We start from the raw sequence: 288,358 nt of genomic DNA on the forward strand, positions 1-288,358 counted from the left end.
AGAAAAACAAGGAAAAAGCTAGTTAAGTATGAAGAACACTAGAATGTAACACTACAAGGGCAGGTATTTGTCTATATTGTTCACTGTTGCCTCTAAAGCATCCTGAACCATATCCAGCACATAACAGTTGCTCACTAAATATTTGCTGACTGAATGAATACACTATCCTTCGAAAAATAATTTGGAGCAACCAAAACAAAATTATTTTCAATTCTGATGGTTTTCTTAAGGCTTAGAAGAGTTCTATTATTTTACATTTTTCCCAATTACTCTTATGGAAGAATACCTGAAAAGAAAGGATTTCTTTCATATTGTAAGACTATATTGCTCTAACTAAGCCAAAAAGAGATAACTTTGGAAAAATTTTTCTATAAAACACTGTTTCAATATAATTTTATTAGCAGTTATTAACATCAGAATTCACATTTACAGGTTCCAAAGGACTGCCTTAGAAAATTCTAAAGTATATGTAATTAGATTTTAACAGTAAGGTAGAACATATTCTCATTACAGCACAGCCCTTAAGAAGTCAAGAATAATACTGAGAATTAAGTACAGTTCTATCAAGAACTAGAAACGAATTCTGTGTGCATAGTGTCACTTAAAGTTCCATGGAAGTATAATATATGTCTATGGATGTGAATTTCAGTGGCAAACATCACTGACTTCCAAACAACCGACACCAAAGGAATTCCCAATCAAAACACAAGCACAGAGGCTTTCAATTAATATAGAGCTATGATAATCCTATAAAGAGACCCTGAATCCTTAAGTCTTGTAATATGAGTTTATGCTGTGACACTAGTACAAAACACATCAACACTAATGCATAGATTCTGACACATTATGACAACAGGATACTAAAGATAGCCTTTTTCTGTATCAGAAAATGCTGAGTTTTCCAGTGTAGTGTAGGCTGGTCATTGCTGATCTAGTGAAATTCTGTATCCTCCAGCCTGAGCAGTATTGTAGGATTCACAAATATTACATTTCATGCCTAATATATGGAACTGGACTGTAGATCTTCCATTGCAATCATTGCAAAGAATCTGAAAAGAGATGAATTCAAATTAAGTGTATTAAACCTTATAAAGTGGCACTGTCTGCTCAAAATAATTTCTTAAAAATCACACTGAAGATGTGAAAACACACATTTAAAAGTCTAAATATTTCCATAAATAATATCTTTTATTCGTTCACTGAAAACTCTAAGAGGCTATTAAGGCAGCTTTGAATTTAGAAAATGAAAACGTAAATTTGAGCCAAGAAGTCTTATTTTAAAATAGTTCCCAAATATTATAAATAGTACCAGCACAAAAATTAACATAGGCATAATCAGATCAACACCTATACAAATTACATATGATTTCATTATTTTTCATTGACACTGAGAAAATTATCTTAATTAATAAAACAAATTTTTACATATAGTATTTTTGCTCACTCTTTAATATACTAAATTCCTAATCTTCCATGCCTCAAGAATGAATTACAGTCCAAAAGAGTATTTTCTAAAGTTGAACAGACAAGCTTTCAGCTCATCCCTAAAATAACAAGATGCCATGTAGGAATTAATCTCTTCTAGTACTGAGATCCCCAAAAATAAAAAAGGTATTAACCTGAACGTATTTATAGGTTACCAGGAAAAGTGGGTGGGAGGGGTAAATTCAGAAGTTTGAGATTTACCAATGTTAGTCATCATATAGAAAAATAGATTTTTTTTTTCAAAGTTACTTTTGTATAGCACAGGGAACTATCTTCAATATCTTGTAATAACCTTTAATGGAAAAATGAATATATGTATGTATATGCATAACTGGGATATTGTGCTGTACACCAGAGAAAGACACATTGTAATTGACTGTATTAGAATAAAAAAAAAAAAAACCTAAAATAGATCAATACATTACTATGTAAGAAAAGTACTAGCTTTAGAATAGTCACACCGTAATAAGTAGAAAATGTCCAAATTTGCTATAAATTATAATTTGGAAAATAATTCTTTTAAGAATATGATCTAAATGCAGAAAGTAGACTGGTCATTGCCTAGAACTAGGGGATTGAGGAATGGTTGCTAATGGGTACAGGGTTTCCTTCTGGGGTGAAAAAATATTCTAAAATTAATGGTGGTTATGTTGCAAAACTCCAGTATACTAAAAAGCACTGAATTGTACATTTTAAATGGATGAGTCATATGGTATGTGAATTATATCTCAATAAAAGCTGTCTTTTAAAAAATGATCTAAAGAGGACTTGGCACTCTACAGCCTCCAGTAAAACATCACATGATTATCAGTTAGTACTACAAAAGCCATCTTTCATTGACTCTACCAACAATTCAATTATCCACATGACTTACGAAATGCTCCAGTGTGAATGAAACAAAAAATAATTTTTATTTGGCTTTGTTAAGTGGTTTTTACCCTTTTGTGTAAAAGTGTTTCAACTAAAGGTGTTTTGAAAATTCATATGTCCAAAAATTATTAAAGCACCAGACAGCTATCTACTTTTCAATTCTAATCTATAATTCAATCACTAGGCTGAGACTAAACAACAGCACATTTCAGTTAATGGAGAAAAGATGATCATTCTCCATAAGGCAAATGACAAAGAAATACTTCTATGTTAGGTTGCAGACTAAGACCAGGTTTTAAAAGTCTTAGAATAAAAAGGACAATAAACATTAAAAACCAAAATTAACCTTCAAAAACAAAATCCACAAACATGTTTGCCTGAAATAAAATTTTAAATAATTAAAATTAAAACATAATTAAAATAAAATATCAGATCAGTAATCCACCTCTACTCAGTTACATTACTGACTCTGCTAAGTAATGTGTAAATAATTTAGAATAAAGTTTTGCCTGCCATCTAGTGTTGGGAAGAATTGCCACAAAGGTATTCTTTGATTTTTCTTTTTCGTCTTTTAAGTTCACAGTTAACTAAAATTTAAAGATTATTTTGTCCTTCCAGTAATCACCACATTGGCATCTATGCCAAAACAGTATTTTTCAGACAGACTTGAGCAAAGGGGCAAAAATAAACATGAACAGCAACAAGGAACCTGAATAGTTTTAAGCACTGATTCTACTCACATCCACAGTCATGTTCTGATACTCTGATGGCATAGGAGTCTGTGCTACCTCATCATCCAGCTGCCTCCAGTACCTAGTCATATCTAAAGCAGAGTGCATACATAATGGACACCTGTAGCCTCTAGAAAAGACAGAAGAGTTATTTTCCAAACATTAAATGGAGAGTATATCAACTCAGGCAAACAAGAAGACACATGCTAACTGGTACACAAACCATCCAAGACAGGGCATTATTCTATATTTTAAGATAATCCATTACAAACCTGGGAACTTTATACTATAAAAGTTTTCTATTAAATCCTGATCATAGGGTACTTTTTAAAATCTACCTTTTTTCCCTCAGTTCTCTAAAATAGAGAGAAATTATTCTATGCTCTTTGTAGAATACACTCAATATATTTTAAAAACCAATTAAACTGCTTTTTAGCTAAACAACCTTAATTTCTTAATATATTCAGTCAAAGAAGAGACTGCATTCCTTAAAACTTAATTCAGATCATATTATTTCCTTTCTAGATTTTTTGCTCCTTTGTTTTTTTTTAATTAGAGGTACCGGAGATTGAACCCAGAATCTCATGCATGCTAAGCACGTGCTCTACCACTCAGCTATACCCACCCCCTATATTACTTCCTTTCTAAAACTTCAGAAAAAGTTTCCTTTTATCAGGCTCTTAAATAAAATTAAAATTTCTGCTCATTAATTTGCAGGAGCAAAACACATTTACACAGTCTCCTCTTTCCTATTTGCATCTCATTTTACCATCCCTTCCCCACGATAAAGTCAGCATTAACTAAATCTTGTTATCAGATTTTTTTGCACATCATTATATTTGGCCAACATAACTCAGAATTTTGCACAACATGCCTCAGCATCTTTACTTTTTACAACACTATGACTGCCACTGGCAAAGACTGAACTCCCCAGTAAGCACAGCCAGAAAATAAGAGGAATCTGTCTCAAGTTGTGGGATGAGACAAGGCATAATAGAAACATGGGAACAATGGTGCAGTCCCACACCCCCCAACAAGCTTTCTCCAATTTAACACCACTCATCTACCCTACCTATCTTGAGAAATATATGTGCCATATCCAATATGGTATAAGTAACTGCAAGGTTTGCCTATTTCTTCCTCCTCTCAAGAAAAATAAAAAAGAAAACGGACATCTTACAATTACAATTTTTTTAAACCCCATCACATACTCACTCTTTCAACATTTCTTCATAACACGTTCTGAAAGTAAACATAATATTATTTTAGTAAAGCAAAAAGTATCTCCACTATTTTCAAACATTTTTGAGGAAAAATACAGGTTACTTTACCTATGTAGAAGATGTCCACATGGCAAGACATGAGCAACAATACGGGATGTGTGAATGTCCTGTAAAAGTAAACAAACATTAGTGCTTACATGAAGACAATATAAATACCCAGTATTTCAAATTCAAGAGAGGATATTTCCAAAGCAAAAAATACTTTAAGCTTACCTCCAAACATATTGGACAATCCTGCCGGGAAACATTTTCAATACACTGTTCAAAACGGAAACTAAAATTACCACAAGCTTAACTAGATGGAAATGATATAACTAATAAAAACTAACAATGGAAACAGTATCAACTTACTAAAGATAGTAATTATTAACATTAATGCATGTTTCTTATACATCAGACAAGAACTGACTGATAAACTCACAACTATTTCAGGCTTTGCACATTACCTGAAACAATGAAATTGCTTATTACACCTTATTCAAATTATCTTTATTTTACAGATAAGGAAATTTAGTTGAGCCAAGATTTACCAAACATTCAGAGATAACAATGTTTGGAACCCTTTTATTTTATATGTCTTTTACTCTAAAGCTAAACTGCTTAATAATGCTATTAATAGTAACAGTTCATATTACAGAGTTTTTACTACATGCCATATATCAAGTTTAATACCAGCATTAGCTCATTAATTCCCACAACTCTAAATGAAACAGGTACAATTATTACCCCATTTTACAGGTGAGGTATTTGAGGCCCAGAGAAGCTAAATAACTCCCAAAATTACACACTAGCAAGAGGTAAAAATATAATTTGAGCACCAACAGTCTGCACCCATGGCCTGCATTCTTAACTTCACAAGACAGTGTCTGATTAGGTGTGGGGAGATAAAAGAAAGCACCAAACTATGGACGATGCCCAGGTTTTTTTAAGCACTTAAGTAGATGTAGGACCATTTACTAACATAGACAGTAAAAAACAACTGAGAAATCAAATAAAAACACCACAAGAGAAAGTAAATATAGTTTCCTAAAGACAGCATGGCATATCTTGCTATCACCCCAAACTCAAGTCTGTAAAACCCAACTCAATCTTGTATCTTCTACAAATTTCAATCTATTAATCAAGTACTTTAAGCCAGTGCTAAAAACCTTGGGAGTCATCTTTATTCAGCCTCGTTCTTTCTCCTTCATACCTTGTCACCATATCCCATATGTTCATTACTCAACTCAATTTCTCTCACCACTTTAGGATTTTAGGCACATTATTATCTAGTATCTATTTTTTAAAAACCCTCATTAGTCTCTCCATTCTGTAAATTACTGGATAGAATCAGTAATATAAATGACAGTTTATTAGATTTTTTCCTAAATAATGAAAAATAATTTTTAAAGGGCCTGGGATCATGATACAACAGCCACATCCAAATTAAAAGTATTTCTGTCTAATTATGAAAGAAATACTGAATTTTCTTGGAATGCTGTGCTAACAAAAGGTTACACTGCTCTGTATTTCTCCTGTACTAGACATTTTGAAAGCTATTCTTAAAACCAGTACCATAAGCTAATTTAGAAGTTGTCTACATTTACTAATAATTGATATAAGCATTCTTACACCTATAAAGAAAAGGAACTGTAGACCAGAAATTCTGAGGTGTATACTTTAGAACATCTACTTCTTAATAATGCTTAAAAATAAAAAGCAATACAGTTGAGCTTGGTAATATCTGATAATTAGCATGCTTTTAAACAAATTAGGATTTAAGCTGTTTTCAAAAACATTGTAATACTTTTCAAATCTCACAAACTGAATTATATACCTTGTGCTTTCCTCGGAGATTCATAGCGAGGCATAAGTTACATTTCGAACAGTGGAAAAAATCTTCCTTTGGACCAATCCTAAAAAATACATGAAAAACTAAAGATTAGATTCGTTTTTTACTACAGTGATTTGTTCATTACAAAGGTTCAGTTTCACTGTAAAGAAAGTTCAAACCACACTGAGGAATATGAGGTACACCCCTACCTTCCCAACATCACTCCCCAAATGTAAGCACTATAAACAGAATGGTATCTACTCTTCCATGTTTTTACTACAAAATTGCACATATATATACATACATACACACTTAGGGTTTTATTTTTTACATAAATGGATTCTTTCTACACATCCTGTTCTGAAACATTTTTTCCACTTCACAATCTTTCCTGAAGAGTATTCTATGAATGACTACATATGACCTCATTCTTCTTTATAGTTACATTGTACTACATGGTATGGATATGTCATAATTTTTTAGTATTCCTTTATTATATACTTTACTATCTTTAGTTAATACAATATATAATAAATATCCGTATACACACATCACTTAACCTATATGTTGATGATTTTTATAAGTTTCCTAAAAGTGAAACTATGGAGTCAGAGGGCACTGCATCATCAGTTCTTATACTGCCAAACCGACCTCCAAAGATATACTAACTTATACTTCCACAACAGTGCGTGACAGCACCCATGCTCCCCACTCCTAGCCAACACTGGTTACCTATATGACAGACCACTAAAAAATGTCATTTTAATTTGTATTTTTCAAATGAGACAGAGCACATTTTAATGTTTATGAACTATCTGGATTTCTCTTGTGGATTTTCTATTCATGTACCCGGTTCATTTTTCTACTAGGGTATTTGTCTTTTAATCAATTTAAAGGAGCTCTTTTTATTTTTTAATTGAAGTATGTAACTGATTTACAATATCATATTAGTTTCAAGTGTAGAGCATAGTGATCAAATATTTTTATAAATTATACTCTATTTAGAGTTATTACAAAGTAATGGTTATGTTTTCCTGTGCGGTACCATATATTCTTGCTGCTTATCTATTTTATGCATAGGAGTCTGTATCTCTTAATCACCTACCCCTGTATCTTATCTCTCCCTCCCATCTTTCTCACCACTTGGTATCCACTAATTTGTTTTCTGTATCTGTGAGTTGGTTTTTGTTTTGTTATATACATTCGTTTCTTTTATTTTTTAGATTCCACATGTAAGCGATAACATACATCATTTGTCTTTCTCTGACTTTTCCTAAGCATATTCTGTAGGTCCATCCATGGCATTGTAAATGGCAGAATTTCACTGTTTTCTATAGCTGAGTAACATTCCATTTTGTGTCTCTGTGTATATGTGTATGTATATACACAATAATACATCTTCTTTAACCATTCATCTGTTGGTGTACACTTGGGTTGCTTCCATATCTTGGCTACTGTAAATAATGCTGTTTATGAACATTGGGGTGCCTTTGTTGAATTAGTGTTTTCATTTTTTTCAGATATGTTACCCAGGAACAGAAGAGCATGTGGTCGTTATATTTTTAGTTTTTTGAGGAACCTAATTTAAAGGAACTCTTTACATATCTTGGGTATTAATTTTTTTCATTTGCATATGCTACAATTACTTTTCTGGTATATCATCTTTTTTTTTTTTTGGTATGTTTTGTCATACAGCCATTTTAATGCCTGTGTAATAAAAAGCCAATGATACTCTCCTTTATGGCTTATGCTCCTGCCTCTTGTTTTAGAAAAACTTTTGAAACCTATAGGTCATAAACATATACACTTCTAATACTATGACTTTTAATTTTTATATTTTGTTTCCATCCATTTGAAATGTAGTATGTACAGTAAACATGAGATTGCTAGTTGTCCCCAAATTTATTTTATCCCCTTCTTGGACAACAACAGAACATTTAGCTAGGCACAGGGCTGCCTGAATAAAGACTATTTTCTAACTTCTCTGGAGGTTGTGAACAGAAGATACAAATGAAAATTCTATTCTGTGCCCTCAGGAGAAAAGAGTATAACTTTCTTTCACCTATTTTCCCCTTTCCACTGACCAGAATATGAGGTCTTTTAAACCATGCAGACAAGAAAATATCTTATGGACGGCCAGGCAAAAAAAATAACTACATGGTTCAGATTTTTCCATGAGAAATATAAACTTCTGTCTTTCTTGAGCCACTTGTTAATTTGGGTTTCTGTTGCAACACACTAAAAACGTATTCTAATGAATGCACAGTTTTAGCAATCAATTTTTGTTTCCCAAATGGGTAATTAATTACCTTAATGTCCTTTCCCCTGATTTGAAATATCACTTGTTATAAATTCATATTTATAAATATGTGAATGTATATACACAAAGTGTTTTTCCCTTTATCAATGTCTATTCTTTCACAAAGAACACACCGTTCAAATTACTGTAACTTTACCATGTTTTGAAACGTGCAAAGGCAATCCCCTCCTTTTTCTTCCTTTTCAAAATCTGCTTAGCTGTGAATTTTCTCTTCCAGATGAAATTTACAATCAGCCTATCAAGTTCCACAGGTAAAACCCTGCAGGGAAGCTTTTCACTACTGCCCAAGATAGAATAACAGACAGAGACTGGATCTACCCTCCTCCCTAAAACAACCACAAAACCCAAACAAGATCTACGAAACAAGTTTCACTGAACATCAGGCAATGAAAGACAAGGATCTGTGAGATACAGGAAACAAATTAAGTGAACCCTACAACCGCCCCAGCTTATTGCCTAGAGCATTTTCAGGTAGTAGGACAAGCTGGAGGAGGTGAGGCAGAGCCAGGAAGACTTCCTGATTGAGAAGATGAACTGAGAGTCCAAGGAAACCAAAGCAGCTGGAGTTCACAGGACAGAGTACGAGAGAGGGCAGAGCTGCACGGAGGAACCTCTCAAGTTTAGCAGGATACACATCAGTGCATGCATGTGCGAAACCACCCAAGGCCAGGGAAAGAATCATTCAAGGGAACTAAAGGCACAGTGCTCGCCTTTCACACATGGCCAGGATCAGTGCTTATTTCCATAAGTCAGACTGGAAAACCTTAGAATTCATGGAGTATCAGGTAGAGTACTTGGAAGGTACTGCCTCAGTAGTGAGGAATGATTACTCCTAGAACAAGCACACCTCCAGATCCATCTAACAAATTATAAGAGCAAGTCCCAAAAGTTCCAAACTGTTTCCAAGTAACTTAACTGCATCACAAAATAAAGCTCAAAAAAACTTATAGGAATATAAAAATATTCAGCACCCAACATGGTAAAAATCACAATGCTTGGTGTCCAATCGACAATGACCAGGCATGCAAAGAGGCAGGAAAACCTAACCCAAAAAGAAAAGAATAGTCAATCAATCAAAATTAATTCAGAAATGACACAGATGTTAGAATTAGCAGAGAAGGACATTAAACCAATTATTATAACCGTATTCCATAACCTCAAATAGTATAGACATGAAAGATATAAAAAAGACCCAAATTAAACTTCTAGATAAAAACTAGAAACAGTTGTTTGCTTATGATTTCTACATCTTTTGGTATGTTTTTTTATTCTTCCTTGCAAACTGAAAGAAAGTGATTTAAAATTCTCCAATGGGAACAAGGAGAAAGGACTGACATAGAACACTTAGAGCTCCAACAGCAACACTCCATTTCCTAAAATGAGTGGCCTGTTGTACTAGCATACTTTAAAACACACATATGTTACATATACGCTTTTGTATATATCTAACACTTCAGGATTTTTAGAAAGAAAAAAGTTCCAATATACCAACATGCCAGTAGCAGCTTGTCAGTGAGCGGTTGGACTGCAGGTTGGTTCATTTTCTATTCTTTCTACTTTTCTGTATTTTCCAATTTTTAAGCCTGAATTGACTTTATCAAAATTTCTGATATTTTTTCAAGAAGTAATTTATAAAAAGGAAAAATCTGCCCTAACTTTCTACCTTAGTTGCCGACAAAACACTTCATATAAAAGCATACTTTCTACCCCAAAGTTAAAATTTTAAATACATTTTAAATTGTTGATGGGCTAGTTAAATGATTATTGCAAAAGAGGCATAAAAAAACTTTTTAGAATAATGGAAATTTTTTAATCTTGTGTTGGTAATAACACAGGATATGTATTTGTCAAAAGTTACAGAACTGGACACTTAAAATGAATGCACTTTATAAGATGCAATTATATTCCAATTAAGTTTGATTTTAAAAACTGTATTGCTCAGATATATTACAAGTAATTAGGAAAGGACATTTTACATACAGTACCTACAAATTCCACAGTTTTCACAATGATACTGTTTCTTGTCCTTGTCAAATAGATGGCATATACTGCAATAATATTCTCCAAACAATGTGCTACATTCTTCACAAGTCTGTTGTGCCTAAAAAAAAAAACTAAAAAATTAGAATAAATGTATCAAAACATTTTGAATTACTATTTGAATATCCAGAATTTTTGTTAACATGTTTTATCTTTATAACTTTGAAAACATTTAAATCCAAGATATTGCTACTTTAAGAGTTAAAGAAGTCTTATTTACAATACTTTTAAATTTCTTAAACCACCTTAGTAAAAAATTTTTTAAAAGATAATAGAAATATGTGATAAAATCTTACATGTTGAATTTTTTCACAGTTTATGCACTGCACTTCCTTTACTTTAAAGCGATCTAGCTGATGATCTTCATGTTTATCATGACACAACCGGCAAGTATACAGCTTGTCACAACAAGGTGCCTAAACCCCAGGAGAGAAAAAGAGTTATAAGAAGCAAGAGAAGACAAGTTTGTAATGTAAAAAGAAATGTCTTTCCTCCTCCTCCTGGAACAAGGTCAAAGATTACAACCAGTAACTCATTTGGTAAACTGATCCTAAACATAACATTTCACTGTTTTCCCTTCAACACCTATACATCTGTATCAAGTTGAACACAACCTTGTCCTCAAAGACAGAAGAATTGTGAAGGATGGCAGTACAGACTGAAAAACTAATCTCACAACACCCTAAATTCATTTTCAACCTAAATGGCAGGCAGACAACTTCTATTCAGACATTTTCAGATAAATTCATTTACCTATTTCAACCCCTAAGCATTAAATATTATAAAGATTATATTTTAGTTCACTGATGTTTATTAACCATCAACTATGTCCCTGATACTTTAAAGGACGCAATAAAGATAGTCCTTGTTTTCAAGAGTGGCAAAGACTAACAGCTGTTCAACAAAATCTGCTCTCTCCTCCTTCCTGGGCACAGGATTACCCAGCTGTACTACAGTTTCCTTAATGTTAGCTGTAGCCAAGTGACTAAGTTCTTACCAACAGAATATGAGCAGAAACATTCAGTGCCACTCCTAGGCCTGAATATTAAGCAACTGGGCATGCCTCCTCCCTGCTCCCTTCTCCCTTTCCAACAGCTGAAACCTGGATATGGCAGCAACTCAGCTGATGACTATATGCCCTAAAACATGGCAAAATAACGCAATGGGAAAAGACCTGTCCCTGGAGTGATCCTATGGAACAAAGCCTCATTTCCAAACTGGATGACTTACCTTGAATTGTTAGGTAAGAATAAATAAACTCTATCCTTTAGTTCACTTACTATTGAGACTTTTTGTTACAGCAACTTAGCCTTACCCTAACTAGTACATCAAGAAGTTTCCAGGCCAGTAAGCTAACCTAACACTTTCTAGTACACTGTGACCTTTCAAATCCCCTTATTTCTGAAGACTTCCTATGCTGTGACTTCCTGTAACACAGTTCCTTCCTTATTTAACACTCAACTGGCTCCCTTTCTTTCCAATTCTACTTTTGTCCTAAATCTTAGTGACCTGCACATTCAATGGTAATCCCTCCAACACCCTGAGCTCTCCGTCCCTTTCTCACTTCCAATGGCCTTGTCCTCCAAGGCTCCTCAGCCACGTACTCTCAGGCATACCACAGTGGTTCTCAAATGTTTTGGCTTCAGGACCCATTTACACTCTTAAAAATTAGTAAGGATCCCAAAGAGGTTTTGTTTATGTGAATTATATCTATTGATACTTACCATATTATAAATTAAAACTTTTATTTTTTAAATACTTTTTTAAATTTTTTATTTTTTAGATTTTTTAAATACTTACTTCTTTCTAAAATAGCAACCAATTACATGTTAACATAAGTAACATATTTGAATGAAAAATGGCTACATTTTCCCACAAAATAGGTAGATTCTCATATCTGTTTCTGTATTCAATCAGTTTTGGTTAAGTATATAAAGAAACTTTGGCCTTACACAAATATGCAGTTGGAAAAGGGAGGTGTATTTTAACAGCTTTTTCAGAGAATTATGGATATTATTCTCTGATACTACACCAAAACTCAACAACTCTTAAAAACCACTAGCTACAACATGGAATCTGAAATTAATCAGTGAACTTTTCTGCCTGTTACATTAAAATCCATTGATCTATCTTGCATTTTGAATGGACCTTTTATTCATGCATTGGTCATTTGGAAAATACCAATTCACTGAGTTATGCACATCTTCCCAATGTGCCCACAACCGATATGCAGTATCAAAAAATCACATTAACATCACTACCCATATTATCAGAAAAGTCTTTAGGTACTGTGAAGCTTTCAAGCTAAGAAAGGCTAACACAAGTTTGTAAAATTCTAATTTTTACATGAAAGTTTGAATTTTGTCACTGCTGACTGTCTTCCTTGTAATGAGTGTCTAATTTCCCTATTTGAGAAAATATCCACCAAATACACAAGTTTGAAAAACTACAGTTCAAGTAAAAAGTGTGCCACTAAAAAAGGAACTAGTTCAGTTCATAATCCAGTTGTATAAGAGCTTCTCCTCAGAACAATCACCTAACTTCAGTTTGCAGAAGTGCTTGATGAAAACATCCCATTTCATCAAACATATAAAAAGACATGACTTCAAGGACTGGGATTTTATACAACTGATAATTTTATTGCTTTAATTTTATCAATGACACTTTAAGTGAAACTTTCTTTTTTTAAACTACAGGTGTAATACAGTTCAGTGCCACTGCCTTGATTCATGCTAAGGTGCCAGCAGTTTTAACTGTTAGTCTTACACACGCTGAAAAAGACAAGTAATGTCTTAGTATTAGAATGTAGTTTTCTAACGGCCCTCAGGAATCCCCAGGAGGCCAGTCACCATACTTTCAGAACCACTACTCTAGAACAAGAACTGAATCCTGTTTGTATCTTAATCTCAAGTATGAAATTCTCTAACCACTCCACCCTCTCTTTTTCAACTCATTCCAGTTCCTCCCTTGCACATACCCCAGTTTCTTCCTTCTCTCTTCCTCTACATACTCACCTACCCAGAATCCCAACTCTGGTTAAATCCAATTGTCGCCTACTCAACCTGCATAGGAACAGATAAATATGGCTAAAGTAAAAGCACCACCACACTGGCTGGTCTCTCTTGTAAGTCATAACCACTAATAAAAAGTAGGCTCTTACTTCCATGTTTCCCTAGTCAATTCCCTCATTCTTCTAGAGTCTAGCACCTAAGACCTAGATGATTACTTCACATCTCCTTTCTCTTTAAACCTCAAACACCCCTTCTTCCCCACTTACTGATGACCTTGCTTATTTCACTGTGAAATAGAAATAATCAAAAGAGAACATCCTCCCACAAACTCTGTCAACCTACTTGCAGATGTATGTCACTGTTCTTCCTTCTGTAGTCTACAGCCCATGTTTTCATCTAAAGCCACCTCCTCTACTCATGCACTGGAACCAGTCTTCTGCTGGGCTACTCAAAGGCAGAGCTCCTAGTTTTCCCTCTCCCTCCTGCATGATAAATTGGGTCATTTCTAAGAATATACAAATATGCTGCAACACCTCCCATCTTAAGGGAAAAAAAACCCATGATCCCAATCTCCCAGCAACGACAGCATCATTTTATTTAATTTATTTATTTTGCTCTCTTTCACAGCAAAACTCTAAGAATTGTCTACAAAAGCCATTTTCATTTCCACTATCGCCCTTCTCTCTTGAATCCGTGCCAAGCAGGCTTTGTCCTTATGCCTCCACTGAAACTTTTCTTGTCAGGATCACCAGTGACCTCCTTGCCAAATTTAAACGTCAATTTTCAGTTCTCATCTTACCCAAACAGCAGCATTTGATTTGGTTGGTTACTTCCTCCTTAAAACTCTTCACTAGGTCTCTGATATTTAACAAAGCTGGGGAGGCAAAAAAGCATTTTCTACTCATGGTCAAGTATCTCAGTGCTCTAAAACACAAATGTTACCTGCGTGGTTTCTTGGGGAGATGAGATGAGGGCTAAGATGCTGAATTCAGTTTTAGGCCTCAAGTTTGAAACTAACAGAACATCTCAGTGGAAATGGAATCATAAGGATAGCATTCAGTTTCCTTACAGAACACCCGGTGAATGACCTACTGTCAAAGAGCTTCATCCAGTGCGCAACGTTCACCACACCACAGCCTACAGAAAAGGCTTTAGGCTGTCCTTACAGGCCTCATGATTTTTTTTTTTTTTATTAAACAGGAACTTCTATCACCCCTATTTTACACATGGGGCACTTAAATAGTAGTTTTCTCAAAAGTACTGTGTTATTAAGAAGCAGAGCTAAGATCTGGGAGTAGGACTAGGGAATTTCAAAGCTGAAGCTTTCTAAGCAAAATCTTTTAACTGCTTCTTGCAAGAAAAATTAACTAACTTTAACTGGATGGATGCCAGTTTTTAAAGTTCTAGATTGGCGAGGAATTTTTCTCAAACAGCAAAAGTAACAGTGGATACATACTAAGCATTCTCCTATACATAAGTTCCTATTTAGTGGCAATTACATGACTATTTTCCTATTCCACACAGGTTTTTCTCCTTGGCAGGCTTAGGCATACTCACTGCCACTAAAATAAAGCTGGCAAGCTATAAAACGTATTTACTACGGGAGGTAAAACCGTACTCCGATTCTCCTCCACTTGTTTATCCCGATTCTGCTATTTCATCACACACCTGTAAGTGATCCTGGGAAAAAGCCAGCACTGGCCTGGGGATGCCTCAGTCTACTTTCAGCAGCAAAGGACTAAATAAATAAACCCATTGACAAAGTAACCGATGTGCAAGCCCATGTTCTTCCCAAGCAAGAAGAGTTCTGCTTATAAAATACAAAACAGGAGGAAAGGTGAGCCGTCGTCGCCGTGACAAAAACGCTCTCGACCGCAGGAACCCAGGTACGTGAAGGAAGGCATTCTGACAAACAGCTTGGCCTCAAAGTTAGCCCAACCTAACCGCCTGCCCACCCCGCCCCCAGCCCGGCCCGGCGGAAGCTCGGAGGGGAAGAGCCCAGTGAAGTCGTCACCTTCAGGAGACATCCTCTGTCATAATGCTCGCAGCCCCGCTGCCCTTGCTCCTCTCCGCGGGCGCCATCTTCCCGCGCCGAGGCCGCCATCTCCTCCACCTCCCCTCGCACTCCAAGAACCCTTCCCCGAGGATGAAAACTGAGCCCGCAGCAGCAGCACCGCTCTAGCCCACCGCTTCCCGGCTGCAGCTGCCACCGGAACCAAGATGGCGGTGGATCACGTGACCCGGGGCAGCCGGATTTCCGGTTCCCAGGACGACGGGCCGGAAGCGAAAGGAGACGCAATCTCTGTCGTCGGCGTTAGTCGGCTTTCGCTGCTAACGGTAATAACTCTTAGGTTGCTTTTCCTTTTCCCCCATCGCTACCCGTCCACACCCTGGGCGTGGTTCGGGGCGAGGAGAACCGCAGCGGCGCGGAGACGTTCGGTGGTCCCTGGGGTAGGACCGCCCTCCAGCCGCATCCGCACTTGTGACAGGGCGGCCCCGCCCTCGGCCGGCGGCGGCCGGAGCCTCGAGAATGGGGCGGAGCTCGGCCCGGCCTCTTGTCTGCGAGCGGGTAGCCGCCTCTGCTGGGCGCTCAGGTGCTCTCCATCGCAGTGAACACCTTGCTTAGGTCCCGTTCCCCTTTACTTCCTGTTCATACCTTCAGAATATATATTAACAAGTACTACGTACCAATCACCAGCTACGCCGTGGGGACAAAAAAAAAAAAAAAAAAACACAGCCCCACCGTGGCTTCATGAACTAATAGACTGGTAGGGGAGAAAGGTATTCATCAGAGAATCTCTGAAATAAATGTAGGATTACAGCCTTGAGAAGTGCTAGGAAGAAGTGTGTGTTCCTCAAGAGCTGGTACTAGAGGGGCTCTGACTTAATCTGGGTGTCAAGGAAGGTTTCCCTGGGGAAGCAGCACTTGAGCTGAAGGCTGAGGAGGAGCTAGTGTGACAAGGCCTTGTGGCAGAGAGAACGTCGTGCCTATAAAAGGCAGTGGAAAGGAAATGTATCAGCCTATAAAACTGAAATCAGGCGCCTCAGTGCATAGCTAATATGACTTGCCCTATTAAAGAGCCAAACCCAGAGAAAATTTTATGAGCAAAGGTGCAGGTGTTGGAAGAAAATTTTTGCCTTTGGCTTTGTAACATGATTTCATGTTACCTAAAACGTACTGGAACATACTGGGAAAGGTAAATACGGTCCCCCTAGCTTTGAAGTTACTAACTCTTGCCCTCTTAATTTTCTTTCAGTTCTGTTATGAGTTGCTAAAATCATGGTGAAATGTTGCTCGGCCATTGGATGTGCTTCTCGCTGTTTACCAAATTCCAAGTTAAAAGGACTGACATTTCACGTGTAAGATTTTGCTGCAGTTAAACCAAGTACTTTTGAATGTTAGAAAAAGCAAAAAGACAGTTCTCTTTAAATTTTCAAGTTTGAACTTTTGTTCCCAAGTTCTTTTTAAATAACCTTTTTAGTTGAATTGGAAGTGGCAGTGATACTTTTACCCGTTTACAATTTAGTTTGGGAACTTAAGATACTTGACAAGGTATCACCAGCTGATTAACAAAAATATCAAACTCATTTTTGCAAATATTGTTACTTTACATCTTAACATACCTTCAAAGAAATTCAGTGTTGTTTACATGTAGTTTACAATCTGAATGATCTTTGCCCAAATATATTCTATCCTTTCTATTTAGAAATAGATGAAGCTTATGTTGTAGAGAAAGAAAATGTAAGTTACAAATTCAGTCCAAGGGTTCTTTAGGTGTATTTCAGAGAAATCAAGATGGTCCTAATTTGGTATTTTAGCCATTCTTCTGGCATAGGAAAGAAGGAGCAATAAGATTTAATAATTACTCATTTGCTAAAGGTTCATTTTGCTGCTTTTGTACCACGGACTGTGCTGTGTGCTAGAGAAAGATCTGCTAACTACTTTGCTAGGTTAAGAGAAAATCAAAAATGAGTATGTGTACCCTACCTTATTCCAAAAAGGATTTGAACCAGCATGGAAAATCGGAAAAGATACGGTTATTGGCCTCCAGATCTCAAAAGGACTAGTGCTGATCTCCAGAACTCCGAACTCTGCAGGTGTTTTCTGCATTCATTCACTAAGCATTTATAGACCCGTTTTCTATAAAATGCTGTACTGAGCAATTTTTTTGATGCTTTCAGAGGAATGAAAGAACAAGTGTCTCTGAGATAAATTCCTCAGATAGGAAAAGGCTCAAGTGATATTCTTTATCACCAAGAAAAACCTTCAATTGTGGATCTTACTATAAAGTGTTAAATATTCTTTGAAACGTTTCTCTTTTATGATATGAGTATAATTTAAACAAGGGCCATCTGCCTGCAGCATGTTTGGTACAAAGATCTGACTGTTAAAACTGAAAGTTATGACAGCATGAATCATGATGGTTTCCTAAATATTCTAGTTCCTGAAAATAGTAACAAACTAGTTAAAGAATCAATGTAATCACAGCCTTAATTCAAGTGTATATCAATAGTGTTTAATTCTAAAATATTTTGTGTATTTTTTCTAGATTCCCAACAGATGAAAAGGTCAAAAGAAAATGGGTATTAGCAATGAAAAGACTTGATGTGAATGCTGCAGGCATTTGGGAGCCTAAAAAAGGAGATGTGTTGTGTTCAAGGCACTTTAAGAAGACAGATTTTGACCGAAGTGCTCCAAATATTAAACTGAAACCTGGAGTCATACCTTCTATCTTTGATTCCCCATCTCACTTACAGGTTTGTGATGAGATGCTACTTACCATCATTACTTTTTTTGTTTGTTTGTTTTCATATTCTTTTTCATCATAGGTTAATATAAGATTTTGAATATAGTTTCCTGTTCTATACAGTATAAACTTGTTTATTACTTTTTATGATACTATTTAAGAACCTTCATACTTGCTAACATTTTTATTGTTTGCTTATTAATTTGAAGTCCATTCTTCAAGTTTTTAGATGTATAAACTGCTGTTTCAGCTTTTGCAAAAAATAATAGGAGTATTTTGCCAGTAGCCACTCAGAAACAGCTGTACATTACTAAGGTTTGGTGAAGGGGACTGACCTTAGGAATTGATACAGCTCGAGATTTGTGTCAGAAAATGGAGGAACATAAGAGGGTTGAACTGAAGTTCCAAGTTGGCAGTCCTCTTCACACTAGAGCAGAAGTCTAGAGCAGAGCCTCTAACAGGCCCAAAATAGACTTTTAGAGCCACATACATTCAAGCTTAACGCCTAGGTAGGACTAAAAGAAAAAAAATCAAAAGAAATAAGGACAGGAGAAGGAAAAGAGAGAAAAGATCAGAAAAAGAAAAGAGAAGGATTAAGTAAACTCTAGTGAATTCTCTGTTTTTTCTCAGTGATATTAGTGCCAAGAGTGGGCTGCCTCACCCTCAATATCTCTCTTGACTATGTACCTGAAAGTGTATTTGCTTCCAAACTGATTCCAATGTGGACATTTCAGGGAGAGCCTGTGAGTTCCCACAACAATAGCAATGAACCTCCATTGAAAAGTATCTCCCTCCTGACAGCTGGAAACAAGGGAGTAGTCCAGAAGTGTGCCTACTCCCACGAAGTCTTGCTCACTCTCCGCAGCTGTTCATATTGCAACACGTGCATTATCAAGTAGAGACTGCTTCACTGTTTTCCATATTAGTAAATGTACAGTATCCTGTACAATTTGCTCTACAGAGTTTCTTTCCTGTAGCAAGGTGTCATCTATAATATTAAGAGGACCTTAAGAAGTATGAACATAATAAGTGAAATAAACCATAAATTACTTTCAAGAACTCTTTCCTAATAACAAAGATATTTTTCATTATAGGAAATTAGATGGATACAATCAAAAAAGAAAAATTAACAATAATCACATAATCCAGAGATAATACTCTGATGTGTCTCTTTCCAGTCATTTGTTTGTGTATGTTTGTATGTAAAGTCATCTGTATTATATATTCTTACAAAAATAATTATATTGTATGTCCTTTTTTATATGTTTCTTTCTTTTTTTAGCATTCATATAGTGCTTACTGTGTGCCAGACACTATTCTAAGCACTTTACATATGTATTAACTCATTTAGTCATCACAACAACATAAGAAATAAATACTATTATTATTCTTATTGACCACTTGAGGAAACTTAGGCACAGAAAGTTGGAATTCCTTCCCCAGGTCACACTGCTGTTAAAAGGCAGAGGCTGGATTTGAACCCAGGCATTATGGCTCCAAAGTTCACTCTTAACTACTATTTTCCATGATGTGAAATATTGTTTCACAACAGTGGCTTCAAACTTTAGTCTACATAAGCATTTTCCAGGGAACTTGTTTAAAATGCAGACTCCTGTGCCTCTCTCCCAAAGAATTTGATTCAGTAAGTTTGGTTTGGAGTCTAGGAATCTGCACTTTTTAACAAGCACTTCACAGGATTGTGTTACAGCTTTATGGATCACATTTTTAAGAGAAACTTACATAGAACATAATTTTTTTAACTAAACTTTATATTGAAATATAACGTGTATGTGGAAAAGTGCACACATCCTAAGTGTATAGACCAGTGAATTTTCACGAAGTGAATACACTCATGTAACTCCCCTCAGACCAAGATACAGAATATTACCAGTGCCCCAGAAGCTTCCCTCATGCTCCTTCCCAGTCACTACAGCCCCAAAGGTAACCACTGGCTTCTACCCAATCAGTTATAGAAATGGAGTCATGTAGTAGGTACTCTGTACTCTGGCTTCTTTAGCTCAACATTTTGTCCATGTGATTCATCCACACTGTAACATGTGATACTAGTCCATTTATTATCTTTGTGCTATAATATTCCATTGTATAAACAAGATATAATTTCTCCATTCTCCTGTTGATGAATATTTGGATTGTTTCATTTTGGGGTTATTATGAATGGTGCAACTACGAACATTTTTGTCCATGTTTTAACGCACTTATGTACACGTTTCTACAGAGTATGTGTATATTTCTGTTAGAAGTAGAATTGCTTGGTCCTAGGGTTCAGCCTGAGTAGATATTGCCATAGTTTTCCAAAGTGGCTTTGCCAATTTATAGTCCCACCATCAGCTTATAAAAGTTCCTCTACTTCTGAATCCTTGCTAGTACTTGGTGGTGTCATCTTTGCAGAGCATTTTTAATGACCATATAGCAGTTGATCATATGTATGAACAACAGTTTATTGTAATCAGTCCCCTCTATTGTATATAGGTTGTCATCTTTCACTATTTTAAACAGCATTATGATGAACATTATTGTAGTTGAATCTATGTAGATAGCCTTACTTCCTCAAACTGAATTCCTGGAAATAAATTTTGTTGAGTCAAAAATTATACACACTTTTAAGGATTTTGCTTTTGATACAGACCTCCCAAAGGCCCACAGTAATGCTTTAAAGTATCTGTCCACCCTAATCCTTAGTATAAGTTGTGTTTTTAACCTTTGCTAGAATTGATAGGCAAAAATGGCATCTTATTGTTTTAATTTATCTTTAAATGTTAGTGAGTTTCTACATTTTTTCATGTGTTTAGTAGACATTTGTATTTCTTCTTTTGTGAATTACTTATTCAGGTCCTCTTCTGTTTTCATCTTTTTCTAAGCTGTTTTGTAGCAACACTAGATACTAAGGATTTGAATCATTTAACTGCCATCTATGTTGCAGTTATTTTTTCTTATTTTTAGTTCTAATTATGGGGTTGGTTTGTTTTGTTTTTTGAAATTCAGACTTTTTAAAAGTAGTTCTATGTTTTCTCCTGTGCTGTCTAACTTTAGCCTTCCCCACCTTAAGATTATATAAATATTTCCCATATATTTTTCTGGTTCCTCTTGGTTTTCATTCTTACATACCTTTTCAGTACATAGAATTTCATTGTGGTTTATTATGTATAAAGGATATACCTGTTTTTCTTAATTAGTTCATTTTTTCATGATTTATAGCCTTTCTCCACTTACTTAGAATTCCATTTTTTATCCTAAAGGCTTTTCTCCACTTGATCTATTCAGATTTTTCCAAAAGAGTAGTATACTATTTTAACTATTATATAAGGACAATTATATAAGGACAAAAGTATCTACAATGATTGTTATTAACTATTCTTAACAGGGGAAAAAAGAAAAGCTTCATTGTAGGAAAAACTTCACCCTCAAAACCCTTCCAGTCACAAACCACAATCACCAGCTTGTTGGTGCTTCCTCAGGTACTGAAGAATTCCAGTCCCAGTTCACTTTTGTAAGTAAAATTACTTACTGGGCTAGTGTTGATATTTTTAAGATGAACATGTCCTCTCCATTAGGATTAAGCTTTTCATAATCATATTGAACAACGAGGAGATGAGGGTTTTTTTAAATACGTAATATTATAAAATAATATTGCTTCCCAGGGCCATTATATTTTTATATATTTGCAATAATGATACACAGGTAGTTAATCTTTTCTTATATATTTAGTTCAAAGAGTACTTTCACCAGGATATTTCAACCAATAAAATGCAATAATTAATTCCTCCCTTTAGATGTCATACTTTCTATATAAAAATATGTAATTTAAAAAATAGTTGTCTTTAGGTTTTCTTGAAGAATAATCATACACATTATAGAGTATTGAAGCTTGCATTTATTTCATTCATCTCATTGCCTGTTCATGTGAGAACCAGACCTGAAATCCAAATCTATTTTACTATCTTGGTTACTGTAACTTTATAATAATTCTTGAAATCAGGCAATGTTACTCATTCAACTTTATTCTTTTTCAAAGGTGCTTTGGATATTATAGGTCCTTTGCATTTTTATATGAATTTTAGAATCACCTTGCAAATTTTTACAAAAATCCTGCTATAGTTTTGGCTGGGATTGTTTTCAATCTACAGATCCATTTGGGAAGAACTGACATCTTAGTAAGACTATTTTTATGTCTTTCAACCCATAAACTTATTATATCTCTTCAGTTATTTACACCTTCTCAACAGTGTTTTGTAGTTTTCAGTGCACAGGTCTTTCACTTCTTTTGTCAGATTTATCCCTAAGTATTTTGTATATTTGGATGCTATTTTAAATGGTATTGTTTTATTTACTGTTAGTATATAGAAATAAATTGACTTTTCTTTATCGATCTTGTATCTGTCAAACTTGGTAAACTCACATTAATTATCAAAGCTTTTTTGTTGAGGTTATCCGATTTTCTACATAGACAATTATGTTGTCTGTCATTAGAAACAGTTCAAATTCTTCCTTTCTAATATGAATGCCTTTCTTTCATTTCTTTGTCTTGCTTTATTGCACTACCTTGAACTTCCAAGGCTGTGCAGAATAGAAGTACTGAGAACTGATCTTTATGTCTTGGACCTGATATTAGGAGGAAGGCATCAGCTTTTCACCATTAAAGACATTAATATAATATTAAATATGATGTTAACTGTAGGTTTTTCATAAATACCCTTAATCAGATTTAGCAAGTGCCTTTCTCCTTTTTCTTCCAGTTTTATTGAGATATAATTGACTTTAAAGAACTGTATAAGTTTAAGGTGTACAGTAATGATTTGATTTACATACATCATGAAATGATCATCACAATAAGTTTAGTGAACATCCATCATCTCATATAAAACAAAGTTAAAGAAACAGGAGAAACAAACTTTTTTCTTATGATAAGAACTCTTAGAATTTACTCTTAGCAACTTTCATATATAATATACAGCAGTGTTAATTATATTTATCATGTTGTACATTATATCCCTAGTACTTGTTTCTCTTATAACTGGAAGTTTATACTTTTTGACTGCCTTCATCCAGTTCTCCCTCCCCTCATCCCTTGCCTCTGATAACCACAATCTGAACTTTTTTTCTACGAGTTTCTTTGGTTTTTTTTGAACTGTTATTCACCTGTAACACTATGTTAGTTCCTGTTACACAACATAGTGATTCTATATTTTTATATATTTCAAACTGATCACCACAATAAGTCTAGTTATGATATATCACCATACAAAGACATTACATAGCTATTGACTATTTTCCCCACATTGTACATTTCATACGCATGATTTGTTTATTTTATAACTGGAAGTTTGTAACTCTTACTCCTTCACCTGTTTCTTTCCTCGTCCTCCCCTCTGGCAACCACCTGTTTGTTCTCTGTATCTATAATTCTCTTTCTGCTTTATGTTTTTTCTTTTTTTTTTCTAGATTCCACATATAAGTGAAGTCATACAGTGTTTGTCTTCCTCTGTCTGACTTATCTCACTTAACATAATACCCTCTAGGTCTATCCATGTCATCACCGGGGAGGTGACTTTCTATTCCTAGTTTGCTGAGAATTTTTATCAGAAAGGAATATCAGTTTTGTCAAATGCTTTTTCTGTACCTGTTGAGAGATCATAAGGTTTCTATTTTTTAGTTTGTTAATGTGATTAGTTGCATCAATTGATTTTTTTAATATTAAACCAGCCTTGCATACTGGAATAAATTCTTCATGATATTATCCCTTATATGTATTGTTGGATTAGATTTAACTTTTTGTTTAGAATTTTTTCTTGTATGTGGACATTGGTCTGGAGTTTTCTTTCCTTGGAATGTCTTTGCCTGGTTTCAATATTAGAATAATGCTAATAACATCGGCATTCAAAGAACAAGTTAGAAAGTACTGCGTTCTTTTTCAGTTTTCTGGAATATATTGTATAGAGTTGCAATTATTTTTTCTATAAATATTTGGTAAACTTCCCCAGTAAAGTTATCTGCGACTGTAATTTTCTTTGTGGGAAGGTTGTTTTTTTTTTAACATTTTTTATTGATTTATAATCATTTTACAATGTGTCAAATTCCAGTGTTCAGCACAATTTTTCAGTCATTCATGGACATATACACACTCATTGTCACAATTTTTTTCTCTGTGAGTTATCATAACATTTTGTGTATATTTCCCTGTGCTATACAGTGTAATCTTGTTTATCTATTCTACAATTTTGAAAGGAAGGGAAGGTTTTTTTGGTAGCTTATATCTTCGAAGGGATTTGTCCATTTTATTTCAGTTGTCAAGTTTATTAGCTTAAAATTGTTCAAAACATTTTCTTATTATCCTTTCAATATATACAGAATCTGTAGTGATACCATCTCTTTCATTTCTGATATCATTAATTTGTTTCTTTCTCTTCTATTGGTGATCAGTCTGCCTAGAGATTTATCAGTTTTATGATCTTGTCTAGAACTAGGTTTCATTGATTTTCTCATTTTTCTTTTTGTTATTTTTGCTTTCTACTTCACTGATTTCTACTCATCTTTATTCTTTCCTTCTACTTATTTCAGTAAAATTTGCTCATATTTCTGGTTTCTTAAGATGGAAGCTGACGTCATTGAATTGAAGCCTCTTCCTTTCTGACGTTTGCCATTTAGTGATACTAATTTCTCCCTGTGCTTTAATTCCACAAATTAGGTATGTTTTCATTTTCATTTGGTTCAAAATACTTCCAGATCCCATTTTGATTTGTTATTTGACCCTTGGGTTATTTAGAAGTGTGCTATATAGTTTCCAAATATTGGGGCATTTCCCAGATATCTTTCTATTATTAATTTCCAACTTAATTCTGTTGTGATCAGCACGAATACACATTGTGTGGCTTGAATGCTTTTAAATTTCTTAAGACTTATAGCTTAGAATATAGTTTATCTTGGCAGATGTTCTGCATGCATTTGCAAAAAATGTATATTCCTCTGATGTTAGCTGGAATGTTCAGTTAGGTCAAATGGTTTGATGATGTTCAAGTCTTCATTCTTAATGAGTTTCTGTCTACTTGTTCTGTTGTTGAGAGAGAGAGGTGTTTATTCCTCTAGTATACTTCTGGATTTGTTTCATTCTCCTTGCAGTTGTCAGTTTTTGCTTGTTACATTTTGCAGCACTGTTATTAGATGCTAAATATTTAGTATTCTAATGTCTTGATAAAATTAACCCCTTTATTATAAAGAAATGGCCCTTTCTATCCTTGGTAATATTCTTTTCTCTGAAATCTACTTTGTCTGATAGTAATATACCCACTCTAGCTCTCTGTTTATTAGTTATTGTAGTATATATCTTTTTCCACTCTTATTTTCAACCTATTTGTCTTTTTATCTTTAAAGTGCAAAAATAATACCAATGTGGTATGGGGTTCATAGCATATGTAAAAGTGAAATAAATATATAACAGCATAGCAAAAACGTTGAAGAGGAGAAATGAAAGTGTACTATGGGAAGATTCTTATACTCTGTGTTAAGTGGAATAATATCACTTACCACATAGCTTGTGGTAAGTTAAAGACGGATGCTATAGACCCAAAAGCAACTATTAAATAGCTATTAACTATTAAACTGTTAACTATTTAACTATTATATACACAAAGCTGTGGCTAATGAGTGAGAAAAAGGAGATAAATGGAATCATAAAAAAAAAAATTCAGTTAATCCAAAAGGAAGCAGAAAAAGAATAAAATGAGAACAAAGAACAAATGGCACAAATAGGAAACAAGTAAGGTGGCAAGTTTAAACCAAACCATATCACATTAAGTAATGTGACATAAAGTAATATAAAGAAATGTGATAATAATCACATTAAGTGTAAAGGGTCTAAATAACCCAATTAAAATGCAGAAATTATCAGATTATATTAAAAAGAAATCAAGACCCAAAAGTACATGCTTCCTATAAAAAACACACTTTAAAGATAAAAAGACAAATAGGTCTACTTTAATTCCTTACAGTGCAGCTGTACTGGTGATAAATTCTTTTAGCCTTTAAATGTCTGAAAAGTCATTATTTTGTCTTCCTTTTTAAAAAATATTTTCACTAGGTATCAGATTCTAGATTGACAGTGTTGGGGTTTGATTGTTTTTAGATTTTTTAAGATGCTGCTCCACTACATTCTCACACATATTGTTTCTAATCAAAATCTACTATCATGCTTATCTTTATCCTCTGTACCTAACAGTTCTTTTTTTTTTCTTTTTGCTTTTAATAATTTTTCTTTTCTAGTTGTTTTGAAGAATTTGATTTTGGTGTGTCCCACTTTAGTTTTCTTCATGTTTCTTGTGCTTAGGATTTGCTGAGCTTGTTTATCTGTGGGTTTATAGTTTTCATAAAACTTGGAAAATTTTTGGCCATGATTTGTTCAAATATTTCTTTCTGCCTCAACTTTTCTTCCTTCCCCTTTGGGGAGTCTAGTTACATGTGTACTAGGCTGTCTGAAGTTGTCACCTCCCACTGATGCTCTATTAATTATTCTGTTTTTTTTTAATACTCCCTTTTCTCTCTGTAGTCCTGTCTGGATAGTTCCTGTTGCTATATCTTCCCCTTCACTAATCTTTTTTTCTGAAATGGCTAATCTGCCATTAAGTCTCTACAAAATATTTTTCACCTCACACATTGTAATTTTAGTCTCTAGATGTTCTACTTTATTCTTTTTTATGTCTTTCATGTCTCTACTTAACTTTTTAACATATATAATGCAGTTTTAATAACTTTCTTAATTCCCTTGTTTGCTATTTCTAATATTTCCTAGTTCTGGATTGGTTTCTATTGATTGGTTTATCTCTTATTAAGGCTCATTTTTTCCTGCTGCTTTGCATGCCTGATAAATTCTGTGTGCCACACACTGTGGATTTTACTTTGCTGGATATTTTTGTATCCTGTATTCTTGAGCTTTGTTCTGGGGTAGTTAAGTTATTTGGAGGCAGTTTGATCCTTTCAGGTTTTGCTTTGTTAGGCAGACTAGAACAGTGCTCAGCCTTGGACTATTTGTTCTCCACTCCTGAGGCAAGATCCTTTTGTATACTCCACTCAGTGCCCCATGATTCTGGTCTGGCTGGTGGGAGAGGTGTCTGTTCCCTGTGAGCTCAGGGCACTCCTGATCTTTTCTGGTCACTCTCCCTCAGCCTTGAGCAGTTTCCTACACACATGCTCTGATCTGACTCAGAGGAATACTTGAAGGGGAGCCTCTGAAGAGCTCCAGGGTTCTCTCTCTGTGCAGCTCTTTACTTTCTAGTACTTTGTCCCATGAACTGTAGCCACCTTGGTCTCCCTGGGTGCTTTGCACTTTCTCCTTGACTCAGTTTACAAAGTTCTGCCTGGGTTTCCTCTCCTTGCACTGAGGCCTGGAACTCTATCAGGGCAGTAAGCTGGGCAATCATAGGGCTCATCTCTTTGTTTCTCATCTCTCTGTGATCTCTGCTTTCCTAGTCTGATGTCCATTATCTTCAAAACTTATTTTTATGTCTTTTGACCATGTGTTGGTTTTTTTTTAGGTAAGAGTCAATCCAGTCTCTGTTATTTCATCTTGGCTGGAAGCAAAGTTCTCTTAACTAATTTTAATGTTTAGTAACAGGTTTTCAAAATTATTCTATGGTACATTTATAAGATATGTCAGTGTTGTCTTCCTTATTTTCGAATGAATATATATATATATATATATGGGTAAACATAACCATAAAAAGTATTGAAAGCTTGTTATCTCTTTAAAACTCCCAAGACTAGAGGCCCATCTAAATCCCCTAACACCCAGCCTGAGGACCTGCTTCAGTGTCCCTTTCCTTTCATTCCTAAAGAAAGTGAAATATTTATCAAAATAAAGCAATTCAGTTAGAAGTTTTAAAATAAGTTTGTTTGACAGGTAATACTTAAGCTCAGCAGCCTTACACTTAGGGACTGAAAGCTGTGTAGTCATTGCAAGGGCCATGGTGTTCATAAGCAGATACCTACCTGCAGATGAGACAGGATTCCCATCCACAGGATTCTGCCCTTCTCATGTGGGCCTGGCCTGAGGCACCTGGAATACTGCTTCTACCCATTCCTCTTCCTTTGTTCTTTAAACCCTAATGTCACCAACTTTTAAAGATCTTCTCTAAGCATAGTAAGTGGAGAAACTGTGGAGGCCTACTTATAATCTTTTATCTACTTGTCTGTTTGGTTTAATAACTTGATGTTTATGTTTTCAGGAACATAGTTACAGTGTAATGGACAGTCCAAAGAAACTTAAGCATAAATTAGATCATGTGATCAGCGAGCTAGAGGATACCAAGAAAAGTCTGCGGAATGTTTTAGACCGAGAAAAACGCTTCCAAAAATCATTGAGGAAGACAATCAGGGAATTAAAGGATGAGTGTCTCATCAGCCAAGAAACAGCAAATAGACTGGAAGCTTTCTGTTGGGAGTGTTGTCAGGAAAACATAGAACAAGACTGTATTTCATGAAATGATTTTGTTATGTTCTACCTAAAATTGACATTGGTACAGCTTTTTAGAAAATAATTCTCATTTACCATCATTAAATAATATCCATCATTTGGAGTGATTCTTTGGATCCTCTGCAGCATTATGCATTAGAGTTATTATCCAAAGACTTCTTTTTTGAAGATGTGCAGAATTTTGTGCTAGTTATCATGTTTTTGTGTGACTTGTGACAATTATGTTTTTATAGACCTACACTAGTGCCAGATCGCCATTGTAAGATGTTAAAAGATCAAGAAAATTCTGTAGGACTAAGGAAATGGTATCAAATCAGCCAAATTAAGCTGTAGTAGTAAGAACTGGATACTTAAGCAACATCAGATTTTTGGCTAAGTTGAATTGTACTTTAAATATATTTTACTATAAAGCAGAATTCATTTATAACACATGCCCATCTTGGAGCCAATCCAAGGTGCTTTTGTCATCAATAATACCAAAAGATCTTTTTACACGGCATCCCATAGTACTGACCTTGAGAACAGCATATGGTGCAGATCTTTTGGCTTTTAAAGTTGTTCAGAGCCAAGTTAAGAAGATCCATGGTGAGGTCTCTGTTTTTCGGTACAGTACATCATTTCTGCTCACTAGGAGCACTTTGATGTGAACCAGCATAGCTTTAACAGATTTTTAAGGAGGGTCATAAATATGATTTTTAAATGGTTAGTTACTCTGACAGTTTTTCTGAACATTTTGTTTCATGACTATTATTTCATCATAGAGGTGTAAATGCCAGTAGTAGCTAATACTTTTAATGTTGTTTCATATTTTATAGAAAGCAGTATTACTAACATTTTTAAAAATACAAAATATAGAAGAACCCATTAAAAATAATAATGTGGTTCTTCTAGTTAAAGTAGGAATTGGAGAAAGGATTGTAATACTTCCCTTTAATTAGGAGGGTAGATTACTATCCAAGAGCTTTTATTTAGAGAAATAGATAAGTAAAACAGCAATTTTAGAATAGCTTCTTACTGAATTTCCAAAAGAGTATCTCTTAGTTATTTTCTGATTGATCCAGGTGTCAGAAGGTTTTAGGTCATAGGTTTTTTCCTAACTTCGTAGCAAAAACAACTGAAATTACTAAATTAACTGTCATGAACACTGTGGATTAGAATTAAAAATTACTAGCCCAAAGCCAAATTCAACTTTGAAGCACATGTACATATATGGCCTTCATTCACACATCTATACTATAATAGTTAGAATTTGAGTATCAGTTATTTCAATGTGTTAACTAGAAATGAACTGCATTTTGTGCTAAAATATTCATTGTAATTTTATTTGTGTTATATTAATATCGGTAAAGATATGGTCACTTGAATTTTTTATATTTAAGAAGTTTCTATTTTAGCTCATGTCATATTTTTATGTAAGATTCCAAACCTTCCCTCTGGGATTTTACCCACATTTGAGAGATTAGCACTATGCTAAAAAGAAATCACTGACGTTCTATCTTTTTGCTACCTTATAAAAAAGCTCATTTGCTACCCATTATTTATTTTAGTTATTTAATTTTGAATTCATAATGGACACTCTAATGGGGAGTTTGTGTATGATCTTAGTTTTATGGAGATTCTTTGCTAGAGATGGAGAATGACCCTCACTCTATTTTTGAGCAAAAAAATTAAAAGTCAGTGGACAGGGAAGAAAAGTAAGAAGATCGATCCAAACACAGTATGTCCAGATCCTAGCCCTTTACTGGCTTCTTAGACTAAATCAAGCCCAGAAGACCTTTCCAAGAGTAAATCCCCAGTTTCTGCCTCTATCAACACAGGTGTGACAGTCACTTTTACTACTTGTGTTCACAGTGAACTCAGTTCTTGTCTCCTTTCTCATTAGTCTTAGTACCATTGAGAGAGAGAGCTGTGGGCAAAGTATTGGTATCATCAAGGAGCCGGACCTACCCATTTGCCCTTTATTTTTATGAAGAAATGATTACCAGTAGAAACCTGACATAAGAAATAGGGTCTTCCCCAGCTGCCACCCAAACAAATACCTGAACACAGTATATACCTCAGTCCACTGTTCCCAGAGATTCCAGCTTAGCCTGAGGAAGAACTGTTCTGTGCACAGCAAAACCAGTCATCCCCCATCCAGAGGTTCCTCAAGCAGCCAAGGCCAACCTAAGGGTTGCAGTTTGCTTTCAGGCTTGGAATAGCCTCTGGGTCCTAGAACAAACCAGGCCACCAGTTCAACCTCAGCATCAAATCAGGTACGAAGGACTTGTCATGGTGTTTTTCTCCATGTGAACTTTGAATCTCTGGAAATAGACTTTGCTAAAGATAATCACAATTATACCATAGTCTTTAATTTGAGAAAAGATGAAATGTATTAATATATATTTAGTTTTAATAAAAAGATAAAATTATTATAGAAATAATTGAGTAGTGAAGAATCCATTATATATTTGAAAAATAAAGTATTTTTTCCAGTAATGTGCTCTATGTGGTTTTTATACATTCAGTTATTCAATAAAATGAGCAGAGAAAAATCAAGAGTATGTATACAGTGGTTTTGCTTTAATTCATTCCACATTTTTTCCTCCACCAATAACTGATATCATAGAGTCTGCTAGGTTAGATGACCCAAGTGGTAGGCCTGATTCCACTACAGTGTGGACCTGCCATGGACCTCTTTCCTGCTTTTGGCCTCACCCAGAGCTAGCAGCCTTCATGTCACCAGTATATAGGTGAGAGCAGTACCCTCAGGTGTGAAATATGCCGCCTTCAGAACCCAGAGAGGCTTAATAGGCATTGTGCCTCCTTATTCATAGTGGGAGATACAAGTTGTACTAATTTGTCTGTTACTTCAGAGGGGATGTCCTAGCATGCCCTCATCACTGGATACTCCTCCCCCAAAATTTTACTGATGTAGCAGACCCCTGAATTTCATGGTTTTTGTCTCAGCCTCAGGAGCGCATGTACTTCATCAAGGCCTCAAATTTACTTACTAGCCACATCTTGCTCATCCCATTCAATTAACATAATCCGTCAATGTAGTGAACAGTGAGTTTTCTGTAGAATGTTTATCTGGTCTAGGTCTATTTTAGTTACAACAGAAGCAAGAGAGTTACAACATAACCTAGGCTGTTCGCATCACTTTTTGCTCATTCCGTGTGAATGTGAACTGTTTCTGACCTGTTCTTTTTAGGCGGGTGGAAAAGCACGCACCCACCTGATCGGTGGTCACATACCATGTGCCTATAGCCTCATTAATTGGCTCTGGCAAGATACCACATCTGGCACACAGCTGTAGTCAGGGCTACTACTGGGTTGAATTTGCCTTAGTCCACTGTCATCCTGCAGCATCTGTCTAAATTTTGCAGGAACCAGACTGGAGAATTAAATGGAGATACAATGGGGGCCACTGCTCCTACATCCTGTAAGTTCTGTAAAGGTAGCACCTTAGCCAACCCCACAGAAAAATCTGAAGCCAGGGGTGTGTGAAGGGAGGAATTAACATAGCAGGCCTGTAAGCAAGACTTTCTAAAGATAGCAGTCTCTATCTTTAGAAAGTCCTGCTTACAAGGTTGGCTCTTGGCTGGCATCTGGGAATTTGGATTTCAGGAGGATTTCCACCATTCCCTAACTAGTAAGAGGGGCTCTCTGTGCCTTAACAATTTGTAGAAACAGTGTGGTTTATGCTGAACATCTGCTCTCCTTCTGGGAGTCTGGAATTTGGGAATATCTTGGGCAAAGAGTGCCTATATAACAAGCCCCCAGTAAAACCTTGGGCCCTGAATCTTTAATGAGATTTCCTGGTAGACAACATTTCATATATGTTGTCACAATTCCATGCTGGCTGAAGGGGGCTCCTGGAGGCTTACACCTGTTTACCTCCAGACTTTGCACCATGTCCTATTTCCCTTTACTGATTTTGCTTTATCTTTGTATTGTTTTGCTACAATCCTAGCCATGTAGCAATGGGTACAACTATATGCTGAATTCTATGAGTCCTCCTAGTGACTTATTAAATCTGGGGGTGCTCTTGGGGACTCCCAACACAGACGGTCTTCTAAAATTGCCCTGAGTTGGGGCAAAGAATCTGAGCCTTTAATCAGTCATTGGATGTGGGCAGCCCCAGAAAAAGGGAATGCCATTAGGCAAGGCAGTTCACTTCAACTGAGGCAATATCTGAAGAGGGCTGTGAGCTTAGGTCTGTCACTCCCAGCAGCTGGAGGAATAAGTCCTTGCTTTGTTCCTGAAGGGGGTTCTGGGTGTTACATCAAGAGTGTCCACTGCTTCCTTGAACTCTCTCTGGCACTCACTCTTCTTCATTTTGCTTTAACCCACAGTTATTCTAGAACGCTCTCATTAATGGTCAAATTAGTGACACATCAACCAACACCACAGTAAAACTGTTCTATCAGGTTCCTCTAGTTATGAAAATATGAATTCTTCAAAGATAGTTCTGTTGCATGTTGGGGACTTCTTATGGTTTGTAATATTTGGTACCATTTACATTAGATTCAACATAGTCTAGGTAAAGATAGGAAACTGGAGATGGGCTGATACATAAGGTAATAAATAAGTAAATAAATAAATGCTCAAGTACAACAGTACAATCAATAGAAATAGAATTTGGACAGAGATTTGTGGGTCATCAGTGTAAGTACCTAGCTGGATTCCAGTGTTTGAAAGAGATAATATATAAATTTATATTCATAAATATATATAGTTGTACATCTGAAATTAATATAATGCTGTATATCAATTATACCTCAATTAAAAATTATATAAATTTATCATGTAGTATACATATCTTCCAAACAGTGGAACCCACCCAGTACCTACACCAATGACTCACAACTCTATGCCCAAACTCCATTTCTATTGATTGTATACCCTTAACATTTCTCAGATACAGCCCCCTCCCTACTCCATCTCCAGGACCATTGCCTTGGTTTAAGCCCTTTTTCTTACCTTGATTACTGCAACAGACTCTTTGGTTTCCCTATCTCCAGTCTGCCTCCAGGAAGGTTTCTCTAAAATGCGTATGTCAATAATCACATTAAACAAAAATTACCCAAACACCCCAATTAAAAGACAGAATTATGAGACTGGTTAGGAAAGGAAGACTCAACTATAAGCCATGTTCAAGCAGTGACTTTAAATACAAAGATACAACAGGTTAAAATGAAAGGCCTTTAGAGATGTGCTCAGGAGAAACAATGGTGCCCGTGCTCCCACATCCCTCTCCTTCCTCCCAGCTCTACTTCTGATCATGGAATACTGCCTGATGCAAAGGAGGAGTCAGAAGAAGAAAATGTTAGATCAGGACCAGGAAACCCAGGAGCAGAAGACAGATACAATTTTTAATCTAAGAACCACCTGGGGGTGGAGAGTGAGCACTAGTAACAGCAGTTTAAGAGGAAATCCTGAGAATTTAGCACATCCAACCATTTCACATATATTTTTCAAGTTCCAGGAACTGTTATGCCAGGAAATGTGCTAGGCACTAGAGAACCAACAAAGAAAAGACCAGTTCCTGCCCTCAAAGAGATTAGAGACTAGCAAGAAGTTCCAAAAGCCATAATCCAGGGATACCAAGGAGTACACTTCAGGAGGATGGGCTGCCTGATGCCTTTTTCCTCACTGTGCATGGCTTTATTAGTAGACACACATGCTCAGTAGAATTCACACCACATCATCAAGTTTGTGTCTCTGTCTCATTCGTTTAATATTTATCTTAGGCAAGTGAAGTTTATAGATGAGCATATTTAATGTAATCACCCATGATGTGTGCTTTCAAAGCCTCATAAGCTATTGTGAGGGGTACAAAGATGATGAGGGCATTCACAGCCTACAGGGACACACATGTACATAACACAAACACATAGAAGTGGACAAGGTGGCAGGACTGTGGCAATTAAAGTAGGTGACTATGAAATTAATGGGGCCTCAGAGTTCCAAAATGGAACTTAAGTGTGTCAATGTGGGCACTTTTAAGGCTCTGTCCCAGGACCTGGATTCTGTCAGCACCCTCCTCAGATGTCAAAGTAGGAGACCAGACCAACCAAAGAGAACTAAACAGACCTAGGTTCAAGTCCCAAGCCTGCCAGTTTATTACATATCGGACCTGGGCCAAGTTACTGAACCTCTCTGAGTATTTACAAAGTAGACAATGATACTTTCCTCACCCTATTGTGGTAAGAATTGTATTTAATTGTGTGTAAAACATAGACCATACAATGAGCTTTCCATGTATTGTTTTTTCTCTCTAATTAGAAAAGATGCATGCACCCCAATGCTCATAGCAGCACTGTTTACAATAGCCGAGACATGAAAGCAACCTAAATGTCCACAAATGGATAAAGAAGATATGATACATACATACAATGAAATACTACTCAGCCATAAAAAACAATGAAATAATGCCGTTTGCAACAACATGGATGAACCTAGAAATTGTCATACTAAGTGAAGTCAGAAATAGAAAGACAAATATCATATGATATCACTTATATGTAGAACCTAAAAAAATATACAAGTGAACTTATTTGCAAAACAGAAGGAGACTCACAGACATAGAAAACAAACATGGTTACCAAAGGGGAAAGTGGCGAGGGATAAATTGAGAGTTTGGGATTAGCAGATACAAACTACTATATACAGAATAGATAAACAGCAAGGTCCTACTGTATAGCATGGGGAATTGCATTCAATATTCTGTTATACACCATAATGGAAAAGAATATGAAAAAGAATGTATATACAACTGAATCACTTTGCTGTACACCGGAAACTAACACAACATTGTAAATCAACTATACTTCAATTAAAACTTTTAAAAATATACACATATGGTTTTTCTTTCTTTAAATCCCTGGCAGGAGCATGAGAGAAGAAGACAAGAACAGGAAGGGCACAAGGCAAGATGGGAAAACGCACTTGATGGGCTGTGTAGCAGCACAGGCAACAGTGGCCAGGCGCGCTACTTGTGCCTTAAATAAACCTTCCCTCTCTGTGGCATCTCAAAAGCAGGCAAGGAACACTGTCCCACTGAAAGAGAGAATTTTACTTCATCACATCTTCCCATGTCAACCCTAAAAGGTCATTTAATCTATCTTAGATATGTCTCACTCACTCATTCGTTTTTTTCATTCCACTTCATCAAGCACCACGGACAGTGCTGCTCACGATGCGGTTCAGAGACCAGTGTACAAGTTAAGGAGCTTGCCCCAGGATGGAAATCAACTACAGCACCGAGCACACTATTCAATTTATTCATCATTTTTTCATAGCAAGGTTTTCTCCATGAATGAAACAATGTGTTGATTTACATTCTATAATGAGCGACTTATTCTTGACTTGCTACTTTGGGTAGCACTGTCTCAGAGTTATCAAGTCATTTACTAAACAGTCTTGGAATTAACCTTAGCTCCATGGTTTGTGGTCAGTTGACAGCAGAGGAGTCCCCGACAGATTTGTGTTAGATAATAAATTTCCCAAATCCTGGTGGTAGAGCTTGCACAGTTGAAAAATAACATCACCTCTGACTCAGCGAATGTGGGCCTCATCCTTTCTAAAAAACAGAAGGGTTTTATTAAACAAAGGTAGTGAAGCATACGGGCTGTGCAAGATGCTAACCACAAATCCTGGGATGAGCCCCTTGTGGAGACAGGCATCAGCTGCAGACTTGCCAGCCAGGTGTACTCAACATGCAATTTCACAAAAAATGAAGGGTACTGGTGCTTGTGAAAGAAGGAGACTGTAATGCTACGAAGTGTTGCCAGGCTGTACAGCTGAAGGAACTTACCTCTGAAATCCAAAGGATTTAAAAAAATATTTTGGCTGCCACTCTTATTAGGACACTTGTGGGTGGGTCTTAAGAGTAGGGAACGCCTTATTGAGATGTCCATTTCACCTTTGCTTGGCCATCCCATTTTCTGGACATATTTTGTTAAAAAGGTAAGGAATAGTTTTAGCTAGCAATGAAATGTGACTATCCAAAGGATCAAGGAGGTGGGGTACAGCTCTGTGGTAGAGCGTGAGCTTAGCATGTGTGAGGTCCTGGGTTCAACCCCCAGTACTTCCATTAAAAATAATAATAATAATAAAATTAAGGAATCAAACTCACTAAGGCCCCATAGGGAATGGAAAATTTTAGAGTGAAATGAAAATGTATTCTATAATTTAAATCTAAAACCATGTCTAGCAAGTTATTTTTACTTTTCTTTGTTTGTCTGTTTGTTTCTTTTATTGAAGTATAGTCAGTTTACAATGCTGTGTCAATTTCTGGTGTACAGCGTAATAGTTCAGTCATACATATACGTTAATTTGTTTTCATATTCTTTTTCATTATAGGTTACTACAAGATATTAAATATAGTTCCCTGTGCTATACAGTATAAACTTGTTTATCTATTTTATATATAATACTTAGTATCTGCAAATCTCGAACTCCCAATTTATCCCTTTCCATCCACTCCCACCCTGTAACCATAAGTTTGTTTCCTATGTCTGTGAGTCTGTTTCTGTTTCATAAATGAGTTCGTCTTTTTTTAGATTCCACACATAAATGGTATCATATGGTATTTTTATTTCTCTTCATGGTTTACTTCACTTAGAATGACATTCTCCAGGTCCATCCATGTTGCTGCAAATGGCATTATTTTATTATTTTTTATGGCTGAGTAGTATTCCATTGTATAAATATACCACAACTTCTTTATCCAGTCATCTGACATTGGACATTTAGATTGCTTCCATGTCTTGGCTATTGTAAATAGCGCTGCTATGAACATCAGGGTGCATGTATCTTTTCTAATTAAATCCAGCAATCCCACTCCTGGATATATGCCCACTCCTGGAGTGGGATTGCTGGATCATATGCAAAGTCTATTTTCAGCCTTTCAGCAAGTTATTTTTAAATGTACCTTATGGCAGAGGCACTCTGCATGTGCCCAGAGAGAACTATAGGAGGATGGTTTGTAAGAGCAGAAAATGGAAAGCAACCCAAATTCCATCAAGTGGTGAATTGATAAAACTATGGGGCACCCATATAAGGCAGCAGTAAGCAAGAATTCAAAAAAAAAAGGAGTTGATTATATGCATTGGGACAGAAAGAAAAGACACATTTTAAGTGAAAAGAAATAATTAAGAAGGCAACTCGAAACATTATCCCTTTCATATAAAAAAAATTTAAAACTGCCTACAAAATTTCCGAATGTGTGTGTGTAAATATATGGAAAAAGGAATGGAAGGATATATGGCAAACTGTTAAAAAATGATTTGTTCTAGAGAGGGGAGCATATACTATGTGTGTGGAGCGGGGGCAGAGGGAGGGAGAGAGAAGAGGCAGGCAGGGAGGCCGGGAGAGAAAATGAAAAATTTAACAGCATTCTACACATTTAAATCAAAACCATGTCATTTCTGAAAAACTAGGAGTTGCTTGTTACTATGTCCCTCATCATCTCCTGGAGACATTGGCTAAGGGTGGATCCAAGTCTTAAATTACTACCACTTCCTGTAACTCCTACACATTTCAAAGAACTCTCTCAAACCCCTGACAGCTTAACTACTGAGATTTACAGAAACCACTGTCTGGGTAGGTACAGTTACAAGATTTTAGTTAGCTTGCCTGTGACTCTTCCCCTGGCAGAACCCTGAAGAAAACCCCCTTTATCCCCTTCTGAGAACCTTCTCATTCAGCTTTCCAACTGACTCAGTGCCTCAGAGAACTGAAAAACAGGACTTCAAAGTACTGATACCGAGAAGTATTGCATACTCTGCTGGAACTTTTCCCAATTTTCATAAATCCTCATATTCTGCCTTTTCTTTGTTTTGTTTCAGATATCCAGGTTCTAGAAGAAATGTTTGTTGGAGACAGAACGTTACCTTTTAGTAGTAACGATAGCGAACATTTACAAGGTGCCAATCTCCATTGAAAGTGCTTAGATGTTATTAACTCATTTAAACTCCCCACAAACTGTGAGGTAGGTACTATTATTATTCTTCTTTTAGAGACAAGGAAAATAAACAGAGAAAAGTTGAATAACTTGCCCATAGTCTCACAGCTCATCTAATGATATATATTCTCATCATTATGTATAATGATGTCTCTTTGAAATATCTTTTTGTAAAGAGAGGCGGTATTGTCAACTCCAATCTATAACACCAGACCTAGCACTTTCGCGTCCCTTGGTGCTGAATTGCAGTTGAACATTGACAACATCTGAAGGCCAGACTTCAATCATTCCATTCAGAGGCTCCAGCTGGGGTGGTGAAAAGCTGAAGGATAACGTGTGAACTCACCTTGTGTCTGAAGCTGGGGAAAGCCCATAGTTACTCATCACCGCAATCTGGATCTGTCTGATGCTACCGACAAGGATAAGCAAGGTGGCTGAGCACTCAGGGTGAAGTCACGTCACCGCATCCAGAGCCAAGACATTCAGGTCTCCACAGCTTCCACCTGCCCAGGAGTCTGTCTAGTCACTCAGTTTCTCTCAGCTCTCAAGAAGAATGCATGGAATGATAATAAGATGGGTCTTAATCTCTGCAAATACCTTACCCAACCACTGGAACTGACGTAATTTTCTACTCCCTGTCTACATCTATAGTTTGTAATCAAATACAAAAATCTAAAAGTTTATAGCTCTTCCTTCTACTTAGCAAGTAACACTAGGCTTAAAATGGAATCTTCATTCTCTATGTGATTTGTTACTATAAGACTGTGTTGGTTCTATTTTACAATCAGTTTAAGAAAACATGCAGTACACTGAGTGGCTTCAGGTATAGCTGGATCCAGGGGTTCAAATGATGTCATCAGAATGTGACATCTCTCCACCCCATTTTACTGAGCAAACTCTCCCTTCATATATATAGGTATGTCTCTTCCCAACTTTAAGTCCAAAGGCAAAATGTGTGCCTCTTTTCTAGTCACTTATACAAAAATCCCAGGGCTAGTTTTGACTGGGCCTGGTTGGCTTGGCTTGAGTCAAATGCCCACCCCTGAGCCAATCACTGTGCCCACAGAAATGCTATGCTATGCTATGCTATGCTATGCTATGCTATGCTATGCTATGCTATGATTGGCAGGTGTAGGTTGCAGACAATCCTGGAGCCAGGAGTGTAGGGTTGGTTCCCCCGAGGGAACTCAGAGTAAGCAGAAGAACTGAGATGGATGCAGGGTGGGGCAAGCAAAAATAATGGCAACAGAGCTCAGAGCATAGTGTGGTCTCTGAGAGGTGCAGTAGTGGGGACATAGCTTCAGAGTGAAGATTTTTGTGTCAGTAAATCTCTTTATGCACATTTGTCTGCTGGATAAGGGGGGAAGGTATGGTAGTATTTTGGTCCTTGGTATGATTGTGATAAAGATGCCTTTAAATGCACAATTTGGTTCATTAGGAAACATACAGAATCACTCTTTCATTATATTTGGCCCAGAAATTAGATTCTGTTCCTGATCTTGTGAGCTGGTTCTCTAGCTCACTGGGGACCAGATTCATTCGCAGTCATCCATCCCTATACTCATGCACTCGCACAGTCCAGAAGAATCTTCTAGGAGTCTGCCACATGGGCAGCACTGGAAGTCACCTTCAATCAGTGAAACCCTGGAAGGTGAATCTCCTAAGCAGTGTCCCACCCTCCCTCTCCCTGTGGGCAGTCACTGTTCCCACCAGTTTGTGAAGTAGGTCGGTGGGACTCTGACATTTCTGAGAGAATAAAACACAAATTTATACAGTGTGATCTTCTTAAAAAAACTTTTTATAAGATTTCAAACAAAAGTGGATAGTATAATAAACTTGAGTGTACCCATTACCCAGCTTAAACAATTATTAAACATGGACAATCTTGTTGCATCAATACCCCCACTCACTCCCCATCCTCTGAATATTTTGAAGTAAATCCAGGACAAAATATAATCTGTAAATAGTTCAGCATCTGTCTCTGAAAAGTAAAGACTCTATTTTGGGTTTTGTTTTTTTTTTTTTTTGACAAAGCCATTTATTATTATCACACCTACAATAATCACTTAATATCATCAAATGCCTAGTCAGTGTTTACATTTCTCCAACTGTTTTTTTTTAATGATTTGTTTGTTTAAAACAGGACCCAAGTAAAGTCCAAATATTGTAATTATTTTATATGTCTCTTTAATCTCTTTTAATCTTTAATTTTCCCCAAAACTCTTTTATTTATTTTGCCTTGAAAAAAAAAATTTTAACAAACCAAGTCTCTTGTCCTACAGTACATGGGTGAGTTTTAAGGATACTTTTACAGACATAAGTTGACAGAGTGTCAGAGCCCACCTAGCACAGTGATTAGACCAAGAATTCTACAGCCGAACTGTCTCTGTTCGTATCATGACTCTACCACTTATTTGCCACATGACTTAACCTCTCTGTGCCTCAGTTTTCTCATCTTTAAATGGGGATGACAGTAGTACCTACCTCATTGGGTTGATAATTAAATGGCTTAATGTAGGTGCAATAATTTTAACAGTGATGCTTAGAATACAGCAAATGTTATATGATATAGATGAGGAAATTGAGGGTCAGTGAAGCTGACTGGTCCAAGGTCTCACCGCTAATGGGGCAAAGGAGAACACTGATTTATCCCACCAGTTTCATGCTGTTTAAAACCACTGATAAATAAGGGCTGTCACGTAGTGGGCATCCCTCTGCCCCTGACCAAGATGTTATTGCCATTCTCTTGTTAAATCACTGGGATGGCTAGGTACCGTCTCTAGGCCTGTCTCCTGATCTGCAAAATGGTGGAGTTGGAGATATGTCTAAATCGCCTGAAATCCCTTTTAGGAGAAATCCCAGCAGAAGATGCCCTAGCAAGCCCAGCAGGAGAGTCATGCAGGCCATCCCAGAAGCAGCACCATCAGATGGGCGCCAGCCACAGAACCTTTAGATTCCCTGAGGGAGCATCAGCCCTGGTACTTCCTACAGAGAACGCCAATCCACCCCCAGGCCTCTGGGAAGTCAGCCTCGCAGCGCTAGCTACTCCCTTAGCCTGACTCAGGGTGCAGGCCCGGTACCCACCGTTCCCCACGTTACCTGTCATCCTGACTCACAGCGGCCCTAACGACAGCTTCCCGGGTTACTCACCGCGGCCTGAGAAGGGGAACACCTCCCCCAGACAGCTTTAGCGGTTTCTGCAGCAGGTGACTAGCCACACTGGACATGACTGTAGCTCGCCTTTGCTGCTCCAAGCTCTGGAGGCAAAACAGGGACTTCACCCCCACAGGACTGCAGAGATAAGCAAGGCAGGGTGCAGGTGACCATCCCATGGGCAGACATCCCCAGATCCTTGAGCATGTGAAAGGCAGAGCGGCACAGGAAGCCACAGCTAGAGCAGTCCGGTCTTTCTGAGCATCGCTGGTTTAAACCACCGATGGTTGGTCCCATTCCACCACCATTACCCACCCCACACCGGCCCCCCCATCTCAGGCTGCTTGTTTCCATTTCAATGAATACGGAAATATGGTTTATATTGTCTCAATTTGAGCACCTAACATAAATTATTTACCAAAAACCGTTTTCATTGTATCCAACCCAGTATCTTCAGAGTTTGAGCTCCCTGAAATTCTAAACAGATTTTTAAACCACTAGGAAGGAGGGGGAGGGAGACTGGGATGAGGAGCAAAGTAGGGAGTTGGCTGTGAGATTCTCCCTGAAGCACAGATGTTTGGCTCCAGTTGAAAGACAAGCCGTCCTGAGACAGGGAGGGGCTGCTCTCCTTGCTGACATATTTCAGAAGCATATTTATTAGAGGCAGCTCAGTGCTCACAAATCTGCTTGAAATTCCTAAAGTCACCCTACGCATTTCTGGTCAAGGAGCACATGGTTGTGCCTTCATTAACCATAAACTCCCAGGTTCTTATTTAGAAGAACTGGACTTATTAAGTGTCTTCATGCTAGTCCCCTAAATCTGCAGAGCAGCATATATATACATGAAAGTGAGAGAGAATATAGGTGTGTATTCATGAGTGTTTTCCAGAGAAACAGAACCAGTAGGATGTGTATAGAGAGAGAGAGGAGATATTTGTTTGAAGGAACTGGCTCCCATGTTTAGGGATGCTGGCAAGTCCACAATCTGCAGGGTCAATCATCAGGCTGGAGACCTAGGGAAAAGCTGATGTTGCAGTTCAAGTCCAAAGGAATGTCCTCTTGCTCAAGGGAAGTCAATCTTTTGTTCTCTTCAGGCCTTCAACTGATTGTGTGAGGCCCACCCACACTATGTGGGGCATTCTGCTTCACTGAAAATCCACCCATTTGTGAATCTCATCCCAAAACATCCTCACAGAAACATCCAGAGTAGTATTCAATCAAGTATCTGGGCACCACGTCCCAGCCAAGTTGACACATAAAGTTACCCAGCTCAGGGGGACAGTGGAGGGGAGAAAGAAAGGAGGTGACATTGTCCTGAGCTCAGATCCAAAAAGCAGGGTGTGGCAGAAAGCTAGAGACCCAGGGAAAAGCCACCTTCCTGACCACAGGTCCTTCGCTGATAGGGACCAGCTGGACACTGAGGGGCATGAACTTGCGTGCATAGGCTGAGACCCTTCCCCACTCCCTCCCCAGACACCCTCACCAGACCTAGACGTGGCACAGGACACGTGGTCCACAAAGCCACTGAATCTGGAGGACTGAGCTTGTTCCAGATGTTCCCTACTTTCTTTCCATACTGCTGGCAAATCATCCATTGAATCCTCTGTTCTAAAATTTTGCCTCAGATTATCATCAAGCCTATGGAATGTACCATTTTCTAGCTAGTGAGTGTTTGCATTCTTCTTCATTTCCATTCTCAGTTTGCACAGAATCCCTCATTAGATTGTCAGCCCTTCAAAGCCAGGGACTGCGATCTGTTTTGTTCTTTCTGCAATGGTCAAGAAAACGTTCTGCCCAATGTGGACGCTTTTGATTGCATGATTTAGCAAGTAGAGCCTCCTAAGAGAACAAAGAATTAGAGTCACTGTAATTTAATTGCAGCCACAACCCCCTTTCACTCACCAGGCACTGTGGTTGCAGCTTTCTGTCAATTACCTCTTTTATCCATCACAGTAATCTCTGAGGGAGATATTACCAGCCCCATTTTACAGATGAGGCACCTGAGGCTTCAAGTCTCAGGGGCTCACTCACGGTCACCCAGTAGTTAGAAAAGGAGCCAAAGTGGGAGCTAGTTTTTTCTAACTCCAAGGTCCGTGCTCTTAATCACTTGTGACCATCCCCTCCCACTCCTCCAGCAGCTGACAGCAAACAAACCAGGCATCTTAGTGACAATCTGATGAATCAAAAGGAGCCGTGGCAGGACAACTCACTAAGTTAATACCCACAGACTTTCATGTCGTTTAGACAGGGACCACGATGGTTGCTAGGGAAGGTAGTTCTCTGCCCCTGAGGCTCTTGGCTCCTGGACAAAAGCAGAGAAGCCATAATCCCTAATCTGAGGTCTGTGAACAAACAGCCTCTTCAAACCACATGGGTCACGAAGCACCTGGATAACGCCCTCCCCGTCCTGTCTGGCTTTGGTAAGTAAGTAAGCAAGTTACAAAGAGGGACGCGCTGCTGAGCATTTCCTGCGCAGATTCTTTCCCTTGCCGAGGTAGATCTATATACACACAAGTAAAGAGCAGGCACTAACAGGGGCGAAGATTTGAAGGAATTAAAAGGATAGCGGGGGTGTGGTCACCCACAATCCACCTCCAAGGATGGATGAATGATGTTTGGCTGTTATTACGAGAAGTTCTGGTTGCTAAATACTGTCTGGTATCTCCTTTCTGATTTCTTACCCTCACACCGCAGGCTCTGATCACTGCGGTCCACTATGCAAATGCAGGCTCCCGGAATCAGGCTGCGGGTGACTCACCGACCCCTTTAAAGCCACGTTGGGTTCAAGGCAGTGACTGCTCAGGGCAGAAGCCATGGCTCACAGACTCAGCTACTCCTACTGCCTGTTGGTCTGCTGGTTGGTGGTAACTGTGGCAGAAGGTAAGGGTTTTGTTTTTATTTGACTGTGGATCCACTAATTAATAAGTTGTGTGTAAAGACAAAATTTGGTTCCGTGATTACACATATCCATGAATTGGAAATATTTACGTCAGCTTCCATCAGACTGTGTGGTCAGAGAGAAAGAGGTTGAATTTTATCATCTGAAGACCTTGGTCCTAGTCTCAGCCCTAGCTATGTGACCCTAGATTCACTTAACCTCTTTGGCATCTGCCTCCTCAAATGTGATGTGACAGCAGTAATGATATTCATTCTTATGGGGGTTGTGAGGACCAAAAGAGCTGTCATGCAAGAAAAGCTCTTCAAGCTTCAAGCACTGTATGAATACTAGTAATGACCATTATAGAGCTAACAATTTCCTCCCTGAATTACAACAACGGCCCCCTCTGTATATCCCCAACAGCATAGTAATTTGCCCATGGTGGGTGTTTAGTCTGTTTATTAATTGCTTTAGTCAGTTGTGTCTTGGTGCTACAGCGGTGAGCATAGACTTCTTTCTTTAGGCTTATATTAGATTCAATTTTTCCACTGCCCCTTTTTCTTTCCTTTCCCCCACTACAAAATGTCCAGGTGGCCTGAGCTGGAGAATTGGTTTGCAAACCCTGGGGAAAAGGAAAGAAAAAGATAGAGAAGGAAGAGGGCAGAGAACAAGGGAACCTGGGGGACTGGGGTCTGATGTTTATTTCACAGTTCACCGTAGTTTAGAACTAGATACTGTCAGGCAGGAGAGCCCCAGGAGTCAGACTGCGTCTTCTGCCCTTTCCTTATGGCCCTGGGGCTTTGCAGGGTTTCAGCCAGACCCTTGTCATCCTCCAGAAGTTCCCTGTGCCCATCCCCCAATGCTCACAATGAGCGGAGAGGGGCAGGGACATCAGAGCTGGTGGTGAGACCACCAGAGAGCACCTTGCCCAGTCTCTGCATGAATTCTGGCAATCAGAGGGTGAGGAGACATGGATAACCAAGAATACCTGCCCGATTCCCAAGACGAGGCGCATAAGCATCACCTGCTAAAAGTGACATCTGAGAGATGCATCATAAAACAGATCTTGTCACCAAACACCTTTCCAGAAAATGAACTACTCTTCAGGAAACTTTGTAAATATGTGGCTACATAAGTTATAATGAGATTAGAGATTCATTCACATTTAAAAAAAAAAATCTTTAAAATGTGAGAATTGATTTCTGATTTTGGCTCACTCTTCCCCACTGTCCCTCAGACTGGCATCAAAGTCCTTCAAACGCAGCTTGCAGCTTCACTCTCTCCAGACAGCCCTGGTCCCAGGTCATTGCCCACTTATACCTGCCCTGGCTTGGCCAGACGGGGTCACTTGGGGCTGTCCAAACTCACCCCGTTCTCTCTCTCCTCCAGGGCAGCAGCTGTGGTTGCCGCCTTGTCCTGCTTTCACCTCTGTTGATTGTAATTCCGCTTCCCTGATGGCGTGTAAATGTCACTATGACATGACCTTCACAAAGGCTTTCTTAAGACACAATTTTAAAACTTCAGTCTCTCTTTCTCAGAGGGATTTGAATTCCCATAGCCATGTGTACATCACCAATGACATGCACTGCATTCTGCCCTGTATTTACAGATCCATGTGTTTGTAGCATCTCCCCACTTCTCTGTATCTTTATCATCTCTGCACCTGCCACAGCACCTAACATAGGAATCTGCAAACTGTTGAAATGACTAGGCTTATAGCATAGGGTTGAAGGAGGCATGTGTGAACTTGTGTGAACTGGGCTCAAAAGTCTTTATCTGTAAAACCAGAGGTTTGACGAAAGTAGCCAGCCACCCTGCAAGTCTACAAAAGGAATAAAGTTGCAGTTATTGTAAGCAAATTGTATCACAGGACTTATATTTCTCTCTGCTTCGACTCTGAAAGCACTTGAGAATTTTTCTAATACTCCACATCAAGTATAAAGCTTACTTCTCTTAAAAATCAGGATGGTTCACTACAGACCAGCTATTGTCTGCCCAAATAACCACAGACTACAGGTAATTATATTTTTTTAAAAAGGTCATCCCATCCTTACATTCTTTTTCTAAAGTACTGGTTGTTGGTATACTATGAATTTCATGTCTAGACTATAATAAACCCACTTAAAATTGATGTCCAAACTCAAAGCAATATTTTGGCTTGATTTTTTATTCTACTCTAATTTTAAATGTAAGTTATGGTTGCAAATTTCCTGGGACTACAATTAAATCCTCAGTGAGCTTCACAAAAATCTACAGAGAGGAACTCATTCAGCATCTGCCTGGCCATTCATTTAGTTTATCAGCTCTGTACTGGGCACCACTCTAAGCCAGAGACTGTTCTAGGTACAAAGGACATAGCAGTGACCAACAGTGTCCACAGTCCTTATATTCAAGCAGGCTGGTTCTAATAACGTCTGTACACTTTAGTCCTATCAACAGTGCACAAATCATATGTATATCATATAACCATATGGGTCCAAGAAAATGAGGCTCATGCTAACAATATTTCTCTGTAACATTCAAGGTTAGTAATAACAGCTAACAACTACTAAACGCGTGCTGTGTGTCAGGCATGTTCTGAGCACTTTACGTGTGTCATTTCAGACACTACAACAAGCCAATGACATAGGGAGTAGTATTTTCTCCATTTTACAAACAAGGAAAAGAAGACCCGGAGAAGTTAAGGAAGCTGTCCATGGTCACACAGTTATAAAATGGGATCCTATACTTTTCGACACTATGCTATTCTGCCTCTAAGAATGTTTTCAATTTGCATTTAAACATTTGACCTACTTTGGTTTAATTAAGGTTGCAAAAGTGTTCTCGTCTTTGATGTTCAGTGCCTTTGGTGTCATGTCAGTATGTTACATAACAAGAAACTTTTGCTTATTAATGATTGCATCATCTCTGAGAGGTAGGAACGTGGTAACTTTTGCAACTATAGAGACTGAGATTTCTCTCAGTCGAGTCCCCCGCAGGCACTGTGCTAGGGACAAGGGGCACAGTCTATGGGATGGTCTCGCAGCTACTTCAGTGCAGGAGGAATGTAGTCACATGACTGATGGTCAGTATCTGCTGGACAGTAATCACATGACCGATGAGTATGATGAAAGCGGGCTCACAGGGCACTATGGCAGCATGCTGCCAGGGGCCTTGAGCCAGCCTCTGGGGAGAGGAGACCTCCCTGAGGAGATGAGACGTGAAATCTGCAACAGAGCAAAGAAGGCAGGAAACGGTGCTCCAGGCACCTGGAACCAGCTTCTTAAAAGCCCAGGACCATTGATGATTTTTGTCAAAGTGTTTTTGTAGCATGGAGGAAACAGAGTCAGATTCCAATGGATTAAATAGGTGGGGAAAAAAATGGGGTCAGACGTGTGTAGACGTCTCTTTGAAGTGAGAGAAGCAGGAGCCAAAGAATTTCAGGCCGATCATTGATATTTTTCTCTCTGAAATATGAAGCTGAGTAATCTACTTAGGTAGAATTTTGAAGAGAATTCTTCAAATGAATAAAGAAGAGTGAGAATTTTGAAGGGGCTTTGAAGAGACTGTCAAAGATTTAGGAGACAGGGGGAATGGAGCCGAGCAAGGATAAACAACAGAAGTGATGAGCAGTGTTAACTGGGGGGAGACCATGAATAGCATCAACCCACTCACTCAGAGGTGTGGCCTTAACCTTGTAAAGAACCGGTGAGTTTCCCAAATCAACCCCTAAGGCTCCCCCATTTTAGAACACTGGAGCGAGCCAACCAGTGACCTGAAATAGTCACCATGTATCTACTCTGCTGGGATAAGGTGGATTTATGTGGGTTGGTTAGTAGGACAAGCTTGTATCTTAATCTTGAGCCCTTAGAAATTCCCAGGAGAAATTCTCAAGAGAGCATTGATTAATACTGGATATCCCCCCGGAGTCAGAGAAACACTGTCTAGCGGCTCTAACACCCCATTGTCACAAGGAAGATTTGGTGAGTAGCGTCAGGTTTTAAGAAATGAAATGAGCACAAGAGGTGGGTGTTTTTAAAAGCTGGAGTCCAGCTAATTGAGAGGCAGAGCCCAAGGCCAAGCCTGATCTGACAGCAAAGTGTCAAAATGGGGCTTAAGTATAAGACTAACTTCTCCCATAGCGACTGGATTCTCAACAGAAAATTTTCATGTTACAAAGGTTTAGAATCGATCTGATTGTGGAGGGGGAAAGAATGAGTAATGTGAGATTTAATCAATCATCTTCTGTAGTTGGAAATGTCTTAATGTGATTTCAACTATAAGATCTTAATACTTAGGAGCCTGGGTGGGTATGGGAGAAAAGGGTCAGTATTTCATTCAAGAAACAGACACCCATTTAAGCTGGCTTAAAGGAAAAAAGAAACTAGAACTGGAGCTGGAATGACTATTATAGAGAGTCCCAAGAACCTTAAGTATAGCCAGCCCTCAGAAAGTCGAGAGCCAAGATCACTCTCACCATCGCTCTGTTACCACATGGTCTCTTGTCTCTTTTTCTCTTTGAGAGGCCTTTCCCATTTTACAGCTTCTATAGAAAGAGCGGCTTCTCTGTTTATTCAGCATTCAATGGGTCAACACCTGACACTCCAGCCCCTGCCCTCCACCTTCCACTTACATCTTCCACTATCTGTGTCTCTTTGTTGAAATTCTCAAGTGAGAATCTGGTCACGGGCCAGCCAACGAGTGAGTCGAGTGTCTGACAGCAGTCCAGCCAGCCATAGCCAAAGGTGCGTGGGACTGACCCTTCCAGGGGCTGCGGGTGAAGCAGAATCTCTAGAAGGGACTATGAACATAGGCAGGCAGTAAGCATATCCAATACAACCAAGAAACCTGAATTCAGCTGTTCCAAAGGTGAGGGGAATCTAGCTCTTTTTAAGTGCCTCAGAAATCTCAACTTCCTGTGAGGAATTCATTTTTCCGTCGTTCACACTTAGCAGGCCTTCCAAGGCCTGTATTGGTAAGTCTCTAAGGAAGTGACGAATAGTTTTCTAAAGGAAAGCTTGCTTTTTCATAGGCAATTTAATTATATGACACCACTATAGGGAAGATCCTGACACTGGAGATTGATCCAAATTTCTTCTCAGAGACTAATTTCATCCTTGTCCTCAGAGCTCATTCCCCTGCTGCATGTGGACGCCCCCTTCCCTTCTCTTCAGGGAGTGAGCTCACTGCTCAGGAAGTGAAGCAGGTCTTCTGAAGTAATGGCCTTCAGGTCGGGGCCTGGGTGGCGGTTATTTTTAATTTTCTCAACATTATATTATTATATTTTTTCCACTGAATTTTCTTTATTTATTTATAACTTATGCACAATAAAATGCACAAATCTTAAAAATACAGATTGCTCACATTTCACATATATGCGTGTGTGCATATAAATGTGTGTGTATATGTATTTTTGTGTACGTGTGTGTAAATATAAATGTGTGTGTATCTCCATATCATGTAACAACCACTCAGCTCAAGATCTAAAGAACTTACTGGTTACTTTTCTACTAAATAACACTGACCCTAACCCTAAGCTAACTATTTTTTACTTTCTTTTTTTTTTCACTGTAGATTCGTTTTGCTTGGTCTTGAACATCATATAAATGGAATCTTACAGTATGCAGTCTTTCATGTCTTCTTTTGCTCAACGTAACATCATGGGATGCATCCATGTTGTCATTTTAGTAATTCCTTCCTTTTCATGGCTGAGTAGTCTTTCATTGTATAAACACGCACAGTTTATCCATCTTCCTGGTGATGGACACTTGCATTGTTTCTAAGTTTGGGCAAATAGGAATCAGACTGCTGTGAACTCTCCTGACCTAGTCTTTTGTAGACATAAGCACTCATTTCTTTGGGTAAATTCCTCAGAGTGGGACCACTGGGTCATAGGGGTGTCCATGTCTCATGTTGCTGGCCTGGGCAGTTCTTTGAAACATGACTCTAGAGTTCTCTCTTCCACTCACTCCCCCACTACCACCTGAAGACTGCCCCCTGCTTCTGCCATCAGGCCTGTTTCCTGACTTTCACTTTTCCCCCCACAGGACAAGAAGGGGTGGTCACCCCTCCTGGAGACTCACAACATAATGCAGACCCTACAGACTGCCAGATCTTTACACTCACCCCTCCCCCCACCACAAGGAAGCCAGTGACGAGGATCCAGCCCATCACAAGGACACCCAGGTGTCCCTTGCATTTTTTTCCGCCACGATGCCCCAGAGTCCACCTTAGGTTTCCATACAGACCTTTCCACCCTCCGACGTGCAACCACCGTTTTCAGATCCACCCATTTTTTTGGCCACACAGGCGCCTTCCTCCTCATTATCGTTATTTCCCCAGGAGACCACTCTGGAGAGGAAGTTCCTCTGAGGAAAGCCGGGCGAAGAGAGAGGCCCCAAACATACTGAAGGAAAAGAAGCCCATGATGCGGAGGGTAAAGCTGAGTGGTAGAGCACATGCACAGCATGCCTGAGTCCTGGCTTCAATCCCCAGTGCCTCCACTGAAAAAAAAAGAAGCCAGTGCCTCAGGAAGGATGAAGAAAGGATTTCTCTTTTCTTTTTCAAAACTAAAGCTGTTGGATTGGAAGATTAAGCACCTTAAACACCAGTGACTGGAAACTATTCTCCTTGTCAGCAGTGAAGATCCTGGTTTATAGGTTATTCATCTTTGCAAAATAGGAGCAGTAACTATGTTAGTCTTATCCCCAACTTCTCATGATCACGGGATTTTATGTAAGGAATGTTCTAAAGTGAGTGGTTCCAGTCATTTCTATCATCCTGAGATGCCAGAAGAATCAGCTCCATCTTCTAAAATAGAGTGAAGAGCATTTAAAAAGAGATTGTCATCAACCAAATGGAGATGTTAATGACACTTTTTCATAGTCACTGGAAAACTTACAGGACAAAGTGAACTTTAAAAGAAATTTTTTTAAAAACTGAAAGCTTTACTTTATTCTCTGCTTGACAGTGGTTATTTATTCGTTTTTAATTGAGGTATAATTAGCATAACATTATGTTAGATTCAGGTGTACAATGTAATGATTCAATATTTGTATATGTTGCAAAATGATCGCCACAGTAAGTCCAGTTAACATCTCTCACCTTACACAGTTACAAAAAAGCTTTTTCTTGTAATGAGAACTTTCACAATCCACTCAGTTTTCTGACAACAACAACAACAAAGAAATTACAAAGATTAAAACAAAACAAAGTAATGGGGAGTCTGACTATAGATAATACTTTAAAGATTTTATAAACTAAATTACCTAATCAAAAAACTCTTTTTTTAATCTGTAATATCTAAATCCATTTTTTAAGCAACCTGTGCAAATTAGTTTGATGAATGTCTCACTGTTTCTTCTGTTATCATCATTTGGATACCAGCTTAAATGATATACCTCCCCTAAAACTTTTAACATCATTCCAGGTTCAAAATTCCAAGTAAAAGTTTACCAGGGTGTTCTAGTAACTCTAGAAATCCACAGGCACAAATTCACCCAACTGGAGGAACCCAGTGTTCTGAGGATGCAGTGTAAGTAACAAGTCCCACAGACTGCACTCCGGTTGTTCCTTCAGCCATTCCGCAAAATACTGCCTCCTGTTTGCGCTACTCACCTTGCCTGTAAGGTTGGAACTTTGGTTTCTCATATGAGGTCAGTGTTTACACCTGTTCCTCCCAAGAACTACATGCAAAGATGCTGCTGCTTCTTCTACAAAGGAAAAGAAAAAAGAAAAGAAAAGGAACATAAAGACCTGAGGACACTGGGAATGCCTGGGAAATGAAAAGAGATATGAAATCATCATGTTCTCTTTTCTTGCTATATTGAAAGATAAAGAGAAAAAAGACACTTTCCCTCACTCACTTTATAGCAAATTTTCATTCTACGAACAGATGTTTGTTTTAAAATTATGATTAAATAAAACTTGTATCTTCTTTGAAGTCTTCATTAAGTAAAAAATTCTATATTTTGGAATAAACTTGCTCTCCCCTTCTTTTTGGTTAGTGGGGCATAATCAGAAAAGGGCCAACCTTGGGCAAACTTGAAGATGGATCAGTGCTGTATTTGAATCTCCCCCCATCCCTGGATCCCTCTTCACGACGGCTCACTCACCTCCCTCTGTTCACCAGCTGTTCAGCGCTCTGATTGCCCAAAACCAACCTGGCTCTGGCAGGGCTTTCTCTTCCCAAATGTTCAAACTTTTGTCATTCAAAACGGAACTGCTCTGGAATCCAGTCCCTGAAGGCCTTGCTAGGTGGTATATAAACCTCAGAAAAACTAAGACAAAGGAAAGATGGAGTAATAGCTTCAGTGCATCTGTTACAGAAAGTGGACTATTCCTGGAGTGTTTCACAATGAGGGCCTTTTTAAAAATAACTCCAGGTAAAATTGCATCATTCCTCACCCTGGAACATGCATGGAGTTGCCTACGTGGGAAGCAGCCCTAAAAGCATATGCCTTTGTGACTTCGGGTTAATAAATTTTTCTTTTAAAATACATTGATACCCAGCAAGCTTTTTGCCTCAGAGGGATAGTTTTCAGGCATTAATATCTCAAAGGGAATTCGTTTATCACGTGTGTTCCTCTTAGCACACAGGTGGGACTGTCTGCTTTGGAAGCAATGGCAGTGTCTTGGGAGCACATGATCTTTTATGTATCTACTACAAACTTTTATTCACGCTTAAATGCATCTTTTGCCTGTGGCAGAAATAGCCTAGGCAAGCCTAAAGTTCTAATTATGCTAAAAAGGCAGAACCTGAATCAAACCCAAATTGAAAGACAGTTACAAAACAACTGCTCTGTAATCTTCAAAAAATGTAGCTATGGTAGACAAAGTTTGAAGGACATTAAAAAGACGTGGTAAATAAATGTCACATGATCCTGGAAGTGGGAAGGTAAGGGAGAAATGGCCAGAAAGGGTATTATTGGGACAACTGGCAGATTTTTATGTGAGCCATGTTTTAAGTAATCATTTTATATCCATGTTAAATTTTCTGAATTTGATGATTATGTAAAAGAACATCCTTATATAAAGATCTGAAGTATTTGAGGGTAATGAGTATGATTTCTGCAGCTAAGTCTTGAATAATTCAGGGACAAAAGGGGTGTGTGTGTGTGTATGTGTGTGTATGTGTGTGTTTGTGTGTGTGTGTGAGAGAGAGAGAGAGAAGGAGGGTGAGAGAGTAATAAAATGTGGCAAAATGTTTTTACAGTTGATGTATTTGGGTGAAAGGCATATAGGAGTTCTTTGTACCATTCCTGCAACTCTTTTTAGTTTGAAATTATTTCAAAATGAAAGTAAAAAGGCATTAGTGGAAACAACACAGGATTTAGTGACAGGGGTTTAGTTGTGAGGGAGGAAGTGGCAGTCTGGGGCCTCCGGGGACAGATGAGGGAGGTGACAGAGTTAGATGAGACTGGAGGGTAGGGGTATAAAAAGAAGGAATGTTAAAAAGAAGACTAGATCTTGGGGGAAATATCCTGGGAAAAGCTGCATTGAAAGTGCCCGCAGGCAGTCAGCGGGGAGGACAGCGCACAGCAGACCAGCTGTCCCCACTGCCTGCTGAGAAGGGACGCTGGACCTTGGAGGACACCGTGTCTATGTGGCCTTTAAAAGTATCTAAGTTTGAGACTGCACTGATTTGATGTGCACTGAAGATGAGATTAGATGTACTCTCTTTTCTTCTTCTTATTTTCCTTTCTCATTCTTATCTACAAAACAGAGACAGACTCACAGACACAGAAAACAAACTTATGGTTATGGGTGGGGAGGAAGGATACATTGGGAGTCCGAGATTTGCAGATACTAACTACTATATATAAAATAGATAAACAACAAGTTCACACTGTATAACATAGGGAACTACATTCAATATCTTGTGGTAACCTATAATGAAAAAGAATATGAAAAGGAATATATGTATGTATGTGTATGACTGAATGCACCAGAAATTGACACAACACTGTAAACTGACTATACTTCAATTTTTTAAAAAATCTCTTTTCAGTTTGTAACTCATATTTTTTCTTCACTGAGATAGTATGTGATTGAAAATTCTGAGCAAGGTGAAAATGCAATGATTTCTAAAGGAATTTTGTATGGTTTAAGTCATGCCGTATAAACATATCTTTTGGCTTTACTGTGTTTGTGGTCAATATTAATAAAGCAAAATTTGTGCTTACTATTATCTTTCCATAGTCACTGTAACAAGGAGAAGCAAATCATCTCTTATGATCACAGTAAAATGACTACAATATTTGGTAGCAAAGAGAATCCACATACACTTGCTAAGGTTAGATAATCTGTTGTAGCCTCAGTTTGAATGTGTCTTCATGCTTTTTAAATGATTCAGGTCTAGAGCCAATCTGTCAGCCAAAATCAGTTTGGGGATTAAAAGCGAAATCGTGGCGGGGCTGGGGGATGGGGAGGCTAGACCTTTACAAGATGTGGACTGTGAAAATTCAGGGAAGGATCTGAAAACCTTTATGATCATTAATAGTTGTTCCTGAGCTGCATCTTGAATGCGTAAAGTAATACCAGTGGCATTTTAGCATGTCCCTCTTCCTCTTAAATTTGACTTAAAAATATTTAAATCCCCAATACTTTTTGTCCTTGAGATTTTTCTGTCTTCTGGCTTCTTTTTTTTTTTTTTTTTAATGTTTAAAAATATGTTGGCATGATAGGCCAATTTTTAACTAGTGACTTGGACATGATACAATTGGAACTTAGAGTGTTAGTCATGCATGTACGGGGAAGTTCAAGTATGTTCTTGTGAAGTTGAAACTGTAGAAGTAGGTGCTTAAAAGTCCTTGTATGTTGCTCTGTATAGTAAGAACTACTCCTGTTACATCATGTACATAATAACTAATCATTTTCTTCCCCTTTACAGCATAAATCAAGGTTTGAGTTCTAGCCCCCCTGCCAAAAAAAAAAAGCCCACAAAAATTAATCTTGAATTTATCCGTGCCTTGAAAATAAGTTAAAAATAAAATCCTATTCCTACATCCCACACTACCACGAACCTTGTAATGATTCACACGTTGGTTACCCAGACTGGTTGAGCTGAGACTCAGACGTTCACTGATATTTGGGGAGGGTAATTTTTAACTGGGGGAGAAGGGGGAGTTTGGTTGGAAGTTTGGGTCTCAAGAGGAGAAACAGAAGGTGTAAGACGGCATGTACTTCCACAGCCACCACTTGGATTGAATTTGAGCCGAGTAGTCAGTGATGAGCATCAGAAGCTGATAAAGATGTTTTAAAAGAAACTTTAGGAGCTTCTGAACACAGCAGAGCTGCTTTGGGGCTGACGTGATAAAGTGTCACAAAACTTGAGAAGGGGGCGCTTCTCCCCACCTCTGCATGGAACTCACTCCTTCTCTGGAAAACAGCAGCTACTTGCGGAAGGTCAGGAGACATCAGTGTTCTCACATTAGGTGCTGTTTCGTCAGGGCTGCGGGGTTGGATGGAGCGCCTTCCAGGGCTTCGTGGGCAGCAGGTGTCAACAAGGGGCAGCCAAACCAGGAAGGAAGGCGCTGCAGGCTGTGTGGAGTCTGCTGCTGAATGATGGGTTTGTGGCCCATTCAGACACTGGGGTTTGCTAAGTTCCTGGTCAAATATGAAAAATTAAGAAATAGCCAACTTTCTCTGTAAATGTTACCCCATGGCATTTAGAAAAATCTTTTGAGGAGGTGTGTTAGTTTGCTTGGACTGCTTTCACAAAATACCACAGAGTGGGTGGCTTACACAATAGAAATTTATTTTCTCACAGTTCTGGAAGCTGAAAGTCCAAGATCAAGGCGTCGATATGATGGGTTTCCTCTGAGGCCTCTCTCCTGGGTTTGCAGACTGCTGCCCTCTTGCTGCCTCTTGGCGCAGTCTCCTCTCCATGCACGTGTTGCCCATGGTGTCTCTCCTGTGCATCCAGATTTTCTCTTCTTAATAAGGACACCAGCCAGATTGGATTAGGGCCCCCCACAATGGCCTCATTTTAACTTGAATCACTTCTTTAAAGGCCCTGTCTCCAATATATATCACATTCTGAGGTACTGGTGGTTAGGGCTTCAACATATGTATCTGAAGGGAATAAATTCAGCCCATAACAGGAAGGATCCAATTTTGATAGCAGTAACTACAAATTATCAAAAGATCTGCATAATCTGGAGAGAGCTGGCTCTGACTCTAAGGAAAACAGGGGTTACAAAGCTCAGATACTTTTATACATACAAAAAAATGAAGAAAACCACCACTTTCCTTTTTCAAGCACAGAGCATATTTGACTTATTTTTATAATAAAATGTAAGTAAATATCAGGTTCCTGTAGGAACCTCCAGGCTTTTCCTAAACAGTAGAATAGGTCAATTGTATCTCAGTAAAGTGGAGACCAAGGCGGGGAAGCAATATTTCACTGAAATACTACCCATAACAGTAAGCAGAAGGTTTCACATGTCTTTTACACGACCCCGCCTCCCCACGCCCCACACCAGCCTCTTCCTCTCTGACCTCACCTCACCCTCCTTTCCTCCCTTCTCACTCCGCTCCAGACACACGGCCCTCCTCGCTGTTCTCACGCAGACAAAGCTCACAGCCTCCTCAAGGCCTGTGCCCTGGTCGGTCCCTCTAGCTACAGTGGCCTTGCCCCAGATAATCCACATTACCCACATGGGTCCTTCTCTCATTTCTTACAGGACACTCATAAAATGCCACCTTTCAGTTCCTGGCCAACCTATCAAAATGTGCAGGCACGGATACCCACGGATACCCTCTTCCTATACCCAGCTTTTTTTTATCCCCTAGCATGAATCACATTCAGTCATTCTACATGTGTTCTTAGTTCCCTTTTTTATTATTTGTCCTTCATATCAGAAAGTAAACTCCCTAAAAACAGTGATTTGTGTCTATTGTGTTCATTCCTTTATCTTTAGGACTTAAAACAATACCTGCATATAGCAGGAACTCAATAAATATTTGTTAAATAAATGAACTTTCAAACCTCCTGGTATCTTAACCTTATTTGCTTCCAAATCAATTCCCACATCTCAGGGGAAGTCTCAGGAGTTTAAAATCTCCTAGAAGAAGAAGGAGAAGGAGGGGGAGGGGAGGGGAGAGGGAGAGGGAGAAGGAGAAGGAGAAGAACTTATATTGAGGAGAGAAAGGTAAGATACAAAAATCCCTGTCAAATAAAACACTATACTGGCCACTGGTGCATGCTTCCAACCTTCTTTGAGGAATTTTAACGTGTATCTTTCTCTTTTCAGCACAGATAAAGTTTCTCGCTTTCAGTAGTTTGTTAGAGAGTAGGTTAGAATGGTAACCAGAGACAGAGAATCCTCCAATTTAATTGCTCACTTAATTTTGTAATTTTTTTTCACACTTTTATTAGCAGCATCTATCACTTTTTTCAGAATCTGAGTCCTCTTTGTAAAATCTCTCCTCCAAGTCCAGGTCAGGACATACAGATTTCCTGGGAAGCCTGTTATTTAAGATGCCTCTTCAAACTGTTATTCTTTAAATATTCATTCAACAGACAAGGAGAAACTGATTTTCTGACAACAAATTTATGCACATCTTGGTTTATGTTCTAAATAGTAGATTTATTACTTGAATTTCTTTGGGAATCTATTTCACCACATTCATTCACTTGGAGGATTAGATGCCCACCCTCATTCAGAATAGAGGTAGATTTCATATAGTCATAGTAATATTGTATATAAAATGTGTTTTAAGCTTCTGTTTCCACACTGGCAAAGTATTGCTCCTTTTCTAGAGTTTCTTTTCAGTTTTCATTGGTATTATTTTTCAAATCCATATGTTGAGAGGTACACTGGGGACTTTAATTTTAGACACATCACAGATAACTAATTTTCCCTAATCAACATGCCCTGCACTTTTGCAAATTCAGAACTCCAGTGGACTGACTGACGACTTAACATACACATTAGCTGACTGATTTCAAGACTGGAAATGCGTCTGGGGCTGTTCCATCAGACTCCCTAGGCTACATTCCAATATAATCAAGAAAAATAGCCCTGCCAGTGTGGACTAATTTTCCAATCTCCATTCATTGTATCAACTTACATTTTGCTGCTTGCAAATCACACTTGAAAATCAATTCATTCCAAAGATGTGCAGCACTCTTTTTGGATTAGCACTCCTGGAAGTGGTCTGATCTGCCTTTCTGCCTCTCTGCCTTTGCCCATCTGCTCACATTTCATCTTGGTGAGGCAAATTTACTTTCATAATTCTCCAAGTTCTTTTTCTTTCATTCAGGATTCTCACTGAAGTCCACAGCTCCTCCTGGCCACCCCCAAGTTCCCACAGCCTATCCCTCCTCCAGCTACTGGTTCTGCCTTGCTGACCTCTGAGTCACCAGCCACCTGCTAACATCAGGAGAGCCCAGACACAATCACAGAGACAGAGGCCACGTGCAATGGGTCTCTTCTGCTCCCCTTAGGCACGTTCATAAACCCCTAGGACTGGACAGCTAGAGTGTTAACTATCAGTGTCCACCAGGGTGCCCCACTCCACTGCCGGCAACTTCTGACGGACCGTCTATTACAGTTCTTCCTTGCCACCGCTGAGGTTCAAATAGAGTAAGTTCTCCTTAACACTGGGCCCATAAAAACGGGCAAAGAAGACTGTTTAATGCAAGGACAGAATTCTTCACAGGTTTTAGCACTTTCCCCCTTGGGAAGGAATGTCTTACAGAGTGGCTCTTTACTGCCACCTCCCGGATTGCACTTGGCAATCCTGGGCGGAGCCAGAGGAGTAAGGTGTCATGCTACTGAAACAGATAAAAGGCCAGCTGCAGCAGCCCCCGCGCTCAGAACTTTCCTAAATAATTCCCGTCCACCCAAGCAGAGCTGACTTCTAAATCCCTCTACCCTAGAAGGGAGAAGTGCTTCTCTCTCATCAACATTTCCTCCCAAGGCCCAACAGAAGAAAGGGGAACTGATCACCTTACTGAAGAGGACAAGTGTAATTGAAAATACATTCTTCTGGCTGGGTTGCACTTCCCAGTTTAAAATAATTTTTGACCTACAGTATGCTTTGAGCCAAACTATATTATCTGAATCTGGTGTTTGCCTTTGTTTTCAGGAGGTAGGAAACACATCTGCAAAGGAAAATGTCCAACACTCAAGCTAAAATCTGCTCTACCGTTTTTTTAAGAACGTTAATATCCTTTAGCCACATAAGGAATCCAAATGACCAATAGATATGAAAAAAAGAAAAAATATATGAAAATATGTGTAACCTCAGTAGTAATGAAGAATACGTAAACTAAAGCAAGATAATTTTCACCCATTAGATTGGTCAACATGAAAATTAGTAGCAGCAGTATCTAATATAGTCCAGGTCTGGGGAAATAGACTTTCTCATACACTGTTGGCGGGAATGTAAATTGGTATGGCATTTTTGGAGGACAATTTGGCAGACTTAGTCAAAATCTAAAATGAAGCATAGCTTTTGCAGCTTTAAAAGGTCCATCTCTGGAGAACACTGTGACTATCTTGCCAGCATCTGTTCCACATCTACTTCCAAGTTTTTGGAAGCCAGGTGGTCCCATGGGTAGGCTGTCATTAACCTTAAACCAATCAGTACAATCCTGTTTCCTTTTGCTCATAATTAATTCAGACAAATGAATTTAACAGAGACCCAAGCCAATCAGTGGATACCATTCCCCTGGCTACAATGCTTGACCCCTGGTGAGCAGTGTCCAAATATGGCTTTTAGAGTAAAGTGAAGTTTTGTTTATGGCTGGAAAAACACACTTCCTCCACTGTAAGTGAATGAGGATGTAGGTAGCTCCAGGAGTCTAAGCTCCCAAAGTTTATATTATCTAAACAAACAAAAAATTTTAATTGATTCCAGATCTGAGAAATCATGACCATATATTTATTCCCGCAAACACCCATGCGCCTATCATTTATTAAGCGAGTAACACTGAGCAAATTTCTTAAACTTTCTAAGCCTGTGCCTTGTCTATAAAACATGAGTAACATTTCTACTTTCATAGGGTTATTATTAACTATTGTCACATAGAAATCACAGCACTAGATGGTGTGGAACAGAAAGAGATAAATAAGATGTGGTTCCTAGTCTTTAAGAGACACAGAAATTTTGGTGAGGGCAGTGATATTGGGTGTGGTTCTTCCCCGTGTACCTTCAGAATCTGGCCCTGACTCTTCCAGAGGGTCTAGGAGCAATTTAATAAACAGCTTTTCTACTTAAAAAGTATACAGTGGAAGAGATGGATAGGTAGGTATTCATGGAAGCAAAAGGAGGGATGATCCAAGGAAAAAGTCTAAAAGCAGATTCAGGAGGGAAGTAACCAATGGAAATGCTGTTGTCATGGGGTGGAGGGACAGTTTTAAATTCTAGCAGCAATGTTAATGGAGATCGCTTTCCAGACTTAGAGGCACTGAAATAAGTTGACATGAAAACCTGTTCTCTTGACTGATAGGAGATCCCACCCCGGTGTAGGAACAGGAAAACATGCTGAAATGAGACATTTTGGATTCATTTCCCTGATTCTTTCTTATTTAATTCATGTAAACCAACAATACCATTTCCACAATTTTGCTAGAACCTTCCTCACTTCTACAGGAGATAACCCTGCATGCCAAAGTAGAACAAGAAGGGATTAAAAAAGGTTATGCAATGGGGGGAAATAAAATTTCACCGAAAGCAAAGGAAAATGACATTTTGTGGATGGGTTTTGTTTTGCTTTCAATCTCTCAGTATATAATACAGTCAGTGTCAGATAGCTACAAACATCTGTAAACACAAAGCTCTAAATCACAAGTCACATACAAGTGATGACAAATGATCTGTGGTAGGGCACTTCACAGAAAGACAGGGTAAGAAATAGATAAGCTGCATGTTAATTACATTTTCAAGTTACTTCATGTCTGAAACTATCAAGAGAGAAAATTAAGGCCATTTAAAAAGCAATACGAAAACGTAAGTTTTCATTCACATAGAAGAGTGTTAAGGGCCCACTTCTAATGCTGAAGCACAACACAGAGCAACAGATCCACTTAGTCCACGTCTCCAGGACTGGCCTTAAACCTCAGAAGCAGTGACGTTAGTGTTTCTAATGTTTCCAACAGTTCGGTGATATAGAGGAGGGCTTAGAAAACAAGTCAATCACATTTTTCAGTCTAGTGTGACTCATAATTTATTACAGATCCAGCCTTATACTGTAGTACAACTAAGGTAAAGGAACCAACAATGAGTCATATAAGAAAACACATCTTCTATAGTCCCATTTCTATAGGAAGGCAGCCATTGTAACCAAGCAAGGGATTCTCAGCCAGGAGAACCAGGTTCTAAGACTGAGTCTGTCACTTTTACCAGGTAGTCTTTACAGGACATGTTACTTTAGGATCAGGCTGCTTGTATCACTGGCTTTACAAGAAAATTAACTCGCTACCCTTATATCCAAAATTTCGAAAAGAGAATTTACAGATGGCTTCAAACTTATGGTTTAAAACTATACAGTGTTGTACACATTATTCATGGTCTCTTAATTAAATAAATGCAGATAAAAACCATATATGGAGCTCAGTAAGATATAATATTTATTAATTTTAAAAGATACATACACACATAGCAAGCTCATTTCCCCCAACCAGTACATACACATATTTCCTATTAGTAAGTGGCTTAATCATATCCTTGTAAAGTGAGACAAAGCAAAGTAACCTTAAACTGAGAAAAGGGATTCTTTTGCTTCAGTATCTATGGCTCCAATTTGCAAAATCTTCTTTTTCAAGGAGTTCTGCCAAGGTTCTAACCAGATATGGTTCTCAAGTCTCAACGTGGACTCACAGTAAATCATTTTTAGTTCTGTAATTCTAAAGTTCACAAAATGTTTTAGTAAACAAAAAATATCAAAAGCAAACACAGAAATGAGAAGGTAACTGATCTTAGACTCTCAGACAGTGAAGTGATATTTTCAGACTGATCTTAAATAAAAATAACATTGAAATAAACTGGAGAAACACTTGGCTTCTAAGTATTGCCTGCTTTCCATGCTGTACAGTCTGCTGGCAATATTTTTCAAAATAAAAATAAAACAATAGCATTTTAATATGAAGCCTATTACTACCTATACACTAATTTTGTTCAGTACATTAGCCGCACCAATCTAGTCAAACATCTGGTCAGAGGCTAAAGACAGAGTCTCAAAATCAAGGTGAAATTTTAGTTGAACCACCTATAGAATCCACATTGGAGCCCCTTATTTTGCCTCCTCTGGAATGTCCTTTTGAAGCTTGAGTGTCTAAAGTCAGAATTTCAGTATTAAGCTCCTTAGAGTAACAGAGAAAACTGCTAGTTAAATCTGGGGGCTAAGTTCTCCTCAAAGCCTTTTGGAAAAAATACACTGTTAATTGGTTAAGGCAAAATAAGTCCACACAGATTCTGGTCCCCTGAACAACCATTCTCTAAGATGATAAATGCAGAGCATGTCTTAAAACCCAGAAACCCAAAACCTGGAGTCCAGCTGGTTTAACTCTTCCATGTAAAAGTTGTGAACTAGTGCATTAGAAAAGATGTGTGGGCTGCAGGGAAATGATTTTGCACCTTGGTGAAAAGCTTTGGGGAAGGCTTAAGTGTCTGAGAAAACAGGAGACAGGAACATCTCTGGGTTCTGTGCAACACACCTTCAAGCTCTCAGGAGACAAGAGTGAAGTCCAAAACAGTGGGCATTCCCTCCCCAACGCCTTTTCAGCTGGAGACTTCCAGAGCAATTGGCCCACAGAAGAGTGATCAGCCCTAGTCAGTTGGTAACGCTGTTTCCATCTCCTAAGGTGTGTGTTCCTCTTTTTCCCATGAGAAGCACAGTACTCAGCTCCAAGGCAGACTTACAAAATTCTCTGTCCCCATTCTTGTTCCAGTAACGTTCCTACACATAGGAACATTAGCACCAGAATCTTACAAAACAGAGGACTACCCAATGCCAGAGTCATACTAGGTCATTAGAAATAAAAGGTTTCTTTGCAAAATTTGCATTAGTGTGGTTCTTAGAAGATCAGCAGAGAGGCCAGATTCCCACAATAACACTGATTAAACAACAATAATCACAGAAACCAAAGATACACATCTATCCATAGAGAGCAGTTACAAATCTCCTTAACACCTAGAAACAAGCAAGATTTTTAAATGTGTTTTACAGTTAAATTAGGGTAAGGAAAATATTTTCTCTTACTGATCCTAGTTCTTTTCATTTTCTTCAACTGATTTTACTTTTTACCACCTACCTCCACCAAATCCACTCCCAAATAAATGTATACGTTTATACAGATAACACATGAGGTTCAATGTATAAATGACCTTCTAAATGCTTATCTCTTTCTCCCTTTTTTAAATCACTTTAAATATACAACCTACTAATAGTAAATATACATTCATGTAAACAAGAAACCTATCACTATTCTTCCATTGGCTATATCTTGAAATTGTATCAGTGGACTTGCAGGTGACGGGATGGGATAACAATTGGGAAGGGACAGTTGTTCGAGGTTCCTTTGAAACACTCAGAAGTCTGTCTTTTCTTCTCCTTCAAGGCCCTTCTCGGAAAATGCAGACAATTCAGAAGTAAATGCTCAAAATCATGCATCTCTTCTAGGATATCAGCACTTCTGCTGCAAAAGGATGTCATCTCAAGTGCTAGAGCAGCATCTAAAAGCAAGGGGGGATATTTGCCACCAGTTTACATAGAATCTCCCTAGAAATTGATTCCTACCTCACTTGCTTTCTCACGCTGTATATTGATAATATTGGTAAGTATTCCACAATCTAAGAAAACCTTAGATCATATGTATCAAAAACAAGATTTTAAAGGCCATCTTCAGCATAATTACCCACCAAAACTATCATGTGTAGCAAGACATTTCCTTTTATGTAAATAATGACTAATTTTGACAAAATAGATCGAAGTTTTATAGACCTTGCGGTTATACAGTATGTAAAATGAATGCATTGCAATGACTTCTACTAGGGCCTTGGAAGGGACCTGTAAACATGAGAAATTAAAACTTAAAATTTGTTTACTTCACAGCAAATTCATATTTGATGTCACAGACATTCAAAATGTGTTGTGGAGGTTAACAGATTAGTTTCAACAACACAGTTATGAGAATGCAGGTTTTTATTATCAACACATTTCACAGAGTTAATAAGATATGAAATTTTGAATGACTCGTCTGAGTCATTGTTTTTTAGTACTAAAAAGTTATATTTAAAAGGAAGGCAATCATTTGGTATAGCGCTAATCCCTCTTCACTGGGAAAAAAGATTACCAAGCAATCATTTAATCTCTCTTGCTTTACAAGCCCAAAGGGCAAAAGACTGATATGGGAGATAAGTATATATCCTTCTGAAGCACTTGCCACTCTAAATTCACATTACTGTATCTAACAAAATACAGGAGATCAGTTTAAAAGCAAGAGATGTAAACTCTATAAAAAGGGATTTCATCCCAGAGACAAATGCTACTTCTGTTTTTTTAAGTGGTACAACTCTTTGTCTATCAGGAGTTCTCATGGAATCAATCATTCCAGAATGTTTCAGCTGCAGAATTTGGTCTTCAACAAGCTACAAAATATTCCCCATGAAAAGTTACACAGCTTTAAGTGTGAGAAATCAGACCTACCCAGTTCAGAATCAAAATGACACTCAGTGGTGGTGTTCCATTCGAGGAAAATCAGCCTCCGAATCATCTGACGGGGGAGATCCTGATACCTAAAAGTTAATCATTGAGCATTACAGATTCACAGTAATTCTAAAAGTCCTACTCTCCCCAAATCCAAATTCTTGTTCTAGTATCAGATGATTAGAATCAACTATTTATAGCTCAGTTTGCTTACACAGAGGGAGATGAGGTAAGGGCTTCTTAATTTTTTACCCCTTTGTTGACACAGACATTAAAGAGATACTTCCGATGCCCCAGGGCAATGTACACTCACTACAAGCCATGTCTCCTACCTATTACCAAAAACAAAGCGAAACTCTTTGACAAAAATAACAAAAAAAAAAAAAAAACCCACAAAAAACAGGATTAAGGGAAAGAGTCAAAACTTGGAGATATAACCCTTCTCATGGGCGTGGGCTTCTAATTTTGTTAATTTTTTCAGTTCTGTGACTTTGCCCAAAGGCCAGCCCCATTCTCAGAGTAGTGAGGAAGTGCACAAAGCTAAACATCTGAAAGGAACCCCATCTTTGTAGACAGAGAAACCAGGAAAAGGAATCCGTGCAGGTTGAAATATGGGGGGAATTCTGGAGGGAGGAGAACTAGAGGAGAGCCTCTGATTCTGTGTAGAAACCCACAGAAGTCTCAGTCCAGTTCCTGAGGGATGCACGCACAGGACTGCTCCAAACAAGAGGCTTAGAGAACTGAATGAGACTTGAATCACCTTACAACCACTGAACTACACAAAGGCAGGACAGATGCAAACTAGGATTACAGAGACCTAGAGACTTGAGATTTAAACCACCTCTCACCGAAGGTAAGGCAAAAATTACAGTGTAAACAAAATTTGGGTGACTGCCTACTAAAACAAAATTTTCAACATTCTCCTGAGAATTATAACAAGACCCAGAGGCTACACAATACAACATTTACAACATCCGAAATACAATCCAAAAGTACTGGACATAAAAATATCCAGTAAAGTGTGATTAATTCTAAAGGGAAAAGCAATCAACAGATATCAATCCTGAGGTGGCTCAGATGTTATCAAAATTTGTGGGATGAAGAAAACAGTGCTTAGAGGAAAAAATGTGTAGCTATGCATGTAGGTACATAGCATGTGTAAGCATGCAGAGGGTGGGGACAAAGTCCACGGACTTTGCAATACTTTACTTACAAAACTCTGTCTTACAGACTGTTCCGGAAGGTACATAACAGACTTTTATAAACATGAAAATGTTTGTGTTATGTTCAGAAACAAAATGTAGTTTGATGTATCGATGGACACCATGAAGAAAGAGTGCAAGGCAGGTCGCAGCCTCTGCCAGAGGCCTTTTGCTTTCAGTCTTCAGTGGTTTCTCCTCCCACTTAGATTTTCCACACATAAGTGCGTATTATCTTGGCGTTAAATGTATTTTTTGCTACACCTACCTTCTCTTTTATCGTGTTTTAAATACAAATGGAAATTGAGCAAGTAAACTGAGAGTAAAAATGCAGAACCAGCTTATAAATATAAGAGGATTAGTTCAGAAGGACAAATAAAAATATTGAAGAAGTGTAAAGGCAGCCAAAGACTTTCTTCTACTACATGAAACAAGATTTCGTTATGTCAACCTTGCAAAGTGTTTTTGAACAATAGTGCACTTGTCACAAAGAGCAAGTGGAAAATTCTGCACCTTTAAAATCCACGCTGAATATAAACTTAGAAGCATACAAGGAATTTATTGAGACTCTGTAGTTCCTAAATGCAAAATCTGTGACAGCGATTAATCTTCACACAGCAGGAATTTGTTTAGCTTGGAGGGTGTTGCTACCAAAATTGGCAGCAAGAGATGAGGCAAAGCAACACAGGTCAATACTTGTTTTCAGTATCACTGGGCAACTGCCTCTGTAATTTGTCATCCTCAACAATACTGTTCCCCTTGTTTGCAGAGCTCTACAAAATTATTTAAGGGGTACCAGTAGGAAAAGGCATCCACATAGAGAAGGAGGCAACATACAGGGGTTGTGTATGAAATGGAAATACTTAAACAATAAAGCTGGGGAATTAAATCCCAAAACAAAAGTTGTCTAGCATCAAGCAAAGGTGAGAGATCTGTCTAAGGAGGTAAAGTGGAAGCTCAGCGACACATACCCCAAGCCTGCGGCTCGCTATGGACGGCTCAGGAGGTTAAAGCGTCTGCCAGCTTTCTTAGTGCTGTGACTGTGGGTGTAAAAGTAGCAGAAACGTACATACTCTGAAGAGATAAGAGAAATTACTTTTTTCTAGAGATGACTATTTGTAATAGAAAAATCTTTAGCACAGATAGAATGGATTGTCCTGGAGACAAGTGTCAAACAGACAACACATTTTTAACGAATAACAACAATTCCAGAGTTTCACTCTTTGAAAGATAGGTTGGTTATAACCTTGGTATTAATGGACTGAAATACTATAAACTACCATAAAGCCTACAGTTACATAAAAGCCATAGCTAGGCTATACAAACACACACACATCATTTTTTCATCTATAAAAAACTGATTGCTGTAGGCTGGGAGGTGTTTATGTAATAAAGGTGTTAAGTGCGATGAACCATAAAACAAAATTTAACAAGCAAAGTTTCATAGACCCCACTAACGAACCTGCCGAATCCTTAAGAGCAAACTCTCCCAAAGATATCTGAATAAGAAGTATGAGAGAGACCCAGGTTCCACGCAACCCACAGAGTATTTCTGTACCTGATGTAATGCGATACTGGGGGCGTGCAAGTCAATAGTGGCCAGAGAAGGAATTCGAGATTCTGAAAGATTTTTGTTCTCTCTCCTTATTAACCTGGAATTTCGAGCTAGGTAAAAATAACCATAAACACAGTGAGAAAATCAGACATTTTTGTTAGTTTTTCACATTCTGTATCTGTCCCTCAGGATGTACTTATTGTACCTAAGTCTGTACATATTTACATACTTAAATATGTAAAGTTACTATGAATTTTTACTTTCAAAATTCTATTAGTTTATTTAGTATACATTTTAAATACTGTAAACAAAAGGGCTGAAAAAGTAAAAGCATTAAAACATACCGATGCCTTCCAAGGCTCTTAGTTCAGGGAGATGATTATAGTTTAGCTCAGGCAAGCGGACATCTGTCTTTGAGTAGTCCCTTCTTTTCTTACTTGCCTGCAGCAGGGTCTTTTCACTAGCAACCTAATATCAGAATGGTTAACACAAATGAATTAGCTTCCGGGTAAGCTTGCCCCTTTTTGTAACTACTATGTTCATATCCTTAAATGTATGGAATTGAAAAGCCAAACTAATACAAAATTTCAAGAACATTATTAACATATAAAACAATTTCATCCAATTATTTCAAATCTTTTCCTCATTGAATTTATTAAAATTGCTAATAGGTGGACAGCTGGGTTGCTATGAGTTTCTCCCTCTCCCTCTGCCAACCTTCAGTGTAAGTCCTGTGAGCAGTAAAGGTTAGAAGGTGGGCATCAATGTCTTGGGCTCTCAGGCCAGCAAGGTCAGGCCTTAGGACACTTGCTGCGCGTTTCAGCACACAGTTGCTATTGCCACCTGAGTTTTGAATAGTCAAAGACAACAGTCATCTCATCGTGTATATCACATCTCCTACCTTGGTTTTCACCTTCCCAATAATAACCTTGTTACTCTCTTTTCTATAGTTAATTGTCTTTGCCTTACTCCTCAGAGTTAGCAAATGGTATTATCTTCCTAGAAATAGTTTATTAAGTAAAAAAATTGTAACTTCAGTTATTCTCCTGATCTTTCTTAGTATTATTACTTCATACTTGATAAAGCCTGAAAAAATAATAAAGAGAAGCCTAGTAGCACTTCAGTTCTGCACCTTTGTGAACTTGACATTTTCCCAACCTGCTTCATTTGAGAATCACAGAAACGCTATATTCATTTCCACATCTTCAAAACAGATGATACACAGAGAGACTACATGATTTGCCAAAACAAAAACCACTTATGTATAATGAAATCACATGTACATCCATGTATATACACATACATGTAGGTATACTGAAATATACACACAAAGACATCTAACAGTGTTAAGCCACTGAGGTTCTTGATGCCTCGAGTTTAACATCTGTGCATTCTGTCACTCTGCTTCTCAGAAAGTCTTCAGGAGTCCTATAGTGAGCTTTTAAGTTTCTTTCTTTTGGGTGTTTCTACTTGCTCTTTTAATAGAATAAGTGCTAAGCCTCTTGGTTCAAATCAGCTACAAAATAAAATAATTTAAAAAAAGCTCTCCACAAGTACAAAAAAATTAAAATAATGACTCCAAACTACTAGATTTATATATGCCAAGAATGACAAGTAAAATACGTAAGAGATATTTATAATAACATGTTTATTCACATCTCAGAATCAGGGCACAAAGCATGAGAAAGGGATATTGATATTCCACCAAGTTGAAAAAAGTTTAGGCTTAGCTCTGCCTCCATTAATCTTCACTAAGGAAAGACTCCAGTGGACCTTTCCCCACTAATCTTTACCTCCTTTCTTGATTGCCTGTTCCAAAGAAGGATAAACAGAAATAAGATCTACAATTATCAGCCAGCGTTGATTATGCAATGCCTAAAAGAAGGCGGATATCGATTCCAGAAAAATGGTATTGAGCCAGCTGTGAAAAGTTTTGCTGATCAAAATAATCTTCCAAAGCAGACCAAGAATGTAAAATGCAAAAATATCCACAAATGAACCAGTAAGGTATATCAAAAAGGAAAGTACTATGGGTACAGAAGTTACAGGTTAAGAACAATTAAAAGAAAAACAAATGTGATGCCTAAATCGTGGTAGATATGAAGAGAAGGCTGTATTTTTCAAATCTGAGGATAATGAGGGAGATAGAGAAGGGAAATTTGTGAGAAAAATACTCCTTTGGGAATACATCCATACCTTCCCCTCTCTGGCAGAAGAATCCATTCACCACCTTCCTTAAGCAGTTTCAACGCACTACACACTGTTCTAGTAATAGGGCAGAGCAGTAGGGGAAACAATAAGCACAAATCCCTTTCATGCAGTGAAGGAGGAAAAAAGCAAATTCTTTGGATTATCTGGGGAAAGAATGCTCTAAAATAGAAGAAACAGCAAGTGTAAATACCCACATGTGGGGGCGTGTTTGGCCATGTTCCAGGAATAACAAGGAAACCAATGTGGTTGGAATAGAGTGACCAAAAATGAGAGTAGCCAGGGTGGGGCAGAGGGATGGAGGGGGCAGGGGTGAGGCAAGGGACTAACGGGCTCTGTAAGCACTTCGGTCTTTACTCAGAGGTGAGAAGCCAATGGAGGGTTTTGAGTGAAAGACCAATAATGATTCAACTAAACTTTAAAAAGAAACGTACTAACAGCTATGTTGAACATAATAATGCTCTTCTGAACCTTCAAATCTCTGAAGCTTGTATGTGCTTCTGCTACTGCGATCTCACACTAGGTTCTGATTTGTTGATTCTGTACTAGACCATGACCTCCTTGAAAGAAAGACGGACTTATTCATCTCCAGTGTCTTACACATAATAGATAATCAATAAATATTTGTTAAATGAATAAATAGAATACTTCCACCAAAAACCTAGTGTGGGTGAGATGAGACAATTTGTCTTCTCACCTAATCTAAAAAAAGAACTGATTACTAAGCCTTAGGTTACAAAAATTTGCCATTACTAAAAAATTAAAACAGATGTCATTTTAATAGTAACTTATAGTTAGTCTTATATTTAAACTTCTGGACTTAAAAAACTCCATAAAACTTAAACTTTAAGACTTTCACATTTATGATGTTGACAGGCTGCGATGATATCTGCATCACTGACTTTCCACTTTATGATATGTCTCCAAATAAAATATTCAGTTCTTCACTATCATATTTAATATTAATAAAAATCTAGAAATAATGCTTGCTCTTCTGCTACTGAGAACAGTTCACTTACCGATGTGGTCACACTAATATTATAAATGCCTGATGGAGACTGTTTATTTGGTTTAACAAATGGAATACAATACTTCTTGGCTTTCTCATCCATTCTGTAACAAAAACAACAAAAATTTATATTAGGACCAGCAGTAATTTTTTTTTCAAGCCCAAAATCAAATGACCCAACACCACAGGATATGCAGTTTAATCAGAATTTAGTGCCTAGTCCTAAATGCTCATGGATCTGGTGAAACATTCTGTCCTTTTACCCCTACCCTCATGCCTCCCACCCAGCCTTCAACTCCAATAAACTACCCTCCTTTCAGGAAATTCCCAAAAGGAGCTTCTTTGTACTACCAAATGCCCACAGCCACACCAGGCGGCAACAGACCCTCAAAGCCAATTATCTCTTTTATTATGACAACATCCGTTTGTGTTATTCGACAAGATAGCTGTAGATTCTCTTCACTTAAACAATACAAACCTATTTCCTGAGGACTCGGGTAAATTTTTTGATCAAATGCTAATAATTTTCATCACATGGGCCAAGAAGTCATTTGAAGCAGCAAACTGATGAGAATAAATAGCACCCAGAAGCCTGAGAGTAACAATACATGGGCCTGACTTGATAAATATTTGCAATTTAAGCAATATTTTGTTCTTATTTTCCTAACTCATACCTGTAACTCTGAACTCCTGGGATAGTCCCCATTCCGGAACTAACAGCGGGAGCCACTGCAGAAAGGTTGTGTGTAAGTGGGGGAATTGCCGTGCCTGGATTCCTCATGTGGTCCACACTGCCATTGCTGCAATCTCGGAGGCTCGTGGAAGGCACTGTTTTGATGTGGCTTGTCACGTTGTTGTGGAGACAGCTGGCATTGGAAACTCGACTGACTTTTTCAACCTTTTCTCCATCCATTTTTGACCCTTTTATTTTAAACACTTTAGAATCCTTAATTTTGGGATCAGCATTGGAATCCTGACCATTAATAAAAATGTTAGTAATATTAATAATCTGAGGAGAATGAAAAATCACCTCTCCCTATAAAGTACTTGTCAACTAAAGCAGAATATCAGAGATACCACCTTTTTGTGCCCCTGTTTTTCTTATTCTACCCCTGGAATTAAAATAAAGCCCAGGATTCTCGGTCAGACATCTTATTTTGAATGAAAATGCAATTCATACTAGCCCTAAGATATGTACATTAGATTTAATGATATATACACATTATCAAATTTATATATATTACAGTGGGAAAAAAATGGAAGAGGACTCAAGCATGCTCGCTTTTGTTCTCATATATTTAGAGTCAGGGAACCACAAAATTCAGGGCTCTTTCTTCTTCGGGAAAAATGGGAGTGGGCTGGTGGTTGATTTGAATTATCTTACCAAGAACAGATTCTGGATAGCTTACCAACAAAAGTAAACTTCAAACAAATTAAATACCCAAATCTCAATTTTATGTTTTTTTTAGGGGGATGGTAATTAGGTTCACTTATTTATTTACTTATTTATTTTTTAGAGGAGATACTGGGGATTTAATCCAGGACCTTGTGCATGCGAGGCATGTAGTCTGCCACTTGAGCTATAGCCTCTTTCCTCAAATTTCAATTTTTAAATGCTCTACTTTATATAAAATTCTAAAGATGATATTTTCCCTCCTATCATTTAAGGGAAAAAAATGGCATGTGTGTGTATTGTGTCCATGTGTTTGCATACGGGTGTGCACACACATGTCTAAATGCTCTTGGATAGTGCAGTTTCCTGACAAGCCCTCTTCCAGAGGCTGGTGCACAGGCTGGTACACAGTAGGCATTCAGTGCCTACAGAGAAAATACATTTTTAAAACTAAGCTAAAAGTTAACTTGTTAACCACTCAGGAAACTTTTAAAATTTTTGTTATTCGCCCCCCACCCAAATTTAAGGATATATTACATTTAAAATTTAATATGCATTAAAACATGGAAATTTACCTGTACCACAAGTGTTTTTCTCTCTTCGCCTAAGGAATCATCTTTTTCCTTTTCCTTTTTTCTGCTTTGGGATTTTTTAGATAAAGAAATGTTTCTGGCATCTTTCTGTACTTTTAACTGTAGTTCCTGAGAAAACCTACATAAAAAGACATTTGTCATGCTCCATATCACTAATTATCAGAGAAATGCAAATCAAAACTACAATGAGGTATCACCTCACACCAGTCAGAATGGCCATCATTCAAAAATCCACAAATGACAAATGCTGAAGAGGCTGTGGAGAAAGGGGAACCCTCCTACACTGCTGGTGGGAATGCAGTTTGGTGCAGCCACTATGGAAAACAGTGTGGAGATTCCTCAAAAGACTAGGAATAGACTTACCATATGACCCAGGAATCCCACTCCTGGGCTTGTATCCAGAAGGAAATCTACTTCAGGATGACACCTGCACCCCAATGTTCATAGCAGCACTATTTACAATAGCCAAAACATGGAAACAGCCTAAATGTCCATCAACAAGTGACTGGATAAAGAAGAAGTGGTATATGTACTCAGCCATAAAACCGACAACATAATGCCATATACTACTCAGCCATAAAAACCCGACAACATAATGCCATTTGCAGCAACATGGATGCTCCTGGAGAATGTCATTCTAAGTGAAGTAAGCCAGAAAGAGAAAGAAAAATACCATATGAGATCGCTCATATGTGGAATCTAAAAAACAAAAACAAACAAACAAACAAAAACAAAGCGTAAATAAAGGACAGAAATAGACTCACAGACTGAGAATACAGACTTGTGGTTACCAGGGGGGTGGAGGGTGGGAAGGGATAGACTGGGATTTCAAAATTGTAGAATAGACTACACTGTATAGCACAGGGAAATATACACAAAATGTTATGATAACTCACAGAGAAAAAAATGTGACAATGAGTGTGTATATGTCCATGAATAACTGAAAAATTGTGCTGAACACTGGAATTTGACACAACATTGTAAAATGATTATAAATCAATAAAAAATGTTAAAAAAAAAGACATTTGTCAATAAAGTAAGATTGTATGAGACAGATAAATCTAGAAAAAATTAGTTTTCAAGATACTTAATTTTTTAATTGGGTATTAAACTAGATTATGTTATTTAAAATAAGAAATGAGGTCATCTGCAGACTCCTGGGGATCCTTGAGAAACTTTCAGGAGGTTCACGAGGTCAAAGCTCTTTTAATCTTAATACAAAGATGACTTCTTTTTTGCCATGCTAACATTTGCGCTGATGGTATAAAAAGCAATGGTGGGTAAAGCTGCAGGGGCTGAAGAAGTGCAAGAACTGAAGCAACGGCACCAAACTTTGCTAGCAGTTTTTGTATTCTTCATAGCCACACACCCTCAGTTTAAGAAAAAAAAAGACAGGTTCATTTAAGAATGTCCCTGATGAAGCAGCAAAGAAAAAAGTATTTGTTTTATTAAATCTAAACCCTTGAACATATCTTTTTTTTCACATTCTGTGTGACAAAATGGGAATATGTATAAAGCACTTCTGCTACGAATCAAAGTGCAATGGCTGTCTTAAGAAAAGCTCTTGTGTGATTGGTTGAGCTACAAACTAAAATAGCCACTTTTTTCATGGAACAACATTTTTATTTAAAAACCTATTTAAAAATTTATTATTATTATTATTCAGACTCAGGGTATTCAGCAGATATTTCCTTTCCAAAAAATGAACAAAGGAGCTTGTCACTTCAAGGAAAACAACTGATAATATTTGCATCAATGCTAAAATTCTAATTTCTATCCAAAATTAGAATTGTTTAACTTGTATCCACTACCATGAACTTAGCAGATTCCCAATACTGAAGACTTTTAAGAAAGAACGTGACTTTTTAACATCGTATAATGAAATAATGTCAACATTTTAAAACTCTGCATAACTTAGCAAAATAATATTTTCCAAATGACTAATGCATGATGCTATAAAAGCATGCATGAGTAAAAGATCTATTCAAAGTGCAAGACAGACAAGTGGATTTTAATGTAATAGAGTAAGAGAAGTTCATTGACACGGTTTCAGATTCCACAACACAACCAACATTTAAGAAGCTACCACTGTCAAGTTTTGGAGTAGTACCAAAGTGTTGGTATAAAATCAAAGAAGAATACCGATAGTGATCTAAAAGGGCTATTAAAATACTCTTCGATTTTCCAACTACACATTTGTGTGAGGCCTGAGTTTCTCCACATATTTCAACCAAAACAACATATCACAACTAATTGAATGCAGAAGCCAATATGAGAACTAGCTATCTTTTATTAAGCTAGATATTAAATATTTTAGCAAAAATATAAAGCAATGTCATTGCCACTCATCTCACTAGTTTTTGTTTTGTCAGCTGCACTGATGCCAGCAGCTGGAACAGAACAGGAGACCATGCCAGCAGCTCTGGCACCCACAGGTTTGGCACATCAAGGTCTCCTGCACATCAGTAGTGCCAGCAGTGTCAGGACTGGGCGTGGTATGAGTTCAGCAGCAATAGGAGACGGCACCTTTGCAAATGCATCAGCACCCAAGATAATGGCATCACACAGCTGGTGGCAACGTAGAGATCAGTGACCTGAGTGGCAGATGTCACCACAGGGAGACAGAAAGAAAAGCATGAAGGGACTGCGTCATGAAAACCAAGAGCCTTAATTTAGTGAATGCAGGGGGACCACTCCTAGGAATGCATTATCGCTAAGGGTAGGATGGTAAATATTTGAGATCCTGTAATAGCCAGTGGATAGAGAAATAAGAGAAATCCTGTTTGTTACTGTTATGTACTGTTATGGAGGCCTTACTTTAAGTCCAGATTGGTGTGACCTAGAAAATACAGTCAGTACTATACCTCTCAGCAAATCCATCCACACGAAAGAAATCATGGTGCAGGAGCTCAGCACAGAAGGGCCTTTTGTCCGGGTCAATGTGTAAGCATTTCTGGGAAACCAAGGAATACATACAGTTCATACCAAAGAAAAACTGCCTACATTCACATTTCTAAATATAGAAAAATAGAACATTCCTCTTCACAGTCAATAAATTTTAAACAGCTGTAACAAGTGATAAAAAATAAAGCACAAATCTAGACAGTGACCACCAATGATTGTTAATATCATAAAAAGAAAGGCCACCAGACGTTCAGTGTCTCTGGACAGGAATATACCAACCTCTTATGAAACAGTCTTGCCAAATTTGAACCTGATTCTGATCAAGCTATACTATGAGTTTATATGAAATACAGGACACAGAGGAAACATATTAAACTATACTATATGGAAAATTCTAAGGGACAAATAACCTATTTTCTTCAACAAATAAATGGCAAAGTTTAAACAAACAAAAAAAGAGAGTGAGAAAGATTAAGAAGAGCTTGTAAATTAAGAATCTTGAAGGACATATTAACCAATTGTGATCTCTAGACTTCAGTGTGATTCTTAATTCAAACTATATAAACAAATTACGAAAAAGTTAATGAAATTTTGAGTATTGATTAGACACTTTATGACATTAAGGAATTTTTGTGAATTTTTCAAATTTAAAGCACTTGCAGAATGGAAAGGAAACAATCTACTCTGTGCTTATTACTGCGCTGGATACTTTACATAGATGATTTTGTTTTATCTATGTTCTCTCATTTTATTATAGATTTTACTATATCTTGTTCTGATTCATTGGAGCCATCACTGTCAGTAAAAATAGAAGCTTTAAATGAACAAGAAAACTTTACAAATTATCTAAGGTATTTATTAGTGAAATAATATAATATCTGGGATTTGCTTCAAAATTCTCCCAAAAAAACAAAAGTTGATGAGGGTGCACATAGATGAAAGATTGTCAACAGATTATTAATTGTTGTAGCTAGACGACTAGTTTGTGAGGGTTCATTATATAACTGTTTTCTCTACATTCCTTTCTAGGTTTGAAATTTTCTATAACATTTAAAAAGTTATATGATTCTACCATGGGGACATTAAATTGGACAGTAGTTTTACCTTTATTCCCTTTAAATCTCCTTGCAGACAGATCATAAAGCTAATCTCAATAAAAAATATTTGCATCTGTTAGAAGATTAGGTAGAAAACTAGAAATGTATTATTCTAAGAACTTGTTATATAATTAGTTATAAGCTTACTAAGCTTTTTTTAAATGAATTATTTCAGGAATTAAAAAAGAAAAAGTATCTTGGGCAAATGCTAAGTGACCCTGCTGTTTTAGAGATACTTATTTTATCAATGCTTTATGATAATCCTAACTCAAGAATTTTTGAGCTAGTAACTCCAAAAGGTCCATATTTAGAGATAATTTGATCAAGTGAGAGTTTCCCCAATATCCTTCTCAACCAAATACAAGGCAAAGGTGATGATTATTTAATAATTAGCTTCAGTGAATCTAGTGGTTAAGGAAAAAGCCCCTTTTTAACAGTACACTACAGGTCATGATCCTACACCCTAGACTTTAACATTTTCCTACTTCTTCACCATTCTTTTTATTTTCTTATCCTATTTTTCTTCTCTTTTCCACTTACACATGGCCTGCAGTTTAAATGTTAAACATTAAAAACATGAGGATGTTTTCACACTTAACTAGGTAACACTAAATGGTTTCTCAAAACAAGCAAAAATATCAGGCCTATATCTCTGAAGGCCCCCCAACCCCCCCATCCCCACCAAATTAACCTCTTTCTTCTCTCTCTTTTTTTTTTTTTTTTTTTGGTTTGATTTCTTTGGTGGGGAGAGTTAATTAGGTTTATTTATTTATTCGTTTATTTTTAATGAAGGTACTGGGGATGGAACCCAGGACCTTGTGCATGCTAAATATGCGCTCTACCACTTGAGCTATACCCTCCCCCAACCTCTTTCTTAATGTACAAACATTTAAATCAAAGGAAATTATTGACCTAAAAGATCAACTAGACAAGAAAAAAAGAAGAGAAAATCAAATCTCCATAAAGTAAATTCCTTGTCAGAGAGTGAAAAGAGAAAGGTATGATTACCTTTGCCAAATCTATCGCAACTTGAGAGAGCTTGGGATAGCGTCTTTCAAGAGGTTCCGTTTCCTTGATTTCAGGCAACCTGACTCCCGCAAACACAGGATTTTTATAAAACAGCTCCTGATGTCTTGGAATTAGATTACCTGGCAGTGAGAACGGCACACATCTCTGTCATTCTGCATCATGAGATGGGTGGTGTGGAGTAGGGATAAGAGTGGGACACAGCTCAAGGAGGTGGGGCTTTCAGCATGCAAAACCCACCCAAGACAGGGCTCTTACTGTGGTGGTGTCTGTCAGTCTTTATAGGGGCTTTGACATAAGTCAACTCAAAGGAAACTAACATTCTTATCTCAACACACTCATTTAGTAGAAAACTTCACACGCCACTATGCATAGAACTGAATACACGAGAAAGCATAGGAAAAGGATAGGTTAAAAAAAAATTTATAATTGTTCAGATTGTAAGTGCCAGCACTTCATTTCTCATAACAAAGCATAAAGTGCTGACCAAAACTCAAAATATTAATAGTCATATAATCAGAATCTACTCTAGGTAAATAAGTCCCACCCTTTAAGAATCTGATTTTTGGTCAACTGACTATTCCTGTATCTAAGGTCTGACTTGAGCACTTTTATCTTTTTTCTCAACTTGAATACATAATCTAATATAAAATATATTTGAAAATTCTACTGTAAGGAACCATCATACTGTTTATTGAATTTCTAACCTGTAAACTAAAAATCTAAGAGATAAATAACCCCCAAGTAATTTCCCATTATTTCCATTTTCTAAGCTTCATCACCCAACAGAAAGTTGATACTTCAACAAATGTAAGAAGCCTTTGATAGCCTGGCTTTGAAATCCTGTCCAAAGCACAAACAACAAAAGTCATAACTGCAGCAAGATTAAGCTACCTTGGAAGTCTCTGGGTCTCAATTTGAAGGTGAGAATGAGGGTGATATTCATATGACACCAACAGCTTGCTGACCCAGAGATAATATGATCATTTGTATTCTCTCTACATGTGATTTACTAAATGTAAAAGTGCAGAGAGAATAGACGTTTGTTCTCTTCTTTAGAGGGGAGTTGGGCAGGGGGGCAGGTGAGAGCATGATTAGGGCCATATGTCAGACAAATGAAAGCCACACTGAGAATGAATGAATGAATGTATATATGTAGAAAGAGATAGATGAGGTTTCCTATTTGCTTCCTACATCCACTCAAAACACCAATCGTCTTCAATGTACCAACAGCTTATTAAATCAATACAAACAAACAAAAACATAGGGAGGAAAAGTCACTAAAATTTAAAATGCACATGCATCATCTTACCTAAACACATTGTAATATGATACAGCTGATCAATGTCAGAATCTCCAGGGAACAGGGGCTCCCCCGTGAGCATTTCAGTCACCAGACAGCCAACAGCCCACACGTCCACAGCCCTGAAAGAAAAGCAACGTGGTAGAAAATCTGGCATCTTAGTGTGTTTACTGTGGCTGCGTCTGTTCTGTACATTACTACTTGGTATTCCTGGCACTGAGAACGGTAATAGTAAACTTTAAATTATCCCTAAAAACACATCTCCCTCTAAACGTAAAGTACTAACCTCCAATTTTACCTAAATCAGTTTTCTAGAAACTTCAATCATGTGACACAGGAAAGAAAAGGCTTCCGAAGAGTCAAAACAGTTATTAAGTGTACTTTATTCTGGAAATAAGCTTTTTGGGTTGCCATTCAGAGGCTATTCACTCTTTGTTTACAAGTAATTTGAACAAGGTTCATCAGTCTCTTCCCCTGCACGCTGAGAACAGCATGCCGGAAGGAGGCGGTTGTTTGGGACACATACAGCAAGGAGAACTGAACGCTAGGAGGGAGAAAATAGAATTCGTCTTTGAAGAATTCATTTACAAAGATAATTTATGTGTTTAAAACGTTTCACTTAGTTCTGTTTCTATCCCCCACCCGTGCCCACCCTACCTTGCCTCATTTCAACAGTGTCAGACATATCCAATCAATGTTACCTCTCTTTACAAGTGATAAATATATCTATTCTTAACTTGCTATTAAAAAACAGACTACTTACTCACCTTGATTTCCTTACCTTTAAAATAATTATACTCACACCAACCTGTTTCACAAGAATGTTTAAAGGCAGAGCACCAAAGACAGTTACAAATCACTTTATAAAGTTCCCTAAACTGAAAACTTTCTTTCAGCATTAGAGGAGTCTTTTTATCACAGTAAAAACATATTACATCTTATCAAGAAGAGAGAGTTAAATCCGCCCTCCCCACCCTGCAGCTTGCTCATGTCTTACTTGCCATACTTGACGTCACCAACCAACAGCTCTGGAGCTCTGTACCATCGGGTTGCCACGTAATCAGTATAAACCTCCCCAGGTGCTGCCAGTGTCCGCGCAAATCCAAAATCACACAACTTGACAACTCCAGACTGGGAGACTAATATATTCTCTGGCTTTATATCTCTATGTATGATCTAAGGCAAAAAGCAGAGCATGACATATATTGGTACATCAAGTTAAACAAATTAATTATCTTTTTGAGCATCTGTCATGTGCAGGGCACTGTTTTTATCCCTATAATGAATACAAATAAAAGCATATAAAATTGTCCCTGGCTTTAAAGAAACTGGGACCTAGTTGAGCAGGAAATAACATTTATGTTTGAAATTGTATTTAAACAATCAAAGACATCAGACGAAATATATATTATTAATTACCAAATCGATTACTCTGATAATGACTGCTCTGAAGACTAAGAGAGTGAAACTACCATTGAAGACTGTGGTGGTCAGGGAAAGCTTTTGTGGAAAAGGATGGGCTCCAAGTAGGTCTTTAACACTAGTGTGACCTGGATAAAAATGTAGAAATGAAAGGGCAATCCAAGTGAAGGCAACAAAAAGAGCAACAGAGTGAAGACGGAACAGATCAGGAGATTCCAGGGAAATGTCTTTTCTGGAGTAAAGGGTAAGTACTAGGGAGAAAGGCTGCCTCAGCTGCCAGCCTGGGAAGTCTGAGCTTGCGTCCAGGCCATGGGAACCCATGGAAGTGACATGACCCATATGGGGCTGAATAAACAAGATGTTGGCCTGTTTATACAGGCTAAAGCACAGAAAGAGGGACTAGAAGCAGGGAGAAGCGCAGTGGGACCACTACGAGGGGATAAGGGCCTGAATTAGTCTGGTGCACAAAGGAACGGAAAGGAAGAGATACAGTTTAGAAATACTTTAAGTCAAGAATCAATAGAACTTAGGAATTAATCTCAGATATTTTACTGAAACGTGGGAATCTAAAAGAATGGTGGTTCCATAACCAAAAACAGAAAAGTTTAGGAAAGTTTAGTTTTGATGAAGAATAATGAGTAGTTTAGTTTTATTATGGGCTTTAGTAGGCAGATTTCTGAGCACCCAAGTGGAGGCATCATCAGGCAATTATAAACATAAAGAGAGTAAAACAAGGTCAGTTGGGTAAGATTTCTGCAGAGAGACTATAGAAGGAGAGAACAGGACACTGGAAGACAATACTAAAAATTCCAGAGCTAGACAAAACAAATTATTAGGCATAATTCCCTACTACAAGTAAACTGTATTTTGAAAAAGTTTTTAAATATATTTATTTTCAACTCTTTCAGAGGACCAGCACCCTAATTGGCATTGCTGAGCGTTTTGCACAGGCTAGCAATTTCTATTACATATAGACAACCTGGTGAGGTCACAGGGCCAGCCCCACATCTACCATTAGCATTTGTTGCTTTTATAATCACACAAAAAGTATCATTAAAATATTTTGTAAAACTGGCAGAATCAATGTGTTATCTGGTATATACTTAGTAAGTGCCATTTTACCAGAGCAGCTTCTATATGATTTTCAAAGGATATAAAATCATTGTGATAGACAACAGGGTAAAAGCGGGGATTTTCACACTTCACAACTAGGCAAGAGAATCTGAACTAACAAGTAAGTGGATCCCTGGGCGAATGCACTTGTCAAAACTCACCACTTAAAGTTAGTGCATTTCACTCAGTAAATGTTACCGCAGGGGAAAAAAAATTCTGCAAACAAATTAAACTATTAAAGTTTTAGAGCTGAAGTGTACTGGTGTCTGCAATTGACTTTCAAGTTAAGTAAATAAGACAGATTAACAAATAGATAAATGAATGAATAGATGAATAAATACATCATAAAATAAATGTAGCAAAATGTTACTAAGTATAGAATTCAGGTGGCAGGTATGTGGTTGTTTACTGTATACTCTTCCAACTTTTTGATTTTTTTAAATACTTACTTAAACTAAATACTTACGTTGTGACTGTGACAAAATCCAATTCCACTGATAATCTGAAACAAATACTTTCGAACTACTTGGTAGTCTAGTCCATTTGGAAAGAGCTCCAAGTCGTCAAGAACTGTATGGTCAACAAATTCAAAGACTAGGTACCATCGCTTTTTTTTCTTACATACTTCCAACAGATTCACCAGATTTTCATGCCTCAGTTGCTGTTATTAAAAAATGCAAAATAATTTTTACAAGATCAAATTACTAGCAATCAGTCACAGTCTAAAATAGATCTTAGCATTAAAAAAATCTAAATAAAATGCATAAACAGGACAAATTATAAAACTATATTCTGGTTTTTATAGTCAAAAGACCATAGTGCTCCATTCTCTTCTCAGAGAACACAATAAAAGCCAATGAGAAAAAGATCTTTGATGAAACTAAGCAGGATCTATGACCCCCACCTACAACAAATGAGGTGGCCCCATCAAGGTGGTACCACACAGGAGTCCAGGAAGATACCAAGAGTCATCTGTGGCTACAAAGCTGGCAGAGCAGAGTTGGTGACATACCCTGAAGAGAAAAACAACAAAAACAAAAAACCTTCTTTGATGTAATGGGAACAGGGTTCACAGACTGTCAGTGAAAGCATCCCTAGAACTGAATGGCACCAAGGAACAGCAGGGGAGGGGAGTCTGAATAATCACACAGAAACTCATTTGCTGAAGCAATCTGTCAGTGAAGCCAAACGAAAGGCAAAACAATTCATTATGAACAAGCTTGCAACTACAAGTTTCAGAGAAATTAAGAATAACATAAGTCAGTCCCACACTCAGGCTTGTATTGTAAGAAACATCATTGTGAACCACAGTGGATTCCTGCCAGCCTGGAACAAGACCACATCTTCTCCTGAAAGCGAACCTCCTACAAACAGCTGGTCCAGGAAGGGCTCACTTCGCTGTAAGATAAGAAACAATCAAAAGGGAACCAATCCAGGATCTATTCACAGATACTGAAGAAAAGAGAAGGAAACACAAATGGCAGATAACACTCAGCAGAAAATGTTGCCACATTTTTTAAAGAGGAAGAAACTACTAGAATACAGTCCTCAAAATCCTTAAGAAAAGAAACTTTATACCCAATGAAATTGTCATTCAACAACAAAGACAACAGAGAAAAATTTCTGAACATAAATTCATTAGGGCAGGATAAGTCTTATATGAATGTGGGTACCATAGTTACAAAATAGAAAATGAATATTTAGAACCTAACAATATACAAATGATATTAGTAACAAACTTAGGAGAAAGAAGACAAGATGCAAATAAAATAAGAGTATGTATGCTGATTTTCTTGTCAATGGGTCAAAACTGTATTTTTCACCTGAAATTCTTAACAAATTTAGGAGAAAGAAGACAAGATGCAAACAAAAGAGAATATATATGCTGATTTTCTTGTCATGGGTTAAAACTGTATTTTTGACCTGAAATTTTTAATTATAAGGTCTAATTATAGGTTTAATGGTAAGCATAAAATAAATAAGATATCTTCTAAAGTCAGATGGTGGATTAATGGGAAAGAGGAGGAAACAGAAATACAATAATCACTTTACAAAGGATTATGTATATTATATAACACTAAAGTTATAAAGTATAAAATAAGGCCTTTCCATATTAGCAAAGGAAACACATTCAATGTTTAGAAAGGAATTCAGAGGCTAAATAGAAAAATATTTTTTAAGTAGCAACATAATGTTATAAATAATAATAACTAACATTTACATAGTGTTTACTATGTTCTATGGACTATTATAAACACAAAAACTCTATAACATTGGTGCAATTATTATCCTGTTTTACAGAAGAGGAAGAAATCAAAGCACACAGAAGTTAAACTTGTTCAAGGTCACACAGCAATAACTGATAGAGGAGGATTAGAACCCAAGAATCTTGGCCTCTGTCTTTTCCTGAAAACATTTCAGTTTTGTTCAGTTCCTCCTTCATGTCCGGAACATCCAACTTATAAACCAGAAGTGCAGCTGACTTGTGTGCAAAATATTTAGATGTCTTATTCTTAACACCTAAGCTATTCTGACTCTAGAGGGGAAAAAAAGAAAACTAAAATCAAACTTATCTGTTACATTATAATTATAAATGGACTAAACTTAGCTATTAAAGCAAAAGATTCCAGATTGGATCACAAAGCGCTTTCCAAATATATTACTGGTTAAGTGAATTAAAGTATATCCATATAATGAAATAAAATGCAGCAGTTAAAAAGAACAAGGCAGTTTTATGTCCACTGGTATGCAATAATCACTAAGATATATTAAGTGGAGAAAAGCAAGATGCAGGTCAGTGTGTAGGGTATGCTGCCATTTGATATGTGCACACCTACTGCTCCGTATATACCCGTAAGTCTGTATATGAAAATAAGTTCTCTGATGGGTATACTTACTTATGAAAGGTGTATACACACACACACACACACACACACACACACACACACACACACACACACTTAGGTATGCTTATATATAAGTGAAATGACAGCAATGATACAAGAGACAGGAAGAAAGAATTAGGACTATTTTGTTATTATAAGTTACTCATACTACCTGTGAAGTGGCATAGTGTTGTCTGAAAGTGGACTTGGATTAGTTGTAAATGTACTTTGCAAACTGTAGGGCAACTACCTAAAAGATATTTTGAAAGAAGTATAACTGATATGCTAAGAAAGAAGAGAAAATTAGGTTATATTAAAATGCTGAATTACAACCACAAAAAGGCAGAAAGAGTAGAAGACAAAAATAGTAACAAAGAACAAGGGCAACAAATTGAAAACGGTAACAAATATGATAGACAGTAATCCAACTATACCAACAGTAACTCCGAATGTCAGTAATCTAAGTGCACCAATTAAAAGACAAAAACTGTCAGACTGGATCAAAACATACTCCAAATACATGTTGTCTATAAGAAACCCACTTTAAATATAAAGACACATAGAAATTTAAAGCAATTGGATGGAGAAACTATATCATACTAAGACTAATCAAAAGAAAGCAGGAGTAGCTATGTCAATTTCAGACAGGACAGACTTCAAAGTAAGAAAAGTTATTAGGGATACAGAAGGACATAACATAATGATAAAGGGGTCAGTTCTCCAAGAAGGCATAACAATTCTAACATGTATGTGCCTAAGAAGAGAGAATCAAGCTATATGAAACAAAAACTGATAGAACCACAGGGAGAAATAATGAATCCACTGTCATAATTGGAAACTTCAACATTCCTCTCTCAGAAATAGACAGAAATCATAAGGCCATAGATGAATTCAGCAACAGCATCAGACAACTGGATATAATTGACATCTATAGACTACTTCATCAAACAACAGCAGAAATAACGTTTTTCTCAAGCTCATATGGAGTAGTCACCAAGATCAACCACATTGTGGGACACAGAACACACCTCAACAAATTTAAAAGACTAGAAATCATGCAGTGTCTGCTGTCAGGCCGAATGGAATTAAATTGTAAATCAATAACATAAAGATAATTGGAAAATCTCTAAATATGTGGAGATTGAACAAGATTAAATTAAAACACAGACCACCAGTTCCACATTCTGCCCCTGCCCCTCTCCCTCTATCTGTCCACTTATATTTTTAAAAGCAGATGACTGCCACATTTGGTAATGGCAGGCGAGGTAACTCAGACCAACCCTCTTATTGAGAATTTGTAAAAAGTTGGACAAAATATCTTAAAATCTTCTTAAACATAAAGAAGATTTAAGAAGATGGTGAGGAATTACTGGGCCAAAACCAAGAAGAGGAGGACTCAGAAACAATCTCGGGACTCAAAGCTGATTTTGCAGTGAATAAAGTGACAGATTTGAAACTGAGCTTGGATTTTTGTGGCCTCTTGGGACTAAGAGGGAAAGAAAAGTCATATCTAAATGACTTGCAAAGGTGGGTTCTCTGAGAAATCAGCCCTAAAAGTAGTATCTACTCTGCATTTGCTATTTTTTTAAAATATCCTTTGGATTCCTTTCACCCCTCTTAGTAATTAACCACCTTTACTAGTTAACAATTATTTACATTAAAATGTTCCCTGTCCTGGCAGAGGCACACTACCAGCCCAGGACCTCCTTAATTTTAAAGTTCTTTGCTTACAGTATCATTTTCTTGTGTTCTTCATTATTATTTGTATTGGATATTGTTTTTGGAAATTTAGTTGCAGAAATATTTTGAGGCTAAGATAGTTATCTTCCTCCAGAGAAGATACAAATTTGCTTCTGCCATGTGCATGGGATGCTCCCAGTCTAATATGCTAATCCAAATTCAAACTATTTATAGACTTTTTAGAAATTAACACAGGCAATAACAGCTAATAAACTGAGCTATTAATCATAAAAAAATTAATACAGGCATATCAAGAGATAAGACTTGATCAAAAACCAAGAGAAAAAACAGACAATGGAAATAAATACATGGGAGATCTAGAGAATAGTTATTGGATACAGACTTCAGAAGAAAAGCCTGTAATTTCAATAGTCAAAAAAGCAGAATAGAGAGTTTGGTAGCAAACTGGAAACTATAAGAAAAAAGTCTAATGGAAATACTAGAGCAGAAAAATACACCTTTAATTAAGAAGCCAGTGGTTGAATTTAACAGTAGATTAGATACAGCTGAAACAGAACAGCTGAATTGGAGGACAGGTCAAAAGAAAATCTGTTGAAGTAAAGAAAAATAAACAGATGAAAACACAGAAAAGAGTATAGGAGACATATGGGGAAGGTCTAATATATGAAACAATTCTTAAATGGAGAAGAGAAAGAATGGGACAGTAGCAATATGTGCAACAATAATAGCTGAGCATTTTCTAAAAGTGACAAATGACATTATTTTACAGACACAAGAGTCATAAAATCCAAGCAAGATAAATACAAAGGAACCCAGACCTTGGTGCATTATTGTAAAACTGATGAAAGCCAAAATCAAAGAGAAAGCTTAACTGCATCCAGAAGAAAAATAGACACACTAAGGAATGTCCGATCTTTCAATAGAAGCAATGAAAGCCAGAGGAACAGTGAAATGATGTCTTGAACATACTGAGTAATGCCGACTTAGAATTCTATATCCTTGAAAATAATCTTTTAAACAGAAAGTAAAGACTTTTTTTTTTTAAAGACAAACACAAATGGACAGTATTCCTTACCAGCAGATCTGCTTTAAAGAAAATAAAGGATATGTTTTAAGTACAAGGAAAATGATTCCAGTTGGAAGCCCAGAAACAGGAATAATTGGTAAGTAATGGAAGGGGTATTGGGTATTTATTCAAAAGGAATAAAATCTTACATAGTACATACTCACATCACAGGGCAATCGTGTCAAAAGCAAATAACCAGGGAGGAAAGCCTAGAAACTGTCCACATGTTTGGAAATCAAGGAAAATGAGGAAATATTTTGAACTGCTAATCAAAATTTCTCAGATACACAGCTGTCCTTAGATGGAAGGTTATAGCCTTAAATGCATATATGAGGAAAAAAAAACCCTAAAAGTTAAAGAAATAAGGTTAGAAAAAGAACTGTAAAATAAACCCACCCCAAATCAGTATAAGGTATAAAATACTGAAGAGCAAAAATTAATGAAATAGAAAAGAAATATACAATATGGAAGATCAACAAAGCCAAACATTGGTTCTTTCTAAAAATAAATAAAATTGATAAATTTCTGGTTCTTCTGGTTCAACTGGGAGTTAACAGAGCAGGCCTGAGACTCTTACCCTTAGAAAGCTTGCAAAGTGAATCCTTGGCTGTACCCGGAAACTTGGATTTCAAGAGGGTTCCCTTCATTTCCAGAACAGATAAAGTAGCTCACTGTGCAAACAATATGGTTTATACTGAAAACCTGCGTTTCTTCTGACAGTCTGGAATTTCTACATGAGCCAGGCAGAGGGTGCCTGTGTAACCAGCCCCTGATAAAAAAAACTCTGGGCACTGAGTCTCCAGTGAATTCCCTTGGTAGACAATATTTTACACATGTTGTCATAGCTCATTGCTGGAAGAAACAGTGCATCCCGCGTGACTCCACTGGAAGCTTTTGACAGGTTTCCTCTAGAGTTCACCCCATGTGCCTTTTCCCTTTGCTGATTTTGCTTTATGTCCTTTCACTATGATAAATCATAGCCTAGAGTACAACTATATGCTAAGTGCTGTGAGCCTTCCTAGTGAATCATCGAAACTGGGGGTGGTTTTCGGAACCCCTAAAACAGTTGTTGCTGTATAGACAGATAGAGGATGGATAGATAGATAGATAGATAGATAGACAGACAGACAGGCAGGCAGGCATAGAGAAAAGCAACAAATACTTCTAAAATCATGTTTATATTCATGATATAAAAGAATATGCATATGCAATCTTATTTGTTTTTTGCCAAAAAAATTATACTTTAAATCTAGTTATGGAAACAAAAGAAATATAAAAACAGAATTTTTTTTCTAAAAATAATGGTCAATCAAGAAACAACTCATTTTTTTCAATTCAATATATATATTTACTTACCTTTAGTAACTTGATTTCTCGCATAGCAATCTTTTTAACCATTTTGTCATCATCACTTTCTAAGAACTTCTTGATGGCCACAATTCTTCCACTATCCTTATTCCTACACTTCATTACCATTCCATAGCTCCCTTCTCCAACCAGTCCTAGGTTCTCATATTTTTCCATTTTAATTGAAAACCAGTAGGAATTTTTCTTGCTGTAAAAACCAAAACATAGAATCAATTATGTTGAGTATATTAGTTTCCTCCACCCTCCCAAACTGATTCTTGCCCACCTGTTTTTCATATTAGGGCAGTCACTGCATTGCATCAATTGCTGCCCTGTGTATTGTTCTGCATATAAATTATGTTTTCCAAATATTCACATATATTTCATAATAGACAAGGCAAATGGAATTGAAGCCATTAACTTTAACTTAATAAATGTCATGTTAATGAAATTTCAATATATTTTTAAAGATAAAGCAATACTTGAACTATTATACAAAACAATTACAGTTTACTTTAGAAAAACACAATTCCTTTTCACTCAAAGGTGAAAAAGGCACAAGTGAATTTGGTTTTAGTGAAGACAAAATTTATTTTTTTACATCAGGTTTAAAAGATCAAAATTGAGGCTCTTTATGCACTTTCTGGTCAATTGGGAAAATATTTGTTCACAAAAAGATTACTCACCAAGTTAACACTAACAACTTTTGATAAACTATTTTTCTTTACTTTTCTCACCATAGTAATTAAATTTCTATATTGAACATATAAAATAACAATGACATCACAGTATATAAGCATATTTTTAAAAATTAAATATCAGTATCAAATACAGTTATTTCAAAAATCCTTTTAATGATTAATCACTACAAGTCTGATTATTTGAATTTTGTGTTTAGAATTCTTTTACATGCCATTATATGGCATTTTCTCAATAAAGGCAATCCTAATGAAATCTGTCTCACTTTACTAATGATTGGTGACAGTCCAGCAATCATTCCACTACATATTTTGGATCAAAAAGAAACTTCAACCAAATACAGTTAGATCTCAATTCATAAGGTTTGATTGCCATGAAATATAAAAACTAATAAACTACAACTTCAAAGTTAAATTTATTTTTAATCTGATTTTGAAATTAAATCCCAGAAGCAAAGAATGAAAAATATGGCTGTTAATCCCAACGTGGTTCTAAAAGTTTGGGGAGGGGAAAAAAAGTCTTTTGGTAACTATATATTTGAATGAAGATTCATAGTTGAATTTTTCTTAACCTGACAATATAAAAACACTCATTCATAAAACTTGGACAGGAAAAAAAATCTTGCCATCAGTTGTGTACTTGTCAACACCAACTCCAATGATTTCATTATTTTACTACCAGTTTTTATAGTAAGTTCTACTATAAACTGTTTATAGTGTCCCTGACACTAACTCTCCATATATTTGACATTTTAACTTCCATTTAAACTCTATTAACTATTTTTAAATAAAATGTCAATGTTTAAAAAAAAAAAAAACTCAATGTAATTCTGTCTCTCTTTTCCTTAATTTTTTTTTTCCTTCCACTAAGACAACATATTTTATTAAGGACTAGACTTTTAGGCTTATCATACCAAGGACAAAAATAGCTGGAATCTATAACCTGGATCATTTAAAAATATTAGTAGCTATGTCCTCAGTATTTGAAAATGCAATGTGAACAAAATTAAAATTACCTTAAGCAGGTCTAAGAGAGTCTGAAGAATGTCACAAGCTAACATTCTGCCAGTTGACTACTACAAGTGTGTTCTCCAATCCAACTGCATGTTTGGTCACACCTGTTTTTTCAAGTGGCACTGCCCACAAATACCTTAAAAGTATCACAGCTTAAAAAGCCTCTTGTTTCCTGAAACAGTTACTCATAAACTGTAACTCCTCATGCCTTCTACTCCTGAATTAAGGGTAATACAAACTAAAAGGAAACCTGGCCAATTGTAATGCGGTAGTTCTGGATGTGGGCCATGTGAGCATATGGTTCTCATACCAATAATTTAGATAATAAAAAATAATGCTGTTTTTTTTTTATTTTGTTAAAGACAGACTGAGATCTATTACATAGTAAAGAATGAGATAATAGAAGCTTTAAAAAGTATTATACTTACTGTTGCTTTTAAATCCTTTCGCGTGGAAAGACCCAAAGGTTTTCAACTTGGGAACAAATTTCAGGTGAAATGCATCTCGCTCGCAGGTCTAAAAGATGCTGACTAGCAAACTAGCAATTCTACTGTTGTAGTGATTTCTTCTGCGGGAACAGTCACGGGTCCCAGGTGAAGCAGGCAGGGAGGCAGATTGGCCTCGACCTGCCGCAAGCTCACACTCCGGAGGACCGCGGGCCGCATGCTGCCGTCGTCAAGGCAACGACCTCACTCTGTCCCCAACCATAGGCACAAAGTCTCCAGAGAGATACGACCGGGGTTAAAATGCGTCCACGGCAGGCACAACACCTGTTAAGGCCAAGGCCTGTCGGGATAATAGCTGGGGTGAGAGGGCACCGCCTCCCAGCTTGTACGGTGCCCAGTCCCAGGAGTCTGCGAATCTGCTCGGCTCTCGCTAGCCCTGGGCCAAGGCGTTGGCCACCGAGCTGCAAGGGGGCGGGTCCTCACCCTCCCAGGCCCGCCCTGAGTGCGCCAAACTTCCCGTGTTCTGATTGGCCGGGCCCTGTCGTCACGAGCTGTGATTGGCTTAGTGCCAACCACCCTGCCGGTTCACCTGGGGCCCTGCTCAGGTTCTCATCACTGATGCGCAGACGCCAGCATTAGCACACAGCTTCGCTTTCAAGTAAGGAAGCACCTTTCGCCGGGAGGCCTCTCCTTATGTCTGAGGCCAAGAGGAGATTCTAGTGCTCAGGGAAAGGCTCAAAGTGGTGGTGATGGTTTTATAGGATTGGGAGAAAATGAGAGGGGAAGACTGTGCAAAGAACGCGATGAAGCGTTCCTTAAGCTTCCCCGCTGGGCCGGGGAGTGGGCTCCTCACACGAGAAGGTTCTGGCCCGACCGCGATTCGACGCTTCCTTTCCCGTCCGTCCGGGCAGTGGAGCCAGTCTGGGCCAAGTAGGAGATGAGGGTGACAGTCTAAGAGGTGATGATAAGTAGGCGAGGCAAGGTGAAAGTAGTAGGTGACAACAGAACTGACTTTAGGAGGGACTTGGGGAAGACGGCCTAGGCACTGAACATGAGGGAGACACTTTGGAGATAATGGAAGGAGACGAGAGAATGTGAAAGAAATGAGAGAAAAAGGGCTAGGATAGGTGGGGAACTAGCACACATGAGCAACACTTTGGTCTTTTGACAGCCAAATTTGGGTGCAATTGCAGGGTGCGATGTTTAAGGCAGAGACTAACTCAGTCCATGACCAGGCAAGACTGGTAGGTCAGAATCATGCACATACTGAAATCACACAAGAAACAGGGCTTTCTTCATTTTCAAGGAATTTGAGGGTTACACCATACCCCTGCAGTGAAGAGACCTTAAGCACTCAATTATTTTCACATCAAATTATGAAAACTAAACATTTTATAATAGTATTTGGTTTCCGTAATACCTTGATCCAGTTAAAAGTGCCCTGGATAGCAGATACTTATACCTATAGTCAATATTAAGGTATTAATTCCTTCTTGTATACAAAGAAATAAACATTCTGGTTTTTAAACAAACTTTTGTGAGTTTGCTTAGAATGAATTAATCTTCCAGTGCTTGATCACCTTGGTCAAGCTGCTTAAAATCTAGTTCCTGAAACTAATGAGGACCAGACCTGAGACCTGGCTATGGAAAGAATATAATTCTTCAGTCAATACAAGATGTAATTAGCTCTATCCTTAGCTGTGACCAAGTGGAGGGAGCTATGCCCCGTTTTGTTACCTCTGTAGGCTAATCTGATGAACTTCTTTCGTATGAGAAGCAGATTCCCTTTAAAGTGGCAAATCCAGGTTTTGTTGGGCCTGAAGCTTGAGAACAAGAATGCAAAAATATTTTACTTTTGTAACTTAACAAAAATATTCAACAACATAAACATTTTTAAGGCACCTTTAAGCAAGAGGCCCTGAAGCTTAAAATAACCTGTTTATATCCCACAGGCAACCAAAAGTTTATCCTTTGGTGACTAGGTAATGCTGGAGAAAACAATTTCTTAAGAATTGAGCTTGAAAGCCAACTGTAAAGGAGACATAGGGTATTCAAGAATTAAACATCCTGGGCAAAGTCATCTACGTGTTTGCTGAAGAGGAGGCAGCATTACGCAGAAGCAGGATTGGGTTATTGTTATTTTTTCTTTTTAAACAGGAAAATCTTTGTAAGGAAGAAAAATGGAGAGAGAAGCTTTAAAGAGGCAAAAAAAAAAAAAAGGAATAATTAATGAAAAACCAAGAAAAGCAGTGAAGAGGAGGTAATAAAATATGAAAAGGGCCTAGCCTTGAAGAGGTTTAGAGGAAAGAGGAAAAACAGGAAAACGTAGGACAAACACATTAGCTGGCTTAGATCTTCTCAGTTAAAAAATAAAAACCTTCATTTCTGCACACACACACAAAAAGATAATGGTGAGATTGAGGCTCGAGGGTTTGTGAGCAGAAATTCTATGAAAGAAGACATTTTGATCTGAAAGGAATACAAAACAGTAAAATATGCCCACTTGAGCCTGGACACCATGAATTTACAGTGAAACCAGCTGACTCTGTTTCATAGGACTTGGTATCCTCAGGGTCAAGAATGGAGAAAATAGATGTTATACATAAGCTGCTTAGAGAACTGGTAGTGCAAGGAGATTAAACAAAGAAGAAATCAAGGATGATGGAGAAAGTACCACGGAAATGGTCTGCCACAGGTTCCAGCTAGATAGGAAGACAAATTATGACAGAAGTTAGCTTAATAAACTGAAAATAGAGGCGCTGAGAAAATGGAAGTCTTCATAGGCATAAAAAGTAAGTCTAAAGGGAGTGAAATAGAAAAAGTTTCTGTCAAAGAAAGCAATTTGTGAATTTAAGACCTTGGAAATGGTACAAGATGATGATGATCAGTTCTAAAGGGTGGATTGTTTGGCTGTTCCTTTGGGTAGCTGAAGTTTATTGAAAAAATGTCATTGACTTGAATTCAAAAAAAACTTGAAGTTACTGTATGAAAAGCCATACTTTTCCAGAAAAATCATAACATGAACTACTGCCCAAGTGGGACAATAGAGGAAGAGGTTGAAAGGCACCTTTTAATGACTAAAGAAAGTGAAATGCTCTAAAAATCTAAAGAAAACACTATGGAAGTGCATGAAATTGGAAACAAGAGGACAACTTGAGAGATGGCAAAGAAACAGATTAAAAAGAGACTAAGGACCATATGAAGCAGCAATTCCATTCCTAGGGATATACCCAAGAAAAATGAAATGAAGCATATGTTCACACAAAAACCTGTACATGAATGTTCATAGCAGTACTAATATTCATATAAATTGATATTCTTAATAGCCAAAAAGTGAAACTCAAATGTCCATCAACCAGTGAATAGTGTGCTATATCCATACAATGGAATATTATTCAGCCATAAAAAGGTACAAAATATTCATAGACACTAAACCACAGATGGGTCTTGAAAACATTATACTAAGTGAAACCTTACTTTTTGTAGTCTGAAGATTTTATGGCCCTTCTATTCACTTGGGACTCAATTGAAGTGATGCCTGTGATCAATCGTGGGCCCTAAGTGAAAGATGGTTTGTTTCTTTTTTTTAATTTTGGGGCAATAATCTGACCCAAGCACATTGTTTTGAGATGTCAAAATATGTAGAGAATGACTGTTGCCAAGAGTTATTTAACAGAGATGATTGCTAAAGTGAGGAAGAGAACTGGGCTACTGTAAGGGCTCAGTCCTTAGCCTCTTCTTTTGTACACTCTCCTCCTAGATGATCTCATCTAACCCAATAGCTGCAAAGACCTATTCTGACCAGTCATAGCATGGAGCTCTCCTCAGAATTCCCAAATCATACTATCTGACATTCCTTCTTGGATATCTATTGGCATAATAAACTTAACATGGATAAAAGAGAACTGTTGACTTTCCCTTCACATTTCACTCCTGCTCCTCTATCTCAATAGAATATTGCCTTCTACCCAAGTTGCATAAAAATCCCAGGAGTCATCCTTGAATCCCTTCTTTCCTTCACATTCAAAATCCAATCCATAAAAAAGTCTTGTAGGTTGTATCTCAGATTATCTAATTAAGACCGTTCATCATTGTCTTCACTGCTACAACCCTAATCCAAGCCACCATCACCATCACCCAACATCTCTTCCTGACAGGCTCCTCACTAATTCAGATCACATCACTTTCTTGCCCAGATCCTTACAATCCCACTTTGAGTAAAATCCAAAATACACAGCTGTCCTCGATTTAGCTGTTACCTACCTCTTGGTATCATCTGCTTATTATTATGGCCACAATGGCATCAATGCCCTTGAACACAAGCCAATTCCAAACACAGGGCCTCTGCACTTGTTCTATTTGGAATGCTCTTCCTTTAGATCTTCTCAAGGCTGCTTTCTCCTCATTTCAGGTATCAAGTGGTCTTGAGACTTTTCATTACCACCCTCTGTAATGATTAAGAACAGCCTCAAGTCCAGTCACTATTTCATCCTCTACTAGTCCTACACCCGATTAGCCACATGCTATTGGAAAAGCAGCTAACTCCACTGTGCCTGAGATAACTCTTCTGTAAAATAGTCCTCCTCCCCTTAGGATTACTGTTGAGACTAATGAGTCGTATTATGCCCAGGACTAATCAAGACTGAAACCACTTATATTTGTTGCTTCCCCGCCTCAAAAAATATAAGCTCCCTGAGGGTGGGCTGTACCTGGTGTATTGCCAGCCAGCACCCAGGGAGGTTTCTGGCATATGTTAGATGCTAATACCCACACACTGCTAAACAAGTCTTTCTTCTTTCACACATCTCGGCTGCTAATATTTAAAGTGCCTGCTTTGAAACATCACTCTCCTGTTAAGTCAATCACCCAACTGAAATGTCTCACACCTGTTTTCTGAGTCACTATACTCATCACCATATGCCAGGCAGAGCTTTGCTTTTACCTCTCCAAGCTTTAGTTCACCAACTTAAAAACAAAAAGTAAGAACTTAGTAGGGTTATCAGATTAAGATATCACATATATAAAATGACAGATCCTCAAAAAGTATTCTTTTTTCTCAGCTCTGAACAGTATTTGACACCATTTGATTTCTGTTCTAAGTCTTTACTCTGCCTCATTACTTAATGCTTGTACTTCCTGAATGTAGTAGTTCCTGATTAAGGGATCCTTAATTTTAGGCCTGCTAATGCTGGAGGCTGTGATTTTCCAATTTCCTAAAATGAAGTGAGGATAAAAATGCATTGCATTCAAAGTTTAAATTTTTAGTGCTTACAACCCATTTTCTAAAATTATTCATCCTTTAAAGAAGATCAACACTTTTAGTTAATTTAGTATTTCAAATCCTTTCATGCTAGTTTGACTACAATAACCCTTCTGAGCCTCAGTCTCCTTGAGTGTAAAATAGGTAACTATACCTTACTTGGCCTTAGTATTACATCAGATGTAAAGCTACCAGCAATGTGACTCATAGTCTACCCTCAAATATTGTAGAACTCATTTTAAAGATAAGAATGGATGTAAAGATAACTACTTTCCTGGTTACACTATTTTAAGTGGAAGTATCTACTTTTCATTGATTTGTATCTTTATGCTAACTATTCAGTCATTTTCAGTTCCTTTCAGATACCTGAATTCAGTTGCCGAAAAATAACCTAAATTTTATTTCCCTCCCTCAGATATAATATTCTTGAATTATCACAGTAGCCTCCTGTTTGCATTCTTGGTCCTCCTGCCATCAATCCTCTACATGGCTTCATGTTGCAATTAAGAAAATATCCAAATAAACTCCTTACATGGGCTGACTACATGATCTAGTCCCAACATCTCTACTTCACCTCTTACCATTTTTCCACCCCTTGACCCAATTCCACCCATCCCAGCTTCTTCTCATCACCCTCTAAGCCTTTCCAATTTTGGAGGCTTTACACTAGCTAGTCCCTCTAACTGGAGTGCTCCTATGTTCCATGTCATCTCTAGGTGACTGGGGAACACCTCTCTAAAGCTGCCACTCAGTTGCTCTGTACTATCTTATTTTACACAGCATTTACAACTACTCTTCTTCATTGTCAAGTACATAAGCTCAGAGGGAGCCCTGCAGACTTATCTTGCTCATGGATCCTCAACATCAAGAAAAGTGCCTGGCACACAAGAGGTGCTCAATAAACACTCGATACACTGTTAAATGGTTTGTCTTCATTAAAGCAACGTTTAATAGTATAAAGAAGCACACACACACATGCCAAGATACTTTTAAGGATCACCTATGGGTTAGATTGTGGGAGTTCATTCTTCTGCATTATCTGTACTCTCTATATAATGTGCATAGAATGTTTGTGTGTGTGTGTAGTAAAATATACATAAAACTTACCATTCTATACAGTTTTTAAAAAGGCAAGTTGTCAAGATTCCATACCCTCCTACATAGCCTTATCTTTTCAGGTCTAGTTCACACCAAAATCCATTAACGGTTTCACAGCACTCTTGCCTCCTCGTCATGAAAGCCTGTTTTTTTAACTTGTGTTTCACATATCATGTTACTTTTCCAACTATGCAAGTTAAAATTTTGAATTCTCTGATACCAACTTCTTCCTCACCAAGACCTGGCCATTTTATTTTACTCCCCAGGTCTTTCAAATTCTTTAGGCTTCTACCATCACCACTCAAGTACAAGCTAGTACAACCACTCTATCATAGCTCTTGACTAAAATACTTTAGCATCCTTTCACCTATTTACTCATTGCTTCTTCAATCCTTCAATTTGTTTACTCTGTAGCCAGAGAGATTTCAAAATAGAATTATCTTCCTGCCACTCACCAAAACCTTCAAATTCCTATTGTCCTTGGGATAAAGATCAACCTCCTTAAGGCCAACAAGGCCCCATAGCTACCTTGTTAAATATGCACCCACTCGTTCTCTCCAAAGTTTCAATCCTTTTAAACCTGAGAGCAGTAAATCTTGTTTATTTCATCATTTATCAACAGTACCTAGAAGAGTGCCTGGCTCTTAGGAGCTCAATAGTTAATGAATTAAATGAGCCAATGAAAGTTAATCAGAATAGCAGGAACAAGACCTCCTGCACCTGAAAAATGGATAGGAGAGAGACACAGAGAAAGTATTCAGCAGAACAGATTAGACTTCAAACATTTCTAGGTTAAATAGGTCAGATTAGAGCTGTTCATTATCAGAGAACCAGGCATGCATAAGTCACTTAGAAAGAGAAAATAGTTTTGGACCTCTGGGTTTTGAATTATCTATGACTTCAAAAGGTAACAAGGCAAAAAAGGGTTTAAAAAAATGTGTTTGAAACACAGGATAGGTAGACAGTAAAATCAGCTAACTGAGAAACAGTATCAGGTAACAGTTGCTGAGGGTCCAACACATTGTTTTAGATAGTTCCTAAAACCATTCAGAGAAGTGTGTGTGTGTGTAGGAGGCAGGCAGTGAAGGTTTCAGGGCAACAACAGTGAGTACACAAAACAGGAGCAGTTAGAATATTGTCACAAAGCTGAAGCATTCCAAGCAGACAGCTAGCTTTACCAAAACACTTAAGAGATCAAGGACAAAGAGTAGTTAATCTTTCTGTGAATGTTTCACTCTAAACCTGCCATTTATTTTGCCCAGTATTTAGTAATGTTAAAAATAGACTTCATTTCCTGTAATTCTGAAGCATAAGGTATGTATACACACACACACACTACATAAATAGACTGGAAGATTTTAGTCTTTGTCAAAAATACCTAGAAATGTCATTACTTGGAAATTCTCAGACTTAAGGATGCAAATAGTTTTAAACAACTACTCTCTACATGAAACCTACTGAAATCTATCACAAAGGGCAATCTCAGGATGTGATAAATAATTCATTTATCCAAGAATTTGAAATACTTTGTAACTGCCATTAAACTGATCGTAATTAGAAAGTCTTATAAACACAGGATGAAAGAAAGTCTTCACCTGTAGTTGAAATATAAATTATCAACAAGTTGTCCTAATTTAAAGGAAAAATTTTGAACATCTATCCACTATATTTTTATTCACTCAATACAAAGACTGCATTATATAGCACAATGAAAATGAAGCATCCTGTGTGGCCGAAACTTTCAAATACTTTGTTCCACATAGATTTCCTGGACCAAATGATATTTTGCTCCTTGAAATTTGGTTCTTTTTTCAATACAGTGTGGCATATACATTTTACCCCCTCTGAAAAATGTTTTTCCACAGCCATAAAATTAGATAAATTACAATTATAATTAAAATTGAAAGTGAGTTTAATATACATTTATAAAAATTAAGTCTTACGTCCATGAGAGTATTTAAACAATAGTTATTCTGGCTTTTCTCAAATATAAATTTGTGAAGATTGAGTTAATGAATCTTCATGAACAGTGTTATGAATGTATCAGAAAACTCATTTATACTATCCTTTTTAATGAAGGAAAAGTCTAAAGTTCTGAAAGTACATATGCTTTAGGACCTCATTTTTCATTTGAAGTATATATTCATATTTATAACTAAATGATTCTTTCTCTTAATACTCTTTTAGAGCTTGGCAAGATTGTTGCAATTGCTGAATTGGGTCATGTCCATAACTTCAGATAACCTCAATCTTCCCATTTCTTTTCTTCTTTCCTTCTGAGATGAGGTAGCAATTCTTTGGAAAACTCCAAATTAAAAAAAAAAAAAAAAAAAGTCAGTAGTCTGCTTTAGACCCTTCTCACCTTCCTTACCACTTATTATTCTGTTCTAACATCCTTTACCTTGTATGCCAGCTATCTAACTGAACTGGGATCAATCTCTAACAACAATCAGGTCTTACTTGTTTTATTTTACACATCTAATTTCACAAATAATCAGTTGGTTTTAGAATAATTCCTTATTTTTACTTAGGCTGTGTGAAATGCAATCGGGAGAAAATATTTTGGAACACAAACCTATAGATTAAATTAGGGACATAGATAAATGCTGCAGACATCAGTAGTTTATTGTTTGTTTAGTCCAAACACATTCAAAATGGAAACTCAAAGAATACTTTCCACCTGAAACAATTAAACTAGATACTACTAGCATATAATGCTTAACACATTACAGCAATAAAGATGGTAATCCATTGTCTTCTATACCTACTAAAGCCAAGATGGTAAAGCCAATTTGGTTGCAATAGTGTCATAAGGATAGAATAGAATATTACCATCCAAACAAACAAAAAAAAATCAGCAAATAACAGTAATGGTAGATGAGTATTTTACTCTGGTTCACTGAAAAGGGGACAAAATGTTAAAAGTCCACAGTACTGCAGGTGAACAATCACCATGTAAACTTCTCCATGTGATGTTTTAATGTTTTATTCATGGTATGTAAAGACTGAAGCTGAATGGCTCTTTGCTTTAATTTTCTATTACACTTAACATTTGTCGTTACTTTTGGTGCCAGAACAGTTTTCATGGGTGGCAGGGCAATATGTTGGACTGGAAATTTTACATATATGAAAGAAATGAAAGAGTGGAGGGAAAATATGCTATAAAAAACAAAACAAAACAAAACACTGAAGATAAACCACTTATTTAAAAGCAGTTTGAATAAAGGCTTCAAAACTCAAAAGTAATTTTCTAGTAAGAACTTCAAGTACTATACATCAGAAACCGTGAAAGTATTTCAAACAGGAAAAAAAAAATCCTTAAGCCCCACAAAATGGAAACTGAGAAATCTGTGTCCCCAAAATATATGCAATAGTGCAAGACTTTTCCTCAAACATGGAAGACCTCATTCAAGCAGGGGAAAAAGGGACAGATTTACTTTTACTTATATTGCCCAGTACATGAAAAACAAAATTATGTGCATCATTTGCTAGTTTATTAAATAGCAAACAGTTTCATAATTTAGAACCAGTTTGCTATTATGTCAAGTGCGTTTTTTGTTTGTTTTTACTAAGACAGAATGGAGAAGTCTTCCATGCTAACAAGCAGCTTTAAGTGGTCACACTTATTTACCCCACTCCTAGCCTGAAACATCAGAAACTGGTATGTACCGAATGCTCCAAGCGTAAAACTGGACATCCTTTGTCATACGTGCGGTTTACTGGAACTTGTTATAAAGACAGACAATAATCCAGCAGCTACAAACTTTGCTCACAGAATTGTTTAGAGATTCATGTAAAAATAAAAGATGTCGTCCCAGACTTAAATTCAGAGCCACTCGGGTGCTGACATCAGTTCAAGAATTGTGCAAAATGAATGACAGTTCCCTGCCCCCCAAATAGAAAATGCAAACACTTAAGAGCTGTTGTTCTTTTCTCTGAAAATTGCAGTATCCTCACTTCAGGTTTACTTGCCATTTATGGAATCTGACTGCTTTTTAAATGTCACTAAAAATGTACATCAAGTTGATTGACTTTTCCAAGCACCTCTCAAATGATACGCTTCAAGGTTCACATTCAGGTTATGAGAAAAGTCAAGAGACTTACTCAAATAACTGACTTCCTCCTTCCCTCTCCTTCACAAACACACAAGACTCCCTCCCACGGAGAACACAAAGTTGTTAACTGAAGAACAAGGTAAATAATATGCTAGTCAATTTTACTGATTTTAAAGATACTGCAATTTTTATACACTTCAATGATTTTTCAACATTTTGCAGCTGTTTGGCTTTGCAGCACAGCAATTCATACACTATACTGTACAAAATTACCAGCAAGACTGGAATGATGTATTAATAGAAGGCACCATCATGCTTATTACATTACCAGAGAACAAAAATACAGTAAAGACAATTTTCACTGTACACAGCTTAAAGAAAGGAGGAAAGGGAGGAGGAGTGTGTTGAGCAGCCAGCCATCCCTGTACTGAAGAGGGGCAGGTAGAAAAATCTTAGATATGGAGCTACTAAATCTGGTCTAATATTTAAGACCATAGCATTTGAAGTTCTGATTTTTGTTATTTAGTTCATAACTAAATTATTTCCTTCTGGAACATACTTGTAGTCTTGTTAAGGTTTATGTGTACACACGCTGGTCACAGCAAGCAGATAAAATGCCCTCATCATTTCACAAACTATACTCTACTGGAAAAAAAAATGAAAGATTTCTTTTCCCCTGTTGCCTCCTGTTGCAGATGTCACCGTTAATGAGTTCAGACTACCCATTTAGTGCATTCTGATGAGTGCATACGTAAGTTTCTGTTGGTTTGTATTTGGGGGGGAGTCAAGAAAAAAGGCAAGATTCTCCAATTGCACAAATTGCACTATTTGTGTTTCCAATATTAATAGGCAGAAACAGTAACACTTAAACAAAATGTGCAGCAGAGGATTTTTTTTGACTCAAAGGACCTGAATTCAGTTGGGCATGTCCTTTTAAGTTCACTTTGTTGTAGATAGTTTAAGATATGGTCACTTCTCAGTCCTTAATTCTCCAAGTCTAGATTTATAAATTAACAATGCAAATCCTGTTGTAAAACTGGGGAAATAATGTCCACCTCAATTTAACTGATAACCCAAAGATGCTTTTCACATCAAAGAAATGATCAAAAAGGCTGTGTCACATTCCAAAGCCAAAAAAAATTAACAAGAATGCAAACACGATGAAAAATGTACCACTGCCAAGACTTTGCCAACAGTGGAGCCTCAGCGACGCTGTCCTGTGAAGCGGCCTTCCATCTGCCCGGTTCCTCTCCCAGAGCCAAGTTTCTGTGCCATGCCACCTCTTGGAGGGGGTCCTCTTCCATCCCGGTCCCGCATCATTCCACCGCCCACTATTCCACGGGGACCACCAGGACCTCGATCATTGCGCCTGATATCCCTGCGATCATCGCCACCACCTCGGGTTTCTCGCTCTCTGGCAGCTCTTGTTTTTTTCTCTTCCACATTTAAACGTACTTCCCCTCGAAACATAATTGGCTTTAAAAGGGAAGGAAAAAATTTACACGGGCAGGTTAGACAGTAATAGTAATGTGGTATTACCTCCCACACATAAGGAAATCCTAAGAGACAAAAACTTTCACGAAATTCTTAATATCTATTCCAACTTTCTTCACCAGAGTAAATAATAAAATCCATACCTCAGACTTTAAAACTAACAAATCTTTATTCTTTGCATAAATACCATTTTATAGTGAACTATTTTTAGCTTTACTGTTTAAAAAAAAGGCTTTCTATAGTTTTTAAATGCACCAAATTAGCATCATATACAATAGGAATAAGAGTCTTGAATCATGCCCCTTAAGTCACTTACTTTTGCAATTAAGATTCTCTGAACTGGTTCAGAGTCATCAAAAACCACAAAACCAAAATTTGGAAGCTTTCCCCCAACACCCTTGGTATTGATGCGAAGTTCCACAACGTTTCCAAAACCTGTGAAAATATACATTACACCAAGGGTTAAATATTTTAACAGAATATTTTGTGACTTTAATTGTTCAGGATGTAATACCTTAATCTCCTTATCCATTTCAAAATAAAAGTCACAAGCTGCTATTGTGACAGTGACAATTAAGGTACATTTACTTTTATAGGTCATTCACCTTAGAGGCCAACTAGCCTGTCTTGTTACTCTTCTGCTTCTTCCTTCTTCATCTTTTGTTAATGCTTTCAAAAGAAAAGTTACCTACATAGTTTTAAAGAGACAATGTTATTTTCTATTTCTGACTTGCCAAATGAATCTCATTTCCAAATTTAAGATGTTCACCTAGCTCTTTCTTCTAACCTCTACAGAACCAGGCAAGTCAACACTAAGTACAGTCAATGGGAAATCTCTGATACAACCTTCTACTCCCTTCTTAACAATTAAAGGTGATTAGTGCCTGGAGATACACACAGTATACAGAGGTAAATGTTTTTTTTTAAATCCTAATTATGTTAGGAAAAAAGCTCTTTTCTTGTTCTTAATTTTACAATAAAGCAAAATAAACCACTTACTCATGAAGAACTCTTTCAGTTCATTTTCATCAATATCATGTGGCAAGTTACCAACAAAGAGTTGATGACTATCTGGATAGCGAATTATTCTACGGTTGTCAGGTTCATTCTGTTCAATATCTCCTCTACCTGAGAAAAGGAATAGAACCGATATTAAAGTTTACAGTGTCACATAAAAACTAGTTCAAAGCAATGAATGTTAAAAAAAAAACACCACTTGATATTCCTGTTTTAGTTTAGTTTAGTAAGATAGTGAGTTCCCTGAACAGAGGGGGAAGTGCCAATTATTAGTAGGTTAGTTAGAGAACAATATGACACAAAAGTGGAAAGTGAGCGTATTGACTAGATTGCTACAGTCCCTCTCTAGATCTGCTGCTCTGATTATATGAGAATCAAATATTAGCCATACAAGTATTCCTCCTTAACCAAACTCTTGCCATCACCCAGGAACCAATTTCAGATACATAAAAATAGATTTCAAATAGATCTCAAATAGTGAGATCTATTTGAACTAAGTATTTGTGTAGTATTTTGAAGTTCACAAATTACTTGGTCTTTGGTTGTATGACACCATAGGCAAATCAGTAAATTTAATAGCAATAATATCTCATTTATATAGGCTTTTATACACATTAGGGTTTGTGCATGTCTGTATGTGTGTGTGTGTGTGTGTGTATATGTGTGTATATATATATAAAATCGAATTTGATCCTCCCAAAAAACTACAAGGAACACAGTGAGGCATATAAAAAAAAGACATCACATAGGAAAAATTTATGTAGTAACCAAATAGCATAAGAGAATCTCATGATTTAAGGGTCTCACCCAAGATCATAAACTCAGTCAGTGGCAAAGCTAGGACAAACCCCAGCTCCCATGACTTCTAGTTTAACAACACATCACTTATCTTACTTTTGTGGGAAAATTATATATTCTAAATTTGATGTAAACTATTCTCCCACCTCCTCCCAAAAGCAATCTAAGCATACTTACGGAATTCAGAGGTTCTACATATATTAGCTAACAATGGAAACAAGTCAAAAATCATGGCAACTTAATACCTAAGACAATCAAAATAAGAAGAATCAGGGTGTGCTTATCGTTTATCTGTGAAGAGGTAAGAGTGCTAAGTAAGAGACTAGGTTATTGGCAGCTAGGTTTTGACTTCTTACAACCAGTGACAATAACCAAATAAAATTTGTCTCAAAATTCTATTACACCTTCAAAATACAGGCCTCCGTGGTACGTCAGCTAATCCTCTAAAAGTTGTTTTGTCCCTGGCTGTATTCAGCAGGTTACTCAAGCCTTTAAGTAATCTGGTACTGAAAGGATTTGTGTATAAAATGTATTATAGTTAAAAAAATTTTTTTTTCAGTTTCAGTCTTTTCCAGCTTTTCCAGTGCTAGGTGCTAAAGGCTGAGGGGCCAGCTCACCTGGTCTTGGTCCTCTAGGAGGGAAACCAGGTCGTTCTCGAGGTCGCTGTTCACGCACACGAGGTGGCTGAGACTGAACTTCTGGTTTAGCTTCCACCCTCGGCTACAATATAAGGGAAAAAACACATTATGAAAACACACATTCCATAAGAGAAAAACCAAGTAAAGCAACCACCAGCAAGTCACTAGCAGGCATAATGGTAATTTTAAGTTTAGAGTATTTTTAATATAGTATCCTATATATGTGAAAACAAATTTTTACAAAGATATTCTGTACCAATCTAGGACTGTAGGGTAAGTTTTTATTTTCCACACAAGGCTGTAACTCACAAAAAGCTGCTTTTACAACCATATTTTTTCAATAAAGTTATATCCACAAAGAGACAGCATAAAAGGTATTGCTACAAAAATCACAAAAATGCAAGATGAGCCACTCCATGTAAATACATATATACAAAATAAAAAGCCATCTTTATCTTAGAAAGACAAAAATATATGACACTTTCTAATTATCTAGTTTGTTGCCTTTCAAATTTAATAGTACTCAGATTATCTTCTAAACCTCACCCCATAAATAATTTTAAAAATCAGTGTTTTGATAGTTCAAAATACAATTTGGCATACTCTGGCACCTAAAAATACTACCTTGAAGTTAAAATGCACATAAAAAACAAGATAGGAACATGTATATAGCATCTCAAATAGTCAATGAAGTCCTTTAGTTTCCTATTGTTCTTCCTTACGGGAGAAGTGTGCATTTATTTAAGTACTGACCCCAACAATGTTTCTTAACTGCTTCTTGGAGGTGGCAGAAGTAACAGAACATTTTAGGGTACCCTCCAAAAGTTTCTGCTAACTGCTAAATTAAACACATATAATTAAAGTAACTGTTTTAAAAAGAAAATGACATTCACATCTGCTATTACCTTTTCCTTAATACATTGGCATGTTCTGTATTCCCAACCTCTTCAGGCTGTCTACTGTCCAAATACTTATGGTCCAAGGAAGAGACAAAATACATGCTGAAAACACTCAGCAGGAATATGAAAAATGTGTCAAGTCAGAAAGCTAGTAATTTCAGTCCTGTCTTTATGGCTGATCATCTCTGAGTACCTCAGTCCAGGCAGTGGCTCAGACTCTTTCATCATTTATATAACTGGGATATTATAATTTGTAAGGACCAATTTTGTTACAAAGAGCTATGTTTCTTTCAAAAACTGACAATTTATTATAAGTGATTTCACCCACTGTAACCAAAAGGTATATTATCTCCTATCCTAGCAGTTCTTAACAGATTTTCCCAATTCTGTTTTCTTCATGTAGTTCCCATTTCCCTCAAAATAAAGTTGTTTCCCATGTTCTAGAATTTTGTTACTTAAAAAAAAAAGCTAATGTTTAACTCTCCCAAGTTTTAAATTTATACATATTTATTCTTTTTTTTAATACGTATTTATTCTTACAAGAACCGTATCTTAATTCATTTCTACACCACATAAAGAACCAAGCACAGTGCTGTTACACAGAGATGTTCAGTTAACTACTGGTTCATTTAAAGTTAAATTACATTTTTAGTTCTCTACCCCAAAACATGTAGGTGAATGTTCTATGCCTGACCAGGAGCCCTAAGTTACAGCTATCTGTATTTCAAATTTAACACTACATAATAACTTTATTGAAAATGTCAGATCTGAAAAAGGCAATTATTTAGAAATTTCAACTAAGGGCCTAAAAGCAGAAGTTACTTCATTATGAATGTAAAACAGAATTAAAGAACAGATATGCTCTAACAAAGTTTGATGAAGCTAGTATGTTTAAGAAGTTACTAAAAATAGGAAATGTATTTTTAATTTGAAAAACTCATACAAAGAAAAAGAAAGAACTCTGGGTGATTGATTCAAACTCTTTTCAAAACAGATAATGAAAATAACTACAAGTAGCAAAACAAAAAAGGACTTCATTATCTTTTAAGGATTTAAAATTAAAAACATAAATTTAAATAATTTCCAACATCTTACAAATAATCCATACATTAATTTAACAACCTGACTTTTAAGAGATACTTGATAAAGCCAATACAAGAAAAATATATGAGACCAAAAAAAATTTATCAATATTCCTTTCAATAAATGATTAATATATGCCAACTAAGGGAGCTGTGCACTTACTAATTCTTCAGGCTCAATTTCATGAAAACTATTCCAACAAGGTAAAATAGCTAATATACCACACACAACTATAAGGCCTTACAATTAATTCCATGCAACCAGAAAGTATGCTCACATGACAAATCTCACAAATGAAGGTCAAAGAGAATATGCAATAAAAATGAAACCATCAAATCAAGTCAACAGCAGCAGGTAAAACCATAATATGTACTTCAACAGAACATAAGCTATTTAAATGAACTAATCAATTTCCAGACAAAATATAATTACAAGAAATTAACCTACCTACTTCTAAATTAATGCCTACCAATGCCCTAGAACTAGATTAATCCTCCTTTTATTAATAATCTATGCTAAAAGTATTAAGGAAATGGATATTACACCAAAGTAACAAAATAAAATTAAAGGGTTTATTAAATCAAGTGGAAAAATCATGAATCCATTCTAATACAGCTTAAAGAGATCAGAAATTTAAATTATAAACGTTTAACATTTTTGTTTAAAAAGGGGGTGGGGTGGGAAATATAATCCAGTCTCTTACAATTTAAAAAAAACTTAAAAATTTTTTTTCCTGGCTAAGAGGCTAGGATCTAATGTAATTTAGATGTGCCGTAAGTCAGCATTCTTCTTCTCTGATGTAGCTACATTACCCTCCAGAGGCTAAAGAAACCTATAGATTTGCATTGTGTCCACCTGCAATGAAAGCCCAGCCCTACTAATTTATTTATATAGCTGTCTGACCTTAGGTGAGGAACTCTAGGCCTCAATTTACTCATCTGTAAAGCAGGAATAATAGTAATCATTCTCACAGGGTGGTTGTGAGGATTAGATAAGAATAAATATTTAAGTGCTTTGCACAATGCCTGACACTTACTAAAGGCAAAATAAGCCATTAGCTACCCTAACTTTTAACTAGCAGTAAGTTTAAAATAAATTTAAACAACTCTCTGAGATCAAGTAACAATTCAAAGGACTCCAAATGCAAATCTGGTAAGAATTATAGCATTTCAAAAGAAAATCTGGAAGTCACTTATTGGGTCTTCAGATGCATTGAAAAGCATAATCAGTACTTCGCAAATTAATTTTATTCATTAAGATAGAATTCTGGTTTGTGATCTGAGATGATTACTCAATAGTTCCTGAATATTTGGCTGAAAAAAACTTATCATGAGGCTGTGTATTCTATTATGTACAAGCTAATTATGTGTACAAATACTAGAAACACTAATAGTTACCAGCTACTTCTGAAATCTCAAAGTTTCACTGTTTAAGAGCATATAGAGAGGTGTACAGACACAATTTTATGTGCACTTATCATTTTAAATGTAAATTTTCTGGTGGAATGAAGTTTGACTCAAAGTGTAGGGAAAAGAAATGGACACCCTTCAACTGTGCCTATCAACCTTAGAATTTAGTTAACTCTAAATTTTACCTAATAAACATATTAGGTAGCCCGTTATCTTATTTTCAATTTTTTAAAAGCTCTGAAATGGGTAGGATGACAAACAGACAAAAAGCAGAATACTGGAATGATCAGTTAAGGTGAACACTACAGTCATAAGTTGGTACAGGCTTCAATTAAATGGTATGAACCACTTACAGACTGAGAGCTTAGGCAGTGTATTTTTTAAAGTTCTCTGTTTCTAAAAAACAGCGATTCTTTATAATGCCATACTATTTTGTGCCTTTCCAAATTTCTTCCCTAAAATATTTTTGCTAAATAAAATTTTAAACTTTGAAAAAGGAACTTTTTTTGGTTATTTTAAGAAGCCTTTTAAATGCCAATAGATATTAGTAAAACCAACTTAATCTGTATTTCACATACCCAAACCCCAAATACCACCTATGTAGATGATGAATGGAGATTTGGCATTTAAAGTGGGTGCACTGACATTTAATACATTTTTTGTATATTTAATCCATAATTTCTGATTGACTCACTTTAAAAGTATAAAAAAGATAAGCAATTGGCAATGTAACAAGGATACAATCCAATGTGTTCACAGATTGGTTACCTGTGAGACTGGTGCTTTAACATGGGGTGGAATTCCAGAGGAAGAAACAGTACCACTAGGAGGCAGGTTTTTACTGGTCACTGAAGCCCAGGAGAAAGCCTGCAGGAAATGCAACAAACCTAGACTACTAATCATGGAAAACCACCAACATTCCTATAGGGCAACTTCCAAATAAATATTTTCTTTTCATTTCTAAACTATTGCTCTATTATGGAGGACTCCTGAAAGAAAGGCACACACACACATGCCAGTCTATGTGCCAGCTTTCAAAATCTCATTATGCAAGATTATTTGACTCTTTTGTCTGAACAACTAAAATCCACAAGCAAGTTCCTATATGCTCTAAGTAGATGAGCAAGTGGCAAACAAAACCACTAACAACTACACATGGTAGAAAAAGTAAGAACCTAACAGAACCAATTTCTTTTCCCTTTTGGGGGAAGACAGGGTGCTGAGATGGTGTTAAGGGGAGAGGGGAAGGACAGAAGAGAAGAGAACACTAGCTGGAAACTTTAACAGACATTCACAAATTGAACAAGGAATCTCCTCTCACTACCCAAATATACTTTAACCTTCTACTTTACAGAAAGATAAAAGATGTTTTAGATAGGTTTAAATGATACACTATGGGTGTCACTAGTTTCATTAGTGTAGAAAGGAAATTGTTCACATTTAAACCAGAAAAAACATGTATCTCTTCTTTTAATAATAGGCCAACTTGTTTTAATTTGGGAAATTGCATGATTCCTGTTGCATCCATGCTAGAGGACTCAGTACAGAGTGGAAGAGGAGCTCAGCTTTATACATGGACCCAAATGATTTCATGTAAGATACTAACACTGCATACAAATTTCAGTCAGGGGTACTTTTTAGGGGGTAAAAATACAATGAAATTTCCTCAGGATTATTAAAAAAAAAAAAAAACCCATAGCTTCTTTCATATACTTTTTTTTTAAAAAAGCATACTTTACTATGTTAAACAATGTATTGTAACAGAACAAAGGTCATGCTTCATTAATGGCACCATATATGAAAGTGTGATGTTATAGGTCTAAAAAGCTCCTTTGATCTAACCTTTGGTGGCTCCTGTGGCAGAGAAACAGGTTCAGCAGGAGGAGGAGATGTAGACTTCTCCTCTAATTCTTCTAAGTTCTTCTCCTCCACTTGCGGTTTCAGCTCTTCAGTCTTTGTTTCAGATTCTGGCTCAGGTTCAGGTTCATGAGAGGATTCTTCCAAAGGCTCCTCTATACCATTACTACAATAAAATATTTTATTCACTTTTCAGTATGAGTGAAATAATCAGTTTGAATAAAAGAAAACTCAGCATTTCTCTAATCTAAAGGGCATGCTAGTAATAATGCTCTGAAGCAAAAGTCCATTAAGAACTAGAAGGCAGAAAGGAATAATACTCAAGCAGCATTTCTTTAACCATTTAAAAACTTGATTACTCAAAATGTTTACTTTAGCACTACCTATAAACAAACCTCATTATTTAAAAAATAAAATGCTCACTCTGTGTTGTTTCAAGCATTGTGCTGCATCAGTATGTGATCAGTTTGGGGCCAAACCATGTTCAGTTTTTGGATTAAATACAATGCTTCCCAAATTTCTTGCATATATACAGTGAATACTCAAATGCTGGCTTGGTAGCTTTATCAAAAATTTACTTCCAACAGTAATTCTAGAAATAAAAACCACCTTGCTACTGCATTATAGTTGAAACCAAATTTGGCCTTGCAATCAGTATTCTTACGTCACAGGGTGAGCTTCATAGTAACCACTGTTAGCATTTTCTTGCACAGGTTCTGGAGATGGTTGCCTTTCTTCTTGTTCCTCTTCTACTTCATCCTCTGATTCTGACAATAAATAATACATCACATCTTTTTAAGAGGCTTAATACACAATTTGATACATGTATTTTTAATGTTTAAGGAAGTGATATTATAGTAAAAAAAAATTGACTTATTTCTTACAAAGGCTTTTAATTGTAACATTCTTTGTTTTTTTAAAAAGCTGGAAAGCAAGAAAGATGAAGTTTGGAATTACTCTATTTTTAAAAAAGGTCCATTAGTAAGAAAAGGATAGGAAATGAATGATATTAAAGTCATAACTCAATTTCCTTTGTCACGTCTATTCAATGGAACAATAATGATAAAGAAAAGGAAATAAATTGATGTATATCAATGGAAAAATCAATTAAATAATTATGGTATAGCTGAAAAAAAAAGTCAATAGCCAACAAAGATATATTAAGTGAGAAAAAGCAAGCTCTGAGCCAGCATACTTCCACTTTTAGAAAAGTACTGGTCAGTATAAGCTATAACAAAATTCTGTAATAAGCCAACTCTTGGTTAGAGGATGAGGGAAATTTTTTTACTTTCTTTGTCTAATTTTTATAATTTCATCTAATGAATATCTATTTCTTTTATAACAAAAAACAGGAACAAAAAGGGGGAAAGGAGGTTTGATTCAGTTACAATAGAGGCAAATTTCTGCAACTTTCATCCTTGCCATGTTCTTAATGAATAAAGACAGAAGCCCTCTAATATGAAAGTAACCTTACCTTCATCAAGTTCTGGTTCAGAATCACCAAATACTTCATCTTCATAACGAAACATGTCATTGTGAACATAAAACTTATTTGGAACAGATCCCTATAGGAAAACAACATCCAAATATTCCATAAATATCAATAAATGTAGCATTACATTAAAAGAACAAATTATATGGCACACACAATTTCTATTTTAATAGTACAAAAATAATGTAGACTCAACATAACTTACAAAATTTGACCATGCTATATGATAATATAAACTACAGAAGATCATTCAAAGACTATCAAAACTCAAGAAATGGTTACTCAACAGAAGAGAACTAGGATCAACTAACAAATGGAATTTTTCCATTGTTTAGTATGTTATTTATCAAATATATGCTTTTTATATTGTTTCTGTAATCTTAATCATCTATTTACACATTTGTATCAGGATCTCACTTAATCAACAGATCCAAAATAGATTTCTCAAAAATGGCTACATGCATATTTATACCTGTAAAAAGAAACTCTTCGGACACTTGAAGCAATTAGCAGCAGCAAAATAAAATCACATAAATAAAAATTAACTGAAATGAAAACTTACTTCAGGAGCCAGAACAAATGTTTGCATAAACTTCCTCTCTGGCTGTCCACTGTTGGATAGCAAACCCATGACCTGGACAACTACTCCATCACTCAAGGTTGCATGAGCATCCACATGACGAATTTTAGTATGACATTCACTGAAGTTCAGAGACAATACTTTGTGGTGTATATCCTTTATTAGGAAAAGAATGTGGGGAGGAAATACAAATTTGTTACATGCATTACCTGTACAACACTACAGACTTTCACTGATTTCCTCACAATATTAGAATACTACCTACTTAATATCTCTGCCTCATCTGAACCCATTCTACCATGTTGTGCATTACTGCCAGACCAATGTTCCTAAAACCACTAGTTTCAACATGTCACCTCTCTTTATAAGAAATCATGATGGCTGTCTCCTATTATACAGCTTTCTGCCACTGTTCTGTATTAAGTATTTAGTCATTCACATAAGCTGTGTTGACTACTCCTTGAAGTCACACCTAATTTCACTTTACTGTGTGTCTGCTGAGGCCATTTCTTCTACTTTCAATTTCCTCTTATTTGGTTAAGGCCAAAGCCTGTATAAGTCCCACATCCTCTACAAAGTCATAAAGAAGATACGCTTCTATGCATTCCTGTAACACAACGTTTAGCCTACATTTGTGTAAACTTAATACACTGTCAACTATTTCATGTACAAAATACACCAAGAATATAAAAATGTCCCATCTTCTCCTTTGTATCACCCCAATGTAATACTGTTTTATAAAAAATGGATGTTTGTAAGAACTCAAAGCACATTCAACAACTGCAACATAAATTCTAGTACAGTTAATTGATCACATTCAAGAAGAAATCCACGGGCACAAGAAGGCTCTTTCCCAAACCACTTATCTTAACTTAATAAAATAAAAATAATCTAAAATGTATATGAAATTGATACTCACATTTTGGCCATAAACAGCCTCCTGGGGTTTTCCACTAGCATCTACTCCACCATGAACATAGGAAGAATTCCTGCCATAAAACCTGTAAATCCATTGATAATGATTAACATTCAGTTGTGAAGAGAAGTCTGAGGCAATAGAGTTCTGGTGTCAAACAGACCTAGTTCCCAGGTCTGGCTCGGTCACTCATTACTTGTGTAATCTTGAGACTTACGGTCTTTAAGTTCAGTTTCTTTGGTTATAAAGCAGAACAACAGCAACTTCTCCATAGGGTTGTTGTGAGGATTAAGTGTGTAATGACACGGAAGTCTTAGTGTGTCTGGCACACTAAATATACAATCGTTAGCTAGTCTCATCTAATTCTTACCACATCTGTATTTTGTTAAGTGGAATAATGAGATAATTCAAAATAGATTCTAATTACTGATGCTGTAGTAATTGACCTATTTCCTTTTAGATACAAAAACTCAAGTTATCTAGGTTTGTTTGGGTATCAGATACTGTGCAACATTCTACTCAAGAGTTCCAAATGATCACTAATTCCAAAGTCTTAGATTAAAAGTTTACATTTAAATTAATTAAAATAATTCAGAGATCAAGTAAAAAACATCAATAGTATTTCAGCATCTAATTTCTCATTAATATTTTTATACTGCTCTTAAGTACATGATAAATTAGTGTTTCTCTGGTATTACCTAAAGCAATTAGAATTAATATATTCCTAAATTAAGGTTATGAAAGTTAAGTTTTTCATAAAGAGAACCCAGATCTTATTGTAATAAAACATATGACTTCCTCTATGCCAAGCAATGTTCTCAGTGAATTGCATATATTGATTCATTTAACTGCCCCCAACGACCTCAGGAGTAAATGGTATTACCTGAAAGAGCAAACTGAAGTTCAGAAGTGGTAAAATTAACTCCCCAAAGGTTACATACCTATTAAATGGGGCAGCTAATACATGAACCTAGACTGGCTCCAGAGTCTGTTTTTAACCCCAGATTGCTAAAATATTGGATGTGGTTTGCAAAGACACTGTCAGGACATGAAGAAACAGCAAAGACAAAATATACGTAGTCATATTCAAGAAAATAAAACTAAATAAAAATACTAAATAATCCAATTAAAATTTACCTGTGTAAATATTCTGGAGCTTTATTCAGCAAAGTATAATATTGCCTCACAAACTCCCGCCCTACAAGCAGCGGACTGGGCTTCTCCATAACCATTTCTTTGCTGAACAATGTCAAATGCTAAGGGAGCAAACACAAGAATGATAACTATTAAAAGTCATCTTTATTAAATTCCATGAAGTAAATTTTCATAGCCATTCAAATGAAAATAAAGAAAATACCATTTATCAAAAAGTAATTACAACGGCAAAATAATAAATTCCCAACAACCTCTGTAATCTCCAACATTCGCCATCTCCCCTGTGTCTCTATTTCTTAATCCCCCTAACCCTCAATACAGGGGGAAGTAGCAGAGTTCTCTTTCTCATTCCCAAGGGAGTCCAGAACCGCATCAAACTATGTAAAAATCTTTTCACTCACAGTATCTTTTTCCTTGGGGGACCATTAACTACTACGTTCTTGGATTCCAATGGTTTATTTCAGAAAACTAGAGAGGGCATACATAAGTCAGGACTTTGAGATTACGTCCATCATGGACAGTACTGACTTTTGTCTTCTTTGTATTCTCTCCTAGGCATTCATTTCACTGTTTCCGAAATGATAATGATTACCATTAAAAACCAGCAATAGCCTCAATACTCCAGATAATGGTTCTTTACATTTGGTGTATGTCTTTCCAACCTTTCTTTCAATTATTTGTCTAACTACTTGTCAGGCACTGTTTATAGTAAATAGGATATCTCAGTGAACAAGGTAAGACTCTAGCCCTCAGGAGTTTATACTCTGTCATGGAATATAAAAAAGCAAACAGGGAACAGAATGGGTTAGGTGCTATAATAAAGTACCTCTAAGCTGAAATCTCAAAGGTAAGGTCAAGAAAAACAAGTACAAAATAAAAATAGAAACACAGCCTTTCATTATTTAAAGTAAATGATTTATGTGTTTATAGGCCCCCCAAAACAGTAAAAATTAAAACATTAGGAATTGGAGAAAAAGGCAGGAATTGGAGAAACTTTGAATGTTACATGTTTATACATACGTGTGTATGTATCTATTGGGCAAATCGGGATGTAATTTAAATTCCCATTAACAAATAAATTTGAACACAGGTTTCCTTTAAACAAAAAGTTTCACAGCCAAAGATAGCCCACCATAATCATTACAAAGGTGATGTTGTTTTTAATTAAAAAATCAGACACCAGCCATAATGGAGCCTATAGCTAAGACTGTACATTTTAGTGACTCCAATTCAACTTTTACATAATACTCTACTAGGTTCCTTGTTTCTCCTTTTGTGACTGTCCTGAAATTCTCAGTCTTTTTTTAAAATCTGTTTAAATTTTTATATAATGCCTCACTCACTTTCAAAATAGTTAACTGACTGCTTCCAGTGGCAGGGTCTGGAGAAGGGCCAGTGGCGAGAGGCCCTTGAAGCAATCCAAGAAGCACGCAAGGCTTTCAAGCAGAAATAGAAAGAGAAGTAGCTGGAGGAGCTAAAAGTGAAGGCCACGGGGAAGGGTCCTCTGGCCACAGGTGTAATTAAGAAATCTGGCAAAAAGCAAGTCGTTCCTATGCCTCAGGTGATGGTGATCCTTACTTCCATTGCCATTTAAACATCTGGATTCTCTGCCTTAACATCTGTTGCCACCTATAGGTAGAATTGATGGAGTGTTGTCTTGGAGCCTGTGGCACATTTAAGAATAAATTTTGCAAAAAAGAAAAAAATTTTTCATATGGTGGCTCATCTCTTCAGTTCTCACTTAGCCAGTTCTCACTCACTTCTACCTTAGCTGTGAGATTGGAGTAAACCCAGCCCAGAATCCTACCAGCCTGCTCTTCAGTCTTTGTTCTACCTTGAATTCAGTACCACCTACAATTAAACCAGCTCATTAAAAAAAAAAAAAAAATTAATTCACAAAACAGAATCAGATACTGTCATTCCAAATGCCATTAGTTCCCCCCAAAACCCAAAAACTTCCAAAAGTAGGGATTAATAAATCCTAATACATAAAAGGTCTCTCATTTGCTACATTTAAAGTAACAAAGCCACCAAACATAGTGTTTTAATTCTGAATGATGAAGAAGGTTGAAGAGCAGTAGACTCATCTAGTAAATTTTATAAAGTAAAAAAAGTGGAAATTACACAGTAATACTGTGTAACACCTGATGTTAAGATGTTGGAAGATACTAACTTACCCTCTGAATAAAATAATTATGTACAAAATAGTTTTGTCAAATGACAGAAATACTATTAGAGATTGTTTCTGGGTTTGGGGATTCTCATTTTTTCTTCTTTATTCTTCCTACTTCCAGATTTTCTATAGTGAGACTGTCATTTACCCCAATCTCCCATCACATTTATAAAGTACATACTCACAGACCATTTTTGTCACTTACATATAACCGAAGTAAAAAAAAAAAAAAAAGGTACCAATTACACACATCAACATCAAAGAAAGGTCAAAATACACTAGAGTTACTGTAATGAAGTTCAAGGGATGCTTCACATTGTCTACCACCTATACAGTCACTAAAGTATTATGGCCATATTATCAATTTAGATCAGAGAGACAGGGCAATAGGCAGTAGAGGTAATTTTTACCTGATTATTATTCAATAAATTGTTATTTATTCAAAAGAGGTAACTTAAAAAAGTGAACTTCAAATAGTCAATGAGTTAAGGCAATGCTAACCTGGTAAAAGCCTAAACAAACAGCCTAAGATGCTACACACAGTCACTTTTTTAAAGTTCCACGGAGGCTCCCACAGGGAATGATAAAATGAAATAAAGATGTTACTCAAAGGATGGTGTTTCAATTAATTATACTGACTTAAATATAACTTACAGACCAGTTACTTGTTTAACGTAAATGATTTATAAAGTGACTCAATTTAGAGGGCTAAAGTATAATTGATTGATGGAAACCAACCATAGCAACCAGAAAGTAAAGGTACAGAGGGGGAAAATTTTTTAAAAAGCAACCTCACTGACTTACCTATTTTTTAATGAGAGGTTAATTTGTATGTTCTGCCCAAACAACTGCCATCTTCCCCTTTTCTCCCCTGGAGCAGGGAAATTTATTTACAGCAAAGAACCCAAGTCGTAGGTAAGCAATTTCTGGGATTTGGGTCCTTCTATTTCTTAAAAAAATAATACAAACACACACACACACACACACACAAACACATACACAAACACATACACACATACACACATACATACATACATATCAAAACAAAACAAACCTCTGAACATAGAAGTGAGACAAAGGTTTTAACTACCTAAGGCCATGAAAAAATCATGACCTTTTTGGGTCCTGACTTAATTTATAAATTGCGAAGTGATCTCTGGTCAAGCCTCCAAGACTACACAGTTCAACAAAGATAGCCAAGATTAAAGGATACTTAAATACAAAAATAATCTACAGAAGGCTGTTAACCTCTAGCTCCTTCAAAAAGCAATTATCATCTAACACCTTTTCAGAGAAAGTGAAATCCCAAGATTAAACCCCACTTTTCCTCAAAACACTTGAATATATGGAGACTGCTATCATACCAAGATGTAAAATGTATTCTTTACCTGTAATTTAAAAATATCAATCCTATTTATTCATCCAGACACCAACATGATCATATCTGGCTTCCCTGTTTAGAGTCCTAACTACTACATTCACTAACTCTGCCCACAATCCCTGTGTATCTTCATTAACTTTTACTCATTTCTGTATCTTAAAATGTTTCCACTTGCCCAGACTCATTTCTGAAGCATATCTATTCCAGTTCTCATGGGCAGTCGCTCTATTATCACTTGTCACCATCTTTTCTTAATTTCTTAATATCCATTTAGAGAAGAGTGGAGGAGAGGAAGAAAGTAACACCATACACACAAATAAGGTAGAAAAGAAAGTTACAGTGGATTTCATATCCTATACCATGCTCAAATTTCCTCAATTTTGAAATATTTTTTTAAAAACTGTTATCAAAGTATATCGCCCTCTTTTCCCTCCTTGACTAAAACTTCAGCTTTTAGTTAAGTACCTAAGGTTTTTTGTTTGTTTGCTTTTTAGTTAAAAGTTCAGTGAATCAATCACTAGTATAATGGTGTTGCCTCCAAAGCAAATAATCTCAGGCTACATTAATATGGATGTAATGTCTAAAATGAGGGGACAGTTCTGTGCTAATTGGCAAGAGTTAAATGCTGGTTGAACAGTGAATGGAAATTACAGGAAGGTATATCGTTTCAATATGCTGTAAGAAGAACCAGAGTAGAGCTACTTCATGATACCTGCCACTCACTGCAGGTATTTACTCCAGAGACTGAATAATTTAGCTGAAATGTAGTAAAATAATCGTATGATCAATGAAGTTAGATTAAGTTACTCCAATGCTGGGATTCTAGAAGTCTATTAACAAGAACCAGAATCTTTGACTCCTACTCAGTACTCATTTCATCCCTTCCTATCTATGACTGAAACCCCATGCATTTATTTGGGCCCAGCTAAAATACTGTTGCCCTGAAAATCTTTCCTGATTCCTGAGTAGAACTGCCGCCTTCTTGAATTCTCAAAGTAATTTGGACCTTTATCATGGCACTTTATCAATCATATTCTGACCTAAATTACTAATTGTGCATCTGTCTCTGTCTTTCCATTCTCTACTCCCTTTTCAAACACTATTATCTGAGCTCTCCCTTGGATATCATTCTCTGGAAACTCACAATTCTTCTCAAAAATCCAGTGACCTCAGTCTTCTACCTGTCTGCATTACTACTGTTGATCACCTTCTCTTAATGCTTCTAGATTTCTACCATGAGGCAACTTTCCTTTTCATCAAAATGCAGAAGTCCTCGAGGTTGTCTTCTAACATGGCAATTCAGACAGTCAAATGGCTTTAGCTCTCCTACCTACCTAAATTTATATGTAGTCTCTGCCATAAACTCAAATTTTACACTTTTAACAACTTGCTGAATACCCATACATGACCTCGTAGGTAACCCAATATATGTACCCTCTCCCATACAGAAACAGCAGTTTCCTTCTTTCTTTACATGGTGCTACCTACTAACTTCTTTACTTGAAAGCTCAGTCCTAAGTGACTTTCCCTCTTTAAGCTACAAACTGTGAAATCTGGACAAAAATCTCTTGGAATTTGTCCCAGCCCTTCTGTTCCAACTGAATTCAGACCCTTTCAGTTCTTCCTCAAGTCTTCCAAACTTCTGCAACATGTGTAGCTATATACACTGTATACAGTCAAATCCAAACACCTGCTTTCAGTCTGAAGTTTAAAGCCTTCCATAGAAATCCTGTCTCACATACAAGACCCTAACCAACATTTCAAATTTATCTTCCACTGTACTTCTCACCTCTCTATAAACAAACTCTATGCTCTTAAGAATATTATACCATTTACCATCATTATCATTCCCTGAACCTGCAATTTTCATTCTCTAGGCTGCTGTCTTACTTCACTCAATAGACTAGGTAAATAGGGGGACAACACAAATTCATTCAACATTCGTTGGATATCCACCCTGTAAGCGCCAGAAGCTATTCAAGGGAAGACAATGGTGAACATGATAGACTTGATCTGCTGCTCCAAAGAAATCAAAGTTCAGTCAGTGGGAGACAGAATTCCTCAACACAATTATCTAATGTGATAAATGCTAGATAGCCCTACTACAAAGAATGTACTCCTTGAACTGGAACAGGAGCAGAAATCTGACATGCAGAAAATGAAGAAGTGAATATTCCAAGCCAGAGCTGAAAGGGAAAAGAATTTGTAGGAGATGACTGTCTTTCTCAACACCACCAAATGCTCCCCCATGCGCTTTCCAAAAACCTACACAAAGACTTATTCCAATTTTACCTAGCTTTCTTTAGCTAGGTCCCTCAGGCAGGATTAATCATTTCTTCCTCTTAGTATTGCATATATCTTCTTTATCTCTTTTATTAATGCACTTAGTCCTAGTAGTACATGTGCATGTGCACAGGCACATCCCTCTCCTATCTGAAAGACTCCTTTACATTAATGCTGAGCACAGCCTGGCAGTGTTATGCTTCCAGGAGATGCTCAAGACACTCTCTGTATCATCTACCATTACTTTGCACATAATAGGATTAAAAAACCTTGAACAAATCTGTGATACTGAAGACCACTTAAGAGAAGCAACCTACCAAAATACAAAGATGTTTCAATAGTTAATGAATAACAAAAGCTACTATGAGGGATGTACTACACAACATGATAAATATTATAAACACTGGCTGTATGTTATATATGAAGACTTGTGTAAATCCTAAGAGCTCTCATCACAAATAAATTTTTTTCTATTTCTTTAATTTTGTATCTGAATGAGATGCTGGACTTTCAAAAACTTAACTGTGATAATAACATTTCATGATGTAAATCAAATCATTATGCTGTATACAAACTTACACCGTGCTATATGTCAATTATATCTCATTAAAACTTGGTGGAAAAAAGCTGCTATGGGGGAATGCTAACAGGTTCTTATTTAAAATAGGAAGTTTCACTCATACTTTGCACCATATACAAAAATTACCTTAAAATGGACCACACACACACACACAAAGGACCACAGGCCTAGACATAAAACCAAACTCTAGGCTTTGAGAAAAAAACACAAGAAAAAAACCTTTGTAAAGTTAGGTAAGTAAAGATTTTAGGTAAGCACAATAAGAACAATTAAAAATACCTGACAAATTAGACTTAGTAAAATGTAAAATTTCTGCTTATTTAAAGTTATCATTAAGAAAATGAAAAGACAAGCCAGTCAAAAATATTTGTATACTACATATTTAATACAGGGCTTGTATCCAGAAGATAGACCTCTCCTAACTTAAGAATAAAACAAGAAATATAATTTTTAAATGGGCAAAAGATTTGAATACATACTCCACACCAAGATACACAGGTGGCAAATAAAGATGAAAAGATGTTCAACATCACTAATCATTAGAAACCTGCAAATTAAAACCACGATGACATACCACTTATACCTTTAATAATGGCCAACATTAAAATCTGAAAATACTAAGTGCTTGCAAAGATGGGAAAAGTTGGTAGGAACAAAAAAATGGTACAGTCATTTGGAAAACAATATGGAAGTTTCTCATAAAATTAAACATATGTGCCCCATATTACCCAGCAATCCCAAACCTACATATTTACCCAAAAGAAATAACGCATATATGTCCAAAGACCTGTATGTTGTTTCCACTTTATTAATAAACTCTCAAAATCTGAAAACAACAAAATGACTATTAGCCAGGTGAATAAACAAACTGTGGTAAATCCAAATATTCAAATACTACTCAGCAATAAAAAGCACTTATTGATACATGCAATAACATGAATGAGTTTCCGAAGTATTACCTAAAGTTAATGCTAGATGATTCTATTGATATGTCAGTCTATAAAATACAAAACTATAGGGCTGGAAGCATAAGAGAAATACTGTAAAGGAACATGAGCACATTTCTGGGGTAATAGAAATATATTTTGATTGTAGTGATGGTTTCATGACTGTATATGTCTGTCCAAAGTCATACAAATGAAAACACTGGTTTTTATCAATTGTAAATTATCCCTCAATTTTTAAAATTCAGCAATACAATTATGCTTCATTACATCCATCTACCACATATCAAGCATTTGTAAGGTAACTTGAAATTGACAATACTCAACAGTTCAACGGGAGAGGGTATAGTTCAAGTAGTAAAGTGCACGCTTAGTATGCATGAGGTCCTGTGTTCAATCCCCAGTACCTTCTCCAAAAAATAAGTAAGTAGACCTAATTACCCCCTCTACCACAAACAAACAAACAAATATTTTAAATATGCAACAGTTCAAAATATGCGATTTATTCACCAATTATTTGGCTTTTTTTTTTTAAATGAGGGGGAGGTAATTAGGTTTCTTCAATGATTTCCGCTTGGAGGAGGTACTAGGGATTGAACCCCAGACCTCCTGGGTGCTGAGCATGAGCGCTACCACTTGAGCTATACCCTTCCCCCTCATTCACCTATTAGATTAACAAAATTGAGAATGACTGTTAATATTCAGTATTTTTAAAGATGTGGGGAAAACAAGCTCTTTCACATACAGTACTGGTAGATCTATGAATAGTTACAACCTTTTAGAGATGTCATTTTGCAGTTTTAATCAAATTAATTAAAAATGAACACACATAACCAGTAATCCCACTTCTAAGATATATTACAAAGAAATACATGCACAATTGCCAAAGATATATTCAAGGTTGTTCATTTACACACACACACAAAATCAAAGTCTAAATATCCATCAAGCAGGAAATTATTAAATAAACTATGGCACAGCTATAAAACACAAAGATTATGCATTCATTAAAAACAGGGAAAAACAGTAAGGTTACAAACATAGACAAAAAATATTATCCACAAAAGCTAAGTAATAACCAAATTCTAGAACGCTGTAAATCTCGTCTTTGGAAAAAAGGCACGACACAAAAACAAATATACAAGACAGTAAGTGTTATGGATCTAGGGGAAAAAAGCTACATACCAACTCATAATGCCACTGGTAAGCTACTTACTATACTGGCTATCACAAAGAGTTACGTATTAACTTTGTAATTTTAAAACATATTTCTAAATTTTCATTTAGTTTCTCATAACCAACTAATAGATACATGTCACTGGTTAGAAAATACGGCTCTAGAAATAAAGACCAAAAGTGTGAAAATGCGTTCAGCACTACTGGCAAAAGAAAAAGTAATTTCTGATGTTATGCCTACATTAGTGACAATTTATGGTTCAAGTCTGAGTGTGCTTAAATATTACCAACTAATTGAAGATAAAACTGAGGAGGTGGAGATGAAGGGAACAGATTAGTAAAGATACCATGCTGGAATTTCAAATGAGCAGACAGGGCAGGGTGTATATATATATAGCTCAGTGGTAGAGTGCATGCTTAGCATGCACAGCATGCAGGAGATCCTGGGTTCAATTCCCAGTACCTCCTCTAAAAATAAATAAATATACCTAATTACCACCCCTCCACAAAACACACAAAAAATAAAATGAGCAGTTATATAGTGAAAGAATAATAATGAAAAACTTCCTGCTTAGATCCTAAGGTGCAGTCTTGAACTTTAATGTTTCCAAGAGGCAACTTAAAAAATAGTTGATATGTCTGCCTGATAAAGTACTATTTTTTCTAATATGGTATTAAATTAATAGTCTTGGAAACAAAAATATAATACACTGAACCCCCAACTGTAAAATCAGCTCATATGCAGTCATTAAAATATTGCCAAAGACTATAAAAACCATAGAAAAAAATTTGAAAGTGTATAAAATTTGCAACTAACGTAGGATTTCAATAATGTAAAGGCAATGTTATCACTTGCACAAGAAAATGAAATTAAGTTCTTAGATTTACTACAGCAAAATAATTATCAGAGCAGATTACAATAGAAAAGACAAGGTTATCCAAGTGAAATAATTTTGTACTCCATCAATTCTTTCTAACTTTAGGGATCTCTGAAATGGCATCTCCATTCTCTATTCAGTAATAAAATGGCTAGATCTACGTATGATCAAAAAATCTAATTATATTAAACTGTTAACCTTAAACAACCTTAAACTGGCTGCAACCACCACCACTACACGTAAGCATCAAAAACACATAATCAAAAATTCACTCTTCCAGGAGCCTGGAATATTCTGAGCACCATCTATAATGAATGCTGAGAACTGCAGCATCTTTGATACTCAGGCAGTTCTAGGGTGGAAAAAATTTTCACTTATTGCAAACTACTGACATGAAATTTCCTGTCACACTTTGGGGCTATTTCAGTGCTTGGAGAAAACATCCAAAATGAAAACTGCTAAGTAGTCAATTAACTGCTAAGAAGTCTTATTTTTAAAAGTCAAGAAATCAAAAGAAAATGACATTTTGAAAAATTTTTAAAATCTACAAAAATAACTTTTCAGTACTGTAAAGTTACATGCACTACTTTATCTTGCTTTTTATAAAAAGAGTAAGATCTCCAGTAACAGGATGCAGGTCTCCTTACCAGAAACTATGTTATTACCAAAGACTGTATCTGTGCTAGGACAGTTCATCTCTACTATTGGATGCTTACTTCCCCCTCCTCTCTAGAGCCCCTCACTCATGGCTGGGCTCACATTAGTCAGACCCAGGCACTTTCTCACTGAGCCATGGACTATACCCATTCTCAACAGCTAACCGCATATTAAAACCGGTACTTACAGAAATTCCAGATGGTCTTTGTTTAAAATTACCTTACCAATCAAAACAACAATGCATTTATCTATTTAGAGTAGTGACCTTCAATGTGTTGTGGCACACCAGAGAATGAAAGCATCACAAATAAGACCTAAGAACCACTCATAGAAATAAACGATAAAAGGTAGTTGCAGATTAAATCTTTCCTTTCCTCAGTCTCCAAAGGTAAGGAGGCAAGTTTTGAAGTTCAGAAGCTATTAAAAGTGACCAAGCATTAAAGAAATGGAAATGCCACCCCACAAAAACAAAAGCATGTATTTATATTCTGCTTTAAAGTTTAACAAGTAACCTACACATTCCTTTATCTCCTTGATATAGGTAGGTATTTGCTTTATTTACAGAAAAGGAAACTGGTATTTTGAAAGCCTAAGGAAAAAAATTCAAGGTCTCTCAGTAGTTGTGAGAGAGGATTTGAAATCAAGTCTCCTGCCTCTAGTGATGTTTTCATTATACCTGTTTAAGAACAAACTGCTTTTGAAGAACTGCCAGGGATGTAAGAATATAAAAAAAATTTTAAGCCCAACTGTTAGCTTATTTGATACTGTTGGGAGGATCTAAAAGGCAGAGGACCGTAACATAATAGGAAATCCAAGGGAGTCATCCCTACATACCCATGATGGTATGTCAACATAGGTAATCTATCTAGAAATTACAAGATAAAAATTAGCAATCAAAAAAGCTGATTCTGGCTTCTGAAGCCAATCCAGTGTTCCGAGAGATAGAACGTATTTGTTCTATCAGCTCTTAAATGTGTCCCAGTGGAGTCCGTCAATTAAATCCTACTGAATTTAAGTTCAGAAACAATCCTTAAGTTTATACCTATCAAAACCAGCCTGGAAAAGGGGTCACTTCTCACCTTCATACCCAGTTTTAAAATATGTTGGAAAAGTCTTATTTAAAACAAGTTAGGAAAGAATTTTCAACCTTGATAATGGATAATCAATGCAATAACTGTTTAGGACAAGGAAGCTGTTAATCTAAAGATACTGTTGGTATTTATAGATTTTCAGTAACCAATAACTGAAATTTTCATTTTTTAATCTCTCGTAAGTGAAATATAGATAATGAATATTTATTACTACTAATAGTCCCAATCAATACTATTCAAATTCAGGAGTTTATCTGCTGACCATTCAACTGCTCACCTACTAACTAAACACTCAATTCGACTATCACCAATTATTAAAGACTTGTCTCCTTTACCTTCCTTTCATTTCAGGTCCCCATCCACCCCACATTCTGGTTCTTTCCACTCTTGCTCCTTGTTCACCACTGACCAACATTTCAACCTCCAATATTCAACAACCTAAACTATACCACCTCTTAGACAGTAAGCAATCCATTTGAAGTCCTTATCCTCCCTACAATTCCTTGATAATCTTCCAGAACTAAACAGCCTCTAGAGATTAAGTCATAACACAAGGAAACACATGACTAATCCTATAAATTTAATAAAACGAGAAGGCAGTATCACCAGAAAAACACATAATTCAGTTCTAAGAGGTTCAAACTAATTATACCGTCTATTTTCTGAGATCGGGAATTTGGGGCATCCAAAGGACCACTAGATACTAACAGGAGCAAGTGTTTACTTATAAACTTTGTTCACATGCTTATGGCTATATTAATTGCCAAATATGGAGCTAGACAAGGAATTCTCATCGTCTTCCCCTCTAGTATACGGGGCTCCCTAACTGCAGTTAATGGTTCATAGATTCAGGTACATGCAATGCTAACATTCGGAAAGGTAGCACAAGGTGTGAAGTTTTGAACCTAAAAACCAGTATTTTAACACAAGTTTATATCACAATCATACGGAGGCAAAGAGAAAACAACTTTGCTGTATTATTCCCGCTTCGGTGCACGTGTTTTTGTTTGTATTTTAACAGAGGAACGAACGGTACCTCCCATACAAAAACAAAACAAAACAAAACAAAACAAAAAAACAAACAAACAAAAAAAACCTGTTAAGAAATTAGGTATACTTTGGGGAATAAAAACTGATCTATGCGGAAAACTAGATGCAAGTCTATATTTGCCTCAAAGCGGCACAAGGCCATCTTAAGACATCTGTCTTTAGAGATGCAGGTAAAATTTGATCTTATTCGACTACCAAAATCAACACAATCTAGGGACGCTTACGTTCCTCCCCTTGCTATCCTCCCCACACCCCCAAAGAAGAGGTGGAAGAAGAGGTCGAAACCCATTCCCCAAAGCATTCAAACATCTCTTCTATTCCTGGGTCAGTAAGAGATCGCCTGCATAAAAAAAGGTCACGGAGAAAGCGTACGTTATATATAGCCCGGGTTTCTGAACTCTTTCGGGATAAACCCCAGGGGGGTCAAGAACAGCGGAACATCAGGTACTGGGTAAGCAAAGCGACGGCTGCCTTCAAACCCGGATTCTGTTTCGGTGCACAGAAATGGTGCCCGGAGGCCGCTACTTTCGCATCTGCGTCGCTTCTGCCTCCGCCGACACAGCCTCTTTTCCCCTCCCCCACGGGCGGGGCGGCGACTGCCTCCCCGCTCCCGGGGAACCGGGAATAAGAGCCGCAAAAGAGTCGGAGACCAGGCTGGTGGGCTTCCATTCAGAAAACACCCCCTCCGGAAAGCCCACTCCCCCACGTCCCGTCCCAAGCCTCTCTCAGCATGCCTTTGGGAACCGCTGTGTCCCCTTTCCCACCTCGCCACCTCGTCCCCAACCAACCCCGGCCCCACCTGTGCCCCCGGAGCCCTCCGTCCGCACGACGCGCGCCGGTAACCACCCATCCCTCACCTGAGAGAAAGGGCTGGCTTCTCTCACGCACAGACAACAGAGTAGGTAGCCGGCAAGAACAATGTCTCTCTCTGCCGCAGCACCTCCGACACCGGGGCTCACGCACAGGACGGTTGCCTCGAGCCGCGGCGCGCGATGGGAATGTCCCCTTCCGACCACCACACCGACCGCCCTTCCCGGCCCCCGTACACACCTCCAACCAACAGCGGCGGCGGGTACGTCGCGCGGAGGTCAGCGGGAGAGTCGCCGAGGACCGGCTGCAGCGGGTTCTTCTCGCTTGCCGCCCCCTCCCTCCGACAAACCTAAAACCTCGGAAGCCAGAGAGCCGCGAGCTCGTTCCCCTTACAACCACCTCTTCCCTGGCGCCAGGCACTGCGGCGAGCGACAAGGAACACGGACGTCCCGCCCCCTTTGCCGCCGCCCCCTCTTATTGTTTTACCCCTGCCGAAAGGGCTGGGGAACCCCCCAGCACAGCTTCAGCCAATCACGCATCTCCTCCGCGAGCCGGACCCAACCTTCTCGCGTCCCTCTGCGGAGCACGCGCAGAACGCCGCCGCGCACACGTCCTCTCGCCGCCCGGAAAGCCGGGGAACCGGAACCGGCCTGGAGCCGGGGCGAGAGTCCGCTGATTTGACGTCACAAGGAGGCTGCCTTTCTCCGGCCCCGAGGTTCTGGCCTCGCCGGCCTTCGAGATCGCGCCCCAGCAGGAACAGGGTTGCTGCAGCGCTGTGCCTACTGCGCTGTCGTGTGGAGACCGATATTTCTGCTCCCCTTTGATTATTAATGTGAAGAGGGAGGGAGTTTAGTGATTTTTCTCCCTGAGCTACGTACCTGCAGGTTGCTGCTCTACACATGAATGCATAAAATGCAGCCAGTGGTTTCGGCTGATTGCACCCTAAACTCTGCCTAGGAAACGGAGGTTTTTAAGCTCCACCGAGGTTAAATCATACAAACAAGCTCAACGCAATATATATTACGGGGCTTACTGGGTCCTAAGTACTGGGAAGTAGAAAAAAATACAACGTGGCCTTCGCAGGGAAAGAAAAAAGTCTTTCTTTGTGTGCTCGTTCAGTGTTTAGGTGTTGCTAAATACAAACTAAGCATTCTACATACTAAGGCAGCGAAAAGTCTAAAATCCCAGGAGATATCAGGATTACAGCCCTGTCCTAGATCTAGGACTTGGCCCCGGGGGCGTAGCTGGGAAAACACTAGACACTGACTCGCATGACCTTGATTCATGGAAAAAGCCAAATCTCCTTACAGTCAAGGGAGCCACTTTGCACCTTAGTTCTGGCAATGCTTCTTTGAGACTGTCAAGACAGCTGAGAAATTTTGCAAGGAAGGGCTGAGGAAATTGGTGAAAGAAATGAAAGGCAGGGAACACATTTATTAAATGCCCATATACCAAACAAAATGCGGGCATATACGTTTCACCAGTTTTCTTCACAATCCTATTAGAGTAATTTCAAGGTTTTTTTCACATGTGAAAACTGAGGTTTATAGGGCCATGCCAACATCTGAACCTCCAAAATCTACACTGCTTTCACCTTAGGTTGCTTAATATTTTGTTATGTCCAAAATATCTGGGCAGACTCACTTTTATGAAGTGAACTTTAACACGTTTTTCCTTAAAGCATCATAGTATGTTACATGCAGATCGCCCTTCAAATCTAATACTTATGTACTGACCACTCTTCTACTTTGTTTAATGCTGACCACTCTTCTACTTTGTTTAATGCTCACAATAACCCTATAAAGTTGTCACTATTTTTATGCCCATTTTACACCTGAGGAAACTGAGGCTTAGAGAGATCAGGTAACTTGCCCAAGGTCACACAGCTACTATTCTGGTGGAGTTGGGATTCAAACACAAGTGGTCTGCCTTCACACTCCATGCCCTTAACCACAAGCTATAGAATGCTCTCATTGTATTAATTGCCATAACTCATTTATCTCTTCGGTTGAGTGACACTTATACAGTTTTCAGTTTGAAACTCTTATGCAACACACTGTTACTCCTCACCAGGTGCAAAAATTCCTCTAGAGTGGCAATTCTCAGAAATTAATATGCATCAGAATCACCTGGAGAGCTTGTTAAAACACAGATTGCTGGGCCCAGTTCCCAGAGTTTCTAATTCAGCAAGCCTGTTTGAGGCCCAAGAATCTGCATTTCTAACAAGTTCCCAGGTGATGCTGCTGCTGCTGCTGCTCTAGGAACCACATTTTTAAAACCACTGATCTATACCATGGGTTGGCCAACTTACACTGTAAAGGACCAGAGTAAATCTTTTAGGTTTTGAGGGCCATAAATGGTCTCTGTTACAGTATCCTACTCAACCCATCTTTTTTAAATCCTATAAAAATGTAAAAGAAATATTCTGAGCTCTTGGGCTATGTAAAGCAGGCTTCAGGCAACTTCCGCTCTAGGATATATAACAATAGGTGGAGTTATTGGGAAAAAGATCCAATTATCTTCAATTTTATTGAAAAACCCCAAACTATTTTCCTACATAGTGATTTTTTAACACCTTTATTGTGATATGATTCCTGTATAGTAAACTACACATATTTCAAATGTACAATTTGATGAATTTTGATAGATGTATACACCTATGAAACCATGACCACAATCAAGATAGCTAACATTTCCGTCAGTCCCCAAATCCTGTGAGTGATTTTTACTTCCTAAATGTCTCTCAGGTCTGTCCCTCTGAAAGCCTCTCCACACTTAGAGCCTCTGCCCAGGTCCAGGCCCCTTTCATCTTCCCACAAGGACTAGAGGATCCTCCTAACTAATCTGTCTGCCCTTCAAAGATAGCCTCCATGAAACAACCACTCCCCAACAGACAGTAAGGCAGGAAGACCAGTACAAATGTATTCATTCAGAGGCTCAAGCCAAAACTTTTTAAGTCAGCCTTGACTCTCTTTTTCTCACACCACACAGCAGATCATCAGTAAAGTTCTGTTCCCACCACCTTCAACACTTATTCTGGATTAAACACTGCTCATCACTATTAGTGATATTATCGTTGTCCAGGCCACCATCACCTACTGCCACAGCCTTCTACTTCGTCTTGATGTTCCACTCTTATTTTACAATGTTCTATTCCCACAGCAACCAGATCCTTTACAAATCAGATGCCATTCTCAAAACCCTCCAAAGGCAACACAATACAATCCCAAATCCTTACGGTGGCCTACAAGTCATACCTAATTTAGTGCTTACCTATCACTTCCACTTCTTTTCTTACCACTTTTTCTCTTAAACACCTCAGCTTTTCCTTTGACACTACACATTCCCACCCCAATGTGGGCCTTGGACGTGAACCTTTATCCAAAGTCTGTGAAAAGCCAAAGTAACCTGTATCTGCTGATTTCCCCAAGCAACAGAAATATCTCACTCAAGCACTCTAAAGGCAAGTTAGGTATGATTTTTTTCTTACACAACTACCCTTCATAGAATTTCAATTAACCTAGTACTGCTTAAATAGTCTACTAGCTTGTCTAGGCTGTATATTATATAGTTCCTAGGTTCTTTTCTAGATGTTTTTTTTTATAAATGGTATAACTCAAATGGTAACCAGCAGGTGGTCTGGCAGAGTGTCCAGTTAATAATAACTTATGGGATTCATGCATTCATTTGTACATTCATTTATTCATTCAGTAGCCACCACTGAGCACCAAAGTATCAGGCAGAACACCAGGCTCAGGATGAGGCAAAAATAATTGAAACAGAGTGTCTTCAGGTAATGGGGAGTGAGAAGGAGAAAGCAAGCAAGAAAAAAAAGAGAAAAACAAAAAGGGACAGAGACAGAGAAAAAGAGGGAGAGCCAGAGAGAGACAGTAGGGAGGCAGTGACAACAGAGGGTACTGTTAAGTGATGTTCCACTAGGGATACTGATGAGCAGTTTGTGCCTCTTGATAACATTCACTGAATTTTTGAATGCATAACTTAATATCTGGCATTTCCCCTCTCATACACACACACCCTGTAAGTTCCAAAAGGGATACTCTTGTTAGCCTCTCCAACCAGCACTTGGTACCGGCCCACTGAAAGTACTCCCTAAACTGCTCCGTTCCTTGGCTAACTGACCCCTGTGAGCGCACAGAGGGAAGGCACCACAGTCTCCCTCATGGGCTTCTAGTATTTCTTTTAACACCTTTATTGTGGTATGATTCCCGTACAGTAAACTACATGTATTTCAAATGTACAATCTGATAAATTTTGATAGATGTATCCACCCATGAAACCACTACCACAATCAAGATAGCTAACATTTCCATCATTCCCCAAGAGATGCAATTTTCAATTTCCCAATTTATCCCTTCAAACCCCCTCGTATTTTTATGTTTTTGCCCTCCCTTCTAGAATAGTATATGATTTGCATATTTTTATTCTTTCTTGATGACTAATAATAGTTTTTAGATTGTGGATCTTCCCTGGCCTATAGTTCAGGCCACATCCTATAGGTTTTATTCACTACTGCTGCATTCTAAATAGTTTGGAAGTATAGTATTTGTTCTTTGATTCAGTTATGGTGTAGAGAGAGTTGATTGAGATTGTCTAAGTAGTTTGGATTTTTAAATTTAAACTCTGTATTTTTACTTATTTTAGTGCTCGTAGTCTGTCAGTGGGGCACATACATTTCTGTGCTTTGTGGAATTTGTTGAGCTCTTTCTTTGAGGCCTAATTGATGTACAAGTTTTTGTTTTGTTTTTAATTTGGGGGGGGGGCAGAGGAGGTAATTAAGTTTATTTATTTTTAGAGAAGGTACTGGGGATTGAACCCAGGACCTCGTGCTAAGCATGCACTCTGCCACTTGAGCTATATCCTCCCCACCTAGAGGTACAAGTTTTGAAAGTTGTCTAGAAAACTCCAGTTTGTGAAATTATCTTCTTTTACTGTTTTTTTCTTTTTATCTTTCTAATAGTTTTTACAATACATTTTAAACTTTTTTTATTTTGAAATAATTTCATAGGTCCTGAAAAGTTGCAAAAATAGTAAATGAATTCCCATCACCCACATTCCTCAAATGCTAGTATTTACTACATTTTTTATCACTTTCATTAATTCTCTCTCTGGCTTATCTCCCATAGGCTGTCAATTCCCTGAGGACACATTTCAATTGTTTTTGCCTCATCCTGTGCCTAGTAATGTGCTTGATACATTGACACTCAATGGTGGCTACTGAATGAACAAATCCAGGAGTTTCAAAGAAACCTGTGAGTGGTCATTGTGGATACTCTATCAAACAACTAGTAGATTGCCATGTACCCTCTATCCATTAAAAAGCATCTAGAAGAGGCTCTAGTTGAAACTTTTTTTGGACACGATGTCCCTCTACCCCTCAACACTTCAGTGTATATTTCTTAAAAGACAAGGACATTTTATTCTATATCCACAATACAATTATCATAATCAGGAATTAACATTTATACAATACTATATTCTATAGTAGACACTCAAATTTCATCAATTGTTCAATTAATGGATCCTTTATAGCAAAAGGAAAAAAAAAGTCTTCCAGTCCACAATACAATTCAAGATTACAAACGCATTTAGTTATCATATGTTCACCTTAGTCTTCTGTAGTCTAAAGTCATTTCTCAGTCTTTTTCTCTTTCATGACCTTAACATTTTTAAGGAGTACAAGACAATTATTTTGAAGAATGCCCCTGAATGTGGTAACCTCTGTTGTTAACTTATATTAGAGCTAGGTTATGCATTTTTGGCAAAAATACCAGAGAAGTACTATTCTGTCCTCAATGCATCATGTGGAGACATGTGATGTCATGTGTCCTATTAATGCTGATGCTCCCATCATGTGGTTAATGCCAGGTCTGACAGATTCTCCACTATATGATTTTCCCTTTGTAATGAATAAGTATCTTATGTGAGGCGGTACTTTGAAAGTATGTACATATCCCATTTTTCATCATACTTTCACCTGCCAGTCATAGCAGCCACTGATCATTTTTGGCCAAATCAATTTTTGTTATGGTGGCTAACAAATTGTGATTTTCCTAATTCCATCATTCTTTCTACATTTATTAACTGCAATTCTACTATAAGGAAGATTTTTTCTCCTTTCTCATTTTTTAAAATTCTCTATCTAATCAGTGTGAACTCGTGGATTCCTATTTGACAGTCCATTACTATCAACATACATTCTCATGCTCATAGTATCCCTGATTTGACCAGTGGAAGCCCCACCAAGTTAGCTTCTGTGGGTTATATATTTTAGTTGTGCATTATTTGGCACATAAAAATGAATTAATGTATCTTTTTCAAAAAGTGGAAAAGAACAAAAAGTGACAAGGGCCTAAGAGATGACAATGGCAAGTAGAAAATAGATTTTGAGAAGTATATAGGTGGCAAAAATGTGATGATTAACTAGTTACAGGGAATAAGGGAGAATTCTAGGGTAGGATGCTTTGTCTGGGTGACAGAAGAGCCACCAGTAATATTTACTGAGAAGGGGAATACAGAGCTTTGGTATTTTTCTATCCATATGCTTATATAAAATATTACACTAGCTGCTTCATTCAATACTTTCTGATCTAATGCTACTTCAGGAAGGTGTCAGAGCCCCAGTCACTCTCCACCTCTTACCCTGCTCTACTTCTGTCAATAGCACTTATCACTACCTGACATTGTATTTATCATTTGCTGGGTTTTTAAAAATTGTTGGGGGGAGGGTATAGCTCAAGTGGTAGAGTGCATGCTTAGCATGCATGAGGTCCTGGGTTCAATCCTCAGCACCTCCTCTAAAAATGAATAAACCTAATTACCTACCCCGCCCCTCCCCCCCCAAAAACAATAAAATTTGTTGGCCTTTCCAATAAACTTAGTTCCATAAGGTCTCAGATTTTGTCTGTTTTGTTCAATTCCATATCTCTGCCACAAAAGAGAGATTCAAAAGCAATCAGTGAATAAATAAATGTGTGTGTGTATGGAGGGCCGGGGGGAGGGAGTGGGAGAGATGGGATCATAATTAAACATGTTTTGCAGGGCACTACTTTTTTTCTCTTAACAGTGTAACTTGGACATCACTTTATGTTAGTACATAGTAGGTCTTAATTTTTTTCAGTGGTTACATAGGTGAGGAATGACATTCTAAGCTTAGAGGCAATAGACTAATTTTAAAGAATATTATGAGGATATAATCAAAATAAATACAAACTATGTACTTGCACATTTCTGCCACAAATTTGAATCAAGGGGCTCATAAAATTTGATTAGAAATAAGGAAGAAAACCTAATCAATAAACATGCAAAGTATGTTCCATTTATAGAAAAATGACATAGCATTAGCTAGACATATATGGAAGAGATGTTAAATGGAAACAATGGCAAACCATAAATAAACTGGCAAACATTTTAACATGAAAACATCCAACATGCGGAAAAAAAGCTCCTATGTACACTTTTGCTGCAAGTAAATATTAATTTATCCTTTAAAAGAAGCAATTTGGCAAGATATGTAAAAAACTTTAAAATGTTTGTATTTTTTGAGTCAATAATTCCACTTTTGGGTATTTATCTCTCTTAAGATATGCAAAAAGAAATTCATTGTGATGTTATTTACTTATTTAAAAACTGGAGGCATCATAATTAACAAGTGATAGTGAATGGTTAAGTAAACTATGACACATATCCTTGATACACACACATTGAAAGCTGTAGATTTAAATATTGAAGAATATTTTTTTGTTACATGTTTATATTTCAGTCTGAAATCAAACATGTTTATGAATCAATCTTAAGTTAAAATTATTCTGCTCGGTTTTCTATTTAAGTAAGAACATGTTTCATATTTCTGGCTTACTTAATGTTTCTCTGTACTTCCTACTTTTCCATTGTCATATGTTACTTTCACAATAAAAAAAATTATTAAACAACTAAGGCATTGCCTTATTAGTGCCTGAAGGAAGGGAAGGTTTTCATTTTTCATTCCCTCAGCTGTTTCCCTTCTCTCTTGTAACATATAAATAAACATTTATATCATCTGAGTTGAAGTACAAAATTAAGCCACCAGAAGATATAAATGGAAAAATAAAATAAATAAAACGAATAAAGGAGAAACCAGACAAATCAGACAAAAATCTACCAATTGATGCTGATGAAGAAAAGATGCTGCCAGACGTATCATAGGATGACTCTGGCAGTTATGTTTTTGTTTTTTTGTTTTTACGAAAAAAAAAAAAGGGAAAAGAATCAGATTCAAGCACCATTAGCAGGTGAATTTTTAAAAAGAGTAAAATTACTAGAATTATATTAACTGATTACTGATTTTTATTATAGATTTCAGCGTAAAATACTTTTCTGACATTTTGCTTTACAAGGCTTTTCCTCTACACCCTCATTTGACTATTTTCAACCCTACTGGATCTTAAAAGATTAACCAATTCCATTACCGCCATTTTGCTGAGGAAGCGGGTAAGGGATGACTTTACATGCATGTTTAAGGGCCACACACTCTTATCTAAGTAAATTAGGACCCCAAACTATGAAGACTAGGCATTGGAAGAGGATCAACTCCAATTCCTTAAAGGATACTCATTTTTCTTAGAGAGTGTCTTTACTCATCACAATTTTAACCTTTCAAGACTCATAACATTTAACCTTTTGAGACATGTGTAACACATGTCTTAGACCTGCTACCAATTCAGTTAATAAGGATTATGCTGCCAGCAGTGGAGTCTGGGCTCTGGATTCATGCTGCCCAGATTTGCATCCCAGCCTCACCTCATCACTTATTAAACGTATTACCTGGGTATATTTCCTAGTTATATTACCTTGGGCAATGTGCTTAACTTTTCTATGCTTCAGTGTTTCTCATCTGTAAAATGGAGATGGTAATATCTACCTTATTGGAGTCCTGTGAAGATTAGATGAGTTAATAGAACTAATACATTTACAACCCTACCTGGCACATGCTCAGTAAAAATGAGCACTTAACAGGTGATTTAAAATGTTGTACTAAAAAAAAATAAAATAAAATGTTGTACTAGTTTCTGGTGTACAGCATGGATAGACTTGGAGGGCATTATGCTAAGTGAAATAAGTCAGACAAAGAAAGACAAATACTGTAAGATATCACTTACATGTGGAACCCCCGAAAAATACAACAAACTAGTGAATACAACAGAAAAGAAACAAGACTCACAGATGTAGAGAAGGAACCAGCGGGGAGAGGGAAGGAGGAGGGGCAAGATGGAGGTGGAGGATCAAGAGGTACAAGCTATCAGATATAAAATAAGCTACAAGGACGTATTGTACAATATTTTATAATAACTATAAATGGAGCATAACCTTTAGAAATTATGAATCACTATATTGTATACTTGTAATATAATATTGTACATCAACTATACTCCAATTTAAAAATGATATTGTAAAATAAATCCATAAATAAATAAAGTTTAAAAAATCAGCACTTAATGTTTGGTGCTTGAAAAAGTATATGCACTAATTGCTTTCAATTGATTCCTTTTTCACAGACTGTTCACTGCTTTGCTCTGAAATAACAACTTACAGTTGTACATGGAATTTTATAGTGTTCAAAATACTTTCAAACACATTATCTCATTTCAGTTTCACAAGCAATTCACAAAGGTAACTTGCGCAAGGCTAAAAATGGCCAATTTAGAAAGAGACCCCAGGGTCCCCTGTGGCTCATGCAGCACACCATATCCCATTGCTAACTGGTGACCCTCTTCAGCCTTGGAGTAAGCATTCCTAATTGAAAATCTGTCACTTGGGAATTTCAGGTCTGTTTCGGTGCAAATGTCTCCTTTACAAAGTTTTGTTTTTTTTTTAATTTTACTTATTTTACTGGGATAGCCAGATATTAAGAATACATGTTCATTTCTTTTTTTAATTATTTTTTTAAGTCAAGTATAGTCAGTTTATAATGTTGTGTACAATGCTTTTTGATGCAGAGAAACCTACTCTGGTGAGTAGGATGAACCCATTCCTTTTAGAGCAGGAGAAGAAAAAGACTATTAAGGCCTGATGAAAGAATCAAATGTTCATTTCTCCTGAAATCATTCCATCCATTATCTCTGTGAGACTTGGACAGGTTAGGATCTAAAGAAAAGTTCTTCCTCTCTATTTGGTCGTTGTGTGTGAAAATGTCACATATCCAGAAAGGTGCATAAAACACTTGCACGGTCTGCCCATTTTGTTGTTAACTATAAAATGTAAATAAATGAACGACTGTCATAGGTGATGAATTTGAGCTATGTAGCTACTTTTCATCATATCTATCAAAGTCTTCAAGTAGAGGAGATCCTAAATGCTACCAAGCTTGAGAGAATAAAGGTTACAAATTCTGCAGTTACTTTTTCAGAATTTAGACACAAAAATCTCCTCAAAAAATCAACACCCAAAGTGGGGGAGGGTATAGCTCAGTGCTAGAATATATGCTTAGCATGCACCAAGACCTGGGTTCAATCCCCAGTATCACCACTTTAAAAATCAGTCAATCAATCAACCTAATGACCACTCCACCAACACCCCCCCTCCAAAAAAAGGTGAAAAATAAATTTAAAAACCTAATGACGCACCCCCACGAAATAAAAGAGCAAACAAGAAAAAAAATCTATACCCGAAGAATTAGGTTTGGGATTACAAAAGTGACACACCCTGAATAATGGTTTGTAAATTCTAATGGATTCTATCCAATGCTCAGAGTTGTGATGACAGCTAAAATCCCCTCAGGCTGAGGGATCTAAGAGATCCAGTCATCCTGGGAAGTGTAACAACTAAAGATAATGTAAATAAAAGAGGAGTCACCTCCCCCGAGTTGCCTGGAGTCCAGAAAATGATGACTTTGGAAAGAGGCTTCACCAACATTTATCTCGCACTGTTCAGAGTAGATTATACTTGGCAGATATCTAGCCAACCCGGGGCTACAGGGTGTGTTTAATTCTTCAGGCCTTAATGTCTGGCTATGAGACGCCTCGAGGTTATCCAATCTCACTAAGCACCCTGACCGACAGGAGGGGCCCTGGTCAACAGATACTCTGTTTATTGGAAAGGGGTGTCTATCTCCCTCTGTGAAATGTTGTTCTGGGGTCGTTAATCAGTCTCCAAAGGATTGAGTTAGTGTCAACTAGTGTCCCTGAGCCCAATTTCCTCATGGAGGGGAGGGGGAATGACAGAGGTTGTACCTTAAGAAGCCAGAGCTGAGGACCAAATTCTCCACCTAAATACAGGAGTATGAAATACATGGCATCAAATCCTATTTTCTTCACTGACTAGTTTTGTGACACAGGTCAGATGAGTTCACTTCTTTGACCTTTGGTCTCCTCAGGGGTAACTGCCAACTTTAGGGTTGTTGGGAGGATTATTTCTAGTGTTTAGCAGTTTCTGGCTTAGCGGGTATATGGGACTGATTCCTGTTATAAAAACAGAGGCAGGCCTTCAACAACAGGGGACCCCAACACAGCACTTCAGAAAGTCATAAACAGACATGATGCTAGCCTGCGACTACCCTCCATCCTTCCACTCCCCATTCTCCTCTTGGGTCAAATACTTGATTTGACAGTACAGAGAAACCATGGCAAAAGACACTGTCTAAATTAGACAAATTCAGAAGGAGGAGGAAACGGATACCAGACCTTTGAAAGCAAATTTGTTCCATTGGTCTCTTTTAGCAACCAGGCTATGGAACTATTTAGAATAGTTAAAAAAAAAAAAAAAAAACCAACTGTATGCAAAATATGATACATTCACCAGCAGGCAGAAAACATAAAAGTGGTAGAGAAGTTGTGGCACTTCTTCTGATTGGAAAAAGACCATCATTAAAAACCAGGTAGCTGATGCACAGTGGAAGCATTCTGGCTTCCTTCTACCTCAGCCAACTGACAGCAGAACACAGCCAATCTCTCACGCAAAGTGTCAGCATCAGCCCTTCTTTCCACCCACACGTTTCCAGGTGTGACCACTTCCTCGCAGGTTCTAGGCTAGCTAAACTCTGGCTTCTGGCTCCACAACAGCAGAACACTTCTCTGAGCTTTACCTCAAAGGAAGCATGTGGGAGATTTATGACTTAAGGCAAGAATCTTCCTCAGAATCAAGCCATGTCCTACCTTTGTGGTCAGACCATCAGCCTGATTTTTTTTTAATATCTCTACCATCCTCCTTCCGGATGTCTGCTCTGACCTATGCCTTGTTGACTCACACTCCTTGGGTGAGCCCTGGCTGTGAAAATACATTTCCTGGCTCCTGACAGCTGGCTTCAAACTAACAGGAGCTCCCAGTTACACTCCCGTACCTAGCTGGGCTTCAGAGATCCCAGGTCTGATCCCTAACTTCAGAGCCATGACCCCAAATTACCCAAGTTCTTGGTGGTAACCTGAAAAGGGAAAGACAACCTAAAGTTATTGACCAAAGGACTTTTATGTAAAAGAAAGCAGACCCAGATAAAGTGTGTTAATAGGAGAAATAATGTTGGAAGTAGAGGTTTTTTCCTAAGCAACCAAGAGCTGTAGAAAATCCAAGGAACTTTCAGGCCCTTAAGTAAAAGAATAATAAGAGGGTTTGGAGGATTTTCTATAAGCAGAGTTGGGAAAAGATAAAAACATAATTTCTTTAAATGTTGCTTTAAACCAGAAATTTTTAATCTGAGTCTATGCACAGTTTGAGGGTGGATGGAGATATAAGATATTTATAAAATCATGAACATTTTGTAGATGTGTGTATATGGCTTTTTTTTTTTTTTGCTGAAAACGTCCATATTTCATTGCATTCTTAAATACATCTATGTCCTAAAAGGTTAAGAACCAATGATCTAAACCATATACTTCTTCAATGTATATCATGGTACTAATGAGTTGTTTATTAAAATGAAGGCTTTATAGTATAAAGAATGCTATTTTCATTCAAAAGTCATATTTAACTAAAATTCTGTACTAATCAATGACCTCAGCTTACCATACCTAAGGGATGCTGAACTATTTCCTGGTTTTGATATTGTACTACAGTGATACAGGATGTCAAACTGGGGGAGATAGGGTAAATATTGCACAGGACCTCCCTCCCTGTACGCTTCTTTGCAACTTCCTATTAATCTACACTTATTGTATTTCAAAGTAAAACAATTTAAAAATTTTTAAAGCATAGGTTCTGGAATCTGGTGGAGTTTGGTTCTTAATCCCAGCACTATATTTAAAACTTGTATGCTGCTGGACAAGTTAGAAGTTATCTGAGTCTATTTCCTCATCTGTAAAAAGGCACAATTGCAATTCCTATCTCATAGAACAGCTGCATATACAATTTTTAGCATAGAGCCTGACCCATATAAGTATAAACTATCATGATTACTGTTAGGCCATATGATCATAGTCCAAATATCACCCTTTGCTGGGTAACAGGTACATGGCTTTCAGACATGGTTCTGAAAGGGAAAATAAACTGTCTCCTTTGGGGTAGTCTTGGAAATCCAAGGACCCTTAAAATTAGATAGACTCTTCACCTAAATTCTTTCTGTTTAATAGTAGACAAAGTAATGATAGTGTGCATTTCACAAAGCTGCATGTTTTCCATGAAGGATTATTTAATAAAACCTAAAGTTTGGAAGTGGGCCAATATTATGATTTTTAAAAGAAAAATAAAAGGAGGGTTATGTAATTCATCATTTTTATTAATAATTTGCTTTCAAGGAGTGTATACGGCTAAGGCTAATGACAGAGAGTTGCTCAGGGTGCCATAAGAACAAACAGAAGGGGCAATTACGTCAAACTAGAGGCTCAGAACTCCGGGAGGAGATGACACCTGAGCTGAATCTTGAAGGTGAAGCAAGAATGAGCCGGTGAAGAAAGTCGCAATGGTCCGCAACAGCTGTCCCAGGCAGAAGGAACGGCAAGCTCAAAGGTGCAACCATGGTGACATGTGCTGGCAAGATTAGGCAGTTTGGTGTTCCCACATCAAGTTCACCGCCGCCGGGCATGATAGCTCAGGATGGAGGGGGAGGGTAAGGGCATTTAAAGAAAGTTTTTCTTTAAGCTTTCCCACTGTATGTAAATCCTAGAAAAAATATTTGCTCAAGCACTTTCATCACAGAACCGACTTCTGTGATGAGGGAAGATGACAAGACAGACTTCTTGGAAAAGCTGGGCTTGATTTTCATGAACAAACTCTGCATTTCCTCCTCATTTTTCTCTACACGGTGAGAAAATATAGTCTTTAAGCATTTAAAAGCAGTCCTTTTTTCCCCCTTGGAACAGGTCTGATGACCTGCCCTATAAAATGTGGGATCTTAAGGGAATTCCAGAGGAAACTGGAGTGACACTTAGTCATAGAAACCTGTAGAAGTCATTGGTTTCTGCCAGTTGGCTTAGGGATACATATTTCAGATCATTTTTGGAGATTTCCAATCTAAGGACTAAACATCATTGCTAATTTTATGGGTACCAAGAAGCAGTCGCTAGTAAAAGCAGCACATGTATTGGTTATTAAATTTGTTGTGTGTGTTTTAAACATCACAGAGCCTCCATTTTCAATGCATCTGATCTGGTTGGTCTCAGACCAAGATACTGACCTCACATCCCAGTTGCTCTGTGGTATTTTGGAAAAGAGAGCCCAGCCCAATTCCTGCATCCCTCCCCCTCTTTCAGAGCCTGCCCCAAGGCACCTGAGAATTCAAATACATTAAGAAAGACCTGATTCACAAAGACTTGTCTTGTGCTTTATACTGAAGGGCAAATCTTGTTGGTACATAAAAAGAAATTCCACAGAGAACAAATTTCTGTGCAAAGTCCTTTGCTAACATTCCACTAGCATGTCTGAGTGTGTAGGGGGAGGAGAAATTGCTAGGGAAACTAGGAATAAATTATATAGCACTTTCTAACACTTGCAGGTGTAAAAACACTACTTCATTCCCAGCTTTATGTTCAGTCTTAAACACTCCGAAGTGAAGAAAGGGGTTGGTCTACAGTATTGGATATTAGATGTGAAAAAGAAAAAAAATTATATAGAAGGAAAACTCATAAACAGTTCCCAAAGACATGCCAGAATAAAAGATCCCAGGAAGAAAGACCTAGATAAGAAATTCAATTTCTTAGGTTTGTCAAATGTTTACAAACATTAAAGTTACTCAGTTCAAGTTTAATGACTTGTCCAACTAGCCCTGCAAGATCAAGATGCTTACACTCTTCCTCAACACTATCAGTCTTCTGAATTTAAATCAAAGAAATCTTTCAGAAATAGATTATTTTAATACTGACCGAAGGAGATGGCTAATTCAATAAATCGCCTGAAGAATATTTTAGAGTCTCAATGAACCTTTCCAAATAATTTGTTCTTAAGGAAACTGGGTGAATTTAATATCAAACAATCACCAGGGCTATTAGCAAGGGTGGATCTCACAAATATGATGTTGAGTAAAAGCCAGAAACAAACAAAAAAAAAAACCCATATTCTATAATGCCACTGATACAAAAGTTCAAAAGAGGTAAAACTAATTTATGCTCGTATAAGTCAGAAGAATGGTTACCCTTGAAGGAGAGGGGCACAAGAGAGGCTTCTGAGATGTTAATAAGGTTTGTTCTTAACTTGGGTACTGGTTACACGGTGAGTTCAGCTTGCAAAATTTTACCAAGCTGTATACTTATAGTTTATGCTTTTTTTCTGTGCATATGTTATGGTTCAATAAAAAGTTAAAAAATTGATAAAAATAACAAAGATCATCATGGGTCCTGCATCAGTGAAGCACCTGGGTTAAAAACCCACATTTGAGTCCAGAACAGGGAAATCTATAGAGAAGGAAAGTAGATGAGTGGTTGTGGGTGACAGCTAAAGGCTACAAAGTTTATTTTTAAGGCAATGAAAATATTCTCAAATTGACTGTGGTGATGGTATAGCACAACTCTAAGAATACAGTAAAAAACAACAACAACAAAACTGAACTGTATACTTTTTAAAAACGAAAGCAAAAAAATTATAGCAAGAACTATAATTTTATACTCTTCATTGCTTCAGTCAGTTCCACTGACTGGTCCCGATTTATTCCCCAGACTCCCAGACTGGAGATCTGGTTGTGGAATGAGTACAGATGTACACTTTCACTTGAAGAAAGAGCTAATTAAAATATCACTACTTGAGTTCCACTAGCCTCCCTGACCTCTACCTGTTTATTACTCACTGTTTCCCTTGGCTCTGTGAGCAACGCTGAGCAGGAGTCAGTACTGTGGGAAGGACTCAGTGGTTCTCCACCTTGGCTGTACACCAATGTCACCTAGGGACCACTGAAAACTACTAATGCCTAAATCCTACCCTTAGAGATTCTACTTAATTGGCAAGGGGTGCCACCTAGGCACCTGAATTTTTTTAAAGCTCCCCAGGGACCAAACTCCAGACACACTGATATATTGCCTACACACACACACACACACACACATACACACACATACACACACACACACACACATACACACACCACACATACACAGTTCCCAGGTGATTCTAATATGCAGTCAAAATTAAGAACCACTGGTGTAGTGGTTTCCACAAAGAACTGAAAATCTAAATTCTCACTTTGCCATTTTATTAGCTGTGTGATGTGAATAAGCTACTTGATCTCTCTCAACTTTGGTATGACTTTTGAGACATACTTATCACACAGTTGGTTTTTAAAAAATATTAATTATCCTTCCTTTTTTCCTTCCCTTCAAAAACTAGAGAATTCGGGGGGGGGGGTTGTTTTTTTTTAAAGCTGTTGCCATGGGACTATTATCAGGTTCCATTCTGATCTTTGGTGTCCTGTGTCTAGCACTTGCTCAAACTCCTTTACCCAAGTTACTGAACCTCTTGTCCTTTGGCTCCCTGTTCCCTGGACTTGTAGATTGGGAATCTGATCCCTGCCTTGGCTGACCTCCCAGGATTTGGTATCTAGACCACCTGTCAACTCATTTCTGATTTTGGCTTCCCCTACTTGCTGCTGAAAAGCCAAGCACACCACACAGCAGACTTTGAGTCTGATCTTAAAGATCAGGTGGGAGTTAGGATTTGGATCAGTGGAGATAATGGGGTTGGGCAGTTCAACTCATGGGAAGTGAAGAACAAAAGGAAGAGGCAGGAAAACACAAGGTATCAGGGAACATGGAGGGGAGAAAGGGTTTCTGGAGAGGAGAGGTGCAAACTAGGAGCCCGCAGGCCCAATTCACCTCACAGATGTTCTGTTTAGCCTTATTTCAAAAGGTTTTGGTGGGGGAGGGTATAGGTCAGTGGTAGAGCATGTGCCTAGCATGCATGAGGTGCTGGGTTCAATCCCTAGTACTGCCATTAAAATAAATAAATAAACCTGGTTGCTAAAATTTAAAATTGGGAGATTTCACATCAACAAGAAAAGATGTCCAGCTTCTCTTGAAAAAGACAATGGTTTGGATAGCATTGGACCCACATGGAAACAGTGGGGAGATCAGTAGCTGCTGCTTCCTTGGGACCGGGCATCCTCCCTCCAATCTTCACCACCACTACCAGCTTCACCTCTTTATTTAATGACCTGCCTCCCTAAGTGATCGGTAACTATTTAGCCAATGAATGAATTGGAATGGGAGGGAGAGAGGAAGAAGAGAAGGAAGAGGAGGAAAGAGAATCCCCCTATTAGTAATACTAAAGAGTTATAGCAACTCCTCACATTGTACACCTTAAATGTACACAATGTTGCATGTCAGTTATATCTCAATAAAGCTGGGGAAAAAAATGAATGAAAAAAATATTAGAGAGTAACTTGGAAGATCTCCAATAGCACACCAATAAATGTGGACTATGGCCTAGGGTGAAAGGTACCAGAAGGCATTTTCCTATGCAGCAATATCAAGGTGACATGTTTGAAAATATTTTAGATACAACTTTAACAACCACACATGTCAAAGGAGTGCTTGCCTGACTTTATGGGACACCAGCAAAGCTAGACCCTCCAACCTTTTACCTGATACATAATTGAGAATAAATAATAAAAAGAATGCTAATAAAATGAATAATTGTTTAAAAATATCTACTTTAAAGGTTAGTATATCTTTATACCTCACCAAGTTCCAAGAAGAACTGAAGATGGCACTAGAAGGTAGGATGAGCTCAAGTAGGAGGTACCACATCCAGAAATAACAGTTGAAGGGATTTTTGGAAATTATGAGCATGAAATAATAGATGCGTGAAGGAAGCTGGGGCAGCAGAACACAAAAGAAGGCAAGACTTTGAGAAGGGGAAATGGCCCAGACTTATGAATGTCCAGGAGGATAGCCCTATGGCTCAAGCCCAGTACCCAGGAGACTCTGCCAGTGAAGGCTGGAACACAGCACTGGTGGGGTTGGGAAAAAAAATAAACCAAGATCTGATTGTCTGGGAAGGGACATGGTAAAACTAATAAATATTTCAGAGCCTCAGCAAAACAGGCTTCAAACCTAGAGGGAAAGTGAAGTTCTTGAAAAGAAAAGACAAGCAGCATCCAAGTGCCCAGGAGGGAAGGTTGGGTGACTCCAGCCCCTCTCAGGTAACATGGGCTCAATCCAGGCCTGCCTGATTTATAGCAATCAGACTCAATTCTAAGATTTGCCAAATTGTGATCCTTTTCGGTTGCTGGCATGATCATCTCCTGAACTGGGTGGGTCCGAGCCTGGAGATGTCCAGGGCCTAATGTTCACGGCAGGGGTTGGGCTAAGAAATCCCAGGTGAGCCAGGTCAACCTGGAAATCCCCAGAAATCAGCCAGAGACTTGGGCCAGGAGCTCAGGAAAGAAGTTAGGCTTGAAATAGAGATTTGGGAGCAAGAGAGCCTCAAAGCCTACAGAGGGGCCACATTTAAGGGATGAAGGGGTAGGAAGCAGTTACCATAATAGTCGAAGATTTGCACAGAAAAAGTAGTAGAACAGAACCATTTAGCACCTCAGAAGACAAGAGAGCAAGAAGTTTAAAGAAGGAGGATATTGACAGTTATGAAAGAAAGGACACACAGCAAGTAAGAAAGACAAAGACAAATATCATATGATATCACTTATATGTGGCCTCTAAAAGAATGATACAAATGTACTTACAAAACAGAAATAGTCTCACAGACATAGAAAATAAACTTACGGTTACCAAAGGGGAAAGTAGGGGGAGGGATAAATTAGGAGTTTGGGATTAACATATAAAATAGATAACCAAAAAGGACCTACTGCATAGCACTTTGCTGCACACCTGAAACATTGTAAATCAACTGTACTTCAATTTAAAAAAAAAAAGAAAGGACAGAGACTGAAATAGTGTCCAGGATTCTTCTTTTGAAGAATTTTCACAGAAAGGGGTGGAAACCAGATTGCAAGGAGTTAAGAGTAGAAAGTCAGAGGCTGCCAAACAAATCAGTTGGTATTTATGGTAGTCAGATTTGAGTTGTGTTGTTTTGGCTGTGGAGCTGCTAGGCTATGACAAGCATACCCTGAACTCCTGCCCAGCCACCCCCTTTTATGTCTGGAACTGTAGATATCACCTGGATCACCTATTCTTACCCAGTCCTAACTAATAACTGTACTTGTTATATTTCTTTTCTGACGTGGAAGCCAATGGCTTTCTGATTCCATCTGTGATTGCCAACAGTCCATCACAGTATGGGCTGTGTTAAACAAAGGACTGTGGGGCTTATCCCTTTGACAGCAGGGAGAGGGTATCTACTATCAAGTCAGTAGACTGACTTGAAGAAGGGAATATGGTCTTCCTCTCATTTTCGCATTTGTTTTCACTTCCCAGTACCCAGTGGCCTTGGCAAAAAAACACTGAAAAGTGTAAATGATGCTAGCAGACAATTGCCAGCCTTTTAGCACTTGTTCCCAATCATCAGTGTCGTCATGGAAAGAGGACTAAATCAGGAGTGCGGACATCAATGGGCAGGCTGCTAATTTTATAATTGTAATCCTTTTACACAGTTCACTGTTTACATGCACGCAAAGCATAACATGAAGTTGAATTCATGGCATTTTCCATGGTAGGTGCTCAAATATACTTGTTGAGCAGTCAGAAAATGATCATTCCTAATAAAAACAAGTTAAAAAAGAAATGTGACTTCCTTAAAAAGGTACAAAAACTTATATTCAGACTTTATTTCCATCCCCTTTAAAAAGATAAGTAAACTGGGCTTTTTTTGTATCTCACACCAAAAACAGAAACCTCAGAGAAAATAATTTAAGAAAATTTAAATCATAAAATTAATGTATTTTGCTGAAATATTATGGATGAAATGATACGATGCCTGGTATTTGCTTCAAAATAATAAATAGTTTAGGAAAGTATGTAAGAGTATAGATAAAGTAAGATCAGCTTTGAGTTGATAATTACTTAAGCCTGGTGATAAATATGTGGAGATTAAATATACAAATCTCTCTACTTTTATTTGTTTGACATTTCCCACAATATAAAAACATAACATACTTTGGTAAGTTAGATAATATCTTGTAAACAAAATTGAAAAGCAAGCAATAACTGGGGGAGAAATATGCAAAATGCTGCACTGTTAGGGTTTATATCCCTAAGAGAGGAGTTCTTACAAATGAATTCTAAAGACCAACAGCTAATAGAAAAAAAAAAAAAAAACGTCAGGAATGGGCAATTCACAAAAGAAGGAAGACAAAAAGCTAATCATCATATGAAAACATATTCCACTTCACTAATTATGGGAGACAGCATAATGGACCCCCAAGGATGTTCATGTCGTAATCCTGCAGACCTGTGAATATGTTACTTTACATGGTAAAAAGGGACTTTGCAGATGCAATTAAAGATGTGGGGATGGGGAGATGGTCCTGGATTATCCAGGTGAGCCCCAAATAATCACAAGGGTCCTCAAGAGAGGGAGGCAGAAGGGTCTCCATTAGAGAGAAGGCATTGTGACAAAGGAAGCAGAGTCAGTAAAGGAGACTCAGCGATGCTATGTTGCTGGCTTTGAAGACGGAGGAAGGGGCCTTGAGCCAAGAAGTGCAAGTGGCCTGTAGATACTGGCAAAAAAATAACCGATTCTCCCCTACAGCCTCCAGAAGGAAGCAGCCCGGCTGACACCTTGACTTTTGCCTGGAGGAAAACACACAACAAAGCCGGCTGATCTCACTTTAAATTCTTGCCAACTGACTTTCAGTGGGCCCTGGCCCTCGGTGACCCTACCTCCACCGCCACCGCAATTATGCAACATTTCCTTTCAATTTGCTCCCCCAGACAAGTATGTCACAGCTCCTCTGCTCTCCTCACGTCACCCGACAGCTTCTCCGCACTTAACCTCCCAGTGCATTCCCTTTGCTGGTGCCGTTTGCTTGAGGGACTTAATCCCACAACGGTCAAGAGCAACGAAGAAACTTTCACACTCTCCCACCTCTCCCGTGCCAGCACCTGCACCCACCCACTCCTCCATCCCACCTGCTGCTTTCCACACACTGTGTTCCCACCTAGAGCCAATCCTCACCTCTCACCTACTCAAAAACATCACTCGTGCAGTTTTCTCTCTACTGGCTCATTACCATGAGCAGATAAACAGGCTTTAAAACAATAACTAACTTCCCCCACATTCCCCTCTAGCTACCATCCCATTTCTCTGCTTCTCCTTAGAGTAAAATGCCTCAAAATGTTTTCTATATTTGCTGTCTCTAATTCTTCTTCCACCCTTTCTGAGCCCATTCCAATTGCCTCCATTCTCAGCACAGATCTACACGGTGGGAATCATCATTTCCATTTACAGAAGAGAACACTTGTTAAAAACCACACATCAGTCAGCAGCTGCCTCTGAAGGCTGGGCCCTTCCTATTCATTGCTTCAGCCTGGCTCTCCAACTGTCCTTTCTTGTTTTCTGTAAATTGGACCACCCAGTGAGCCTCCTATAATACTGGCCCTGTTTGCATGTCTTCTAAAGTGTTTATAAGATTTGATTCCAATTTGTTTATGAACCACAACATAATATATTGATTTTGAAACTAATTATATTTCAGATTTTATCTCTGTGTCATGGCTTCCATTAAGATAATGTTTTCTCTTGTAGTTACTGCTTTTAGGAAAGATTTCATGAATATTTCCCTAAGCTGTATCATATCATTTATTAATAAGTTCACTCATTAGTTTCATTTTAAGTAATACAAGCTCAACACAAAAATGTAGAAAATGGGAAACGAAAATAAGTCAGCCATAATTACACCATCAAATACAAATAATGTTGTTAGCACTTTTATTTCCTTCCAGGTTTTCGTGTGTGTTTTTTCTAGTTATAAGCGTAGCAAATATGGAAAGTAATCTTGTTCATTAAAATATGCAAAGGAATCAACATAAGTAAAAACAGAAGTACTTAAGGACATATGATATGAGTGTTTAATTCAGCATTGAAAAAAATAGGAAATAACTTAAATGTCCATCAATAAAAGAATAGTTACAAAATTTGTTTCCTTTTCTGTAAAGTCAAAATAATACTAGTACTTTATGGGATTGTTTTAAGAATTAAATTAGAAAATGTATGGAAAGCATATATTACATGACAACTGATTAGAAAGCATATTATTTGTACAGCAGCTTATCTCATCAACCCTCTATTCTCTACTTCACCCTTTGTAGCTCAGGTCAAAGTTCTCTAACCTGGCACCACTATTCTAGAAAGTCTCATTACTCTTTCACTTCCTAGCATCCAAAGAGATGAGTCATTCTGTCAACCCAATAGGTATCAAGGATATTTATTCTTCTGTGTCCTACTTCCCAAAAAGATAAGTTCTGCTCACTGTTACGCAGGTATCAAACCTTTTCTCCGGCTTTGGCCATAATTTACCAACTCTAACCTTTCAAGAGTTAAGACTGCTAGGCCTACACCCCTGGTTTTTCCTTTTCTCATCTGATGGCTACTTCCTTAAAGTTTTCATTTGCTTCTTTTCCCTTGGGGTAGCAAGAACTCGGCCTTTTTAATCCTGAGTTTAATTTCCTTGTCCATCTTTGCATATCACAAAATCAGGCATAAAACAAAATTCCCAGCAAAAAGAATAGGGCTGGTACAATAAATATTCCTTGAAATAATGAAATTATTTTTTATTGTCAAAAAAAGACAAAAGCATGCAGAGAATACACTATTAGAGTTTAATAATGCCATCCTTAAAAGCAGGAAAAGATTAAATAAAATTGTACTAATAATTTTAAACTATTTGGTTTGATAAAATCTTTTTCTTATCCCCCTTAATTTGCTAAAATGACTCTTGTTGAGTAAGCAGTATTTTACACTTGGAACAACAGTATCATCTGGATCAGTAAATAGTATCCTAGTCACTATGTTTGTTTTTATTTGTTTTATATTCCAGCCACTTGTTTGAAGGTTTCTGGGCTCAAATACAAATACTGATATAATTTTAGAGAACAATTTCATCCAATTATCTTCTATACACTGGAATACTCTGGAGTAAAAAGATAGACCATGAAAGGGTCCAAAATATGTAACTGTGGCACAAAAATTATCCTGAGCAGAAGGCATTTGAGTTCCTGAAATCTCTTATCTGCCTAAAAGCAGAACCTCCCAAAAGAACTCAAAGAATCCAATTGTCAGAAATCAACCAGGAAAGACTCTTGTCACCAGAGATCTTGCGAAGTCTCCACATCACACCTAGGCAGGCACTGTCACAAAAACTATCACAATATCTCTCATTTATACTCCTTAGGCCTCTCATCTATACTCCTTAGTTTTTGCCTTTCTAAAAACTCATCTGTTTCTCCATACATGCCTTTTCTTCCCCTCTCCTTCCCTTATTAAGAAGTCTTTTGTTTTCCTCTAAGTGCCTTTCTCCCCTTCCCTTTCCTCTATTAAGACAGTATAGAGGTACTTAAATCTCTTTACTCATCCTGCTATCTGGCCTCTATAACCATATTAAATAAATTACATGAACTTAAAAAAAATGGTAAATAAGCCCCAAACTCTAACTGCCCCCTCACATTTTCTGTGAACTCTTGTACATACCTTAATAAAAATATGTGATTAAATTTCATCTTTTTCTCTTGCTAATCTGTCCTGTCAGGCCCCCAAGAACTGAACCTAAGAGAGCAGAGCAATTCTTTCTCCCTGACAACGTTATGATCAAGTATTTCCAGTATTTCTTTGCAAATATTGAATTTTAAATCTCCATACGGGCCCTGCTGTAAGAGTAAGCATTATTTATGGTTATATCAGCAGAACTGTATTTGGGAGCCACAAGCAAGGTGATTACTGCCCTGGACACCCCTGCCTACCAGCCCACCCTGGAGTTTGGAAGTAGGATTGACATCAGATACAGTATGTCATTGGCCCATAAGAGACTTCTAAATGCTTCCATGTGGTAAACCTGAACATAACCAGGCTGAACGTGTAAACGGGAGTCAAAGAGGTTAGTTGGTCAATCTTTAAAGGATAAAAGAAAAGAGACCAGGGCCCAATCTTGGGGTGATTCCTGCAATATTCAGGGCGAGGGCCACAACACTAGGTAATGACCCCATCACAGGCAGAACAGTCTCCTAAGTTTCTTCAGCCGAAGGACAGGCCTTAAAGTCACTCACTTATGCTTCTGTTCCCACACTGAGTAGGCCCTTAATAAGTAAACGCTTACTGAAGGAAGGAAGGAAGGAGGCACCCACAAGCAACCTTCTGATTGTAATCTGGCTTCCCTGTAACTTCCTGTGGGGAGAAAGACTGCTGACAAGGGGTCTCTCCCTCCCGACAGCTAACATTTCTTCTTACACATTAACAAATGAACAAACTTAAGGTTGGGGCAAGGTTCAGTCAGCGGAAGCCAGGGTTCCAAGCGATGTCTGGACCAGTTGTGATGACTAGGCTCTGCCAGGACTCAGCAGCCTGACAGGGTGTGAGGGAGCGGCCTATCACACGCGAGACTCCACCCGCCCAGTCCTCCCATCACAACACTTACCAACTGCGCAACTTCCACCGGTACCCTCCCCCCACCCACTGCCATCCTTTCATTAAAGAACAGTTTACTAAGTGTCTACAGGGGTCAAACACCAACCTGCATGGAGGCCTGTGAAGCAGACAAAACTAGGTCCTTGGCCTCCTGTAGACTGAGGTCTGCAGAACTGCACATACAGATGAGCCAGCGGGGGAGTTTAACACAGTGTAGCAAAATCTATGGGAGAAGCGTATGGCAGCACCGGATTGGGGGGGGGGGACGTATGGCAGCACCGGATTTGGGGGGGACGATGAGGGACAGAAACTGAAAGCGAGCAGGTGCCAACTTTGTGGATGGGAAGTGGTCCAGCGGGAGGGTAAGTAGGGGCAAACTCCTGGAGATCAGAATAGAGAGGTTTGGGACGTTGGGAGTCAGAGGGCAACGGGGTAAATTTGAAGCCTGAAGGACATGTATAAATCAAGCATTTTGTATTTTACCCTGAAGGCAATGGGGAAGTACGAGGTATGTTAGACAAGAGACAAACCAGATGAGGTTTTCTTAAAAATATCACACAGGCTCCAGTAAGAACAAAGGAGGAGCCAGAAGGAAGACAGAAGGCAAGGCATGCCTTTAACATCTAAGGCAGCTGGCATAATAATTTACCTTTCATTCATAACTCCCTTCCCTTTCGCTATTCATTTGATTCATAAGATTTTTCAAGGTCATTTCATTTTCTTACTATGAGTTGAATTTAAAAAAAAAGTTTTTAACCTAAATATAGTTTCATTTTATGGCAATGTCTCTTGTCTATCTCACAGTAAATACTTCTCTTGATAAATATATTTTGGATCTTACGCAAACAGCGTAGCCCCTTAATTTTCCCATTAATTTTTAATTTTAATTTTTTTTTTTTTTTTTTTTTTTTTTTTTTTTTTACTGCTAGCCCTGCCCAGAGATCTCCTAAACTCAGTGCCCAATTTAGGGAGGAAATGCACAGAGGGGATAATCCCCAGGGAAGGGAGGGTACATTTAACTGCCTGAGGTCCCCACCTGGAGTTCCTTAAAGATGCAAATTTAAGGAACCTGAGGAAAGAGAACACCTACAACTGTCTGGGCTGCACCTGCAGGCTACCTGGGAGGTAAAGGCCCAGCCAGAGAAAACAAGAGGCCTAAAGTAAATCCATTTAATTCTCAAAAGTAAAAGGACCCAGGCAGAACCTGAAGGGGATTCCAGTTTACCATTTCAACAGAAGTCAGGATTATAGACTAGCTCCAAAGTCACCTGCTGCTAGTTTCCAGTCTGTCCTCAGCAATGATTAGCTATTTAGAAAACAAAAGGCCTGGGCTGATCAGGACCACCAGAGAATACTCCGCACCCAGCAGTGGACCTGGGGAGAGGAGTCCCCTGAGAAAGAGCTGAGGATGGGGGATGCCAGCTGGGAAAAAAGGAGAGTGGGGGTGGACGAGGCTCTGAGGCTAAGGAGTGGAGAGCCCCGGAACCCAGGAAAGGTTCTACAGCCACTTAAAAGAGCTCCCACCTGAGCACTGGCAATGTCCTTAAGAATGGGCAGGGAGCACCTGGCAGGGGAGAGAGTATAGCTCAGTGGTAGAGCACATGCTTAGCATGCTCAGGCTCCTGGGTTCACTTCCCAGTGCCTCCATTAAAAAAAAAAAAAAAGAGTGGGTAGTGGGGCAGGAGCTGTGGAAGAGGGCCATGGAGGAATGAGTGGGAGGGCTTCTCAGTATCTAGACCATTAGATATCAGAAAGTCTTACTGTCCTTGAAACTCATAGATCATAGTAATAGAAGCTATCACATAGTAATAGAAGCTATTATTGAGCACAGAAATAGTGCTTAGAATAATGAGTACTTGCTACGTGTCAGGTCCTGTTTAAGAGTCTTTACTTATACACACACGTATATACACATATGTACATAAATACACACACACCACTCATTTAATCCTCACAGTAGTCCTATCAGGCCAGTTCTATTATTATTGCCATTTTATATATGAGGAAACAGTCTCAGAGAGTTTATATATGTTACGAGATATAATTCACAGGTGAGTCCTTTGAAAACTCTAAGATCCTACTTCCTCTTGAACTTGAAGCTATTCTAATACCCCTGGATATTGAGGCAGTATTATATATTATATATTCTTGTGTAGTGTAGACTCTGCAGCCCTACTGGGTTTGAATCCCAAGCTGTGCCTCTTGATGGCTGTATGACTTTGGCCAAATAATTACAGGATGGATATAATAACAGTAAGGTGCCCTCCTAACCATGGTTAGGAGGATTCTATTAGCTAAAGCAGGCAAAGTCCTTAGAACAATGCCTGGAACACAGTGCATGCTGAGTGAAGGAGCCAACTACTAAAGGTCCGCATCAGACCACAAGTAGCAAATCAGAGTGGACTATTCTGCACAGCAGTGGGAACTGACAGCTAACAACTTCATCAGCAAAAGGGAAATGTAAAAGCGTAAATAACCAAGTTTATCAGTGGAAATGTGTTCCACGGGAGAAGAGCGTAGTAAAAGACAGATATGTGCGTGATCTGACTCTTCAGCCCTGCACATTCACAACCAACCAGGTTAGGGTGAAGGAACTGACCTGAGATAACATCTACAACATTTCAGATAAGCATCAAATTGATGAATGAGGGTACCATTCACGTTTCTTCTATAAAGGATCATTATTGGTAAGCTTCATTAGAGTCCTAGGATATAACAACTCAGTTTAGAAAAATGTTGATTGGCCCTCGTCTTGCCAAATATAAAAATTTTTTTTTTGGAAAATGTAAAATTTTATTATTTAACATTGCTTCACCATCATAGTTATTGTACATATGACTATTACTAAAGGTCACTTTGCAGAGTGGCTGTAAAATGGCCTGAAATTTTAGCAGCTTGCCAAATATAAATTTTATAAAATTAAAATAAACTTGTATCTTTCAACTTTTATGGCATTTATTCAGAGCAGAGTTGGATTTAATGAAATAATCTACCATTCAATATTAAATACTGAATCTGGAGGATAAATCTTGAGAATAAAAATGTAAACATAATCCCAATTGAATGAATTAGCTAATTGGTTTTCTTAGCTGTTACCATTAACAGCTGCTTGAGGTCAATGTATACATAAAATAGAAATTTATTCACAGTAAATGCAAATGCATATGTAACAAACAGACCCTCTATTATCAAGTATGTGAATTGACAAAGTGAGTTAGGACTATGCTGAGTGCTGGAATGGCTACTCCCTGCTGGGGACAGGTGTTGTCTGAAGGGAAGTATCCTCAATTCCAAACCAGAAGACTAGGCACTGTGAGGGTGGGCCTAAGAAAGGCCGTCAGGACATCTCCCTTGCTCTGTCTTTCCCCCACTAGACTTGACTCTGTGAGGGAACCTTGTATTTTGTTCTGCCCAGCCCTAGCACCAACCCTGGGAAATGATTCCTGGATGTTGGAGATAAAGAGGGCTCAATCTGCATCAATAATCCAAGAGCTAGGAAGACAGGATGCCCAGTGAGCTGCAAAATGACAATCAATACTCTCTCCTTATAAACCAGATTATAAAGACTGGCATCACTCTCACTCTTGGCGTTTATTTCCTTGTGGTTATGTCCCAGCAGACAGAACCCAGCTTTAGTTAGGCTCAGCTGCAGACCTGATTCACAGCCAGTGACAGGCCAACTGCCTGGGAAGGGAAACAGTGCCTCCTAGGGGCCAACATGCTGGAAGCAGCAGTAATTTGTGAGAGACCCGAAAAGGGACATCCTGGGGGACACAATAATATGATCTAGTTGATCCTCTCCACTGGGATCTTCTTCAAGTGTAAAATCTGAAATTCTGCGGCTCATTTTTACTTAAAAAGTGTCTTTTTTATAGAATCATCTATTTAAAAGGTCGCTAACCTGTTCATCATGATTCCTTTCAATTCCATTAACTCACTTTCAACTCCAGCTTGGTGCTAGAGTTTGAATATTTGTGTCCCCCCACAAATTCTTTTTTTTTTTTGTAACATTTTTTATTGATTTATAATCATTTTACAATGTTGTGTCAAATCCCCCACAAATTCTTAGCTTAAAACCCTAACCCCCAGTGTGATGGCACTTTAGGTAGGGCCTTTGGGAGGTGATGAGATCATGAGGGCTCCAAATGGGATTAGGGCCCTCAGTCAGAAAAGAGGCCCAAGAAATTTCCCTTGTCCCTTCTGCCATGTGAGGACACAGCAAAAAGATGAAAGTCTATGAACCAGGAAGGACGTCCTCATCAGACAAGGAATCTACCTGGTGGCTTGATCTTGGGCCTCCAGTTTCTAGAATTGGGGGAAATAAATTTCTGTTGTTTTTAAGTCACCCAGTCTATGGTATTCTGTTACAGTGGCTCAAATGGAGTAAGACCCTTAGGTAATAACAAACCAGCTCTGATGACCCTTGGCTTCAATTGTATTCAATTTCAGTTGATGGAAACAAAAAGTTTATTGAACATCCCACCACATACCAGGTACTGTGCCAGGTACTAAGCACTAAGCCATTACTGAATATTAATGAAAGCTTATATAAATGGTCAAGTGTAGTGTGTGTTCGGACCACTTCTTAAGTTGGTGGATGACTCAACACGAGAAGCCAAAAGTGCAGTCTCTTCTTGTCTACATCTGTTCTGGCGAGATCGCAGGTTTGTCTCAGACTGGAAACAACTGGGAAACACTGTTACTGGGCGGACCTCTGTAACCCACTGGTTAGAATTCCCCTTCTCACAGATTACCTACTTCTCCAAAGTGGGAGAGCTTACCTAGGGGAAGGACCAGGGTTAAGCTATGGCAGTTGTCAGCAGTAGCCAATGACATGCCCAGAGGTAGATGTGGACAATCAGGAGTGGGCACAGCCTCCACAGTCAGAAAAATCTCAGATCAAATCCCAGTAGTTGAGCTTTGTGACCTTGGCAGGTTACTTAACATTTCTCCTTCAGTAGTTTCCTTTCATAGAATGGGGATGAAAGTTAAGGAGGCTGAGATAGTTAATGGAGACAATACACATAAAGTGCTTAGCATAAGAAACTGGTGGTAGTAATGGTTCTTGTTAGGAAATAACACTACCATCACACTCAGGTAAAACTGAATATTCCAAAGGGTTGTCACAACAGGATACATCAAATCTCCTGTCTTCCCATCCGCCTTCCACTCTGTAAGCCAAGATAAAGGAGAACATAGGCAACAATAACGAGGCGACATTTATTTAGTACAGCTCTTCACTGGACCAGAATGGACACCTGACCCAAGCTTAACCAGTCAGATTCCCAGAGTCAGTTATGGGAAGGGGAGCTGTGAGGTTATGTTGAGTTTGGTCTGGGGTCCAGGCAGTGGCCAAGGTCACTTGCAAGCTTGGCAGCAGAGAGGCCGCAGGTCGGCAGAGAAAGCAGGGTTCAAGGAGAATAGAATGGAATAGATTCACTGAAAAAAGCACAGATGAGACTATGAAGCCTGACACAGGTAGGTATACACATACACACACACACACACACCTCACACACACATGCACACACGCACATGCACGCACAGTACCCTCATGTTGACTCTCCAGTTCTCATGAAGCCAGACTGTACTTCCTGAAGATTTCCTCCAAGATTCCCTTATATAGTTACAGTAGACCCTTCCTTGACCTGAGTTCTTTTACAAGGCTTTCTGTTCATTTAAATAGGAGGGACCTCAGACTCTCACAGAACTTCTCCGCAACCTTAGAGGATGCAATTTCAGAATAACAAGAACAGAAGTACCATCACAGTTGAGGTGAAGAGTGAACCACAGGGAGGACGGAGGATGTAGAGGCAGAGGTGCAAGTATAAAGCTCGGTATCTACATGTTTCAAATTTTGTTATTTCAGAGACCCAGAGGTCTCTGACAGACAGTGCACGGTCACTTAAAAATGTGAGAAAGAGGCAAGCTACTGCATGAGCAAAGGACCTGCATTTGCACCCCAATGGGGCTGTTAACTGATTTTTACTCCTTTCTAAAATATTCGTTTATTCGTTTACATCTTAATCATTTTGTGAGGGAGATGATGCATGCTAGCGGTATTTGACAATGTGAGGGACTTAGGAAGGCCACAGCTATATCTCCCAGGAACAACCAGGTCGTAAGGCACTCTTCAAAACAAACAAACAAACAAACTTGGCTATGAAAGGAAGGAGGAAGGGGAAGGGGAGGTACCTAAACCTGGGAAGACTTCAGGATCTTTCCCCAAGACAAATATACGTTAAGGGTGAAATCTGTTCCCAGAATCACACCACTGTTCTTTTTCCAACTTTCTTGCCTTTCCTAAGTTACCTCCTGCCACAGGACCCTCATACTGCTTAGTCTGAAACCTACTCAAATCTACCCTCTCCAGACAGTACCTAATGGTCCTCTCTTCAGTTAAAATGTTTATACTCGCAAAGCATGGCTCCCATTTAGCTCTTGAGGTATATGACAGAATTGATTCACACCAATACACAAAGGCTGGTTAAGCCTGATGATGATGTACTCTTTGCATTGATATTTGCATCTTAAAAGAAGATGTCTGTTGATCCAGAAGGCTCAGTCCTTCATGGGATATTTTTTTCCTTTCTTCTTTGTTGTTGTTTTGGTTTGGGGTGGGGGGGTTGGGTTTATTTATTTACTCATTTATTTTAATGGAGGTACTGAGGACTGAACCCAGGACCTCGTGTATGCTAAGCATGCTTTCTACCACTGAGCTATACCCTCCCTGCTTCATGGCATACTTTTATGCACTGTAACCATTTGTTGGGCAGATATTTTTTGATCCAAGGGTCTTTCCAGGACCTCATAAATCACACTGTCTACTCCTACCAGAACAGAAGTTTCACAAAGGCAGACATTTTATGTGTCTTTAATCACATTTCATGTGTTTTTAATCACTGCTGAGTCTCCAATGTCCACAACAGTACATAGCATAGTAATTGCTCGATTAATGTTTGTGCAACGAATAAGTGATGATGCCAAGATTCAAATCAAAGATTATCTGAATTTAAACTGTAATGTTCTTTCTACTGTATGAAGCACTCTCTCTAATAATCTCTTCACCTCCCTTACAGTAAAAGGAATAGAGGAAAGAAAGAATAGAAAGGAGGGAAGAAAATAGATGGTACCAAAATGGGTGAAATGAAATTCAGGCTCAGGTACCAGCTGCATTATGGGGCCCCTTGGGTCTCTCCTTGAAAGCAAGCTAACAGTTTTGTTGGGGCTCCAGACGTTTCTCTTCCAAAACTGTTTCTACTTAATATCTTTTCTAAGTTTGCTATTATTTGTAATTATTTAGAGAAAAAAAAAAAGAGGCACTTTTTTAAAGAAAAATTTATCCAGCAGAAATTATGGAACAGCTGCAAGAAGAAAACATCACCAATATCCCTCCATCAAAATATAACTGTTCTGAATTCGCATCTTGTTACATTTCCTTCTAGGCTTCTTCCTACACATGTTTCAAACTTAGCTATGATCGTTGGGTATGTATAATTTTGTATCCTGATTTTTCACTTTTATACTATCATTTTTAAAATTTCTGTCATGTACTGATATTATTATTCCGTGATGTTCACTGTAAAATTCTGAGTTAAATGGAGTGAAATTTTGCTGCCAATTGGTATTAAAATTTCATGTTCTTTCATACTGATTCTGTGACAACGGAATTTTAAAATTCCAATTCTTGCCATTGGCAGGAGACAAGAGTTTTACAATTCTCCCTTTTTGTTAAATACTTTAAAAACTGTGAAGAATCAATAAAACACGTGGTTGTGTTTATTTAGAAGGGTGAGCAAACGCCATTATTCTGACATTTTCCTCTCCCAGGTCTTACCAGATTATAAGCCCTGGAGGAATTAATAGCCACTGCCTCAAAAGAGAACAAATGCCTTGGACTATAAGGAGGGGAACGTGCCCAAATATAAAGAAATTTAAGTCAAGTTTTTATTTATTTAGTATAAACATAATGTTATCATCATCATCTTCATCTAGTAAACAGAACAATTCTACAACAGTTGTGTAGAATACAATATAGAGATGGTTTTAATCATATAGCAGAAAAGATGTCAAAAGATTTAGGAGAAAATAGAACCAGCAAAAGGAAACTTTTGTGTAGGGACCAGACTAGGGTTTGCAGACATGTTCTGCTATTCACTAGCTACATGACCATAAGTGATCAACAAAACAAAACAAATAAACAAAACCCTGTTCCTGCAGGTTGGGGAAGGATATTTTAAAGTATCAACCATGTTTCAGGCTCCTTGGTAGATGTTTCACAAGCATTATTTAATTTCATCCTAACAGTGATGCTATTGGGTTGGCAAATTGCAGTAAGTTTTTATTCTCTCCTCTTTAATAAGCGAACCCCAATTTTACTGTGGGTAGCAATATACTGATACCAAAACAAAATTATATATAATAATGCATTTCCCAGGCACTCCTGTAAAGGTTGGACACAGTCCTTCACAAAATAGGTAGAAGTTGAAAGATAGAACTTCCTGGAAACCTTTTTATAAGAATGGCAGACTGGTAACTACCATTGATTCAGGTAAGAATACAACCAGATGCTAAAACTGAATGGTGAAAGTTTGATGAGACACAGGATATTTATCAGTCTTAATAAATGATAAAATGATACTTATTGATTACAAAGGGAAGAACAGTTAACTGTGCAGTGGAGAAGTTTGGCAGACAACACCTTAAACAAATGACCAAAATTAATATCGCCAATAATGGGACAAATAAATGTTGCGTACCTCCGGAGATAATGCACTGGGAGAAGGACAGCACTTCTGCGATGTTCCTAGCAAAGATGCCAAAGATGCACAATCAGAACCTAATCAGGAAGATCACACAAACCTGAACTGAGGAGCATTCTATTAAAAACTGACAACGTACTCTTCAAAATATCAAAATCATAAAAGACAAAGACAGAGGAATTATTCTAGATTAAAGGCAACTGTAGAGATACAACATCTAAATGCAGTATGTAATCCTGGTTTGGATGCTGGGCATGAAAAAAAAAATTTGTTTTCCCTAAAAAGGAAAATTGGGACTCCTAGCGAAAATGTAAATAAGGTCTGTAGATTAGATAACTGCAACATTATTGGAGTTAATTTTCTGGTTTTGATCACTGCACTGTGTTACTTAAGAAAATGTTTTCATTGTTAGGAATTAGACACTGAAGTATGTAAGGGGTAAAGGTACATCATGCCTACAAATTCAGAGAAAAAAATATATACTTCAAGAGAAAAAAAATGATGAAATAATTGGGGTAAAATGTTAACGTCTGAGGAATCTGGGTGAAGAATATATGGGAATTCTTAGTACAACTTTTGCAAACTCTCTGCAATTCTAAAATTAGTTCAAAAGAAAAGTTACAAGAGTAAAAGAGTTGGGGGTGGGTATCAGTTGATAGATAAATTTTGACCTTGACTTTTGCCCTTCTTTCTTTCCAGATAAGGTGCAATACTGGAGAGGAAGCAACCAGCTTGTAGCAACTACGAGGAAAGACTCAAGTCAAGGATGGCTGAGCAGAAAGATTCCAGCTTAGATCCCAGACAATTTGTTTTATGGCATTCTTGGGTTTTCTGTGACAAGGCAAGGTAATCAAAATGGATATAGCAAAGTTAAGTAATTTGCCCAAGGCTACACCATTCAAAAGTGTCTGGACTAGAATGAAAACCCAGTTTTGTATAGGTTTGCAAATAAAACATACCCTTATGGTCTATATCATGCTGAAGCCCTGGCTTCGCTCTCTATGAAAGAGGAGTAAGAATTTTAGCACTCCACTATGACATACACAAGCAAAGAACCTATAGCAGAGCCTGGCAATGAGAACAGAGACTCAAATATTTGCTGAATCAGTAGTTCAGGAAACCAAGCACATCTGTTTTCAGTATTCTGTTATCCCAGGCTATTTTTAAGTATGGTTAAAAAAAAAAAAAGCTGTATTTATGTGGGTAAAATACTCTGGCTGCAGATATTAGTCAGCAGTTTCATTCAGTTTCTTGGATCTCTCTCACCACTCTCCCCTTCTTCTGCCTCTTCTCTCCTTCATAAGAAGCCCTTCTAATCTCTCTTTATCAATCAGCTCCTGCAACTCCATCTCCCCCTCCACTTCCCAAAAACAGGGAGGGGCTGAGTATGGATTTGGGGAGAAAAGCTCCAAGTGGCTCATTCTGCTGGGGAAGGCAGGAGCTAGCCCACAAGAAGTACCATCCTTCCTAAAATGGCAGGGAAAAACAAAACACAGGGAGCCTGAGTCTCTGGCCAGAGCTGAGTAGCTACCTACAGGCCAAGGTTCTAAAAACTCCAGGCAGAAGAGTGAAAATTACAGGAAGGCACTGAATCCAGGTCCAACCAACCCATTAGCTGTGCAACTCTTCTGAAGTTGAAGGACACAACAGAATTTGGAATCACTTATTCTCTTAAAATGAAAGGTGTTAAATATGTAGTTTCATTGATTTGTTTTAAATGGGATGAATTTTAAGCTTTAAAAAAAACAAAGATCTTAATATTTATTATACTATGAAATAAGTACCAAAATACCAGTAGAGTCGTTTTGCTTCGACCCAGATGCTCTTGTACCAGACCTACATAGCAGCACCCTCACAGGAAGGAGACTGGCTATGGCAATGGCCCACTGAGACCTTGGATTCTGAGCTATTTAAGATACACTATGAACACTGGAAGAAAGGGAGCAGTTTAAGGACTTGGGTCTGGGCCACTTTGGAGTCAGACTGTGGCTGTGCCCTGGAAGGGCCATGTGTGTATACGGGTATTGGCGGTGGGGAGAGGGTAGTGGGGAGAGTAAGCTGGAGCTCTTGCAGCTCTTTATACTACCCACGATTCGTGCGGTGTGTGAGGACCCTGGGCAACGCAGCATCAGGGAACAGTCAAGCCAAACAGCAGTCTTCTCTGCTTTGCCTCTTCGTGCTCATGAGCTCATCTTTCATTTCTCTACCCCAGGGACTCCTGAGCTGCTAGCAGACAATTATGTCCACACCCAACTCCCTTTTCTCTCCTCAAACTGTATGCCAGTTCTGGACCCTCCACCTAATATTTACAAGTTATTGCACCCATCCCAATTATTCGTACAGTGTACTCACCAATCACAGGCCTTTGGTTCCTTACAGTCCACATCATTAAAGAACTGGAACAGGGGAGAGAGGGGACCTGGGAGGTCTGACCTGGCTTTGAATAGTTCCCGTCCAGCTCAGCTTGCATCCTGCTGGAGGCCCCATCTGCACTGACAGCCTGTCCTCTCATGAGATAGCCTACAGAGTCCCCTGCTTTTGGACTCACTTGGCCACAGACTCAGGTCAGTGAGACAGATCAGCTGCAACTTGCTCTGGGAACAAGGATTGCTGGTGAAGGTGGCAATGACTCCATAATGTCATCTTAAGCTTCCATGGAATCTTGGCATCACTCAGTAATGGGAACTTCAAAGGACTTGGTCTAGCTGTGGAATGGGAAGGTAAAACCTTCAACCCCATCCTGGCTCTTCAGGACCTGCCTGTTTCACTAGTTGTGGGGCAGGGAGAACACGGTGGGTGTGGAGGGTCCACAAATTTTCCACAGGGCATAGAGTGCCAGGGCCTGGATCTGATAAATTTGTCCCTCAATAAACAGTCTTATAAAAAGTTCTTTGGAACTGAAAAATGGGATTTGTTAATTTAGGTGTTTCATAAGTAAGCAATCCTCTTGATTGTTTTTATTTCTTATTTATTTATTGTAATAAATTTACATAAATACATTTATTTTATATTTTTTATTTATTATTATTCCATTCCATAGAATGGAAACACAGGTTTACTGTACTTTTTTAAAAGAGGCTGTAGGTAGAGCTTTGTTTGCAGATATAAATACGAAGCAATGTAAAATTATTTTATTAAATACTACAACATGATCTTCTGAACTTTTTGCAGAACAGAACTGATATTAGCAAATACTAGTGGCACTACTGGAAAAAACATTCTTAAAAAAAATGGCAAGCAGTCAAGTCTATGAGGGGATATAGTGAGCATCTATTGTCTTTCCTATCCTGATAAACTTTCTCCTGGCACAGTATCCCAGCTTTCTTTTGAAGAAAGTCCCTGTTCCCCTGTTCTTAATGCCATGTGCTTTGAGATGAGGGGAGGACTCCCAGTGCTTGTTTTAGAGGTGGGCATATGAATCAAAGCCAATCAGAGCATCTCACACACAGGACTGTAGGAATGGACCAGACACATGGGCATGTGCCACTGTAAGATCCAATGAATCATAAAAGGATTTTTGCTGGGATACTAGGGAGAGAGGTTAGGAGTCGCCCTCCATGAACTTGGTCCTGGGAGACTACAGGACTGCAGGAACTGACAGCCATCTTGCCCTTGTATGGAGTCAGAGAAAGAAACCAATATAAAGAGCAGAGTCCAGATACAATGAAAGCCCAGATGCTGAAGAGATTACCTTGAAATGCCCCAGATTAAGGCATCTCTGAATTAACAGAATTTTCAGTAACATGAGCCAATAAAGTTTGAGTTGAGTACTATTACAGGGTAATATCTTTAAATGTTCGGTTGTTAAGAAACTGATGATACACACCAAAGATGTGTGGGTCTCCACTGTAACCTTTATTGAGTACTTACTCGGTTTCATGTACTAAAGTACTAAGCACATTAAAGCTATTATCTAAAAGAATCCTGACAACCACATGAGGAGGGTATTATTACTGTTCTCAAAACAGGTAGAACAGGAATTTGAATCCTGTACTCTAGAGCATGTGAGACTACTTAACTATTCCAAGTCCCTGCCTTGGTCACGTTTCACATCTAAGAGAGGTGGCTGTCCAACATTTTAGTCTCCGAATCTTTTTGTTCAAAGGAAATAGAAAGTATAAACCAATGAAATCGATCAAATGGAGCAGGATGGGGGGCCCAGAACCTACTTTCTTGCACCCTCCTCTTCCAAAGAATTCTTAGGGCTTTAAACAATATTTTAAAAGCACTTCATGGAAAGGATGACAAATACCCCTTCTTATATGTAACAATTTCCAAGATGTATTAAGTGGGAAAAAGTAAGGTATGGAACAATGTGTACAATGTGCTGTATTTATTTGTGTTATTAAAAGAGAGAAATAACATATACATATATCTGGAAGAATAAACAAGAATTATTTCTATTAATTGCCTGGGGGGCCAAGGAACAGTAGGGAGAACTTTTTGCTAAACACCCTTTGTGTACTTTATATTTTAATCATGTGAATGTATGATCTGTCTTAAAAAGAAGTAGTAATAGGAGTCAGTGATGATGACAACAGCTGCATTAGTGTAATGAATTTCAGACCAAGGTGAGCTGGCCACTGGGAGGTTGAGATGGTTTTCCTAATGGGCTGCTATCTGATCCTAAAAATTAAGTCCATCCTTCCACAGATATTCACCTTTACAGAAGACTAAAGGCTAATCACTAAGTTGGTCATTGAAGGCCAACAGAATAGTCATAAACTAAAACTAGTTTATAATATTTTCTGAGGACCCTGATTCAGACTCTACTGAGGAAGTCTGGTGGCCACACGATGCAGCAGTACTGAGGAATTTCTGCTCCCAGGCGTATAAGCTGAAAGTGGGAATTTTCTCATTCGTGGAATTCATTCATCCATTAGAGAGCTACCAAGTGGTATGTGTCAGATGTGGTGCTAAACACTGAAGATAGAGCAACTTACAAAAGGACTGAAATCCCTACCCTTATAGGTTTACCTTCTGGTGATGGTGGGGAAACATACAATAAACAAGATAAAGATGTAAAATACATACTATATTCTGTTAATCCCACGATGAAAATTTCTTCACATTTTATGAAACCTAAAATTGGGGTGCATCTTTTGGTAGATGGTATCTCATAATTGGCAAGGGTTTTTTTTTTTTTTTTTTTTTTTTCATTTCTCTGAGGTACACTTGATGGCATCTTAGATCTGATGAAATATGGGGAAATAATCTATACGGGAGAACAACGGAGCAGACTGATAGTGTGATAGAAATAAGCAGAGCAGAGGGAGGAGTATGGGGAGGCTTCAACTTAGAACAGTCAGGAGAGACCTAAGTAACATATAAGCAGACTTAAATAAGGTGAGGAAGTGAGCCATTTCTCTATGTGGGTAGAGTAGCAAGCATCCAAAATACAGGAAGGGGCAGGGAGGGGTGGTAGAGCTCAGTGGTAGAGTTTGTGCTCAGCATGCACAAGGTCCTGGGTTCAGTCCCCAGTTCCTCCATTAACAACAACAACAAACAACAAAATATAGGAAAGAACAAGTGCAAAGGCCGTGAAGGAAAAGCAAATTTCAGAAACACTGGGAAGCCAGTGTCGCTGGAGTGGAAGGAAAATAGCAGATGAAGTGAGGGAGACAGGGGCCAGACAGGGGCTTGTAGACCACTTTTCTACTTAGTGCATGATCACTGCCTTGAGTCTAGAGGGATCAGATAGCACAGTACATGAGAGCACAGGCTCTGGAGCCAGAATGCCAACTGATGTCGCAGATCTGCCACTTCCTCGCTGTACATCACGCAAGTTACTCTGCCTGTTTCGCCATCTGAAAAATGGGGCTATTAACACTACCCACCTCCTAGGGCTGTTGTGAGGATTAATTCAACATTTAATGTAAAGCCCCTTGAACAGAGTCTAGCAAAGAAAGAATACACATGTGTTTGATATTGTTATTATTGATTGGTTATGAATTTCAATTGTTGCTTCATCATTATCAACTTATTTTGCTGTGTGTTGTTTGGGGAATGGATAGTAATGCATAACTTTAAAAAAAATTGGGGGGGCTAGTAATTAGGTTTATTTATTTATTATTTTTTTGATGGAGGCACTGGGGATTGAACCCAGGACCGCATGCACTCTGGGCATGCATGTTACCACTGATCTATATCCTCCCCCCCTAGTAATGCATAATTTTATCAACAATATTTTTGAACCCTGACTTTCTAGTAACTAGCCTTTAAAAACCTGTATGTGATATATTTCAAACATAGATTATCACTTCTATTCATCCTTGTAAGCAGGTATGGACAACATTCTACCCTATCACTACCCCTGCCACATCCAAAAAACAATCTTATGCAATGATATTTCAATGTTATTGTTGAGTTTGCCACTAGAAAGTAAGAAAGGATGTGGAAAATGGGCCACTGAAGAGAGCCCCTGAAATAGGGGATTGTATGGAGGCAATTTTTATTTTATTTATTTATTTTGGGGGGGTAAAGAAAGTTTTTTCTAGGAAGAGCAATGCACGTAAGGAAGCAATTTTAAAAATGGATTTCAAACCAATAAACTTTGTTAGTTGTCAGAAAAATCGTTTTTATTTACACAAATTAAAAAATTTTGCATTATATATATTTCAATGGTTCATGGCATTCGTATACTAAACATTTAGCGTTGTGAAAATTAGAAGTATAATGGCGTAAGTCAGGCAGTCACAATTTTTCATGTTTTCCTTTATTTAAGAAATGGTTCTTAGGGAGGGTATAGCTCAGTGGTAGAATTCATGATTAGCATGCATAAGGGCCTGGGTTCAATCCCCAGTACCTCCATCAAAATAAATAAATAAACAACAAAAAAATCCGTCTCTTATGGGGGAGAGAGCATGCTTAGTATTCAGTGGTGGGTTTGATCCCCAATATCTCCATTAAATAAAAAATAATGATGATAATAAACAAAATAAATAAATATTACCCCCCCCAAAAAAAACAAGAAATGGTTCTTGAGCATCTGCCATGTTCAAGGAATTATGCTAGATGATTTGATTAAAGGGTAGAAATAGGAACAAGACAAGGTCTCTTGACTTTTCTCTATAAAATCAGTGGAAGTAGATTTGTATGTAATCTCCTTTCTCTTTTGAGTTAATTTCATGGCTGTTCCAGAGTGATGATGCCTCTGCTCCCCTTTCAGACCCCACCTGAGGGTAAAAATTAGCCACTGTACCCTCTCTGCCTCCTCTTGACCCTGGAAGTGGCGAGCAGCTCCACCCCTTCCCAGACATCAGGAGAGAGGTAAGACTGTGAGGTCAAGGGGAAGTCTGGGGACTCCACCCTCATCTCCTCTGCACCAAACTAACCATCCCTCCTGCCCACGGTCCTTTCTGATGAGTGGATGCTGGTAGGGAAGAAACCAGGTCAAATGAAGGGGAAATTCATAGTACATATGCTGTTAGTGACTTACTACACTCAACAAAATTTAAAACAAAGCTGGGCAAGTTAAAAAAACGGGTGCCTTAAAACAAGTCTGCTAAAATGTAAAGGCACTGCTTTTTATTACCAAATAATACATGTAATAGACATCCATGAGCCCCACTCTATCTCAGAGCTTTATCCCTGATAATGGGATAGAGTCGGGGCACAGGGAGAAGGTGAGGCTTAAGGACTGGATGAAGTTCTTTGCACACATTACCTGGAAATAAAAATCCTGAGCATTTATTCGTTACTGTTTTTAGGCTGCAACAAAATGCCCCCATGGAAAATGTCTGAAGCAAAATGTCAAGTGTCTAGTTTTAAAGTAGAGGACAATGCTTAGCGTACAGTATTTTTGACAGTATGATCCCCACCATTCTCCAAGTCACTCAGGCTTAAAACCTTGGCACTGGGAAAGGAACTTGCACCATAGCCTTTGTGATATGTAGCTACAATCCCTCCTTACAGATGAAAAAAGGACCTTCCTCCTCAGCATAATATTTCATATATCCTGTAGTGTTTATTTCATGTATCCATCAATTTCACCTTTTAGGAGACAATGCTAAGCCACAGAGACATAAAAATGAATAACAGAGTCATGCCCTTAACAGTCCAGCTCAACAGGCATTTACTGAGAGCTTCCTACATATCAACAACTGCAAAGTGCTAACATATACACATGTATCTGGATTTCAGGGAGAGCTTTCAGAAGATGTCAGAGTTAAGTCGTAAGAAACTAGCAGGAGTTTCCTTGATGAAGTGGAGGGAGGGGAAGAGCATATCCAAGCATACATCCAGAGTCTGTGGGGGAGGCAGAAACAAGAAAGACAGGAAAGAAGAGCCAGAGCATTAACAGGCTTGTACACCAAGCTAAGGAGTTGGGATTTTATTACCGAGAGAATGGGCAACGACTGGAGGATTTTTAAGAAGACCAACAAGGACAGATGTTTTGTCATTGTTAGGCTCACCCAAGGGTGGACTGGAGACTGAAGTGGAAGGAAGCCAGGGCTTGAATGCAGACAAACTAGTTAGGAAGCTATTGGTGCAATCTTGGTGGAAAATGATGAGAAGATAAACCATGTCAGAGGCAGAGAGGATGGAGAGCAGAGACCTATTTGAGATATATTCTATAAATAGACATGATAGGGCTTGACTACTGGACATATGGGGGTGAAATCCAGAGTTTCAGATTTCTCCCAGCTTCCCCCTTCTAGCTTAGGCAATTATTTAGCTCATGGTACAAATGAGCCAGGCAGGGCACAGAGAAGAAGCATACTGATTTTTTTTTTCTTTAAAGGACGCTGGGGTATCTGAGATCTGTGAAACATCCGTGTGGAGAGGTGTATGAATCAGTTAGCTAACGAGATCCTGCGCTTTTTAGGTTCAAGACATTTACAAACTACGCCATAGGCATTTGTACCTGGCACTGTCATTTCGAAAGACACAAGGCATAGTGATACGAAAAATGAGATTTTTCATGTTAAATAAAAAACTCAAAATGTAGGGGTTTAGAGTTAAGAACATCATGCTACTAACTGCCAAACTGACAGTGCAGATCAATGTGTTTTCTCTAGTAAGCTAAATGCAGGGTTCTCTTGGTTTCCTCCTCACTACTTGAAAATTAGCGGTGTACCTGGTGTTTATATCCAGGAATTCCTTTTAGCAGGTTTGAAGAGCAAGAGCTGAGAAATGCGCCCTCCGGTGGCGGTGGAACGAGGGGACTCTGGCACCCTTTTTACCACCAAACAAAGCCCTGTGAAGAAATGCAATTTACCGGGATAAGAAGGCCACAAAGCTACACCGCAAAACCAAACGAAACCTCCCAGGGGCCTGGACCCCTTACCTGTCACGTCGGCCGAAGGAAAATTTCACTTTCGACTCAACAAAATACGACTCCAGATTTGAGAGCTTGCAGTAAAGTCTCGCTCGGCGACAACTAAACACCCCTGCAAGCCGAAACGCTTACACTATCTAAATCCTCTCCAGCCTGCAGGGCCGGGTTCCGACCACGTGGGTAGTTGGGGCCAGCAGGAGCCGCTCGCGAAGGGCGGGAGCAGGAGGCGTGTCCTTGCGGCGGGAGGCGGGGCCTGTACTGTGGGCGGGGCGTGGGCGGACCCGCGCCACAGGCCTCCTTTCGCCTCCTTTCCCCTTTTGCCTTCGCCCTTCGAGCCGCCACGTAATGCCACGTCCCCGCGCATGCGCATCTCGACCGGCAGTGGCGGCTGTTTCCGGGCTTAGGCGGCTGGAGCGGCCGCCGAGTAGGAGGCGGTGGTGGCGGCGGCTGAGGGGTGCAGAGTACGGGCTTGGGAGCCAGGCCCTGGGGAGGACAGGGGGAGTTATCTTTTCTTTCTCGAAGGGGACGGTAGAGCCGGTGGCTGAGCGGCAAAATGAATTTCCTCCGCGGAGTTATGGGGGGTCAGAGTGCCGGACCACAGCACACAGAAGCCGAGACGGTGAGAGGAACGGCGGGTCCAGGACTTGGGAAGGGTCCGGGTAGGAACCGGGACGGAGGACTCAGGGGTCCGGGGGTCACTTCCTTCGCCCCACCATGGGCCCGAGGGTTCCACACGCCGCCTCCCCCTTTGCCCTCTTGCCTCCCTACGTCTCCCGAAACCCCAGAGGTATTCCTTCACGCCCCCAGGGCAGCCCCCAGCGCAGCGGCTCGGCCCTGCTGACAGCAGCCGCGCCCCGATGCTCCGCAGGCCGCTTGGTGGTGGTCCGCGGGCGATCTATCCCGGGCAGAGGTGGCCTGACCTGTCTCCCACTCCCCTCGGGGCAGTGGGCCTCTCCCCGTTTCGCTTGTGTCTCCACTGGCGGTGAGGAACCTAAAGTCCAGCTCCCACCCTCGCTGTCTGGAATGGGGCTTTGGGGAGGACTGCAAGGTTTAAAACCCAGCTGTTGAACCAGAGCAAGTGGCTAAGAATAATACGATAGTTTGGGGGCACAAAACCACCTGCTCCTGTCCCTTTAACTGGAGGAAGGTCGTTCTGTTAGGTGTTATTAGTTAGGACCCAGTTTTTCAGGCTCACCCATATATTTGGGAAATACTCATTTGGACTTTGTAGGACTCTTGCGCACAAACCGCCTTGGGAACACATTTCCCTTCCATGAAACCTATTTAGAATTCATGGTAACACTATTTGCAGCATCACTTTAAAAAACTGTTAGCCACTGAAAATAGTATTTAATAAGTTGGTTATATTTTAGGTTTAGGAGAAACTTACTTCGAATTTTGCTTAGTTTCGATTAGAAATGAGTGTGTGACAGTTTTAAACATAAACTGAAATTCAGTGTAATTTTGAATCTACAAAATAGCAACAAAGTATGATATTTTAAAGGTAAACTTTGGATAGTATTCGTAAACATAACTGGGTTGTCTATGAACATATATCCTATGTTCTGTGTTGCTGGAATCCTGAAGAGTAAATAATAGCTTTCATTTGTCAGGCTCTTACCTTGCGGTGGTTACTGTGCTGAACTCGTTATAGTCCACATTCTCCTTAAATCCCTAACCAGCCTGCAAGATAGGTAATAGTATCATCACTTTAGAAATGAAGAAATGAGGCTTAGAGAGGTGAAGTAACTTGACCTAGGTCATACTGATAGTAATGGAGCCAGGATTCAACCAAAGTTTACCTTACATCAAAGCCTAGGCTTTACTACTGATGCCCATATTTTAATAATTATCTGGGAATTTTGTAAGTTTATGTAATATAATAAAACTAATCTCACAAATCTGAATTAGAGCTATTCCTTCTTTTGAAAAATCAGGAGTTTTCACACACACACACCTCATATCTGGCTGGTCCATTCCCATGTGGCTATGAGGCAGCTGAGTTGCCCTACTAGAATACCATGCTCTCTCTAAGTTACCATAGTCACAGCCCCCATCTTCAGCTTTTGTTCATTCATTTTATGTCTGATGTTTTTGTTTGAGGCACCAAATTTTAAAGTGTGGTTTATTAGAGCTTGCTTTGGAGTCCTTGCCTTCCACTCCTAATTGGATTGAACAGGCAAGAGATGGCTAACACCCTATGAGTAAAACAAGGAAAATGCCTACTCTGATGGGTGTAATGAAGATTAAATGAAATAAGAAATATAAAGATCCTGGCACTTAGTCAATAAAGGCTAGGTTTTTTTTTTTTTATTACATTTTTAGGGGAAGAGTAGTGTTTCTTTTTTTGTTATAGTTAGCCTTGTCACAGTGACTTCTGTAGAAAAGATGATGTCCAGTTAATTGAGTAGAGGATTTTAAAGCTGAAAGGCCCTTTGCAGATCATCCAGGTTGAACCCTCTCATTTTACAAGGTAGGAAACGGAGGCACAGAGCACTAAAGCAACTTGCACAATATTGCTGAGTTGAGACTAGAAAACTTTGATCTTGCCATAGTGAATGGAGCAACATAGCTTTGATATCATGATTTCAAAATGGAGCTTGAGTATTATTTGTGTATCTTGTATACATAAGCTGAAAGTAAAGTAGGGAGTCTTTGTTCTTGCCTAATGTTGAACATGTATACTCAAAATTGGAAAACTAATTGGTCTTCTGAAGAGAATTAATAGTTTACTCTGAGGTACAGTATGAATAAAATTTGTTTCATCATCTCATTCCATCAGGAAGAATAATAGGTATAAGGGATAATGGATCACTAATTTAGAAGTATTTATAGAGCATCAGTAAAATGTTTAGGTACAATATTAGCTCTTTTAATTGGTGATTTGATGTGACCTAGATATTCTAGTTGCCAGAGCTTGGGACATCTAAATTCTGCATTATCAGTTAGTATTTTGTAAGTTTTGTCCATTTCTGCAAAATTAAATTATTTTCATTGTGGTTTTCTGCCTTTTGTGCTTTTCTCATCTTTTTCTGATGGAAAGCCTCTTTTCATTGTCTAAAGTCTACCTCTTCTTTAAGACCATCATCAGTGCCTTCCCTAATTTGCACCCCTAACCCCTTTCCCCCACCAAACTGCAGTGGTCTCTTCCCCTTCTGAAAATCTTTACATTTTAACTAGATTTTTCATTTCTTAAGCTTTCTGTCATTTTCTACCCTTTAAATATGTCCCATCTCTTCTAGGCTCTTAAGTTATCTTAAGGGGAGTGTTCATATGTATTTTAATCTTTGTTTTTCCATATCAATAAATGTTTGTTATGAATTAATTGTAGTGTTACAGAAGAAATCACAGATCTGTAATCATGGCAGTTTACAAATTACTAGGTGCTAAAACAATACTCTTCAAAGACTGTAGGAATCAAAGTTCTGGATTGATTGAAATTCATTATTTTAAACCTTTTACTTAAGGGATTTTTCAGATTTGCTCTGCTCTAACTGCTTTCCTCCTTTCTTTTAACTAAAGTGTCATCTAAATATGGGTGAGAGTTATCTTATTGATTATATAGTACCTAGCTTTCATACTCTCAGTTAAGACTAACTCTGAACTGTTATTAAGATGTTCTTCAGAAACAAAGTAGTAGATCTTTCTGTTTGTATCAGTAATTCTATAAAGTTCAGAATATTTTAAGTCTAGAATTTCATTCATGTTAAATTTTTCATATTTTAGAGTCAAATACTTTTAAATTTGATTTCTTTTTTACTTCAGTAGAGAAAGGCACTGATTGCTGATGACTGAGGCTTCTTTAGCCTTGACATACTTTCCTAGGTCCAAATAAACACTAACTTTTATTAAAAATCCTACTCATTTTTCTGAGGGCTCAGTCATGCTTAATTTTGCATCTACCTTCCAACTAATACCTTTTTTAAAAAGCAAGTTTCTTGAAAATCCCAAAAGAAGTGTTAATTACATTTGATGATAAATCACAGGGAGGGTTTTCTCTTCTCAAGTTGCGTCTCCAGGCGTGAAAGTTGTGAAAGTCCAGAAAAGGTTTGCAGAATTACTGTACTGTTAAGGCATGTCTTTTTAGATCAGACTTTGGTCAGCTGGCTTAAAAAGCACGAGGGCTAACGATTTAGGCACAGCTGTAGTTTCTTTTAATAAAAATTGTTATTAAGGAATGTGCACTTAAATTTAGACATAGTTTTGGTTTAGTCAAGCACATTATATACCATGTTACTATAAATGAGTAACCTGAAGCTCCTATATTTGGATTCATGTTTTATATTCTACATTAATAACCAGGTCAGTGTCATAACTGGTATGTTTTCTCTCTTAGCTCTTTTACAATAACAAGGTCAGAGAAAATCATAGTAATGATTTACATTTTGGTAACCAAAGACGTCTATTATATTTAAGTAGTGTCTGTTGAAAACTACTTTTTTGAAGGTTATTCATGGAGATTATTTAAAATTTACATACCAAAGTATATTCCAAAGAATGTAAGTATACTCGAAAGGATTTTGTTACTAAAGAGGTGTACTGTGTTATGGTCAAAAACAAAACAAAAAACCTAAAATTTATACAAGATTTATTAAACAGGCGCTATGTTGTTTTCAGATATTTTCAAGGTGGAGATATAAAGTAAATTGTGTTTGCCAGATCTAATGGATCATATCCTTTTTTTTCCTCCAGGAAACCACGTAGGTCTAGTGTTCTGAGGAACATATTTTGGGTAAAATTGTCCCAGAGGATATATTTTTAAAGGAATGCTACATTTTAGAAGTCCTTCATTATCATCAGCTTTATGGAGTTCATGATGTCTTGCCCATTGGAATACCTAAGAAATAATTCCTGATGCTTTATGGCTTGACAAGTAATTGTAATCACTGTTGAATTATCTTTCAGGAGAGAATATAAGAATTTCCTATATAAATTTTTTGATAGCAAATACCACTCCTCTTTCTTTTAAAAATTTTTTTTCTTTTCCTTTTTTTTTTTTTTTTTTTTTGGAGGGGAGGAAATAATTAGGTTTGTTTACTTAGTGGAGGTACTGGAGTTTGAATCCAGGACCTTGTGCATGCTAAACTTGCACTCCACCTCTGAGCTATACCCTCCCCTCCATTCCTCTTCTTTTTACACATTTATCTCTTATTATTTATTCTGCTCTGTCTGTTTTTGTCTATTGCAGATACCATAGAAAAGGCATGCTTATATTTTTATACCTCAGGCAGAAATGCCATAAGCATTCTTTGTATAAAAAGTTAGTCACCTTTATTTTGAAAACTTTTGTAGTATTAGACCTTGAGATGCCAGCATTTGTGATAGGTTATTTGGTAGACAAGTTTCCTTATGATGCCTTGCTTAAATGGGTGTGCTTTTGGAAAGCATTTTTCTTTACTTAAAGAAAGCATGGAGAATAAATGAAGCAGTATGTTATTACCTTGGCTGACTTATTGGTAATTGTAATGGAAATAGATTGTGTTAGGTTTATGGATTTATCTGCAAAGAGACTAGTATTTGACTTGGTAATGGTCCTACTTTTTTATTTCTTTTCTAGATTATAATAATTTAGATCATCTGAAGATAAGACTGGCTTTTGCTTTGTTTGGTAAAATCTTCTCAGTTATAGATTTCAATTTAAAGCAAATTTGTGGCTCTTTCTTGAATTCTAAAACAGTCATTTTTTAATTCCATTAAATCAATATAAATGAATTGACTGTTAGTTAACATGAATTATTTTAGTCCTGTAGTTATGGTTGAGGAAGTTTTCTCCAAAGAAGGTATAACTATGTTTTAAGCCTCAAGAAGGCAAAGTTACATCATCAAGTAAGTTGGCATTGGGTGGTTGATAAATATTAGTTGAATAAAGGATTGAATGGTTGAATTCAGTTTTTTAAAATTGGCATTACTGACTCATTTTTGCATCTCAGTTAAATAGTGAAAAACTAAAAAATATATATATGCATATGTATATATATAGTGGATTTCTACTAGGAATTGTGAGAAAATACTGCAAACTACATTATGTCTGTGTGCTTTAAATGTACGTTCAGCATCCTAGTTTTATGCCACCTTTTTTTCTCCCTTCATGGTTTTTTTTTTAACTTTTTTTTATTGAGTTATAGTCATTTTACAATGTTGTGTCAAATTCCAGTGTAGAGCACAATTTTTCAGTTTTACATGAACATACATACATTCATTGTCACATTCTCTTTTGCTTTGAGCCACCACAAGATCCTATATATATTTCCCTGTGCTACACAGTACAATCTTGTTTATCTATTCTGCATTTTGAAATGCCAGTCCCTTACTTTGTGGTTTTTTATTTTCACATTCCTCATCTCACTTTTTTCTTTCCTAGTCACTCCTGTTTCATTTGCTTCTTTTTTGGTCTCCTTTGTGTATCATTGAATGAAAATAAATGGCACCATTGGTAAGCAAGATAAACATTAAATTCAGGTTACTAGGTTGTAATTCTGATTATGCCCAATTTACAGGTTATTAGTGGGGGTTTTTTTGTCCTTTTCATATTTTCTGAATAAGTAGAATTATTAATCTCACATGGCAATTATTGAAGAGAAGAGTCCTGATATGTAATCACCTGCATGAGCTACAAGATGTTATACATATTATTTTACTTAATTAGCCTTTTTATTTTCTTTATTACAAAATGGCAAATAATACTAGTAAAGTTTTTTTTGTTTTTGTGTCTTGTTTTGTGTTTTGTTTTTTTTAATAATACTAGTAAAGTTTAAGTTTTCTTTGATTATAGTCTCCAATTTCATTTCTTTTTCTGGAAATAACCACTATTCTTAGTTCGGTATAATTCCTTCCAGACCTTTATGAATAATCACGCAATGTAGAATTATTTGTATAAACATATTTATATCTTTTTTTAAATAAATGATGCAGTGTTTATAGTGTTCTACAGCCTACCTTTTTCATTGATTGATAGTCTTGGAGATCTTTGCATGTTAAAACATAGAGCTACTTTATTAGAAATTATTTTAAAAACCACATTTTTAGTTGCTTTTCTTAATTGTGCTCTCTTCTAATAGACTATAAAAGCATTTTGATAACAGAGTCTGAATAAACATCTTTCAACTCTGAAATACTGTCCTTTTTCCTTCTGACAATAACATCCTCATTCATTCTGCTTCTCTACTTTTCTGCTTGCTTCATTCTTATTACCCATTACCTGCACTTCAGTCTGTATCCAGTGAGTGCTTAATTTTTGACCTTCACGTACCAAAAGTAGAAGTTGCAAATGTACTCAATCTTGATTTCAAGCCTGAATTATTTGGGGTTGTAGGGATATTACTATCTAGCTTACTTATCAAATTTTTCACTCAGTAGCAAATTAAAATCTGCAAAATTTGAATGGTCTATTAGAAACATATATGATGGAAATGACAGCCAAAATCCTGATAGGCTAGAAGGCTAATACAAAGTAGTCATAAGAAGTTTGGCAATAATAAAATTTGTTAACATTTATTGAACATTTATAGGTGCCAGGTACTATGCAAAGACTTTTATGTTATTTTAGTTAAATATCTAAAGCATCCCTATATCTGATATTGGAGAGGACTTAGGTTTAAATGCTATAAAAGCGTATAATTTTGTTCTTTGTTTAAAAAGACAGAGAAACTTGTAGTTAGTCTTAGATTGCCATCAGAAATCACTAAAATGAAAAAGACCATCTTGGTGCTTGACAGAAAGTATCTGAAATAGCTTCATTATGGTTTGAGATAAGTAAGTTGTTCTTATATTCATTTTTGACTCTTACTGGTTGCAGTATGATTGACTGATCTGAGTTTAATTGTCTTAAGTCACAGAGAAAGTTCTGATTAAAATCCCCAATTGAGAATAATATGTACTTGCCGCTGTAACCCAAGTTTAATAGATAAAAAGCATGTTTATAGTCTTAAAAATAGTCGATAATATTTATCCAAACTCAAGGATGAATGGATTTTATTTCTCTATGTATAAATAGTACACTTTAAAGTAATGACTAATTTTTAAGCTACATTTTACAGCCTTCTAAAAAAAACTGATTTCCTTATTAATCAGAGCCTATTGAAGAGATATATAATTTGAACTCATTAGAAAATAATCTAGTTTTAGCTAACAGTTTAATCTTACATATTGCTGTTTTTCTCCACATTATTTTAGATCTTATCATTTCCAGAAATAACAAGCATTTAAGATTATTGTAAAAGGAAAGTTTTCACATTTTAGAATCTCCCTTATTTTAATAGAAGAAATATGTATGTATGTGTACAGTGGAAAATTAGTTTTAATTCATAACTGTGTAAAATTAAAAAACTCAAATTAGACCAGTTTTCTTATTCTAAATAAGAAAACTTCATTCTGAAATGCTATTTTCTATGCTTGGCATTCCTTCCCAATATTGTCTGAGGAACTACTCATCCTTTAGTTATTGACTCTAGAGTGGCATCGTTTAAATACCATTCTTAAACAGTATCTGTCTTAGTCTGGGCTGCTGTAACAAAAATGTAATAGGCTAGTTGGCTTAAACAACAAACATATTTCCCATAGTTCTGGAGGCTGGGAAATCCAAGATCAAGGTGCTGGCACATTCTTTGTCTAGTGAGGGTCTGCTTCCTAGTTCATAGACCGCCACCTTCTCCAGTGTCTTCATGTGGCAGAAAGCTTGAAGGAGTTCTCTGGGGTCTCTTACATAAGAGTGCTAATTCCATTCATGAGGGCACCACCCTCATGACCTAATCACATCCCCAAAGCCCCACCTCCTAATACCATCACATTGGGGATTAGGCTTTCAACATAGGCATTTTGCAGGAAGTAAACATTCAGTCTGTAGCAGTTTCACTTTCAGATAGAATTGATTTATTTTTGTGCACCTGCTTTACAAGTACTAACTTAGATACTTTTAATTTGTTATACTTTATTTACACAACTGTCTTCCTGTTCATGTTCTTCGTGGTCGAGACCGTATCTTATTACGGTTAGCACGAGAACAAATACATGTGTTCTCAGTGTGTGATTATTGATTGAGTAATGACTGTGCATTCTAATCTAAAAAAATTGTATTTTACCTTATAGGCAACAGGGAGCCAATTGAGGATTTTTTATTATGGTAGTTTATTTTTATCAATTACAAGTTGATTTCATGTTATTTTGATCAGTAGAGTGAAGATAGCATCTCTAAAAGATGAATTTATTCAGTCATGAAAATACCCCAGAAATTCCAGTACCATTTCACTTTATTCCATTACTGCTCTTTTTCTGTTTATAAAGGTAATACTTGTTCATTATCAGAATTCAAACATCAGAAATAATGTAGAAAATGAATATTTTCAGCAACCACTAAAAGACAGTATGGTGCATAGTCTTAATTTTTTTCTATACATGTTCACTTAGTTTATTAATGATACAGTTTTAAACCAAAATGAGTTCATACTAAATACTATTAACAGTTTTCTTTTTTCACTTAATGTATCTTAGATGTCTTTTCATGTCAGTGCATTGGATCTGCTTCATTCATTTGATTAACTGCATAGTGTATATGTACCATATGTTAGTTAATTGTTTTCTGATTGATGAATGAACCTTTAGATTCTCCTCCTTTTTTCCCCAATAAACAGCATAAATTTATTGCTCACAGTTCTGGAGGCTGGAAGTCTGAGATCAAGGTGCCAGCATGGTTTGGTGAGGGCCCTCTTCTGGGTCACAGATTTCTTATTTAATATATTCTTATGTGGCAGAAGCTAGGTTTATTTTTTAGCCGTTAAAAATATTGCTACAAAGAACATTCTACTATATAACATTGTGTAGTTGTGGGCATGTTTTTAAAGGATAAATTTCGAGAAGTAAGAATGCCTGGCAGAAAGGGTATGAGTATTTTAAGTTGTAATAGCTTTTGTCAAACTGCCACTTTTTTAGGTTATTTTCCTTTTGATAGAATATAAACAAGTTTATTAATCTGTATCTTTGTCTGTCCTGTAGAGTTCTATTTTAAAATTCATTTTATTAAAGTATATAGAAAAGTGTGCATGTCATGTATGTAAACCTCACAACCTGAACACACCCAGCACCCAAATCAAGGAACAGAATATTACTAGCACCCTGGAAGTTCTTTTGTGCTTACTCCATCACTGTTTGCCCCATGAGTAAGCACCATCCTGACTCCTAATAGTGTAGATTAGTTTTGCTTGGTGTTGTTGTTTATAAAAATGGAATCATATAGTATATAGTACTATTGCTTTAATTTTTGTGAGTCTGAAAAATTGAAAATAACATCATTGCTATTCTAACTTACGTTTATCTCCATAATGACTAAGATTATTATATTCGTGTATATCTCAAAAGTTTTTTTTTAAATTAAGGCTCAAATGTTTGCATGTTAGAACACAAAAAATTGAAAGTGAAAACAAAGCAAACCCCCAAATTGTAGGATTATGATCATTTTCCTCCAATATTCCTAAAGCTAAGTGTCTCCACCAGCATCAAATAGCTTTCACGTTTCCACATTCAACAAATAATGATTAAAGAGCTTCAAAACATGGAAGTTCTTATTCTGATACAAGTCTCTCTATTCACCAAAGATGGGGCTGACCCTAGAGTTCATACCTCATAGGATACTGGCACTAAGTATTCTAAGCAAGATGGAATCTCAGATCTGGAAACAGTACTTGAGGTCTAGGGCTAGGAAAAAGCAGAAAATGCCTTCCTGGTCGTAATAACAACTCTAAACTACTTAGAAAAAAAATTAACAAAAGATATAGAAGACCCAAATAGAATAAATTATAATCATTCTTAGGAAACCTATTTTTGCCCTAAAATTCTTTAAGCTGAGAGTACTGAGGCTCATGTTTTTAAGAGATAACTACATAGTTTTTCATGGTTAAGAAAAAAATTATAAAGTATCAACCAGTTATTTAATAAAGAGAAATTTTTATTTCCATTTTGGAAAGTCAGTATAATTATGATGAAGAAAGTGCAGTTCAAGATAGAAATAATTTTTAAATGTGAGCAGTTAGAATGAATAAAAACGAAGTCAAGCTAGGCTTGGTTAACATACTGCATCTACAGTATGAAGAAATGCAAATCAGGATAGTAAAAACTTAGAAATCCTGCAGTGCAGAAACCTATTTAATTTTGTGTAACCTTGTGTTTCCCACTGGTTCTGTGATCATAGAAAGTCTATTAATATCTTCTGGGACGCTAGAAATCTGCAGAACATAGTTTGGAAAACACAAAAAATATTTATACACCATTAATTCCAACACATAGGGTGCAAAAGTTTGTGGTATGCCAAAATCTTATTTATAGAATCTTAATTAGAGCTGTCACTAAAGAATGAATAATAACATAATAAAACAGTAACTATTAGAGCTATAAAAGGACCTGAATATAGTAGTAGTAAAAACTGTTCTTTATCAGGTGTTTTCCAGGCATTTTCATTCTGTGGCTAATCTTTTTTATTCTCTTAACAGTGTCTTTTGAAGAACAAGAATGATGAAGTACAAATTATGTTTTTCTTTTATGGATTGTACTCTTAGTATGTGTCTGAGAAAACTTTGCCTAATTTAAGGTCACAAAGATTTTCTCCAGTGCTTTCTTCTGGAAGTTTTAGAATTTTAAATTACCCAGTTCTTTTTTAATGCAAATTTGCGTATACAGTTTGGTGCTTTTGCTACAGAAGGCTCACAATTTGCATAGTTTTACAACTTGCTCTTTTTTCCCCCACTATTTATTAAATCACACTGTTTTCATGTAAGCACAGTTAATTCTTTTGAGTAGCTGCATAGTAGCCCACTGAAGAATGTACCACAGTTTATTTAGTTTTTCTTCTTTTGATGGACAGTTTCCAGTTTTTTCCTATTGTCAGTAATCCTCCATGGTTTATTTTAAATTCAGTTCTAATCTTAATTCCTGCAAAATTTATTAAAAGCTTTTATAATAGCGTTTGATCTTTCTAGATTTTGAGGCACACTTAAAACTTTAAATTTTTGGTAAATAGTTCTGACTTTTCTTGTTCAAATATATAGTGGAAGTGTCAGGGTGAAGTTATGATGTAAGCAATCATTATTTTAAGAAATTTATTAACTTCTCATTTTCTACCATAATCCTAATGGATAATGCACCCCTCATGGTTCAAAAAGTTATAATAAGTTTGTTTAGAAAGCTCTGGTTCTAATTTCTCAAACTCAGTTTATATGACTGACTTTATTTGACTGCTCTTCCACACTTTTTTTCAAGTCTCTCTGAAAAATCTGTTTGATCTCTGTAATGAGATTATAATATTACCTAAATACATATTTAGATTTGTGAAATACTGTTTCTATGACATCACATTTGTTGATTTTATTTCTCAAAATTAATAGTATAAATTTGGGGGGAAACTTTCTTTTTTGTTCCTTTTATTCTGTTAATGATATTTCATTTTTCCATAACAGATTCAAAAGCTTTGTGACAGAGTAGCTTCATCTACTTTACTGGATGATCGAAGAAATGCTGTGCGTGCTCTCAAATCATTATCTAAGGTCTGTAACACTTTATCAGTTATTAAGTTCATTAAGATTGATATTAGTTACTTAAATAATATTTTTCTTTTGTGCAGAAATATCGCTTGGAAGTGGGTATTCAAGCTATGGAACATCTTATCCATGTTTTACAAACAGATTGGTATGTCTCTAATGATTTTTCTCCCTAATTTTTCTTGAAATTTTAATTAATTTGTTTTAGAGTAACTATTCCAGAAATGATAGACATATTAAGGCTATTAAGTTTTTACTTTCAGTTGTCATTTCAATAGTTATTGGACACTTGGTGCAAATTGTTGTGCCATACATTAGGACAGACAATTTCAACCCCCAGGGGCTGAGAGTTTTCTGTTATATAAAAGTGGAATTAAGTAACTACTAATTAAAGGCATAAAATTGGGAGTTTGAACTGGGCAAAAAGACTTGTTGATTTTCACTTAGATATACTACAATGTACTGTCCTCTAATGTAATATGAGTATTATGTTATATCAGTTATCCAGACTTTTTGGCGGATTTTTTTAAATAAATAAACTGTATTAATAGAGTGAAGTGTTACATCTGAACATGTATTAAGAGAAAGATCACTCTGCCTATTTTTAGTTCTTTCAGTTTCTCTTTAAGAGATTATATATGCATCTTTGGTTTTAACTGACAACTGTGCATGAATAACTTTCAAATCTTACCTCTAGTTAGATGTATCTTACAAGCTTTAACTGCTCAGTGGACATTTTCACCATATCAAGATCTCTCACAAGTATCTTAAATTCAGAGTGTTCGAAAGTTGATTTATCTCCGATTGTCCAACCCTTATTCTGCTTGCCCCTGCCGTTCCCTTTAACTGCCTTTTGACCCAGATTCTTGCCAGTTGATAGCACCTTTCCAGTCAAGCAAGAAACTAGAGAATTTGTACTGAACTCATCTCTCTCCCTAACCTGTTACACCATCCAGGCCAAAAAACAGCTGGAATCCATGAATTCTCTTGGTTTCCATTGTTGGTATTAGTTCTGGCTCTCAATATCAATCACATAAACTATTTTCATAGCCTCTATATTAGTTATCTATTGCTACATAACAAATTACCTTAAAGTTTACTGGCTGAAAAGAATATTTACTATGTCCCAGTTTCTGTGGATCAGGATTTCAGAAGTAGCTTAGCTAGGTAGTTCTGGCTTAGGATCTCTCATAAGGTTGTATTCAAGATGTCAGCCAGGACTACAGTCATCTGAAGGCTTGCCTAGGGCTGGAGAATATCATTCCAAGATGGCTCACTCACATTGCTGTTGGCAAGATGCCTGCCTCACCTTGTTGCTCTAAAGAATTGCTTGAGTATCCTCATGATGCGGCAGCTGGCTTCTCCCAGAGCAAGTGATCCTAGAGAGAGAACAAAGAGAAGCCACAGTGCCTTTTAGGACATAGTCTCAGAAGTCACATATCATCAATCCCATCACATTCTATTTTACTAGAAGCAAGTTAATAAATATAGCCTACACTTGAGGAAAATTAGATTCCACGTTTCGAAGAGAGCTGTATCAAAGAGTTTTTTGACATGTTTTAAAACCACCACCACCTCCAAACCATATTCTTTGCCTCTGATCTCTTTGGCCTTCCATTCAGGGTATGCATCTCAAGAATAATCTGTCTGAAATGTAAATCTATCACTCACCTATTTAATGCCTTTCACCAGCTCAGTGCAGTGTGAAGTCCAAGTTCTTCAAACAGAGCAAAACATATAAGCTTTTTTTATGCTCATAACCTCTTTTTAATTTTATTTCAGCAATGCCCAACTGCTTATTCATACCAGTTAAAGCCTTTCCTAACATCCTCAGACAGTGTAACTCACAATGGCTACCTTTCATAGCCAAGTAATTCTAATGCATTTGAATAAATCCATCAATGCAGAGTAAGCAGCTGTAGCAGGAAGAATAATGGTCCTCCAAAGATGTTCATACCCTATCAGCGTAACCTATGAATGTTACCTTAGATGGCAGAAGGGACTTCGGAGATGTGATTAAGTTATGGACTTTGAGATAGGGAGATTATGTTGGATTAAGCAGGTGGGCCCAGTGTAATCCTAAAGTTTCTTAAAAGTGGAAGAGGAATGCCGAAGAGGAGATCAGAATGAAGTTATATGAGAAGGTCTCCTTCTGTCTTTACTTTCTTTAATGATGAAGAAAGGGTGCCTCTAGAACTGGAAAAGGCAAGGAAATGAGTTCTCGCCTAAGGCCATCAGAAAAGAAGGCAGCCTCTTATATAAAGTGTGTATCATATAGCCTTCTGAATGTGTGAATTAATAATTGATCACATTAGAGGCTGATGGGTGTTTTATTACGCCTCTTAGGCAACAGAGCCAAACTCTTGTGTTTCATTCCTTTTCTTGTGCTGAATTCCCTTTCCACTTGCCTCCAATGCTTATCTGTTGTCTCCTGTTTTCAGAATGCTCTGTGAGTGTTGTCTTAACTTCATGGATTGCAGAGGTCTATATTCTGCAGCCATCTTTTGCCACTTCTGATCTTCGTTACTTGTTTTGCTTTTGTTCTTGGCCTCTCAGAATCCTTCAAGCATCACAGAGCTGTGTTCCCTTACTTGTCATAGCTTGAAACTTCCCATCTGTGCATGAGTCTGCTTCTCTTATAGCCATCTTGAGCAGAGACTGCTCATTCTCCCAAGTCCCACACTCAGGGCCGGAAAGTTGTCTGTTTCTCACTGATGTTTCCAAACTATGACACCTTGATAGTTTTTTTTTTAGCTGTACATTTTCCTGGTTTTAGTATATTCATGATGTTGTGCAGTTATCACCACTAATTCCAAAACATTTTCATCACTTCAGAAGAAATTGCGTATCCATTAGTTGTCATTGTCTATTCTCTCCTCCCCCCTAGTGCCTAGCAATCACTAATCTACTGTCTGTCTATATGGATTTGACTATTTTGGATGCTTCATATAAATGAAATCATACAATGTGCAGCTTTTGTGTCTGGTTTCTTTCACTTAGCATAATATTTCAGGGTCCATCCATGTTATAGCATGTATTAGTATTTCATTCCTTTTTATGGCTGAATAATATTCCATTGTGTGGATAGGTCATATTTGTTTATCCAGTCATCTGTTGACAGACATTTGAGATATTTTCATTTATTGGCTGTTATGAATAATGCTACTATGAATATTTGTGTACTGGTTTTTGTGTAAACATGTTTTATACAAGAGAATTCAGTTGTTGGGTCATGTGGTAACTCTGTGTTTAATTTTTTGAGGAATTACCTAACACTTCCATGGTGGCTGCACCATTTCATATCTTATCTGCAGTGTATAAAGGTTCAATTTCTCCTCACCAACACTTGTTATTGTCCCCTTTTTTTTGTATGGCCATCCTAGTGAGTGTAACTTGGCATCTCATTGTGGTTTTGATTTGCATTTACCTAATGACTAGTGATACTGAGCATCTTTCCACGTGTTTTTTGACCATTTGTGTATGTTTTAGAGAAATGTCTAAGTCCTTTGCTTTTAATTGGGTTACTTGTCTTTTTATTGTTGAATTGTGTGTATATTCTGGATACAAGTCCCTTAACAGACATGATTTGCAAATTTTTTCCCCCATTCTTTGGGTTGTCTTTTCACTTTCTTGATAGTGTCCTTTGATACACAAAAGTTTTTAATTTTGACAAAATCCAGTTTATCTGTTTTATCTTTTCTTGCATATGCTTTTGATGTCATAGCTAAGAAACCATTGCCTAATCCGAGGCTTTAAGGATTTATGCCAGTGTTTTCTTCCTAGAGTTTTATACTTTTAGCTCTTACATTTAGGTCTTATATCTCATTTTGAGTTTATTTTCGTATGTGATGTGAAGTAGGGATCTAACTTCATTTTTTGGCATATATGTATATAGTTGTCCTAGAACCATTTGTTCAAGAGACTGTTCTTTCCTCATTGAATGGTCTTTGCATCCTTGCCAAAAATCAATTGAACTAATGTTAGGCTTTATTTTTAGACTCTGCTCTGTTGATCTATATGTCTATCCTTATATCAGTGCCATAATCTTGATTACTGTAATTTTGTAGTAAGTTTTGAAGTTGAAAAATATGAGTGCTTCAACCTTGTTCTTCTTTTTGAAGATTATTTTGGCTATCCTGCATTCCCATAACGTTGTTATGATCAGTTTGTCAATTTCTGCAACAATGGCACCTGGGATTTTTATAGGGATTGTGTAACTATAAACTTAAGTTGGGGTATGTTACCATGTTAGCGACATTACATCTTCCTGTTCATGAACACAAAAGTCTTTTCATTTTTTTGAGCTCTAGATAATTTCTTTCAACAGCGTTTTATAGTTTTCAGTGTATGAGTCTTGTACTTGAGTAAAATTTATTCCAAAATATCTTAATCTTTTTATGTTATTCAAGTGGAATTGTTTTCTTAATTTCATTTTCTGATTGTTCATTGCTAGTATATAGAAGTACAATTGATTTTTTTTTATATTAAGCATCTGTCCTTCAACTTTGCTGAATTTGTTTACTACTTCTAGTAGTTTTTTAATGAATTCCTTAGGATTTTCTATGTACAAGATCATATTTTCTGTAAATAGGTGTAGTTTTAGTTCTTCCTTTCCAATATGTATGCCTTTTATTTCCTTTTCTTGCCTAACTGCTCTCGCTGGAACCTCCAGCTCTGTTGAAAAGAAGTGGCTAGATCAAGAACCATTATCTTGTTCTTGATCGTAGGGGTAAAGCATTTAGTTTTTCACCATAACATATGATGTTGTGGGATTTTCATTTTGAGGAAGTTCCCTTCTATTCCTGCTTTCTCGATAGTTTCTTAAAAAGATGTCCCTCAAAATTTCTCAAAAACAAGATAAAGTAATAATAATGTTAAAAACCCACTTCATTTGAGAGTTACATCCTCTGGTTGTGACCCCATCTGTCCCTCATCTTTGCTTTTGCTCCCGATCACTTCTTCATATTCATTAAATCTTTGTGACCTGTATCTCACTTTGCTTTCCACTCTAAATACCATTATCATCCATTATGCTTTCAAAATTTGTCTGTTTATCAACGACTAAAAATCTTATACTTCCAGACATTATAAACAGTTCATGTTTACCATAGGATTTTTTTTTAAAAATAAAATACTTATCAAGGAAACAAATTCTAGTAGTCCAACTAGAGATAATACTGTTATGTTTATATAAACAATATTACAAAACATATATAAACAAACACACAGACTTACAAATTACCTGGGTTGTACTAATTTTACTGTGTAAAGTTGGGTTTATTTTACAAATTTATTTTTAAGGTTTTCTAAAATATATGTAGACACACATGAATGTATCTTTATCTTTATTTTTTGCTAAATAGGATCATTTTGTACCTTAATTGTTATACTTAATTTTTTCCTACTGGCATTAAATCAAGGGTGTTTTAATTACCATGTCATTAAACATTCTTTGAAAAGACATTTTTTAATCATTGCTATATGTATGGATTTACCACATCTTTAAAAAAGTATTGGACATTTAGGTTGCTTTTAATTTTTCATGATTATAAGTAAAACTGAACCTTTATACATCTTTATAATTTGCACTCTGATATTTTGTTGGGGTAGGTTTTTAGAAATGGGATTAATGTTTTATACAATCTTGCTAAATAAGAGTCTAAAATAGTCATAACAAGTATAATCTAACTAGCAGTGTATAAATATAATAATTTTTGTTTCTTCCAGTTCGGATTCTGAAATAATAGGTTATGCTTTGGACACGCTATATAATATTATATCTAATGATGAAGAAGAAGAAGTAGGTAAGTTTCTTTTACTGTGTTTTCTGTGCATAAAATTAACTGGATTGTGTCAATTTTGATTTAAAGTTGAGTTTATTTTATAAATTTATTTACGTTTTTTTTTCTTTCTTTCTTTCTTTGAAATCAATAAATGGAAGACGTTAGCTTAGTTCCAGAAAAATATCTTTAAGACAATTGCTTTATATGTGATTTGGAGATGGAATTAGCTTCTTCTTTTTTAAAAAAATACTTTTCTCCCTCTTTGTATTTGGTTTTAGTTAAGCATAATGAATGTTAGTATACTATCTCTAGATTACTTAATCATTTTTTGGCTATTGATTGAAAACTAAACTATTTTATTTATATGTTATCTGGTGAGCAGTATGAAGTTAGAAGGTTTTTTTTCATATTATATACTTAAACTTTTAACATAGGATATGTTAATTTATAAAAAGCAACAATTTTTTAAATTTAGAAGTTTTCTTTACATTGAATCTAATTGGCGTGAAATGATATGAATCAGCTTGAAATCCACACATCCCTTTAGTACATCCTTCTTTTTCTTTTTTGTTTCAAATTATTTGCATACTTAAAATAAGGTAGTCGTTTACTTAAGTCATTTATGTTTATTGTCAACTGTGAAATACTCGACTGGAAATCTGTGTACAATTTGTTCTATGTATTGTAAAAACATGCATTGTGTAACATTTTAGTGCTATTGAAGAGTGCTATCCTCATACCAGATTGGCTGCTGCAGTTGGATGTAGGTTTTTCATTTTTCTAGATAATCAGAAGAGTGGACATAATCATGCATTTTAAAAGTCTAATTTAGACTGAAATTCTAAGGTCTTTCAAAATCTGAGTAGATAAGTCATAAAGAAATGTAGATGATATTGAGTTTGTACATATTTTATTAAAATAAAAGTAGAGCAGAAATATAGGTAGACATTAACTTCACAAAACACCAGTAATAGGAACATTTGAAACTGTGTTGTGTTGAATAGTCACAATTTCTTAGCCTTAAATATCCTTTTTCTTAAATATTTGTTTTTCTATGATACCTAGCTGACAACTTTATTAATTTCTGAGGGGTGAAAAATCTTTAGTAAATATAATTTGGTTCTCTTGGAAAAAGAGGCTGTCAATCATATGACAATACTTAAATACATTATGCACAAGAACACACTTTGAGGGAAAAGATTCTTATTTCTCCTAGTCATTTCTCAGATGAGAAAAAAAGGTGCAATACACTTGTTAGAAAACACTAAAGAAGAAGACTTTCTTTTTTTTTTTTTTTTTCATTTTTGCTTAGTAGTTTCAGATTGAAAATTTAGCTCTTTTCTAGATTATACTGGATAATTTTTGTATTTTAAAAAATTATATAGTAGCACTTAGGTGTTTTTCCTTTGTTATAAATTTATAATCTAATAATGTTTAAAATCCAGGTTTTTGCTCTTTATTTATTTGGGCTTTTATTTTTAATTCAGTATCTAAAAATGATCCTTTGGATGAAACAGGATAAACAGTTCTTTGGAGAAAAACACTAGCAGGCTTATTTTTTCTAGGGAAGATTAAAATATGCACTTAAACTTTCTTCTGAAAATTTACTTGGCCTGGAAGAGTCAATTTTTAGAAATCTAGATACTGAGAAATGTGGCCTTCAGTTCTGTTATTGATACTTTGTCTTTACTGCTTCATCGAAAGGTAATTCTTAGCTGACACAATGAACTTCATTTTAGATTTATTTACCTTGGGTATATTTTATAACCCTTCAATTTTTTAATAAATCTGTCTCTTAATCCTGAAGATATAGCCTATGCTATATCTCTATCAGGATACCTCAGATATTTGAGTAAAATGAGTATGTATCTTTCCTTCCAAGAGATTGTATTATTATTTGACATTTTTAAGCTCCTATTTGTTTTGTTGTGAATAGTACTACATAAGAAATTTTTCTTTATCACCCACTTTTTATTTATTTATTTTTGTCTACCTTTTCAGATGATGTTGAAGGTAAAAGATTGCATTTAATATGCATAACGCTTTTAGACATAATTTCTGATAATACAAAAGGATACTATCAAGTAATGTTTCTTCTGGCTGGTAAAAAAAATCTTGAGATTTGTTTCACTATATAAGAATTCCTTAATTAAAGAGGAATATTTGATAATCTTATATTACTACTTATATTTCAATGCCTGCTAAATCTATTGTTCAGAACACAGAAAATATTCTAGTTCATATTTTAACATGCTTTAGCATAATTAAAGCTTTTGGTCTGGTAGGACAATCTATTTGAATTACTTTTTATGTTCCTGGGAAAAAATTTTGAGGCAGTTTATTTAAAAGTAAAAATAGTATTTGAATATCTATACATACATACAAAATTTATGTATATTCAGTAAGAACTGGAAGGTATTCCAGTTTGAAATACTTATATGTTGATATTGTCCCTTTAAAATAATGCATGCACAATAATATCTGTTTACTCACATTTTTTTGTATTAATTTATAAAACTCATCAATATTGTCTTTCTTTTTTTTTGAGATCCGTTTCAAGTTCTGTTTCCTTTTAACATTGATACTTCTTTTCCTCATAATTAAAGTAACCCAGTTTAATTTTGTTTTATCATTTTTCCTGAGGTCCCTAACTTTTTCAAATGAGGAAGAGAAAATCCTTACCTAAAGTAGGTTTAAAATGGTACATAACAAAGTTGCCTATACCTAACAAAAAACTAACAAAGAAACTAACTTATTAGGTGTGTCACACTACCTTTTGTGACATTCGAACCCCTTGTTTGAGAGCAGAAAATACTGAGCATTTATGCCTCGACTCTTGTGACAATGCTGTTTCCTTATTCAGTAGTACAGATCAGCATTATATTTGTACAGAGCTTTAAATTTTACAGTGCTTTTATGCCCATTATCTTATTTGATCCTCATAGCAGCCTGTGAGGTAGGTGATATTTTTCTCTTTTTTAAAAATGAGGTAATGAGAACCCAGAGATCAGGTAACTTATACAGTATGATCTAGTAAGTTGGATAGCAGAATTTTTTTTGATACATTTTGTTTTATATTCCAAAGATTTCTGATTTAATAAATTATGGCCATTTTTCTGACTAGATTCTTTATTAAATCTTATAATTTACATAACTAGTTCATAGGATGCAGACAGATGTTAAAAAATATGGATGTACTTTTTATTGTTGAATAGTATTTTGTTGTATGAATTTATAAAATTTGCTAATTCATTCCCCTGTTGGTAGTCATTTGGGTTTTTTGCAGTTTTTAGCTGGTAAACATAAAGCTTTTATGTACAAGTTTTTGTGTGTTTCATTTCTCTTGAATAAATACACAGGCTAAGTGATACAGTATGTGTATGTTTAACTCTATAAGAAACTACCAAACTGTTTCTCAAAGTAGTTGTACCATTTTACATTCCTATGGTGGTGTATGAGAATCCCAGTTCCTCTTCATACTCTTATACTTGATATGGTCAGTCTTAAAATTTTAGCTGTTCTAATAGATGTGAAATTGTATCTCATGGTAGTTTTTATTTGTATTTTCAAAACGAATAATTATATTGAACAATTTTTCATGCTATTATTTGCCATACATATTCCTTTCTTCTTTGAAGTGTTTATTCAAATCCTTTGTTAATTTTTTACTGAGTTGTCTTCTTATACTTGAGTTGTAAGAGTTCTGTGTGTTTTCCAGGTAAAAGTTCTTGTGATATATATTTCACAAATACTTTCTCCCAATCTGTGACTTACCTTTTTATTTTCATAACATTGTATTTTTTTAATATATATGTTTTGCTTTATTTTTGGAAGGGAGATAATTAGGTTTATTTATTTACTTATTTTAATGGAGATACTAGAAATTGAACCGAGGACCACTGAGCTGTACCCTCCTCTAACGTTGTATTTTGAAGAGCAAAATTTTGCATTTTGGTTGTCTAGTTTACCTTTTTTTTCTTATATAATTTGGGCCTTTTGTTTCCTATTTATGAAATCTTTGCCAGATCTAAAATCACTAACATTTTGTCCTATGTTTTCTTTTTAAAGTTTTATAGTTTTAACTCTATGACTAGGCCTGTGAGCAAATAGGTCTGTTTCTGGACTTATTATTCTGTTGGTCTTCTGTGTGTGTCATTTTGCCTACATGACACTGTCTTGATTACTGTAGCTTTATAAGTCTTGAAATTATGTAGTGTTAAGTCCTCTAACTTTGTTTCCTTTTCAAAATTATTTTGGATCTTTTTGGTCCTTTCAACTCCCATATCATTTTAGAATCAGTTTGTCAATTTCTACAAAGGGCTGACTGAGATCTTGATTGGGATTCTGTTAAATATACAGATTGATTTTGGAGAAGACAAACATTTTAGCAGTATTGTGCCTTCTAATACAAGAACATGGTATATATATTTATTTAAGTCTTCTTTCATTTCTCTCAGCACCATTTTTGAGTTTTCAAAGTATAAGTCATACAGGTTTTATCAGATTTATCCCTAAGTCTTTAATACTTTTTGATGCTGTTTTAAGTGGTGCTGTTTTAAAATTTTGATTTCTAATTGTTCATCACCAGTAAGTAAAGATGCAGTTAATTTTGTATATTGACCTTTTATCTTGCAACTTTGCTAAACTCACTTATTAGTTCTAATAGGATTTATTGTAGATTCCATAGGATTTTCTACATAGACAAACATGTCATCTGTAAATACAGTTTTACTTCTTTCCAATCTGTATGCCTGTGGCCCTGTGGCACTAACATCTCCAGTATGATGCCGACTAGAATTTGTGAAAGTGGATATTCTCGCCTCTTTCCTCATCTTAAGTGGAAAGCATTCAGCCTTTTACCATTAAGTGTAGAGTTGGCTGTAAGCTTTTTGTAGATGCCCTTTATCATCCAGTCTTGTGACTTTAAATCATTATTATGTTTATCACTCTAATGTATATGTCTAACCCAAACCTATCCACTGACAGCCAAGCTTGTTTTTAATTAACTGCCTACTTGATGAATATCTCCAAATTTTTATGTATCTCAAAATTTGATACATCCAAAACTAAATTTCTGGTTCTCTCTATACTCTGAACTTGTTTTTTTTTTGTTTGAGTAATGTAGTTTTAAGGTCCAGAAACAGTTAATTCTTTTACTGATACAAGAGATGATAAAAAGAAATATTTCTTAGGGTTTCTGAAGGAAAAACCTAGCATATTAATCAATATTGGAAAACATTTCTACTTGTGGTCTCTTCTCTTTTCTCTTTTCTCTATAAATAATTAGATGTGATTATCACTGTCACTGTTGGATTGCCTTGCTTTTCTTGTCAGTACTTGTCACTACTTGCTTTCTAAAGCATATTAGTATTACAGTGTCACATTTGAAAAAGAACTGTTTGAGGGGTAATAAATGTATTTGATCTTGACTGCCAACTCCATTGGTTTATAGTCACTGCCTGGAGCAACATGTGGAAAAGGATTAGCTGTGTCTGGTATGGGTGAGGGAATGAGGAGTAGTGTACTTGCCATCTCTAAATTGCATTTATAGTGTAGGCAGATTTTAAATGATAATTTACTTTTGCAATTGTTGCTTCAGTTTTTAGTGATCCTTTACATTTTTTTGATAAAATACATTGAAACAACAGATGGTTTAATCTAAAGACCTTTAAGTCTTAAGGACAAATATAAAATCTTTTAAAGAACAAGTGAAAAATTAATTGTCAAATTTAAAAATTCTGGTTTTATTGCCAAATAATTTTATAGGATATATATGTTAATTTTTTTTTAAAAAAGATACTGAAGGATCTGCAGATGATTGGTTTGATTTTATAATTAAATTATTTAACTCAGTAACAGTAAGAACTGTATGTTCAATAATGTTTGGGGGAGGAGATTTTGAGGTATAATTTACATATATTAATATTTATTCTTTGGGCAAAGGTATATAGTAGCGTAACGACTATCACATTTGAGATAGAATATTTCCATCACCCTAGTAAGTTCCCTTGTGCTCTAGAGTTTTAACCTAAAAAATGACCTTGAGAAAATGTGAAAAATCTAAATGTATTTTCTTTGAATAGCATATTTTAACATTTAAAAAATAAAAATTCATTTAAATGATATTGAAAGTTATTTTTAGGATATGTCTTTCCAGCAAAATTGTGATACTACTTCCGACATACAGTTCCAAGAAAATTATCATTTCTGCTTAGCTTCTGTAACAAAAAGGATACTTTAAAACAACAAAGCATCATATTCAAGTACCTTATCTTTGAATGTTACAGAAGAAAACTCCACAAGGCAGAATGAGGATTTGGGAAGCCAGTTTACAGAAATTTTCATTAAGCAGCAAGAAAATGTCACTCTCCTGTTATCTTTATTAGAGGTAATTAAAGAACCTTGCTATTTTTGTCATTTTATAAGCTTCTTTTGTTGCCTCTTTGGGTGTTACTGAGGAAGCAACATATATATATATACCTTTTTAAGGTTGTAAAATTTGTTGTATCATTGAAAGAGATTTACATGTTTGTTTTAAGAGCCTTATAGTGTGTTAAAATATTGATTACTTCTTATTTCCAGTTTTATAAAATACTGTTTTATCTAGTCAATAATAGTTTAATCAATTTGGTCAATTTATATTAACTCATTTCTTTTTATTGCTTTTTATTCTTAGTTTTTTAAAGTTCTCCAAACTCTTTTTTGTTTCTAGTTTTTTGTGCTACTGGTATTAGTTGAAAAAAAATGTTTTTCTTGAAAATGTGAGTTACAAATGTTAAATATTTTAAATTCTTATAGGAGTTTGATTTCCACGTCCGCTGGCCTGGTGTGAAGCTTCTTACTTCTCTTTTAAAACAGCTAGGGCCTCAAGTGCAGCAAATTATTTTAGTCAGTCCCATGGGTGAGTGACTCATCTTCCTTATATAATTTTGGATTTAAAGTGAGGATCGTTCCTAAAGAGGGTGACTGAAATGATGTGTTAATAAATTGTTTATAATTTGAATCACTGTTTGTAATTTTGATCTGCCAGTGTTTTTCACATAGTTATATGTTTCAGGTGTTTCAAGATTGATGGACTTACTAGCGGATTCCAGGGAAGTTATACGTAATGATGTAAGTTAAACTTGAAAAAAGTCTAAGAATATGCATTTTGTTTTCTCTCTTTGTAAATGAAATCTTTGTTGACCCTTATTCAGAGCCATAAAAAGTTAGACTTGGAATGTTGGGGTATTAGACAATCTTTTAGACCTTTTAAAGTCATATACAAGGCCACATTTTTTCTTTGTTTTCTGCCTATTCAGTATTTTGGCTTAGACAAATGATTTTGCTATTCAAACTTATGCATTCCACAAGTTTAGGATTTCTTTCATCCTTTTCTGAAGGGTTGTACTGACACCAAAGTCTCCCTCCAGAAAGAGTAGAGGAAACATCCCCATACATTGAACTGCATGACCTTAACAAAGTGTCACATTTGGAATCCTCGCTCTTATTCGATTGAATGCATATTTCAAAGGATTTTCCTTGTAATCTTTATTTAACTATAGAGCATGATTTGCTCTAGAGTTAATTTTCCATTCTGATTTATTTTAGTGTTTGCATATATATTTGAATATTTTGTATTGATACAATATTGTTTTGTTGCTTGAACATTTTTCTCTGTTATCTACAACTTGATCAAAACCTTAATACTCTTTACACAACAATTGGAAAAAATTTTTTTTTAATTAGAGCTAGGAGATTTTTTTTTCCTTAATGGAGATACTGGGGGTTAACTCAGGACCTCATGCACACCAAGCACACGTTCTACCACTGAGCTATATCCCTCACTCCCTGGAACTAGGAGATTTTATCAAGCTAATTCAGTCTCCACGTATACACTTAGAAGCCCAAGACTTACAGAAACTGAGTGACTTGTTTTGTTAGTGATGTCTTACTCATCTTTATATTTGTGGTACTTGGCCCTGTCCCTTTCTCATCTTAAGTGCTAGTAAACAACATTTGGATTGCCCTTAGCCTCACAACTGGTTCATGGCAAAGCAGAGATAAAACTGAAATGCTCTTGACTTAGGTCCACATGGACAGGTTGTTTTAGCTTTGTGTTTAAAATTTTGTAGTACATATATCAGTGCAGTATTGTAAGTGGAGAAATGATAATGTAACTCATGAGAAGGACATTTTTTATTCTTTTAAGAATTGTGTACCTATCTATTAGGAAGTTTGTGTGTCTTTTCTTAACTAAAATATTACTATATATCCTAAACCTGAATGTGTTATTTTACTCCTCTCTTGGCCCTCAGTTTAAATAAAACGGTACCACATAAACCATTTAAAAAGAGATTCTCTCCTTGGATTGTTATTAGTACCATCATTTTTTTTTTTCATTTATTTTCATTTTCCTATATAATTTGTGTGTATATATAACTGCATCAAGTTGGTTCTTAAATATACCATTTCCTTTAACTTTCTACTTTTTTTTTCTGCTTTTAACCTTTTCTCCTCAACTTTTATTAGAAACAGATAAAATGATTCTATTTTATGTTGGTTTTCATTAATTTTATGATTAGGGATTAAGTTATACTTTTGCTGTAGTGTTTAGATTTTGGAGTTTTACATGTCTTCAGCCATTTTGTCTTTGGTTTCAGTAAACCTATTCATTGAATTTCTTGTAGACATTTACTATCAAACATTATGCAATAAAACACACCAAAATCTAGCACAATTGACACTGTCAACCAGAGGAAACTAACTGTCACCTCTGGCAATTATTAGTAGCACTCTGTAACTGTCTCAAATAATAGACTGCTTTTTCCTCCCTCTTTTGTACCTTTTTCTTTATCCTTCTTTTAAAATTCTCTTTTCTTTTCCTTCTTTTTAATCTTTCTAATTGCATTGAATGACAGTCATCAACATTGGCTAACCTCCCTAGGAGCCTGTTGGTAAAGATTTTTAGCCCCCTTTTGTTTTATATTTGAAACATTGATTTTGAACTGGATTTAGAGAACCAGTTGGTCATTTACCATAGGTACACTGAACTATCATATTTATTTGTTACTTAGTGCTTAAAAATTAGCAATAAAAGTTGAGAAAACTGTCAGAAGTAATGACTAGCTCACTTCTAAGTGATAGACTGTAATTTCATTCTCTAATTTTTAGTTTTTTATAATGAAAAAGGTAAATACACACAAAAGTAGAGAATACAAACAAACTCACCCCTTAAATCCATTAATTTTCAAGATTTTGTTATATTTGCTTCACCTACCCCTCCCATCACCACTCCTTTATTTTTACTGGAGTATTTAAAAGCAGTCGAAACATCTGAGTAATTTCACCATTATACATACTTCAGTTCCCAGTTGTCTCATAAATGTCTTTTACAGTTGGTTCCTTCAAATCAGGACCCAGACGAAGTTCTCCCATTATATTTGATTGTTAATGTCTATTAACTATCTAAAGGGCTTGATTAGGTTCTGGTTCACCTCTTTGCTAGAGTGTTTCCTAGGTGATGCAGCCTACTTAATTTTACAACACATCAAGAAATGTAATATCTGGCTGTCCCACTTGTAGTGGTCAGTGGGTTTGATTCAGGTGGTGACAACCAGATCCCTATATTGTAAAGTTCTCTTTCCTCCATTAAATCTGATCATTCATTAGTGGTCATTGCCTGAATCTGTTATTTTGTTAAGGGTTTCAAAACAGTGATTTTATAATTCTGTCATTCTTCTACATTTATTCAGCTTTAATCTTCCACAGTGAAGAACTCTGCTTTATCAACCAGTATATTTTATTGCCCTGAAATGTAATTCATACATGAAAGAGAGGATAAATAGATCAATCTCATTAATTACCAGTTTTTAAAGTAAGGAATTGGTGCCCACTTGCTTTCAATGACTAATGAGTGTACTTTTCGTTCTTAATAGCATTTAGTGGATGTGTTTGATTGAAGAATGTACCTCTTAATAGTCGGGAAAAGAAACTGATAAGTGTTGAGAACCTAGGTTCTATAGAAGTTATGTCATCTCCTTTAATCCTCATAAAAACCATGACAAAAATACCATCCTTGTTTTACACGTGGGTGTACTAAGATTCCAAATTTATGTAATTTGCTTTAAGTTGCACTAGTAAGTACAACAACCCTTTTTAAAACCCACCGTATCTAACTCACAGCCTCAATGTTTGTTCCACTGTATTTCCTCCTTCCTTTGTTAACAGTTAATCTCAAATTAGCATTAGGTAGGAGAATTTGACATGTAAAAGTAAACACTTTTGCTTTCTCTCTCATCTTAATATTGAGACTGGATAGTCAGGAAAATTAGTAGGATAAGCCCAGTTAGGCCATAGGCATTTTTTGTCTTAACATGAATACTTATATGCCCAGTATTGACAGCCAGCAAAAATTTTGGAACTTTTGAACTACCTAGTTGCTATTCCTCTTCCTCCAAATAATAACCTGCTTTTTTTTATTAAATATTTACTGTCTCTTTGACCTAATGGTATTCTTGGGCTCTTCTGGGCTCGTAAAATACTTGTTTGATAGTAAAATAATCAGAAATTGTTAACAGTGAGTTTTTCTTGAATAATAAAGAGGTTGCAGAGTATATAGACTAAATCTAGCCCAACAGGAGCTGAGAAAAACTAAAAATCAGAAGCAAGAGACTATTGAGAATTGTCTTGTATTAGACATGCCATTCAGGAGGCTAGATTCTTTCTTTTTTTATTAACTTAGAGTCAAGTTTGGGGTATTTGCAGGCCAGATAATTATAAGAATATCTGAAATTTCTCTTCTAGAATGTGATGGTGTTTATTGATTTATATTAGTGAATTCACAGTTTCTTATTGTTACTGTTGTGAAGTATGTGCAGAGGCATTACTGAGACAGATATAATCATGTTCAGCTCTCTTAGACCACAATGAAAGCTGTGTAATGATTGATTGATGACTGTACAAGAATTGTCATACATTTATATTACACAGTGGAGAGAACTGAATTAGGAATTGGTGGACATGGATTTTAGCCAAGGCTCTGACCCTTTGAGATCTATGTAGCTTAGGGAGGCAAATTGCTTACTTTCTCTGTCCTTGTTTTCCCTCTCTATAAAGTGAAGAAGTTGCGCTTGTAAGATTCCTGCCACTGCTAAAACTCTGTGGTTTTTTAAGTAGTTTTTAAATGTCTTTTAAAAGTTGTACTCCACTTAACATTATCTTTCTTCTCCGTAAGGGCGTCTTACTGCTACAGGCACTAACAAGAAGCAATGGAGCAATCCAGAAAATTGTTGCTTTTGAAAATGCTTTTGAAAGATTACTGGACATTATTACAGAGGAGGGGAACAGTGATGGAGGTATAGTATGAAGAGATTGATTTGAAGAGATTCTTTCTGTTCTCATTGAATTGTTAACTTTTCAGGAATGCGATTGAAGGGAGAAAGAAGGACGTGTACTTTTTTGTTGGTTTGTTAAGTGTTGAGAGAGGCTTCCTTGGGGGATGACCTATGCTTTATATTCTTTCTTCCACTATGGTGTGTTGAGTATCTGTTTCTTTTTATTTATGTTTAATAGTTGGTAGACTTCCAGAGTCTAGGTTGATGTTTTTATCATTTCCAGAAAATCTCAGCTATATCATGTCAAATACTGCTCTGCCACATTTTCTCCTGTCTTTCTAAACTCAGGTTCAATTCTCTGTCTTCTGATTAGGCTCTCACTCTGTCACTTTCTTTTCTGCGTTTTCCATCTTTTTATCTTTCCAGGCATTCTTCTGGATTGTTTCTACTGACCTGCTCTCTGTTTCAACTCTTCTCTCTTTACCTGTGTTTGATTGGCTATTAAATGTGTCTATTGAGTTTTAAATTTTTCTTTTCTAGAAGTTCTGTTTTGTTCTTTGGCAAACTTGCTAGGTAATTTCTTATAACTTCCTTTTTTCTGCTTGTATTTTCAACTTACTTTTTATTTCTTTGAACTTAAGAAACAACTATTTCATAGTCTTTGTCTGATATTCCTAGTACTTTAAGTCTTTGTGGGTCTGGTAGTTGCTCTACTGGTTCTTAAGCATGGTATGTGGTTATCTTTGACTATGTTTTGTGTCACACTTAATAGAATTACTTACCGGAATTTGAATCCTGGAGAAGAATGTGTTTGTTTCTGCCAAGCCCTGGGGGTGCAGATTATCTGAGATCACCTTAATCCAAACTTAAGACTTAACATTTCCTGGACCACTCAGGCAATGCAAACCCAGGCTACAAAATTTATGAGAACTAGTTAACTTCTCATTATTCTCACCCTGAGGATATATATATCCCTTTGAGGTCCTGATTTATTAGGTGAAGAGTTTTCTGTTAGATTTCTTCTTTACCTTGTGTATACCCTTGGCTTTGATTTATTTTCCTTCTGTCCCATGAGAATGTCAAAATGAACGTTTTAGATTTATCAAGATCAAGAAATGTACTCCCAGCCAAAAGGTAGTTTTATACTTGTTTAGCTGTGTAGATACCCATTTTCTTGTCAGTTTTAGCCTGCTAAACTGTCACTTCTTCATTGCTCCTAGGCTTTTTTTTTTTTTTTTTTTTTTAATTCAGGGGTTTTAGTTGTTTTTAATGAGAAGTTGAACCAAAAATCTAGCATTAAGGTCAGAAGAGAGAATGAGTTTATTTGCATTCACTGAACTGAGGTTAGCAAGTAGTGTTGGATAGTTGACAGTTGACTTACTAATCTGGAGGGCAGGGCTGGGCTGGAAATAAAGATTTCTTTTTAATTGTTTTGTTTTGCTTTTTTTACTCACACTTTTTTTGTACAACATTAAAGAAAGTGGACTTCATTCTAAAAAATTCTGTGTCATGTTGTAAATACAACAGTTTACAATGTTGTGTCAATTTCTGGTGTGTGGAAATAAATATCTGAGAGTCTTTAGAATATAGATGAAACAAAATTAGATAAACAAGAGAGTTTAGGTGAGTCATTTAGAATAAGTGAAGAGTGAGGAGGGAAGTGCTGGGACAGAGCCTAAGGTATACAAATAGTTAAGAAATCTTAGAGGAAGAGGCATTAGTAAGAGAGACTGTGAGAAGATACAGGCTGAGAGGCAAGAGGAGAGCCACACTTTTTGAAGGATTAGGAGAGCAGGTACCAGTCTTAGAAGTCACTGAGCTATCAAGATAAGGACATGTATCTATAGGATAAGAATTGTATCTAAAGGATTTAGACTATGAACATCATTGATGACCTTGGGGAGAGCATTTATGTGTAGTGGTTGCCTCAGAATCCAGATTGAAGTATCAGAAGAGTGAATTACAAGAGGGAAAATTGAATAGTAGAGAAAACACATCAGGAATCTGATAAAGACAGGGGGCACAGAAGTGAACAGAAACTGGAGGTTGACAAAGAATGATTTTTCTCTTTGTAAATTTTTTATTGATATGAAATATTTCAAGCATACAGAAAACAATAGGAAATAGCATAACAAACCCTTGTGTACCTAACATCCAATTCTTTTAAATAAAGTATCCTTCTGAACATAATTTCACAACTTCTGTTTTTTATTCAGCATTATCTTTTTGAGATTTATCCATGTTGGTACATGTTGCTCTAGTTTATTCATTTTAAGCATGATATTTTATTCTGGGGTGTGAATATACTATAATCTGTTATTTTCTTGTTGAGTTGATAGGCTTTATACGTTTTTGCTAATATAAACTGTTAAAGTGACTAGTCTTTATGTATCTACTTGTGTATTAAGTTTCTCTACATTATATACCCAGAAATAGAATAATACTTTTTTCATCTTTACCAGGTATTGTCTGGTATGCTCTCTTGAATGGTTTTATCAGCCTATACTCCATCAACAATGTTTTCAAGTTCCTGTTTTTCACATCTTGTCAATTCTTGCTTGCCAGTTTGATGAGCAGGAGACGGTATCTCACTGACCTCATTTCACTTCTTAAATTAATGAGATTAAGCATATTTTCATGGATGAGGTCACTGTCTGTTTTTGTTTGCTTATCTTTCACCCTTCTGAATTACCTTCTTGCCCATTTTTGTGTAAGAACTTTTTTCCTTTTCTAGTTGATGACTGGGAGTTCTTTATATATTCTGGGTACTAATCATTTGTTGATTATACATATTTCAGTTATCTTCTTTTGGTTTCTTAGTCTGTTTCTAGTGTTTTTATTAAAGTTTAACATTTTAATATTATCACATGCTTTTTTTTTTAAATGGTTTATGCTTTTGTGTCTTATTTACAGAATCTTTCTCTACCTCAAGGGCATAGAGGGTTTCCATCACTTTCTTATATTAAAGGCTTTGAAAATTTGTCTTTTATATTAGTAGGGATTTTGCATTTGAATTATATTCTAAGATTTGTGATCAATTTTCCATATGTGTACAGGTCTGTTTCTAAGTTCTGTTCTGTTCCATTAGTTCACTTGTCTAGTTCTACACTAAAACCACACACTTTTAATTACTAAAGCATCATAGTAATCTATTAGAATATAGGAAAAAATTTCCTATCTTGGCCCTCTTCAGAATTGTCTTACACTTCTTTTCCTTTTGTTTTTCATTTGAATGAAACTTACTTGCTAGTCAAATTATCTGAAAAATTCCAGTTGGGATTTTAATTAGAAATATATTGAGTTAAAAAAAAAAAAAAGAAATATATTGAGTTTAAAAATTAAGGAGGATTGTCATTGACGTTTTCTACCCATGAACCCAGGCATATCTTTTAATCTATTAAGATCTTCTTTTATGTATTTCATTAATATTTTATAATTTTGAACACAGAGTTGTATACATTTTTTATTAGATTCATTTGTACGCATCTTACACTTTTTGTTACATATAAATGGGATCTCTTTCTATTTTCAAATTGATAACTACTTGATTTTTGTATAATGGTCTTATATCTAACCACCTTATTAAACCATTAGTTCTAATTGGACTTTGTGTTGATAATGTTATTTTCTACAAATAAGAATAATCTTTTTTCTTTCTTTAATTCTCATACCACTTTTCTTCTTTGTCTTATTGCACTGGTTAGAGTCCTTGTACAGTGTTGAATTTTTTTTCTTATTTATTTTAATGGAGGTACTGGGGGTTGAACCCAGGATCTCATGCATACTAAGCATGTACTCTATCACTGACCTATACCTGGACTCAGTGTTAAATAGTTTCTGACTTTAATGAGAATGTTTATGTTTCACATTTAAGTCTGATTTTTGCTAAGAGTTTTTATCATGAATGAGTCTTGCATTTTATAATCATTTTTTCTACATCTATGGAAATTATCAGATTATTCTCCCTTAATCTAAGAGGGCTTTTTCTTTAAAATGGAAGAGACTGTAACCAGTGTAAGCAAGCAGAGAGGGGGCAGAGGTTTGAAATGAGAGAAACAGAAGACAATCAGTCAGTGCTACATAATACCTGAAAAAGGAGGAAGAAACAGAATCCAGAGTAGAGGTAAGGATTGGCTTTTAAAATAGGAGAAGCGTATCTTCCATTATAACAGAGGATGACACAGTTGAAGATTCAGGTCCTTTTTTGGATTTGGTGATAGGGAGTTGAGTTGAAAGAGGAAGACGCAGTTGAGAATTATAGAGAAGACTGAAAATAGTCTTTTGGAGAATAGGAGATTTGTTGACTATTGTAATTAGGAAGATTCCCAGGCAAGGATAAAGGCCCCATTGAGGGTGTTCACCATGATTTTATAGCAGTGCAGACTACTTGATTATCTGTCCCCTTTTCCCCCCAATATTCAGCTACCCAATTACAGATGTAGGGGGTAAAAGGCCAGGCAGGCAGTTTTTGATGGGATTGTGCCTTTTCCACTGTCTATGGAAAGACAGACAAGAGAGGTTAGCAAATTATAAGGTGGAAGAAATGAAGATCTATATGTGCTAAAGCTAGATAAGGAAGGAAGTCAAGACAGAAGAGTTTTCTAAAAAGAAGACATTGATGGGTTAAAAGTCTCAGGGAAACTAGAACAGATATGTTGAGAATATTTGAGCTGGAAAGATAGGAGGTTTCAGTGCTAGAGTAAGAATTATCTCTGAAGATGAGGCCAAGGGACTGAGGGGTCCAGGTATTGGATGAGTTGTCATTGAAATTGAAATCAAGAGTGGCAGCAGAACATGAAGAAAGGAAAAAGACTTTGAGTGAAATGCCATTGTTTTCAGTGAGCAAAGAGTAGTGACCGTGAATTTGCTATGTAACTGCAATGAGGAGTTGTAAAATAGATGGTACAGCCAGATGGCCTGAGCCTCAGTGGAACAGGAGATTTTTATGAGAGGATCGATGATCTCTGGAAAGTACTCTGGGCTGAGAGGATCATTAACATTACAGAGTAAAGTAGCTTCTTTAAAGAAAAGGAACATTTCATAAAGTAATTGAGGGTATAGTAGGTTTTATTAACCAATGTTTGGGAGTTTGAGGTAGCATCATAAAAGAGTTTGAAAGGGGATTAAGTAGGGAGAGGAAGCACAAAGCATTCTAAGATGAGAAAATGGGAAAGCATAGATGAGCAGAAGGTGCACATTTTTAAAGGTGACCAAGGAAAATGGGATTCTAAGGCAAGGTGAGAGTGGTTAAAGGTTGCAGAGTGAATTCTGGATCCTTCGTGGTTGCTGAAACAAGTTCCATTGGCTTCTTTTCATTGATAGTGGCCCTCAAGGCTCTAGAATTCACTTTGCACACTGGAAGGAAGGCCTGCTAGTTACAGTGAGGGCTTTGACATTCTGTTTTCTCCAGCGCCTTCAGATGGTCCTAATGGCAGATCTTACATAATGGAGATTTATGGTCCTGCATAAAAGACAGATAGATAGAGTGGTTTCTGCTTATGAGGGTGGAATCCACATGGTTCAGGAATATGAGATAAGGAAGCCTCTAATCTGGAGAAATCAATTAAATCAAATTCTTAAAAAATGTTTAATATGTACAACTTAAACATTTTAAGTTAAACGTTACACATTTTTTAATGTACATTTATTTGCTAATCTTTTGGTTTAAGGCCAGATCTTTTGAATATGGGTCTGCTGATTGGAGTCTTTTCATCATCTTTCTTGAATACATCACACCTATAATATATCACAGGATTTGCATTTTGGTTTCCTTGAAATGGAGTGCAGGATCTTTCTGGGGTTTCGCAGTTACTTCCCGTATTTTTTAGACTTGTATTATCCATGCGTAACAATAGCTGTTCATAATGATTTGATTTCATTGAGTTTTGCCAGATGTAAAGGTAGTTCTCATAAAAATAGCTCTGTTGTCATACTTACATTTTGGTAGTTTACATAATAGTTAATTAATAACTAGTACAAATTTCTGAACAATAGTCATTTACTCTTAGGTACAATACAAAAAGCATGACCCATGAAAGAGAAAATTGGTATGTGGGACATCACTAAACAGAAATTTTCTCTGCAAAAGATACTTCAGAGAATAAAAAGATAAATTACAGACTGGAAGAAAATATTTACAAAACACATCTGAAAAAGGGCTTGTAGCCAAAATATACAAAAAACTCTTAAAGTATAAGTAAATAAAAAACCCAATTTAAAAATAGGCAAAAGATCTGAACAGACATATCACCAAAGAAGATATACAGATGGCAAATAGCATATGAAAAGGTAGCATCATATATCATTAGAAAAATGCAAATTAGAATAATGAGATACCACTACACACCTATTAGGTAAAAAATCCAGAACACTGACAACACCAAAAGCAAGCTAGAATGTGGAGCTACAGGAACTGTCATGCATTGCTAGTGGGAATGCTAAATGATACAACCAGTTTGAAAGACAGTTCAGCAGTTTCTTATCAAGCTAAACATACTCTTAACATACAGCCCAACAATCACACTCCTTGATATTTACCCAAATGAGTGGAAAAGTTATATCCACACAAAATCCTGCACACGAATGTTTATAGCAGCTTTATTCATAATTGCCAAAACTTGGAAGCAACCAAGGTGTCCTCCAGTAGGTGAATGGATAAACTGTAGTACATCCAGACAGTAGAATATCATTCAATGATGAAAAGTTATCAAGCCACAAAAAGTCATGAAGGAACTTTAAATGCATATTGCTAAGTGAAATACGTCAGTCTGGAGAGACTACATACTCTGTGGTTCCAACTCTACGATATCTGGAAAAGGCAAAACCTTATAGACAATAAAAAGATCAAGGGTTGCCAAGGATTTGGAGATGGGAAGAAAGAGGAATAAATAGGTGAAACACAAGATCTTTAGAACAATAAAACTATTCTGTATGATACATGAAATTATACACACAGTGAAACGTATAAAACTGTACAAGACAAAGAATGAACCCTAATGTCAACATGGACTTAATAATGTATCAGTATTCATTTGTCAGTCTACAAATGTACCACATTGATGCTAAATATAGTAATAGTGAAACCTGGGAGGGAGAGAGTATATCAGAATTCCCTTTATTTTTTGCTAGGTTTTTCTGTAAACCTAAAGCTAGTCTGAAAAAGTATTAATTTTTAAAAAGCAATTGATTCTTATAAGAACACAGCTCAACTAGTAGATGCAAAGGGGTGGGTGTACCACGCAGAGGAACCTACCAACTGTGAGCATCCAGCATGAGTCATATGTTTCACAAGGAAGTGGAGCTCATTGGTTAAACTAGCAGCTGGTAAACCAGATAAAGTGGAGATCATGTTGAAGACCTTTAGCTGTGATAATAATAGAAGCTGTAGTATTAAGCAACCCTGGAGAGTGGTATGTTGTACACAGAGAAGAAGGAAAAGCATGAAAGAGTGGAGAATAGGAACTCTGAACAATAGGAAGCCTGAAGAGTGGCCCAACATCTATAAGGAAAGGAGGGAGTAGTTAGTGTTCTTAAAAAAAAAACAAGAGAAGAGGAAGTTTCAAGGAAGAGACATAGCAACAGCAGTATCAAGTGCTTCTTAGAGATTAAATAAGATATGATTGAGTCATTCAACAAATATTGAGTAGTGACCTACCATGTGAACACCTGATCTCTTGTCTCTATCTCTGCTGAGGATGCAGAGGTAAGTAGGACATTCACCCATTCCTGTCTTCACAAATTATAATCTAGTGGACAAGATACTACATAATCGTGAAAGGAGCAGGCTACTGTGAGAGCATGTAACTGGTGATCCTAACCTAGTCATTGGGTCTTGCTAATCATTCCTGAAGAAATGACATGTGAGCTGGATTTGAAGGGGAAAATGTGAGTTACTAAAATAAGTGGATAGTTGAAAATAGAAGTCAAGAGGTCATTGGGAGACCTGAGAAAGAGCAGGCTGTCTGCCTTACATACTGAAGAGATGCTCAGCATGGAGATTTATCTTTTTTAAATGCTTGGGGATTGAATTTTCCTTCAGGTCTTGTCAGCCTTAACTTTTCCATTTTACATTCTTTCCCCAGGTATAGTAGTAGAAGATTGTCTGATTTTGCTCCAAAACTTGTTAAAAAACAACAATTCCAATCAAAATTTTTTTAAAGAAGGCTCATATATTCAACGTATGAAACCTTGGTTTGAAGTTGGAGATGAAAATTCTGGCTGGTCTGCACAGAAAGTGACTAATCTGCACCTAATGCTACAGGTATATTGTCCTTAAATGGAAATGTGATAAGAATTTTGACAGTGATGATTTCAAAGAAAAGAAAATGGCTTATGTTTGATAAATCCATTATCTTCGGTTGGTTTCATATGGACTTAAAAAAAAAAAGCTTTTGATACGGAGATTTGCAGTTACACTCAGAGATAGAGATCCCCCCACATACACATCACTCAGCTTCAGTAATTATTGACATCTGGCAATTTTGTTCATCTTTTATTCCCCTCTCTTGCTTTGTTGAATTATTTCAAAGCAGATCCAAACATAGAATTTCCTGATGGGTTTTACGCTAGAAACTAATAGGTTAGGTTGTTGATTGGAATTTCTAAAGTCTACCTTCTTCAATTAAGGATCCTATACCATAAATTTTAATATTCAGACTATTAAGTTCAACAAATAAATTCATTCAGTAAACATTTACTGAGAGCCAGGCACTACATGCTTGGAAATGAATGATAATGTCCGTGCCCCCAAAGATTAATAGTCTTGAGTTTTTAAGTCCAATACAAGTTAAATTGACAAATCATGTGTAGTTTTATTTAAGCTTTATGGTGAAAGTTTGATGGTGATAGATAATAAAAGTAAAGACAATAGGTTCCCAAATTATTTTTGTATCAGAGAAAATTATGAAGGTTTTGTAGTATTTTATTTATTCCTTTATTGAATTCCCCTTCTCCAAACCCTTAAGTTTATACTAGCCTCCTAACTTACTCTCTAGTGATTCTTGTGGGTCTCTGAATGTCCCTGAATTGTACCTGCGTCTTTGAAGTTGTGTTCCTCAAAGCAGGATGGTTAATCAGACTGGTAATTAAAATCTGCATATTGCTGCATGCTCTGGGAGTTGCCTGCATAGGGTTGATTGATAGTTAGGGTGACTGTATGCCCCAGTTTGCCAGGCCAGTAATTACTAATGGTGTCCTGTTTCACTTCAAAAGTGTCCCAGTTTAGATAATAAATCATATAGTTACCCTAATTAGAATATGCCTAAAAACTGTTAGGAAAATTTTTCATAGGAGAACATAGGGAGAATCTTTCTGTTTATACTCCCAACTTCACTGTTTCTATTTTCACATGTCAGTTTTACACATTTCAGGGCTGTTAGTTTTTTATGTTTTAAAATAGTGTCCCAAGTGGTAAGCTGGATATCTTTGCTCAACACCACTTTCTTAATAAAAGAAATTCTTATAGAAAAGTAATTTTCAAAATGTGATTAGAGAGAATAAAGGGATCTGATCATATACAAAATACATACATATTTTCTGCCAGGGTGAAAATTTAAACTACTTAAGGAGCTTACTCATGTTTTATAACTTAGGATACTATGTAAAGAATTATTTTTGAAGAAAGTGTTGCTTGTTAAAAGGTAAAGTACTATTTTACCAAAAAAAAAAAAAAATTGGATAGAGCGTTGCATATAAACAGAAAAATACAGTATTCTGGTTATGTATTAAGTTAGTTCTTTAAGTATTCTTTACTTTTAGAAACTGAATAGACTAGATTCTAATCTTGAAGCACATAAACTTCAAAATGAAGAAACTGAGTTTAATTCACTTTGATATATTCTCCACCTCAAAGATTGAGTGGTTGATGTATTCATGGCTTCACCGGCCACAGGTTATCTTTGCTTTTCAACCTATTAGGGTGCTCTTTCTCGATAGCTTTATTTAGGGTTGCTTGTATTTCAAGTTGTCTATTATGCACAAAATGAAAATACATCAAAAATGACGATAAACAATCCTATTTAAGTAGATACGTCTTAGTTGGAATTATTCATCATCACAAATATAATAATGATGGAATTCTCTGCCACTGAAAATTGAATTGATCTGCTTGAGGATCGTCCATTCAAAGTTTGCAGAGTAAATTTGAGGAAAGCATCTTCTTGAAAAAATTTTTAGTTGTAAAACATTTAAATTTTTTCCTGAAATATAGTTTTATGACTAGTTCTACCTATAGGAATCCTTCTGTGCCATTTTTTGTCAGATAGGACCAATGACTCTTAGAAAGCCCATTACCTTATGAGAGAATCCTTTTCATTGGTAGTTCTAATTATTAAAAATTTAATCCATATAATGAGTCAGAATGTACCTTGATATAACATATACAAACTTCCCCTCATTTTGCCCTCTGGAAAAATAAAGGTCTATTCCATATTTGAGTGTTGCTATTAGATCTTCACTTATTTTCTTATCCATATAAGTCTTATCCATTATAATAAATGCCTTTACCTCTTTCTTCAACTATCCATCCTACTTTTATCTTGAAATTTGTTAATTCCTTTTTCTTTATTTACATCATCAAAGCAGATATCCAACTGCTATTAGATGATGTTAAGGAATTACTGTTGATTTTGTTAGATATAATAATGGCATGGTGGTTATGTTTTTTAAAGTATTAGTTAGGCATATAGAAATATTTGTGGGAGAAGTGACACATAGCTTGGTATTTGCATTAAATACAGGCATACCTCATTTTATTGTGCTTCACAGATAATTGCATTTTTTACAGATTGAAGATTTATGGCAACCTTCTGCTGAGCAATTCTATCAGCACCATTTTCCAACAATATTTGCTCACTTCACTTGGGTCTCTGTCACATTTTGGTAATTCTTGCAGTATTTCAGACCTTTTCATTATTATATTTGTTATGGTGTTCTATGATCAATGATCTTTGATGTAACTATTGTAATTATTTTGAAGCACCACGAACAATGGCCACATAATTGATAAATGTGTGTGTTCTAACCGCTTCACTAACTGACCATTCCCCCATCTCCCGCTCCTCAGGCCTTCCTGTTCCCTGAGACAGGACAGTATTGAAATTAGGCCAGTTAACCAGTGGCCTCTTAAGTGTTGAAGTGAAAGGAAGAGTCACATGTCTCTCACTTTAAATCAAAAGCTAGAAATGATTAAGCCTAGTGATGAATGCATGTTGAAAGCCAAAAGCTAGGCCTCTTGCACCAGTTAGCCAAGTTGTGAATGCAGAGGAAAAGTTCTTGAAGGAAATTATGTAAGTGCCGCTCCAGTGAACACACGAATGTGAAACAGCCTTATGGCTGATACGGAGAAAGTTTTTGTAGTCTGGATAGATGATCAGACAAACTACAACATTCCCGTAAGTCAAAGCCTAATCCAGAGCAAGGCTCTAACTCTCTTCAATTCTGTGAAGGTTGAGAGAGGTGAGGAAGCTGCAGATAGAAAGTTTGAAGCTAGCAGAGGTTGGTTCATCAGGTTTAAGGAAAAAAGCCATCTTCATAACGTAAAAATACAAGGTGAAGCAGCGAGTGCTGATGTAGAAACTGCAGCAAGTTCTCCAGAAGATCTAGCTAAGATCATTAATGAAGGTGGCAACACTAAACAACAGATTTTCAGTGTAGATGAAACAGCCTTTTATTGGAATAAGGCTCCATCTAGGACTTTTGTAGCTAGAGAGAAGTCAGAGAGAAGTCAACACCTGGCTTCAGAGCTTTAAAGGACAGGCTGACTCTCTTGTTAGGGCTAAAGCAGCTGGCAACTTTAATTTAAAGCCAGTGCTCATTTACCGTTCCAGAAATCCTATAGCTCTTAAGAAATACATACTAAATCTTCCCTGCCAGTACTCTACAAATGGAACAACAAAGCTTAGATGACAGCACATCTTGTCAACATGGTTTACTGAAAATTTTAAGTCCACTGTTGAGACCTACTGCTCAGAAAAAAAGATTCTTTTCAAAATATTACTACTCACTGACAGTGTACCTGGTCACCCAAGAGCTCTGATGGAAATGTACATAGAGATTAACATTATTTTCATGACTGCTAATATAACCTCCATTGTGCAGCCCATGGATCAAGGAGTCATTTTGACTTTCAGATCTTCTTATATAAGAAATACATTTCATAAGACTATAGCTGCTATAGATAGTGATTCCTCTGATGGACCTGGGCAACTGGAAACCTTCTGGAAAAGATTCACCGTTCTAGATGCCATGAAGAACATTTGTGACTCATGGAAAGAGGTCAAAATATAAAAATTAACAGGAGTTTGAAAGAAGTTAATTCCAACCCTCATGGATGACTTTGAGGGGTTCAAGATTTCAGTGGCAGAAGTAACTGCAGATGTGGTGAAAATAGCAAGAGAGTTTGAAATGGAGCCTAGAGATGTGACAGAATTGCTACAATCTTATGGTAAAACTTTAATGAATTAGGAGTTGCTTCTTATGGATGATCAGAGAAAGTGCTTTCTTCACATGGAATCAACTCCTGGTGAAGATGCTGTGAAGACTGTTGAAATGGCAACAAAGGATATTGCAAAAACTTAGTTGATAAAGCACTGCCAGAATTTGAGAGGATTGATACCAATTTTGAAAGAAGTTCTGCTGTGGGAAAATGCTATCAAGCAGCATAGCATGCTACAGAGAAATCATGAAAAAAAAAAAAAGAAAACTAATGCAGTAAATTTTATTATTGTTTTATTTTAAGAAGTTGCCACAGCCATGTCAACCTTCAGCAACCCCCACCCTCATTGGTCAGCAGCTATCAGCGAAGACTCCACCATTGAAAAGATTGTGACTCACTGAAAGCTCAGATGATGGTCAGCCTTTTTTTAGCAATATTTTTTAACTAAGGTATATCCATTGTTTTTTAGACACACATAATAGACTACAGCATAGTGTAAACATAACTTTTATTTACACTGGAAAACCAGAAGGTTCATGTGAACTTGCTTTATTGCGATACTTGCTTAATTGTGGTCTGGAAGAGAACCCTCATTATCTCTGAAGTATGCCTGTATTTTTTAAAAAGTAGGAATAGGAGGGTAATAAATTTTAAAAACAAACAAAAAAAACCCCAAAAGCCACAGAAGTCTAACTAGGAAGATCCAAGAACAGGAACTAATGTGTAGTCCTAAAGCCTCTCTCCTGTGATACCAGTTATTAGTCAGGTCTCTTTGAGAATGTCTGTTAAGCCAGATGTGGAAACATTAACTATTCTAATCCTTCATAATTCACTGATTTAACTACTAATTGAATTTTTCACAAATTGTGGTTATTACTGGTCACCTTTTTATTCACCAACAATAAAAATAGCACTTTTCTTGCCTGAATTTTATTTTTTATGTTTTTTCTCTCCAACAAAAAAAGTCCCCTACTTGGTGAAGTCATTATCTATAATATGCACCAGCTACAGTAATAAAATTGTTTCAGTCTCTCTTGTATCTCCTCTTTAGTCTTCTCTTATAGTGTTGATTACCCCTGCATAGTTACTATAAAATAATGGGTAACATTTATATAGCACTTTTCATTAATGTGCTAATGTGTAATAAATAGACCATTTGATCTTGATATACAAGGTTTTGTACATGCATATACATATAAACTAGTTTTAAAATGTAAGATAATGTGTATGTAAAATTATTCTGAAGATGTAACTCTGCTGAACACTTGTTTGGAATGACATTTTTCACATCTCTGAAATTTTATGTTTAGGGTCAAACTTCTCATAGCATCTTAGAGATTGAATTAGCATTCAACAACTGTCAACAAGGCCAACCTCTTGCCTACCATGTCTCCAGTTCTTTTTAGCCTCTCTTTAAATATTTCCAGTTTAGGGGAAGTTTTATCACACCTCAGGCCATTCTGTTTTCAGTCCTGCTCTGTGATTAGGTCGTTCATCCTTACTTCCATAAGAAATCTACCACCCTGTTACTTCATTCATTCATTCATTCATTCATTTGTTGATTATGGACTGTGTTACAAGTACCCTGCTTGGTTTTTGGGGTACAAAAATAACTGAGGAAGTTTCTACTGTGGGAGTTCACAATCCTGAAGGAGATAAGCAAATAGCATAATGTGGTATGTACAGGAACAGAACTATGGCCAGGAGAGAATGAAGGAAACAGCTCCTAGATCTGGCTGAATGATGAGGGAATCCTCCACATAGATCTTCTGCCCATATAGATCAAGTTTGTCTTGAGACTTTCCAGATCTTTAAAAGACAGATTTTGTGTTCTGTTTCTCTCGCAGCTTGTTCGTGTACTGGTATCTCCCAACAACCCTCCTGGTGCTACCAGTAGCTGCCAGAAAGCTATGTTCCAGTGTGGCTTACTACAGCAGCTCTGCACTATCCTCATGGCCACTGGCGTTCCTGCTGATATCCTGACTGAGGTAAACCAAATGAAGGCAGAGGCTACTCTGTGAAGGTGAAATCAGGAGGCCTAGGAAGAATTAGATATCAGCTGAAGGAAAAACAGTAACTTAACCATTCTTGTATGTTAAATTCCTTACTGATCCTACTAAAGTATAATTAGCATAATGATGACAGTATCAATTCCAAAAGGTGTATTGGTTCCTCAAGTTTAATAGTAGATAAATAATGTTAAAGCTTAGAAGGTTTCTTACTAATTTTATTGTATTCAACAGGCGTGTGCAGTATAATTTACATTTTTAATTTTGAGAACAGGATGACTTGATCAAGTAAGACTTGAGTGTTAATTATTTGTAGAATAATAAATTCTTTTTCCTTGATGTATGGCATTTTCTGTTTCCTACCTATTAAGAAAAAGAAGTTAGTTTGAAGAAACAAAAGGTTTCTTTAAATTTTTTTTCTCAAATTAACACATGCACATTAAAAGCACAGTTAATAAAAGTTTTGTTATGAGAATGGCTGTCTTCAGACTCCCTCCTCCCTACCTTAAGTCCCATTTCCCCTCCCCCGTATAACCCTCCCACTTTACTTCCTCCTGTCAACCCAGTAATTTACATTTAAATCAATAATCAGGGTTTATAGTTTTATGACTATATAAATACTGTTTCCTGCTAAGCCAAACAGAGCCTTAAATCTTTTTTTATATCACTTTTTCTTTCCTGAGTTATAGAAGTATTCTTTTTTCATTTTACTGATTTTCTGTGTATCTATGCGTATTCATACTATCTCATGCTTAACACATTGTTCCCCCTCCCAGACCTTCTTCTGGAAGCCCTCATCCTCCTGCTCCAATATTGGCTGGTTATTCTGTACTTCTGCCACACAGCTCTTACCCTGAACTTTCCTTTGCCATCCTCCTAGGATCCTTTTACCTCTCTCTCCTTGGTTATCTGGATTCTCTGTCTTTTTCTCCCACCCTTGGGTTCAGATTTTATTTTACGTAGCCTTCCTGAAAAGGGGTAAATGGCAAGATAATTTGTTTTTAGTTCTTTCATGTCATTCCTTCACCTTCAGAATTAACTAATGTTTAGTTAGATATGGAATTCAGAATTGGAAATCATTAATGCTCAACTTTCAGAACATTATTCCAGTGTTAATGTTAAGAAATCTGAAGCCATTTTGAATCTTAATCCGTTTTATGTAACCTGCTTTTTCTCTAGAATCTTTTGGGATCCTTTCTTTGTTTCTAATTTTCTGAAATTTCCTGATGATAGGCTGTACTACAGACCCCACCCACACCCCTAATAATTTCTGGCACTCACTGGGCCCTGTCAAGCCAGAGACATATGTGCTTCAGTTCTAAGGATGTTTTATGTGTTCCTTGACAATTTCTTCTTTTCTGTTCCGTTTTTGCAAGTCTATTATTAGATTATTGGAGTTTCTGGACCCAGTTTGTCTTTTTATTATTTTTTTTTTTTAGAGATTTTTTCCAACTTCATCCTTAAATTGAATTTTTAATTTATTACATTTTAAATTTGTTCTCTGATTTTATTTTTAAGCATCTTTTTCTTCTTTTGTAAAAATAGATTCTGTCTCTTAGAGGATATTAATTTTGGGTTTTTGAGATTTTAAATGCATATGGTCAAGTGTTCTTTTTACACTTCATGTTTGGAGGCCTATGCTTAATGTTTTGAAATGTTACCTCAAGAAAATGTTACAAGGGTATAATACTGTCACTGATTTTATATGATGTCTAAGTTTGGGCATTTTAAAGGAAAAAGCAGAAGAATATAACATTTTCTTCTTTTGAAAACAGGTTTTTTTTCCTTTGACTGACTTTCTCTAAATTTTCTACCCCACCCCCTCCCATTACAGACCATTAATACTGTATCAGAAGTTATTCGAGGCTGCCAAGTAAACCAAGACTACTTTGCATCTGTAAATGCACCTTCAAACCCACCGAGGTAGGAAAAGGGAAATACTGAGACACCACAGAGGAAGTAAAAACTTATTTGGGGTTTTTAGTATATCTCATATACACATCTTATTCTTTTAAGGAGTTCAGTCGTGTGTTTTGAAAGTAGAAAATATCTGACAAGATAAATATGTTGGTATTTTAAGAATTTGCAGTCTTTTGGAACTGACGTATTTGGGCTGAGGTATCACTTGCTAGCTGTGTGCCTTACGCAAACAAATCACTTCATTTCTCGCAGCTGCAGTTTTCTTTTCTGTGACATGGAAATGAAAATAGTTTACTTGCTGTTGTTATGGCCATGACCAAAAGTCAACAAAATGACTAATTCTTGATTTGTATACCTGGATTGCAGTGTTTCTCTTTGTTCTTTTTACATGCAACAGACCAGCCATTGTAGTGCTTCTCATGTCCATGGTTAATGAAAGGCAGCCATTCGTATTGCGCTGTGCTGTTCTCTATTGTTTCCAGTGTTTCTTATATAAAAACCAGAAAGGACAAGGGGAAATTGTGGCAACGCTTCTACCTTCCACCATTGATGGTAAATAATTTAATTCTAATTTCTGTTTTAAAAAGTAAGTAATCGTCTTTTAAGCTTTTAATAGCACAGTATACCATAAATGTGTAGTAGATTAATTTAAATATAGAATATTAGAATGTAGTAGAATATTTTAAATATGGTGTTTCCTTGAATTTGCTTTAGAAATGTTTTTAGTTAAGGTAATAATTTTCTGGACTATTACCACCATCAATTCAATTCTTTAAGTGTCCTTATATTTTTTTATTGTGCTACTTTTTTTCCAAGGTACTTTTTTGTCATCTTTCAGTTTGTTTTGAAAAACAGACTTTTGAAAGTGTTATTTAATACTACTAATTAACACATTTTTAAAGAGTATTTCATACAATTTTTGTGTGAGTAGGAAACAACAGAATTAATTTTTACATTATTATCATTTGTCTGCCATCTTTGTAGCAACAGGTAATTCAGTCTCAGCTGGTCAGTTGTTATGCGGAGGTTTATTTTCTACTGATTCACTTTCAAACTGGTGTGCTGCTGTGGCCCTTGCCCACGCTTTGCAAGAAAATGCTACCCAGAAAGAACAGTTGCTCAGGGTTCAACTTGCCACAAGTATCGGCAACCCTCCAGTTTCTTTATTGCAACAGTGCACCAACATCCTTTCACAGGTAAAGTAGCCTTTTTGATGTCAATGATACAAAAATTTAAGGATGTCTGTTGTAGATGCAGGTGAAAAAAGAGGCAAGGACTGCTCATTAGCTCACTGTCACCAGAAACAGTTTTGGGGAGAGAAAGCAATAAATACCCTTATAAGAATGGTTTTGCGAAATAGTGAGTAAGGTCCATCTGCATCATGAAGAAAACACATGTTCTGGGCAGAAAGGTGGTTTTTTTGGATTTGGTTTCTTTTTATATCACCCACACTTATTTTGCATGTCGTTTTCTCCCTCTGCTCAGTAGCTGAATTCAGGTCAGTTTATGAGAGGGAATAGAATAGACTGGTTCATAGCTGTGTACCTCCTCTTTCTCTTCCCAGAGCAATTGATCTTCCTTTCAGAAAACAAAAACAGAATGCCAGTCCATTGCTTGTATAGTTACACAGTATGCTCTTGATGTTTGTTAGCTCTCAGATCCTCCAAACCCCAGGGCATATAATTTACCTAGTAAGATGTAGATAAACATAAGTAAAAATGTTTGCATTCCTTTAGAATCCTAATGAAAACAGTGAAACTTCATTGAAATGTGGATGCAAAGGCATTTAGGAATATCCCTTACTGTCATTAGATGATTTGCCCTCATTTGCCAGCCTTGCTGTTAAACAGTCTAAGTTCATACTTTAGCAAAACTATGAAGTCATCAACATTCAGTCATTTTCAGACTTACCTAAGTGTAAAATTGCTCTATCCACTGATACTATCCTGTCCCTTCCCTGTAATAATATGCGGAGTCCTTCTTAATTTTTATTTTGCCACACTCATTGAACCATTTTATTGTGAACTTTTAAAGAAACATCCGTGCCGTCCATAGGAAGTTATAAATGAAGGCTTAAAAGTTAACTGTAGTGAGAAGGGAGTTGAACACTTCCTTTGTTGCTTAGGGTTAATTTACTTTGATTAAAAGCCTATTTTACATTTATCATTTGTCTCTGAGTGATTTTTTAAAACTACCCCAAAATATTCGTATCCTTTCTTATTTAATACTTGTCTTTCTCATGTTGCTGTGTGTTGAAAACAACTTTTCTTAAGCCAAACAGTAATTAAGTGTCCGACCACCATCACCACACACTTTGCTGTAACATTGCAATTACAATTGATGCATAATGAGAAGTCCTCAAAATAGTGATATATTCCCACTCTAAGTAATCACAGTGCTATAAAATTATCCTTTCTCCTCTAAAATGTATGTACATTGTTGTATAGCAAAAGACTAGAACTATCCTGTCTCAAAATTATTGGCTTGGGTTTCTAGAGAGATTGTATTTGAGGGATTTTTCTGGACTTAAATATTTTTTTCTAAAGCAGTAACATTTATGAATAATTTTTAATGTATAATTTGCAGGGTGATAAGATCGACCGACGGGTATGTATCACTTGTTTGAGCTTAGGCATTTTCCTCCTACAGCAAGGCTTTTTCTTTGTCTTGGGTTTTGCTGATTGGTTTTTTTTAACTGCTTGTTGAAGTTGTATTCTACTCACACTCCTACGTGTCAGCAGGTTAATACCTATCGTAAGTGACTCTCCAGTTTTTCTCTGCGGGGTTTCCTAGTGGTGTGACTAAGGACTGTGGGAGTGAGAATCTGAAGCTGTACTTGTGCTGCTTCTGGGGGTGCTCGCACTTTCTGAAATTCTGTGGTTTTGGTTCTTTGATCTTTTTGTGTGTGTGTTTGTTTTTTCACCCAAGCTTGCTTATTTGTTTCCAGTGAAACCATTTCAAAGGTACTAAAATTTAGGATTAAGAATTTTGTCTTTAGTTAATCACTATATGCAAGAATGTGATGTCTTTTATATTAGATTATTGAAAATGTATAATTGTAATTATAATTTTCTAATTTGAAAGAGTTTAAATTAAATATTCTGGGTTATTCTGGATATAACCCATATGCTACACTACCACTGGGGATTAGTTTTTCATGCATGTGGGGATAGAGTGTGATTTGTGTTTGGTTTTGATTTGTTTTGTGGAGTATTTGGCAAAAACAGCATGTACCTTAATATCCATATTTGGGCCTGTGTCAGTCATGCAATGTGGGAAGTATGACTGAGGTCCCATTAGGGATTGTATCTGTGTATGATCATGATTTAATACATGTTAATTACTCATACACAGACGTATTTGGCAGCTTTAGCCTGTAGAATTTTGATATTAGGTATTATAGAAGTATACATGTCAGGCATTTAAAAGGGAAATTTGGGTGGGTATAATTTATGTATAGTAATAAGCACAGAACTTGAGTGTTCAATCTGATGATTTTTGGTGATTGAATATATCTCTGTAACCACCACCCAAAACAAGATAGAGAACATGGTATTCATAATCCCAAAATGTTCCACTATGCTCCTTTCCTATTAATTCTCTGTCCCCAGAGACCACCACTAGAAAATTAATCTGATCATAATACTCTAGAACCTCATTTTACAACTTAAACACCAGAAGTTTAAAATGTTAGCTTTTCATATTTTTTAAATGAGCAATGTAAAAATACTTAACTTGAAATCCACAAAGTAGGAATAAGAGAGATTTTTATTTAGAAAATATAATAGGGCAACATAATAACTTACATTAAAGATAAGATGATTCAGTTTCAGTTATTTGGTTTGTGGTTCCTTCCATCCTACAAAGTCTGTGGTTTCTAGTAATTAAACCCCCAGAATGCTCTGAAATTAAATTTCGGTGTTCATTTGTTTTTCCAAATCTCGTCAGTGGTTCACAAGCTCTAGAGGGTTAGGAGGAGATAGGTGCTCTTTCTTAACTTAAACCTGTAAAAAAAAAAATACAAAGAAATATATAAATAGTTTTAGTCAGAAAGTGAAGTGTGGCTTTCTTTTAGCTGTTCTAGGTGTTTATCTTGTAAGGAATTCATCAGAAAATCAGACAGCATTGAAATAAAATATTTTGATAGTTTTTATTGCCCAATTTCTGATTTTATTTTTTGGAGGGATAGAACAGCTTGATCAGGATTTTGTTTGGATTTATTTTATTCTCAACATTTTATGATAGTACACTGGACAAATACTACAATATTTTTGCACTCTTTAATAGTTTATTTTTCTTTTCATTTTGGAAAATTTCAAAAAATAGAAAGTAGAAAGAGAATATTGTCCCTCATTCTACTACCCAAAGATAACTACTGATAAAATTTCAGTCTTTTTTTTTCTTATGTACTGTTTATTTACATAGCAATGATCACACATTAGATACCATTTTGTATTGTGCATTTTTTCTTTAAAGTATTTTCCTTGTTTTTAAACACTAAATCAATTTCACTTTATAAGGTTGCATAATATTTCACCAAATAGATATACCATAAATCGATTAACCATCTTCCTATTTTTGGACATTTAATTATTTCCCATTTTTTCTAAATTATAAATCATGGCTTTATAAACATTAGAATAATAATGCTTAAAAGAGCATTATTACAGAGTCTCCACTTTGTGTGTTTCCAGTATGTATGGATTTCTGTGAACACAACAAAACAAGGGCAGCCTGCATTTCACTGAGGTTTAAAAAAAATATTACCATTGCAATTATATATATATATATTTTTTCTTTTTCCAGTTCAAACTTCTGCCATCTATTTTAAATTTAGGGCATTAGTTCTGCCTTTAATATGCTAGTAGGTAGAGAGTCACAGAACCATGCAGAGCTAGAAAGGATGATGATAGTTTATAACCTTTGTAGAGCACTCACTATGTATCATGCTCTGTTCTTTAAGTTCTTTGCATGTCTTAACCCATTGAATCCTTGAGATAGGTGCTAACTATTGTCCCTAGTTAAGGTTGAGGAAGAGAAGTTACCTGAGGTTTCATGGCTATTGAGTTTTAGAACCATATATAAACCTGGTGTCCTGGCTTCAGAGCCTGTCCTCTTAACCTCTTTGAAGTCATTTAATCCAACAACCTCTGTTTCCTAGAAATTGGGACCCACATAGCATATTGAACTTGTACAAGGTTAAGACAGAAGATTCCCAAGCAAATGTCATTTTCACTGACACCATACTGCCACTCTTAGAATTAAAACTTCAGTCTTTTAAATTTGAAATGAGTAGTATGTGGTTTAGAAATCAAAATGATAGAAGTCTTGGCCCTGCCCTGCCCTAGTCCCCCAATTATTTGTTTCTTCTACATCTTGAAGTATTTTTAATGTATATTCTCTGTTCTGCACTTTGGTTGGTTTTTGTTTTTGTTTTTGTTTTTCACTTAATACCATTTTGCACTTAAAGTTGCAAAGGGAAATGCAAAAGGATTACAGTCCACTGGGTTTCTGTTTCCCCACAGCCTCAACAGCAGCCTGTTGTCAGACTTGTATTTTTGCCAATCTGTTGATAGATGAAAAGTGTTATCTCAGTGAGTTTTAATTTACATTTTTCTTCCTGAAAGGCTAAATGACTTTCTATATGTTCTTACATCATTGGAAATTTTTCCCTGAGCTCTCCTTTCTTATATGATATCTTCTGCCCATTTTTCTGTTGGGTTGTTAATCATTTCTTGTTTATAGAAATTCATATTGAGGAACTTAACCCTTGTCTTTGATAACTCAAAAATTTATTTTTCCTAATTTGATCTTGGTGTTTTGTTTTGGGTTTTTCTTTTTCTTTTTTTTTCTTGTTTTTGTTTTTGTTTTTGTATTAGACTTTACTTTTATTGCTTCTACAATTTTAAGTCATACTTAGGCCTTCCCTAGTTCAGGATTTTAAGGAATTTGCCAATATTTTCATCTCATACTTCTGGTTTCATTTTTTTGCATTTAAATTTTTGTTCCATTTTTCCTCTAAGTTGTGTGATGTCCTCTGATCTTTTAAACTATCTAGTTGTCTGAACATTTTTAAAGTCTATCTCTAACCCACTAATGATTATATGCTATCTTTTTCATATACTAAATTTCCATTTGTATCTGGATCATTTCTGGACTTTCTGTTCTATCCCTTGATTTCTGTCTATTCATGAGATGGTATCACTTCATTGCTCTCTTACTTTTTTTTTTTTTTTTTTTACAGTTTCCCTAGCTGTTCTTGCTTGTTTATTTTTCCATATGAACTTGAGAACCAGGTGGTTTAGTTCCAGGAAAAAAAAAAACCTATCGGTATTTTTATGTGAATCACATTAATTTTACAAATTAGTGTGGAATTAATATCTTCATGATCTTGAGTTTTTCTAGGAACATGTGTCTTTCTGTTGATTTGTGTGAACTTTTGTGCTCTTTAGAAGTGTTTTTAAATTTTCCTTGTACCATTTTGATTAAACTTGTTCCTGAGTACTGTATCTTTTTTTATTGCTATAGTAAACAGGGTATTCCATTCTATCACCTAACTGGTTCTAACTAGTTTTGTTTGACTTTGCCCTTCTTAACCTTCAGTTTGACCCCAAAGGACATACTTTTCAAAACTGAATCTAATTCCATTTTTGTTTACTCAGACATCAACCAGTGATTTGATAGGATGTCCTTGTATATACAATGTTGGTATATTTGGTACTTGCCAATGATATTCCAATAGTCAACTTTTTATATATAACCAGGAGAAATCAACAAAACATTTACATTTATAAATTGAGTAATTAATTGTAAGTTCTTTATGTCATGCAGTCAGTTGAGAATAACTAGATTTTTTTAATTTTTCAATTTATTTGGGTAACATGAAGATATGTTATAGACATATGTAATGACATAAAGACAAAGAAGAAGTAAAAATAATGCCTCGTGTAAAAACTAAATCCATGCTAATTAATGCTTGCTTGGTAAATCATTTGAAGAGGCCTAATTTGAATTTGTTTAGTTAAATATTAAATGTACTTGAAAAAAGATTATAGAAAGGGCAAGATTGACATCAAGCAAGGTTCATGAAATTAGAACAATCTGGCTGTGTCACAAGTATTTCAGAATACAATAATGGTTACCTTAAATCCATTCCTTGTCTAGATTTTTGAATAATTGTATTTTGTATATTTTATGAAATTACTCCTAAAGTGATGCATTACTATGCTAATTCCTATTACTTTATTTCAAGCAAGTATTGTTTTTCTTAAACAAAAATATAGGTCATATAATATATGGACAGTGACAATATTGTGAGCTAAGAGAATATCTCACATAAGAGATATAAATGTGTAGTATTAAAATTCAGGGACCTGTAATTTTGATGAATATGCTGGTTTTCGATACTGTTTAAGTATACTTGGCAGCAATATGTTTAGTGGTTTGAGGCACTTAGCTAATTTAAATCTTTTTCTCCTTCATTATGTTTATGATTTCTCATTATCTGGCATGTTACAGGTCAGTTTGTAACATGGTTTATTTTCTTGTTAGATAAATACATTCTCTAATGTAATTTGACTAAATAATTCAGGAGATTATTTCTGTGTATTTTTCTTGATGTTTTTTGAAGGAGGTAGAATTTGTCCCTTTATCAGAAACTTGTTTTTAAAATTCTGATTGAAACATCATAAATTTGCTAGCAAATTTGTGTTATTGTAAAGTGTTTTAGGATTGATAAATTTTTTTAAGCATCCACATCATACACTTCTTCCTTAGCAGATCAGGTTTTTCCACTAATAGTATTTTAGATAACCCAGTATATGCTTATGAACATGGATCTAGTCTAATTTCTGCTATTTTGGCAAGTGCAGCCAGTAGAGGACACAAGAACACATTCTCTTGTTCAATTTTTAAAATCCAAATTCCTGACACACCTTTTATAGGGTATTAAACATCTTTTTATGCTGATGGGAAGGGATCTTAGGGCAACTTTAAATTTGAAAAAATGAAATGAGATTGCTGCCAACTTTTTTATTACAGGGAAGCAAAATACAGACAAGAGTTGGATTACTAATGTTACTTTGTACCTGGCTAAGCAACTGCCCCATTGCAGTAACGCATTTTCTCCACAATTCAGCCAATGTACCATTTGTATCCTTTATGTTTTAATAAGATACATGCAAGTATTTCTCTTTTGTCTTTACTATTTCTCCCTCTCAATTAGAGGTAGCTCCATGCCCCCAAATACTTGAATTCTCTTTATCTATGTTGCAACTTTTTAAACTGTTAAGGTGATAATGATGCTTACTTAAGCTCTATTTGTGTTTGTGTGTGTGTGTGTATACCATTTTTTTGCTTTCTTAGATTATGTATAGACTTTCTATTAGAAACTCTTACATGAAATACATGTCAAATTCAAATTGTAAAACAAAGTACTATAGATACTATGAACCATTAGTTTTCTTAACAAAGATTTCAGCTTACAGGGCAAATTGCAGAAAATCTTGGAGAAGAAGAACAGTTGGTCCAAGGCTTATGTGCTCTTCTGTTGGGCATTTCAATTTACTTCAATGATAACTCACTTGAGAGCTATATGAAGTAAGTAAGGGGGAAATGCCAGGGTAAAATGACTTGCTAATGTCATCAAGAGATAATGATAAATTTTTTCTGCCAAAGTATAATGTAGACCAAGCTTTTATGTTTTGTTATGACTTTTTTTAAAGCATCTCAATATGCTTATCTCTGTAGAGATAAACTAAAACAACTAATAGAGAAGAGGATTGGCAAAGAGAATTTCATAGAGAAACTAGGATTTATTAGCAAACATGAGTTGTATTCCAGAGCATCTCAGAAACCTCAGCCAAACTTCCCTAGTCCAGAATACATGATATTTGATCATGAGTTTACGAAGCTAGTAAAAGAACTTGAAGGTAAGACATCAAAGTTTATCTTGATATTCATTAAAAAGTACCAATGATTATATTATATATGTATATTCTGGGCAAATGCAGACTATACAGTAAGCCTAAAAGTGTTTTTTCCTAACTCTTGTTCTGTAGCCCATTTAAGGACTTCTGGCATTCAGTAAGATTGGAAAGATGATTTCTTATCTGTCATGCAGTTAGGCCATATGTTTTTACTGATTAAGTCTTAATAATAATATAGTATCTTAAATGAGCCTTCTTTTACAGGTGTGATAACTAAGGCTATTTATAAGTCCAGTGAAGAAGATAAAAAAGAAGAAGAGGTGAAGAAAACATTAGAACAGTTTGACAGTATTGTGACTCACTACAAAAATATGATTCAAGAGCAAGTACGTACTGATAAGTCATATTCAGTCTCTGTCATACTAAAAGTATAGATACTTTTCTACTTTAGGGAAGAATTTCTTCTGGTATTTCCAAATACAAGAGGATACAGAGAGTAAGAACTCATCATTTTCCCAAATAATTCAAATGCTTCTGAGTTTTCAACAAACTGAGAGCTTAATATGTGCTAAGCATTGTGTGAGATGTTGTGGATAAGACATGTATCAGACATTCCCACATTACAGTCTCATGGGGTGAGAAGCCTATAGATTTTTGTGCCACACATATTATAACATCTTAAGTCTAGTGATAATCACAGATATATGGCAGCACCGAGAGGCACCTAATTTAGCTAGGTGGAAGCAGGAGCCTGGAGAAGACAGGAGTCCTGAAAGGATAACTGTGAGTAAGCTAGGCAGAAGGAGAGCTAGGGAATGGAGGTGTTACTGGCTTGTTCAAAGAACACCTGTTAGCTGTATAAGGGAGAAATTTGAGAGGCAAGGCTAGAGGGAAGGAGCCCAAGAAAGAGGTGGTAGTGGTGTGCTAGGGGAAGAAATTGGGGAATTGGTTGATGATGATAATGACTATCGTTTTTTGTTTACTGTGTTAGGTGCTCACTAAGCATATTTAAACTCTATCTCATTTGATTTTCACAGCATTCCTGCAAAGTAGTTGATAAATAATGAGGAATAAATGAAGAATCTGAGACTTAGAGAATTTAAACTTGTCCAAGGTTTCTTAGTGATCGGTGGAACAGAATTCAAATGCATGTGTGTTACTGCTCATACTGTTGCTGGAGAATAGATTCTTGCCTTAAGCAGGAAAGAATTCAAGAGCAAGGCATAGTAAAGTGAAAGCAAGTTTATTTAGAGAGATACACACTCCATAGACAGACTGAGGTTCATCTCACTCAGAAAAGAAAGCAACTTAGGAGACACATACTCCATAGGCAGAATGTGGGCCATCTCAAAAGGCAAGAGGCAGAGAGACCCTGGGAGGTGTGGGGGGGTTTAGTTTAAAGTAAAAATAGACACACACTCCATAGACCGTGTGGGCTGTCTCAGAAGGGAAGAGAGAGACCAACCACGAGGTGCAGAGCTGTTAATTTTTATGGGCTCAGTAATTTCATATGCTAATGAGTAGGAGAATTATTCTAACTATTTAGGGGAAGGAGTGGGGATTTCCAGGAATTGGGCCCCCTACCCACTTTTTGACCATTTAAGGTCAGCCTAGGAACTGTCATGGTACCTGTGGGTGTACCATAAGGCTCAAGGTCTACTGGAGGTCGACTCTTCCACCATCTTGCTTGTAACTAGTTTGTCCTGTCCTCAATGGCTGTGTCATTCCTTCAGTGGTTGTGCCCTGCTCCCTTCCTTCCTGTCTCAATACTTTGTAGTGTAGAGGGGATAGTCCCAAGAAATGTGGAAACCAAAGAAAATAAAACTTAACAGGACTTGGTAGTGACTGAATGTGGGTATAAGAGAACAGAGTCAAACATGATCCTTAGGTCTCTGCCTTGCACAACTGAATAGGTGATACTAAATTAGATAGAATGAGAGGGAGCTGATGTATCAGAGTGGATAATGATGAGTTGAAACAATATTTTCAAAGTCATGAATTGACATTTTCTTTCAGGGTACAGTGAACCCCACACTTGCATTGTATTGAGCACCTTAAATCTTCTATTACATTCCTTCAAAATGTGTTTCTTGGTTTTCTTCTCTCATTTAATTCTTCGTTGTGATATATACCTTTATTGGAATGAAATCCTAGAAAGTGCTGCAGTATTTTCTATAAAATGAGATTATTGGCATTAAAATTCCAGTGTCATGAAAACAACACCTAGGTGGCATTCCATGAGGGGCAGGTTGCTACTCCTTCCCTGTACCCCCTCCACCCTCTGCCGATTGTGCACAGCTTGAGACAGGTGTGGCAAGTAAGAGCATTCGGGTAGAGCCCTCTAAATGAGAGCTACCTATGTGTTCTTTTCTTCCCCACAATCTACATTGTTGAGATTGAAATTCTAAGAAAGAATAAAAATATACTCGTGATATATTTAGCATTCAGTGTGAGATTTTCAGTTTATAAGCAGTTAGTAACTTAGAATCATCTCTGAATGATCCAAATTTGAATCATTACACTACATGTGGTTATTGGGATTTTTCAACTGTCTGAGTACAAATATGGAGTCATTTCCAGATGGTAAAATGTAGTATCTTTAGAGCAATGGGAAATAAATACTTGGAATGTAACGGTATAGTCTACACTTGGAGCTGATAAATATGGCTGATTTGGAAGAAGAAAAGAGTGATGTGACACAATTACTATAATGGCTTTTCTTTAGAAATGTTAATTTTAAATATTCTCACCATTTAGAGTGACATTTAGTAATAGGCAATAAGCATCAAGAGCTATAAAATGTTTCCGTAGACTTAGAATGACCTTTGAGGATCCATCCTAAGGAAATTCTCCAAAATTCAGGAAAACAGTTACATGGACTAAGAAATTTACTGTAATGATACTTATCATTTATAAAAATGGAGAGCAGCCTCAGTATTACTTTTGAACATAAATTATATTGCATCTCCTGATTAATACGGGGAAATTATGATTGAATAGTAAGCAAATTAAAAGTTGCAAAATGATATGTGGACTGATTAAAAACTTGGAGTGGAAGAAAATTAGAAGAAAATAAAGAAATAGATCAAATTCCAACTAGTTACATTAGGGTGGTAAGAGATGAAAGCTCTTCTATTCAGTCTTCTAAATGTTTTATGATTATATTTTAATGTTAAAAGATACAGGTATGTATGTAAACATACATATACTAAGTTTCTTAAGTAATTTGGTATAAATTTCTTAAACAGTTTGATGGACCATAAAATGGAGTTTTTAAAATTGACCTCCCTCTGCAGTGAAACCAGTAATTGCCATGAGAGTGTAGACTGTGCCGTATAACGAGGCCTTGAACTCTTACAGTTTTGCTGCCTGTTAATTGACCTTGGTCAATTAACCAAGCAGTAACACATTAGTACAAGCAGTAACACATTATAACCAAGCAGTAACCAAGCAGTAACACATTATAACCATTACTTATAGTAATGTGTTACTGCTTAATTATTGAGTGATTTTGGAAATGTATTTGGAAAATAATCTCTAATTTTTAACTTGTTCATCTTCTTAATGTTAATTAGTATGAATTTATTGAGTTATGTTTTGTTTCACAGGATCTGCAACTTGAGGAATTAAAGCAGCAGATTTCTACGTTAAAATGTCAAAACGAACAGCTCCAGACAGCAGTCACACAGCAAGTATCTCAGATTCAGCAACACAAGGATCAATATAATCTTCTTAAAATACAGCTAGGTAAGTGTAGCTGTCATGTCGCCAAGAGCTGGACAAAGTCAAACAGATTACTTTTGTGGACTAGTCTTTTTAACATTAACCACTGTAACATGTAAATCAGAGTTTGAAGTCCAAGCTCCTTGGCAATCAGTCTGATTCATTGATTCTCAGTCTTAGCTACCTACACATTAAGGTCTCCTGAGGTTTTTATTTTTTTAAACCAATACTGAGACCCCACTGAAGTTCCGACTTACTTAGTTGGGGTTGGGTCCAGGCATCAGTGATTAGCACAAGCTCCCCAGTGATTCTAATGTATAGCCAATTGAGCATGATAGGTCTAACCTTTCCATTTTCTCATCTGCAAAATGGAGCTGATAATAGCACCTGCGTCATTTGAGAATTAAATGAAATAATATATATAAAATTATACTTCAGTGCTCAGTGGTTGTAAATAGTCTTATTCTATAGTGCTTGTGATTAGAATGCTAGCCACTTAGAAATACAATTTATTTTATTTATATGAAGGTGACTAAAATTTTCAGAAGAAAATATTTTTTACTTCCTTTTTCATAACAAGAATTTGTCAGTTATTTTAGTCCATATAGAAAGCTATTCCTTTCCTATATGACTGAAGTATTGTGCTGTACACTAGAAATTGACACAATGTTGTAAACTGACTATACTTCAATAAAAATACTTTTTTTAACTTCAAAAACATTCCTATGTGAAGATTTTTTTAAAGGGACTTTATTTTCTCTTATATTAATTGTCAGAATTGGAATCAAAACTACTGTAATTCTTAATCTTAGGTCAGTAAACCACTCAGTTTAGTCTTAAGACTATGCGGTTTTTCCTTCCAGAAACCCTGAAAATATCAGTTCATTATTTTTACCAATACACTATTTTGCAAAGATGAAATGGACTTACAAAAGTGCTGCCAAAGTAATTATTAAGGAAATTATTTATTTATTTTATACTTGAATCTTCAGTTCAAAAAATGAAAAACTTAAGTTTCATGCTGGCTTTTCAAATTTTATGCCTGTCTAATAGGAAAAGAAAATCAGCATCAAGGTTCCCACAGTGACGGGGCTCAGATGAATGGCATTCAGCCAGAAGAAATTGGTAGACTGCGAGAAGAGATAGAAGAATTAAAAAGTAATCAGGAACTTTTACAAAGCCAGCTGGCTGAAAAGGACTCTTTGATTGAAAACTTGGTAAGTAAATATTTAAAATTTTTAAGCCAGAGGTCAAGAGTAATTCTCATTATCCTGCTTGTTTATTTTTCTGGATCCCTTATACTAAAGTATCATATTAAGGTTTTAGAACATGAACTCTGATGTCAGACTGTCTAAAGCTTCAGTGCTTCCTAGCTAATTGAATTTGAGCAATTTAGTTAACTTCTTTAAACTTGTTTCCTGATCTGTAAAATGCTGGTGGTGCTATCTATTTCATTGCTGTGAGAATTAAATGAGATACTTTGTATAACGCTCTTTTAATACATGGAAATTGTTCAATAGAATACCTGCTTTTATGGTTTTTCATCACATGACCTCAGATAAGTTCTTAGATTTAATAAATTACTTGGTATAAGTATAAATTTATTACCTATGGAAAAATTGTAGACAGTGTGTGCTATGTTGAAATTTTATGTTGGGTATAAAAAAAATGCAGATGTCAAATTTTGGGGTGAACATTTAGCCCAGACATAGCTTATATGTGTACAGTTCTGGTTTTTTCCTACTTAAACTGAATTTATTTCTTAGTTTATTTCTGTACTATTTGTAGAAATCTTCCCAACCATCACCTGGCACAAATGAACAGTCTTCAGCTACAGATTCGGCGAGAGAGTCTGAACAAATCGCAGAATTAAAACAGGTCATTTTTCAGCTTGATCAGAGCTCTATTTTGTGATGTTTTAATTACAGCAGCATAATAGCCCTGCAGTTCCATTAATCTGGAACTCCTTTGTCAGGTGTAAGCAAAATTTGATAGTGAAGACAGCCACTTGAAAATCCAGAAGCTGTTTAAATTATACAGTAATGGTATTTTGCTTTTTATTGTGTTTTTATTTTCAGTGATGTTCTTTTTAACAGATCTCAGCATCTTACCCAGATTATTTGTAGATTATCAGTAAACTATCAAGGAAATTTTAAATACACTTATAAGCTACAAATATGAAGATATAAAATCTTATGCCTAATTTACATAACTGCTTGGTTAAATGTACTGGGCATTTAAATTATTCTATCCAGAAAATTTTGGTTTTTAGAATTGGAAAAGGGAAAGACTGAAAGTAAACTTGTATATATATCAATTAGATGACTAGCTAGAAAGCAAAGTAAACTATTTCTGCTGCTGTAGTAATTTGTATCATCTAGAAAAGCAAATTAAGCTTTTTCCTACTTGTTTAATTTGTAGTACTTATAAATTCCTTTAAAACTAGATTTTACAGATTTACTTTTATCTATCCAGTGAGAAAATTAAATGTTTGTTCAGATTTGTAAACCTGTTTGTTTTTAGCCAGAAAAGAGAGAAAGGAGCTATAACAAGTAGAATTAAGTAGTGTGGTAATTGGGGAAAAAAACCTAGAAAAGTTTGAGATTGCTCATCAGTTAAAAAAAAAAAAAAAAAAGATTTGCTTATTAGTATATTATCCCTAAACAGGTTGGGTTGTTTTTGTTTTTTGTTTTCTTTTCAAATTTTCTTTCTTCTTTCCTTCTTTCTTTTTTCTTCCTTCCATTCTCCCCTCCTTCCTTTCTTATAAAAGGAATTTTTTTTTTTTTTTTTTAAGTAATGCCAAAGAAGGAGTGAGCAGCCTGGCCAACCTAGGACTAACTTCCTTCTCCCTCCTGTAGTTAGCTGGTCCTCACCCGCTGACAGGGCTTATCTGAGCGGAGTGACTGGACATGGGAAGACAGAGTGTCTTTTCTGATAATGTCTGTGTACCCCAGAGTAGATTCTAATCAAACATTTAAAAAAGTAATCATAATACGTCATTAACAATTTAGAACTTTCCGATGTGTCCACAATATTTTGTTCTTATGGGGTAGATTAATATGCTATTTTGGTTTTACTAAGTCTAGAACTGTATTAAAATTAAAGGAAATTAAGTTATTAATATATACCCTTAGTTTGTAAATCCCGAGTAAAAATTTTTACTCTGTTTCCCAACGATATATTTTCAATGACAGTCTTGTTTTTTATCATGTATAATAAAATACTGTATAAAAAGAAAACCAAAATGGTACATAATTTCAATGCCTAACATAACTCATTTTGATAACTGAAAAAGCAAAAACAGTCAAAAGAAAAAGCACATACATAGAAAGTTTTAAGAGAATAAAAGAGCTTTTTATATGACAGCATCTCGCTACTTACCCAGTATCTGCAGACACTGCCAAATTTCATGGGGGGAGAGTGCCCCTGGTTCAGAATTACTGTTATAATTGTTTATTTTCCTGTACTTGTGTTGAGGGGAGAGAGCAAGAAGTTTGGAAATTTTAACATTAATAATACATAAACTTTCAATTAATTCCCCCATCTTCACTATAGTATTACTACTTTCATCCATGTTTGGTGGCCTCTAGGCTAAAAATGTCTTGTTTTGCCCTTTCCAAATAATATACCTCTAGTCTTTGGCAAGCAGAAAAGGAAAAGTTGCCAGATGTGTGAGATTGGGACAGGAATCTGATTGTCTTGTTCCTAAGCAGACTTTCAGCCAACCCTATTTTGACCCTGTTTTGACCAGTTTGCAGGCCTTTTGACAGTCATGCACTGGAGGACAGGCAGCTGTGTACTTTCTAAAAGGACAGCTTAGGTTTCAGCTCGCCCAGGTGTGCAGAGTCAGTTACCACTGACATTTGCTTTCTGAAATTCCCCAAATTATTGCTCTTTTCTCTTATTCTTTGTCCTTGTGGGTTTCTCCCTCCTGCCTGCCCTTCTGTTCTTCCTCCTGCCTGCCACCCTCCCTCCTTCCCTTCTTCCTTTCTTTTTCCCTTCCTCCCTCCCTGTATGATTTTTCACTTGGGATCTCAGAAGGAAACAGAAGTATCCATGTTTAATGTTAAATGTACATGTTTAATTCTCCATCTTGAACCCAAAGTTTGAGAATAGTTCTTTCACTTAAATTTTAAAAATGGAAGTTGTGATTTTAGAGAGAAGGGCCAAGAAAGGAAATAATTTTTTTTTATTTCTTCCTATATATAGACATTTCATTGATAAAATTAATGCTGTTTAATGTTACAACTCAACTATTTTTGCTTCTTAGGAACTGGCAACATTAAAGTCTCAGTTAAACTCCCAATCTGTGGAGATCACCAAACTACAGACTGAAAAGCAGGAGCTGTTACAGAAAACAGAAGCACTTGTAAGTTAATGATTTTGTTGTTCTGAAAAGTAGTAAACACAAGGTTGAGAGATTGTTTCTCAGCCACTATGGGAAAGAAGCAGATTTGTCAGATGGCACCTTCCCTTCATGTTATTCATTAGCCAGAGTTCCAGTCACATAGACTTCTTGGCCATGCGAGCAACTGTATTATCGTCAGACTCACCAGACCAGTTTAATCAGTTGCTTACGGTTCATTTTATTGGTATTGTATATTTCACCCCATCTCTGTCCCCTTCAGTTCAAGCTGGCAGGTTTTCTGCTGGTATAAAATTGTTAAAAACCTTGTCAGTGACCCATGTAGTTCACAGGGATCCAAGCCATTATGCAAGAAGGTCCTCTTGGATCCCTCCTGGGAACCGTGTCTCTATTCTACCTTCTGCTCAGGTGGTTGATTGGGTCCATGTGTCACACGAGTAACCTCTTCACAAATGGTTGTCCAGCCACACCCTTGATGTTTTACCAGAACATGCTTTGTCATTTATTGCAATAGAGATAGGCTGAGAGTTTTCTAAATCTTCAAGTTCTGATTCCCTTTTGCTTGACAATCCCTTCGTCAGTGTATCTCTCTCCTCTCACATTTTACCATAAACAGCAAGGAGAATCCAGGCTGCACCTTTAATGTTTTGCTTAGAAATTTCCTCAGCTAAATAGTCCATCACTCACAAACCTGCTTTCCACAAAACACTAGAACACAATTCAGCGATGTTCTTTATAACAAGGATCACCTTTCCTCCACTTTCCAATAACGTGTTCCATATTTCCATCTGAGACCTCACCAAAACCTCCTTTAACATCCATACTCCTAACAGCATTCTGCTAACGATGATACATATTTCCTCTAAGACCATAGAAGCTTTCTCTACAGCTTTCCTCTTTTCTTACTAGAATTGCCTTTAATGTCCATGTTTCTACCAACAGTCTCTTCAAGGCAGTTTAGGCTTTGTCTAACATGAACCTCAAAATTCTTCTAGTCTCTACCAGTTCCAAAGCCGCTTCCGTATTTTAAGGTATTTGTGACATCAGCACCCCACTTCCCAGTATTTTGTGGAAAAAAGGTAGGAGAAAGATGGAAAATTTTTTATTTAAGAGTACTTCCTGTTGTACTTAAGAAAATATTTGCATTTCGCCAGTTGATGGCATTCAACTGAATTTCCCCACCTGTCTCTCTGAGGTGACAGTGTCGACTTAACCTACAGGAATTTCATGAGGAAAAGGCTTTGAAAAAGTTTCTCTACTTATGAAATGCAATATTATAGCTATGTTAGAATTGTGTCATTGATAATTTGCCTGGTCTGACCTTGAGGCTGCTTGACATAGCCTTCCTCATACTCTGTTGAAATCTGATGCCACACAACTCCTGACTCAGACTCCTGCTGCACTGTAGAGGCAACTCATCTTTCTAGGGAGAGCACTTTAGTGCATGTAAATACATAAAGAATTAGATTTTCTGTTATTGAAAATAAAATTCCAAAATAGCAGGAAAATTAAATCATCTTTGGAATTTCATATTAAGATTATAACTTTGAAGAAACATTTTTTTTTCTGTTTTCTACTTTCAGACACAGTCAGTTCCTGTACCAGGAGAGAGTGAAACTGTAGTAGCTACAAGAACTACTGATGTAGAAGGAAGACTTTCGGCATTATTACAAGAGACTAAAGAATTAAAGGTTGGTTTTGGTGAAACTTTTACTCATTACGTATTATATGAAGTGAATTCCCGGAAATTTGATTTTACTTCATTTAATTTCTCAGATTCTTAGATTTATGAGGAAAGTTAATGGGATATAATTTTATCTCACAATATTTCCATTCCTATTTTGATGACTAAAAATGGCACAAATGAAGTTTTTTTAATGCCATTTTAAATAATGGTATCAAATATGTAAAATAAGAATGTATTTGAATGTACTTTGAAAGTAAAAACATAGTTTTTAGTAAAAGTAAAAAACAGTTAAGCTTTCTTACTAATTTCTAATCACAATAAGAAACAAGGAGTATAGGTTTGGCTAAAACACAGGCCACCTGTAGGTTTTCCATAGGCCAAGGAACATAGGCCCATTATGTCCTGCCAGCCTATTGTGTGACAGAGAAACCAGAATAAATAAGAAGAAAGTAATGAGGTAACAAAATAAAAATACAAAGGAATTTTAAAATGGAAAAGGAAGATGTTTGTGATTGTACCTTTTGGTTTGTGGCCAGATTATTTTTAAGCCATGGATTTCATTTGAAGCTGTTTTTCTTTATCATTTAACTGTATGTATGAAGTTGGGATAAATTTTTTTTTTTAAACTTGAGTTCTAATTCTGATGCTAACCAGGCTTCTTCTATAAAATGTTTTGTGTCTTTATTTATTCCTCTGATTATCTGAAATGGTATTATCTCTTAGGATTTTTTGAGGACTAGGTAATTAAAACTATTTTTTGGATGTTAAATTCTCTTTTTCACAATAACCATCTTTGATGTATAGCCTAACATAAATTCTCGTGTTACTGGATGAGAGAGAGAAAGAGAGAGAGAGTGTGTGTGTGTGTGTGTGTGTATGTGTATGTATTTAAACCTTTTCCCCCAACCCCTAACCCCAAACTCTTCAGATTGGACAAGTACAGTGATTTGTCATAGAAAGAATGCATTAAAACCCTAGAAGAATGAATACTAATTTTAGATTATAGTGATTTTCACCTTTCCTTTCCTAGAATGAAATTAAAGCTCTGTCTGAGGAAAGAACTGCTATTAAAGAGCAGCTGGATTCATCTAACAGTACCATTGCCATTTTACAAAATGAGAAAAACAAGCTCGAAGTGGACATTACAGATTCTAAAAAAGAACAAGATGATCTCTTGGTGCTGTTGGCTGATCAGGATCAGAAAATATTTTCATTAAAGAATAAACTCAAGGAACTTGGTCATCCAGTAAGATTACAGTGTTTCCACAAATAATTTATATTGTGTTTCTTTATGTTGTATTTTTAAATATTATACTGTGGCATGGAAATGTTGTGGTGTATATTGATACTACAGGCATAGATCTGTGGGTTCATGAACATGGTATCAGCATTGCTTTCATGGTATTCAGTGAATTAATTGACTTAAGACGCAGATTAGGTGCAGTTTCCAGTATTTGTTAACTGTTCTCTTTTGGAATCTGAGCTTAGAAGGTGAATTGATTTGATTGCTCCTGTGGTAACAAGGCTATCACCATCCAAATGTGCCATTCTCTTTGCCGTGTTGGCTCAGGTTTGTGTAGAGAGGTATAGCCATCCATCAGCAAGTTAACCTATGTATCTCACCTCATATTAAAAATGACAGGGAGCCTTGAGCATTAAATCAAGGAAATCAGATGGCCTGTAATCTACTGTAATTACTGGAGTAAAGAATTTATCAACAAAGTATATAGCATTATGTGTTGAATGGGAAGTGAATAGATCTTCACAGTGTTAAACGTGTATTTTCCCTTTAGGTTGAAGAAGAGGATGAACTTGAATCTGGAGATCAAGATGATGAGGATGATGAAGATGAAGATGATGGCAAGGAACAGGGTCATATCTAGCTTTAAACTCTCCAGGCATGACAGAGATTATGTAATGACTTTGAAGATAGAGTCTTAAGACAGTACTTTGGTTTGCCTCCACAGAAAATAAAAGATTTAGAAACCAAGTGGAAAACATTCACTAATATGACTATTGATGTATTTTTTAAATGATGCCACCCGTGTTGATAATCCTATTACTCTAACTTTATGTAGACACACATCTTTTATTGAAATTCATCTGAAATGTCCCAAAATATAATTTGCAAAGAGCTACAGACACCAAAAATACAATTCAAGGCATGTGGTGGCAGTGCTATTTGCCTTAGTTCATTGGTTTATATAAGTTGTGTATTTGTCTGCAATGTTTACTTTTCAGAATTTGTTACTTTAAGTACTAACACATTTGATGTAATGTGTGTTGGAATCATTGTTTCTAAATTTGATATTAGAGTTCTTAGCCAATGATTTCCTTCTGAAGAAATGGATATACTTAAAGGCAAGGTAGCATGGTCTGGGGGATATTATGTCATCAGCCCTCCATCCAGCGTGACTCTTGAGATGAGCAGGATAGGACAGTTTAGAGTGAGTGCCTTGACACTTGAGATGGCTGCAACCTGTACCTCAGTGAAGAAGCAGAAGGATGCTGACCCACAGTGAAGAGGAGGGCGTTCCTGAGAAACTTTTGTAGCAGTGTATTAGCATGTGTTTGGTTTGGTTTGATTTTAAGGTAAACATTGAAACAAATTACAAGTTAACAGCTCATACAAGTCAGATTTAGTATTATTGTTTGATTATTATAAAACATACTACGTTTCTAGTTTTAAAAGACTCAAACTATGGTTTATATAATTTATTGGCATTTTTGCTGAAATAGATTTAAGTCAGAGAATAGATTTTTAAAAAGCAATGAAGCAATGTGTCAAAATTTAATGTTTTCATAATAAAAAATAGATATTATGTTCACTTAATCCCTGGTCATGGATCCCTTTTTTAGATTTTGAGAAAAGTATTTTATTCTTCATATAAGATGAGACAGGGAAAGTGGTGAGAGAAGTCCTTCTCTTACTAAAAGAACATTGCTATCACTGGATGCTAACAGCAATCTTATTTAAAAATTTTTTTTAATAATAAAAGCAATCTTATTCAAAACTAATAACTAGGATTCCATAAGATTGGAGGGGGCTAATTGGAGCAAAAGCAGAAGAGGTTGGAGAAGGGTTCCAGTGTTTCTAAATTGAGTGTTGGAGTTCTTTCTTCACAGTGGTTTCCATTTAAAGAAGTAGCAAGACATCACGAGGTGGGGCGTAATGTGCATCATCTGCCTCCCGGCTTCAGGAATAGTTTGAGCAGTCCACTAAGAAGCACAGACTTTTGAAGGGAGAGGTATCTTCACATGTCTTGAAAGGGGAGATAGCTGTGCGTTAGAGCACCTGTGCTGCAGCGCACCCCTGCCTCTTCCCACCACTACCGCCGCCGCCCTGAGATGGCACCTGCCATCTGAGGACCATGTGATTTTTACTGGACCAGCTCAGACTGAAGTTTTCCTCAAGTTGACACCGCATGGTGAACAACTGGTTAATGACTTCATCTCAGGCTAATGTTACAAAGAAAAAGAAAAAGGGGTCAGGAGTAAGAATGAGACTTCCAGAAATAATGGAATACCAAAGATCTGAGAGAGAAACATCTGCAAAATCAGTGATAGTTTGCCAGAGTTCAGTCACTCAGGCTGGCCTGGAGTAGAGAAGAGAAGAAGGCCTCTCAGCTGCACAGTCCAGCCTGGAGCCCAACAGACATCTTAACGTGGCCATCATTTTTGGGGGGGTTATTTTTTTTGCCTAGATTGCTTCTAGAGCCTCCCAAACTGGTCTCTCAGCCTCCAGTTGGTCGCTGCTTCTCCCCGCCATCCTCCATACTCCCAACAGTAAGCTTTCTAAGATGCACATGCGAGCCGAAGAGACTGCCAGTGCCTGCTGTCTGGAGCCCTCAGCCAGCTGAATAAGAGCCTTTGTGCTCTACCGCTCTCTGGTTTAGCTCCCTTCGAGTATATTTTAGAACCGTACCAAGATATTTGCGATCCTGGCATACAGCCTGCTTTTTTCATTTCTCATTTTGGTTTTGCATGTGCTCTTTCCTCCACCCTTTTGTTGGCCCTCACGTTAAAGGCTGTTTCCCTGTATGGAGAGCTACAACAGTGGAGAATTCATAAAACACAAAACATACTTGGCCTTATTTGAAATTTTGTTCAAGTATAGTTTACACCTCAAGCACATCTGAAAGAAAAGAATAATCACCCGAAGTTACTACAAAAGGTAAAGTAACAGCTCACATTTTAAAGGGTTCAGTTACTTGGTTTGAAATTATGCTGTTAGGAAATTCAACCCTTGTTTCAAAGTTGTGTTTGCAGCCAGGTGAGGGCCTCATAATGGTCTTAAGAACCAAAATCTTTACTGTTAAAGAAAAAATGTATTGATTCATTCAGTGAATATTATACTGAGTGTATACTGTGCTGAGTACTGCTGTAGGCACTTGGGCTAGGAATCAGTCCCCTCCCCATACAACTCAAGTTCTGGAGGAGTAACTGACAGTAAACAGGTACATAAGACAGTGTCAGATGCTTTGTAGCTTCTGGAAAGGAGTGCATTTTATTCTGAGTCCAACTGGAAGCCAAAGGAGTGATTAGATCTGATTTATATTCATAGATTACCTGGTCCACTGTGTTGAGAATTGTCTGTGGGCAGAGCGGTGCTAAGAGAGAAAGCCGGGGGACTACGTAGGAAGCTATTGCCCTCATCTGAACAAAAGCATATGTAGTTCAGACTACACTGTAGGGATTGAGGTGTCTAAACTGGTAGGATCTGGGATATATTTCACAGGTAGATCTGAGAGGACTTGTTGGTGAATTGCCTGTGTCTGGGGTGTAGGGGAGCAAGACAAGTCAAGAGTAACTCCTGGGGGAAGGTGGGAGGAGCAGGTTTGCAGTGGGCTCTAGAGTTGTGTGTGTTAGGCTTACTAAATCAGACCCAAGTAGATACTGTCATACAAATACATAAATATTCAGTAGGCAGTTGGATATAGAAATTTGGAGTCAATTAGGGCTGGAAAAAAATTGTACGGTAATGGAATTTAAGTCCACCCAGCAGGGTAAGTTCTTACAGGGAGTGAGTGTAGAGAGAAGGCAGCCAAGAACTGAGCCTTTGGGCAGTTCAACTGTTAGTGGTGGGGAAGGACCCTAAGAAATATTAAATAAGCAATAAAGTAATCTTATCCCAGAGCAAATTTGAGCCTTGGAATTAAGGGGAAAACTGAGCAAGCTATGACCTTTAAACTGATTTCTGACTGCAATTTTGGAAAATGAAAACTTAATTCTTTTCAAACTGCTTTAATGAAATACATTATTCTTCTAATGCAGACTAGTTCTTTCTTAGTGAACCTGATTAAAGTGGGTTTGTGGGGGTGGTGGTTGCAGAAATCTGCCCGGCTAACTAAATAAAAGATACGTATCTGAAGAAAATGTGTTTACAGGTACATTATATCCTTTAAAAGGTTTTATTTTAATGCAGGTTATTTTATTAAATTGTCCTTTTTGTGGATTAGTGATTTGTTTCCCTTCCAGAAACCCTAGAGAAGTTACTCTTGTAATTTTTCTACCTCTACAACTCAGAAACTTTAGGATTTTCTATAACCTTTCAAAACAAAAATGTTTCCAGAGAGAAAAACATTAAAGTGTGACACATATCTGTCTTAAATGTGGTTTCCCTTCCTGCAAATTAACTCATTTTGTCTAGACATAGGTTTTTCCATAGTCATGCTACACAATTGCGACTAGTTGTTTCGGTTTGAAAAGGCTTTACATGTTGACCTTGCTGCAATTATATATTACTTTTGATTTTGCTCATTACAAAAACATGACACCACTTTGTAATCACAGTTTTCCACCTATGAGAATGTAAACACATGAATTCTAATAGCTGGTTTGCTAGTCTTTTTTCAGCTCTGGCTTTTAATTCTAGATTTGTTTAAATAAACTTATTATTCTCTGAATCTAGTGGCATATCTATAGTGGTAAAGCTCACCATCTTGGGACTCTTCACTTAACAAGTTCTTTCATCTCTCTGTGACATTTCAGGCCCCCAGTACCCTGTGAAGTAGCTTGTTGCCTATTATCACGAAGAAGGTGAGATGCAAGTTAGTTGTTGAGGTGCACATGGGATGGACTTTGATTCTTTTTTAACCTTCATGTTCTTGACCCCAAATGACGTTGCACAAGTCTGTAAAACAAAAAAAGTAGGCAACTGTTTTGCAGCAAAGATGGTTATTAGCATGTTTAAGAGTAGGATGAGCATATGCATGACCTAGGTTTCTATTACTGCATTACAAATTACCACAAATTTAGTGGCTTGAATAACACACATTATCTCTAGTCTGGTTCAAGAGTCGGGGCACAGCTTAAATAGATTCTCTGCTTTTGGTCACAAGGCTGCCATCCAGATGGTAGCCAGGCTCTGTTTTCATCTGCAGGTTCAACTAGGGGAGAATTGGCTTCCAAAGCTCATTCAGGTTGTTGGTAGAATTCATTTCCTTATAGCTGTAGAACTAAGGGCTTCAGTTTCTTGCTGGCAGTTGGTTGAAGTCTGCCCTCAACAACTAGTGGTCACCCCGAGTTCCGTGCCTCGTGTGCTCCCTCAACAGGAAGTGGAGATCATGGGATGCCGCATCCTTTTATCTTCCTGAAACTTAATTCTGAATCTGCCAGAGGTTTTCAAAATAAGGTGTGTGTTAGGGGGGCCGTGTTGTGTGCAATTGGAAGTGGGTAGTAAATTTAACAACAAAGGGTTTGTGTTAAACCTCACTTTTTCCAAACTGGGATTCCCTGCAAATGGACAACTAAATAGGTCAGAGTAACTGTCACACTGGTCAATAATAAATATAACAGTGTAAAGCCAACCATAATCTAGAGATTAGTGTTACAAATTTGTATCTTCAGGCCAGTTCTCTTCTCGAAGCTGCATATCCACTTCATTGTCTACAACTAGTATCGCAAAGGTGCCTCAAACACAACTCATTAAAAGCCAAATCTATACTCCTACGCTTCTAAACCTGGTCCTCTTGTGTGCTTATCTCAGGGGAATTGGCACCATCCTCTGATTGCACAAACAAGAAATCTCAGACTCATCGACCTCTCAATTTTGGCTTTAATCTGTAAGAAGGTCTCATTTCTGTCCATTTTCTTCCATTTTGGGGGCATACTTTCCCTGGTTCTTCACAGGTGCTTGCTCTGAAGGAGAAGGCCACCTGACAAGGAACTGAGGACAGACTTCAACCAACACCTGGCTAGGAACTAAGGCCTTTGGTCTAGCAGCCCAGAAAGAACTTAGTCCTGCCCCACAACCACAGAGTGAGCCTAGATTCAGTTCCTGCCCTGCTAACCTGGAGATGACTGCAGCCCTGGCCGACTCCTGACTGTGCCTTCTGGGAGACCCCCGAAGCAAAAAACCCAGTAAAGCCATGCCCGGAAGCGTGGCCCTCAGACACTACAAGATAAGTGTGTGTTGTTTTAAGCCACTGAGTTTGGGGATGATTTCTTATGTGGCAATAAATAAGTCAACCACATGATATGGCTCCTTTCTAACTTTGGTAGTTTTTACCATTCCAAATTTCTGCCTTATGTATTGGGATGAAATCTATCTTCCTGCGGCCCTGTTCATTGATCATAGTTTGAGTCTTTAGGGCCATGCAGTCAAACAGCAAATGTGTATCCCCTGATTCTGCTCTCTAAGCAATCTTCACTGCTCCTTCAGGTGTTCTTTAGTGGTTCCTGGGATAAACTGTCTATGTATGTGGTGCCCAAATTGAGTGGAAAGAACAATCACCTCCATGTTCTGAGTACTTTCCTTGTCTGACAGTTGCTTACTCCTTGTAAAGCAAGGCTGCTACAATGCTAAGTAAATGTTGGCCAAGCACAAAAAATCATGTTTTCAATTCAATCTAAGATTTTAGTAGTTTTTTGGGAGACAGTATAACCGCAGATATAATATAATTGCAGGCTCATTACCTTGCCTGTTTTCCAAAAGTGCTGGTTAAGTTTGGTTAAGCCATTCTATAACGGTGCAGTTGTTTTTTGGTCTTCTAAGGGCAGGATTTTCTATACTTATTTAAATTTAGACTTGTGAGGTTCCTCAGCATTGCTGCAGGCTTTTGGGATCTATATTATATCTTCATTTTTATCGTATGCATTTCATTTTTGCCAACTCTTTGTAAAAGAAAAAAAAAAGGAAGAATTGTTTGGCCCTACTGACCTCACTAGGTTATTGCCCCAATTCAGTATGCTCACACATGAGAAAACATCACAAAATTTCAAGTTTATTTTTTATTTAAGAAAAATTATAAACACTACATAGTTTAATATTGCTCATGGATTAAAGCAGCAGTTAAGATATCTAATAAAAATACACAATAAATATATGATAAAGATAGAATTTTGAAGCTCATTTTAAACTATCATTTAATACATCACGTATCTAAATAACTTAAATTGTCTAATCTTTATCATTAGTATTTTTCTTAATAAATAGTTAAAAAGCATCTTGTGTTCAAAAAAATGACAAAGCATATACTTGGGTTGTTAAGATAATATACTTTGTCTTGAATCATAATCTCTCAAATCCTCCCATATTAGGACAAGTAAGTCAGTTATGAAAAACCGCATAGATATTAGATTCAGAGAAGTAGCTTCCTTGTTCAGGTTTGGACACGAGCATTTCTTTAGTCTGTTTGGTCATATTTGAAACTTAGTCCAGTATGTTACTATTCAGTGACTGATTTCTCTTATTGAAGTACTCTTTCTCACAATTTAATAATCTTGAGTCATAGTAACTACTAGTATTCAATGGAAAAAATTATTGAGTTTATGCAATAATATTTAAGGTAACAAGTTACAAGTAATAGAAAATTCAGAAAGGTAAACACTAGAAGAATTGGAGACAACAGACAGAAAACTCCTTTGGGTTGTTTTGCTCTAATAGGGAGTAGAGAAATGGGCCATAGCTGGACTAGGATGTGGGGTCCGGCTTGAGAGATTTTCAAGACAGGAAATACTAATGACTGTACGCAGCTGAGAATAATCAACTAGAGAAGAGGAGGGTTATCCCCCCAGAGTTTTGAGGATTGACTCTATGAATAAGCATGAAAAAGTGCTTTATAGAAAGTGCTGCTCAGATGTGAAGACTCAGGAATCTGCAGTGTGGTCTTCCATGGCTCTGCAGTTAGATTCAGCCAGGCTCAGCAGGTTCTGGCAGCAGTAAATATTTTCTTTTGGAAATCTGTACAGCTCAGAGCAGCCCTGCCAAGTGCCTCCTTTAGGTGGGGATGGGCCTTCGCTGCTATTTGTAGCTTGTGAATTGTAGACACAAAAGCTGACACTTGGCCCTGCTTCCAGTGTGACTGAGCACTTTACATATCAAATTCAGGACAAACAAAGCTTTGCACCCTGAGATAAACCAAAAAATTGGAGTCATTCTGACTGGTTCTGATTTCCAAAATAATAAAGCCTTGACTATTTCCTGTAAACCTGGACTCCCTAGCCAAAATAATTTTATCCATGATTTTTGCTACGCTGATATCTAATAAGACACATTATGACCTTTGTGAAACTGAGAGTCATGTGGGAAAGTTACTGTTTTCTCATCATGAGAAGACTGGTGTAACTGTCATAACCTTGGTAATCTGAGTTTCTTTTCCTTTAAATACTTCTGTGGATTTGTTTTCGTTTTTGTGAAGCCTGTTTTGTAATTTGGGAAACCTGTTCTGAAGCCTGTTCCCTGTATTTTTTGCAAGTAAACTTTATCTTTCCTTTTCTAAATGTTTCTGTCTTGACTGTAGTTGATTGGACTAGGGGCTGCACCCCCTGACCCAAAATGGGCCAAACTCTCTGCTCCAGGAATTTATATTTGTGTTCTTTTTCAGCTTCTTAAACCAGGAAGATATGAACTGGAGGGCCATGTAGTAACCATCTTCACCAGGTATGGGACAGTAGTGGAGAAAGTTCACTGCAGAGAGGAAAGAAGCAGAGGCAAGGTGGGGTGGGAATGAGACAGTGATTGGAGAACAACCCTACCCCCCAGTACCCCAGCAGCATCCATCCTAGCATGCTGTTTTATTCATGTCATAACACTAATCACTGTCTACAGATATTTGTTTGTGTCTCTACACCTCCTAGAATGAATGTAAGCACTATGAGGGCAGGAAAATTGTCTTGTCCGTCATTGAATCCCAGTGCCTAGATCAGTGCTTGCCATATAGAAGGCACTCCATAAACACTGACTAGATAAATGGATTCTATTTATTTGTTCATATTCAAATTAGAAATCTGAGAACTTCTGTCCCATTGCTTCAAAGACATCAATATCTGCTTTGAGTAATTACAAACTTAACAGAATTAGGGACGTTGACCAAATAATAATTGCATGCAATCAGTTTTAAAGCCTGAGACTTTAAAAATTATCAAGAGCTTGCATTCCATGGAATGGATTGCATTATAGCATCCCTTCAAGAAAGCAAAGTTCATGGACCACCATGTAAAGTGATCTGGGATGATTGCTCCCAGCTATCCCTGGGGTTATAATGACGAGCCCTTGAGAAAAGGAGAGGGAGCAGCCATCTTGCTCCTGTCTTCACTGCAAAACCCAAGGGCACAGACGAACAACTGCTTGGTGTCATGTGTGACTTATATGGAACATTCATTATCCAAAGGAAGTTTCCTTCAAAATGTCTCTTTCTTCCAAAATGTTCAAAGGAATGCCCTTATAAGTAACTAATTAACATGGGCATTTTGTGCAATTAATAGTAATGGGCCAAAACTTTTCTTATATTATCCACCAAGTGCTTATTGATGATAAATATGTTGTGACTGCAACAAGGATTTTTCTCTGGTTAGGTATTTAATCTATGTTAATACAGAAATAAACAACTTCCCATGGGTATGTATGGTTCATTTTTGTTTGCTGTCCACTAACTGTAACTTCCTGAGTCCCAAATTTCTTTTTGGGCTAAAATACCACTTAATAAACTTAAGCACTCAACTTTTAAAACAAAAATATTTATTATGTCCATTTGTTCTCAGAGTTTCCTTCTTTTTGAGTTTTAAAGTTTTCTCTCCTGTGTGTGTGTTTGTGTGCAAGTATTTGGGAGGGAATAATTTTTTTTTTTTTTAGAGAACTCTTTTTCAAATGATCTGGCAGGAACGTTGACAATGTTTTTTAAGCCCTTCTGACCCATATTTAGCTTTACAGAGGATCTATTGATAATGATGACTCCTTAAGGCGCAGAGCGTGGAACAGCACAGCTTGCTCCTGTCTTCACTGCAAAAGCCAGGATCTCTGGTTTAACTGCTCACCATGTTTATGTTCATTTGGGTAAAGAAACATTTACTTGAAGTCCTCTTTTATGAATACGCTAATGAGCTGTGCTCGCCATAATGTTCATTCTTTCTGACTTTTATTTGCTTTATGTTAATATGATGATGCTTATACTCCTATGATAATTGTATAACTTTTTTTCTTTTTCTTCTTTTCTTTTAGAAAGGAGTTTACTTTTGTTCAGATTGATTTGAAAGCATTCTCAGAGGTGATTTGTGGAGTCTTGGATGAAAATGGACCCATTTTTGGTCACAGATTTTTGAAAGTTTTACTACCATTTATTACCTAACAGATCCTCATACAACTAATCTGATTCATTACCATTCTTTGAACTTAAAAAAAAAAAAACCTTGAAAGTTTTGGGCTTTGGTCTCTACTTTCTATCTTTTCTACCTTGTATAACTGAAATTGCCCAAATTGATTAAATTGGAATACATTCAAACTATGAGAGAATCGTGAGTCTACATGAATAAAAAATTGTATTCATTGTTAAAAGGCTGTTAGAATAGAGAATGACCTTGGGGGACTGTTGTGTTTTAAATATCTGTACATTGAACTCTATTACAGAATTACAGATGGGGAAGTTTTATCTATTCAGCATTCATTACTGCATTAGCCTCACTGATTATCTATTGACAATGTATAAATGATGTAAGTTTTTTAAAGCCTTGAAATATAAATGTTTCCTGTTGGGCACATGCACAGAAGCTGAGCTTACTGTTAATGGCCTGCTTATCCAATTGATAAAATAACCATTAGGATCTTTTTCAAGCCCTTGGGTATTAGATGAAAATTTTGCAATTAGTGCAGCAGGAGCTTTTAGTCTTGAAATCCCTGCAGTCATAAGTTTGACTTTAAGCAGCTGATAACTGTGCAGTGATAGGTTAGACGATTTCTGTGTGTTTCTTATAAACACGTTAAATTTTTGTGGTTTTTATTTTTTTAACAGATTTTCATTTAAAGGTCTTTTTGATGACTTGCCTTAGCCAGAATTGGCTAGCAGGTGTCACTTTGTATGACAACTTATATACGGGGTCGAGATTGTGAGACCATATTTTGCCCAATGGGAAAAGGTATCCTGCTTGATTAGTGATGTCAGTCATGGAAAGAAAATGGATGTTAGTGATGGGATATGCATTTGTCATCATCAAGTAAGCACAGTTAAGCCTTTAGACCACCTTTGAAAGCCACTGAGTTACGTTGCTGTGTGGAGGAGGAAAACTTTTCCTGTACCCTCTTAGGTTTAGTGAATGGAGTCTGCAAATTTAACCGACAAAAGACAAACAGGAGAAAAAGAATACAAATTTATTAATTTTTTTTATGTGCACAGGAGTTCACATAAAAGTTAAAGAAGTGACTGGAGTGGGGGTGTAGCTCAGGGGTAGAGCACATGCTTAGCATGTACGAGGTCCTGGGTTTAATCCCCAGTACCTCCATTAGAAAAAAAAAAAAAAAGAAGTGGCTTGACATGGAGGCTCATATTCCGTTTTAACAAACGAAAGGGAATTTGAGATTCAAAGAATGATAAACTGTGGCAAAGTGACTAGAAAATTTATGAGAGAACTAGTGGAAGATAAGGGTTATTCTAGTAAAGTCCGTTTATGCAAACTCATCTCAGCGTTGACTCCCAGTCTTTGGTGATAAGAGTGCTCTTCTCCTCTGGGTGCAGTGGTGGGGGGGCACCTTCCTACAGGGAAATTTATAGCCTGCTTTTAGGCAGATAAGGGGAAGGCAGAGAACTTTCCTGTAGCTGTTGATTCTCAATTGCCTCCAGCTCAAAATAATCCTTGTGTCAAATTGGCATATTGCAGGGTTGCACATCCTGATCCCTTTCAAATGCTAACCTATTTTTCAGAGTGGAAGATTGCAGTATAAGAAAAAAGTGAAAGCAATTGTTTCCCTAGCTCCTTAACTTTGATTTTGAAATGTTTTCTCCTCACAGTCTCCCTCGAAAGTCAGCAAGTCTGTAAAGCAAGTGAATTAACTTGACATTTCTAAATTTTGTTTCTTACTACAAAAGCTTTTGTGATGTCCGCGACTCTAAAGTACAAAAAAAATGTTCCAAATCAGAGAAAGGCCACATTAAATCTCTCAGGTTGTTCTGTTTTTGCCCAGCTGCATGCTTTCTTCCTTTTCTCCTATTTCTTCATCTCATTCTAGCACATGCTTTGGTGATGACAGCCCCATCTGTTTGAGTATTTCCTTTTACTTTCTTTACCTGGATTTTGTGAACGAAAAATACTGCAAACCGTATCAGTAAACAAAGAATGCTGAAACTATCAAGTCATCAGCGGCTGCCTCCACCTCCCAGTGAAGACAAGCCTGCAGCCCAGCCTCTGCAGCCACTCACAATGGTGCACTCCGAGAGGACTCAGAATAATAAAGGACAGGACACTGGCCCTAGATAGCTAGGTGCTTGTCAAACGAATGAATTCAATGAGCCCAAATGTTTGCCTCCTCCCACACACAGAAAAGCATTAAATTCTTTAATTTGAGATGCCTGGCTTTCTTTAGGTAACAAGCAATCTTTTATTGTTCCAACTACCTGGTCTTTGTTGTAAAGCTCCTATATATCCTAGCTCCTCCCGTACCCCATTCGGAGCAGTCCCTCAGCGCGATCTGAGAGGCTGTCATCCCAGCTCAGGTCTTCCCACCAAATAAAACATAACTCACAACATTTATTTCAGTCAACAATTCTTTAACAATACACATACTTCCCTACATGCAGTACAATGTAGAAAAATTCCTGTGATACTTTACAATTGTAAGCACCAGGATTTCTATTTCCACTTTCATTTTTCAACATTTCTTAATGTTTCTGTGTTATTTCTATAAATACAGTAATATAGTCATTCTGGTGCTACAAGATTCCCCTGTGTCTGCTTCTTTTTATCTTCTAATTTAGTTTTCATGCCTAGTGGTGTGCTGGAGTGGGTTATTAATTTTTTAGGGATCTTGTGATCTAGTTTTTAAATATGACCATTATTAAAAATTAAATTATATAAACTTACAATTAAATAAATTATACTAAAAACATAGGTAACAAGGACTCTAAACCCAACACTTTCTTATTATTTTACTATATTATTATCTATGCTCTTGAGGATATTTATGCCTATTCTGTCTATTTGTGGAGGAAACACTATGCATGGTGTGCTGCTACACATCTCTTTCCAGCTCCGTGTTTAGTGATATTATGGCAAAAACCACAAATTGGATTTTTATCCCCCAGAGAGACAGTTGTTAATCATTTGCCAGCACACCACTGCTCTAAGCCTATAAGATGCTGTTTGATTTTTGTTAAGTTTTAATAAACAAATCCTCACTTCTCTTGTGCTTAATATCATTCTTCTTTCTTCCAGTTTCAAGATTTGTGCAAATCTTAAAAGGTTCATTGCAACCAGTTCATAGAAAGGTTTCTATCAAGTCGTATGCTTTGTCCTTTCAACCTTGTCTAAACAGGATAGTCTTAACTTCTGTTTAGACAACAGAAGTTGTCTAACAGAAGATAACTTCTGTTTCACTGAGTCAGTTAGCTTCCTGCCTTGAGTCAGCTCTAAATTTTTCATTTCATTTGCTGCATACAAGCACCACTAAAATCTTTGAGTGAATCTCTATCAGTTGTGCCGTAATCAAATTGAGTAGTTGCTGCAGCATTTTAAATTACAGCTGTCTGCATCGTTGGCATAGTTTAGTTTCTAATTTGTGCTCTTTCTTTATCCTCTCTCCCAATTCACTCTCTGGAGATTCTTTGTCAACGCAGCTATTTCCACTTGAAGGAGACTCTGATTTAACTGTGAAGAAAACTGATGGATTTTTTAAAATTTCCTGCTAAACAGTCCTTTTCTGAGGCCATTCCTTTAAGAATTTTCCAGTATAGAATGATTGTTATAATCTGGGCTATCTCCTTCACTCTGGAAACCACCTGAGTGTTGAAAACCAATGACATCAGGGTTATCTCTAGAGTTTAAAGAGTACTGTAGCAATTAAAAGTGTAAATGACCAACATCAGAATCTTTTCAGATTTGGTAGAGACACTTTGAGAACAGGAGATTCCAATCCCTAGGACAGGAAGAAAATGCAAGAATAAAAGGTAAGATAGGACAACAGTTGGCAAATTCCTCTGGCCCCCCAATTTTGTCTGCAATTGGGTAAAAACAAAAACACTTAAATAGTTCAGAGAAGGTTTAGAAGTTGTGCTGTTTTATTTTTAGGTAACAATGAGAAATTGCCTCAGAGTTGTAGAGTACATGCCAACATCACTTTGCTACATCTGTGAAGCATCTTGGAGAGGAACTTCATTTCTAGAGGAGTCGGTGAGTGAGGTGAATCCTGTCATAAAAATAGTCAGGTTCACAGGATACATCATCAGGGGTGACAGACCAGGACCAGGACCAGGACCACCTGAGCTTTGAACATCGCCCTTGAAAGTTGCTCTCCACACACAGCAGCACAGGCAGATGTGCGTCCGGGCCTTCTTCCAAGAGAAGGCGTTACTGAGCACTTCAGCTTACATGTCTCCTCGGGGCTCCCTAGTTGGGGAGGAGGTAGGGAAGCTCGTGCTGTGAAGTGCTCCCTTTCTGGGGAGCCCTGGAGTGGTCAAAACTTGGGGTGTCAGGGAAAACCTGGCTGACACACCACAGTAGGCCCCCAGGTTCCCAGGTGCAGAGGCCTCTCCATTTCTCTTCGATGTCTTGGACTCTGTGGAAAGTGTGAGGACAGGGACTCTCAGGGCTGTGCTCCCCATTAAGGGAGGAGCCAGAGTGGATGGACTCTGTCTATGAATGACAGGCACTGGCTGAGGCTGGCTGTGGGCCACTGTGCCGGCAGTGGGCCTAATTATATCTGGCGCTCCAAAGACACTGGAAGGCCACACAACCAGCAAGGGCACTGCCTTCATGTAATAAGCATCCTCTGGTCCCTCTTTCAGTCTTTGCATTGGCTGTAAATAGAAGGACAAAGAGACCAAGTCAGAGAAAGTACTTTCTGGCTGGAATACATCAGCGGCTCTAGTACTAATTGACAATTTTGGCTTGAAAGAGCTATCTTTTTTTAGGGGGCGGTACACATACGACTTCTGCAGGAGATAAAGGGAGTGCAGGAGGCTGGGGTGACATGCAACAGGTAGGAGTGGTTGAAATCGGGCTAAACTGGGAAATCGGTTTGGCTTTTGCCTGACTGGCCTATATTTTCAATGCCATCTGTCCTCTGAGATACAAACTTAGAGCATGGGGAAGCAAGTCCTGGGGATAGGTCCATGTCAATGTCCCCAAGTAGAAAGGTCCTGCAGTATCAGATCTCTGCTGTATCCTGGTCATTCCACCCACCACCAGAGTCACTTCCATGCTGGAGCTTTGACTAAACAGTGAAGATGGGCTAGATATTTTCTGCCCTTGCATATTTTCCCCCCTTATTATCAGTGTGTCGCAATGGTAGGACATTTTCAACAAAGAAAATCTTTCTGGCCCAACTGTGCTGTATTCTACATACCCCATGACTGATCAATATCCTTTCATTTGGCCTAGTATTTTTGTATCCTTCTTGTCTCTGTTGACCTATTTTTCACCACCAGTTTCCTATTAGAATAGTTCAGTGCCACAAGCAAATATAAATAGGTCAAAGTTTTCCTTGAGCCCAAGTTCTGTTAGCCTTGCTAAGGGAGCCATGGAGCTTTTAAGGAAAGAGAGCCTACAAATATCCTAGTTATTATGCCCTAAGTGACTAATTTTTTGATTGTGGTAGGTGGCATTTTAGTCTTAGGATTTCCTTCAGGATGATATTGGAATTCAAATGGTTAGTTTCAATTTTATATCTTCTAAACTTAGCCTAATACTGAATTTTTCTGGTTTGACAGAAGAATATTATATGCAAAAAAAAAAAAAAAACCTGTTCTCACTGAGTACAAAATATTTATAATTGGATTCAGTACACAAGAGGTTTGAAAAATTCAGACCCACTTACATTTTACCAGTTCCTCAAATATGACCAGAGTGCTAAGTTTCTATAATTCAAGTTTGGATTTCTCTTGTAAATTATCTGAAGCAAGGGTTCTAACCTGGGAGCAGTGTGCCCTCCAGGGCATGTTTGCCAGTGTCTGGAGACATAATTGGTTGTCACATATGGAGGATAGGGGTGCTGCTGGCATCTAGAGGGGACAGGACAGGGATGCTGCTAAACCTACACTGAACAGGGCAACCCAGCAACAAAGAATTGTCTGGCCCCAAGAGTTAACAGTGCCACTATTAAGAGACTCTGATCCAAAGCAACTTAATTTTTTTAGGAAAGGTAAATGATATTGACTTACCAGCATCTGAACTACATAGTAGCTTTTCCTGTACCCAGGACTGCTGTTACTGCTCTCGTCTGACAAACCAAGCACCCCTTTCTACAAACAGAAAAAGAAAGTGGTATTAGAACCCCTTTTTTCTTTTGGTCTGTTGCTTCCTTTTCCAAATGGACACATGCTACTCAAAACTTGAGGAAGAGCTGCTCAAAGTAAATATACTAAGTTTGTGGCTCTGGCAAGATACATAATGTCTTAGATAAAATGGGAAACCTGCAAACAGACACAGGGCAAGTCAAGGGCCAGAAGCCATCTCTGTTACCATCCCTCCTTCTTACTGGAGCCCTGGCCCCACATCCTCTCTTGCCTTGTGTCTGTGGGTCTCTGCTCTGCAGCCAGGGCCAACCTTGGCCTTCTCATTCCAGCTTCCTCCTCTGCTGAGACCTCAGAGATAGTCCAAGTTGGTCTTTAAGCCCATGTGCCCCAGACACCACACACACACACCCTCAACCAGACCCCGGGGAGCAAGCCAAGTGGCAACTTTTGATTTTTATCTCCTCTCCGCCAACCCACACACCTTTTCACCTACATGTGTATACTGGCTAAAATTTCCTTTTTCTTTTTTTAACTTCAGGGGATTTACACTTAAACCTTCACATTTGGGCCCTTTGTGACATCTTGTAATGTTCCAAAATGTTTTCAGACCCTTGGATGAATTTAAGTAAATAATGATGCCAAAAGTATCTCATGAAAAAAATTTTTTTAATAGAAAACATTGCTCTGAATGTAACATTATCACAATCAGTGGTTAAAAAAATATACTCTCATTCCTGATACCAACCCTATGGAGTTGGCTTACAGGAAGCACAGATGTCCTTTTTTTCCTGAAACCACAACTGGGCTGCTATGAACCAAGTAATTGTGTCCCCCTAAAATTCATATATTGAAACCCTAGCCCCCAGTGTGAGAGTACTGGAGGTGAGGACTTTGCAAAGTAATTAGATTATGAGGGTGGCACCCTCATGAATGAGATTGGTGATTTTTTTTTTAATGGAGGTACTGGGGATTGAATCCAGAACCTCGTACATGCTAAGCATATGCTCTACCACTGAGCTATACCCTCCCCCCAACCCCCTGGTGCTTTTATGAGAAGAGACACTGAAGAGCTTGCTTCCTCTTTCTCTCCGCCATATGAGGATACAACAAGATGGTCATCTGCAAATCAGGAAGAGAGCCCTCACCAGGAATGGACTGGCCAGCACCTAGATCTTGGACTGCCCAGCCTCCAGCACTGTGAGAATCAATTGTTACTGTTTAAGCCACCCAGTCTATGGTGTTTTGTTATGGCAACCTGAGTAGATTAAGATGTGGGCTCAGGAGGAAAGAGCACCAAGATCAATTAGCAATATCCATCCTGATTAAGCAAATGGGCAGTGATGGCACGTGTGCTCAGACTTGCCAGTAATTCTAGATTCAGAGTAGACATGTATCTCTCTATATACCTGTTTGGAAAGAGCAAGAATTTATTCTTTTTTGGGGGGATTATTCTTGTATCCCCATACCATTGATCAGTAAGTATAGGTTGAATAGATCACTTGTACAAATTCTAAAATTCATACATGACCCTGTATTTTACCCCATTACCCACAGAATGGGTGAGAATCAGAGAACAATATTCCCGGGTCCTGTCCCCTAAGCTGGGTGATCAGCCAGACTGACTCACTAGGTTAGTAATTTGTTCTCATTAAGCAGTCTATAGCAGCACACGATTAAAGTTTCTACCTTAACAAAATGACAAATTATAGGTTATAAACATCTAGGTTACTTGTGAATAACAGGTGAATAATGGGAAAACTTTCACTCTGAGGCACCCCATCAGCAAAAGAGTGAATGCCATTCTTCTAGAGGCCTAGCAAGAAAGCCATTACCTAGCTGAAAACTATGCTGGGGGGAAAGGGAGGGATAAATTGGGAACTTGGGAGCTGCAGATACTAACTACTATATATAAGATGGATAACCTTGTAACTACTATATACAAAATGCATAAACAACAAGGTCCTAGTGTATAGCACAGGGAACCACATTCAGTACCTTGTAATGACCTAAAATGGAAAAGAATATGAAAAGGAATATATGTATTTACAAATGAATCGCTATGCTATACATCAGAAACTAACACAACATTTTAAATCAACTATACTTCAATTAAAAATAATATGCTGGAGTCTCACATTGCATCTTAAAATTTCACGTGACTTTTGTTTTACATGCCATGATATGTTTATTGTAATATTAACATGTTTTTAAATTATTATTTAAATTGTTCTCAAAAAAAAAAGTCTTCTAGAAGACTGACCGTGTTAGATGTATCATGATCAGCTCGTGACCTGGCCACCTCTGATCCACCACCAGGTCCTCTGAAAGGAGCACATTATGATAGATGAGAGGGGTGGGTATGATAAAAATGTAGGTACAGCAGACTGAACCATGTCCCCTAAAAAGACACAAACCAGTTCTAACCCTCGGTACTGTGAATGCAACCTTATTTGGAAATAGGGCCTTGGCAGATATAATTGAGGATCTCAAGATGAGTTCATCCAGGATTTAATCCAACGAGAGTTTTAAGACACAGAGAAACAGGGGAGAAGACCGTGTGAAGATGAAGGTGGCGACTGGAATTATGCTGCCACAGCCAAGGAACTTCAAGAGCCAACAGAATCTGGAAGATGTAACCCAAGGGTTCTCCCCAAAAGCCTTTGGAGAGAGCATGGCCCTGCTGACACCTTGACTTGTGACTCCTGGACACCGAGAGTGTAAATTTCTATTCTTCTAAGTCACTGAGTTTGAGCTAATTTGTTGCAACAGTCCTAGGAGACAAATGTACTTTAAAAATGACTGTTCCAAAGATAGCACTGCCAGTATTTGAACCCTGCCCTGGCCTCGTTGTCACAAGTTCATTTTAACCCCTACTCTCAGACAAAGTGGCAAAGCCCCAGTAAGTCTGAAATTCCACCGCTGAACAGCTTTGCCAGTTACCCTCACAGATGATTTGCAAAGTAGATCTTTATCTTAAAAACACTATAGGTGTGTTTGACCAGAGGCAGGACACACCAAATATAAAAATTTGGATGAATACCAAGAAAAATATTCTTGGCTATAAAAACTGGATAATTTGTATCTCAAAAGGCTTTGGTCTGACCTCATAAGTGGCCTCGGCTGAACATTCATCCTCGATGCTCACCTACTCTCTCTTACCATTTTGTAAAAGTATCCAGTGGTTTGTTTAATAGTTGTGAAGAGTGCCAGAAGATGGATTTTTAATATTTTTAAAAGTATTTTACAATAACAAAGGCCTAACTCATCTGGTATTGGCAAATGTGACTTGGAAAAATCAATTCAGTGTATTTGTGGACCATACTGCTAGACAATTTGGTCACATCCATATGTGTAATTAGAAAAGTGGGAGGTGGGGCGTTCTCAGCGGTATATATTTAAAACTCTGAAAATGTTCCACAAAATGCTAGAAGAGGAAAAAGGCCTTTCTACATCCCTCTCTCCTTCTTCCCTCCCTCTTCCTCTCATTTCCTGAATGAGGAAGATCTTATCCAGAAATTCCATCTGTCAGGCTCCTCTAAGATACAACTGATGAGAAAACAAAACCAAAATAAGCAGCGCTTAAGATCCTGAAAGTGATATTAATGTTCTGACTTTGTAAACATGGAAAACATTATTATGATTTACTGAATGGATTCACAGGGTGGGTTTCTTGGCAACATCAGTTCAGTAATCTTTCATATTTGATCAACTGTTGTATGAAAGAGTAGGTAAAGCTTTCTCTAAATGGGGGAATACCCTTTGCCTGAAAGTACTCCTCTTTCTGAAACTCCACCAATACTAATTAAATCCTTTCTATTTAACTTTACTCTCTTTCAGGCATCCTCTAAAATTTCTATAAGAGTAGAGGTGTTTATAAAGCTGCTGTCCTCGAAGAAGAGAGGATACGGAATTAAAACTGGCCCTAAAAACCTGACATCTTTCAAATTATAGGGCAGCTCCTACTTCAGAAGACTTATCTCACAGCTGGAAAAATTTTTATACCCTGGTTATTCCTGTACTTTTGTGTTACACTGTTCTTCAAGCAAAACTCTGAGTGGTTGCAGTCCTTGATGAGCGGTTTCTTTAGCGCAATGGTGTAAGTTTACTATACGAAGAAAAATAGAAATTTAAGAAATGTATTCTTGTAATATACCAAATAACCTCCTAAAGTGTTAGTTTTCCGAACAGCACACAGTAACTATAGTTTCAGATTAAAATTACATTATTTAAACCAAACACCATTACAAGACTATCAGAGCAGGGAGCAGATTCAATTTGTTAGTTAAATTATAAAGCTAGAAGCAGATAAGAATGTGTTCCTGATTCCAGGAAAAGACATTCTACTCAAATTTCATCAAGGAAATTGGTGTGATCACCTGTATTGTTTCACCAGGCTGTTTTTAAATGACAAGGATCTATTTAAATAACTTAAGTGGTGGTTTTGGCTTCCAATAATTAAATACAATTAATGTTACAAAATAGACCGTTTAACTATTAAAGTATTAAAAAGTGGTTATGAAGTAAAATCATCCCACAATGTTTCTGGCATGCCTGCAGACCAGGGTACTGTGGAAGGACTTCTGACTGGGAGAGATTTTAAGGATAAAGTCACAATTTAATTTAGATCTCAATTTTGTTTTTTGTTTTCTAAAAAACCACACTGATCTGGGAGGTAACAAAAATGCATAGAAAAAAGTCTGGATAAAAGTGCCCCACCAGAATGAAGTTTGGTGCAGTCATTGTGGAAAACAGTATGGAGATTCCTCAAAAGACTAAAAATAGACTTACCAAATGACCCAGCAATCCCACTCCTGGGCGTATATCTGGAGGCAACCTTAATTCAAAAAGACACCTACACCCCAATGTTCATTACAGCACTATTTACAATAGCCAAGACATGGAAACAACCTAAATGTCCATCGACAGATGACTGGATTAAGAAGTTGTGGTATATTTATACAATGGAATACTACTCAGCCATAAAAAGGAATAAATCAATGCCATTTGCAGCAACATGGATGTCCCTAGAGAATGTCATTCTAAGTGAAGTAAGCCAGAAAGAGAAAGAAAAATACCATATGATATCACTCATATGTGGAATTAAAAAAAAAAAGACAAATGAACTTATATATAAAACAGAAACAGACTCATAGACATAGAATACAGACTTGTGGTTGCCAGAGGGGAAGAGGCTAGGAAGGGATAAACTGGGAGTTCGAGATTTGCAGATACTGACTGATATATATAAAATAAATAAACATGTTTATACTGTATAGCACAGGGAAATATATTCAGTATCTTGTAGTAGCTTACAGTGAAAAAGAATATGAAAATGAATATACGTATATTCATGTATGACTGAAGAATTGTGCTGTACACCAGAAACTGACACAACATTGTAAACTGACTATACCACAATTAAAAAAAAAGTACCCCACCATATGGTGATATTATAGATAGATTTTTTCTTTTTTTTTTAATTGACATATAGTTAATTCACAGTGTTGTGTGTTTTATGTTCTTTTATTATTTCTGATTTGCCTACCATGAGCATGTCAAAATTTTATAATCAGGAAAAAATTAGTTTTTAAAGGATTTTAACTTAAAACACTTTCCTCATTCCTCTCGTTCAGTGGATCAGGAAGCACACACACATATTTTTAATTGTTTAGTAAAGCATCTCTACAGTCTGAAATAAAACTAAAAATTAGTCTCTCCATAAATCAGTTTTAAGGAAAAAAATGAAAATAATGAAAGGCAGTGGAAGGGACAGGATTTATGGTGGAAGTAAGCCTTCTTTCATCCCTTCCCCCAGGCCTCTAGTTTTCCAGTAAATTCATTTTTTCCCTGCTTTACACACATATACATGTGTGTATGTGTGTGTATGTGGGTGTGTGTGTACACACACAAATTTCAAACCATTCAGAGCTTCTTTATTCCCATATTCCAGAGATAATCCTTATTAACGTTTAGCTATATGCCATTCCAATCTGTTTCTATATCTCCAGTACAAAACATAGACAATATGTGTCTTTTAAAAATACACATGAGATCACACTTTAGACATTGTTCTGCCACCTACCTTTTCTCATGTGCCAGTGCACTAAACACAGTCCCCCTCCTCAGTACCTGTTACATGATATTCCACTGTATGCTTGCATCCCCGTGTTTGAGATGTCCCTGTTAGTGGATATTTAGATTGGTTTTTGCCATTACAAATAAATTCTGTGATGAGCATCATAAACATTATTTGAAAGGTAGAAGAACAAACATCAGGATACAATGTTTTGTCTTTTTCCAGTAGAAAGAGTAGTGATGTATTCTTGCTAACTGCCAAGGAAGGCTAATGTTCCAGTTTTACCTTGACAGAAATGTCCATATAGAAATTAAGACATTAAAAAATAACTTTATAGTGAATCTTAAACATCAAAAATAACTTCAAATAGGATGTGTAAATGGCATAAAATTATACTGCATATATTATTTAGCCCAAAGAAAGAAACATGCTCTCATCCTGCCGCAGTCAGTAATGCCTGAAAAGCATAGGGCATCTTATCCTTATGAGGGTTGAGATATTCCATTCTTCAATTCATACTTTCAAAGTAAGATATAAAAGTGTGTCTCTGCACTCTTAGGAAATAAGGTTAACATAAACTAATTATCTGGATTACAGACTGTAAAAGTGTCAATATTTATTTACTTTAAAATTTGTTCTTGGAACATCTTTAAGTTGCACACTCCCAGGTTATCTTAACTGGAGCATACTAAGCACAATTTGCATTTTATTGATAACCTCAGGCCTCTATGATTGCCATCCGTCTACTGCAATATTGTGATAGCCCCAGGAGGGTGTTTGGGGTTAGGTCCACTCACCCCTGCACTAAATGATCCTAAGCTGAATTTCAAAGTCCAATAACTTCTTGGTTTGTGATGGAGGGAGAAAAAGGGATGTGATTGCGTTGTGTGTTTATCTGGTCTCCTGACAATTAGAACCTCTGGCTGTGGATTGACACAGAAATTGATGGGACATAGTTGATGAACCTGTTAAGGCCCAGTAACCAAACTGAACTTGTCCATTAAGAGACTGTTTGACGAAGAGGAACAAAGAAAATGGATGAAATATTAGATTCAAAATGCAGTTGGTAGACAGGAGTCTTAAAATATCCAACCTCTGAGAGAGGGAGAGTTGGCTGTAGCTAAAAAGCAAAAAAAAAAAAAAAAAAAAAAAAAAACGAGTCCTTGATAGCAGAAAGACTGACAATGTTATTTCCAAGTTCCATTCCAACTCTAATATTCTATGAGGCCATGATTGCATTTCCACTAAGAGGTCCCAGTTGCAACCACAGGCAGTCAAGACCCCAAAAGCTGTTTTCCTAAGATGGTAGTGGTGGTTAGAAGCAACTTAAAAGCAAAAAAGAAAGTGTCTGTGTATGTGGGGGAGAAGAAAATGAAGCATGACTACAAACAAGGAGAAAGCACACAATTACTGTAGCTCTTTTTCCTAGAGGAAATCACATCACTTGATAATATCAATGCTTCATATTCAGCACCATAGGTTAAAACAGATTAGGATGCCATTCTAAATAGTTATAATTTTTTTGAAGGAAGGAAAATCGTAGAAGGACATGTATAAATACATATCAATAATTTACCTTTTACTTCATAAATATGAAGTGCCCAGTATACATGAATGGCAAAAGGATACAGATATTGAAGATGATTTGTGTGAAGAACAGGAAATTGGAAAGATATTTCAATTGAGAGTTACATTGAAGTCTGATATTTTCTGGATTCCTGGGATTCTGGAAGGGGAAAAGCTAACTGTTAATACATGGGTGTTGCCCTGACGTCCTCACATCATAAGAAAGTCATCCTCAGTGGCTGCTCCACCCTCACTGCTGCCTCTCTTTTTTCTCCATCCCTGCTCCTTCCTCCCTTCCTCTTCCTCTCATTTCCTGAATGAGGAAGATCTTACCCAGAAATTCCATCAGTCAGGCTCCTCTAAGATACCCAACTTGTGACATTTCAATGACAGTGAGGAAGCCGACTTGCGAGGCCACTCAGAATGCTGGTTGGAGGCCAGGAAGAGAGTGCCTGATCATCCACTGAGACAAGAGAGTGGCGTTGACGTGAGCAAAATTTCTCTATGTTTCATAAGGAAGTGGTTAATAGTTGGCCTTTCTGCAGGGCAATCCTGAAGCCTAGAAGTCCATGAATTTCGAGAGGGTCTGCTGGAAATCTTATGCAAAATGTACATGTTATGGGGAATGGAAGATCCTGGGTTTTCATAGATTCTCAAAGGGGTACAATTACTCCAAAAGAGGTGAAGACTCGGACAAGTGGCTTCGAGCACATCTGATAACTCTGGTGCCTCACCGGGTACTTAGGCTCCATGTGGTGTCCCCAGAGCACTTCCTGTTGAATCTCCCGTGTAGGACCAGAAGGAAGCACTGAGCCTAGTCTTGACACTAGGGAGGGTTTAGTGAATGAGTTCATGAAACAGGAAATGCTGAACTGTCTAACTTCAACTTTGCCACCACTTAAACCTTATTTCTTCATCTGCTAGAAAGAGGAGAGGGACTTGTGTTTTATTTTACTATGTGCCTTTCAACGGTATTTAAAAAAAGAAAATGTAGCCATGATTCTTATACAAACATAAAAGGAACAAGTGTCAAGGATTATATTTAGCTCATTAATGAAGGAACTGGCAAGCTGTTACAACAGTTGAAAAAGAGAACTCAAAGCACCACACCTTCATGCTCAGAGTAGGGGTCCTGAAATGAATTTACAAGTAGTACAAAACTGGCACACCTTGTCGATATCCACAGGCATCCTACCAGATACAGTTTGCATTTCTATGCACAGGGGTTAATTACATTACTATCAGTTTTGTACAAGCTTACATTTATCTCTCCAGAATTCTAGCATTGTTAAAGACAAAGATGGAGGTAACTGGGAAAACCGCACTGGTCAGAACGTCACTCTAGTTCAGTCTTTCACAATTTTTCCTTACAGTGCCTTTATTCTTAAGATATTTTCTTTGAGACAGGTCTTATATTAGTGGCCACCAATTCAGTATGATTTGGGGGCACTGAGAAAACCCTTTATTACCTGATTTTTACCTACCTGCCTGCAAGGCACCTGAAATTCCACAGTGGGACCTTTAGTCTTTGATCAGGCCTGGATTTATGCCATTCAATTTAAACGAACCCCCAGAGGGAGCCATGTTTATAAGGGCACAAAGTAGTCCATGTATGTTATCATGTCTGATTCTCACAGCAACCCATTTTATAAATGATGAAATTGGGAGGCTTGCTGGAGGTAATAAGGACCTGGTGAGTGATGCAGTGGGTACTTGCACCCAGTTCTGGTTTCAGAAGATGCCCACGTCCTGCCATGCTAATATGTCTTAAAAGACCTGTGCTTCTGGGATGGGTCCTACTGAAGGCAGACAGAGGAACAGGAAGAGGATTCACCCTTGCTCACAAAGTCCCTGGACACCATCATCTATGATGGGAAGTTCATTCAACATTCGTGACTCATACATTTACTGAGCACTCACTATGTGCCAGGCACAGGGGTCATAGTATCGAACAAGACAGTGTCGCCATTCTTGAGAACTTAAGTTCCAGTGGGGAAGACACACATCAGACAACTAAATACAGCGTGGAGTCTACAGCCATACCACCCTGAACGTGCCCGATCTCGTCTAAGTACAGCATGGATTATTCGGTTAGGATGGTTAGAAGCGCTACAAAGAAGAGCAGGGAATGCAGGAGTGCGTCTGGGAGGATCCGACTTTCCTGGGGGTGGGGAGGGAGGGTCAGGGAAGTGCTCTTAGGGATGACTAGCAGTTAAGAGGTGTTGGGGGAAGAGGAGCGCTGCTCCGGGGTGGGGTGGAAGGAAAAAATATTTCAGGCAAAGTAAGCAGCACATTGGAGACTCTGAATCAGATCTCTGTCATTCTTTTCCAACTTCCTCTGTACCTATGGGCTCTTCTCGCTCCATCTTAAAACAAAAAGTTAAATGTAACTATTTTCCTAGGTAGGATGTGTTGTGGAGCTATTTCTGAGCAGAAGGACCTTCTCCTTAACCAATTTAGTCTCTCTCTCTTCCTGCCTTAGAGTCAGTAACTTAAACATCACTTCTGAAAATTTATTGATTCTGAAGTTACCCTTAAGTACCTTCATTTTAACATAAGTGAAATGATATCCTTTCTTGAAAGAGGGAAATAGATATAAAAGGATGTAACAATGGGGAAAAAAGAATCACATTGTCAATCTTATGTCCAGAGTATGGGAAATCAGATGTCATGTGACTTTGTGTTTCAACAGGAAAATCTAGAAGCCCTGGAAGGGGAAGAAGTAGGAACACATCAGGGGCTACTCACCATCTGAGAGGTGAGAACTCCAAGGAGAAAGACCAGAAGACTCACATGCTGGGACATGCTGAGGTGCTGGAAGCACAAGTGAAACATTTTTATTCACAGAAATTAACATGTGCTTGTATATATGCAGATGATGTCTTGACCATTCTGTTTTTCCCTTATCTATTTAACACCAATGGTGTACTGTGGAAGCAGTAAAGCACAGAGGTGCTGGATGGAGCAGGCTGGGTGTGAAATCCTGACTTTGACACTTGCTAGCTGTGTGACCTGGGGCAAACTACTTAGCCTCTTTGGGCCTCATTCTTCTCATCTATAAAATTGGGATAATACTAAAGGCTATTTCAAGGGTGGTTATAAAATATGGATGCAGAAGTGCACATGAAGCATTTAAAATAGTGCATGGAACACGGGCAGCCCTCTGTAAGTTTTTAGCTTTTATTACTACTTCCATGCTCTGAGCTGGGCACCAAACAGAGATAAATAAAGGTCTGGCTGTGAAGAATTCATAGTCCATTTAAGAGATTAAATAAAAGGAGTGGATTTCTGCCTCCACTGCTTACTGCTTTATCCCTTACTCACAGTGGTTACTCATTAAAAATGTGCTGAGAGAATCCATAATGGTTGTATGTGTCCTAGAAAATCAAGCTTTGATGCCACTAAGGTCCTGACTGCATCTTGATCTACATCATCCCAACTGCATCCCAGGCATTAAATACATTTAATCTCCATGCACAGAGCCCCTTGAGATATTTTCCAGGGAGTCTGACTCCACAGGGTGGCAGGTGACTCTGCAGCCGGCTCCAGGACCCACTGGAGATGCACCAGTAATGTTGACCTGGCTAAGGTGGGCACTCGGGTTGGGTCCAGATGCAGAGCTCAGCTTTCACCTAATTAAGTGTTTTTGTTTGCCCCCATCTCACTGGATAATAATAGCTAATGTGAAAATAACTTCTACTATACCTCACACTTGCCATGCTGCAGACACTTGTCCAAGTTCTTTAACTGTATTTGTTCACTCTCACAACAGCATCCTGAGGCAGGAACTAGTGTTTCTATTTCTATCTTACATATGAGGAAACTGAGACACAGTGAAGCTAAATAATTTGCCCAAAGTCCTGGCTGTGAAATGAAGATCAGGATTCCAACCCAAGTCCTTAGGCTATGATAGGCTGTACTGTGTTCCCCCACCCCCAAATGCATATGCTGAAGCCCTACCCCACCTGCTCCAATGTAATAATGTTTACACCTGGACCTTTGGGAAATAATTAGGTTTAGATGAGGTCCTGAGGCTGGGATATTCATGAAAAGATTAGTGCTCTTATAAGAAGAGACCAGAGAGCTTACTTGTTCTCTCTCTCTCTCTCAATCTCTCTCTCTCTCCCTCTCTCTCTCTCTCTCTCTCTCTCTCTCTGCCATGTGAACAAACGGCAAGAAGTGGCTGTCTGCAGGCTGAGAGCCCTCACCAGAGCCCGACATGCCCAGACTCCAGAACTGTAAGAAATAAATGTCTGCTGCTTAATCTACCTGATCTACGGTGTTTTGTTATGGGAGGCCAAGCTAAGACACAGGCCTGCTGTACTGCTCCCAAGACTTGCTCTTCAGGCCCCTTTGTCTATAGATGGTACAGTTCCAGGTGCTGGGGTGGTGCCGGGGTACTGCTGCGTCTGGGAGCTGCCTTCCTGTCCTGCACAGTGAGACTGTCTACTTTTATTTTCCCATGAAGTCTAGGGTTTTCCTCTGGCACATCCCTGACCGGCACTCCTGATAGCAGACCATTCCCCTCCACTACTCAGCCTTCTGTATTGATGCAGGACAACAGCTGGACTGACTGGAAATCTTTTTTATCATGCATTTCATCAGTAAAAAATTTTGAGTGTGTACTCTATATACATATATATACATATATATTTATCATTTATCAGTTTTAAGCATGTTCTACTGCATATACAGTATTACATTATAGAACTCACTAAAAATAAATTTTAAAGTATGGGATTTAAGAATATAAAAATTCTATAGCTCAGGGGTAGTGCGCATACTTAGCATGCATGAGGTCCTGCCTTCAGTCCCCAGTACCTTCATTAGAAAAATAAATAAATAAATACACAGAGAAACCTAATTAACCCCCTAAAATAAAAAATAAATTAAAAAAATTTTAATTAAAACAAACAAAAAACAGTTTGAAGTATATAAAAATTTTAAAATCTCTTTCTACTCCACTGGGTCCTGCTGTGCACCCCCAAGACACAGACATACCACTCAACCCCAGGGACCATCTCATGTTGCCACATCCCCCGAAATAGCTCCCACTCTATCTGATGCCCGAAGGTTGACTAAGCCCTGAATCCATAAATTAATAAATCAGAGGGTAAGCATCTCCCTTTGGGCCCCTCAAGACTTACCTGCCGCCGCCGGAGCGCGCTAAGACAGGCAGGAGGCTCCATCAGAAAGCAACACCAACCAGGCATTCTCTTGACCCCACAAAATGCCCCTGGTAAAGAATTCTGTGGCTTTGTGTGTTTTCTAGACTAGTTGTCTTACAAAACATGATGTCAGGTAGGGGAGCAAAGTCTGTCTTCAGGATTCGGTTTTGAGAGAATTGCTTACCCCTGGCTTTGCAGCCAACCACATGCCCCTCCTGCACATAATTATACAGAGGCTGGAGGGAGCGTGCACTTCAGAAGCTGGGTGAGCCCGCGGGTACGGTACACAGGTACACAGATGCACAGACCGTGAATTCCTCACTGTCAGAGAACCCCACAGAGACAGAACCAAATCTAGTAGACAAGAGACATTTGAAATGTTCTGTGTGTCAGTGTTATTCTTTTCAAAATAAAAACCTACCGTTGTTGTCAGAGAAAAATGCAAGGCCCACGTCAAATTCTAATTAAATGAACCCAAGTTACATCCCATCTTCTGTGCTGGCCTTCGCCTCAGATATCCCTTTGTTATTCAAAGATTTTTTTTTCCTTTACAAATATTTTATTAATTATAAAACATAATAGGGGTAAGAAAGATACATGAGTATCAGCATAACTTACAAACGAAAAACAGCATTTTGGTGTCATAATTTTCTATAACACAATAACTTGCTAATGTGATATCTTGATTAATCATTAGGATTTTCTATGCTCAATTTTCTGCAAATACATTTATTGGGTCATCAAATTTTATACTTTTAGTAACTTCATTTTTTTTTCTTATTAGGAGGTTCACTCGGGATTTTAAATGCCAAAAAAATCTATCAAATCATTGTATATTTTTTATATTTGATAAAACATATTATTTGCTGATATATGTTTCTATTAATTAATATGACTTTGTAGCTACTGCAAAGTGTTAGACCTGTCATTTCTTTATTTTATTTTATTTTTTATTGAGGTATAGTTGATTTACTGTTATTCAGAGATTTACAATCAAAATGGTGTTAATGGTAAAAATTCTTCCGCTTCAAGAGGTGAGCAATACTTGCTTCTCATTTCCTATGTTGCTTCCTATAAATGCCAGAAAAACACACAGCTCCAGTGTTACACTTGGTGGGCACACAGAAATGTACCAGAAAGTGGACACACACACAGGCCGCAAGGGAAGTTCTTCCAACAGATTTCTAGAGCGCAAACTTGTATCCTGCACACATGTACAATACACTTACATGTACTTCAGTCCCATATTCCTGCTGCAAAACCTATTTAGCTATTGCATGTGTTCTTTTAATACCCTACTAGCTTCAGTTCATAACGATTTTATAGATTTCGTGAAGAGTTTTGCGATTTGTAAGTGAGATCAATCTGTGAGATTATTATGTCTTTGGTTTCGGCAAGAGATTTTCAACCTTTGTGAAATGACTAAGAATCTTCCCCACTTTCTCTGTGCTAACTTACATTGGTATTAAACACATATGTTTCCTTACATTTTCCTAGTCAGATGTGGCTATCCTCAAAGGACATTCAGGTCTGCCGGGCTTGTGTGAGGACTGTAGTACTAATGCTATTCTTAACCTGCTTGAGCTGCAAGAGAGTGGAAGACAGTCACCTCCTTGCCCTGAGGCAGACTGTCTTAGACAAAAATTTTGATGACTAGGCCAATAACAGTGACAGTCTTGTGAAATATTGAAACTCACCTTGTAAGACTGAGGGCTCTTTAACAGCTCTGTTACTTGTTGAAGAAAGCACCACTGGTCACAAATCTGAAAATGGCACTTTGGATGTAAGAGTTGTTGGTGGTAACAGCACAGAGTATAGACATCATGTTTTTCCCTTACATGCGTGCTTCCCAACCAGATTTCCAGGTATCTTAACCTTTATTTCACAAAACAAAATGTAAATATTTTGCTTATAGATTACATCTACATATATGTACATGTTCTGTAGATGTATTTACGTGTAATACGTATTTTTACATTATATTTCTTTCTTTGGAGGAGATAGTCTGTAAAAAATCAAACCGGTAGACTGTCAAAGGTCAGATTTCGGGAATAGTGGCAGCCACATCACAGAGTCCCCTCCCATCTCGCCTCAATATTTGTCTCTCCCCACCTCAGACACCTTGCGTTCTCAGTTATGGCTTGTTAATCTTTAATAAGATTTTAAAAACAGCATTATTTCTTCCTGTTTTAAAAAAATACAAATCTGGCTAATTTATTTTGGCCAAGGAGAGAATACCAGAAGAGTCCTGGTTCTAGTGTGGTCTCGGAGAACAGGTAAACTTGGAAACTCCAATTCTAATTCACAGTGAAAAGAGGAGGAGAGGATGGGGAAGACCGATAATACTTATGATGTGGACGTGGCAATGTGAATTATTAACCATTGCCTGAGACACGATGTGCTCTTTTCGGAGTCTAATATGGGTCTAGGAGGGCTCAGGAGTTTCTGCAGGATGGATTCTCCAGCAGTCTTGTTCCAGATTTCAACGGCCCCGTGAAAAAGGAAATGCGTGTCCCTGTGCTTGTAGTGTTGAGCACCGGAGGGTTTATCAAAATACAACTTATTCTTGCTTGCGAGGGGAAAGACTGATCAGGAAGCTGGTTTCCAGCGTTGGAGGACCATCAACTTCAGCGACTTCTCCAAATGTCTGTGTGGAGGAGGGGGCGCTGCGTGAGCTTTGCCCCCGTTTGCTCGGTTCAAAGTTAGAATTATTGTTTATGCAACCAACCTTTCAGGTTAAGAGAGATCATTTGCCACATATTTGAAATAGAGCATGTTTTGTAGTTGTGCGCGAAGCTTTAAACTGACAGCCTATTTTTATCACTACAAGCACTGGATTTTCAAGCGTAGTTCTGTCAGACTTCGTCTTTTCAGACTTGCTCTTTTAAGTTACGTGAAGAGCGACTTGCTGAACTGCGCCAGATAGCACAGCAACGTCATTCGCTCCAAACCCTTGAAGGAAGGCGCTAATTTATGTTGTTTGTCTTTAAATCTGTTGAGCGTCTTAACCTAAGTCTTACTGGAACTGCACGGCTAACAATATAGGAAAAGGAGGAATTAAATGAGGTAACAAAAGGGGTGGGGAATATGTAGATGAGTGCAGTGACTGCTGGTCATGCCCGCGCTACACATACATTTCCTAAGATTTTGGCAACCTTCAGATATAAAAATATTGCTACATGAAAATATCGCTTGGAAACTCTTTATTCCAGAAATAAGGGTGTCTAGAGGCTACATAAGAAAAGTGATCCTATGTTAAGAGTGACTTGAATTCGATGGTTAGGTGCCGGGGAATAACATCAACTCATACTTACCTGGCAGGGGAGATACCATGATCACGAAGGTGGTTTTCCCAGGGCGAGGCTCACCCATTGCACTGCGGGTGTGCTGACCCCTGCGATTTCCCCAAATGTGGGAAACTCGACTGCATAATTTGTGGTAGTGGGGGACTGCGTTCGCGCTCTCCCCTGATTTTTATGTTGTTTAATATAAGAAAAATTTAATGTGCTTTGTCAGTAGTTTTGTTCTGGCTTGTGAGATAGCTTACTCGATATAGGTTTTGTGATCGTGAGCTTTTTTTTTTTTTTTTTAGAGGGCTTACGTGATTATACGAAACCTCAACGGGTAATTGTTATTTCGTAGTACTTGTGCGTTTGCTTTACAATGTTTTTAAAACTTCAGTATAGTTGGTATACAGTAGTCTGCTGCAGGCGTGTATGTATAATATAGTGATTTATAATTTTAAAGATTGTATATGCTGTTTATAGTTACAAAATATTGGCTGTGTTCCCTGGGTTGTGCAATATATCCTTGTAGCTTATAAACTTTAAAAAAATTTTTTTTATTGTTATATTTATTTTATAATGTGTTAAATTCCACTGTAGAGCATAATTATGCAGTTATACATAACCATACATATATTCATTGTCGCTGCCCCTACACCCGGGCTGTGAGCTTCCACAAGATCTTGTATACATTTCCCTGTGCTATACCGTATAATCTTGTTTATCTATTCTACATTTTGAAATCCCCCTGTCCCTTCCCACTCCCCTCCCCCTTGGCAATTTTGTAGCTTGTATTATACCTGTTAGTTTATACCTTTTAATCTGCTTCCCACTCCCTACTGGTAACCACTAGTTTCTTTTCTACATCTGAGTCTCTTTTGTTATATTCACTACCTCCGTTGTATGTTTTAGATTCCACATGTAGTTGATATTGTTACGGAAATGACAGGCCAGTCAAGAAACAAGCACCACTCGGAGGGTTGGAGTACTCAGATGTATTACGCCAGTGGGCTCAGAGGGGCTTCTGCTCCGAAGCTCTGAGCACCTCCAAGACATGCGCGTGAGGTTTTATAGGGTAAAGTACAAGCTTGGGGTATTTGGCCAATAGGCATAGAACAGCTTTAGCAGCATTATCATTACAAAAGTGGAGGTGGGGAGGCAGGAAACCAACATTCCAAAGCCAGATATGTATCTTTGAAAATCCAGCTGGCTAGCAAAAACACATAAACAGCAAACCAACACTAATTAATTTAGATTTACAAGTTAGTCCAGCACAACTCAGATCAGTATTCCAATACTTAGACTTGTTAGTTATCTTGTTAGACCAGCCCAGCTTTTCCTTCACAATATCAACTGTATTTCAATTAAAAAGCAACCAACCAACGCACCCATGAGAAGAACTGAACATTTTTCCAAAAGAGGAAATGCAGATGGCCAGCAGGAACATCAACATCACTAATATCAGGGAAATGCATATCAAAATCATGATATCTCGCACCTGTCAGAATGGCCATCATCAAAAACACAAATAACAAATGTTGGCAAGGATATGGAGAAAAGGGAACCTTTGTCTCTCCATCTCAACTCTTAAATCACACCTACCAAGTTTTTTTCCCACCAAGTAACACACAGGTTCCAGAGATTGGGATGTGGACATTTTTCGTGGGCCATTATTCAGCATACTACATCAGTAAAACCTGCAGAAAAATGTGGCATGAGCTATGGAATGACGTCACTAAAAGGGGCTTGAAATATGTAAATGAGCACAGTGTCTGCTAGCCTTGTTCCCATCGTACATGTATCTATGATTTTTGCAAATATTCTGGGATCCAAAATATTCTCTGGATTTTACAGTTTGAAGAAGTCTTTCTTTTTGTAAGTGATGGTCTAGAGCTTGCCTTGAAGAAAGTTACCGTATGTGTGGAGTGTTGGAAATATGAAGGTAAGCAGTGGCAGGCAGTAGTCAACTAGGATGACTGGTAGCACACGTGGGTGGGTGTGTTAAAAGAGGAGTATTGGAAGAGCATCTAAGCCTAACCTACACTAAAAGTACTGGTTAAAAGTTGAAGACTTGCAAGAAATGGGTTTGTTCATCTGGGTGCTTGAAAAAACACGTAGCAGGTTTTTCAACAGGTGCGAGTGCTGCAGGGTTAACTCTCAAGAATAACCCTTCATCAAGTCAATGTTTGATCGATGCATGAACCTTTAAGGACAGATAAAGGCAATGGCTTCCAAGAGTGGGTCCTGATAGCGCTATTGAGCCTCCTCCAAAGCGTCAATGTGTCAATGTCTGAATCAGAACCCGGTTCCTCTCACTTAGATGATCCTGCTGGTGTACTGTCAGAAGGTTTAAAGGAGCCTCACATCTCATGGCTTACCTACCTGTCACACATCGGCTGCCTCACCAGCTCGGCACTATAGGCGCCAGACAGCCGTTGTCACATCGTCATGCTAAGGTTATCAAGACAGAAGAACCAGGGTTCTGGTGAGTGTTAGCACTGTGTGTGTGTGTGTGAGAGAGAGGGAATGAGTTTATATTTTCTCTGTTTATAATTATATTTTGTGTGTACTTGTATTTTAAATATTCTGTGTTTTATTCTTTGTGTCTCTCTTTCAGTTCACTAAACAAAAGCATCTGTAAGATTTGAAAGAAAGAAAATGTTATTTTGTTGCTGACATGTATTAGGCCAATGATGGTTGCCTCTGTACTGAATATGTATAGACTTTTTAAAAAACACCTTTATTGTGATATAATTCCTGTACAGACTTTTCTGTTTTATTTCCTAAACAATAAGGTATAACAACTATTTACCTAGCATTTATATTGTATTAGGTATTATAAGTAATCTAGAGATGATTTAAAGTATACAGGGAGGATGTGTGTAGGTTATATGCAAATACTAGGCCATTTTATATAAAGGACTTGAGCATCCTCAGATTTTGGTATCTGCAGGGGTCCTGGAACCAATCCCCACGATACCGAGGGGCGATGGTACTTCTGAGAATCTATGCAGAGTCACAGTTCTTAAACCTGGCTACATATTAGAACCATCCCAGGCATTTTAAAAATGCTGATGCTCTTGTTCCTCCCACCATCAAAAATGTCAGTTCAGTTGGTCTGAGGTGGGACTTTGGTGTATTTAAGGTCCACAGATGATTTTAAAGTAGAGCCAGGGCTGGAAAGTTCTGGGTAGTCATTTCTATCCAGGACCCAGGAAAATCAGCTGTCAAGATGCATGTAACATACCCTTTATTAGCCATGTAAATATTTGCATTACCAAGTCCTCTATTTGTTCTCAGTGTTTTGATCATGAAACTGTAATTCACAGCCCCAAAGGCATCTGCTATACTGTCAGATATATTTTATTATTTTTAACAGCCCCCTCCCAGGAATAGCAAACACTGTTTCAAAGGAGTGAGAATCTCATGAGGACTGAAATCCAAGCTGTCTTGTTCTCTTCTGTTTCCCCAGTGCCTGGAACCAAAGTGATACTTAAGATTATTAAGTAGGGGTATGAACAGAGGATGTTAAGACCATATATTTGTCAATTGAACTCAAATATATTTAATGGTAGAATCAAGATTAGAAATATCTGTGTGTGAGAATGCTGAGCTGGGTCTAATCACTTAAGTGATGACCACCTCGCCAAGTCTGGCAGAGACTGCAGGCTGCATACCCCTCCCCGATATTCTTATTCCTTTCTTCCTTTGTCGTAAAACCCCAGATTCTTAGCCAGGCATATGACCTACCAGAGAAAAAGAGATTCAGTTTCCTAGATCCCTTTGCATTTTCCTGGTATCTCTTAAAATGGTGATAATGATGAAAAATGACATTCCACTTGGGAATAAGATAATGATATAAACATTTTTAATGAAGCATTGCCGTTTTATCCAGGATACTGAAAAGGGTACACCATGGTAAAAGAAGCAGAGGAATTGTGTCTTTGATCATCAGCTGTGGTGTTAAACAGTGCCTGGGGGAAGAAGCTGTGTTTGGCTGTGAAGTTCCTGCAGAACTTCATGAATCATGAATCTCCCCGCCTGTTGGGGGTGAAAGGGCCTGATGGGTTAGGAGTCAAAGGAGGAGCCATTTCTGTTACGGGTGGGAAAGGCGGCGTGGGGATGATGGTGGTCCGTCTGTTCATTGGTTGTTTCCTCTGATAAAACAAAAATCAGGACATGCATGACTGGGACATTGTGCTGTACACCAGAGATTGACACATTGTAATTAACCGTACTTCAATAAAAAAAAAAAATCAAGACAAAAATCATTTATAACTGGTCAACATATAAATATTATATAGCTATTACTTGCATAAGAAAAATATTTTTAAGTTTATATAGGTAAGGGGAGCATTTTCAACTATTACCATATATATATTTTTTAGTTTTACTAACTGATTATCAACTTCCTCTAGTTCTCTGTATGTAAATGACAGCTAATCCATGAAATTTCAAATCTTTGTATTTGATCTTTAAAAAGAAAATCAAGTACTCCCTTCCCAGCCTCGTTGTTCCAGCCAATCCTTTTGGGAGGAACAATCAGAAGAGTTGGATCCCTTAAAAATTTTAAGCATAGTTGTGAGGGTAGCAGAGTTCTAAGAAAGTGAGGCTTTAAGGACTCAAGATTGTGGGGAGGCAAGAATCTCAGGGAGACATTTGGCTGTAACCCTCTCAAGGCAATTGGCGAGCCTGGAAGTTGTGTCTGAAAAAGGCTAAGAAGCAGAGCAGAACTTCTGACAAACTCACAGGGCTGGGGGATAAAAGTTAAAGTTCAGGAGCTGCCAGAGAGGAGATTGCTAAGTGACCCCCAAAGGCCTCACCCTGGGAGTCAGAGTGAACCAGGGGACTTGTTCTAATCATCTCAGTCTCCAGATGGATCCAGGTGGTCTGTGAACGTTGTGCCCACCACCCATGTGCCCAAGAGAAACAAAAGGAAATCCTCTCCAGAGGAAGACAGCTTCATCCAGAACCTCACGTTGTCTCTGCAGTTTTCACAAGCAATGTTCACTGCTCACTCAAAAACAACTAGGCTAAAAAAAAGGATCCAAAGGAAGTGGTAGGGAATGAGACTCAACGGACAATGAAAAGGAAAAGTAGATCACAGATGCAGACCCTCAGGAGATCCAAGTAATGGAGCTACCAGACACCGACTTTAAAATAACTGTGATCAAAACGGTCAAGGAATTAAAAGATAAGATGTTGACTTTGGCATCAAATGGACATTTTAGAACTGAAAAATAGAAGGAAATAGAATAATTTTAAGAAATTATGAGTTCTTAAATAATTTTCTCTTACATATATTTTTAGATATAAATATATATGTATATTTTTAAAGTTGAAGTTCCTTCTTAGATATTTTTAAAAGGAAACGTCATGGAAATTTGAAATTATTGGTTAATAACAATCTTCAACATTTTCAAGAAATTATAATTCTTTTCAAACAGATTCACAAGTTCTAGTTCTCCTATTAATTAAAAATTTTGTACTCATATTCATACCTGTGAGAGATAATCACTATTAACATTTTAGTAAACTATATACTCTTCTAGTTTTTAAAATTAGTTTATGAATATAAATATTTTTAGAAAATTATTTGCCTAAAAAGTAGGTTTCTATTCCTTTATATTTAATAGTTATTATAAATAGTTCCTATGTCATTAAGGTTTTTAGAACAAGATTTTGAAAGGCTAAATAATATTCCACTGTATAGCTATATCATAATTTCTTTAACTGTTATACTATTGTTAAAATTTTATTTGTTTTTTAGTATTTTAAATAATAAAGTAAACGTCTGACCATAGGAAAAACACCCAACAATTCTGTTAGCCAATATTATGATGACGAAACTCTCAAATGTGATTTTATATTTCTGATGTCTTTCCTTTTATTTTCCTGAACCTTCATTCTTCTTTCAAGTGTTGATATAGATAGAAAAAATCAAGAATGAAAACTTACACAGGTACTCAAGTGTTTATATAACATCTGAAGGTACTGAAAGGGGAAAAAAAAAAAACAGTTACATGACATTTAATTGTTAGGAAATTTTGTTTCAGTTCCAGTATATATTTTTAAGTCCTGGAAAAACAAATACACTTCTAAGAAGAAATTGCAAAAATTACTTTAAGTTCTGTGAGTACTAAAGAAGCTTGTCGTAATGTAAACTGGACAATCACAGAAGAGAAGGTAGTTAGGAGTTAGCTGAGATGTGGATCAGTACAAAAATTTTCCAGATATTAACTCTAGTGAAAAAACAACCAGAGCGCCTGAAAACATGGTGATTTATCTCTACCTTTCTATTCAGACTACAGCAGAAAAGGGCAGCTGAGAGCCAAGGTGAGGAGCAGAGAGCTGTGTGCGTTGGCAGTTCTTTCTGAGCAGAAACCTGAGCTTTCAAAGATGCTGCAAGCATCTTCAGGAAGATGCAAAGCAGCAAACCATATATCAAGAGGCCACAATCTATAGATCAAATCTGTGCTAAAGATAATTACTGAAAATAAGTATAAATTTATCTCAGAACTTTCTTGGAAAAAAAGTAAAGTAGACATTTGTCAGTTGAGAAAAAGTCTTCTAAAAGGAATTAATGCATGTAATTTTTACAAGGAAATTTGGATATTAAAATGTTTGTATTTCATGAGTTTACCATGGGATGCAGCAATGGTCTATCTGGGGTCATTTTTGGATGGGTCCTTTGAAACGTAAAGGCATAATGTTAAGTTGTGGAAACAAAATATTTTGATGATTTCTGGGTTCTAGTTAAATGACTTCTCTTCAAGTCAGATTATGCTAAACTTGTAAAAGAAGTTCCATGACTTACGTTATCCCCTTATTTGTGAAAGAGGAGGATCTAAACCAATTGTATACTGAGAAGGGTGGTGTTCACCCAAAACAGAGGTGACTGAGGGCTGCTGTTGCTCACTTTCATAGGGCTAGAGAGGGTCTGTTTCTCTGGAGATGATTCTGCCAACTGGCAAGAACGGTCCACAGAGGTCCTAGCTATGCCAGTGAGGCTGTTTCCTATGATTTCCACCTTAGATTTTTCATTTTTACCTTGGAGAAAATACTATAATCATAGTTTATGTTCCTGAAAGTATTACTTCTTGAAGATGTCAATCAGTTCCTCCCTAAATCATATCATCCTAGGAGACAGCAAACATTCCTAATTTAGGTTTAAAAAGAGAAAGAAAAAGAGTAATTACCTTCCAGTTTAAGAACTGATCATAAGGAATTCCAGAATGAAATTCTTGTACCTGTGAAAATTGAGAGGTAGAGTGTGGAGACTGAAGAAGGAGATGGAATTACAATAATAGTAATTAACTAGCAAACTTAGACTCTGAGTTTCTGGAAGACAGGGACTATGTTTTGTCATCTATGTAATCCTGGCACTTAGCATTATCGCCCATCTCAAAAAAAAAATTATTTATGGAGGGGAGGGTATATCTCAGTGTTAGAGTGCATGCTTAGTATGCACAGGGTCCTGGGCTCAATCCACAGCACCTCCATTAAAAATAAATAAATATAAACTTAATTACCTCCCAAAAAAAGTTTTAAAAAATTAAAAATTTTAAAATGTGAAATTAAAAAAATTTCTTTACAGAATAAGCAAATGAATCTTGCATGTGTTAACATCAGTCACTAATCCTTTTCAATACCAAAAATATGATCTCAGATACAAGCATACCTTGTTTTATTGCACTTTACAGATACTGCATTTTTTTTTAACATATTGAAGGTTTATGGCAACCCTGTGATGAGCAAATCTATCGTCCATTATTCCAACAGCATTTGCTCGTTTCTTGTCTCTCTGTCACATTTTGGTAATTCTAACAATATTTCAAACTTTTTCATCATTACATTTGTCATGGTGATCTGTAATGAGTGACCTTTGATGTTACCACTATGACTTGCTGAAGGCTCAGATGATGGTTAGCATTTTTTAGCAGTATTTTTCAATAAAGATATGCATTCTTTTTGTAGACATAATGCTATTATTGCACATGTAATAGATTACAGTACAGTGTAAACATAATATTTATATGCACTGGGAAGCCAAGAAATTCATGTGGCTTGCTTTATTGTGATATTTGCTTTATTGTGGTGATCTGGAACCAGACTTGCGGTATTTCCAAGGTATGCCTGTAATTCTCTCATCCTACTCACTCTCTTCTTTGTTCACAATAACAACCTGAGCCATAGTCTTGCTTAACCTACAACCACAGGCCTTTTTATTGTCTTTAAGTTTACCAACGGCTTCTCTAGGGCAATCACAGCTCCCTCTGACAGCCACTCCCTCAGCCAGTGTCTCAGAACCTTGGTAGCCCAGTGGAATAATCACCTGGGGACCTTATAAAAATCGTGATGCCTGAATCACTCCCCAGGCCAATTCAGATTTTGGTAGGGGGTGAAACCCAGACATTAGGACTTTTTAAAGTTTTCCAAGCAATTCCAGAGTGCAGCCAAGGTTGAGAACCACTGCTCTGCTCTGGGGCCAGGAGAGCTTCCATGCTGCGCTTGACTCAAATCTCTTGCTTTTCTAACAGTCTTTTAAAAGGTTGAAAGAGCTACTTTTAGCTCCGAAGAAACTTAAAATGAGGATTGTGGCTTTGACTCCAATGATAGACTTTTTTTTGAGGATTGAGTATAAAAGGTTGGAATGCATGAACCAAGGCTGATTGGCAGAAACAGACATTAAGAGGTTACTTACGGGTGTGCAGTGAGCTGTGACCAAGAGGAGAGCGATCAGGAACACCACTTTCATCTTTCAACTCTATCTACAAACAAGTAAGAGTATTATTTAACTTGGAAGATATGAAGCCCTTTCTTGCTTATGTATACGCACTGGATCAGGCGTGTTATTAAGGAGCTTGGCTGAAGATCATGCTATTGGGAACTAAAGGATGTAGAGATTGGAGATTCTGGAGGATATTAAACAATTGGAACATAGATTATAATTCACATGCCTTAAGACTGATGCGTGTACATCATACACCCACACACACATGCATTCAAGTACAGTATAAAACACTTAATGCTTATTAGAAATATTTTCCCAGTGAGTTTATAAGAATATTGGTCTATTCTACTAACTGCTTGTAAAAACATAGCTTTTAAAATACTTATTATTTCATTTGATTCTTGCAATGACCTTGATAGGTAGATACCATCGCTGTAACCCTCACTCAGCAGTGGGTATTTGTCCTGTCTATCCTCCTGTATTATGATGTAGATTGTTTATTTGATGTGTTAGTAGATTCTTGTCAGTACATGGTTTTTCTGTTTTCTACTTTATCATGGCAACTTTTATTTTAATCTTTTTCATTTGTCATGAAAACAAGAAAAATCCCACGATGTTAATAATATATCTTTTAAATGATATCCAGAATACCCTCTTTGTTGTTTTGCAGGAAGAGAAGAGAGACCAGGCATTCTTTTTTTTTTAATTAAAAAATTTAAAAAAAAAGTTTTCTGGGGTGAATTCAGTTTACTTATGTATTTGTTTATTTTTGGAGGTGGTGCTGGGGGTTGAACCCAGGAGCTGGCGCATGCTGAGCATGCGCTCTACCACTGAGCTATACCCTCCCCCTTCAGGCATTCTGAAGATAAATATAATTGTTTTACTTATCCATCAGCAGAAAACTATCATTTTAATCAAGAGTATATTAATTGATTCATTTTTGTGAGTAAGAGGTTTCACTCTTGGTAAATGTTTATTATAAAAATTAACTCTGCCATTTGAAATAAATTAATTTTGAAACAAATCAAGACATGAAATAATAATACATATCCAATAATCTTAGATCTGTGAAATGCCATAAGAGAATATATCCTGAAACAAATTGCCAGTGACTGATTTTAGAAAATCCATCTTCAAGGTTAAACAATATTTGAAATGGGAAGAGAGTCTTCAAGCAGATGATACGAAGACCAAGCTCACATAGATATTACTGCCTGCTGGAGGGCTTACATCCTTCATGTTCTCTCCCGTAACAGTTGAAGTTCCCTGTATTTTTCCTTACATACATTACTATAAATATGGACGAGGGAAAGAGGCATGCACATTTGCAGAACAACTTTTAAAATTCCATTTACGTAGAATTTTTGTCATCGCTCTTTTTCTGTAATTTGTTTTCACTCACTATTTTAAAGTCCTGCTATAACCCAGAACAACCATCAAAGTAACAACACATTTAAAATAAACATGTGAGTACATAAGACAATATTTAAAGTATCAAGAAGTATGCCATGACTATAAAAGAGAACTTAAATGTTATTATCAGTGAATTAAATTCTTTAATTCTCAACCTTTCCAGTTGTCTATATCTTTCATAAGATAATATAATTTATATTTGAAAGGATATTACCTTGTACACCAGGAAAAACGAAATGTCCAATATCACTAAGATTTCCTTGAAGCCTTGTTACCAGATGACCTGGATAATCAGAAGATACTTATATACGTGGATACTAATGATGTGTAGTATTAGCACATTAGAAAAATGAGTTCTGATGACCCTCATTTACATAGGAATGGGCCAGGTTTTTCCCACGCAAGGCCAATACCTCAATCTTTGTGAGGCTAAGACCCTTGTCTCTGATCATGATACATTTTTGTGGTTATTCTTGAGGCATGAATAATTCTTTCAGGAGATCTAGGGTTTGGCTAATAAACAATGAGGGCAAATAATTGCAACAACTAGAAAAGTACCATGATGTATTAGTAGTTTGGCTAGGAGATACACCTTGAGAATTTCAACTGAAATGACTTAACATAAATCCATTGAAATTTGTGTGAATCATGCATTGACAGAGAATTCTTGTTCCACCATCTCATCTAGTGGGGAGACAGAGGTTATGACCTGGATAAATGGGGTGGGGGGAGCACTAGCCTGGGAGTCAGCAACCCCAAGCTCAGCCACTGCCTCTGCTGGTTCCACCTGGGGACAGTCAGTTCATTTCCCTGCAAAGAAAATCTCCAGGGCTCTCCTTATCTCAGAGTCCAGGTCCAGCTAACTCAGTGCCAGAGGAAGGAGAGCCTTCCCTCCTCCAACAAAAACCCATTCATCTCTCACTCCCATTTGTTTGACAGGATAAATATTTTTTCCTTTCAGAGAAGTCTTATACTCTCCATATCTATTAGGTTTCATTTCTATGCGCCAGGCAGATCAGTCAGCAGCATTTTTACCAAGATCATCCAGACAGAAAATCTTTAAGGAAACATTGGCCTTAAATGACATGATGGATCAGATTGATTTACTATACATACACAGAACATTCCATCTAAACGCAACAGAATATTATATACAGAAACGATATTATATGCAGGATACAAATTAAATATACAAAAATCTGTTGTGTTTCTGCATGCTAATAATGAACCATCAGAAAGAGAAATGAAAACAATCCCATTTGCAATTGCATCAAAAAGAATAATAAACCTAGGAATAAATTTTACCAAGGATGCCAAAGACCTACCTATTGAAAAGTACAAGTCATTAATAAAATAAATTGGAAAGATATTGCATGCTCATGGATTGGAAGAATCAATATTGTTAAAAGGTCCATACTACTTAAAGCAATCTACATATTCAATGCAATCTGTATCAAATTTAAAAGAAATAGGACAATTAAAAAATTTATGTGGAACCACAAAAATCCTGAAGTACCCAAAGCGATCATGAGAAAGACAAACAAATCTAGAGACTTCACCCTCCCTGATTTCAAATTATGTTACAAAGCCGTAGTAATTAAAATAGTATTGTATTGGCATAAAACAGACATATAGATCAATGAGACAGAATAGAGAGACTAGAAAAAACTCACACATATGTGGTCAACTAATTTACAACAAAGGAGTCAAGAATATACAATGGGGAACCGACAGTCTCTTCAATAAATGGTGTTGGGAAAACTGGACAGTCACGTGCAAAAGAATGAAATGATCACTATCTTACACCACACACAAAAATTAACTCAAAGTGAATTAAAGTTTTGAATGTAAAACCTGAAACTCCTAGAAGAAAACACAGGTGGTAAGCTCCCTGACATTGGACTTGGTGATGATTTGTTAAATCTGGGACCAAAAGCAAAAGAAAAGCAAAAATAAACTGAGACTACATCACACTAAACAAAGTTGAGCATACATAAAATTAAATTAAATTAAATTAAATTAAATTAAATTAAATTAAATTAAATTAAATTAAAAAACTTCTGCACAGGAAAGGAAACCACCACCAAAATAAAAAGGCAAAAAGATATGTGCAGCCCTATGTTTACTACAGCATTTTTCTTTTTTTTGCGTTTTTTTAAATTGAAGTATAGTTTACATGTTGTGTCAATTTCTGGTGTACAGCATAATGTTTCAGTCACATATATACATACAAATAATTGTTTTTATATTCTTTTCATTATAGGTACTACAAGATGTTGAATATAGTTCCCTGGGCTATACAGTAGAAACTAATTTATCTATTTTATATATAGTAGTTAGTGTCTGCAAGTCTTGAACTTCCAATTTATCCTTTCCCACCCCATTCTCCCTCTGGTAACTATAACTTTTGTTCTCTATGTCCGTGAGTCTGTTTCTATTTTGTAAATAAGTCCTTTTTTGTATTTTTTTTTTTTTTAATATTCCACATGTAAGCAATATCTTACGGTATTTGTCTTTCTCTTTCTGGCTTACTTCACTTAGAATGCCAGTCTTCAGGTCCATCCATATTGCTTACTGCAGCGTTATTTACAATAGCTATGATATGTAACTTAAACAACCTAAGTGTTTATTGATGGATGAATAGATGAAGAAAATGTGGTGTGTATATATATAATATATATGTATATATGTGTGTGTATATGTATACACACACACAATGCAATATTATTCAGCCATAAAAAAGAAGGAAATCTTGCCATTTGTGATAACATGGGTGGACCTGGAGGGCATTTTGCTAAGTGAAATAGTCAAAAACAAATACCATGTCTCTCTTATATTGGGAATGTTAAAAGACATAACAAAACAAAACAAACAAACAAAAGAAACCCTAAGCTCATAGGTATAGAGAACAGATTGGTGATTCCCAGAGATGGGGAGGTGGTGAGAGAAATGGATGAGGGGGGGTTAGTCAAAAGGTTAAAAAAGTGTAGTAAGTCAGGATGTATGATAGTCACAGTGGAGGGGGCGGGGGGAAGTATAACATTAAAACACTTTACTCTGTTCTTCGAAAGAAATAAGACATTAATGAAAAAACAAATTTTTAGGGTGACACCTCAAGTTATCACTAAGTGGTTATAACAAAGTCTAAAAGTATTTTTAATTTAGTGAGGGAGTTAGCATTTTCAAGAAAACCTACAAAAAATACTTTCGTTACGTTTAAAAAAAAAGAATGAAATACTGATACCTGTTGCAACATGTATGTACTTTGAAAACATTATGCAAAGAAAAAATGGAGCCAGACACAAATGGTCACATATTGTATGATTCCATTTATATGAAATGTCCAGAATAGGCAAATTCATAGAGACAGAAAGTAGACTAATAGTCACGGGGGCTGGGGAGAAGGGGAGCGACCGCTCATGAGCATGTTGTTTCTTTTTGGCGTGATGAAAATGTTCTGGAATCAGAGAGTGGTGATGATGGACAACTCTGGGAATATACTAAAACCACTGAATTGTGTACCTTTAAAGGATGAGCTTTATGGATTGTGAATTATATCTCAATAAACTTGTTATTAATATATACATATGAACAAAAAGGAAAATAAGAACAACTCATGACCCTAACACTTAGAGCTGACCACTAGTAACTTTTTGATGCATTTGCTTGTAGTCTTCACTTAAACCTACTATTTATGCGGCTGAAATCTTAGTGAAGTCTTGCCTTTTTTTTTTTTTTTTTTTTTTTACATATATGGCAACTATGCAACTACAGACTCTTTGTAAACACTAATTTCAATAGTTACTTAGTACTTGACTGGCTGAAAGATGAGAGGGTAAGAAGAGAAAATATGGTGTGATGAAATATGGTGGACCCAGGGACCAGGAACAACGGTCTTGCCTGCTACCAGGTTCCACAGTTTTCCCACCTGACCAGATTCTTTTCTGTAAAGAATGTGCAGTTCTTAGGCTAGAGGGAGGGAGGTGCTGCTGCTGACAAGTAGCAAATAGAAACCAGTCTTACGTGGGGTCATTCCCGAAGTTTCAATTATGGAACAGACGCAAATGTCTTTGAATGGATATGCTGAAACAAATGGTTAAAACAGCCATAGAATCAAAATCAAATTTTCACTAGGATATGAACAGGCAGAATGAAGCCATGGAAAGAGTACTGGATTCAGAGCCAGAAGGACTGGGTTTCAGTCCTGGCTTCAAAGATAATAGTTATGTGACTGATAGCAAGTCACTAAAATCTCTCAGCCTCAGTTTCTCTATCTATGAGAAGGGGTTTCTATTACCTGTTTTAGTGACCTCACAGGGTTGTGTGAGGATCAACTAAAATTTATACAAAAAAAAGAGATTTGAAAATTATAAAATGCTATACAAAAGTAGGAGGTACAATAAATAATGTCTGATCCAAATTATGAGTTAAAGAAATATTTTACTATTGTAAATGCTGTAACAAAAGGTTTTGAAGAAGAGAAATGGAGATTGAAGGACAAATCACTTATCTGTATTGGGCAGCCCTAGAGGGTCTCAGACACTGGGAACATAAGAAGGTGATGGATTTCAAAAACTTTTCTGGTAAGTGAAGGATAAACCACCAAAGTAAGGGAACAGAGCATAGCGAACATTAGGGGGCCTGACCTTGACTGACTGACTATCTGCCTTCCTTCCTTCCCCCTTTCCTTCCCTCTTCCTTTAACATACATTATTGTGAGCCTGGGAATACAAAAAATGGGCAGATATAGTTCCTGCCTTTAAGGAAAGCACAGTCTAAGGGGAAAGACAGAGTCATGAATAATTAAAACACAGTGAGGAGAGGGCAACAATACACAGGGTGCTATGGGGACAGAAGAGGAACACCTAGCTTAGAAGGTTCCTGGAGGAAGAGATGATGCCACTAAATCTCAGATGGAAAGCAGTATTTAGCCAAGTTTAATGGGAAAGACAGAAAAGACATTCCAGGCAGAGGGGACACTATGGGCAAAGAACAGGGAAGTGAGAAATAACATGGTGGATTTGTGGAACCACAGATAGTCCAGTCCTCCTCAAGGATGATGAGGCAGGAAGTGACAGGGAAGTCTGCACAGACAGTGGTGTTCTAGGAATCCTAACTAGTTGGGTGATTCAGAAGCTAACACAGAAAAGCAAAAACCTCCAGGTTCTTACTTTTCCCTTAGGAAAGAGAGAAATTCAATAGTTAATGAAATCAAAAGAACAATGTCAAAATGGGGATTGGCAATTTCAACTCGTATGTCAGATGAACTGATTTCCTTCATATATAAAAAGCTCTTAAAAATAAATAAGAAAAAGATGAGTAACTCAATAGAGAAATAGACTAAGAACATGAGTTAGTGGTTCACAGAAGAAGAAACGCAAATGAATAGCAAATTAACAAGATTTTAAATGCACATTTACTTTGACTCAGCAATTTCACTTCTAGGAATTTGCTTTGCCTCTATAATCATGCAAGGGGGCAACAAAAAATGGACAAGAAGGTTTATTGCATTATTGTTCATATTTGGAAAAATCTGGTCATCCAAATGCTCCTCAGTTGGGGACTAGTTAAATAAATTATGGTAATCCATGTAATGGAATATATTAAACAAGCCATTAGGAAGAACAAAGTAGATTTATGTGTAAGAATATGAAAAAAGTCACCAAAATATATTGTTTGGTGAATAAAAACCAAGGAACAAGTGATGTAACTTCACATGTGCTTTTAAAAAGATATATACCTATATGTTTATGCGTACCTTCAAACAATTCTGGAAGCATGTACAAACTGTTAACAAAGGTTTCTCTCAAGAAGAATAGAGACTTTTTTCATTCAAAGTATAAACTTTTTAAATTGTTTGAATTTTTTTTACTGTAGAGATTACCTTAATAAAAAATACTAAAATACATGTCAGTAATTACCAATGAGTTTAGTGGTTTTAAAAAGCTGTCTATCCCCAAAGTGAAGATAATTTGCTGAGTAATATTCAGGAGACCACTTCAGAGGAAAGATTTAGAATACTCTGCTGCTGATATTCCAAGGATGACTTTGGATGCTGAAGTATCCCCCTGCTCGTCTCCTCAATTTTAGGGTGAATGATGCCCGACCATTACATTTTCTGCTCTGCAATTCCGGTTCTCTTTGCTCTGACTGTATCTTTATAAGGAATCCCACCTTCCCCGCTTACATGCATTAACAAGAGCTAGTTCTTTTCAACCAAAAGACCCCAGGCAAAAAGGATATTTTTTTAATTGATAGTTTAACTTATTTAGGTTCTTAAACATACGGGCTGCAGATAGGTTTTCTAACCGAGACTAAGGAATATACTCTTGTATGAACTAGTCCTCAACTGAATTATACCTAAGGAGACACATGATTAGTAAGGGCTTATAACCAAATTGGTCTCCAAGTAAAACGAGAAAAGTGAAAAACAGAGACACTCAATAACGTTTCTGAGAGAATAAGTGAAAATCATCTGGAGATCTCACTCTCCTCTGAGGGCGAGAGTCGGGGTAGGAATGACTGTATGTGGGGAAAGAACCACGAGAATTTCATTAGAAGGAAACCAAGGCTGGGACTGGAGCTATGGGCTGGAGAGAGGCTTTGACATCCAGCAATGGTTCCCAAGTGACAGTTCATGGCCAACCTGCCTCAGGTTTATCTGGGGGAGAGTCACCCATCTGTGGGGGGCAGAATAATGGCCTTTCCCAAGGATGTCCAGACCCCAGCCCTCAGAACCTGTGAGTGTTCCCTTATATGGCAAAAGGGCCTTTGCAGGTGTGATTAAGTTAAGGTCCTTGAGATGTTGATCTCATCCTGCATTTTCCAGATGGGCCCAATGTAATCACAAGGGCCCTTAAAAGGGGGGAGGCGGGGCAAGAGAGGAGGTCAGAGGGAGGTGATGTGAGGAGAACTCACTCTGCTGTTGCTAGCTTTGAAGGTGGAGGAAAGGGCCTCGAGCCAGGGAATGTGGGCAGCTTCTAGAAGCTGGGAAAGGCAGGGAAGCAGATTCTCTCCTAGAGCCTCCAGAAAGGACAGCCCCGCCGAGACCTGTGTCGGATTTCTGACCTACTGAACTGTAAGAGGGTAAATTCATATTGTTTTAAGCCACTAAGTTGGTGGTAATTTGTTATAGCAGCCATAGGGCATAAATACACCATCTGCAAGTTCTGGGGCCCCATCCTAGGTGATTCTAATTCAGCATTTTTTACAAATCTGGTATTTGTCCAGGTTTGGGGAACCCTGCTTAGAATATGCTTTAAATCTATGTAGGAGAATGGATTTAAAGAACGTAAGTCACATAGATAAAACTTCATCTTTGGAGATCTCATTTTTCTAAAGCATGTCCAAACAAATACTCCTTCTGACAGGAGAGCATAAGGGTAACAAAATGGCCCGGAAGTCCAGAAACCACATTTTAATCCATACTCATTTTAAGTGAATTTGGTAAATGTGTTATCACTTTGCCAAGTTCTGCTATGTTTGCTATCTACATTGTGGGGCAGTTCATCCCAAACTTATCTCTCAGATAAAAAGATGAATTTTTGAAATTCTCTTATAGTTAAAATCCTTTTCATTTCAAAATTCAAAGCATGCAGCCAGTATTTGGTGAGACTTTCCTATGAATGGGGCTCAACAAAACCTCCTTCCCTCTGGGTCCTTTCCTAGCGGCTGGGTCAGCAGTCCAGGGCTTCGCAAGGTGCCAACTGGCCCTTGGTTCTGTGCTCTCACCAAGGAGCAAGTGATTATCACTCTTGGGGTAAAGACACAACATGCTTACAATTTCACCAGAACTCCTGCTTCGCTCAGACACACAAGTGTTCCCTTTTTGTCATTAAAGATGGGAAATCTTACGTTTTGGGATGATCATAGCGCCAGCCTCTTTGTCTCCAGTCATAATTTTTGCTGTGATTAAGGGCAAAACAAAAGTGAAACCCTCTAAGGTGGAGGTTTTCAACATGGCTGCACATTAGACTTTTTAAAATAATTAATTCCCAGTTTCCATACCCCAGACATTCTGATTCAATTGATCCAGAATGGGGCCCAGGCATCAATTTTTTTTTAAAACAAAAAAATGTTTTTGAGGGGGTGCATAGAGGGGGAGGGTATAGCACATGCTTAGCATCCACGAGGTCCTGAGTTCAATCCCCAGTATCTTCATTAAAAGGAAGAAAAAAGTTTTTTTTTTAATTGTAGTAAAATGTACATAACCTAAAATTTGACATTTTAACCACTTCTAAAAGTACAGTTTTGGGGAAGGTATAGCTCAGTGGTAGAGCACATGCTTAGCATGCTTAGGTCCTGGGTTCAATCCTCAGTACCTCCATTAAAAAAACAAATTACAGTTCAGTGGCATTAAGTATATTCACATTGTTATGCAACCTTACCATCCATCTCCAGAACTTTTTCAGCTTCCTAAATGGAAACTCGTACCCTGAATGTGCTTTTGAATACGGTCTCCAGGTGATTCCTAAGTACATAAAGTTTAAGAAGCACTGGTCTGAGGGGTTTCTGGCAGTAGATCTCCTGTGTTAAACTTAATCATCACTTACTAGGCAGTGGGCGCTGTGTTAAGCATTGTATATCTTATTTAATCTCATTTATGGTTTATCTCATGTAATCCTCCCAGAAACCGTATGAAGTAAGTATTATCACGAACCC

The 288,358-nt window shown here is 37.0% G+C and overlaps 7 protein-coding genes and 1 non-coding gene across 22 annotated transcripts; 4 read left to right on the forward strand and 4 right to left on the reverse strand.

The window, feature by feature from the left end:
- Window positions 1-376: 376 nt before the first annotated feature.
- Window positions 377-16,031, reverse strand: RCHY1 (ring finger and CHY zinc finger domain containing 1). 3 transcript variants are annotated; one of them, XM_010969327.3, is made up of 9 exons: window positions 15,568-16,031; window positions 10,839-10,958; window positions 10,488-10,603; window positions 6,186-6,264; window positions 4,583-4,627; window positions 4,418-4,476; window positions 4,302-4,328; window positions 3,096-3,216; window positions 377-1,049 (listed from the first exon to the last, which is right to left on the reverse strand). In XM_010969327.3, the coding sequence occupies exons 1-9, from the start codon at window positions 15,655-15,657 to the stop codon at window positions 921-923; spliced, it is 786 nt and encodes a 261-aa protein (XP_010967629.1). In that variant the 5' UTR covers window positions 15,658-16,031; the 3' UTR covers window positions 377-920. The 3 variants fall into 3 exon arrangements, with proteins under 3 accessions (XP_010967629.1, XP_074201437.1, XP_074201443.1); XM_074345336.1 differs by lacking the exons at window positions 10,488-10,603; window positions 10,839-10,958 and having other exon boundaries at window positions 15,568-15,706; XM_074345342.1 differs by lacking the exons at window positions 10,839-10,958; window positions 15,568-16,031 and having other exon boundaries at window positions 10,492-10,603.
- Window positions 15,805-31,328, forward strand: THAP6 (THAP domain containing 6). Of its 3 annotated transcripts, XM_010969328.3 has the most exons (5): window positions 15,805-15,890; window positions 16,811-16,913; window positions 18,104-18,311; window positions 21,684-21,809; window positions 28,534-31,328. In XM_010969328.3, exons 2-5 carry the CDS (start codon window positions 16,834-16,836, stop codon window positions 28,786-28,788), a joined length of 669 nt encoding a protein of 222 aa, XP_010967630.1. In that variant the 5' UTR covers window positions 15,805-15,890; window positions 16,811-16,833; the 3' UTR covers window positions 28,789-31,328. The 3 variants fall into 3 exon arrangements, with proteins under 3 accessions (XP_010967630.1, XP_010967631.1, XP_045362095.1); XM_010969329.3 differs by lacking the exon at window positions 21,684-21,809; XM_045506139.2 differs by lacking the exons at window positions 15,805-15,890; window positions 21,684-21,809 and adding an exon at window positions 17,556-17,651 and having other exon boundaries at window positions 16,873-16,913.
- ODAPH (odontogenesis associated phosphoprotein) lies at window positions 18,177-54,684 on the forward strand. 3 transcript variants are annotated; one of them, XM_074345365.1, is made up of 4 exons: window positions 18,177-18,311; window positions 38,618-38,760; window positions 38,910-44,766; window positions 50,791-54,684. In XM_074345365.1, the coding sequence occupies exons 3-4, from the start codon at window positions 44,700-44,702 to the stop codon at window positions 51,216-51,218; spliced, it is 495 nt and encodes a 164-aa protein (XP_074201466.1). In that variant the 5' UTR covers window positions 18,177-18,311; window positions 38,618-38,760; window positions 38,910-44,699; the 3' UTR covers window positions 51,219-54,684. The 3 variants fall into 3 exon arrangements, with proteins under 3 accessions (XP_074201466.1, XP_010967708.1, XP_074201468.1); XM_010969406.3 differs by having other exon boundaries at window positions 38,618-44,766; XM_074345367.1 differs by lacking the exon at window positions 18,177-18,311 and adding an exon at window positions 21,686-21,809 and having other exon boundaries at window positions 38,618-44,766.
- Window positions 54,685-62,302: 7,618 nt separating this feature from the next.
- CDKL2 (cyclin dependent kinase like 2) lies at window positions 62,303-92,300 on the reverse strand. The gene is made up of 14 exons (XM_010969326.3): window positions 91,364-92,300; window positions 89,233-89,431; window positions 82,691-82,885; window positions 80,687-80,865; window positions 79,699-79,811; window positions 78,369-78,508; window positions 76,224-76,312; window positions 73,342-73,477; window positions 72,048-72,346; window positions 71,384-71,477; window positions 68,501-68,624; window positions 68,160-68,266; window positions 65,403-65,491; window positions 62,303-64,429 (listed from the first exon to the last, which is right to left on the reverse strand). Exons 2-13 carry the CDS (start codon window positions 89,398-89,400, stop codon window positions 65,426-65,428), a joined length of 1,710 nt encoding a protein of 569 aa, XP_010967628.1. The 5' UTR covers window positions 89,401-89,431; window positions 91,364-92,300; the 3' UTR covers window positions 62,303-64,429; window positions 65,403-65,425.
- A 5,263-nt stretch (window positions 92,301-97,563) lies between these two features.
- G3BP2 (G3BP stress granule assembly factor 2) lies at window positions 97,564-171,293 on the reverse strand. Of its 8 annotated transcripts, XM_045506145.2 has the most exons (14): window positions 171,125-171,293; window positions 170,915-171,034; window positions 161,833-161,879; window positions 115,115-115,233; window positions 113,981-114,062; window positions 113,044-113,217; window positions 112,464-112,554; window positions 111,654-111,756; window positions 110,975-111,155; window positions 109,901-109,999; window positions 105,721-105,823; window positions 104,288-104,416; window positions 103,605-103,723; window positions 100,344-103,270 (listed from the first exon to the last, which is right to left on the reverse strand). In XM_045506145.2, exons 4-14 carry the CDS (start codon window positions 115,207-115,209, stop codon window positions 102,998-103,000), a joined length of 1,449 nt encoding a protein of 482 aa, XP_045362101.2. In that variant the 5' UTR covers window positions 115,210-115,233; window positions 161,833-161,879; window positions 170,915-171,034; window positions 171,125-171,293; the 3' UTR covers window positions 100,344-102,997. The 8 variants fall into 8 exon arrangements, with proteins under 8 accessions (XP_045362102.2, XP_045362101.2, XP_010967624.2 ...); XM_045506146.2 differs by lacking the exons at window positions 161,833-161,879; window positions 170,915-171,034; window positions 171,125-171,293 and adding exons at window positions 97,564-100,044; window positions 128,396-128,629 and having other exon boundaries at window positions 102,968-103,270; XM_010969322.3 differs by lacking the exon at window positions 170,915-171,034.
- Window positions 171,294-171,491: 198 nt separating this feature from the next.
- USO1 (USO1 vesicle transport factor) lies at window positions 171,492-238,632 on the forward strand. Of its 2 annotated transcripts, XM_010969318.3 has the most exons (25): window positions 171,492-171,734; window positions 183,556-183,642; window positions 183,720-183,784; window positions 189,364-189,440; window positions 195,707-195,807; window positions 196,218-196,320; window positions 196,477-196,532; window positions 200,635-200,755; window positions 208,816-208,994; window positions 215,015-215,155; window positions 217,011-217,099; window positions 217,494-217,648; window positions 218,081-218,292; window positions 219,683-219,703; window positions 225,137-225,247; window positions 225,576-225,694; window positions 225,845-226,026; window positions 226,288-226,409; window positions 229,632-229,770; window positions 230,800-230,963; window positions 231,535-231,624; window positions 234,017-234,115; window positions 235,696-235,803; window positions 236,830-237,045; window positions 237,593-238,632. In XM_010969318.3, the coding sequence occupies exons 1-25, from the start codon at window positions 171,669-171,671 to the stop codon at window positions 237,680-237,682; spliced, it is 2,913 nt and encodes a 970-aa protein (XP_010967620.2). In that variant the 5' UTR covers window positions 171,492-171,668; the 3' UTR covers window positions 237,683-238,632. The 2 variants fall into 2 exon arrangements, with proteins under 2 accessions (XP_010967620.2, XP_010967621.2); XM_010969319.3 differs by lacking the exon at window positions 219,683-219,703.
- Window positions 238,633-251,333: 12,701 nt separating this feature from the next.
- LOC141579395 (uncharacterized) lies at window positions 251,334-266,385 on the reverse strand. The gene is made up of 4 exons (XM_074374987.1): window positions 266,246-266,385; window positions 263,847-263,912; window positions 253,382-253,462; window positions 251,334-252,019 (listed from the first exon to the last, which is right to left on the reverse strand). The coding sequence occupies exons 1-4, from the start codon at window positions 266,309-266,311 to the stop codon at window positions 251,588-251,590; spliced, it is 645 nt and encodes a 214-aa protein (XP_074231088.1). The 5' UTR covers window positions 266,312-266,385; the 3' UTR covers window positions 251,334-251,587.
- A 3,187-nt stretch (window positions 266,386-269,572) lies between these two features.
- LOC123612611 (U1 spliceosomal RNA) lies at window positions 269,573-269,736 on the forward strand. The gene has a single exon (XR_006719902.1). It is a non-coding gene; the product is annotated as a U1 spliceosomal RNA (small nuclear RNA).
- Window positions 269,737-288,358: the final 18,622 nt, after the last annotated feature.

Source organism: Camelus bactrianus, chromosome 2 (genome assembly GCF_048773025.1).
Source record: "Camelus bactrianus isolate YW-2024 breed Bactrian camel chromosome 2, ASM4877302v1, whole genome shotgun sequence".
NCBI classification, from domain to species: Eukaryota; Metazoa; Chordata; class Mammalia; order Artiodactyla; family Camelidae; genus Camelus; species Camelus bactrianus.

Excerpts from the sequence above, each read along its gene's own strand:
- RCHY1 (XM_010969327.3), bottom strand. The coding sequence starts at position 15,657 with ATGGCGGCCTCGGCGCGGGAAGATGGCGCCCGCGGAGAGGAGCAAGGG. Across the intron at positions 10,604-10,838 it reads ACTGTGAAAAAATTCAACAT|GCACAACAGACTTGTGAAGA; the intron begins GTAAGATTTTAT and ends TTTTTTTTTTAG. Across the intron at positions 6,265-10,487 it reads GAAAACTGTGGAATTTGTAG|GATTGGTCCAAAGGAAGATT; the intron begins GTACTGTATGTA and ends TGTATTTTTTAG.
- USO1 (XM_010969318.3), top strand. The coding sequence starts at position 171,669 with ATGAATTTCCTCCGCGGAGTTATGGGGGGTCAGAGTGCCGGACCACAG. Across the intron at positions 196,533-200,634 it reads GGGAAGTTATACGTAATGAT|GGCGTCTTACTGCTACAGGC; the intron begins GTAAGTTAAACT and ends CTTCTCCGTAAG. Across the intron at positions 225,695-225,844 it reads TCACTTGAGAGCTATATGAA|AGATAAACTAAAACAACTAA; the intron begins GTAAGTAAGGGG and ends TTATCTCTGTAG.
- LOC141579395 (XM_074374987.1), bottom strand. The coding sequence starts at position 266,311 with ATGCCTGGTTGGTGTTGCTTTCTGATGGAGCCTCCTGCCTGTCTTAGC. Across the intron at positions 263,913-266,245 it reads GCGCGCTCCGGCGGCGGCAG|CACCTCAGCATGTCCCAGCA; the intron begins GTAAGTCTTGAG and ends TTGTGCTTCCAG. Across the intron at positions 253,463-263,846 it reads GAGTTCTCACCTCTCAGATG|AAAGGGGTGCTTGGTTTGTC; the intron begins GTGAGTAGCCCC and ends TTCTGTTTGTAG.
- CDKL2 (XM_010969326.3), bottom strand. The coding sequence starts at position 89,400 with ATGGAAAAATATGAGAACCTAGGACTGGTTGGAGAAGGGAGCTATGGA. Across the intron at positions 82,886-89,232 it reads GAGAAATCAAGTTACTAAAG|CAACTGAGGCATGAAAATCT; the intron begins GTAAGTAAATAT and ends TTTTAATAACAG. Across the intron at positions 79,812-80,686 it reads GGTGACGTCAAGTATGGCAA|GGCTGTGGACGTGTGGGCTG; the intron begins GTAAGACATGAG and ends CTTTTCTTTCAG.
- G3BP2 (XM_045506146.2), bottom strand. The coding sequence starts at position 115,209 with ATGGTTATGGAGAAGCCCAGTCCGCTGCTTGTAGGGCGGGAGTTTGTG. Across the intron at positions 111,156-111,653 it reads TATGAAGCTCACCCTGTGAC|TAATGGTATAGAGGAGCCTT; the intron begins GTAAGAATACTG and ends ATTTTATTGTAG. Across the intron at positions 103,271-103,604 it reads AGAGAATCTTAATTGCAAAA|CCAATTATGTTTCGAGGGGA; the intron begins GTAAGTGACTTA and ends TCCCTTTTAAAG.
- THAP6 (XM_010969328.3), top strand. The coding sequence starts at position 16,834 with ATGGTGAAATGTTGCTCGGCCATTGGATGTGCTTCTCGCTGTTTACCA. Across the intron at positions 16,914-18,103 it reads AAAGGACTGACATTTCACGT|ATTCCCAACAGATGAAAAGG; the intron begins GTAAGATTTTGC and ends TATTTTTTCTAG. Across the intron at positions 21,810-28,533 it reads TCCAGTCCCAGTTCACTTTT|GAACATAGTTACAGTGTAAT; the intron begins GTAAGTAAAATT and ends TTATGTTTTCAG.
- ODAPH (XM_010969406.3), top strand. The coding sequence starts at position 44,700 with ATGGCTCACAGACTCAGCTACTCCTACTGCCTGTTGGTCTGCTGGTTG. Across the intron at positions 44,767-50,790 it reads GGTGGTAACTGTGGCAGAAG|GACAAGAAGGGGTGGTCACC; the intron begins GTAAGGGTTTTG and ends TTCCCCCCACAG.